This window comes from Lonchura striata, chromosome 19, assembly GCF_050655825.1.
Source record: "Lonchura striata isolate lonStrDom1 chromosome 19, ASM5065582v1, whole genome shotgun sequence".
Classification (NCBI taxonomy): Eukaryota; Metazoa; Chordata; class Aves; order Passeriformes; family Estrildidae; genus Lonchura; species Lonchura striata.
This window is the reverse complement of record NC_140721.1, coordinates 8,688,764-8,977,121: the sequence shown is the minus strand read 5'-3', so window position 1 is coordinate 8,977,121 and position 288,358 is coordinate 8,688,764. Positions and strand designations below refer to the sequence as shown.

At 41.9% G+C, this 288,358-nt stretch overlaps 1 protein-coding gene across 8 annotated transcripts; it reads left to right on the top strand.

The window, feature by feature from the left end:
- The first annotated feature begins 166,759 nt into the window (after positions 1 to 166,759).
- CASTOR2 (cytosolic arginine sensor for mTORC1 subunit 2) lies at positions 166,760 to 284,145 on the top strand. 8 transcript variants are annotated; one of them, XM_085557615.1, is made up of 10 exons: positions 167,143 to 167,192; positions 228,188 to 228,258; positions 247,659 to 247,887; positions 273,074 to 273,267; positions 274,050 to 274,182; positions 275,480 to 275,603; positions 276,176 to 276,286; positions 277,709 to 277,791; positions 279,790 to 279,884; positions 283,644 to 284,145. In XM_085557615.1, the coding sequence occupies exons 3-10, from the start codon at positions 247,791 to 247,793 to the stop codon at positions 283,707 to 283,709; spliced, it is 903 nt and encodes a 300-aa protein (XP_085413741.1). In that variant the 5' UTR covers positions 167,143 to 167,192; positions 228,188 to 228,258; positions 247,659 to 247,790; the 3' UTR covers positions 283,710 to 284,145. The 8 variants fall into 8 exon arrangements, with proteins under 8 accessions (XP_077643605.1, XP_085413741.1, XP_085413744.1 ...); XM_085557618.1 differs by having other exon boundaries at positions 167,177 to 167,192; positions 247,662 to 247,887; XM_085557617.1 differs by lacking the exon at positions 167,143 to 167,192 and adding an exon at positions 180,657 to 202,866 and having other exon boundaries at positions 247,662 to 247,887.
- The last annotated feature ends 4,213 nt before the right edge of the window (positions 284,146 to 288,358 follow it).

The following is a 288,358-nucleotide window of genomic DNA, read 5'->3' as shown; positions in this document are numbered from 1 at the left end:
GTCCTATTTGCTACTAATTATATCACAGTTCATTTCACCAACAGCAATGTGTCACCAAGTCAATAGCAACCAATGATTAATACAGAGAATGTATTATTTTAAAATAATCCCTGTGTAACTACCTGTGTTATTATGAAATACTATTAGGAAGTCTCTGCATAATTGCTTCAGGTGAATTCCTGACCAGAGTTAATAATGCTAACATAACTTGTAAATACAAGGACAAAAAAATTGATACTCAGTGGTTTTGTTTGTTCATTTTCTGGCTTTTATTCTTCTTTTCCGTTATTTCCCTTTGCACATCCAGACTCAGGGGCAGATCAAAGCACCAGTTCTACCATTCTGCATCTCCTCATCCCCAGCAGTGTGATCACTCACTCCTGGAGCAAGGGGGTGTCATTCAAATCCCCCCATGGGGAGCACCTACAGCCACTGCCCCTTCCCCCAGAGCTCTGGATGTACTTTTAGAAAACACCTCAGAGAGCACAGACTCGGGCAGTCGTGGCCCAATCACACCACCCAGGCAGCAGCACGAATATAACAAACATGTCATAAAACCAGCCAGCAAAAACCCTCCCCAGAGCCCGCCTCCTGCATCTGCCCAGCCTCACTCATCCACCAACTCCCCTGAGCGAGCCATTTAGCCACGCTCGTTGCCATCTGGAAAGGCAGGACACTGCCGCTGCCCCAGGACTCACAGGCTATCAGGAGACTTTGCTGTGAAGAAAACTGCGATTTTGGGGATGAAATGAGTTGTCATCGGCTCTATCCTGCAAGATGCTAGCTCTGGCCAGGATCCAGGAAAGCACTTAAGCACTTGGTTATCCCTTTAAAAAAGTAGAGCAACTTTTCTACTAACTCTATCACAGAAAAGATATTTAAAAGAACTTAAAAAAGGAGCATAGACAAAACAGGGCAATGTAATACAAGTGCTGATTCCAAACACGAGAAGAGTGCTTTTATATTGCTCTCAAGAGCAGACTTCTCACTTTTGGCTTCTGGTGGCACCTGCAACATTTAAAAAGATGAAAAGGGCCACATGTCAAAACTGGAATAAAAAACTTTGCAGGATAAAGAGTCACAGATTATTTTAAGACAGCAAATACAAACTTCTCTTTGCTCATCACTTATTAGTTAAGACAAACTCGGATGTAAGTTAGTATTTCTTGCCAATATCTGTCAAACCCACGGCCAGCTAAGGAACACTAAATATCCCCGAGTAGGGCGTGCAGCCATCCATCAGCCCAGGCAGCATTCACACACGGAGCAGCTCCATGGTGTGCTACTGCCCCCGTGTGCAATAAAAATTCCTAACAGCGAGCCCAGAGCTGCCAAATGCTGCCCTGGTTTCATCCTCAGAGCTGGAGTGTCAGGGAGGAAACATCCTGGTGCCCTGCAGCTGAAAAAATCAAAGGAATATTTCAGCTCAGGGATGAGTGACTGTTAAGATGGGAATGGCAGGACACTGTCCCTTCTGGAGTATTCTGTAGGAACTTCATAGATCTGGGACAGACATAAATGAAAGGAATATTTCATCTCAGGGATGAGGATGACTGACAGTTAACCTGGGAATGACAGGACACTGTCCCTTCTCGATTTTTCTGTAAGAACTTCACAGATCTGGGACAGATATTTGTAACAATCTTGTTGCAGCACAGGAAACAATGGATTCTGAAACAGCTGGGGTGAGATTTTTTTGGAACAGCTCAACTCTTATTTAGGTACAAAAATACTCCAAGCTTGAAAGTTTTCAGTGCATTACCTGAAGTGCTTTTGAAAAATGTATTTGGCAGTGTTACTTCATGAAGAGCAGGCCTCTTTGGAAAAAAGAGTGGGGGAAAAAAAAATAAGAGCTTTTAAACATGATGCTGAGGGTGATCCAGGGCATGGAAGAGCTCTGGAAATGCCTTAATGGTCAGTAGAAACACCAACAAGAGAGAACCCAGACAACTCATCACAGAGCAGCAGAAACTCTGATTAGCCACTCTGTAGCAAAGGTTTCTCTCCAAGCAGAAAGCAAAACTACTTTCCTGTCCTGTCAGACTTTTCACCTGCTGATCACCCAGTGATCTCCATCTGCAGGCACAGCTTAAAGTCAAAATCCTAATAAGGAATCAAAAAATCCTCAAGGGAGAAAAAATCAGTTTTGTTATTTCATTCTTTTTCAAGCAAAACCAACACTTCTAGCTTTAAATGTTGAAAACAATGTCAAGTTATAACAAGGCCCACATTGTCATTTTTTAAATGTTAAAACAGGGCATATTGAAATTCATCACGAAAGGAAATCACTGCAGAAAATTCACTTCCTTCTCATGCCTACAAATTCAGTTTTATAATCAGAAGGTTTTGATTAAAAATGACATAATGGCAAAAACTATCAACAGCTGTACTTGGTACCTTGAAAAATGAGCTACTCAGCAAGCACTTTGTTTAGTTTAGGAGAAAGATGAACTGGTTAATTTTTTTTTTCTCTTGCTTTCTAAACAGCTCTCTCTCCCATCCAACGTAAATGAAAGCAGAGCCCAAGTTTCCATGCCTGCCCCAGCTCCACTGCCAGCACCCATCTCAGTGGCCTTGTCCCCAGCACTGGCCTTGCAAGCCAAAGAACCAAAGGGCAGGGACACTTCCCACCACTAGAGCATCTCTTGGCTCTCTCCTGTGGATTGGCACAAGCCATGTTCTAGATGTGCCAAATGTGGTTTGTGCCAAGCTTCCAGGTGCCATCCCACTTCCAACACGTTTTTAAGGAGTTGGGGAGCAGCAGAGCAGAGGCCAGCTGTCCTTCTCTGCCCTCGGAGCCCAGGATTTAACAGCACACTGTGCCAGCCCTGGAGCAGCAATCCTGCCGTTGCATCTATCACCGCACAAACAAGATCAGACAAGGCAGCCTGAGTGGGCAAGTGTCTGACAAGAACACGTGTCCCTGATTTTCCTCAGAACACCAGATGACCCATCTCTCATTCTCAAATCACAGGAACTTGCCTTTTTTCCAGCTGAAATCAGGGACTGAGGAGTCCCCTGTTTGCATTTGAGATCCTTTCCAAAGGGGAGTTGCACCACTTGCACTATCTTCCAATCAAGTCCACAGAGCCCTGGGCCTCTCTTGTTCTAAGGGAGCCACCAAAACAACCAAGCAAATGACAGGTGATTTGATTTACCACAGGCTGTAGAGTAACACTGACAAAGGAAAAGTTCCAAGAGTGGCACTGGAAGGGAAAAAAAGCATTATTTTATTGAAATGGTCTCAGGTTCAGGTTGAGGCCATGGGGAAAGTCTTTAACAGTGTCAGCAGTGAGCTGGGCCTCTGGCACACTGCAGGAACTGTTCTTTGCAGCTGGTACTGTCCCAGTTCAGGCTGCAGGTCCCCTGCAGGAGGGAAGAAGTGTGATTCCCAGGCAGGTGGCAGCAGGAGTGAGGATGTCTCACTGGGCCTACAACCATGGGAAGAGAAGCTTGGTCTCAGTACCTGCTACTGCCTACATAAAAGGCATAAAAGACGTGGAAAACAGCTAGATTTTAAAGTTGCAAAACAGTATCTCATTGTCTTATGTTGAAAACGGGGGTGTGTGTTCTGTCACCATCTGTCAGAGCTGGGGCAGTTCTCTGCTGTCCATGGGGCAGTTTCCTTTATCTCTCCCACAGCCAATCCTCCCTCCAGGAGATCTCTACTGTTCATGGCCACTGAGTGTCCCTGCATGGCTGAGAAAATTCCATCATCCATGGGGAGATGCTCCACCCAGGGGAGGAGCCAAGCATTCCTACCTGGATCCAATCTGACCTGGGAACAGCACAGCAGCCTTTGCTCCCTGCATTCCCAGAGGAGCAGCTTTCTTCCCCCTGCATTCCCAGAGGAGCAGCTTTCTTCCCACTGCATTCCCAGGGGAGCAGCTTCCTTCCCCCTGCATTCCCAGAGGAGCAGCTTCCTTCCCCCTGCATTCCCAGAGGAGCAGCTTTCTCCCCCCTGCATTCCCAGGGGAGCAGCTTCCTTCCCCCTGCATTCCCAGAGGAGCCCAGGCCCATCTCCCCCAGCCCTGGAGCTCCAGAGGAAAACTCCCCCCTTGTGCAGGATCCTGCTCCAGCAGAAGCACAGCTGGCACTGCAGGAGGGCTGAGCCCCCCTGGGATGGGACTGTGGCACCTCCCTGACACACGGGGGGTCAGGGCATGTTCTGAGTCTGGCACTGGTTTTTTTTCTCTTGTTTGTACTATTGCATTTGTATTTTAAATTTGCCTAATAAAGAACTGTTATTCCTATTCCCATATCTTTGCCTGAGAGCCCCTTAATTTCAAAATTATAATAATTAAGAAGGAAGGGGTTTACATTTTCCATTTTTAGGAAGGTTCCTGCCTTTCCTAGCAGACTCCTGTCTTTTCAAACCAAAACACTCACCTTCTGGCCAGCCCAAATCTTAGCAATGCAGTAATTCAAACAGCAATGGGCCTTTCTGTGCCCTTTCCAACTAGCAGAAATATTCCTCTATAGTCCTGTTTCACTCATGGACACTGCCTTTCAAGATAAATTAAGCCTTTGAATGTACAATTAAATTCTCAATGAAAAGGACTCACACAGACAGAGTCCAAGTGATGATGAAGAGCAGCAAACCCAGCAGGTAGGAGCAGCTGCACAGGGAAGGCTGATGGAAGCTGCAGAACATCTCAGCCAGGCAGCCCATGGCTCACACACACGTGAGGAAGGCAGATGATGTCTGCTTCCCCACAGAACTTTACTAACACATTCCGGTTTGTGAAAATATGCAGCCTAAGCATTTTCAGTTTTGTTTGTTTGTTTTGGTTTAGGTTTTTTTTTTTTTAAATAAGATATTTTCCACTAACAAAACTGATTTTTAAGTATGGAGCAGTCATTTGCCAGGTTTTCAAAGCCATCTGTTTTCAAAGCCCACCTTCCTTGTTGTTTACCACAGGCTGTCTATCTGTTTTAACAACCTCCACTGGGATTTCACATACCTCATTATGCAAAATCACTACTTATGCATTCACTCCAGCACTTGTCTAACTAATCTGCACTCACAACACCTCCCACAGAAGATGCACCATCCCTCTTCAGAGGCTGCAGATCAAAAACAATAGTAGCTGGTGTCATGGCAAGACAAAACACAGCCTCCTGTGAATTACTGTTGTGATACAGGCCTAATCCACGACTCCTCAGAGCTGCTCAAGTATAATAGAAAAATACCATATCACAAGAGATTTTGTATCATATACAAGATAAAAAAGCATCTATTTTTAATGTTGAGACTTGTTCTTTCCTTCATCAAGAGGATTCTAATCATTTTGGTCTCCCTGGCAATCTGATGAGCATCCTCAACCTCCCCTGGAACTCCTCATGCTGCACTGTTTGCTTCACCCCTTTTCTTGCCAGATTTCCGTCTCTAACAGCAGCCCTCACCTTGGACAGAGCAGCTTCAAGCTGCTGTTCAGAGCCCACCTCTACCTCCAGAAAATCACCAGGTCATTGACAACAAGGGACTTCCCAAACTGCTCTGGAGTTCAGGCCCAAGTGGGCACCCTTTTACCAGCACTGATAAAATCCATCCCATTGAGAGCTTGCTGGGGGATGCCTTAATCCACACATCATTAACACAAGATTGCAATGTTTGGTGTCATTATGGCTGTGTCACAGAACATCCTCAGGTAGGTTAAAATACAGAGAGAAAAGGAGAGGCATAGAAATTTCTCTGTTGGCATATTAGAGCCACCATAATACATTATTTTCCAAATAATTCCAAAAATAAAGTAGAATTCATTAACATTATTTTCTTTAAAATAATTCTACACCTCATCTTCCTCAGAAAACACAGCTAATATCTCTATTTGTCCATATACAGCAAAAAATGAGAGTTAAGTGTGCATGCTAAACTTGCCATTCTTACATCTTTAAACACATCTCTGAATCACAGCTGCAACAGCACTGCTATGGTGAGACGTAACTCTAAAATTCAGAAAGATAAAGTGAATTTAAATGATGTTTATTTTACATGGGGAGCAAGGAGAATTCCTGTCGAGCAAAGCACAAGAGATTGAGGCTTGTAACAGAGAAAAAGTGAAATTTCGTGGTTATTTAGGATTTCCCATGAAAGAAACCTAATAGATCACTTGTATAAAAGGCTCTTCATCTACAAAGGCAAAAATACTTTTTGGGTGAGGTAAGCATTGTTTCACTATCCCATTTCATATCTAAGCAGACAAGAGATTGGAAATAAAACAAGGGGACCTGAACCACATGTAAGCATCCAAACCCTGCACCCTGCTGGCCCCAGCTCCATTTCCTACCCTGGGGTGCCACTGCCTCAGGGCACTCCTTGGGGCCACTGCTGTGGCCTGAGACACTCTTGTAAATGCAGGTGAACCCAGTGGGAAGAAATGCTGATGTCTGACTCCAGAAGCGTGAATGATTTCTTTATTATAACTATACTGTAACTATTTAAAGGAGACACTAAAACTACAAACCTACTTTTTCTAACTACCATATCTAACTCACAACTTGTGACCCTTTCTGAGAGTCCAGCCCCAGGTGGGTTGGATTGGCCATCAGGCTCAAACAATCCTCACCAGAATCCAACCAAGCAATCACCCCAGGGAAACAATTCTCCAAACACATTCCACATGGGGAAACAAGGAGCAGAAATAGGAATTGTTTTCTCTTTCTTTCTTCTGTGCTCCTCTATGAAAAATCCTGAGAGAGATATGGATGTGCCTGCTACAATACACCCAACAATTCCATGCTCAGGGTGCCAGAGGGGATGAGGGCAGACACTGCCCTCTTGGACAACCACTGCTAAAAGAATTTTTAAGAGTTAGTGAGGGATCTGGCTTTGGTTTTACCTCAAAATGCACCCTGCAGAGCTGAGACTGCACTGCCACAAGCCTACCAATATCTTTTAGGAGCCTTGGTCCTACCAAAATCAAAATGGGCTTTTGTGGAGTGATTGCTTATGGAGTAAGAACTCCAGAAGAGAAATCCCTAGGATGGCAATGCTCATGTCTTGCAGAATGACAGAACAAACTCCCAATCAGTGTGTCTATTTCTTTGTGTCTTTGCTTTCTTGTGTCACAAAAGGGAAATTGCCCTAAACACTCATGGTTGCAAATAATTCTGTGGTTAATATGCTTTTATTTATAAACCCTCTTATATTGGAAAAGACTGAATTTATATAGCTGCATTGCCATTTTTCTACGTAAGAAAGATAAAATATTCATTTGAACCTACTATTTTGAAATACTAAGTTTGTATACACCTGTATGATTAATCTTCACTGCATCATGAACTATTGTTTCTTTTCTCTGCATTTTCTTTTTTACTTGGCTGGTCTGTTGTTCTCCACAGTGCAGTTCCAAGAAGTACCTGCATTTTGCCAGGGGAACACCTCATTTACTGCTAGCTGATACAATTCTGCCAGCACAGACGTTCAGTGGAACAGCTCTAAATGCTTGATGTGCCTTGAACGCCTATGAAATGTGTCAGGCCCATCACTAGGATTAAACTCTGTCAGGAGATGGCAGGTATGGATCAGGATTCTGTTGGGGCAGGCACTGGGTAAATGCAGACCAAAGAGCAGGCCTTGTACAAAGTTGTCCAAATTATTTACATGAATTCTAGCTGCAAAAAGGATCAGATTAACTTTCAGCTTTGTTAAATACTAGCTTCACTGGAAAAAAATCCTGTTTCTACACACTGTGCTAGAAACAGCAGCCTAGCTATCCAAGTGGCATTGTGATTCCAGCAGCTGAGAACAGAGGCTGGATGGCCCTGGAGCTAAACCCTATTATTTAGATTCCAGTTTGGATAATTAGCACAGACACATGAAATGTTTCTATTTAAACTGATATACACTCTCATCAGGAACAGTTCTGTTCCTCATCGCACTTTTCCAAACAGCACAAAGCAGCAGAAACCATCTTACCACTTTTCTTAAATATTCCTTGTTACCTCACTCCTGACATAATTTGGAAAACTGCTAGAATGGGAATAGAAACTGCATTAAACATAAACCAAACAGAAACCTAGCTGATGGAGAAAAACATTACAGAAACAAACATCCTCTTAAAAATGAACTATGTTAATGCCTTGAAAAGGCTGACCTAGAATAGAGGCTAGACAGAGTTAAAAAATAAAATAGGAATTTATTAAAAGACCTCATTGGATACACCTTGGGCAGCACAAGAGCCCAGCCAGGGCTACACCCAAGATGAACCAATTGGTCACAAAATGCACAGCCAGTCACAGGGCCTCTCACTTTTATAAGTTCTGCTCCATCTGCATATTGGAGTTAATTGTCCAATTCCAGCTTTAGGTTATGCAGTACCATCCTTCCTGTTTTTCCCTCTTCAGCCCATATTGTTTGTGCTCTTGGGGCTGAGATCTGGATCATTTGTCCTTTGTCCCCAGCTGGAGAAGGAATTGTTTTGTCTCCCTGCTCTGTGCAGAGAGCTCACCATCCCTAATACAAAGCCCAGACCCCCACACTAAAGCAGCACAGAATGTGAAAATATAAAAGCTGAACCTGAGGCATCAGTGCTGTCAGGAGCCCCACACCTGCACTGTCAGAAGGGTTAAAGCAGCAGCTCTGGGACATGGTGGAGGTGGATCCAGTGCCCCAAACCCTGACAGGGCTGTGTGCTCTGCCAGGACAAGCCCTCAGGGTGGATTTATCCAGGAGGCAGCACCTCTCCTTCAGGCTGCTGGTCCAGTGGCATCACCAGCTGCACGCCTGCCCCATCCCTCCATCCCTTCAGAGCAGACCCCACTTCTCCCCTGCCCTGAAGAATCACCTCAGGTACCCATCAGCACATCAGGGTTGCCAGAACCAACACATTTTGTTCATAAAGTGGCCAGAGGAGGGAGGAACACCCCTCGAGTACACTGTTGGCACTACAGCAACAGAACTTTTTTTTTTAAGTTTAATGTGCAATTCCTGTCAACATTTCTTTAACAAGACCTCCCTCCCATTTTCTCTTTGACCTCGAAAGCACTCCTCATTCCAATATTTAACCATCACACTAAAACAAAATATCAAAGGGTCCAAACTACAGCACAGAGGATGGATATAAATATCAGTCCTTTTGATTCTAATGGAGCTTGAAATTAGCACCACTTTTCTATTTCAGCACAATTTTTCAGAGAGTTTAAATTCTTTGGGACAAGGGCCACTTCCTCTGAGGTCTGCAGAGTGTGAAGCTAAAAGATGGACTTTGGCCACTGCAGAGGTGATCAGAGAAGCCACAAAATCTGCCATAGCAGAAAGCACAGAGAGTATGCAAGAAATATTTAGTCTGTACATATAAATGGAAAGATAGTTCTCTACAGTTCTTAGACATTTTCAAGCAGAGTAATCTTCAGTACACCAGATGAAAAATCTTCATTAAGTAATCAAGTGGTAAAGATTAAGTTATAAAATGCAGTAAATTAACAAACTCCAAGAGCTGGGATTACAGATCACTTTTAGAATTAACTCTGACAGCAACACTGGGGAGAAATCATACTAAAGATTTTGGTCATTTCTGGGTTTATCCTTGGGGCTCTTTTGTCTCCCACGACCACAGGGTCTAACAGGTTCAATAGATATATACTATATATCTAACAGGTTCAATACTACTCTGTATATAGAGTATATAGAATATCTGCCTATATTCTGTATATAGAATCATAGAATCACAGAGTTGTTTAGGTTGGAAAAGGCCTTTAAGATCAAGTCCAACCAGTAACCCAGCACTGCCAGGCCCACCGCTAACCCATGCCCCAAGTGCCACACCTGTGTGTATTTTTAAAACTTCCAGGGGCAGTGACTCCACCACTGTCCTGGGCAGTCTGTGCCAGGGCTGGACAGCTCTTTCAGTGAAGAAACTTTCCCTAATATCCAACTAAACCTCCCCTGGTGCAACCTGAGGCCATTCCCTCTAATATATATCACTTGTTCCCAGAGAGCAGAGCCTGACCCCCTTGGCTGTCCCCTCCTATCAGGGAGTTGTGCAGAGCCACAAGGTCCCCCTGAGCCTCCTTTTCTCCAGGCTGAGCCTCTCCTCATTTGTGCTCCAGACCTTTCCCCAGCTCTGGGCACCTTCAATAGCTTATATCCTTGTACTCAGCTAGAAAAACTTCTACTACCACCTTGCAAATGGAAACACTAATAAGATTATTCTCTGCTATGCTGGCCCAACCCACAGCAACATTATGACACCTCTCCTACGGGTGTCTGCAAAAATGGGAGATGGGGAATGTCTCAAAAAACTGAAGATTGTAGGGAGCTCAAGTCCCACTGAACATCAGGATTTGTGCTCCTAGGTTAGATAACTTTTTTTAATTATAGCCCTGAACAACTCCTCAGCCCCAAAATGGTTGCCAAAGCTTTCTCTGGTCCTACACAGCTTTACAGCCAAACTAATCAATACAAGTTAATAAACCATATGAAGTTCAACAATGGAAAGTTCTGGATTCTGCAGGCAGCTTGCAGGAAGAACAAGAAGTCACAAAAGTTTAGATATTAGAGTAGAAATAGTCACAAAATAAAGGGAAGAATTTTTGAGTGCTGTACAGAGGAGTTTCGGTTTTGTACATGGGGGGTCAGAAGTTTTAAGATGGATTTGGGCCTGCCCTGTCCTCCCTCTTTCTCCTTCCTTTCCTCCATGTTCTTGGTGATGTTGGCACTCACAGATTGGTTTAGAGTAGAAAAGCACCATTTAATATAGGTAATGGGCATTGGGAAAAACTGTGAACATGTAACACGTAATGTACCATGTAAAAGATAGAAAATCACCATTTAATATAGGTAATAGGCATTGGGAAAAACTGTGAACATGTAACACATAATGTACCATATAAAAGATAGAAAATCACCATTTAATATAGGTAATAGGCATTGGGAAAAACTGTAACCATGTAACACGTAATGTACCATATAAAAGAGAGCAGCAGCCCTGGGCGGGGAGAGAAGAAGCAGTTGGGAGTCAGAGAGGATGTCAGGGTGTGTGTGTGCCTCTGCCTGAGCTGTGAGCAAACCACAGCAGCCCCAGGAGAAAATCTTTTAGATAACTTGCAATAAACTTCCTTGAGACTGAACAACAAGAGACTGCTGAGCTTTTTTTTTGAAAGCACGGCTTGGAGGAGAGATTTTTCCACCACATGAAGCCACCCCCGACCTAGGGTGAGCTCCAGCAGGTCCTGACACGTGGATGAAAATTCAAACCCCAAAATTTCGATAAATATTTGTAGGGAACAGTAATTTTTATTTTCAGCACTGGGATTTCTCTTGCAGGAGGGATTTCCCTTCAAAGGGCACGCGCATCCCCTGGGGATTCCTGATCTTTTTTATTACCTCGCACTAATTTATATATACATAGAATCTTACAATAGGTCCATGCATATTTATTCTGTTGATTTTGAGTTACAATTTACAGTTGGCTCTTTGTACAGAGAACTTTTTAATCCCTTTGTCTATTTTTGCAGACTTCTTCTTTTCTTAGTTTCAGAGTTTAAGGGGCCCCTCTTATCTTTTTACCTTAGAGATTATTTTCTCTTTAGCTGAGACAGTTTTACAAGCACAGCAGAGTTAACAGACTAAATGGCATATTTCACTTATGTTAGCAAGCTACTACGCAATACACTTTACCTAAATCCAGATAGATTTTCTACCTTGTTAAATTTTACTTTGTTTCATCCCCTCCCAACTCAGCATGTTCTGTGATTCTGAGGTGGGCAAGAGAAGACCTGCCCCTCACCCTGCTCCACTCCCTGCATATTTGGGGCTCACTTTGCAAGATCAAAATCCCCAGTAAATATGCTTAGGTAAACTAATAAATATCCACAGTGTTCAGCAATCATTCTTCCCTGAAAAAGTTTAAAACCAGGGAAAGTGCTTCCTGATTTCCCTTTGCAGAGCATGGTCAAACACAGCTGAAGGCTCCTGGATATTTGGGGGCAGGGTAGGAGACAGAAATACCAGCACCAGTAGGAAACATTTGTGATGCACTGCAGGAAAGCTGCAGTGAAGGGTACAGCACACTTGATGTGCTCATTTTAAATACCCATAAACATTTTAGCTTCCTAATGGCCCTTCAGAGTCCTCTGGTGTCAGAAATCTGGCAACAAGACTGAACTTGTGATGTGTTCATCTTTAAATCTTGACATCACAGGAATTTATTAATCAAATGTGGGTTTGGAGTAACATTTTTGCTCCAGTCTAATTCTAGAAATCAGTGGTCTGAAACTGTTAGCATTAGTATGATTGACTCCTTTTACAACTTAACTCTCAGCTATGTCAATATTAAAAGAAATGTAATTTCTAATTTAACCTAATTTTTAAAGAACATAATTCTGTAACCTTTGTTATATAATATCTTTTTATTTAGTTTCAAAACCATCTATTTTAAATAATAAAGTAGGCGAATATGAAAGCTGATATTTAGTTTACCCATATTTTTTCAAAGCAAAAAAGGCCTTTTTACATAAATGGAGGCAATCAGCCAGCTTTGGTCTAATTCCTCTAAACTCAAAATAAAAGTCACCCCAGGAAAAAAATTACCAGAATATATTATGTGCTGATGAGAACTGAGGGCTTTGTGTAGGCCAGTGGCTGTCACCACAAACCATACTACCAGTGTATGGAGTTCTCTGAATTTTAGAGACTGAGCATATTTATGATTTTTGAAAAGCCAACATTCTACCCTGGGATTGGATGCTATATGCTATATGCTTAGCTGACTTCAATTAAAATATTTAAGCTTGGGTTTTAAATCAAGCTCCAGCTCAAGCTTAGATTCCTTGCTTCTGAGGTTCTGGTCCCATGCAAATATGTAATGCACCATGAAAAAGAACAGGGCAGCAAAATCAGAACATATGTGATTTAAGAGGCACACTGCAACCATTTTAAAATCAATTATCTCTTATCAAAATACTAAAGAGAGAAAACCTCCCACTCTAAACCTTAACTGGACTCCATCCAGACCCCTTACCCTAGAAATTCAAAACATGAATGCTGTCTTTTTTAAAATCTTTAAATATTTTAAAACTTCTTTTTAAGTTTGGTTTCTCCTAGCTATAACCTTTGAGTTAAGGTTCTATCCCTAAATCAGATATTTAATGAACAAAACATGAAGTTCAAATTTGATGAACAATACCAGTCTAACCTTTTCTATGCTTTTGCAGTTACTGCTTCACTCAGTTCCAATTTTCTTTCCTTTTTTAATAATTGCCTTTAAACCAAGTAACCATAGTTATCCTTTTCAAGCTGGATGACTTTTGTTTGGTTTGCTTGAAGACAAAGTCACAACAAAATCTTCCTCAGCATCCCTTATGACAAACTTAATATCAAGACTACGACATTATTACAAGTAAGGTATGAGAGAGAGGGGCTTTCCATGGAAAATAAGAATTTGCTTTATCTTTAAATTTAAAAAAAGTACAATGGCTGTTAGTGCAATATTCTTACCTCAATTTGGAGCACATTTGAATCCTCTGAACTTTTTTCATTTCTGTTGACATATCCAGAGAGTGAATCAGAGTGAGAATTTGAATTCTATTTTTCTAAGCAGTTCCTTAACAAAAAGCTCAGTCCTGTGACAGGACAGAGCTCACAGGGTCACAAAACATGTTGTGCCCATATGCTTCCCATGTACCAATGGCAGCAAGTCAGAAAAAACAAGCCTGAAAATCAGGATGTGCTGCCACAAAGACTACAGGGTCAAGGGATTTCACTAGCCATTTAATTTGCTTTGATAAAAATGCAAAGACTTCTAGCAGTAACTACATTAAATTTTAAAAATTTAAAATTTATCATTCAGCCTGATTTTTTCTGGAAGGGTACAGAGTGAATCACATATTAACTCTCCTCCATGGCTCAGTGTGTCTCACAGAACCTGAGGGGAGTGAGTGAGTCTTGCTTTGACATGGTCCTGGCTACATATATGCACTCTTTACAAATCCACTATGTATCACATATTAAGATAACACTTTCTTTTAATTTTTAAATTTTTTTTAAGATAAAATTAAGATAAAATGTGGCGGGTTGATCCTGGCTGGGACCAACAAAGCCATCAACAAGCATCCACCTAATCCACTCTGTCACTCCTCAGCTGGGCAGGGGAAAGAAAATATAACAAAAGGCTCATAAGTGGAGATGAGAACAGGGAGAGATCATTCACCCGCTATGGTCAAGGGCAAACAACTTGGGGAAAATAATTTATTACAATTTGAATTATAGTAGGACAATGAGAAGTAGAACCCAACCTTAAAACACCTTTTCCCCCATCAAATGCAGTGTTCTCCTTGGGGTCAGTGTCTGTCAGCACAGAAAGTCTACAATTCTCAGCACCAGGATTCCAACACCCCACTACTAAAACCACACCACACAAACCCAGTACAAAAATTCAAACCCAGACTCCTACACAACCTTCCTAAGTTTAGCTTGGGTTGAATGCAAGGAAGGAATGCAAGTCCTGACTCGCATTTTTGATCAAAAAGGAGCCAAAACACAATGCCTAACACTCACAGGACCACCAGAAGAAATTCAGAAGGGTGTTTCATGTTCAAGAAGAAGGATTTGGAGGATATTTTTCTCACAGCTCTCACCAAACAAGGCTGTGGGAGAAAACAAAGGCAGTTACCATCCCATTCAGCCCACTCACTGGGCACAGACCACTGACAATCTCCTTGCTGGCCAAAACCAAGACATCCTCTTCACCTAAAACCCAGAGTATTTCACCTAACACCAGACTGAAAGCTTTCCATGATTCATGAGCGTCAAATGATTTTTATAAAATTTTCTCTAATTTATCCCATTTAAATGGCAGGAAAAAAATCCTCCTTTCCATAATAAAATATTGGCATATTCATACAATTTTATAGGATAACAAGCAAAAAATTAATTAAAACCCAACTTCCATCAATTTACTCCATTTGTGTAGGTGCATTTTTATGCTCAACACCTGCTTTAATAATTGTTGTTTTCATTATGTCTTTTCATTCCCTAAAGATTCCCTAAAGATTATATCCCCTTCAGGATACCCATGAAGAAATGCAGATGTTACACCACACATGGTGACTAACAGCACAGTGAGATCAAAACTGAAAAATGGATGTGTGGACCAACATTTTCAGTTAAGTTCACCTTAATAAGCATGCAACAAACATCAGGATTTATACTACTGGGATTTAAACCAGGAGAGATTCTTGTTGTGTCTCGAGTTGATTTACATATAAGTAATATTTTATTTACTTTAGAAAATGGGTATTTTGCTCTATTTCAGCACTGGAGGGGGTGATGCAGTTTTTAATTAGTTTAGTGGTTTGATTTTTTCAATGTCAAGAAAACAAATAGAGCAATATCAAAATAATAGCAAAACAGCTAACATGGGGGTCTATAATGTAACCATAAAAGAAGCACTTTCTAAGCACTTGCAAAGTTCCAGCCACATGATTCCCATTAACTGTAATGAGCACTGGACAGATAAATTCACACATGTTGCTTTGAAGATTTATACTAAATTGGCCTCATCTTTGTTAGCACTAAAGGAATACTGATGCTATACAATATAAAAGAGAAGTCTTTCAATTTGCCCCCTGCAATCTTCTTCATTATCACAGAATCCTCCTGTAGCCAGTCATACCACAGATTCATAATCTCTCCAATTTAACAGACAGTTAAAAATATTAAGTCTAGCACACCAGTCACTCTCAGTAGAATCAAGTGCTAAAATGCTCCTTTGTTTAAGCCCAGGCCCAGCTAGTTCTGCTCTGAAGCACATCAAAGGCCTGAACAAGTGGAACAGCTCAGGGAGAAAGCTGCTGCTGTAGGAGCCAATCCATAGTACCTTGCCAGGGCTTTAATTGCTATGCATGTACATTTGGCTTGATCTTGTGCTGCTTTGAAGTGAAGACATTAGCTTCAATTAAACCCAAAATGACCTCAAGTTATGGGCTTTGGGAAAAAAAAAAAAAAAAAAAAACAGAAAACGGCAGAGGACCAGTGTTTGCCCTTTTATTTTGTTTGCCCTTTTATTTCCTTCTTTTCTCCTTTTCTCTTATTGTCTGTTTATGGACAGGGTTTAGTATTCATGGATACTAAACAGACCCTGCAAATGAAGCCACAGTGGGCACAACACGTGCAGTACTACAAACACCCTTCATCTGAGGCTGCCATCCAACATCAGCAACTGAAAATCATGAGGACAAAACCCCAGAATCCATGGATCCAAAATTATTCTTCAACTAAAGGACTTTGGAAATGGAGATTTACACAAGTAAGGTGCTGGAGTCCAAAATGCAGGGAATTCTGTGAACCTGGGGCCTGTAAGCCAAAGCTTAGAATTAAACACAGGATTTGGTCTGAGACCTTGGAAAAGGCTCCCAAACTTAGGTGCTAGAAGTGAGAATGTGGATTTATAGTTTAAAGCAGAGACACATTAAGCTAAGTGGAGGAAAATTTAGAGTTTTGGTTTGTGTGTCATGACATGATTGGCTAAGAAAGCTGACACTGCAGCATGAGTCCATGATATGAAATATTTAAGGATTGGGTCAAAAACATAAAATATCCTTTTTGGCAGTATTTTATTGGTTAATAAATCCTTAAAAGGTTGTGTAACTAGGGGTCTTGTGACCTTCTGAGCCATGTGGTGAAGATGTGAGCCAAATTCACCCTTCCTGTCTGTGTAGAAGATAAAAATTAATTGTATCATCTAAAGCAACTCAGAGGTCCCATCTCTAACTCATACAAAATTCTTTCACAAATCCTCACAGTAAGCCACCTACCAAAGGGAACCAAGGGCTGCACTGCTACTGGTGCTGACAAAAGTCCTTACCACAATCTTCTTACCTCCCATTTTCACCCCAATGAGTCCAATACTTATCAATTAGTAATTTCAGGGGCTTATGAACATCAACACTGTTAGTACCCAGAAATTTGTATTGAAAAATCTATATACTACTTTTCTTAAAACTTGAGGAAAAAACTCCCAAACCACCAGTAATTTTCAGGTCTCAACATTCCTATATTAGAGTCAGAAACCAAACCCATAAGGATGTGCTCTATGACAACTTGAAAATGTTATGTCTTTCATATGATAAACAAACAAACAAACAGAGCACAAGAAAGAAACAATCCTTGAATGCTTTTGCTTCTGCTAGCACAACTCCAACTCGTGATTCTGCCCTAAGTGTTACCCCTCCTGCCCTGGAGGGTGCACAGAGAGCAGCAGGGGCTCTCTTTCCTCCAGATGGCACTTTCACAAGGAAAATAAGCTTAGCACTTAAAACAAGCAGTAAAACTGGAGGTGACTGAGCTGCTGCATGCCCCACCCAGGATGGAGGGGTGCACTCCAGGGTGATGGCAGCAAACAGCTCTGCCCTCGTGCTCTACAGCTCAGCTGGGTACCAGCAAGAGCCCTCTGCTCAGGCTTCCCCTTGCTTTTCCTGTGGGCATTTTCCTTTGCTGGATTTTTTGTTGTTGTTTTCCAAGGGGATGACTTTTTTGTGTTGTTTCTTCTGACACACCAGACACAAAGAGCCAGAGTCATATTTCAGAGCTTCCTCCAAATCAAAATACTACTGAACTACTCAGTGTTACTCTGTGTCAGCATATTCCATCAAGGAAAATACTGTCTTTGTCCCTTAAGAGTTAATTTGTTCATTGCAACACAGGTTTATTGAAAGCATTCTCTGTCCTTATTAGTGCTCTTAGCTGATGCTTCCTACAGCTGCTGTGTCTCAGTATCAAATGCTGTGGAGCAGAATTAAGAAGAAATTTTATTACAGCTGTGGCTTAAACATGAAATATTCCAAATACCTGTAGGAGCATACTTGCAACTAAATCTAAACCCTGAAATTAAAATATTTACACTTGTATTTAAAAACAAAACAAAATAAAAACAAAAACAGGAAGCCCACAATATCCTTGTAATTGTACATGCACAGACAAGACCATTTGGACAAAATCTCCACCAGACCAGACAAACTTCAATTTCTTTAACACAGAAGGAGGAAGAGTGTTCTCATGGGTCACTGAGATTCATCAGCCATGGAAAAACATAACTGCACCTTACAGTTTCCAAAACAACACATATGTGTTAAAAGCACAAATATACATTGCCACTGACTCTACCAGCAAACTGTTCCAAAAATTCTGCTATAAACTACCCTAAAGGCTAGGAACCTTTTCCTAAATTAAGCATTTCCTATGGATTTCCCCCTTCTTCAGCCCTTTCTCCAGGTACATCTCAGACTCAATTGTCCCCTGCCCCAGTGTTCATTCTGCAGAGCAGATAAGCCCAGCCTTCCACCTTCAACTCAGAACCCCCCTGGATTTCCTGCAGTTGCTCCTATATTAATTCATTTGTCCTGAATGCAGGTGACCTGACATGGGCCCATTCCTGCTTCACACAACAGCAGAATAAGCACCATAAAAGCCATCCATGTTTTGCTGTATGGTAGAATTGCTCTGATGATCCTCTTCAGATACTTCAAAATTACAAAACCCACCTTCAAAATTAAATCCTTATTACTAGTCCTTTATGATTCATGTGAGTTTTATACTGAAATATTTAACAGGCTATTATTTCAGCCCATAAAACCAACCTCTGCTCCCAGTGTAATGTTCTGGTCTTTTGCCCTATTTGACAAAGCTCCCAAGCATTGCATTGCCAGAAGTAATGCCAGCAACTTCCAAGCCATTCCTGCTGGGATTAGTGAGTCACACACTGCTTTGCAGGGATTCCAACTTAATGGGCCCCCAGCCCAACACCAACACAAAATGGGGCTGTTCTCTAGCTGGTTTCTTGTACCAGTTTCTAGTTTAACTAATAATGTTTCACATGGTTTGTAGCTAACATCTTCATGGAATACAAACTGATTGGATCTTTGATACTTCAAAATCCCTTTCTGGCTTCAAAAACAATACTAGCAAGACCTTATGGTTAATGCTACTTTATTTATTTTAATTATGTACTTTGTTGCATATTAGAAGAAAGCAGCCTTTTGTGTTTCTCTGCTCTTGTGATAAGACTGATTGCTCTCTCCTTAATGAATCCTGGGTCTGCAGGTGAGGGAGCCCAAGCATAAGCTGGAGGTAAATCAAGCCCTTTTTCCCACTATGAAAAACGTTCTGTTTTCAAAGCTCTGCTGCTCTTGGTCAAAAGCTCCAAAGATGCAGTGACTGCCAGTGAAAGGTTTTAGAAAAACAGGGCAATTGTCCATCCCAATGAAATACAATAGATGGATAAAATGGAAGTGGCTGTTACCCATTCTTCAAATCCTGGCAGCTGCAAGCAAAGAGCCTCAACTGAATCACAGTAACTTAAGTAATCTCAAAAACTTGACCATTCCCATCTCACACATACTGAATTCCTAAATACCTGCATCCATGGAAGAGAAATACCCAACAACTTGGGCCTGAACACACCACTAGTCTGACTTGCCAACCTTTATGCAGCCAAACAAAAAGGTCAGAGCAAAGACTTTGCACATTGGGCTGGACAAGAGCACTTTTGGGTGGTATGATGTGGATTGTTTTTGATGCCCCACGTATTAGTTTGCATTTTTTTGATGTCCTACATATTAGTTTGCATCCCATGAAGCAGTAGTGCTGTCATTTCCATGCTGGGTGAATGCCATGAGCCCACACAGTTCAGACAGAGCAGGGGAAGCACACACAAGCTCTGGAACCAAGAGTTCTGACTCTGCAGCAAAGGAACTGGGATCCCATGGTTTCTCACTTCCTTGCATCCATGTAAAATACCAACAGCTTTATTCCTTCTCTTTCCAAACCCTGCTGTAGTGTGTTACTTGTATGCAACTGCATCTTGGAGCCCAAAATGTGGTTAAGGATCCTACTATGCCAAATTCACCCACAAAGAACAAGAAAATATTATAAATATCTTCAAAACTACAAATAAAGATACTATAAATATAATTTCAAGCAATTATGAAAGAAATGTAAAAGCAATTTAAATTAGCCTTATGGCTAACCATTGGAATAAAAGCTTTGAAGTCATTCTACATTTAAATGTTTAAAACAATCATATAAAATTATCATACCCAGTCAGACAAAGGAGCTGATGCCACAGCTCTTCTGACTACATCTTCCTCAACAGCAGAAGAAAGTTCAGTCTGAGCAGAATGGGGGCCAACCCTTGTGTTTACTTCAGTAAGGAAGTTACTGACACAGATTTTTGGTTTAGTTTACAAGACAACTCATTTCCTAAGTTTTGTGAAGTATTTTGCATTTCCCATTCTGCTATTCCCATTAACTTTAATATGTTGCTGAGGAAATGTGTAGTTTACCAATCATATCATCATCAAAATCCTCCTTTCCCCAAGCACAAATTTAGTAAATCATACCTGTAATTTAATTCTTAATCAAGAGGTCCTTGAGCCTGACTCCTGAGACTCACTTAATGGATTCTGTTATGCATAGTATCAAAATGAAGCTGGTGTAGTTTCATGCCCCTGTCTTCTGCCTTGCCACCATTACAAACCTAAAATAAAACACTATATAGTTTTTGTGTTCCAGTTGGTTAAGAAATTCATTTCCAATCAAAACATTGGTTACAATAAGCATACAGACAGCATAAATGGTTCCAAGCCTCAGTAAGCACTGTGTTTCTAATGTTCTGTGCCCAGAATTAAAAGCAGAATTTGGAAAAAAAATTTGCTTTGTCATTGAAAGCAAGAGATGACAGTTATGCTTGTGCAAATTAAGTCTGGGAGGCTTATAAGGAACACTCTCCCCACCCAGAAAAAAACACCAACCAACCAACCAACCAACCAACCAAAAATATCAGATTGGAGTCTGTGAAGCTTACTCACATATTTTTAAAAGGATATTTAGTTCTGTTGGTCACTGTGTAAGTGAAATGCTTTCACTTCTTAACTCAAATTGTATTGCACTGAAAAAACATGCACGTGCACTTACTACAGCTTAGAGACTGAGGTGGGAAATCAATTAAAAATAACTAAATTATTTCTTTCCTCCCTGACATTTCTTTCAGAAGTGTTGGGGAAAAGCACCCCGAAGTTTTAAGCTGACTTAAAGGAGGTGGTCTGGGATAAAGGCAGCATGTGCCAAAGTGGTCCCTATGGAAGGTGGGCAGAGGAAACTCCAGTAAGTCCTGTTTAATGAAACAGCTTGGTGTGAAGGAAAAACACTTTGAGTATGAATGCCAAAGCCTTGTGTAAACTGACACAACAGGATATTCCTAAGTCTGATACAGCAATTCAAAAATCATAATCCTGGTGGTATAATTACATTACAAGTCCATATTTTACTGGCAGTCCAGAGAGGGAATAACCTGCATGGTAAGGGAGCCTGTTTCTGTGATCTCAAAAAACAAAAGGAAATTTTAAAGGAATAAGCATGGAATGTGTTTTGTATACATAAAATTATGTTCACACCTACATATGTGAAAACATAATGCTGCAAACACATTTAATATGACTAAAAATGTTCTGCCACAAATCTAGATTAGATGGTCTCTTTTTAGGAACAAAAGATTTTGCATAACTAATAAAAGATTAAATCCATTTAATATTGATGTTTTCTCAATTTGAAGAGGATGCACCAAAATGAATGAAGTAAATAAGAAGAGAAAGTTGTTCCTTTGAATTAGTATTTTCTCTTAGTAAGCAACTTATTTGTATAAAGATTTTAAATAAATAAAGATAAAACTTTCTTCTTTCCAGATTGGCAGTAATGTTGGGAATGATCCCACATAAATAACATTTCCAAGTGGCAACATGGACAAAAGTAATCAGTACCCTGTGTCTGTGTGCAGTACAAAGTGAACATTTTAATGCAATCAATAATCCCAAGGTAAAGAGATGATGGCTACACAGCAAGACTCAGTAGGATATAGATTTCAGGTTGCAAGTCAACAAAGGTGTAATAACTCAGCCCAGCTGCAGCATATTCCTCAGACACTACTTAAAAGCTCATTCACCACCAAGGAACATTCTCAGGAGCAGATCAAACCACTGAAGGATGATTTTCTCCACGTGCCATGGGACAAGTAGCAGAAAATACCATCACTGGAGCCCAAGTCACAGGAGCTGTATAAATATGAGCAAGCAGAGTGACACATCCCACCCTGCCTGAGGCTCTGAGCAGCAGGAACTCAGCACAGAGCAGTGAGGTCTGCTCCTCCACCAGCAGTGAGCATCATTGACCAGAGACCACACTAAAATCCACATTTTATCCTCCTCATACACCCATCCCCAGTGAACAGCAGCCAAAATATCAAGCAGCACCTGAGACATGTGAAATTCCACCAGCATCTGAAACCAAACTTTGTGAAGTGTTGGTCTGTTCGATTTCACACAGTAAAATTCCTTCAAGTCACACTAAAACCTTTGCCAAAATCTGTGAGGAGTTCCCAGAGCTCTGTGGCAATTGCAGTTCTCACTACACAGGCACAAAGCTGTTGTGTTTAAGACTCTACAGGGCTGGCTGCTCCAGAGCAGAGTACCTGTCCCTGAAGACATGAGAAATCACTCCTGACTGAACCCACTGAAGCACAGTGGGAACTCAGCAACACATCCCTAGGATAAAAAATGTTATGGCATTTTTTGTATGCTGACCCTCCCCAGAGTCTAGAAAGGGCTGGAATCCTGGCTGGTTTGTACAGCACTGGTGAGATTGTTAACTGAGTTTTTCAGGGCAAAATTCTTTCAGCTCCACACACCTGCGTGTCTTGTGCTTCATTTTTCCCCAGGTCACATCTTCTGCAGCTGCTGCTGCTGTCTCAGAGCCATCTCAGACTCCATTCCCATCAGCTCTGACCAAAGTGTCTGCCTAGGCATGAATCCAAGGGCCTCAATTCCTCTTTTTGTGCCCTTACTGGATGTGGCAGGCCTGTGCACAACAGTCAGCCACTGTTCATGTCTGGAGCTTCACCCTTCTCTTCCCAAATCCTCCCAAAAATCATTCCCTCCTCAAGACAAGCACAACAGGTAGGCATCCTTTAAACTGCACTGTGAGTGCTTCTGTACCTGCAAGCAGGAATCAGAACAGGTGATTTGTATAAGCAGCAGAACATGAATGACAAAATATATTTTTATGTAATTTTCCTGTCCATCACTGGGAAACCAGGACTACTACTAAGGCAGCCTTCTCTTCATTGTAGAGGAGTTTCATGGAACATACTAATTTGTACAGGGTTTTGTAATCTCCTTACATTTTTGAACTTAACAAAGAATTGATGCTAATGAATCACTTGCAATAAAAGACAGAGTGTAACAACTTACAGCATGTGTGTTCTGATTTGCCACTGCATAAACTACATTACAGATTTTTTTTTAAAAGATCTTTCTCTTGTGCTTCAGGATGGCAGGCAGAACATCTGTATTATCCAGATCATCTCAAGCAAAGAAATTGAAACAAGTGGCAACGATCACTGAAGCTGTAACAAGATGCACAGGTCCTTGTGGTCACCCAGAAATATTGGAAATATTCCACTTAGTTTATACTAGGATAAAAAAATTAATATCTAGTTCATAAAAACAGTTTATTAATTTGAATAAAATTCTGATGAAAACCAAGCAGGTTTCCACTGGAAAATTACTCTATTTCCCTAGAGCTCTGCAGCAATCATCCCAGCATGCTGCAGAAACCTGGGGATAAAGAAGTCCAAAACTCACCACTAGCTAACTCACAAGCCAAGTCTACAAGGCTCCCTGCCAGCTTGGGAAATCACCAGGCAAACTGCTTTGAATTTACAGAAACTTCACTTTTTCTGAAGTCTTCAGACCCTCAGAAGCTTTATAGCAATAGGCAAGCCTGACTTCAGGACTCTCAGTCTTCAGGGTTTTAAGCACTCAAGAAGTCTGGGGAAAGTCTCTATACATTTATTAAAAGAATCTATGTATTTGAAAAAGTAATCTTCAGCATCCCCACTCTGCAGAAAATTCCAATGCTTCTTGTTTCCGTGACATTTGGAATAGGAAACTTCCAATTAAAAGATACAAAAAATCAGACTTATGCTTTCCAGGGAGTTACCTGCTGTCCAGAATAAAAGACAAGAGGTCACATTGCTCTAGTTCTTTATTCAGAAAGCAGCAAACACGTGCAGATGGAAAGTCACAGCTCCAGCTGCTGCTTGCTCATTCTGACAGGGCTGAGCACTCAGTGGATCAGGAATTACCTCTTTCACAGGGTCCCTGCACATCCCAGCCCCAGGCGTGTACAGGTTTCTCTGGGCTGTGAAACAAGTGTGCAAACAGCACAGCCATCAGCAGCAACTCACAGCCCACAGCCAGTGTGGGAACTCAAAATGTCCCTCAGATGTATTTGGAGGTTCTGGATCCAGGTCAGGAGCATTTGAGACCCTGGCAGGCAGCTGGAAACAGCTGTGATTTTGGTTTTGAGCCATGGAATGATTTACCAACCTTGCAGGAAGAACAAGAAGTCACAAAAGTTTAGATATTATAGCAGAAGTAGTCACAAAGTAAAGGGAAGAATTTTTGAGTGCTGTACAGGGGGGTTTTGGTTTTGTACATGGGGGTCAGAGGTTTTAAGATGGATTTGGGATTTGGGCCTGCCCTGTCCTCCCTCTTTCTCCTTCCTTACCTCCATGTTCTTGGTGATGTTGGCACTCACAGATTAGTTTAGAGTAGAAAAGCACCATTTAATATAGGTAATAGGCATTGGGGAAAATCTGTAAACATGTAACACGTAATGTACCATAGAAAAGATAGAAAATCACCATTTAATATAGGTAATAGGCATTGGGGAAAAGCTCTAAACATGTAACACATAATGTACCATATAAAAGATAGAAAAGCACCATTTAATATAGGTAATAGGCATTGGGGAAAAGCTGTAACCATGTAACACGTAATGTACCATATAAAATAGAGCAGCAGCCCTGGGTGGGGAGAGAAGAAGCAGTCGGGGTCAGAGAGGATGTCAGGGTGTGTGTGTGCCTCTGCCTGAGCTGTGAGCAAACCACAGCAGCCCGAGGAGAAAATCTTTTAGATAACTTGCAATGAACTGCCTTGAGACCCAACAACAGAGACTGCTGAGCCTTTCTTTGGAAGCATGGGTGGGAGGAGAGAATTTTCCACCACACAAAGCCACCCCATAACCTAGGGTGGGCTTCGGCAAGCCAGAACAAACCTGTTTTATGACAGCTTCAAGTTCTTTCTGTTCAAATATAATTAACGGCAAAAAGGGCTAGAGTTTTGTCATCTTTATTTTGAAACTGGAGTAAGAGAGATTCTTCATTTTTCTTTTATTTCATGACTGTCTTCACCAGACCTTTACAGTACATAAATACAGTACAGCTTGAACTGGCACAGACTGTAGTGTGTATTCCCATGAATAAACACTCCCAGAAAATGATTATAGAATCTCTATGAGCAAATCATAACCAGACACTGAAGGTGGAGACTAAAGCAACTTTCACTCACATGCAGGCTCGTTTCAGATAACTGAGAATTCTGGATGAAAAACAACGGGTATCTAGCCAACCACTTTTCTTTCATAAAATAAAAAGATGCACTTAAGTTATTAACCTTTATCCACTGCACTTCAGTGAAATTGAGTATTTCTCAATGGAAACTCGATTTCATGGCAAATTTAACTAATTGCAATATATCTGTCTCCTAGCATCTCAATACCTTGAAGATTCAAGGATTCAATACCTTGAAGGACAAGGATTTATCCCAGGCCTAGTAATAGAGCAAAGGGCATCCGAGTTCAAATCCTAACAGGCACATTGACTGTCCTTCAGCACAGCCATCTTTCTTTGTGTTAACTCTTCAAATTTCATACATTAAGGCTTGCAAAAATCAATATTTATTGACCACTGCCTTGGCTCAGTCTCTTATCAGTCCCTCCTGTGCTGGAAATGCCACGTCCTAGCCCTGGTGTGAGCTCCCAGTGCTCTTCTGGGTTGTCAGTCCAGAGCAAGTTTGAACAGTTCCAAGAAAAAGAAAAGCCACATTCCAGGGAACTTAACTGCCTCAGCTAGCTAAAAAAAAAAAAGAGAGAGAAAAAAAAACTTTTAAAAACTTAAAAAGCAAAGGAGAGCTCTGTCCCACTGTCTGTCCATCCACAGACAACTCAGTCCTGGAGAAGGAAAGCTGGGGCTCTCCTCTCTGGTTTTGAATACAGCCCCTCAGACATTCCTCTGCTTCTCCTTCTCGCCCCCTGTTGCCTCTCCGATCTAGTTTTAAAGGTGTAAAACTTATCTCTGGGCTAAACAGATGAATGGGGATACAATTCAGCATCATAAAGTCACCCTAGGACACTCCCTTACACAGATGAACCTTCAAGAGTACAATAAAGAAAAATTACCAAAAATTACTCAAAACGCTGACAAGCTACCAAACCAGCTCTCTGCAGTTTACTTCAGTCCTATAAGGCACTTCTATTACTTGCTAGAAAATCCCACAACCTCAACTCACTGGCTGCATGGGCTACTGCTTACAAGATTGTCCCAAAAATTATAAAATCCCAGCTTCCCTGCTAGTTTAATATCACAGTATAACCTGTCATTAGCTAAGAGGGACAAAATAACTTAGTTGATTGAGTAAATTTGATTATCTTTGCCTCTTGCTTATGAATGTAAGCTATTTTAAAAATTAAAAAGCTATTAGCCTAGCGAAAATAATTTTGAACAGTAATCTCTCAAAACAGTATTTCCATGTTTAAAGATCAGCTGGCAGAAGCACCACTGCTAGTACAGGCTGCCTGAAAATTCAAAACTGGAGATAATGGTCAATTCCGCCACTATTCTTGTCTAATTAGAGAATCCTGCTTCAGCTGAAATCCATTTAAGTGAGCAATATCCATATATTGAAAAGAAAGATTAAGAAAACATTAGGTCAGAGTAAGAATCCTTATGATGTGGGTAGGCAATTACAGGAGCCATCTCTGATTTTCTACCTCCACCTCTTTTATTGTATTCCCTTCTCTGTCAATACAAAACTGTGGCAAGAATTGAAATCAATAATTCCCCTCCCCACTTTTTCTTTTTTTTAAACTGTCACAGTAGAAAAAAATAGAGAGCTACTAAAAAAACAATGGTCATGTGAGAAATCACAAACATCTGCTCTCTAGAAAGGTCAAGGAAAGAACAAATATTAGCATTTCCTCTCTACAAAACTGGTAGCAGAATATGCTGCAGTGCTGTACCCAAAGGAATTGCTGGTTTGCTGTAATTTGTGGACAGACAATTGGCAAACCATAAATTAGGTCAAATTTTCATAAAAGCAGCCCCACACAAACACATTCATGAATAAGAACAAGTGTCTAGCGTTCCAAAAACATCTTCTAATGGCCATTATCTGATGGTTGAGCACTGAACAGTCCCAAAAATAAAGTAAAACATTTTTATCTCCAGCAAATTTGATGCAGTGAGCTTTTGCCTTGTGCTCTGGGTAAGACTGGGTAAGAGCAAAGGGCAGACAAGCCTGGCAACACCACCAAAGAAGGAAAATGTTCAAAAGTTTGCCAGTATACTATCTAAAAATTGATAAATAAAGCCCCTAGGAAACAGTAATTGAAAAGTCAGCACTATGAAGCCTAAGGCTACACTTTTACATCTCTATAATTCCTTTACCTTCCAAACCAATCAAAAGCAGCATGAAATTTGTAAAATCTAACAATCCCACAGTGGTAAGAAACCATTTTCCATGAGACACAATTGCATCATTTTATCATCAGGCAGAAATACAACCCCATATGTGAATAATATTGGGCAAATACATTAAGTTTTCTTGTGCTTTCAAGAATATGTTATTCTTTTTCGCTTGATGTATCAAAGAAAAGCATTTTAAATGTTCAGGGAATTCTGTGACTACTGATGGACTTTCACACATGCTGATAGTTAAGACAGGGTCATGATTGTATCACTTGCAATGGCACAGCCTCTTAACAATTTTCCTTTCTTCCTTAATCACACATAGTTAACAAGAGCAAAGTAAAAGTTAGAATTTCAAGTATTTGCAATGTTTCCTCAATAGCCTTTCATTTGGGCTGAAACTTGATCTATTCTGAATAATGGAAACAATGTTCAAAGCATACATCCCCCCCAGCATTACACTTAGTTAATGGTCCTTGACTTGTGATATTGTGATTTTTATACTCCATATAAAGGTCCCCTTTAGGTTAAAAAAAAAAAAAAGAAAACGTGTCTTAACATTTGAAGCAAAGCCAAATAATGCTGTACTGCTGGGCAATTTTCAAAGCCACATTAAAAGAGGATCATAAGAAAAAGAGGCATCCAGTACAAAAACACTACATGGCTCCTTCTCTGTGCTCCACGATTTTGTTAAGATATTCTTTTAATCCAGCCATTTACTGCAACAGGCTTTATAACATATATTAAATATTATTTCCTCCTCTAACTGACAGATCAGGTTTGGTGAATCTTGACCCTTCAGTTCCCTAGGAGCCATATTAGACTGTTACAAAAGTGTTAAGAATATTGCGAAAACCATAACAAAAATATCTATTTCTGTTACAAAATTGTTGATAATATTGTGAAAACCATAACAAAAATGTCTACTTCCCTGGTGGATAAGTTCTTTTTTGGATGGTGGATATTTCAAGAGATTCCTGCACAATGTGATTGTCATGAGGGACCTCAACCACAGGGAGATTCTCTCTGAGATTTCAGTGTCACCTCTGAAGATGTGCTCAAGCAAAGCCTTTCCCCAAACCACCACAGCTGGCACAAACCAAATCTCAGGACACCCCTGCTGCAAGGACTCTGAAATAATGAAATGAGGAGATTTTGCAGAAAAGCATCAATCTCAGCAGCTGATTGCCTCTTGAAGCTTGTCTGACACCATCTGTCCTGCTCTCCCTTCCTTTTGGGTCAAGGTCTTTTATGGGTGACATAAGAGCCTGGCAAGGTGAAATTAATTCTATGTTTCCAACCTTCCCCGAGCACAGGGGTGAGGCACAGGCAGAACTGACCCCCAAAGTGCTCTCGGACCACAGAGACCAGGAAAATTGTTCTGAAGCCCAGAAGTGGAGGAGCTGTAGTATTTATCCATCAAAGGGCTGAGAAAGAGCCTTGCACAAACCATGAGCTTTAGCAGAACTGGAGAGGTTTTCTTCCATTTGCTTTAATTGCTTTGATTTCATCTCCTCTGGGAATAATTAAATACTATTTTCCATACCCTAGTATCTATGGTAAAAGTCATCAAGGCAATTAAAAAAAAAGATGAAAAACCAAATATCTTGCTTATCCTATGTAAATTTGCCATAAAACACTTCACAAAGTCATTTTAAACTTATAAATAAAAGAGGATCATTCAACTTTCATTTTAAAATAATAAATAAAAGAGGATCATTCAACTTTCATTAATCATAAATCATTATCCCTCTCTTCAAACAGTCAATCAGCATCAGCTGATCTCCAGAAGAGAATGTCTTTTCCATGTCCAGAATCTATTTTTCAGATCACTTGGCTGGGTTAGCTTGTGTGTTTCCTCACATCCCTCCTACTCATCCATCTCTGTCTCAGACATAAAAGAGACCAGATAAAAGCAACATTTCCTCAAGCTTCAGGCAAAGCAGGAAACTTGTGGCTGCCCATTTGCTCAAGTCATGCAGCAGCTTCAGCACCTGGACAAGTTCATGAACTTGTAAGACCCACAGATAGAAAAAATTGATCCTCGGGCAGCACAGGAGCTCCAGACACAGCCCTGAGAGAGGAATATTGGCCTCATTTGCACTGCATTGAGGTGCATCAAGGGATCCTGTTGCTGTTGAGGCAGGACGGGAATTAGAAGACTTTGATTCAGAAGGCTGTGAAAGTAAAACTCTGGTTTATTTAAAATATACTACTCTTTTATACAAAGTTTTATGAGGACCAATTCTATTGGTCCTAAAATAAAAACAACTTACACTATTAGTACAAAGTGCTTAACGCACAGTAATAAAACTTGACTATAAACAATATAAATAACACCAAAAAAAATTATTTACATTCTTCTCCAACTCTTTCCCAGGCTTCTGAAACCCACAGGATCCCACACTGGGCACTGTGGGATTCCTTAAAATCAGAGGGTTTTGGGCACGTTGCAAAAGGCAGGCCTCAGAAACAGCAGGATGGTGATTAGAACTAAGCAGCAGCTCTAAGATTTGTCAGCAGAAAAATTATACAAGAAGTAGAAAGAAAGAACAAATAGAGCAATGGTCTGTGTATGAATGCTTGGGTAGAATAACTCCCTAAGTTGCAGAAAAGTATCTCTGGTGAGATATTAGGAAGTTCTAAGCTTAATAATGGAGCTCCGTGCATTGTATCTTAAGGTTTACAAGCAAGTATTGTATCTGAAATAAACCAGCATTGTTTTAACCAAAGGCACGTGGGAATATAGTGGTTGGATAGAACTATTGTCAATATGTTTTTGCTTTGTGTGATTGGTCAAAAAGCTTTTAAAGTAAGTTGTAACATTAAGTTCTTGGGCACTTAAACCTAAAAGTCAGGCTGTCAAAAATCCTTATCCAGACACTACATTCCAGAGCCCAAGAACACAGAGTCTGTGTTCTTCACAGCCTAGGTTACCTAAACTCAGAATTTATTCCACTGGCTTCCCTGTGTGTGCATGCATGTGCATGCATATGTTTAATACACATATTAAATTTTAAATAGATCACTTTTAACTAATCACATCACAAGTGGCATTTGTGCAATGTAAATATTTGCTTTGTTCCTTTAGCACTCTTTCAATTACACAGAAAATTTCAGAGAAATAAAATTACAGCAGGCCAAATACTAAAAGGTGGGGAGGGAAAAGACTGAGAAACTAAGCTTCAAAGGGAATTTTACACTTTGATTTCAGTTTGCATATTCCAAATGCTCACATTTTGCTACACAGATGTCAAACCAGGAGGCAGGTAATAAAACAGGTTTCTTTAAGATTTAAAAAAAATACATTTAAATGATCAAATTAAACCATTTTCCAAGCATTGTAGAAATAACCGATATATTATTAGTTCTTCCCTAAATGTTATTGAACCATCTCTTTCCATTGTAGCAGGGGTCTGTCAGCTATGCAGGTCTTTGCCAAAAATAAAGAAAAGGATGGCAGCATTCCCCATCTGCTGATGAGTCCAATCTAAGGAAGACAAAACACTGATTTTATTTACCTCTGTTCCAATTATTGTCAGGCAATACAAACAGTCATCATGGCACACAGCCAGGTTTATTCATGTGCCCAGCAAGCCAGGCCAGGCATAATAAAGAGATTACACACTCTGTTTGGAATACAGACAACTTGGAATGGCTTTTATTGAAACTTAATATTGGGTAGTAGATTTAGGTATCACACAATCAGAAAAATGTTTGGCTCAAAAACACAGCACATGGCACCCTCAGAGAATGAGGGTGACTAATACTCCAGCACAACAGGCCTGCCTTTCTCTCCCTGCCAAAAGAAAAGCTTGGAATAGCACGGAGCACATGGCACTTTAAACTTGGAGGAGAGAGCCTGAGAAGAGCTCTACAGAGTAGGAAGGAAAAAAAAAATGTATTGTAAAGGATGTGTGCCTTTGAAAGACAGCTCCTCATAAGCCATCATCAGTCCCTGTACTAGAGTCACCCTGGAGGAGAAAGGACTTTTAGCATCAAGAAATGGGACAGAAGGGGCAAGAGCTGTGCAATATGTTTGCTGCAATAACTGAGGCACTATAATGATTTCAAAAGTTAAAGTCTTTTTAAGACAGAATGGAAAGGAAATTACAGCAGATATTACAAATAGAAAAAGGATTGAAAGTTTGAATCTCTTTAAAAATGCAGATTAAGGCTATGTTGATAAGTCCAGCCAATTTGCTGTCCAGGACAACTTTGTCCCACTTGGCCAGCTGAAACCCACATTTCCAGCAGACCCAGTTCTTGAAGGATGCCCAAAATCATAGAACCCAAGGCCTTGAGCATGGCACCAGCTCTGCAGCCAGCCATTCACCTGGTTCACCTCCTTTTTCTCAAATCTTCTTCTCTAACTAGGAAGATGGAGCAGACCCGCATCCCCTGACCCTCTGAACATTGTTCCAAGGGATATAAGGTCCCTCTTGATATTTCTAGCATCACCTCTCTGCAGTGTCATTCATCCCTACCTGAAAGAGTGGGAAGAGATGATAGCCCACAGGCTGGAGCAGCCTCAGCAGCCTCTCATGACAGCCTGGATGAAAGCTCCCAGCAGGCAGACTTCTCTAGAGACTGCCTGGAGGACAAACAGGGCCTCTCAGTTGGAAGTCTCCAATTCCTCACCCCCGTTCTGGGAGCACCAGTTTAGTGGGGTGGATGATCAAACTGATTTTGCATGGTTGGCCTTTCCTGGGACTTGCCAGTTTTCTCTCTCCCTCCTCATTCTCCAGCCCCAGGACATTGCATCTATCACATAAGGACATTTCAGGGGGAAGAAGAAGGTTCCTCCTCCTGCCCCAAGCAGAGGTGAGGCTCCAATCTCCTTTGTCTTGTGAGTTAGTTGAGTCAGGGCTGGAAGCAAACTTACCTTCTCCTTGCAAAGACTTAAGGCAAGACTCAAACTCAGCTTGTGACAGCAACACACACACTCTTGTGTCCTTCCCTCACAGATCCCCAAACACTGCTGCTGGTTTTGCTCTCTGATCACATGGATACAGGCTTGAAGAGTCTATTCAGCTGGGCACACTCACACCCATGACACCCACTGCACCTTCAGACCCCAGAGGGACTGTTAATATTCTCAGTTCAGTCAGAGATTGTTGGAATCTGAGGTATTGATGATTCTGAGATTGTAGAAAGTCTCTGTCTGTCAGCCCCGCTGCCAAAGCAGAAGCCAGAATTGGTCTGTGCTGGTTTCCAGGTTGTTTATTCTGTTTATCTCTCACATGTTCTGCTGCCCTGCCCAGCTCTGTCCTGCAGGGCAGCGTGTGGGGCTCTGCCCTCAGTGGGATGTGACAAACATTAAATACCAGAAACTCCCTGGGCTGGATTTACAAGAACGTGCCAATATCTGTCACCTACGTTGGACAGTGTGTCCCCAGCCTGAACCAACAGAAAAATGCCAACACCACAGTGAGACATGGAGGGCATGAAGAAGGAGAAAAAGGACAAGACACACCCAATTTCCTCCATCTTGTCCCCTTTGGACCCCTAATCTAGAATCCTAAAATTTTACTTTTGCACCCATGCCACACTTAATTATTACTTATATCAAACACTCAGAGCTGGTAATTCATCCTGTAAGACTGAAAACTCTTTTCCATGGACAGAGATCACAGCCAGTGTCTCTGGGGGCTCTGTCCAGGGGGATTACCAAACCCTGCCAGGGTCCCAGACCTGCCAGGACAGCCAGAGGGAAGCCCTGGACTCCCACAAGAGAGGAAAATAGAAAGATTTCTGCCTGGAAAAAAGTCCCAGAGGAATGTAAACAATCTATTATCTTGTTTTCTGTTCATATTGTTTATAGATATGTTCTACCACACTGACCTAAGTCCAGTGTACCAATCTTTATAAAAGAGAGAGGTACTTTTGAATAAACATTAATTTACCTCCTAAAATCATACGAGTCCTTTCACCTGTCGCTGGCTCAACAGCATCAAGGGACTGTCACTTCCCATGGAAGTTTTGGTCTGGGCAGGTTTTTCAGCTCCTCAGAGGCCATCCTGGGTGGAGGTGTCCACACTGGCATTGTCCCCTGTGATCCTCCCTGTGGAACATGCCAGGCTCGGTGAGTATCACTGGATAATTTAATTCAAAAACGTCGTCCAAGGTGGAGTTATGCATCATCAAGGTTTTTATTTTCAGTCATCATATTGACAATCCTAGGCAAGTTGTGAGATCTTTGGGCTTCAGCTTTGTGCCCTCCAAAAAAAAAGAAGAATTCACCATTAACACCAGCTCCAGCCAAGAGAGAACAGAACTCAGAGTCCCCTGGGCCCTAGCCCTCAGCACTTCTGTTTCAGCTGGAGAGTATTTACACTTCTCAAATGTGCACTGGAACCAAGCTGTGAAACATCCTGAAAAATATGGTAGGCTTAAAAGCTCTAAGTCTGTAAAAGCATGAATTCCACTCTAATTTCTGATTCTTGGGAATTATCCTTCCAAGCAGCAAAGTAATGACTGCTCCTGATTACAATTCAATCTAATAAAAGCCCTGCAGAATACCCACACATACTTGGAACAGAAAAGGGAAATGCAGTTATCTGAAATTCTCCATTCATTCAGAGCACAATGCTGCTGGAACCTGGGCCTAAATGTCTCTCACCAGTGCTCACAAGCTGGTGTTGTAATTGATGCCAAAAATTCAGCAGCTTTATCATATGCATTTTTTTCCTACTGACAAAGTATTCCATGGAGCTGTATTTCAATTCTGATTCCATATGTCACTTCAATTTCTGATCAGAGCTTGAACATAAAAAAATTACAGCCCACCTCAATGGACTAATAAAAAAGGATCATTTCTTTTTACATATCAACATTTATTAGTCTCAATCATTTCAGAAATGTAATCATTATAGTCCCTTTTACTGAGAACAGCTCCCCACACACACTCATCCCAGGGGCTCCTCTGTACAGATGTTCTTTTTCCTTTTATTTCTGAGGGTTCCATGTTGCTGCACAGCAAAACCAGCCATCATGCAGTATCAAGAGAAAAAGTAATTTTAAAAAGACTGGGGGTTTTCCCTATTACCATTTTTTTTTTTTAATATTACTATTATTTCCTTCTGTCTTCCCTAAATAAAAGGTCAAAGGCAGGAAAGGTTTTAAGTCAGAAGGAATGATTGGGTTGACCATCCTGAATTCTGCATTTCCCAGGCCTTTGGTTTCAGGAGGGGCTGATGAGTTTAACCAGAGCACTGCTCCCAGCTGGCTCAGCACATATTCCAGAAGCATACAAGGGCCTGGCTGGGAAACATCAGTACTTAGGTTAATCTTGGTTTTCAGAATCACTGATCATATCTGTTTGGTTTACACTCTTTCAAAACCTTCCCAAAGAAATTGATCGATCCTTCCTACTGAAAACCCAAGACAGACAGGATGCTGTTTTCAAAATGACTTTTACAAATCCCATCAATACTGGAATAAAACCAAAAAAACAAGGCAGCTTTATTGATTTACACATTAAAATAACATATGCTTTTTTGTGCATGTGCAGTCTCCCTTAAGTGAAAACTGAACTTCTAAAGATAATGTAATGTTGAATCTATAAGTATTACCCATCCGTTCTCCTTCCCCCACTTTTTTTTTTTTTTTTTTTTGACAGCTACAAAAATTAGAGATAACATGCTTAATTGGTGTAGAATGATGTAAAAATTATTTCCTGGACTGAAACATGTCTTGTAAACAATAACTGAGCTCATTCTTAATTACAGATCATTTAAGTACAATCTGGAACATGGGAGTGCCTGGATACAGAGCTGGAAAGTGAACACCTGTATGGTTTCTGCAACATGTCAATCTTCATCTTACTGAAAATCTTCATCTTACTAAAGGCACTGGGAATAATTCTACTGCTTCCATTAAAATATTTCTCACTAAAAATTCATGTCCTGGTAATTCAAGCCATCTCAGCTCAAAACAATCTTATCTCAGCAGAAACAGATCCAAGTATTGCATGAGTCAGAAAAGAAACAAAATATGGTTTCCCTTTTCCAAGGCTAACTTTCCAACTTTGCGAGTAAAAGCAAAAATGTCTAGGAATCACACTTAAGCTATATCTAAGTTTCCCTGCAGACCAAAATTGCATAGTTCTGCTTCACACATTGCTGTTATCTCCAAAATTCACATCTTCTGCAGGAAGTATTTACTAAGTACATCATCCTATTACTTATGAATCTGGGGTAAAGAGAATTGGAATAGCCTCTATGTGCTATATCCATGACTTGATCAGAAAATAATTCCATTCATCAAGGATTTGGTTTGAGTTTTCTGCTGGGATGATTTGGTTTTGTTTTGGTTTGGGGTCTTTGGTGTTTTTGGTTTTTTTTTTAATACAAACATCAAAATTTTGAAAACTTGAAGTTAAGGCAGATCAAAGAGTATTAATTAACTGATAACCAGCTGCCAGCTGAAATACCAGAAAGTGGATAAAACACTCATTAGTGGTCCTACAAGCATAGCTTCACCTCAGCACCAGGCTGCCCCAGGACACCAGGAATGCCCAGACCTGCACTGGGTCACCAACCCAGAGTGGGCTACCAGCCCTGGTTCAAAGGAAAAGCCTCACAATCACTTTAACTCTACACAGTTTTGCCCATGCTGGAGACACAAACTGCAGCAGTTCCTGACTCACAGCAGCCACAACGTGGAGCCCTCACCTGCCCTGTGCCAAGAGGATGAAGGCAGTACTGGCAGCTCTTACACTTCACATGTCACAGCTTCCATCCAACTTAAATTTACACTGCCTGTGTTTAGTATAAGATGCAACACAACTACTCCAACACATAGCAGACAACTCAGCTACATAAACACTGGAACAGATTTTGGCAGCAATCTTGTCAATCTCCTGTCAGCACTCTGACAAATGCCGTCCTGCAGGAGCTCCTGTGGTGCCACACGTGTGCTGGCAGCTCCTGTCTCTGGTCTCCACAGACCCTCTATCATGGCTCAGCCCAGGCAGAGCAGCATTTTGTGTCCCCTGCAACCCTGGCACTGTGGGCACACAGCAGATGCTCCCCATCACATCCACACGAGCCACTGGAGCACAGCAGAGCTGCTGCCCCAGCTGAATGCAACACTCTGTTATGTGCCTGCAGAAAAAGGACTGCAATGAAATTGTGTTTGCTTTGCCTTGAAAGTTCATGAGCAGGCCTGTGGCAACAATGCAATTAAAAACACCCACAAACTAATGCCCTGTGCCTGGTGACTCCTGGTGTTCCCTTAGGAGCAATGGCCTAAGGAAAGAAAGGCTCTGACAAACCGTGTCTTAGGCTGGAAGATGTGGCTGGGTGTGTGTTCTGTCACCATCGGTCACAGCTGGGGAAGTTCTCTGCTGTTCATGGGGCAGTTTTCTTTATCTCTCCCACAGCCAATCCTCCCTCCAGGAGATCTCTGCTGTTAATGGGCTATTAATTATTAATTATCTTCTGTTCATGGCCACTGAGTGTCCCTGCATGGCTGAGAAAATTCCATCATCCATGGGGAGATGCTCTGCCCAGGGGAGGAGCCAAGCATTCCTACCTGGATCCAATCTGACCTGGGAACAGCACAGCAGCCTTTGCCCCCTGCATTCCCAGAGGAGCAGCTTTCTTCCCCCTGCATTCCCAGAGGAGCAGCTTTCTTCCCCCTGCATTCCCAGAGGAGCCCAGGCCCATCTCCCCCAGCCCTGGAGCTCCAGAGGAAAACTCCCCCCTTGTGCAGGATCCTGCTCCAGCAGAAGCACAGCTGGCATTGCAGGAGGGCTGAGCCACCCTGGGATGGGGCTGTGGCACCTCCCTGACACACGGGGGGTCAGGGCATGTTCTCACTCTGGCAGTGTTGTTTGGTATTACTGCATTTTTGTTTTTATTTTTTCTAACAAAGAATTGTTATCCCAACTCCCGTATCCTTGCCTGAGAGCCCCTTAATTTCAAAATTGTAATAATTAAGAAGGAGGGGATTTACATCTTCCATTTCAAGGGAGGCTACTGCCTTCCTTAGCAGACACCTGTCTTTCAGACTAAGACATTCCCTCACTGCCCCAGTGCCACTCTCTTAAACCAGTGAAGTGTTTCTGGTTGCTTAAATGGTGGCAGACTCAGTGCCAAGGAAGTAACTCCTCTTTTGAAACCACACTGTTTAAGGATGCCTGGTACAATGCCACATAAAGAGAAAAATAAACCTGAAATTTGGGGTTATTTAGTTCTCATATACACACTATAGATGTGTATCCTCCTTCCAGATTACTTTATGTTAGGCTCTAATTTACAGAAATCTAATTTACAGAGATCATCTCTGCTCAGGACAGTATTCAAACTTATTGCTCTACACTTCAGCAAAAGTCTCTGATGACTTTAAAAATAAAAAAAAAAATCAAATTTGAAGTTCATCTTTAGCCAGCAAGAAGAAAATGCGGAAACCTCTTCTTCAACAAAGGAAAGGAAGGAAACATGAACTAAGAATGAAAAGTCAGTACCACTCACTTTCATTTTTCTGTGAAGGTCACCAGAGAGGACAGTGCTTCCTACAGCTTCCCCTGGCAGGGAGAGCTGACCTCTGAGGGCTCTGCAGTCCCAGGAATACCTCACCAAATTCAGCCACTCTGGAGCAACAGCAGTGCTGTGACATGCAAGTTTGCTCACTGCTAACCCTGCCAAGGAATTGCTCGTTTCTGACAGATGTTTCTGTTTAAAGCCACAAGGAGCCCTATGGATCATTCCACCTCAGCAGTCTCGAGAGCCAGCCCAGGAACTCCAAGAGCCAGAAATTTGCCAGGAATGAATGAACAGCCTAATTAGATCAACAGACAAAACTTGGATCAAGATTAGAGGATCTGACATGACAATGGGATACAAGACATAACAAGGTTTAGCTATTTATCATTTCACAACCAATTTCTGCAGTACAAGAAGCAGTGACAAATCAGCATGAAAAATGCAGATAGGAGAATCTCCTTGTTTCAGTTTAGTGTGTGCTCCCTACTGATGCCAAACTCCCCAGAATCACAATCTATTCTTTGAGAAAAACACTGCAATAGCAAAAGGAAGTAAGAACTGGAGGCATAGTAATGGAAATAAAAATTTTAAAAATCTTTACAGACAGGTTTTGGTAGTTTCAGGCATACAAAAATGTTAGAAGGTAAATAAATCATTGCCAAAAAACACAGTTTGGAGCTATGTGGAAAAATTAAGGCAGATAAACAGCTGATTTTTGCAGCTGGATAGACTTTGCAATGACAATGTCATTTTTGTCTTCTTTACCTTGCCCTTTTCTGACTCAAGAAGCCTAAGAGATTACAGAAGTATTTACAGTATATCACTAAGAAAACTGCAACACCAAGCAAAGCAATTAAATAATGATACAGCATAAAATAGAAATATTTCTCCATTATAAACGGGTCCCATGTAGAAGCACCTGTAATAGAAAGAAAAAAACTTTCACAGCAGAAGAAACTCTAACCTTGGCCTTCTGAATTTATTATTTCAGGGCAATAGAACATCAGCTGATGTCAGTGAATGTGGGGGAGTGCTCCAGCCCCAGGTGTTAACTGTCTAACAGGATGCACATTTCTATTTTAGCACAGCAGCCAGGCAGAGAAGGGTTGAGCTGCAGCTAATACAAGTGGAAGAACAATGAAACAGAGAAAAAAGTTGGAGTTTTCCCCTCAAACTTCTTCATCACATCCTAAACTTTAATTGAAATTAGTAGTGTATTTAAAGGACTTATGTTAGTATCAGTGTTGGTCAGTGCTGAGAGCATAAAAAACATAGATTGCAGCAGAAATACTTATTCCTATAAATATTGCTTGATCCTTTCATATAAGTTTCAAAAATAATTGCTCTTTGTCAAACTAAGTATGTCTTTTTGATACAATTATCTTTTTATCTAGAGCTCTGGTAGTCCTGATATGAAAGGAATCTAGATACACACCAGTTCTGGTTTAAGTCCTGCATTTAAGAAAAAATAAATTCTTCTCTCAAGCTCATCTTCCAGTAAATCCTATTAACAAAAGATATTCTGAGATAATTCCAACAAGGTGTGAGCATCCCTCCTTTCCTCTGTGAGTTTTGATATTGCACATAATCTTGCCAATGGAGTAGCATCCCTGCCAGTGCCAGCACCTATAAATGCCATATTTCTACAATAGTCTATTGCTCTTCACTAAATACTCTTCACTAAATACTTCCTCTATATTTTTCCTAAAAGGAAATACACACATAAATCAAATGGAGAGAAGATGGAAACTAAGAGAAGAGCAGCACTTAAACAGTAATATTTAAAAAAAAAAAAATACATGCTCTCCAAGCCCATGGCAACAGCAGCATTTCAACAGGACAACAGAAAAAAAAAAAAAAGGAGTTCAGTGAACAGCCAAGCTATGTAAAAACAGGGTTTCCTGTGCAGTAAGGTCCAATTTCCTTTGTCAGTACATTAGAAGGAAGGTCTTTTCTCCTCTGTCTGGTTGCAGGAATCTGATAGTTTTAAGTCCCTTCCTGCCCCATTAGATTTAGTGGAAACTGGTCCATGTGGACCAAAATTTCCAGTGGGTAGGAAGAGCAGACAGACACCTTCATTTCCTCAGGAGACCCAACATAAAATCCTACCTCAGGGAACTGAGCCAAGGATGGCATTTTTCAGACACATGTGGGCCCTTCACGTGGTCCTGTGCAGAAGGATCCTGAGCTCTCAGGTGTTGGAGCTGAGTCCAGGACCCCCAGCAACCCCAGGCTCCAAAATCAGACATGGGCTCCAAATCAGATCCCCTGCTGTTGCTGTTGAGGCAGGGGTGGAATGAAAAGACTCTAAGGTGTTCAGAAGATAAAAGAAGAATCTTTATTAGGAAGTAGCATTCCTCTTTTATAGCCAGGATCACTAAGGTGAAATACGAGTGGTCTCAAAGTGAAAACCTTTCACACCATTGGTGCATTATGAACAGCACACTTTGGTAGAACATATCTATAAACAACATGAACAGAAAGAGAGATAATTATTGTTTTCATTCCTCCTCCTAACTTTCCCAGGCTAGGCCTGGGATAATTCTCCCTCTTCTCTCTGACTGAACTGAGAATATCCACACCCTAAAGCTCAGAACTTTGCTTTCAGGGACCTTCAGTGCTGAAATCTGGCAATCCCATCTCACAGCTACTGTAGGAAGGGTAACAGAAACCATTAGTATCTCCAAAATATTCCTCCCATTCAAATATTAGCAGCCACAGTGGCAAAAAACATTAAATTACACTAATATGTGTGGTTAATAAAAACTTCAACATTAAAACACGTCAATTCCATCCCAGCACCAAAGCTATGAATTTTAACTTTCTTTCTTTTCAAGTTCAACTAAATCTGAAACCTGCTTTTTAAGGGACATTTGTTTTTCATAAAGCATTTGTGGCAGAGGGGTGATTTTTTAATGGTGATTTTCTGTAGCACCTGGGTTCCTGTCAATCACTATTAAGTGTAGCTCTTTAGTAGAGAACTGCATCTTGCAGCAATGCAATTCTTGGGCTGCAGGTCCTTATCTCTCTGCACCTGCCCTCTGTGCTGTGAGGAATGCCACCCATTAGCATCTTAGCTGCTTCTGATGCTTAGCACACAAATGTCTTCATCATAAAAAAAAAGAAGTCTTTTTATAGTCATTGTAACTCATGCGAGCAAAACCTGCTAAGAAAGGCGTCTCCAGTTAACAGCTTCAATGTGACAATTTTAGCAGCCACATACGTACCCAGTATGGTTCAGTTTCCCCCATAGATGTTTTCCTGATCCTAGGTAGGCAAAGCACTCATTTGTCCTGATTCTGAACCAGTGCAAGCTAGTCTGCTTCAATCTCAATTAGCCAGTAGGAAATTTATTTAGAAAGCTGACAGGAACTATTTGGGGGATTAATGATCACTGATTTATGAATATTGAATAGCATTTCAATAATCCAAGCAGAGTGATCACTTGTAGATGAAGCCAGTTCTCCCAACCATTATAGTCTGTAGCAATCACTCAAAGGCAGTTAAATGATTCTGATTTATGACCTTAACCTACAGGGCCCAGTACATTTGCTCTATCAGTGTGTAAATTCTAAAAACGCAATTCCCTGCACCTCCAGAGAGCCAATTTAAGTCAACATTATGCATGAGCTGAGCATGCTTGAATTCTCAGATCTCTTATTTCACTCATTAAATTTGCACTGAACATCTTGCAATTAAAATTTCATATAGATTTTTTCTTATGATTGACATTTGGCCTTGGCAAAACGAGTTTAAATTTTGTTTCTTTAAAGATTTAGAAGGAGATAGATTGATCTAGACATTGTTTTCTGCAAGATGATGATGATGGAGCACTAAAGCTTTCATTAGCATTTTGAAAAGCCTCCCTTCTTGCTGGAAGACTGTCTGCCACTGGTAGGTGAAAGCAATTCAGTAACCACAGCCAAAGGTACAGCTAGTACAGCTCAAACGTGTTGCTGCAGTCCATGTGACCCTTTCCTGGTTTTAGGCCAACATCTTTAACTGGGGTGGAACAAATTTGGCCTTTATGTGCTCATCTGCAATGGATAAACAGCAGTTCTAGTATGCAATTTTTTAAGAGGAGAGGAGAGGGAGAGGGGAGGAGAGGGAGAGGGAGAGGGAGAGGGAGAGGGAGAGGGAGAGGGAGAGGGAGAGGGAGAGGGAGAGGGAGAGGGAGAGGGAGAGGGAGAGGGAGAGGGAGAGGGAGAGGGAGAGGGAGAGGGAGAGGGAGAGGGAGAGGGAGAGGGAGAGGGAGAGGGAGAGGGAGAGGGAGAGGAGAGGTCTGTCCCTCAGGCAAGGAGTTGAAAACCCAGTTGTGCCCTTCTGTGAGCCCATGCTTACAGCACACCTGCAGGAGATGGATCACACAGTGAGGAGCTCACAGTGTAGGGAAAACACAGTGGCTGAGGGGAGAAGAATCATTTATGCCTCAATACACCAATGTTTTATGAGGACTGCAATGTTAAGTGTCCATGGACAGACTGTCCTCCACAGGAGAGCTCCAGGAAACACAAGATCGTTTTGCAGAAAAGCAGCTCCTAGCACAATGACATATCAATTTCTTATAAGACTTAGGGTCATGCCAATAATAAATAGTCATGCATGTGCTGCAGCAGACATGCTAGTATTCATTTTGTACCTTATGAAGCAAATCAAGAGGAACATGTTTCAAAAACCTAAGGAGATGACTAAAGGAAGCATCCCCTATGTGGGAGAAACATGAATACACATTTACAATCACCATTTAGATCTACTGGTTGTATGTGGGTGGAAACTGCACCAAAAATAACATTTTAACTGCTCTTTCCCAACCTGCTGGCCAGATTATTCACGTGTCAGTGCAGATATTGACACACACAGAGCTGGAGCAGCACCCATGCTCACATGCTGAACATGCAAGCTCCTCCTTCACCATCACAGGAGCTGCAGACTGGCATCCAAGCACAAGGAAGAATGCTCAAACCCTACAAATCTACCACTTCCAGTTTAACCAGTCTCCATTCCATCCAGCTGAGTACAGTTTGCCCATCAGTAAATTATAAACAAAGGAAATAAGCAAAAATTTGTCTCAGTAAGGGAAGAGATCAATGGTGTACCTATATTCCATTATGTAGCTAAAGGAAAAATCCAGTGTACTAGCCATGGAGAATATCAATCTTGCAGCAATGCCCATGGCATATTTTACTGCAGAATAGTAAAGTCTTTACAGTCACAGCATAATTACACTAACACATCGGTATTTTAATATCATCTCTCTGAAATGAAATTTTGTTTCCATGTCCAGTCAATAATTCTGTCTCATCTCAGTGATGAATAGAGCTAAGTGAATAATTGTCATGAATAATTTATTCACTGTATTTCACCTTTCATCTGTCTTTGAGCATTTTGTGAAATTCTGCAGGTACACATTACACAAAACTATTCACTAATAACTCATGCTTGCAGACCATGTGTTGACAGTTCACTGAAAATATTCAGATTGATTTGCCACTTGGTTACATTTATGAGGTGCTGTAGCTGCTCCACCACTGGGTTAGGCTCAGTTCAACCAAGCTGCATTCCCAGCTGTTCAGACAGCTCCAATTCTAGATCAGTCTTGAATATTTAAGCTTGCAATGTCCATTATGCTTAATTTCTCTCACGTCAGTCTTTCAACTGGAGTGACAATCACATCATCAAGCCACAACCCAGTGGAAGTTGATTCAGGATAATTCTCCTATATTAGAATTAGGTGGGCAAGTGGCTGGGAACAGTCAATGGCATAAGAGGGGAGAGGAACCAGAAGGAAAGGCAGGCCTGGAGCTGGGAATGGAGCATTCAGGATCTCAGGGCACTCATGTGTTGAAATATGATGGGCTCTGACTCTTCAGTACCATGGCACTCACTCCATCCATGCTAAATTTTGACCATGGTCTGACTCCCACTGTGGAGCCACCAGATGCAGCCACCAGCCCCACCAAGAGTGTGGGACAGTTGGTGGGCACGTCCCTGACCTCCACAGCCCCTGGATCAGCAATTGTGGTTTTATAGAACAGCACATGCTTTTCTGTAGTGATTAATCACCCTTAGAGATAGCCTGGCTAATTCTCCACAACTGGAGAAAGGGAGGAACTTGTTGTGATTTGCTGGGGTGAAGACTTTTTTGGTTTATTTCTTTGATTCTACCACTTGCTACTACATGGCTTTACACACGCCAGAGCTAATGTAATTTGACCAAAAAAAAAAGAAATAAACCATTGCATGAAGATAAATTAAAAATACAGACTATGAATAAACAAATCGGTAAATGTTTAGTCTGCCCACCTAAGTATGGTTATATAGAACCCACAATTCATTTTATATTGCTGAGTTGCTCTAGAAATATCAGATAACTTCAGTAAACAACTATGTGTTACATAATTTACAGAAATTGAAGCCCTCAGAATGATGATGCTCTATTTCTTACCTGTATTATTAAAACAGCAAGATTTACAGAACTGCAAAGAAAATTCTTTAGCTTCACACACTTGTGCAGTTATCTTAAAAATTGAAATGTCATCAATGATATGATATGGTCATAAGCAGTTAACCACCTAATTAGAATCTAGAAATCAAAAGTAATTCATGTTCAGACAAAATTGTTGTTCACAGCTGGATTTCAGTAGTCCATGAACCAAAGCAATACTGAAATTGGAAGAAATAAAGAGACACTTTTTATGGGAATGTGCAATGGAAAAAGGAACAGCAGGCTAGGATCCCCATGCTGATTAGTGTTCAGTTTAATCAATGCTGAGATGGCACCAGCAAGAGATGGCATGTGTCACTTTGCTGTGCTAGAACTAAGTCAGAAAGAGAGAAATGAGGGAGATTAGGAACACAAGAGTTCCTCCAGTGCTGGAGAAGTCTTTGCCTGCTCAGAATACATATCATTAAATCCACACAGCACTAAAATAAGGTGGGGGGAGAAGAATGCTTGAAAAATTTCAAACATTAGGTTGAAGAAGTCATTTGTTCTCCTGTCCAGCACTCTGCATTTGGTGAGGAAAAGAAGCAGCTCCTCATTGTGTGGTAAAGCATTCCAAGATTTAAAGATCACAAATTGCAGTCCATCAGGGAGAGATCAATGCATTTTTAAGTCCTATCCAGCTTTCCAACACAGCACTAACTACTGAAAGTTGTCATTCCATAGTCTCAATTTAAAGAACTAACAGGAGAGTTGTTACTCTCAGCGCATGTGGATTCAGAGACAATGCTCTGCAGCAGGTTAAGACAAATCATTGTGAAAAAACCAAATGAAAAATGTACAGTAGCATGACTCTGAGTTCAGGCAATGGAGGGAGCTCCCAGATGTAAGTCCAAGTGCTAGAGAATTATTACTGTCCAAATTTACATTGAGATTTGTCCTCATGAATTCTAAACGTTAGATTAACAGAAGAATTTGGGTTTAATTGCAGGGTAATACTCTGCACTTGACAAAGACTCTGTGTGTGCACATTGGATGGGAATCCCTGAAAATGTGTGAGGCCAAGCCAAGGCCCCAGTGTGTCTTACAAAGACCCAGAGGCACATCTGCACACCTGAGAACTTGCTGTGTGTTTAAACACCTGCACTCCTGAGCTCCTGAAGAGATGATTCCAAGGTTTTGCCAGAGGCCTCCCCTGATGGGTCATGTAGGGCCAGTGATGTGCTCTGACCTCCCAAACATGCAGAATTTATCACAGAATATGAACCACTGATGACCTCTTCTCCTTCAAATCCTCTCCTCTTAGGAAGCACTGGCAGAAGGCACACATCTGGTTTTTAGAGATGCTACATATTTATTTTGAGTTTTTCCAGCATTCCAAAAAGTCAATCTCATAATCTCTTCATCTTCTCTCCCCACCTGAAATAATGAGAGTCCCATTCTTTTTAATTTTTGAGATTTTATAGCAATTCCTACAGAACTGTTTTAATCTTTCAATACAAAATAGAACTGTCTGCTATAGCTACCCAGAATGTTTGTATCCACTGAATTTCAGATTCAAGAAATCAGAAACTTTAGTGCACTTCTTAAAAAAGTAAGATTTTGTCTCTCCAAGTGTGTTCATTCACAAACCATTTGGAGACAAGCAGAGAATACAGCATTAATCTCTGATTATGTTCCTGACTTGCTGCCTTGCCTTTCCCACCACCCAGGCACAGCCCCAGACACTGGTAGCTGTGCTTTGGGTGCACAATGAGGCACTGCAGTGATTGCAGATTTCTCCCTGCTAGATCTGGATATTTCTCAAAACTGTCAGACTACTTTGCTAAGTTTCTGTCTGCTCGTTTTTAATCACCACTATAATTTCAATCTTCTCCACCTACTGTGGACCATAAATTAAAAATATGAGCTATATAATCAGGGGAAGTATTTATTATTATGTTTTTTTCTGATGTGAAATGCCCATAGCTTGCCATGCTGACTGATGTTCTTTGGTCAGTAAATAATGCCACCTGCTGAGCCAAGTGTGTGCTCAGAATGAACATACACTCCTAGATGATTCACAAAGACCATTATTTTCCCTTCCAGTTCTATGCTTTTCTTTTCCTTCAAATTTTCAGCAGCCTTGTCTCACTTTTAGGAACAGAGAATGCACAGACCCCCCCCACGGATCTGCACAACCACTATTACAAAAGCTAATTAAAACAGAATTTGTCCTCCCACCCAGCACAAGTATTAAATGACTTCCACTCCACACAGATGGAAATCTAAAACTTGGTAAAACTCACTCTCTCTTCACACCCTGTCCTTCTTCTGCTGCCATTCTTTCTGGAGCAGAAAAGAGGATCATAGAACTTAATAAGAAGCCCTTGGTATGCAGCTCATCTTTTACCCCACCATTATTTCACAGAATAAGAGTCACTGAGGGTGGAAGGCACCTCTGGAGTTCACTTACTCCAATCCCCCTGCTCAAAGCCCACAGCATGCTCAGTGCTGTGTCTTGATGGGTTTTTAGTATCTCCAAGGATGTCCCTTTCAGATAACCAATGTTTGATCACCCTCTTACAGTAAAATAGCTTTTTCTTAGGATTAAATAGAATTTCCTGTACTTCTGCTTGCACCCACTGAAGACCTATTTTGTGTACCTTAATCCAACTTCTCTTTTTAAGTGACTTTTCTTTAAACTAAATATCTCAGGAGTCATTATCTGTACCAAAGGGGAATGGAAGTAGTTCCATCAGGATTTATAAATCTACATCACACCAGCCAGCACTAATCAGTGATCAAACATATTGTACACCATGAAAAGCTGCAGCCCTGGGGAGTTTCTCTTGCCTCCTGGTGATCTTCAAGAGGCATTTGCTTCTAAAGACTTGTTGTCATTAGCTGCTTTTAAGTAGTCCAGATCAATATTGTTCCTTGGTCAGGTCAGAATCATTTATTATTTTCCATAATGGTCAAAAAGGTGTTTAATTACATCACCTTCACATGAGCTGGTGCTGAGGTGGATTACAAATGCTGTTTGTTTTCCAGTGCCATTCTAGTAGCAGATTAGAAGTGACAAGAAAACAAAGAATTACAATGAAAGTGACCCCACAGATATTAATAAACTCTTATCACAAATTTTCTCCAAGAAAAATGGTTTGTAATAATTTGACTGTTCTGCCATCACCAGGCCTAAGAAGCATTTGAATATAAATTCTGCAATTCTATGCTTCCCAGGAACAGTGAGGAACAGAACAGATTCTCTAAGAACTCTTGCATAACTGTATGCAAGTTCAGAAATGCAAATTCAACTGATTATCATATATACTAAGAACTGTCAATTTAAAGTTATCAATGAAAATAAAAGCATCCACACTAGTTTCTTATTATATGAAGCAAACAAAAAACTCCCTAAATTCAAGGTATGTTTTACTTTACAAAGGGCAAGCCCTTCACATTCTTCAGTTTTCTCACTGTGTGGAATTTACTCCTATTTACTGTCCTACTTTCTTTTGTTGTTAATATTAACTACCTATGGCACAACAGAAAAGAAGAAAACAATTCTGCATTAACTCTTCAGTTTTGTTAGGAAGAGACTCTCATCCCAAAAAAACCTTACAAGAGAAGAAAAGAAACAGATCTGAGTCTAGTAATAAATTCATATCCCCAAGTGAGACAGCAAAATAATTTCTTATTATACATTAAATGTCATTGAGGTTCACCATGCTCATGAAGGCAATGAACCACATGGATCCAGAGGACAAAAGGAACAAGGCCATGCATGCACAGATTTCCTCTCAAACATGCTCAACAGGCATCCCTGGAAGGTCTCACATCTCCCCACTCCCTGCCAAGCTTTTCTTTTTCTCCATCTGCCTTTTCTCTATTAACTAATTTTTCTACCTGAAAAGATTCTAAGGCTGTTCCACTTTTAAATAATGAAATAGAAATTGCACAGTTGTTTAAAAGACAGTGCTAACATAATAAAATTGATTTTTCTTTTGGGTGGAAAACTAAAAAGCAATAAATGCACTTCAGCAACACGTACAAAGAGGAAGTTATATAAATAATAGGTTACATAGTCAAAGTTTTCTGTAAGCTGGGTAATATGGTTAATTATTTTGTTAATTTATACTAGTGTTAAAACAGAAAAACATTTAAATACCCATATCATGAACAAAAAAAAAAAAATCTAGACTTCTATAATATTTACAGATTAATTAAATCAAATACCCCAAACTACTGATGTTCTAAAAAGTAATTTTGAAATATTCTATTCAATACTGCTGGATGGCACCTGATAGCTCTTGCCATGGGGACCCTGTCCAAGCCTAGTCTGTTCCTGTGCAGGCAGATGACAATCACAAAACCTGGAATGGTTTATCAACGAGTACCCCAGGGTGCCAAGAATTTAAGGTTTGTGCCTGATGGCCAAATGTACAAAGGAAGAGGACAGGAGTCCATCTAACAGCAACAAGCTCATCACACCTGCTGCACACAGGTTTCCTCTACCTGAGACTGGAATAGGAATCCCCAAAAAGTGCTGATTTTATGCAGGTTGGGTTGCTTGGCTCCTCCCTCTGGGTGGAGCATCTCACAATGGGATGATGTAACTTTACTGGTCAAGCAGTGAGTCATTTAATCCTCTGCTGGAACTCCCAATGGGGAATTCCTCTGCAGGACTTCCCAGCATCTCTTCCCCACGAGCTGCAGGGTCACCAGAGCTCTCCACACCACCAGCAACCAGGGCAGGCTGGGCAGACCACAAGCAGCACAAACTACAGAAAGAATTTGTGTTCCTAAGAAAAAGCTATTTTACTCTAAGAGGGTGATCAAACACTGAACAGAAGAAGAAACACTGAGCTGGAAGAAAGGTGGGGATTTTCTCCTCTCCAAAGTGAGAGGCATTAGAATTAGAACTGAGGGAAGAGTTAACTGCAATCAATTTCTCAAGGGCACAAGGCATCTGAGAAAGCAGGTCCTGGGTACAAACAGCCAGGTGTGCAGAGCTGAGCAAACACCCATGACAGGCATTTTGCCCTCTGCACACAGCTCTGCTGGGAAGTGAAAGAACAGAGAAATCAGGACACAGCCTGTATCAGGGTGGTACACAGGCAGTTCAGCACAAGTCACCCAACAGGCAGTCATTTTCCATTCAGGGGAAAATAGCTGACACATTTTTTAAAAGAATAGCCAGGAGTCACTTAGAGATTCCCAGTGAGATTCACAGCAGGGAGAAGAGGCTGCTGAGTAAGGGTCAGAGCAGCTCCGTTTTCAGGGTGAATTCACACCAGAGCAGCTCACCAATCCTTTAACACCCCTCACTTGGCAAAGACAGGACAGACTCCACTCCCACCACATTTTCTGCTAGAATACCCCAGGTACTTTCCCCCTGCAAATTCCCACAGCCAGCTGCTCTCAGGTTGCACTGAGCAGGAGCCCAAGCTGGGATACACTAGATAGTGTGCAAAATTCCTGAGTTTTGAGTATGTACCAGCTAATCATGGATATGAAGAGTCAGCTAGACACCCAAGTGTTTATTGTCTGGGTGACTGTTGCTATGATTGGTAAAGGGCAGGGGAAGAGAAGGGACAGAATCACAGAAGAGTAAAGCCCATGTTTTCTCTCTGTCTCTGTCTCTCTCTCCCTTTGATCAAAACAATTCCCTCCCTCACCTGTGGCTCTCTGCCTTTGGATCCTTTCCCTGATGGTTGTACTCCTGCTCCTGTCCTGACTCCTTTACCTTTGGCTCTTCCCTCAATAAACCATTTTCAGAACTTTTCAAACACTCGATTTTCAGAAGGCTTCAAAGCTCCAGGTTTTTATAGCATGGATGCTTTTTATACATTCTTACATGACTCATAAGTTTGCTCATTGGTCACAAGAGACAAACAAAGTGCTCATTGGAATAGGCAGTTGCAGGTTTCTCTTATTTATCCTTCTTTCTTTCATGGTTTCTGTGTCAATGACCTTGGTAGGAAATTATTTCAGGGGTAAACATGGATCCTCTTATCAAACTTCTCTCTGGCTCACAGAAGTCACTGTAAAACCTCTTCCATATGCATGGTCCCAGGGCTGCCAGCCACATTCTCAACAGATGGGCCTGGAGTTCAGGATGGCAATTTGCCTTAGGGTGAAAAACACACAGATCATGAGTTCAGTCCCATCAACCAAACAAAACACTTGGCCACATCTAGTAAGGTGCAAGTCATGTGGGTTTTGACTTTCCATGTGCTGTTCACACGCTGGTAGCAGCTGTCTGTGTCTGTGCCAGGACACATGGTGGTGGTGAGAGCTGGGACAGGACTGCATGCAAGGCAAACCTTGCTCCAAACAGGGCTCACAGCAGCCAGCCACAGAGCTCTGGACCAACTGGCCAGGAGAAGCAGCAGCTCTGAAAATAAGTGAAATAAGTGCAGCGACCTGCAATACCCCCAGAATAACACACTCCACACTGGACTGCACTGCCTGCTTGGACATCCAGACTGCCATGTGTCACAGACTGGCTCTCCAAGCTCCAATCCAAGAACTATTGCCACAGGGCTTTCTTCCTGCCTGTGCCTCGTTGGTCCTTATTCTCATAACAGGAACAACTTCTGCTGCCTTCCTTTTCAAGGACCTCTCCATCTCATACAAGCTGTTCACACATCTTCTTATACTATCTTCACACAAAATCCAAATCTAAATTTGTTTGAAATCCTTTTACATGTTCAAGGCTTTTGAAGCTGTGCCCTTCTGGATGCCTACCTTGGCAAACCAAACAAGGACCTGAAAGGCCCTGAATCATCAGCAGCTGCTGTAACAAGGAATGGAGGCAAACATATGAATGTGACACTCAATTCAATTTACCCATGTTCATCCCTCTCCCATATGGGAATATGAAAACAGGGAAAACAGAGGCAATACCTCTGTTTTTGTTTGGCTTCCAGCCATGCAGAGGGGGCAGGAACATCCAGCACAATAGGAAAATTCAGCATTACTTGTGTTGGCAGCTCAAAAGTAGCCCCACTCCATAAGGCTGCAGATTGACCATCTGGGGTGTCTCCTCAGTGCCACATGTGAGGATTTTTGAACTCCTGGTTCTTCTTAAACATTAACCACTTCTGTATTCTTGTGGACAGCAGTCCCATATAAGCACCTCATGAACACATCTCCCCAGGTTCATGTAGAGTTCCTTTCTTCCTGACTTTAAAAGAAAGGAACAAAAGCATAATACACATTTCACTTGCAAACAGGATTCCTCAGAGGAAAGCATTTCAGTCCATCTTCCACACAGACACTTTTTTATATTCACGTGCAAAATAAGGCTTGTATGCAAAAAATATATAAAAGACCCTAAAGAGAAATAATCCCCTGTTTCCTGGCTAAACTATTAAAAATCAGTACACTACTAAGGTTATAAACCTTTATTTTCAGTAATCTGACATAAATGTTGCTTGTAAGCAGTTACCTTCCTGAACTGATGAATCATTAGGTCAGCCAAATCTCTTTCAATTTAAAAAGTAATTTGCCCAAAACCTCAAATTTAAGTGATATACAATTGCTTTGCACTGAATAATACACTTTCATATGTAACACACTCCAATAAATTATAAAGAAATAAAGACAGAGAGATGTAAACATTATGGTGGATAAAGACAACCCAAGTGCAACTTACCAAATTTTTGATATAAGTAGAGGCACTGTGAGTGAAGATTTGTATGGTTTCAGAATGCAGCTACAGGGGTTTTGTTTGTTTGACTATGCTTTAATTCTGATACTCAGTTCTCAACCAGATGAGACAAATCGAGTATTAGAGCCTCAACCAAACAGCAAAAAACAAAAGATACCAGCACCCACACCCACCCATAGGCAAAAGTCTCTAGCAGAAAGTTCACCAGAGGGAATTGTGAAAGGAGAACAAGTAGCAAACAAAGCTGGGTGGGGAATAGGAAGGATGGCTAAACATTGTCCAGGACATTTGCCATCTCCTGAACAAGCACACAAACCTCCCGAAACACAATTTAGGTGTTCACTTGATCTGCTTTTCTGTTGCCCAAATCAGTAGGAAAGTCCTGTCTCATTCCTCCAGTGACCAGCAAGTGATTGCACAAGGCTGAGCAAGCTGGTTGTGTTTTCCTTAGCTTCTGCAGAGAAGTGGGTATGTCCAGAGGGAAATGCATCACTTAATTCATCCATCTCTCAAGCAAGGGGTATAAAACACCTGGCAGCATCTGAAGGGGGCTCTTCTCATGTTGTAGAGAAGCAAAATTCCCATTAGTGAAGTGCAGCTTCATGTACCAATGGGTCAGAAACTGTCTTTTTCCTCAGGAGGCTGGAGTGTGCCACTTGGGAAATATTATGCATGGGAAGATGTTATTAAACTGAATGCAAACTGCTCTTTGCTTTGTATTAACAGGCTTGTTAACATTATAGAAATAATTGAAAAATAAATAAAGCATTTCTCTGCAGGAGCTCACACCATTTAACCCAGACAACCTTTGTTGCTTTAATGCAAGCAGTGGATTTAAATCCAGCCACTATCTTCTAGTCCACATTGCCAAAACCCAAATCACATCTTAAAATATGCACAAAAGTAAAACTGCTGTATAGCAGAACTGAATATTTTAGTAGATTTTGAAAGAAAATATTGGTTTTAACAAAACCAAAATTTTATCTGAATTCTAAGATGATGTGTGTGCAGGAGAGAAGAAATTCTCAGGAAATCATTTTAAGTATTCATGTTCGATTACATAAAACTTGCAAGACTGCTGCAAAATGCACTTAAATAAAAGCAAAGTCATCATACATTTGCAACAGTGCATTTTGCCCTCCTCCAATGAGGATGTTTCAACACCCTTCTTTTTTCCTATTTGTTTTGGTCACATTTTTTATTATCCCCTGAGGCAGGATTTCTTTAAGAACAAATTTTCTGTGGGTGTTTTCTCAAGATTATTGATTATTCTCCTTGGTAAATGTCTACGCTCTGGTTCCCACAACATTTTAATTCAGGTATTTTTTTCAACTGCTAAATAATCTATTTCTAAGAAACCAAATTCCTAGTTGTATGTTGCACTTCATCATAGTGGTTTTATCCATTACAAAGTAAAAGGAAAAATTTAAAAATTTAAAAATTTAAAATTTAAAGGCATATAACTTCTCTCTCTGAGAAATAAATACTGTTATCTTCATCTTTTTAAATCAGTCAACTCCCCAAACTGGTCTCTTCATATATGTTTCTCCAAATTTTAGGTAAATTGGCATCTTTTGAGAAGATTGAGTAGGGGGTGTGCTGATTTCCTGGACACAGGGACCCCAGCAAAGCCCACACCAGAGCCAGAACAGGTTTCCTTCCTTCCACCTGCCAAGAGGCACAGGGTAAAAGAGACCCCTTGTCCTAAGGGGTTGTATCAACATTCTCTACTTTCAGCCTATAACTATTTAAATGTCACTAAAGCCAAACCAAACTCTGCAGCAAACCTGATGCTGAAGGGGCTGCATAGGACACCTGATGCTTTTGAGCTCTGACAGGTATGAAATGGGCTACATTAAAAATTATCATCACTCTGATGAGCAAGAATCATCCATTTACCTTAGGTATAACTCTACTTTTCTCTGGTAGCTGAACCCACCAGCCATTTTAACTGCCTCACCTCACCTGACTTACCTGTTTCGTTAAAACACTCCATTTTAAACACTGATATACTCTCCAGACTCAGGGAATCAATGTGCCAGGGTAATTCCTGGACAGCTCTATCCTGTTTCTCTGGCAATTGTTGTAAAAGGCACAGTCAGCTGAAACAGAGCAGTTTCTACAGATAAACAATACTTTTATTTCAGTGTAAATATTTTAAAATATTTTCATGCAATGATAACCAAAGAAATTGGTGCCAAAGCAAAATCACAATGTTAATATTTAATATTTGACTTTTATAAGAATTCAGAATTTCATCATTAATTAATATAGGGTTTGTTTTTTTTTTTCAGGCAGATAATTTTACTTTGTATACGTTGTTGCACAAACCTCTCATTAACAAGACAAATTACCTAATTATGCTGGTCTGTTCTACTCCTGAGCAGGATTGCAGCTATAAATTTCACAAGGGCTGTGTGCTGTGTGCAGAGGCTTCTGACAGAATCCCATGGCCACAAAGAACAGAATCTGGAGAGACAGTGTCACTCCATTTGACAAACTGACTGGTATCACTGTCAGCATAATAGTCCCAGGTCTGCAGAAGAAGAGAACAACACTGATTGGCAACATCAAAAGGGTCAAGACAAATTAAATATTTATGGCTCTGGGCTGTGCTGACAGCTTCTGATGTGTTCTCAAAGCTGCTGCATTTCTTCTGAAAGCTGTCCCACTAAACCTGCAGTTTCCAAAATTCCAAGTTTGTTTCCCAGGCTGCTGACAGCTCTGCCAGCCTCCAGGAGGGCGTTGCTGAACACTCTGCCCTTTCCCATTTCCCTAAGCCAGAGCCATGCAGTCCTTTCCGTAGGGAAAGTGAAATTATTTGCTTCACTAAAAGCATAATAAGCCAGCAATGGTCACACAGAAGAAAAAAAAAAAAAAAATGAGAGAGTGAGGTGGCTTTTATATATAAAAACAGTTTTGTGCATCTGGATGAAAATTTATGAAAAACCTCACTGTCCCAAAATTTAGGGTTGTTGAGTTTTTTAAGTTAATTAATTTCAAGTGAGACTGACTCCTGGCTCCAAGCTAAATTCCCAAAGTCTGCAAATTGTATCACTACACCCATATTTCACAGATGCAGATAAATGAAATTATTAGCATAACATGCAAGCCACACAAAACAAAGCCAGGAATATAATTACTGTCAGGAAAGAATATTTGCTGTACATTAGTTCTTGTTTAACAAGCCTGATTTTTTGTTCCAGTTGATTGTAAGTTAGGGCAAGAGAGTAAATTCCTTCGTTTAAGACCTGTAAATTAGCACCTAAGAATACATCATGACTAAAGTACACATCAAATGGATTAAAAATACATCCCTAGCTTGAAAACATAGATATCAATGGGCACTTGACATCTGAGGCACCAATACCAGCAAGTTCCTGAAAGGATTGGGATAAAACCCCTTACAAAGGATTGCATCCATCAATGAGAACTAACTAAAGCAAACTGAGCAGAGGGAGTTGATATTACAAATACCTGCAGACTGATAAATGAGGAAGAGATGAGACTACTGACAAAGAAATTAGAGCCACTTGAGAAACAAGACCCATTTGAACAAAATATGTTTTCAATCAAAACTCACAAAAACGCTCATCTGGGGAAAATCCTAGAAATTCCAAATAGGAAGGTTTATGAATCATCTAAGCCCATCTTCCTACTTGGATCTAAGACATTCAGACAGCTATTTGCCTAACTTTGTGAAAAACACTAATGACTGATATTTCACAGTCCTGACAAGCAAATCTAGTCTTAAAAAGTCCCATCTAGACTAGAACATTCTCAGCTGCAATTTCAGATCACATATTTTGTTTCAGATCTCAGCCAGCCCCCGGTGGCTGGAAGCACGAGGCACATTTGTGCTACCAACAGCCACCTGCAACAACCTGCCTCAGTTTGCTCTTCATCACAAACCTTTTGTCCCATTTTTCTTCCCTGGTCCTGTTTTCAAGACTAAGGAAAAGCACTCAGAAAAATAGTTCTGGAAATGGACTAGGGCTGAAGGTAAAGTGATAATGTAAGGCCTGGCAAAGGCTTGATCCATTTGTTCAAAACCTTAAAAAGGAGAGTGTATAAGTCTGCCTCTACCTAGAGCTTTAGTTTCCACTTTTAAAACGAGGATACTAACATAAAGACATTTCAAAAGAGAAAATTCACCTCTTTCTTGGTCATCTGCTTCACTGTAAAGGATACTTGCCTTATTCCTAATTTGAATTAAACTATTGCACTTTGTAGCAACTACTTCTCATTCTTTTTGAGCCAGATTAAACCACCCTGCAGCACACTGTGCCTTCTCCATATGAACATACTTTATTCCTCTTAGGAACCCTTGTACCACTCAGGGAGCTGATGAGGATGTAATCCATCCCTATGGCTCCACTTCCACACCCACAGCCCTCAGACTAACAGCTCACCATTTGTGCAAGTAGGTCCAAGGTTCCCCAGCTTGTTCACACACTACAATCCTCAAAATTCAAAATCATGGTACTTCCAAAGCCAAGAGTTCCACTGAAAGCTGGCCCACTGTCCTGGTTTGTAAGATCAGCATGGATTCTATTTGCCATCTGTTGGAGGCTGGGCAGTTTTCTTATCTCTCCCAAGAACAATGTCTCCCTCCGGGGAGATATCTTCTGTTAATGGGCCATTAATGACTCCCTGCGTGACTGGTAAAGTTCCATCATCCCATGGTGAGATGCTCCACCCAGAGGGAGGAGCCAAGCATTCCTACCTGCATAAAATCAGCATTTTTGGGACACCAGGGCAGCCTCTTCACTGGATCCCCAGAGGAGCAGCTTCTTCTCTGCTGGATCCCCAGAGGGAGACCAGGCCCATCTACTCCATCCCCAGGCCTCCAGAGAAAACTCCACCCTTCTCCAGATCCCTGCTCCAGCAGCATTTGATCTGCCACTCCAGAAGGAGCAGCCACCATTTAACTGGACTATTCCCAACACCCTGACTCCTCAGGGTGTCAGGTTTCTGCCTCTATCACTAGTTTTGTTTGTACTAATTACATTTTTTATTTAGTTTTTTTTTTCTAGTATAGAACTGTTATTCCCATTCCCATATCTTTGCCTAAGAGCTGTTTTATTTTGAAATTGTGGTTAATTTGGAGGGAGGGGGTTTACCTTTTCCATTTCACAGGAGGCTCTTGCCTTCCTTCACAGACTCCTGTCTTTTCAAACCAAGACACCCACTTCTCCCCATCTCCTCAGTGATATTTTAATTCATGCACATCAGCTGGTACATAGAAAGACTGACTTCAAGTTATCTGCCTTTTTCCCACCAGTTCCTCCAGTCAGGGAATTAATTACAATGCTGTGCTTCATTCCCTGAGCTGCATACAGAAGAAAATATTTTCTTTAGAAAGCACAATGCAAGATTACTAGGTAACAGTTAATGTCCTAATTAACTGTGCAATATCTTCAATATTTTCCATTACATTACTGAAAATAAAGTTAGGATGGAGAAATTATTTTCTGCATTGATGACATCTGGTACCAGCAATTTGCAGTTATTTTGACTAGTACAGTATTTAAATTACTAACAACACATAAAACTCTGAGCTAACAGCAGTCTGTGGCAGTAAGAAACACACTTTGTCAAAATTATATTTCCACAGGACCAGATTAATTTAATTACAATTAATATTTTTTTTAGTAAATGTCTCCAACAGACATGTATAGCAAACAATTTGCGTATAAATTACTCCCACTCCTACTCTAGATGTTACCAGCTCCAAAAAGCCACTTACAAATACATGAATTCACTGTCATTCTCAATCATGGTACGTGAAAATGTGGGCAAGATTTTGTTAAAATAAGGTAGATCTTTTGCAAATACCATGTGTCTGCTTTTCCCTCCAAGGCAGCACACAGACTGGGCTGGAAGCAAGCAGTGTTTGCTGCAACAAATGTTGATGTTCATTCTTGGCAAGGATCCCTTCCTTAAGACAAGCAGTTTTAAGAAACTCCCATGGATCTACATCATCAAAAACAGCATGCACATAAAAATATTTTGCTAAGAGTTCTTTGGGGAAAAACCCCTTCACTTCCCAGCTCTGCTCATCCAGCCCAGTGCTGTGGCGTTCTGCCCTGCCACTGTGGTGGCCTTTGCCCACCCTTGACTCCCTGCTGGTCCTGCTCCTGCTGCTCCCTGGCATGGGAACGCTTTCCTACAGTTCAGACACACAAAAGAACAATTTCCCCTGGGGGTCCAGTGCCAGAAATCAGCTCACACCCCAGGCTTCTGCTCACAGGCTCTTTTGAACAATTATTCTCCTGCAGGAACACAGCATGTTTGAATGACTTTCTCCAAATCTGGTTAAATTTGGTTAAGAGATGTTACAGGCTGAGAGGGGCAAGGGCAAACACATTTGTGCAATGTGACAGTATGAGCCATCAAAGAAGGAATTTCTTGTCATTTGTGTGTTCTTTTCCTGTTATCTTCTTCCATTGTGTTTTAAACAAGAGAAACTCCTTTTCCTGAAGTAGCTTAGTTCAGATTTACAAAATATCTCTGGTCTAAGTTGGATTTGGATATCTAAATTAGCACTTCGGCAGGTGAACTGACAATACCTCATGACAGCTTTTACCTGCTATCATGCCAAATTTCTGTATTATTAATGCTGCAGAAACCTCCAATTCAGAGAGTTATATGATGCTTCAGTGAGCAGTCTCTCATGTATACACCTGAAATATTTTCAGGATGATTTCTACATAGCTCAGCAATATTCACTGGAAGAGGCTTCCTCATGTTTTGGGTCACAGCCATCTGGCATTCAAACTTCAACAGAAAAAAAAAAAAAACCTCATTCCACATATAAAATTTCTAGCTAGACTCCATCATCAGGCGTGTTCGTTGAGGTAGCATGCAAGCAGAATCTGGAAAAAACTCAAGAGAGAATAACTTAAACAAATTTACATTGAATCAGGTAACAAGGACAGCATTCCCCACTCTATTGCACACGCACAGAACTGCCTGGGCTCCCAGTGAAGAGCATCCCAGCCAATAAAACTGGAAGTTGTCTGTGTTACCACTAGGTAGCAGAAGTGAAAATTCAACCTGAGGACAGCCAAGCAGCCTATCTAGAAGGAAAGAAAAAGGGGAAGTGGGGAAACACAACACATTAGAGGCTATTCAGTATATCCTGGGAACTCAAGTGCAAAACCTAATAGGGATTTTCAAGGTTTGAATATAGGATTTCAATGTGGAAAATCAGAGATATATGCTACAAAGTAGACAAACTCCTATGATCCCTTATTGAAAGCGAGATTTATAATCACATCTTATATCCTGTGTTTTACTCATATGTAAAAACTTCAATAAGATTAACAACTGGAGGGCATAACTGTCCTTGTAGAAGTGACTCAGGGATCTGCAGGAAGCCAAGTTGTAGTTAGCATATAATGAAGACAACTTCTCCAGCACTGCTGTAGTCTAAGATCATTCTTTTCACACTCATTTCTGCAACTGTTGTGATATCACGTTATTAAGAATATTTTGCCAACAGAAAATAATGAGAGGAAACCTTTAAACTTAGGCACTGAATTTAATGATGCCTCCCTCAAAGCTATAGAGAGCAATGGTTTCCCTCCCTAGGAAACACAAATTGCCATAAACCACAAGGATTCCTAACCCTTAGCACTGTTTTTATCATCAGTAGAGCACCACTCTTTGCTTTTCCCCAGTGAACTGGCAGCACAGGCATCAAGAAAGCATCTTCTGAGGGGAAATATTTGGTTCTCTGCTCTAAGCCCCTGCATTACACAGCTTGTTCCCTGTCCTTGGTTAGATGAAAATCATGGAAAAAAAGAAATCACAGGAAATATTTTGTAACATTCACCCCTCTCTGCTTACATCAGAGGTTTTCATGAATATTTTTAATTTCTCTTCAGGTTTCAATTCCATCTCTGCCTAATTACTTACCCCACTTCTAGATTTCTGTACACATTATATCAGTAAATAACAGTATTTTTTGAGCTTATTCTAAAATATGTGAGTACTTGTATTATAAATTCAGATTACTATCTATTTAAATTTTAACATCAACAAATTCAGACTAACAGATTGATCCCATTATACATCTATGTTCTTCAACTACTCATTCTAGTGTCACTGAAAACTGGACTGTACCCCAATTATCAAAACTTTTAACTATTTATACATTTTAGCAAACAAAGGAATTTGTGTTCATTGACTACAAATTACATAATTCTCTTACCAATTACTATCTTATTTTCTATTGCTTAATGTTTCTCTCACTTTTCATGGTAATCAGCCTGCACACTCAGTTTCTCTCTGCTTTTGGGCAGGTGGTCTGTGAGTCAGTGATCACAATCCCTGCTAGGACAACCTCTTACTCACTTGGAGCTGATTTCAGCATAATTATCGAGTTGGTTTTATGAGTTCCTTCCTTATCTTGGGAGTCCTGCCAGATGTCCTTGTCATCCATAAATTCTGCATTCTTTGTGTCTCTTATCAGTGGTGCATCCTTCTTCCCAAGCTTATGTTAGCTTCCTCCCCCAGGTCTGATCACTGAGGCATGTCAAGCTCTAAACTTTGTTTTTCTAACACATTGATATCACTTAGAGCTTGCTTGTTTGCTACTATCTGTTTCAGAGATTAAATCTCCCTTGTTGATTAGGTCCCAACATTTTCTGCCACTCCTTTTTGCTTGTGAACCCTAGGAAGGCACAATACATTTCCCAAAGCACAGATTGGCTCAACTCAAACATTTTCTGCAGGTGAGTCTCCTACCACCTACCACCATTTGCACTCTGTTCTCTGTCATGAACAGAGTAATTCAACAAGCTCCAGTAGACACAAAACACAGCTTTATCACCAGGTCTTCAGTCAAATCAAGCCAAAAGCACCACTGATGTCACAGAAATACATAATTCCTGTCTAAAACATTACCCATGACAAGGCAAATTCCTTCCAGGCTGAAACCAATATGGAATTAACTTGTATTAACTTGTACACACAGTATTGAAGCATAGCATTGCAACAGTTCTTGCTGAAGAGTTTTAAACTAAAACAAAAAATCCACATTCAATGTAGATTAGACTAGAAATAGGTTTTCGCATGAGATTTAAAACTAACATTGCCATTTCTATGGGCTAAGAAGCACAGTGCTGATCACAATAGAAGTGAAACACTGAAAGAATGCATGTTCCACTCTGATGACATGCACCATTAATGCTCCATAATGTTTTCAGGAAAACTATTAAGTGGACAATGCCCCTTTTTTGTGTATATTTTACCTTACCAGCAAGAAGACAGAGCTCAACTCTAGCTGCAGCAGACTCAGGCTGAACATCAGCAAGATGCTGCACTGACCTAAACCCATGCTGCTGCTGCTTCCTGCCATCCCTGGCTCCCTCTGTCCCCTACATCCCCACTTTGGTGCTGGCTCTGCCACCCACCAAGCATCTCAATGAGCTGGTCCAGCTCTCCAACCCTGCAGAAAACCAACTTGTTTTTCTGCTGAGCTTTCCCCCATTTTAACCAGGCTGTCCTGGCTGACAGAGGGGCTGACAGGGAGAATGAGCAGAACCACCTCTCTCAGTGGTGAGTTCATCCAGCCCACCCTGGGAAACCTCCATAACAAACCAAAGCCAAGCAGATTATAACTGATAGATTATCACTGTGCATGTAACCTTCCAGCAGAACTCACAAAACATAGAAAGAAAAGGCTTGTTAAAAAAATAGCGAAACTCTCCACAACTTATTTCTTATCCCTAATAATTATATTACCTGCAGCACCTGAAAAACAGGTTATATAATATTTTCTTTAGAAAGGCAAACAAACTCACAACATTTTCTATAGAAGTTACAAGGCTTATGTATTGAAAAAGTCCAGCCACATCAGAAATTGTAACAGCAACATGTTCCTGTACAAAGGTTTTTACATCTAAACAATTCAGTCACATTGTAAAAGCATTGTTTTTCCTTTCATAAATGTGCCCACAAATTATTTGTATTCTTACATAACAGCCAGCTCAACACATGCCCATCACAGCCTGTCAAGATGGCTCACTTTTATAAAGATAAAGAACAAAGGACAACAATAGTACAGAATTGCTTTACAAATGGCTTTAGAGAGTAATTATATCATTATCCCTGAGTGGTTCCAGCTTCCAAGTGTACTGCCACTAATCTTTTGAATACATTTTTGTTAGGAACTAAGTGGCTATCACTAGAGAAAAACCTTGCCAAGTGAAGAGCACTCCAGTGGAGAACTCAATTTCCATGCAGTTCATTGAAAAGGAGGAATTTCCTACACCCATTGCCCTGGAGGCAGCCAAAGGAGGAGCACTGACAGCTGCTTTCATGTACCAGCTCCACAGTGACTCTGTTCCCAAAGCTTTACACCTTGAGTTGTATCTGCCTTGATGCAATCATTTCTGGGCAGAAGACCTCCAAACACCCTGCCTACCAAGCAAGACAGATCAGTCAGAAAAGGCCAGTGGGACAGAGGGATCAGAACTTCTCATGGCTCTGGATGTCCTCCAGGGCTCACAGACTGCAGCCATGCCTACAAGAGCTGTGTCCACACCTCTCTAAGTGCCCAGCTTTTCCATTTGTCCCTTTCAGCTTATTGAAAACATCTAGAGCTGCCAATTCTACTTCTGACTTAAAATACACTCACTCAAGTTTGCTTTGCTTTGCTTTCTTTTTACCAGTGGAATGCCTCAGACAACACCCCCATAAAGATTGCCTGTTTTACAGGCAGGACAGGAATAAACACCTTATTATTGAAGTACTGTAGGTGCTGTTACTGTGCACAGTAACAAGTCATGCAAGTTCTGAAAGCGAAAAGTTCAAGTTTCCTTGGAGTTATTCAGTGCACAGGTGAGAACAGCTTCAGATTTCAGTTCCATCTCCCAAGGCTGTCTTTGGCAGAGATTGCAGTTACCATCTTATTTCAAAATAAGAATCATATTAATCATGTGCAGCTCAGTAATCATATCATTATGTCATGACAGCCAAATTGAGTAATAAACTGCATTTTATAACCCCCTACTAAAATGTATAAACTATACGTTGCTTAGGAATGACTTGCTTTATAAAGGAGAGAGCAAGCATCATTTGCATACAAATAATTTCTGAAGATAATATAGATATAGTGGAGCCACAGAACAGCCAAGGTTAGAAGGGACCCCTAGAGATTATTCAGTTCCAGTTTGCTTAAGAAGGGACAGCAGGACCCTGTTTGACTATCTCCAAGGACACATGGTCTCTCTGAAACCAGGGAGCAGAGAGGACCTCAACCATCACTCTTCCATTGGCCCTTGCTGGCTCATGCTCAAATTCTGGTCCATGAGAACCCCTAAAGATTTTCTGCCAAGCTATTTTCATGCTCACACAGCATGCATTGGGGTGTTTCTTCCCAGTTGCAGGACTTTCCACTGAACTTCGTGAGGTTCCATTGGCTCCATGCCTCTGAACAGCAATGCAACCATGAGGTGAATCAGCCATTCCTCCCAGCTTTGTATGTTCTCTGAACGTGCTGAGAGTGCACTCTGTCCCACCATCCTTGCCATTAATGACAATGTGAAACCAGCATTGCCCCAGTATCACCCCACTCTGCTTTCACATCCTGTGTGCTTTTAATGTTTGTGTTTGGTCAGGAGCTCCACATTCATCCATGCAGACCTTCTGTCACTTGTGCTCAATTTCCTGCTCATCTAGTTGGCCCACTCCTGAACTTGGAGAATATAATCCTTAAATATTAACCAAATAGGTCCAGAGGTGCAAGTCTGCTCTCCTGGATCCCACAGCTGCAATCCTACAACTTGCTTTGTTTCTTTCCCTTGGGATTCTGAACTCCACCATCTCAGCCTTGCTGTCTCTGAGATCACCTCTCTAGACTCACATACCCAAATAGTTCTTTCTCCTTTGTAAGTATGAGGAGCAGAGCAGCTCCCCTTGTCAGCTCCTTGATCACTTTGCTGAGGAACTTTTCAACAATGCACTTGAGAAACCACTTGATTGCTTGTGTCTTGCTGGGATAAGCAGATGTTGTATTGTAAATGCAGGCAAACCCAATGGGAAGAAATGCTGATGTCTGACTCAATTCAGAAGGCTGAATGATTTCTTTATTATAACTATGCTAAAGTACATTAATGTACTATATAAAAAGGAGGATACTAAAACTACATACTACTTTCTCTGACTATTTCTAACATAACTCGTGACCCTCTCTCGAGAATCCAGCCACAGGTGGGTTGGATTGGATTGGATTGGATTGGATTGGATTGGATTGGATTGGATTGGATTGGCCATCAGGCTCAAACAATCCTCACCAGAATCCAATCAAGCAATCACCCCAGGTAAACAATTCTCCAAACACATTCCACATGGGAAAACAAGGAACAAAAATATAAATTGTTTTCTCTTTCATCTGTCTCTATGCACCTCTATGAAAAATCCTGAGAGGGAGAGAAATGTTCTTGCCACAGATGTTGGGGTGGGCAAAGTTTCCCATGAAGAGAGGGGTCTGCAAATACAAGGCTTCTTCCAGCTGGCTGAAGACAACCTGTTCTTCTTCCTAATCAGGGAGTCCATGGCAGACACCACCACAGTACTGGTAATACACAGGTCCTCCTGGTGATCTTGACCTGAAACTCTCCCCTGGCTCATCACGCACCTCAAGGCAGAGCTCCAGACGTTCCTGCTGCTCATCTCTGTGATGCAACAAGGCAACAGACTTAATAGCCACAAGTGAGAGCACCTCCCCCACCATGCTGTCTCTCAATTCTTCATTTGCCTGTTAAAATCCTTTAAACAGCAATTAAATAAGATCCCTGGGGTATATCTTCCCCAATCCCTTTGATCACTGGTTAAAAATGCCTCACATGTATTGTTTAATGCAGCTCATACCTAGCAGGTATGAGCAGAGCCATTATATTGTCATTATATTGTATATTATATTGTATATTGTCATTATATTGTATATTCAATTCTTTGATGCCATTAATGCAGCACAACATGAGCCATAGTGTCAGGGGTTCAGTCATGTACAGGGGATGGAGCACAGGAAAATGAAAGTGAAAAATCATTTTGGGGATAGCTGAGCTGAAACACTCTCTGCAGAGGTCCAGACAGCAATCTGCAGAAATGCAGGTGAGGTGATCACTCAGGTTAGAGACCCAGCTGAGTTATTATTTCAGCAATCTGGACTGTTTTGCAGACAAGGTATTTTTACCTCACCATAATTAAAAGATACCTGAGCAATCCCTGGAAAACTTCTAGCACTGTAGTTGGTTCTCCCTCCTGCTGACAAAACAAGAACAAACTGTATTATCTCAGCCATACAATGAGAACAGGAGTTCTGGAGCTATCCTGAAGGGAAACATCCCTCCATGTTTAACCAGAGGGAACAGAACCATGTTAAAGCTAAGAAATAATCTACTTGGTAATTACAATAATAGCATTTGCCTCTTACTGGGAGCTTTAAATGTCTTAAATATTTTCCAAACATTAATTAATTACCAAGGCAGGGGAGGAAATGTTGTTGCATTATGTAAAAAAAAATAGGTATGTTGTTATACACTAATTATTGTGTAAGTATCACTGTTCCTTGAGCCCTTCCATATATATATAACAAAGGGGTACATATGGATTTAACTTATTCTCTGCTGTAGGGACAGACAACCCTTTTGGATTTTTTTTTTTTTTTTTTTTTTTTTTTTTTTTTTTTTTTTGTCCACTTACTTCCAGCCTAAGTTGCCAAATATGGATTGTTCTGCAATATGAAATGAGCTAAAAGTCAAACTTGTTTTTAATGTAGCCTTGGACAAATAGAGAGTTCCAGAAAGCTACATTCTAAATTTCCCAGAGCTTAAAATACTATAATAGCAAAAAAAACTCCCCAGGTTTCCAAAACAATAAGATAACACACAGATAGGTCTTACCACCTCAACAGACCATTCCACAAACCAAGGACACAATTTGCACTGCATAATCACTACTTCCAAAAGCCTATACTTTTTTTTTCCAACTATTAAAACAAATTCTTTGAAATTAATAAAGGCTGAGGATCCTAGAAATAATTAGAAATACTAAAAGCTATACTACTACTTTTCATCAAACTACCAGTACTGACAGCGTAACAGAAAGAGGAAATTTACTTGCCTGATCAGAGGATTTCCAAGTGAAAGCTTTGTGAAACACCGACTGTTTGGGGCAAAAGAAATTATCTATTCTCAGGGAAACAGCTTAAGATAATAACTTTTATTTTTCTCCATCATTATTAAACATACTTTTAATACTTGGGCACTAATAAATCCTCCAAACACTTCTTACCACTTTTCAGTTTTCTTTTTCATCTTTGCATGGATTTGCTCAATCCACCTTTTGTAAGGAGTTCTAATTTCCTTGGAAACTGCTATTAAATCCTCTCAGAATCATCTTCCTTGGATAAGTCTGTTATACCTGTTACAACCCCAATAAGGCACTTATTAAGTGATGTAACTGAGACAAAACATTTGAAGCCTAATGTAGAACTCAGTCTTCCAGGTTCCAACAGAGCTCACCTAAATCCAGGCAGCACTTCAATAGTTTCTACAATGGAATTAAACTGTGATACTGACAACAGCAAAAGGAATTTCCACCCAGAGCTCCTCACCACACACTTCTCAACAAGGTGGAAGCTCTAAAACCAAAATGCAATTAGTGTTTTGCTTGTTTTCAGTGTCTGGACCCCATGGTGATGAATACTTTACAAATACACAGAACTAGCAAGACTCATTATCCCTCTTCCACCTAGTCTTCATCTTTGCACTCAAGAATACTTTTTAAAAAATTGTTTCCAAGCTTAACATGAGGGAGAGTATGGTTTACTTTTGTAACTGTCATTTTACTATAAATGCTGAACTTGAAAATCTAATTAAAAATCCAATACTTTCTGCTTGATCTCACCAGTTTTCATCCTGCCTGACAATCTGAAGCAAATTAAACCTAAACTTTCATTTAAAGACAGAAAGAGAATTGGTGTAATTTGAGGAAGGCACTTTAGAGGAGGACAGTGGTGTGTGACTCATACTTTTAAGGTTTTTGTGTGCTAAGCATTCCAATACCCTATTTTGTATAGGATTATTCAGGTCTGAATTCTAATTTTTACCCTTTTGCTCATTTCATAAGAAAAAGTTTGATAAAATTGACAAGCAATGGCTACATCTCCTCCATTTAAACCAAGGAGGCAAATTAGGGTATTATGAACTCCTTCTTTATTTCCCTGTCTGACCAGGTCCTTCAGAAAGTTAAAGAAAACACATAGACCAGTTCTCAAAAGTAGTTTAAGGCTTAACTGAAATAGGAAGCCTATCTAAATAAAGATGCAAAAAGAAATAAGGAGTGAGGGTTTTCAGCTTCTGAAGAATTCTCTGCATATTCTGATGACTATCTGCCTTTACAGTTCTTGCTCTCTGTTTTCCATTTGCCAACAATGTCAGGATATAAACATATCCCATTTGAGATGCATCTGGGAGGATGAAGGGCAAAGCAATTAGTGATGAAGAACACAAATGTCCAAGACCACATGGAAGTGTCCTTGCTCACAGATGCATCTCGGATGATGATGAGGTCACTAAAGTGCAGAGTTCTACAGCTTCCAGCACTGACAGAGCAAACCAGATCATCGTTTAGCAAAAGCAAACTTGAACAAGGGTAGTGATAACCTCTATTTCAGAATGGCACTGGTCACCCAACCCAGCAAGGTTCCAGATCACTGATGGCAGCATCTTCCAGGGCACAGCCAGGAATGGACCACTCCTACCTGTCTCTTCCTTACACTCTTGCCCTAAGCATCTGCTACCTCCACTCCTGAGACTTCTGTCTGACCTAACAAAGATGCTACATGTTCTAAATCAAATCCAAGGCAAGAAAACTACTCAGTTTTTCATAGGCTCTCAAACACAAAGATTAAGGGAAAATTAGACAAACTGAGCCTAATACTTCTATTCTACCTCATACAAAATCTTTTTACATGTGATCCAACAATAGAAAATGGTGGCACTTTGAGTTGTATCACAAAGGAAAATCTTGTAAAATCCCGCTCAATGCCTTGTCAAAATCAGCATGCTCTGTGACTAGACGACTGTCAGGGTGATCTATAGCCCCCAGACAGCACTGTAATATAAACTAAATTGCCTGAGTCACAAGCAATGATAGAGTCATTCTACAGGAAATTGGAAATCAATTCTTGTCATCACTGTACATAACTCCTTTACCAGAGTTCCAGTTGGCCGGTGTGATGCAAGGGAAAGAAGCTGGGAGCTGACAATCATGGCAAGCTGAACAGTCTGCACACACCCAGAAGCACAGAAACTGTTTCTGGAATAGCACTCTGCATAGGGGACATGACAGCTATGAGCAGCCTGACCTGGTAAAATATCAAAGGCTAATCAAAGGTGTGCTGCATCCTGTTCCATGAGGAGGATATATGTAGCTTGGGTTTGGGCCTGAAAATTGAGGCCAGTAGTCTTCCTTGTGCAATGACTCCTGGCTGAATTATTTTGCTAAATCTCACACTGGAAGACTTTCAGACTGGTACTGGGAGATTCCTTCATAATCACCATCCAGGCGTTGCAGAAACCAGAGTCCCAATATCAGCATTGACAAGTTTATGCATAAGTTTGGCTCTCTGCAACACTTCTGTCAGGACTCACTTGTTGGAAGCAAGTGATTAAATCAGTTTTTGTTACCAAGTAGATTTTTAAGCTATGGGAAGAACCAATAGTTTGATTCTAAAAGTCAAAAGCAAAAGTCTAACACAATGTTCTTCTTACTGCATGCAATCACCCTTTGGGCAATGTTCTTCTGTGTAGATGCTCTACTATGCCTCATTTTACCTGGACTCACCAGCTAAATTCATTAAAATTAAGTACAAAATCTGTCTTTAAAAAAAGGCAATCAAGACAATTCTCTGGGAAACAAAGAACATTTTATATTTCCACTTCTTGTACAAAAGCCAACTCATTGAGCTTCCACACACCTAGAAGGAAGCTATAGCCATTTCTATATACAAGCTCACTTTCAACTACTTAATACAGATGGATGCAGGAATGTGATCAACTCATGCAGTGTCCAGCACAGCATGTTTCTTATTTTTATGCAGAAGTCCTAACCTAAAATAAGGACTCCTTCCAAAATACAAAATCCCAGAATTATTTGGGACATTAAAGATTAAACAGTTCCAAGTTCCTGCCATGGGCAGTGACACCTTCACTATCCCAGGTTGCTCCCAACCCCATCCTCTGGATGTGACAGCCTGGTCAGAGAGCAAGAAAATGAGATTTGTTTTCTCACAGTGGACTTGTGAGACTTTTTAGAGAGTTGTAGAGAAATGATGATAACTTGTTAGTATAAACAACGTACAAGTAGTGTTTTCATACTCTATTTTTCCGTTCTTCTCAAAAACGGTAAAAAATATGTTTTTATTAATTAACCAATCAAGTAGAATGTGTCAAAGCTATCTATAACAGAAGAGAGTTATTTAATATTAGAGCTGCTGTTGTGCAAAACAACCTTCCAGTGAATCTGTTCATTTCTTGCTCAACAGTGACACCATCCAGCCTGGCCTGGGACACTTCCATGGATGGGGCAGCCACAGCTGCTCTGGGCACCCTGTGCCAGGACTTCACTGCCCTCACAGGGAAGAATTCCTTCCTGGTATCTTAATCTAAGCCTTCAGGTAACTGGAAGGCTGCAATTAGGTCTTCCTGGAGCCTTGGCTGAACAATTTCTGCCTTTCCTTATAGGAGAACTTCTCCAGCCCTCGAGTTAACTTGGTGGCCTCCTCTGGACTTGCTGCAACAGCTCCATGTCTTTCCTGTGCTGGGGACCCCAGAGCTGGATGTGTCAAATATAGTTTAGTACAAAGCATTCTGCTTAAGTGTCACAAAGTTTGCTTGCTTATTCTCTGGCCTGTTTGGGAGAAGGTGTGGTTTCTTCCCATAACAAAAATTTATTATAAGACTAACGTTGAGTATTCCTCTTCATGAGACCTTAAAAAGCAGAGGCCATGAAGCAAAGAAGCCAACACCACCAGAAAATGACCCCCATGCACCACACTAACCTGCAAAGCCTGGCACACACAGCAAAGGGGCTGTGCATGCCCTGACAGCTCTGCTTTAACACTGGGTGCAATAATGTCTGGCACTAGTCAGGCAAATGGAGAGCCAGCAAGATATCAGAACACAGCTGAGAAGTTAAATTCTATCATCATGGGTCAATTAGCTTAATTTAGTTTACATTAGGCACTGATCTTTTAATCCTAAGTATGATACTGTTTATATTCTTGAAAGCAGGCCTGGACAAAGAACTCATTCATAACAAACTTCTGAAGCATATGAATATTTTTCAGATCATCTGCCTCACTATTCAGAAATATGGTCATTCCACATTTGTGTTTTGTTTTTCAAGTAGTTGAGAAATGAATGCACATTTTGTGGTGGGATAATTGCAAGATTTAAATAATTTGTGATGAAAAGTGCACCTTCTTTTCTTTTTCTTGAAAAGCAAGCTGAAATACACAGTATCCCAGAAAGACAGCCACTTCCATTGACAAAGTCTTACTTTTAATTACACTAGCCACTCTAAATGATATGCCATTATTCACTAAACTATTACAAAATTAATCTGGTAGATAGAAATTTAGTCAGATGTTTGTTTGTTTAACATCATTACTCAGTTTTGAGTGCATGAATCAAAGGAAATGGGGTTTTAATTAAGGCCTGCAGAATAAGAAGGACATGAAAGCAGAAAATTTAATTTGCAGAGCATAGTTGCACAATGTGTATTCCGTTGTGGCAAAGCAAGCACGAGAAGTTCCTGTTCCACTCCACCTCTCCCTTCTTGCCCTCATTAAAATGCTGCAGTTTTCTGCTCTTTCCCTCAGTTGTATCAATATAACTGCATGCTGTGATAAATGTTCATCACTGAAATCATCTGGAATATCATTCACTACCTCTGTAACAGTATTGGTATTCTTTTATTTGCTTCCAGTATACAGCTTCATAAACACCACACTGTGAAAGCATCAAATGCTGACCTGGGAAGTGATTTGATCTGCACAAAACCCAACTCAAGGATCGGTGTCCATAATGTTCCATTGCAATAATAATGTCCTGGTTTTCTAGGCTGGTACATGGGCCCAACAAATCAATCCTATATGATCAGTTCATTCTTTAACAGAACTGTACAAGCCACCACCCTCCAAAATTTCACACTTGAGTACACTGACTTTGAAAAAGCCAAGACTAAATCCCACCCAAGTCCATTACCAGGGTGACAATCATGGGTTAGGACATGTGGGTTGTCTGGTGGCTCACAATTTTTTTTTTTTTTTCTTTTTGGCAATCTGAGTTGAAAATCCCATCAAAATTTTCAGCCATCACAGAAAGATGTGCAAGTTAATGTCACTGAGGAAAAGTGGCTGGCTCAAACCAGAGATTTTGCAGTAGCAGATGTGTCATTCTTGACGTGGGCTCTTACACACCCAGCTACCAAAAAGCACCAGGATTAAAGAATTGGTAAGTGGTGACAAACACAAATGGATTCTAGAAAAGCTGCAGAAGCCCATAGAGAATGAAAAGTTCTCTGCCAACAGCATGTGTCAGGCAGCAGTTGCAGAGCTTTAACCATTTGCAACAAGTGAAAGGCAGAACCACATTGCTTCATAGGTTGCACTATTCACAGACAGAAGTTAAGTGATCCAAAAAGCATCAAAGTGTTAGAAACAGCTCAAGCAAAAGAGGGTTATTACTTATGAAAAACTAATTATCTTCATTACTGGATTCGATCCACACCCCTCTTTTCCCTCTCCAAACCAAAGTTCAACTTACAGCATCAATTAAAGAATCCAGGAGTGAACTATACCCAACAAAACTTTGCAAGTCATTAATCTTTCCTACAACTGTCTTCATAGCCATGGAAAAATACTTTATCACTGCAATAATCCCCTTTAAAGGAGATTTCTAAAGTGAACAGGCATGATTGAACAGTAACCATCTCCGTTTTTTTTCTGTCCTTAATTTAGACACTTTGTTAACTGCTACTTATTGCTGAAGCACAGTGAATTTTGCTTGGTAAGTCGTTTTAAAAACTGCTTCTCTATATCTTAAAAGGTCTGATACAGAGGTTAGAAAAACCAATAAACTTTAAAAGTATGAAAAGTACAGTCACAGAGAAACCTTTTATCAATGTACAGCACTACAGTGAGACACATCCCAACATGAAAAAGTAATTTGCATGTTTACTGATGCATTGGGGATATTTGTTCAAAGCCTTTAACATAAGCTGTTAGTTACACAGCCGTGATTCATTTAAGTTTTCAAAGTTTTAATTAGTTCTGAGAAAATGTTTTATGTAGAAGTCACAAGTTGCCATGAAGCAGCAACTTCCCCTCTTTCTTCCTGTGATTCAAACTCTCATGGGAAAAGTCCTGCCTTTCAGACTTGGGCCAAGAACACACCAAACAGAAAGCTGCAGCACCTGCAGTCATCCAGCACCCTGCAGTTTTTAGCACCCAAACTACTTTACAAAGACAACACACTCATACACATTTTGTGGATTACCCCAGTCTGCAGAGAAAGAAAGTCATTTCTTATGGACCAATAGCCATGGTAACAACCAGGAAAGAAAAAGCAGGAAAAAACAACAAAAAAAAACAAAGCAAATGTTTTCCAGCTGTCAGAAGAGCACGGCTGTGGCAGTGTGGAGGCCAGCAAGTGGAGCAGGTGAGCTCTGCAAACCTGTGCCTGCGTTTCCAGGAGCACAGATGGCTGCTAGGTGGGAGCAGAGCAGCTCACATTGACCCACATCAGCACTGACACTGAACGGGGCATTCACTGCTGTCACCTGCAATCCACCACCACTCCCCACACAGCACTGCCTTGGTGTCCCAGCCCAGGGCTGACTGAGGCACACCCAGCTGGATGGAACTGGACAATCTTCTCTGTAGTTCTACTGTAGTCATGGATTTTCCTGCCCTTTATTGCCTTCCCATTGCCTTCATTCCAGTGACGCTCTAAGGGTGATGCTGAAAGCTGATTTCAGCATGTGTGATTTTGATGCCTTAAGTTTTTATATTAGCTTTTATATTTTTCACATTCTGTGCTGCTTTAGTGTGTAATTCTGGGCTTCATATTAAGTGTTAGCAAGTTCTCCTCAGGGTAGGTAGACAAAACAATCCTTTCCCAGCTTGTCCAATGACAATGGTTACAAGCTCCAGACCAAAAAAGAATAAACAATAGTGAATTGAAGAGAGAAAACCAAAGAGGATGGAACTTCATAAACTAAAGCTGTAGAGACAATTAACTCCAATATGCAAATGGAGCAGAACTTATAAAAGTGTGAGACCCCATGACCAGTTGTGCATTTTGTGACCATTTTGGTTCGCCTGGGGTGCAGCCCTGGCTGGGTTCTTGTACTGCCCAAGGTGGATCTATTGAGGCATTTCAATAAATCCCTACTTTATTCTTTAACTCTGTCTAGCCTCTGTTCCAGGTCAGCCTTCACAAACTTCAGTTTTATGAGATCACACACTTTCTGCAAGCTTCAGCATGTTAATTCTTATTCTCTTATTTTACAAAAGTAAGCCATTGGAGTGCATTCTTGTGGCAATTCAAAAAGTGACTTCTCTGAAAATTGCACCTACTATATGAATTAAGTAGAGCAAACCAACTCTCAAACTTTTAAAAGCCCAATAAGTGTATTTTTGTACCTATGCTTTTAGAATTTCCTACGTGATCGTTGACTTTTGAGTAATATCAAATTCTTTTTTCTCCATTTGCTATTGGATTTCCACTTTTCACTTCCATATCCTGTTTAGGACTAGAGCAGCAGGAGGGAGAAAAATGGCTTGTATCTTGCTGTCTGTAGCCTGGCAAGAGGGAAACAGAGGATCATTTGGCAAAAAATTGCAATTCTGTGAGGATTTCATTTCTGCATCAAAACAACCAATATCCTGTAAATCTGAATAACTAAGCATCCACATCTTCAGATGCTTCTTAAAGCTAAAATAAAGTTCTATGTTCTGTCATAACTGTTAGAGATATCTATTGCAATAATTCATATGTTTTCATAGCTTGGATACATAATGGTGCTAGAAAGCTCTGAACAGAGGAAGAGCATAACCCATGGGAGTCAGAAAAAGTGAATTAAAGGTTTATTTAATAAGCGTCTTTAAAGCTTCATTTGTCTGAGAATGTGTATCAGGTCAGGCACAGAAGAAATCATTTATAAACCACTTACAAGTAGCTGCATCACTCAATTTACCTGTGACCTCAGCACACAGGGTCAAGGCAGAACTCCACTCTCACCCTCTCTTTTCCCATTCCAATGTTAAGTTCCTTCAGTTTTTCCTGTCCCCAACATGTCTTATTGCCAGTTACTATCAGCTGTCAGATTTCTACCCTCTCAGTGACATCCTATCTATATGTTTTCAGTAAGCCAAAAGACCAAAATAGTGAAGATCCTAAATCAAAGTGAAAGGATTATAGACTTCACCAGTTAGAAATAAAACCAGAGCAAACTGCATGTGATGCTTCTTTGTCATAGCACACCCAAAACTTCACACAACTGATGAAAACCTACCTGAAGGAAATGCCTTTTGTCCAAGCTCTGAACTCACCACCACTGGTGACATATGCAATGTGCACTCTTGATACCCTGAGCTGTGGTAAACCAAGTAGCCAAGCACTCAAACATCACCCCTTGCCAGCCTTTCCCCCAGCAAAGAAAACCCATCTGGACAAGATCATCTGAGCATATTTAACTGATGTTACAGCAGCACTGTGTCTCAAATAAGAGAAAAAAACTCATTCTGCAACAGTTAAACTACAACCTTCTTAAAACCTGAGTACTGCTTGAGCCTCCACAGTCAGCTGTGGTTGAGATACTTTAAACAAGCACTGGCTGCTCACAGATTAACCCCTAAACACAGTTAAAGGAATTCAGTAGGGATGCAAAGAGCTGAGCTGGAAAATTTAAGTTACCACTGAGTTACCCAAGTACACAGAGTCTGCAATATCCTTAATTACCTACATCCCTCTATCATTGCTCTGTCCTTAAGAATCACACCCAAAAAAGGGAACATGGTAAAAATCCACATGTTACTGGGCTTCTCCTGCTTGTATATATAAAGTGAAACCAATAATTTAAGACTTCGCTCTGCTTCATGCAGCTTTTCACATCGCTCTGCTAAAAGCAATATGATGACAATTACTGAATGCCATTGCAGGACTTAAAAACTACTGAAGAAAACAGTACAAAATCTTCTATAATGTCATGATATATGATGGTGGCTAAACCATTCATATTTACCAACCAGGACCATGCAGATGGTCAATTGCTGAAGCCTGGCTGAGGGGTTGCTTGCTAAGCTGCTCAAACATCTTCACTCAGGATCTTAGGAATAAGTGCTAAGAGCTCTCCCTGAACAAAGATCAGGAGGTTGGTGTTTCTAACTGGTTTAGATTATTTTGATTAATAAACCTCACTAGGAGCTGTGTTGCACTAGGATGCTCCAAAGAAAAGGTGCCATGTATATTTTTAATGCTTCTACTCATGCTCTTTGACAGCATGTGCTACATCTCATCACTGTACCACGACCATCTCCTGACAGTATTTGCCTCTGTGGAATGCAATATGTGGCTTGGATACAACACACTGAGGCTTGCAGGGGCAAAAGGAAGAGTAACAAACAACTTTACAGGGCACTTTCCCTCTCCACATACTGGAGCAGATTGTATGTGTGGGAATCCTTAAAATCAGAGGAGTTTGTGAAAGCAGCAAAAGGCAGGCCTCAAAAACAGAGAAGTGCAATTAGAGCTAAGGGATTTGTCAGCAGAAAAGTTCTGAGATGTAGAAAGCAAGGACAAATAAAACAATGGTCTGTGTATTAAAGCTTGTCTAGAACAACTCCCTAAGCTACAGAAAGTATATCTAGTGAGATATTAGGAAGATCTAAGTTAAATAATGGGACTCTGTGCATTGTATCTTAAGGTATTGTATCTGAAATAAGTGAGCATTGTTTTAACCAAAGGTACGTGTGCTTATAATGGTTGGATAGAACTACTGTCAGTATGCTTTTGCTTTGTGTGATTGGTCAAAAAGTTTTTAAAGTCAGTTGTAAGATTAAGTTCTTGGTCTGGTGCCTGGGATGTGAGCTGCTGGTATCTTCCCATTGTCATAACCATGGAATGAGAGTGATGCTGGAAATACACAGCTCGAGAGCAATCCAATCCCATTTGTGATTTGTACATAGACCCCTGGCCAGCATCTGTGTGTGTACAGCACAGTAGTGGCACGTTCAGAGTATCCCAAATTCCCCCTAAGAACTGATGCTGCAGCTCCAGCCATCCTTCACTGAGTCTCACTCCGTGGAGCAGGAAGCAGTTTTCTGTCCCCATCACTGCAAGTGCTGGCCAGGAGCCCCAGGTGGCAGATCACTTGGAGCCAGCCCTGCTCCTGCTGATGGCTCCATGGAAGGCTCTGGCTTTACATTCTTCATTAAATTACTTCATTACTTTACACTACTTCTTGGAATTTTGTCTAGAATAAAAAAGAAAAAAAAAAGAAAAAAAAAAAAGGAATTTTCTCAGAATTATTTTTACCTTTTTACCACTATTTCCCCCATCTTTCTAGTATCAGTTTCATTAATTCTCCCTTTGTCCCTTTTCCTTAAATCTCACCAAAAGGGATTTTCAAAAGCACTAGATCTTCAAGTGTGTTCTGGAAAAATCCCTCATTCAAAAAGATACAAATAAAACCTTAACCTGCTTTGCTATTACAGTGAGAAAGATAAGCATAAATCCAGCTATAACTCAAATTCAGTCTTTTTACAAGCTAAAAAGTCTATTTGAAAGGAAGATTGATGGCTGCTTTACTGCACATTACTGGTACTATTAATTTAAGAGATTTGTTAAATGTTAACTTAGAGAGATATTCCTGCTGGTAAAAGTTTATCTCTGCTTCCCTTGCAGTCAAGTAGGATGTGATGTCTCCATCTACTTCTTCATTCTCTGAGGCACCCTGCAAACCTGCCAGTGGAGAACAGCAGAACAGACATCTCCCCAGAAAAGAAGACTGAAAACATTGCTAGCTAGAAGCTGAGAAATCAAATTATAAAGGCCCTGCGATCCTGTTGCCCTGAATGGCATGAAACAGCTTTCTACTTACAGCTTGATCTGCCAGCCCTGTTCCTCAGCACTCCCTCTCCTCTTCCCCATTCAGGCACACACTGTGGGCATCTGCACCATGAGACAGAGACACAACTAGGGAAATTTCTCTTCCTGCACTAACAGAACACAGAGGAACTATTACAGTCCACTCTCCCAGCCTCAGTTTTAGCACACCATGCACACACACCTTGTTAATTGTACTTTATGCTGGCTTCAGAGAGCTCACCCTGACCAGCAGCTCAGTGCAGCAGGCACAGCTCACACAGCTACTGGATATCACTCACAATATCTGAGATATCACAAACCCACTGGGATGCCTCCATTCTCTAAACACAGCACAAGTACTAAATTGTGTCTTCTACACTTGTGACTTGTTACTCCCCACCACTCCCCCTAAGAAAACTGAAGTTAGACCTAGCCCCTGAGTTTTGCATGCTGCTGCTGAGACAATGTGAGAGGAAGTAATTTTAATACACAAGACATGTTAGAAACAGTCTGACCTTCCAGCTGCCCAACAGGCCATAAGCAGCCAAAAGCTGCTTGCAACACAACAAACCCAAGCCATGCAGCAGGCTTTTGATATCTGGCTGAGACAGATTTAAAGTATCAGATCATCCTAGTATATGTCTGTTTCTGAAGGCCTAATGAGGACACAAAGCTGTTTAAACTTCCTTTGCTTGCTTTATTTCACATGATCTCAGACTGCTGCAAAGCAAGGACACAGCACAGGGCAGTGGGAATTACATCTCTGCAGAACTCAGCCCAGAATCCAGCTTAGTTCCACTGAATCTTAAATCCACTGATTATTCATCACAGAGCACTGGAAGTGATGATCAGGGGCTGCATAGCTTTGAGTGGCTAATGAACTTGTAATGGGGCACTCATCAAGTGATTTTTAAAGCAAACATCATTTATTTCCTTGCAAAATGTAGCACTTTAATGACACATTTGAGAGTGGCTCAGCTACCCAGTCCCCGGGGAGCCAGGACACCACAGAGAGTAAACGTGTCAGCACTGCAGTCTCTGTGTGGATCCAGCTGTTGCCTCCAGCTGGATTTAAGGACCATTACAATGAAGCAAAGCAAGGACTTGAGGCAGTCCATCCAGATAAATGCTCTAACAACCAGACATTTGAACACTTGCAAACTACTGAGGAAAACTATTTACAATCTACTGCAATGTCATGGCATATGATGGTGGCTAAACCGTTGATATTTGCCAACCAGGATCACACAGCTGGTCAGTTGTTGAAGTCTGCTCAGGAAGATCTTGCTCAGGAAGATGCTCTTCACTCAGGATCTTAGGAATAAATGCTAAGAGGTCCCCCCTAAGAGGTTAGTGTTTCTAATTGTTTTGGATGGTTTTGATTATCAAGCCAAGGGAGGCATCTCTCTCATCTCAAGACTCATGCTAGGAACTCTCCTCCATATGTTGAAGAAAATAGTTTTCTCATTTTGAGAAGTCATTATTTACCAACCAGCTACAGCTATTATCCTAAATTATTATCCTATTCCTCTGGGCACCTTGAGGGTTTTCAAACCAAGACAGTAAGTAATTTCATTGTCTTTCTTAAACATGTTAAAACAAACTTTCTCTACCCTTTCCTTGACTTGGCCACTCTGCTTTTGTGCAGTCTCCTTTGTCAGCAGCAGCTCAGCTCTGCCATGGCAAAGAACTGGCTGGGTTTGCTGATTGTGGGAGGTAATACACATTCTCCTGCCTTGGGAGACTATTAATAAACCTTGGGACTGCTATTAATAATCTCACTCCTTTTTCCCAAAGGAAATGGACTACAGAACTGTTTTTCCTTAATCCACCATGTGGTTCAGAGTCTCTTTTGAACCCTTGCACAAGCAGGCCACAACAGTTAGTCTGTCAGCCAGTTTTTCAGCATGAATTTCCATTATTTATTTCTAGTCTCACCTGAAATTATGTAAAATTGGTCTTAACTGAATTACGTCAAACAGTCACAAATGAGGCTGGTGGAAACAAACAATAACCACATGGAAATCACATCCAAACCAGGCCCAGGCTAAAGTTACAAAAGGGAAGTCACTGCCAACCATTAGCTTAAAAACTAGGAGTCACAAAATAGCAGCCAGTTAAACGCCTTGGGAGCAAACCACTGAGGAAGAAGACCATCAAAACCAGTGACAAAACAGCTGCACGTGAGGGTATTTCAACAGACCACCACTCTAACCTCCAGATTTGTTCTGCTACTCCAATCAAAGCACAGTGAGAAAGTTAGAAAAACAAAATCAGGAGCATGCACAAAAGATGACTCTGCTGGCACTGCACAGCTCATTGTTTTAGGCCACAATTGATGAGTCCACTGATGCAAATTAAATGCAGCTGCAAGACCCAAAAGACAAGATGGACAAAGTGCTGGGAAAAAGAAACAGAAGAATGAAAATCAGCAGTCAAGTGTTATTCATGAAAAGCTATTTAGTGAACATTTCAACATTCATCTTTGGTTGTTGGAGGAAAACCAGAATGAACATCTATGATTTCAATAAAAATTAATGGAAAATAAAGATGTGGGAAATGCCACTCATCTGCACTAATGGCTACTAAGAGATTTTCTGTACCAAGCACTGGTATTCAGTGATAGCCACAGTCTTGATACTTCAACAACAAATGAAGGACCACTGAAAACTTTCAGAGTTCCAGTGGTTCTCCTAGACAGATTTTAGGGTCTGCAGGCATTTATCTCAACTCAGCAAAGCAAGTACAACTGTCTTTTGCTATATCAAAAACTGAAAAGCTGCCAGCAATACTTATGCATACTACAGAAACATTCTGCGTGACTTCCATCTGGTATTCATCAAAGTGGATGTAAGGATGGCATATGTTACTGTTCTCCCACAGCCTAGAGAAAGTAATCATCTTGCCCTCCTTGATGCAAACACCACATACTTTTACATTAAACAGATATTTTTATTTAGTAGTTTTTAACAATCTATACATACTTGTATTTAAGAGAACGTCTTCTGGGCATTTCTACTGAAAGTACCAGACTGGATGGAATTCTGTCTAGTTTTTCAAAAGGAGATTACTATCTTCAAAGGGAGACAAAGAATCACACTACAAAGCATCAGGTGGCTTGCAACACTGAAAGATGTGAGGCTGTTCTTCTGCCCATGGACTCAAAATCCTCTGAACAAAAACTAAATTCAAAAACACTTCGTCTTCCATCATTACTAATGCTAAATTTGCTGCAAGTCTTAAAAGCCTCATGGACAAGCTAAATTTTTCCAAGATTAAGGCAATAAACTCTCAGGGAGATTCTAATTTCCCTACGTTAATCAATATTTTTTATCTCACTGACAGTGCAGATCTTCTGGGAAGCTTTGTTACAGAGGAAAGTATTGTGTTCATGTGATGTTAACTGCAGAGATGTATTTGCCAAAATACAAACTGAAGGTTTAAGGAATTGACACAGCTGGATTTCTAAGCACAGAGCAAATGGATGAGCTAGCTGAAGTCTTTTAAAAAATCCCACAAGGGATCAAATTGACTGATAAACCTCTGCTGCAGACAGAGAACATGAAGTAAAGCCCAGTGAACTCATGGCAAGGCTCTTTCACACAAATGGACACAGATCAGGTTCCAGCTTTTTTTTCTCATGTCTTGTTGATTTTGAAACTATTGATATTAAATAAATTAAACAAGAAACCCTAGACAATGTTAGGGGAATAGACAAAGGAATTCACTATTAAAAACCAAAACTAGGCAGAAAAAATTCTCAGTATTTTAGATTCTACTCAATACAGTCTTTTTTCCCCTTCTCATGACTATTTTCTTTGAATCTGATGTTCCAATCCTGCTCTTGGCATTCCTTGGTATTAAACTCCTAGAAAATGAGTAAGAAGCACACAAACCCAAAGAGCAAGCTAGCAGCAGAACTGTACCAACTGCATGGAAATATAATAAAGCTTTCAACAGCATCAGCCATAAACAATACAGTAAGGATTATTTATAATGCATTGCATTTCACAAGAATAATTTTTCACCAGTATGGACACAAAGTGTGGTACAGAAGAGACACCAGTGTGGAAAACCTGATTCAGATAGACTTTTCTGGATTTTCCTGCTTGTGTTTATCACTATAAGATATACTTCACACATTTAAACACAAGTATTTATTTTTGAGAAATACAGATTCTGCTGAGAGACTAGGCTGGCAAGAGAGAAAACAATTTATCTAAAAGTAAGCTTGCAGAGCATGAGGAAATGCCACCCCACAAACACCTGAGCTGGCTCATTCTGTCTCATGTTAGGAGTTTTTAATTCCTCATGTCACTCCTCTAGTCCTTCTCCCCAGCCCCAGTGTGAACTCCTCTTTCTAAAATGACAGCTCATAACAACATTTTAGTTAAGGTCCCACCAAGAAAACAGACAGTAAATGTTATCATGGCCAATCTTTATCCAATGTCTATATAATATAGGAGGAAAATGTTGAGATATCAGGGTCTTTTCAATGAAAAACACAATTGTTTAACACAAAGTGCTCATAACAGAAGAGGAAAGTTGCAGTCACCTCACTTCCTTATCTGGGGAGAATGAGTCTGCTATTGGCAGGTAAAGTGAAAGGCCTCCAGGGAAAGAAAAGAAGAGATTCCACCCTCCAAGGCTAAAAAAACCCACAAAAAAAACCACAAAAAATCCCCACAGCATCACATTTAACAATATGAGAGAACCATAAAGTTTCATCCCTTGAAGCATGACATAGCATCAGCAGTGTATTCCTGTGACAGGAGCACCACTTTTGGTTCAATATGACTACTTCTTTCAGAAATTAAATAATTTAACTCTAAGGGTTAACTATTTTGGTGATAAAATTTCATACCAAATTTATAGTTGCAATACAAGTTTCAGATTCCATGTCACTGAAAACACAGGCCAAGTATAACAAGGTGACAGCAGAAGCCATTTGAGGAGTAGAACCATGACCATGTTGGTTACCAGCACCTAAATTTCCCTGGGGGATTTTTGGGATTGTTTTGGTTTGTGATGCTGGTTGTTAATTATGAAAGCAGAAAAATATTCAACCATGAAAATGTCCTGGCTTGTAAGATCAGCATGGATTCTATTTGCCATCTGTTGGAGGCTGGGCAGTTTTCTTATCTCTCCCAAGAACAATGTCTCCCTCCGGGAGAGATCTTCTGTTAATGGGCCATGGAATTACTCCCTGCATGGCTGGTAAAGTTCCATCATCCCATGGTGAGATGCTCCACCCAGAGGGAGGAGCCAAGCATTCCTACCTGCATAAAATCAGCACTTTTGGGACACCAGGGCAGCCCTTCACTGGATTCCCAGAGGAGCAGCTTCTTCTCTGCTGGATCCCCAGAGGAAGACCAGGCCCATCTACTCCATCCCCAGACCTCTAGAGAAAACTCCACCCTTCTCCAGATCCCTGCTCCAGCAGCATTTCATCTGCCACTCCAGGAGGAGCAGCCACCATTTAACTGGACTGTGACCAACACCCTGACTCCTCAGGGTGTCAGGTTTCTGACTCTATCACTAGTTTTGTTTGTACTAATTACATTTTTAAAAAATTTTTATTCTTTTCTTTTTCTAGTAAAGAACTGTTACTCCCATTCCCCTATCTTTGCCTGAAAGCCTTTTAATTTTGAAATTGTGGTTAATTTGGAGGGAGGGGTTTTACCTTTTCCATTTCACAGGAGGCTCTTGCCTTCCTTCACAGACTCCTGTCTTTTCAAACCAAGACAGAAAATCATCTTCCAAAAGCAGTTATCAAACTGGTCCAGCTCACAGGAATGCCTCTGAGGGAAGAACACAACTACCTGCAGAGGTGGGGTTGTGCTGCTCGAATTTTTTTCTGTGCTGCTCTGGGGAAATGCAGGCTCAGAGAGCTCCCAAGGCCTCGAGCATACAGGCTCAGAGATAGAGATGGACACAGTGCTTGACCTAAGGCCTTGGAGAAGGCTTGAAGGCTTAGAATAGAATAGTGAAACAGACAGGAAATAAGAATAAAGATTTGTAATCTAAGCAGAAATATGTTTTAAGCAAGTAGAAATACGCCTCATGTAAACAAAGAAATATGTTAAGCAAGACTGTAGAAAAATTTAAAGTCTAGCAATAGAACTTGTCATAGAGTTAGTAAAAATTAGAAGATACAGCAATAAGTAGATTTCTATGATTGTAGATTTCTATGATTGGATAAAAAGAGACCCATTGTGGCAAATAGTGTAAAACGTAGCAATTAATAATTGATTTATGAAGATGCTAGTGAGCTTTGTGGAAGTATCTGATTGGATAAGAAATATATAAAAGATATTGTAAGTAGAATTAAAACGGCTTCTGCTGTGATAACTTTGGCTGTAACAACCTTACAGTCTCACCCTTCCATGAGACTGATTCTGCAATAAACCATCTTTTAATTAGTTGACCTCATCTGCTCTGTATCCCAAACCCTGCTCGAAGCCAGGAGATGCAGATCCTGGTTTACCACCTCTCTTAGGTCCCCAAAAAGTCCTTCTTGCTTACAAGACTCATTCTCAAAGACTTACATGCATATGAACCTGAGAGAAGGGGTCAAAAGATAACTTTCATATAAAGGTGGGACTCTTTCATATATAGACACCTTTCATAACCAACAACTTCTCTTATAATTCTGAGAGGAAATCTATACTGAAGATGCTTGTTTTTACTATATCAGTGCTTTGAAACAGAAAAAAAATGCTATTGATTTCAGTCACAATTGCCCATTCTTCTCTTTACAGCAGGATAGATTCCAGTAAAATTATGAGAAACAGGAGCAATGTTTTATAGCAGTATCTTATTAATGTTTCAGAGATTAATCATATTTTATGAATCCATGAGCATCAAAAAGCCAAAAGCATAAAAACTGAAGATGTGTCCTCAAACTGCGTATTTAGCAATCTCTTTAAATGTACTTTATTTTTACATCAGAGTGCTGTACAAATTCAGCTGTGTATTCTCTAGAACCAATTAAGTCATAATAACTTGACATATCACCATGACTCTCTTCTGTTTTACCACCTACATTTTACATCAAGCAAATAATGTAAAAGCAAATAAAAATCTGTGAAGGTCCTTTTAACCTTGACAGTCTGTCGTATTGTGAAAGTCAGAGTAGATCAAGAATTTCTCTTATTTTTCCAGTCTTGCCTCTCATTCAAACACACAGGTTTAAACATTTACGTGTCTATTCATAATTTATTGGAGCATTTGCCACTCATGACACAAGTACAGCTCTAGCCTGCAGGAAAAACAATGACTAATAGTTGAAAGACAGCACTCCAATTAGTCACTGAGAAGTACATCCATGCTCGTTGCTTGGTTCTCAGGTGCCAGTAAGCTCCAATAGAGAAGTCTGACATCAAATATATCATCCAGAAAGATATACTGCTTTCAAATAGCAATAGCAGTTAAATTAGAGACTGATTCTCTTTCTCAGTACATAGCAGTAAATAGACTTATCTTTAAATAAATTCCCAAAATTATGAACCCCTTAAGAAGGCTGATGAGGAAAGCTGTGCTCAGAGTTCTGTTCCTGCCACGGGGACATGCTTATTCTGCTTCAGAGACATGTGCCAGACTGTATTTTATGTTTCAAATTTCAGTGTTAAGCATTGATAAAAATAGCAGAGCCAGGAGATGCACAGGAAAGTTGCTGTGCAAGATGAGAATCCCACTCTGGCCACCTTTACAACTCAGGAGGAGCCCTGCAATGAGAAAACCCTGTAATGAGAGGACCCTGTAATGAGAAGAGCCTGTTTGTCTCAGCTCCTTCCTTGTCACAACAGGGGAGCCTAGCCAAATGCCATTCAGTGTTTTTTTGGGTGCCATCTTTGGCATCCTAGTCACAGACTGTTGATCCTTAAATTAACAGACTTGGAAACACAAGCATCTCCTCAATCATGAAGCATTGCAAGTCTCCAGATTGGCTTTACTGAATAAGCCTTTTGCTGCAGGATTGTGTCCATCTCCATGATCCTCCTTCCAAGACATTGTCTACCTGCAGCCCAAATCCAGATTTTGGAGATAAATTAAAGCCTGAATTTGCTTATTCTCTGTAGACTTGGAGCAACACAAAGCATCCACAGGATCCCAGATGTGTTTGGGTTGGAAACCACCATAAAAATGGTCTACCTCCACCCCTCTGTCACAGGCAGGGACACTTTCCACTAGAACAGGTTTCTCCAAGCCCTGTTCAGCCTGGCCTTGAGCACTTTCAAGTTGTATTTCAAGGGGCATTTTCCAATTAAAAAATTCCAAAATAAATCAAAGTAGATATTAGTCATCTGAGGGCTAGGGCTGCCATGATGGTTTTTTCTTCCAACTTCCTTCCCCTTTTTAAATAAGCTGGCATAGAGCTGACACAGCCTGTGCTGCATCCCATGCCACAGCCATGGTCAGAGGCTGTGCAATCCTGCTGTTCAGATGAGTACTGGGCCTGTTCCAGTTTCCAGTTACATATGGTCATGGTTACCAGCTTGCTTTGGAAAGCACAGGCACTCTGAAAACAGCACATCTGGAAGGGGTTTCTCATTTTAAACCAGCTCTCTGTTGCATTAAATTAGTTTCTTACATTAAGAGTTTTCAGTGTATTTGAGTACTCTGGATTACATTTTTCTAGGATTTTAGTAGCGATTTTTTTCTTACCTTCTTCTGAAGGATCAAGAATTTATGGAATCTGAGATATGGCCTGGCAGTTCTTAAGTCCCTTCTGTCTGGACAAGAGGCTAGGAACGGTGGAATAGGGGAAAAAATTGACAAATACCAACAGCCACCTCCATTTAAAAAAAAAAAAAAATGTTATCTTCCTGAATATATTATGCTCAGTCTTCATGTCTTCATGTTAATGAGAAATATATAAATAGAACTGGGCATTAACTGACAATTAGATTTTTTTTTTTTATGGGAAGGACATAAGGGATTTTGTTATTAAGGGAGTTAAATTCTAACATCTGTTTTTAATTCTACCAGACTTATTTGTCTGTTTATACCTACAGGCTTTCAAGACATCATTCAACACTGCTAATTAAAGCTGACAAATTCTGTTCACTGTGATGCTTCCTTGTATCCCTGCAAGGCACTTACTCATGTCAGTGCTGTCACTGCAGGTGACACTGCTGCTTGATGGAGAGATGACAAGGGGTGGAGTGGCCCTGCAGGGATGAGAACAGGTTCACCTTGTCACCTGTCAGACAGAGGGGGAAGAAGTGATGGATGGCAGTGACCATTGCTCTGGCCACATGCTTTTGTCTCTTCTCCAGGCTTGGTCAGAATCATTCAGTTTTCTACCATGTTTAACTTAAAACAAAATCCATGGCTGTGGGAATCCAGGGCTTCCCTCCGGCTGCCCTGACAGGTCTGGGACCCTGGCAGGGCTCAGGAACCCCCCTGGACAGAGCCCCCAGAGACACTGGCTGTGATCTCTGTCCATGGAAAAGAGTTTTCAATCTTACAGGATGAATTACAAGCTCTGAGTGTTTGATGTAAGTAATAATTGTGTGGCATGGGTGCAAAAGTAAAATTTTAGGATTCTAGATGAGGGGTCCAAAGGGGACAAGATGGAGGAAATTGGGTGTGCCTTGTCCTTTTTCTCCTTCTTCATGCCCTCCATGTCTCACTGTGGTGTTGGCATTTTTCTGTTGGTTCAGGCTGGGGACACACTGTCCAACGTAGGTGACAGATATTGGCACGTTATTGTAAATCCAGCCCAGGGAGTTTCTGGTATTTAATGTTTGTCACATCCCACTGAGGGCAGAGCCCCACACGCTGCCCTGCAGGACAGAGCTGGACAGGGCAGCAGAACATGTTAAACAGAATAAACAACCTGGAAACCAGCACAGACCAATTATGGCTTCTTCTTTGGCAGTGGGGCTGACAGAGACTTTCTACAATCTCAGAATCATCAATACCTCAGATTCCAACACATGGCAATATTCTCTAGTACATTAATGAAATGCCACAGAAATGGGACTCCCATTTCATAATACATTGCAGACATACACAAACATACAGGCTGTTTCTCTTGGCAGTAGAAGCCCATCTGCAGCTATGCCCTCAGGAAACTTGCTATTTGTGCTCCAGTCAGAGCAGCACAATGCTGATTCAGGACAGCAGCAGCTCACGTGGGAGTGGGCCATGCCTAGGAAAGCATTTGTAGAAGCAGCTGACTTGGCCCAGATAAAATGCTAGAAGCCAATGACAAGTTTAGTCATTATTTCATATCCTGGCCTGAAGACTTCATAGATCCAAACATAGGCAGTATTAGCTACTAATTTGCACATGTGTTTCTTTAAAATAAACAAATAAATCCCATGCTACACGAGAATACTGGTGAAGGTCAAGCAAGCAAGCCAGGGTAAAATCCAGGCCTCAGAACTCTGTATCATACACACATTTCAGTGCCCTACACACACAATCACCAATGGAACAGGCTCATGGGTGGCTGCTGCCATCCACACTGGGCTGTGCCACAAGGAGCAAACCCAGAGAGGGAGCAAGTCAAACAGAAATTTTCCTTATCTTTCCTCAGATAAGAGTTTCACAACCAGAATAGACTTTTCCCCCGCCTTTTTTTTTCTGTTTTTTTTTTTCATTTTGGAATGACCAACATGCTTTTCAGGTGTATTTTTAAAGCTGTTAGATCTAGAAGAGGTTTTTTGTTACCCAGGTACACAGTGCTCAGTACCTTGCTCCCTGACTGAGGTGTCTAGACATATCTGCAGTAGAAATAACAGCACAGCACAGCACTGTATTGAATGCACTAGTTTTAGCATCAGAAGTCATTTCATGCCCCAGTTGCCACTGTCAAACGCATCTGCTGTATGAAAATTATCCACTGCCAGCTTGAGAGCAAAGCAAAATGTGTCCAAATTATCTGTGTTCTAAAGATAACTTCACCTCCTAAAAGACTACATGAAACAACACACTCCTCAACATCACCCCCACTGCTTTACTCACTCCAAAACTCACATGACATGCAAACACATCTAAAAATCCACTTCGAGGAGAGATGGACTTAAACTGGGAATCATAGCTTTGACAACAATATTCCAACAACTACTACACTGCATGCTAGGAATTTATAAATTATGTATTCCAAATGCTTTCACAGAAATAGATTAAAGCACTTCTCTCAATCCTCTAAGAAGCAAAAACAGTCATAGAGAAAACAGCTGTTATTTTAAGGCAGTTTTTAGCTTCATTTGTCTAAAGCTACACTTTCATAGTTCAATACACAAAAACATTATGACATATATGCAAATCTGATATTTTCATACAGTAAAGGTGAAATCCCTATATATGAAAGGTTGAAGCCTGATCTTTAAAAGAAGCCTGCAGCTAGTTTCTGTCATCTTTCTTTCTCTCCTTGTTTCAATAAGCAGACCCACAGCTTAAGGAAAATTATACTTTTGTCCACAGGAGAAAAAGAATGACATACCTCCCCAGACTGAGCCAAGAATTCACCTTTTCTCTAGGGGAAAAGACTCTGACAATTCTAAAAATAACAAGGGAGAAGGGCACAAATAAAAATCAGACTCTCCAGGTTTTCAACTACAAAATTTTGCAAGTAAATAATAAAAAAATAAAAGGTAATCATATAAAAGTATTTCCCACTCATTTGAACACGTTTCATTTCCTTCTTTCTTTGCTCATATAGTCTAGTATTTTCCATAATTACTGAATTGAAATGGTAAATATTTTTACAACTTCCACTCTTGCTCTGTATAATAGAAGTCAATATTCTTTCTTCTCATTCTTCCTCCTCAGACTTGTAAGATGATTGCTGTATGGTTTTCTCCAACCTCAAGTCTAAAAGATACCTTTCACTTATTTATGCTACATCACCCAGGTCCAATAGGTTAAAAGCACATGGGTCTTGTTTTTTAAAAAATAAAGATATATATTTTACTCTACCGGTCAATCCCTCTTTGAAAGGTAAAGATTATGCTGTCACAGGTTGTCACACCCATAATTTGAAGATTGGACCCATAATTTGATCACTTGAACACTTCTCTTGCTCTGTCTCTGTTCTGTCACATTCCCTTCTCCCAGCCCATACTGTACCTTGCTAGGCTGGACCTGTTTTGCAGTTTTAGCTGTAGTTCTCTGCTTCCAAAGTCTGGGAGGATCTGTAAAATTAACAGTCAATTCTCTGAAAAATTTACCTCCCTGCTGAAAATGCTGGAAAGCATTCTTGGGGTGACAGTGAGTATTAACACATCTTTAGCTGGGAAGAAATAAGGTAGGCAGCCAATATCTCCTCTGCTCTCAACTGATTCAGGCTTTGTATTATCTTAGTCTTGAAAGCTTTCAGTATAACTTGTTTCTTGCAATATTCTCATTAAATGTAAATAAGAGCTTTGAATTTGGTTATGGTCTCAATAACATAGAAATTGGATGCAGGGCTCTAACAAAATAACCCCTCCAGGCAACACCAGCCAACAGAGCACCAGCAGCAAGCAGCAGCAGAGACAAGTGCATCCACTGGCTAAAATTAAGCTCTCCAGACACCACAGAAACTCAGTTATTAAGCTTGAACTGCAACAAACCCAAATGAACAGAGCACAGAGAGCGAAGCCCATGACTCAAACCCTCAGGAGATCTGAGAGCTCACACCTATAAGGGTACACAGGACATCCACACACAAACTTCAGAACAGGTTGCTATAAGTGTATCCACCAGACAAAGTTAAAGGTGGCAGAAAAAGTTTCTTAAAGTGATGTTCTTAAACATTTCAAATTCATCCACATTAACAGAGACTAAAATTTTATCAATAAGTCCTCACAAACAAAACAGTCTAGAGGAGGCAATAGAAAACCATCAAACTACTACTTCAGTTTAGCAATGCTTTGGGGATGTGAGTGCACTGCATTTTCTTTTAAAATGTTGAGCTAATTGAAATGCAGCTCATGTTGCAGCCAGGCTTACTTCTGGATCACTAAGAAATTGGTCCGATTTGAAAATGTCGGGATCTGGTTAGCAATTCAAATGACCATGGTGGTAATTACGGCTTTTCATGTTCCAGCATGTTGCACTGCATCAAAACTGACACAAATGCCTAGTTTTATAATATCACAGAATGGAAATAAATGTCCAAAATTATATGAAAATGTACTAGTAAGAGATTAATAACTGTTATTCTATGAAGAAAGATGGCTCTTTTCTACCAGTATATTTATAAAAAATGTTCTCTGATAGCATCTCTCCTTGAAGAAAACTGTATTATATTATCACTCACAAGCTATAATCATTTCTGTCAGCACCAGTCAGAATTTTTGACATAAAAGAGGTGGAGAAATTGAATGGGTTGTGGGGAAAATAGTGCAATCCTATAAATAAGTCCAAAGAGATACTACTTAAAGGTTCCCCTCCAGCATTTTGTTGTCTCTCCCAGCCAGCAGACTAGAACATTTCAAGTGTTTTATTTTGATCATAAAGTGGAGGAACTTCATGGATAGGGAGCAATGCATCAAGAGCCATGTGTGCAGCTCTACAATTTGTTGCACCAATGTGTCATTTTGAAATATGGGCCTAAAGCAATATGCATAAAGGAAATTTTTCCTCTTTTTCAGGAAAGAAAGAGGAAGAAAAGTCTTTTGAAGTCTAATATGCCCCCAGAAGTCTGCTTATGAAATAAAATAAAATATTTTGCCATCTGATAGATTACACAAGACACTCTCTAGCCAGGTACGTGACTGAGAACACAATGAACAGTGCAATGTCATCTCAGGCTGCCCTGAACTTCTCAAGGCCCGTGCTTTCTCTGCAGTCTTGTATTTTCTTTCCACCTGACTAAGAGGCCTTGTGTCCTGTGTTTATCCATGAAGTTAACATGGGGAGATGTGCTGGACAATCCCCTCCCTGCTGTCCCTAGCAGTGCTGCTGTGTCGTGGGGTTTGCTATTTGTTCTGAGCAGCATCTACACCATTCCCTGTAATTCAGCACAGAACAGGGAGTGATGCCAGAGCTGCAGGTCCCTCAGCACATTACCCAACTGTACTCTGGTCTGATCCCAGAAGGAACAATTCTGTCTATGCTATCCGTGCTTCTGGTGTCCCTTGGCCACTCCATCCTCTTAGACCAAGGTGGAAGTTCTTAAAATCACCCAGGAAGGGGATCAGAGAGCTGATGGAGAGTTAATCACCTTGGTCAGATAAACTAGGAGAGGACAGAAGGGGAAACTGATGGTTCAACACACTTTGTCCTCTGGCTCACAGGAACATAATACAGAGTCCTCATAAGCAGAGTGTTTCCTCGCATAAACTCTCAGGCCAGATTAAAATCTAACAGCAGTGAGCCAGACAAACCAACAGTCAGTTGTTAAGTTACGAGCTGTGATGGATACTTAGGGAAAAATATGAAGGTTTCAGCTTTGAGGCATGTCTTAGGTTGCAGATGCAAGATGTGGCTGGGGATGTGAATTCTATTGGCATCTGTTAGAGGTGGGGCAGTTACCTTCTGTCCATTGGGCCACCTGTCAAAACCGAGTGGGGCAGTTTTCTTTATCTCTCCCACAACCAGTCCTCCCTCCAGATATTTTCTGAGGAGATATTTTCTGTTCATGGGCCACTGAGTGTCCCTGCATGGCTGAGAAAATTCCATCATCCATGGGGAGATGCTCTGCCCAGGGGAGGAGCCAAGCATTCCTACCTGGATACAATCTGACCTGAGAACAGCACAGCAGCCTTTGGCCACTGCATTCCCAGAGGAGCAGCTTCCTTCCCCCTGCATTCCCAGAGGAGCAGCTTTCTTCCCCCTGCATTCCCAGAGGAGCCCAGGCCCATCTCCCCCAGCCCTGGAGCTCCAGAGGAAAACTCCCCAGTTGTGCAGGATCCTGCTCCAGCAGAAGCACAGCTGGCACTGCAGGAGGGCTGAGCCACCCTGGGATGGGACTGTGGCACCTCCCTGACACACGGGGGGTCAGGGCATGTTCTCACTCTGGCAGTGTTGTTTGGTATTACTGCATTTTTGTTTTTATTTTTTCTAACAAAGAATTGTTATCCCAACTCCCGTATCCTTGCCTGAGAGCCCCTTAATTTCAAAATTGTAATAATTTGGAGGGAGGGGGTTTAAATTTCCTATTTCAAGAGAGGCTCCTGCCTTCCTTAGCAAACACCTGTCCTTTCAAACCAAGCCAAGGAAGAAACACTCTGAAGGAGATGACTCTTTCCTCTCATACAGTGTTGAACAACATGGCTTACACTGATGTCCTTGAAGCCATGATGAGCACAGAGGAAAACCCCAAAGGTAAGTGAACTTTTAGGTGTCCAGTTTATCACACAAAACCCTTTCAGCTCTGGATTTGGCAGCAGAGATACAGCCTCATCTCTGGCACTGACTTTTGCACTCCCTGTCTCAATTTCTCCCATTCTGCAACAAATTTACGTCTATTTTCCTTCTTTAGTTATATACTTCCAGAGAAACAAATTGTTGCATATAGATAAAGCTTTACAAAAGGAAGGCCTTGTAAAATCATAGCTCAGGCCTGTTACTTTGGTTAAGAAGAAAAGGACTATGAGAAAGTGACTCAGCTGAATTAGAACTAGAAAAAGGAGTTATGTAACCATTACGTGCTCACATCATGGTTTATGGGGGTTGTTTGAATTACATTTGTTGTGCTTAAATGGAATCTACCTGATAAGGAGCCTAACTGCTTAAAAAGATCTGGTTGGCAATAAAGCAGCTCTTCTTTGAACCCGCCTGGGGACCCTGCATCATTCTGGACCCTCACAGCAAGGACCATCTCCTCTTACAACAAAAGACCAAAGTATTGTATCTATTCATCATTTGTGAAGTATAGCAACCATTCAGTCATGGCTATCAAATGTAATGAAATTTGCCAAGACACAGAGAAATCACAGCTAAAGGAGCCAGCCCCTATCATGTCACTTCTGCTGGATAAACAGTGCATCTGATCTTAAATGCACTTTTAAGTGTCCAACACATAACCCTAAAGAGTTCATTTCTCTGTCTCAAGTGCAAGACTTTAAGGAATCAAAATTTCCAGTCAATGGTGCTTGGACTGTACTATGGATTGCACTTCAAGGACCTCTAGAGACATGAGGAAATGAAAGGTATTTACATGCTCAGGGGAGACTGTAGCAAATTCAGATGCCAAAGATTTCCCTGAACTTCAAGTCCTCTGCCACTAGACACTACATAAACTCAGCTGACATCTTTTGTCTTCAATTTTTTTTACTACTACCATCACATCTTACAGTAGTTTGCATCCAATTTCTATGTAATTGAGACCATAACCAAATTCAAACCTCTTATTTACATTTAATGAGAATATTGCAAGAAACAAGTTATACTGAAAGCTTTCAAGACCAAGATATATACAAAGCATGAATCAGTTGAGAGCAGAGGAGATATTGGCTGCCTACCTTATTTCTTCCCAGCTAAAGATGTGTCAATACTCACTGTCACTCCAAGAATGCTTTCCAACATTTTCAGAAGGGAGATGAATTTTTCAGAGAATTGACTGTTAATTTTACAGATCCTTCCAGACTTTGGAAGCAGAGAACTACAGCTAAAACTGCAAAACAGGTCCAGCCTAGCAAGGTACAGTATTATTGCTACACTCAGCCAATCCTTTCATCCCAGCTTAGCAAGAAAATGTTTTACTATGGTGTGACACAAAACACTGTAAGAACTTCTCTGTTTCTTAAAAAAACCCTCAAAAATATATCAACGAGTAACAATATAAGGGAATTCATGAACTACTATTCTACTAGAATCAATCAAAGAAACAAACAATCTTTTTATCTAGGGGAAAAACCCACATCTTACACACTCACCAAACTTATTCTACAAACAGGCTGCTTCTATCCAAAAATCAAGGTCTTGGTCTACAGCTGGGATACCATAACATAGTGCTTGAGGACAAACCCAAGGAACTCTGCTGAAGAAATTTTGCAAAAGGAAGCATACTCATGTGTCACAAGATTATTTAGAGCATTTCTTGTCTTCAGAGCATAGGAAGTAATAAGCAAAAAATACTCCAGAGTCATTTTTTGCTGCGATAATTTTGGTGAACAATGAAACTCATAAATTCACAGTGAAACAGTGAACCAGTGCAGAGACTTACAATAGATTACAAGGTATCTACAGGCTCTCTAACTCTTCTTCTTCAGCCTTTATTTTTTATATGTTTAATAGTGACTTTAAAAAATAACTACAGGGTTAGCAATGAATCCTTATGGCTTTGAATGAACCTGAATATACACAGTATTACCAAATACTGCATTACAAATGCAACAAATATGGCATTACACATTTAAACATGGAAAAAGAAAGAAATTGCCTTATGTGAGAGATTCTCTTCCTACTGCAAAGAGCCAAAACCTGAGCTTTTTCATTCAAGCAAACTGTTTCACAAGACTGGACCTCAAAGCTGACAGCTGTGCACAGCAGGTGACCTCAGTACTCCCATTATAATATGTGAGAATATACTCAGATAGCTGTCACCATTATAGAAAAATTAAAAGTTTAAGAAATTAATTTAACATAAAAAATAAAATACCTCCTCTAGAGAAGTTAGTTTGTGTAAGACAGTGCTAAGAAAGAAATTCTGAGGCTTAAACTGTTGCAAAAAGAGATTTTTCTCTGTACAGACTTCAGTATAAAAAGGGCCCACCTACTACATGCACAGGCTCCCAAGTGGGAGTTACAAACAATAATTGTAGAAGTAATTAAAGAAAAAAAGGGCAAATAGACAGATTGGATTCCCAGTAGATGAAGGCTGTCTAACAACCTACAATGAACACGTTTGAAGTCAACTTCAAGTAATATGCTAACAAGAATTAAGTGCATCTGTTTCATGCTCTCTGAGAATAATGTCATCAAAACTGAATTCAAATGTTTCAAACCTACAGAGAGCCTGAGCATGTCTTTGACTAATTAAAATTAACCATGTTACTGAGGTTACAAGCTTACCCCTTTGGACATGAGCAGATCCTTGCTAAGGTCACCTCATCAAGCAAAATAATGAATGTCTGTGTTCAAAAGGCATGAACAATACATTTTTTTAATTAACATTTTACTGGATTGAGGGAGATTTATGGAGTTATTTGAATTTTGGAAGACCCACTATAACAGTCCTCAGTCATAATACTATGGAAACATAACAATATGCAATAAAACTTAAGAAAGCAGGTCAACACTTGAACCTTGGCTGAATTATCAATAAGCCTAAAATAGTGTTTGACACCACACTACTCTGTTTTTACTAAGGAGTATCAATTAGCTTTTATTTTATTTAAAATAAGATAAAGAGAAAAAAGGTATATTTAATTCTGGTTTGATATCATTGAGGCTGTTGCATCTTCCAAGTTCCTTATGTAAATTACAGTTCTTGTTTTCCTACATCAAATGGGAAAGGGAGCAGAGAATTGGAACTGTTGTCTAAACAGAAAGTTCAAGGTATTGCAACAAGTTCCAAGGCTCTTTTCCAGACTTTGTTCTTCTATAAAATAACAAAAAATATAAATTTTATGATGCAATACATTCTATTACAAAATATAAAAATATATTTTATAGTATAATATGAAGTGGGAAATTAAAGATCGTGGAACAAAAAATAAAGATTAGGTTTATTAGACTGCACTATGCAGAAAAGCAGATTAGCACAGGGAGGGAATGCAATGGAGGGAAATCCTGATCCCCCAGTACCCTGCTGTACCAGGCAGGAGGTGAGCTCAGCCCAGGTGTGCAGTTTTCAGTCCCTGTGCCACCAGCTCTGCTTTCCTCTGCAATTCCTTCCCTGTTGGAGGTGCCTCTGGGTACCACAGCAATATAAAGAATTTAGGTGAGAAACTGACGGATTTAAAGACCATTATTTCCTTTGCAAAGCATAGCAATCCATGCTAAAGTGTTCCCTGCGGGATTTATTCCTGTCTGAACACAGATTTACTCACTGTGTTCCAACTGCCCACATGACTATAGCCAATTTTATTTTTTTAGCATATTGGCACGAGCAAACTCTGAAACCTACCAAATGAAAATAATCTTCTTATGTCATAAAATAATACCCCCTTATTTTAGCAGACACTGATCTGATTATCGTCTGAGTAAAGCTAATCAGTGTAATTGCACAGTTTAAAAGTGCACACTGTGGATCCACAGATCATAGCAGACAATACTTCTCTAGATGTCAGCTGTGTTTCAGATTTGTTAAATTGAAGTTTTATGTAAAGGGTTTTTTTTTTGTTTTTTTTTTCAAAAAACCCATTGGTTTCAAATTATTCTTTCAAATTCAATTACATAAATAGAATTGGAAGAAGTTTCCTACCATTTCTTTCCAATGAGGACATTCCATTAAAAGCTAACAATTTTAAAGATGAAGCAAAGTCATTCCATGTATTGTGGTGCTCCATCAACAAAGGGCTGGATATGGAAATCTACAGTCCCACTCTATTGCCCTGACAAAGCTGATCAGCAGTTTACTTGACTATTAAACATGGACCATTATCACTTAATATGACCATTGTCATTTAATATCTTGGCATTAATATGTGAGGTTGCCAAGGGATTTTAATCACAGCAATAGCATTCAGGTTTAAAAAATTAAAAGTAACCAATGAGGTACCCAGCAGCTTTTTCTAATCAAACCAAACCATATCAGAATTTACTATTGTCACTCCTATAGAGACAAGGGTCAGTGCACATAGCCTTCTTCTTTTTATGCCCTGTAACAGACAAAATTTGATCTAAGAAAAATTTGATTTTTTTCCAGAAATTCATTGTCTATAATCTGGGAATTCCAACTTTACCCAATTGATCCAGCTCTGAGCTGAAGTATCAATGATGTTCTCTTGCATACGAGTTCAGCAGCTCTGGGTTGAAAACCACTTTGACATTCCTGGCTTGATATCCTGCCCTCAACAAATGCATTTGATGCTCATGTATTGCCTCCTGGCTGCCTGCTGCCACAGCCATCTGTCTGCATGGCACACTGCCTGTGGGCTAGGGGACGTGCCAGCTTTCCTGGGGCAGAGATGCCAGGAATAGGTGGCCTTTGATGCACAGCCAGTGCATGAATTCACTGCCACCTTGTCTTGCTGCCCCCTGACCCCCAGCTCAAGGAAGGCAAGAGTAGCCATACAAGAAGAGACAAGGAGTCCATCCAGAATTCTCTCTGATTGCAGACACAGGTCATTAACGTGTGCCTTGAAGTGAAACGAGCATCAGGAGCTGAACAATTATGAAATAACCTGCTCATCAAAAGCCTGGAAACATTTCAGCTGTAAACATGCACAAGGGCTAATCGGTAGAAAGTGCCATAAACCTTGGAGTGAACCCTGTCATCTAGAACTGAAAATGCCTCAATGCTGTTAAACATGTAAAGCAAATTAAAGCCACTCCAGTCTTAACACAGTGTCTGTGTTTAATACACAGTTGAAATTAATACCAAACTACCCTTTTCTGTGTTTTCTTATCTCTACAATGGAGACAAGCTTTAAATTCAACTATTTTATTGCCTGAATATGATTGAGAGCGATGTAAATACAACTGGTTATTTTGTACCTTAATTCCTGTGAAAGTTAAAATCCTGAAGAATGAATGCTGCGACTTAATTTTCATGCCTGTCCCTGTCTACCAGACTGTTTGCCATGGGTATCCAGCCAATTTACTGGGGAGCTCCCACAGCCTTTGGCGAGGACAGGACACTCCCCCACAATTCCCCCAGCCCATACCTTTAGGTAAGAAGCTGGGTCACTTGCAGGGGATCAGGAAGGACTGTTCACCACTTTCCACTGATGTTTAAGGAGATGGTGAGGGAAGGAGCAGTGAGGAAGAGTATAGGAATTGAAAGACTTGCCCTGGTGCCAGGTTTCATGCCTCTGCTGAAGTAGCAAGTTACCAGGTAGAGTGTGTTACCCAGTGTGTGCCCATCTGGCTTCCAGGCCAGCTGACAGCCAGGCTCTGCACTGCTGGCACAGGCAGAGCAGGGATTAAAAATTAGCCTCAAGGCTAATGGCAACCACACAGGACAGATCAAATCATGCAGCATTAAAAAGCAAAGTTGATGGAGTTCCAATACACACACGGGGTTCCTCTGAGGAGGTGAGATCGAGCCAGCACATATAAATACGACTGACCTTTTTGGCAGAGAAAAGATTTTGTAAATCCATTTGATTTCCCTAGTTACATAGCACACAAAGGTGCCAATTTTGAGATACATTTGAATGCTGAGTACAACACAACTGCTTTCCAATCCTGAATGAGGCATTACACCATATTTGGACAAAGCCCTTTTGAAAAAACACTAAAACACCACAAAAACCCCAAACATCTCATTCATATTCTGCTCAGACAGCAGAAATTACTTACCCTCTCTCTGCTCTTCCTTATGACTTAATCTTTCTCTCTCTCCATCTCTCCTCTGCTCTTCCCACCCCACACTCCTGTACAGATTTCAGATAACCAAAGATCAGTCATGCAATACAGTCACCTATATTTGTCAAGTCAGCTACATCAACAGCTGAATATGCACCAGAAAAACACTGCCCTGAGCCCAGACTTTAAAATACCAGTGAGTATAAGTTCCCTGAACTCCATGAAACTCCAAGTAGATTTACCACAAGAACAGAACAACGCTGAATTCCACCAGCTGAGCTGCGCCCCTTCTTCTGGCAAGAGGGGACAACACTTAGGTTAGAGCATTTCATGTCAAATCACAATCAATCTGGCATTTGCATTATTAGGTGTATAAGCAGACTACATGCACAAGACAAATATGTTCTTTGTGCCCCACAGCAGTTGCCATTATTTATGAATGCATCTCAGCACTTTGCTGCTTAGAACTGAGCAACACTACCTGGCACTGCTCAAATGTTTCAATAGAAAGAAACTTTCCATGATAATTTATTTGTGACAGCTACAAGAACTGTGAAAAATGTATTTGTAGTTGTAGCCCTAGTCACAAAATAGCATTTCAAGTCTTGCCACAATAGTTTACAGTTTTGGGCATGAGGCCAAGTGTAGTAACTAACACCAGGCATGTTTCCCACGCTGGAGCTCCCGCAGCATCCCTGAGGCTCTGCCTTTCATGCATTCCTCTGCAGAATCCTTTGCTACTGGCAGAAAAGGGATGTGCATGTGCCCTTACTGAGCAACTTAGCTGTTCTTTAACCGAGCAGGGGAAAGCATTGGCACAGCAGCAGCCCTCTTCACCTGCTTTTGACCAATGCATTAGCAGCCAGCAGAGGAAACACTGGGATTTTCCCAGGTAGCTAACCTGGGCTGTGAGCAGGTGAGGTTCACCTAATGTGCAGCCAGTACTAAAATGGACTCTTGGACCTGAGGATAATGAAAGCAAAGCATGGCTTTTGTCCCACAGCCTTCCTCCCAACCCTGCTCCAGGTCCCCTGAAGGGACAAAATCACTTACCTCACCCTCTGACAAACATCAGTCATGGGAGCTTCAGTGGCTTTTTATAAAGAAGTGACAAAACTCCAATGCATTCTTCCCATGCTGCCTGCACACTCTCTGGGTCAGAATATTTGTTTCATTCAGTGTATGTGTTGATCTATTTACGTAGCTTTTCTGCCAATATCTGTATTTATTCCCCATTTGGAAAACTTGATGCACATTAAGATAAATTCCCTCCATTCTTGCTATTTCTACACTGTAATTACATTACAGTTTTTATAAGTTAAAGTTTTGAAAAGCAACAATTCGCTCTATTTGCATGGGAGCAGATTACACTTGCTCAGAATTCTGTAGAATTTGCTTGTTTGCATAATTGTAAACCATTGTGGGGAAGAGGGTTACTATCACCATCATGTTTGGTTGGTTTTTAAAGGGCTTGTTTTTCTACCATGTAGCAGATATTATCTGTAGTCATCCTGCCTTGGTACTCTGAGCCTCCACCACAGATAATTATAGCAGAGACAATGAGATAAGGCTGGTTGGAAGATCACTGAGATTAGCTCTGCTGGTCAGCATGGTGTTAATAATGCCAAGGCTGTGGGTTTGATCCCTGGGTGGGCCATTCATTTAAGAGCTGGACTCGATGACCCTTGGAGGTTCCTTCCAACTCAGAGCATTCTGTAATCTCAGCTGACACATTTCTCTGCAAGCACAACAGTCTCCAGCTCTGCTCTCTATTGGTGCCCTGCTCAATTCACTTTTCTAAGTCCAAAAAAGACATTTTCCTCTAGAGCTTCTAAGTTTTCTGGAAAATTCCTCTCCCTGCCCCTCACCAAATCAAACAAAAAAAAATAAAAACCATTCACACCTTTCCTCTTTATTCCTACTCTGGGAGTAGGGATAAAGCCATATAAGAAGGAAACATCCCTACTCTGGGAGTTAATGGCATAGTCCCAGGGCATGCAGGGGCTGAGCTATGTATGCTCCTGAGTGATAATTCCACTTTCCTGCTTGCTGAACCATTCACAGTATTCCTTCCACAGGAAGGAGATGCCTTTCCCCATCACCCAGGGCACACTGATCTTTAGCTGACCATCTTTCTTTTAAATAAAAGCTTCAGAAACCTTGCCAAACATCCTCCCTTCGTGCAGCCATACCCAGACACAGAGCTTGGCAAGGTTCCCTCTGAAAAGGAAATTGTGTGCATACACATAGGAACAGAAAAACACCTCAATTCACAGTCTCAATTCACAGTAGCATAAACCCTTGAAAAAGCAACTAGTCATATTACCCAAGCTAGAAATTCAAATGGACATGAATAAAAGGAGCCCACCAAGAACAAATGCCAGAATCCTGTGTCATTTCTATGTTTTCTCATATGAAAATCAGATTCTTTCTGTCAAGTGGTGTTCTTCAGAAGGGTGTTGTACTGTGCACACAGAAACTACCAAGCCACTTTAACAAGCAGAGTTGCTGGAACAAAGTCCCATTGGTGCTGCAAATTAGGCAGAGGTAAGTGACACAGAGCTGCATGTCACAGCCTGGCATGACAGCAGGCAACTTTTTGGAGAGTAGAAGTTGCCACTACATTATTCCAAATCAGACATTAATCCAGGGTACAACAGAAGGATGAGGGGCAGAAAAAGTCCCTCAAAAGAATGCATAAAACCTCTCTGTTCAAAAAGTTTGATAAAGCAATTACTGAAGCATGAACTAAACCCACCATGTTGTAAGAAGGCCAGCAGCCACTGTAATTCAACATGAGCAATAGTTAAAAGCCATGCAAAAGCAGATGCTGTGTGCAAGGAGCTTTTATTGGATCAAGACAGGGCTCCAAACATGACACCCAACTAACAATGGAATAGCAGGAAACTAATAGGACCAGAAAGGTGTGTTTCCTCTCTTTTCCCCCACCCCAAAAAAAAAAAAAAAAAAAAAAACAAAAAACCAAAAAACAAAAACAAACAAACAAACAAAAAAAAAAGAGAGAGAGAGAGAGAGAGAGAGAGAAAACCTGAGAGAAAATCTGTTCCTCCTCAGAGCAGTTTGTACCAGTGCTGCAAACAGGACTGTCAAAGGGCAGCATGAGATCAGGCATTTGCTGCAGATCTGTGTTTTAAGAGACCAGAAAGGACCCCAGAGCTTTTCACTGTGGTAAAACAGAGAGCAGCAGCTCTTGTGTTATCCCTGCAATACCTGTAGGCCCATGACTGCAGCAAATTCATGCTAAAAATATCTTTACACTCAGAAGGATGTGACTTCTGTACTCTGTGCTTTTAAACACCTTTATTCTTTCTTGTACTCATTAGAAATTAGAGACAATGATTTGCACCTTCCTGGATGTAGCTAACAATATAAAAGTATAATAGAAATAAAATCTGAAGTTTCCACCTGGTATTAATGGAAGCAACCCAAGTGCCATTACTTAGCACAGTGACCTGCTCCAGCCTTTAATTCTGTTCATGTTTTACTATGATGATTTGGATTTTGCAGCTTTTTCTCCAAGGAAAATTCCTAATACGAAGAGCAGAGAGCTAGCCAAAATGAAAATTGATGGATAATACACAGAAAATGTTCATTCAAAGTGTTATCTCCAAGGACTATTTTCACTTACACACCTTATTCTTTCCTGTAGAGAATCTGGAAATTTTAACTAAACACGTCGAATCTCACTGGATACATATAGACTTGAGAATATCATTTCAGTAATCATAAAATCATTAATTTGAGAAAAACTGATATTACTACAGTTAATACTGTGCTGACATAAGTAATTGCACTTGTTAGCATAAAGCCCTGTAAGAAAGGTTACATTACTATACAAATTGCCTTTTAAAAAATAAAATTAAGCCTATATTCCTCCTTGCTATAAGAACAGCACAGGTTATTAGTGCATTTAAAATGGCTTAAAAATCAAATCAAATTTCCCAGAGTTTTAAATGGTTTCCAGCTTGACCCAGCAGTTGAGCAAGAAAGTAAAAATTTACAACTATAATCACAAGTAACTTCATTAAAACAAATTTGTGTGGCTGGAAAAACTGAGTATATAAATAAAATGTCTAGAAAATGCCATAATATAGAGGTGAAAAAATAAATTTCAGGTGCTAGCTTTCATTTTTAAACATACCTAATCTAAAACAGCATGACATTCAAGATATAAAGAAGCTTGATTTCTCCTATTCTTTCAGTAAAACAAGTTATAGAAACTGGCACAAATTTTACCAGCCTTGGTCTGAAATTATACTGCTTTGGAAAGTAAATGGTCTTCATTCTGCCACTACTTGAGTTTCTTAGTTTCATATTCTTCCTAATGTTACCTCCATTTAAAATACATTCCTCTAATAGGCTTTGTTCCAAAAATTATGGCCAAAATCTCATTAAGAATTTGGAACTAGTGTGAAGGATTAACGATGAAAATGCATTTGTTTATTCTGTGAGACAGGACACCCATTTTTGGCACACACTGACTCCTAAATTCAGTGGAAATTTTCTAATTCATATGAGAGAAGTAGAAACATGTAGCCAAACAGAAATTATCAGCTGAGTGTCTTAAACAAACAAAATCCCTTACTGTTTCTGCTATGGCCTCTCCGCAGTTGCCCATCCATTTAGTTTCTATTTTCAACCAGTCAAAAGTTGGTTTTTTGAGCTGGTTATTTTTCAATACCATGTAAACTTAATATATGCTGCCATTGAACAACAGAAATCTTTTCCAATTACTGTCTCGTTTATCTTTAGAACTCAGGGGAACTTAAAGCAGTCTAAACAGAATAAATCATTAGTATTTCATACTCTAAAGCATCTAAACAAAGCCATTCTCAGGTCAGGAAACAGGAGATACCCATAATGGGTAGGGTGGATATTCAGGAGGTTAGCAGGAATGGCCCCAAAAGTTATCAGCTCTGTGCCCTCCCAGGGGCCACATCACTGGTTGCTCTGGGGAATCAAAGTCTGTCTCATCCCAGGAAATGCTCTGTGAATTGTTCCACATAGTCATAATCTCTTCTGCATACACAGCTCCATTCTTCATCTTCCTTGGTTCTGCATCTTAGGTTCTCCTCCTTCAGGGATGCAACATTCCTCCAGGAATTCCTCCATTCTTCTCCAGGAAGAACATGGTTTAGCTCTTTTGAGGCAGGGTGAGTATTTTGTGCCCACAGACTCAAACAGAATTCTGTACAGACGAAGAAAAATCAAACTACAGAAGATATTCAGCATTTGTGATAAAAGTACTCATGCTCCATTCAGCTTAACCCATACTGGGGTGCTGGCCAGCACATAAATGGCTTTAATGTCTTTTAGTTATAAATCAAAGACTACAGTAAAGATCTTCTACTATGTTTTCAAGCCATCTGCTGAGGCTGCAGAAGTTGCAAAGAGGCAGATGAAGTAAAACAATAAAGGCTTTTAATCCAGCTGAATAACATCAGACTCAATCCCCACAGACTCTTCATATCTCGCATTTCTCATAGAAATATAAAAATCTAAACATGGATCAAGAGAGCAAAGTCGTTCTTCAAGGACTTAAAATCAGACCCTAGCTGTAAGTGATTAGGGAACAAAATGCATTTTACAGTTTTTGTAACAAGGATAGCCACACATGGCTGTGAGCAGGCCCCAAGTGTGCTCTAGCCATGCTCCAAGCTAGCTGGAAAGCATGGAACTATTAACCTAGCCCTGAGGAGCATCTGACAGCCCTTCTCTGGTGAGCATGGATTGCCAGCTCAGTTTCAGTGTGAGCATGGCCTTGCTGACTGGATGCTGCCAGCATCCAGGAATACTGCACAAATGCATTGTAACAGGGGATGCTCCTGGATGGCAAATTTCTCCTCAGCCATTCCAGTAAAACTAAACCTAAACCACACAGATGGTGTAGAAGGGAGCACGAACGGCCCACAGGTTCCAACTCTGTGGCCACACTTGTTCTCCTTGAAATCTGAACCCCTCTACCTCAGCTTATGAAGCAAAATAAAATGGCATGTTTTAGGAAAGCACAGCTCCAGACTGGGCTGCAGAGCCAGGAAAGGTCATTCCACACTTCAAAGAAAGAGCTTGGAACACATTTAGAGTCTGTAGAGCAGATAGAAATAAATGCTATTCCATTTTAACAGGGTTTTTGTTTCTATTAGCAAATCTTCTTGGCAACATTTTTCATGGGGAGTTTTACTTTCAGAAACAGATACCTGAAAGACACACAAAGGTTGCTAAGTTTAGGATATTCTTTTGTATCTACACTGCCCCTAAGGTAAGTGGTTTCCTCAGGAAAGGAATACCAGCATGGATGTCAGTGGTCCCCAAAGTGTGGACACATGGCAATGCAGTACCAGTGCCATAGTGTATTGTACTGCAGTTTAAAATCAGGCTTCTGCATTTTGGTTACAAATCTTGGGTAGTCAACAAACAGATTTTAAAAATTACACAGGATGGTACAACCCAAGAGGTTAAACTTGTCAGGGGTAGTGTAGGGCTCGCATGCAGCAGCTGAGGATGAGGGGACCACTACCACCTCTACAGACAGCAGCAAAAGGTGGGCAAAGGAAGGAAAAGAAAAAAAAACAATAGGGTTCAAAAACTTACTCCATTTTTACTCAAAAAACTGAAAGCATGAGCTTGGTTGATATATTTCTTTAACAAACAATATAAAAACAGCAATCAAAACTTCTTTCACCTAACTGCATGAGCTGCTATCCATGCTCAGTTATTTGTTTGTTCATTGGAATAAAATTCCTGTTTCTGAACCCCAATTTCTAACAGATTCATGATGTACCATGATCTTGGTATCAGGATCAAAACAGAGGTAGCCTCAGTACACACACACAAATACAGGCAAAGCATCAATAAGCCACACTTGCCACCAGCACATGGTGCAGCATGGAAATAATAAATGACACATCAAAGCACTTCCCAGCTGTAAAAGATTCTCCTTTTTAATTCATCAACTCATTCAACAGCCACTTTGTTACAGTTTATATTCAATACAAAGTAATCAGAACTCTTTTGCTGGACTAAATATGAGCTAATTTGTAGCAATTTGATCCAGAAGTCTATAATAAAGGCCTGAATATCACCTTTTCTTTTATTAGAAAGCACTTTCATGATAAAAGCAAAGTTTTTTGACTTTCAGTAATTCAACATTTGGTCCTAATGCACTTAAATGGAAAAAATACTTAGAGGTTTTGAAAAGCCTACAATAGAGAAACATCTGCTAAAATTTAGGTGCAGCTGCTTAGTGAAGAAGTCCAACTCTAGAAGAGCCAGTATTGAAAGCTCCCTCTGCAATCAATAAAAAGTCTATTTAAAAAGCCATGGAACAGGGTGAAGTATTTGTTCAGGTTCAAAGTGATTTTTTTTGTTTTGCTTTTAAAACAAAAAAAAAAAACCCTTTTGGTCATCAAAACTTGGATAAATTTCTTAATTTAGTGTCAAACAGGTGTTTTAATCAAAGGCCCAACTGGGCCAAATTCCAACCAGGCCATAACTTGTGCTCTTTCAAAGCAGACAGAATTATTTCAGTTTTAAGAATAAATATCCCCAAAATAGTCTAACTTTTGGTACGAGAGGCCTTTTTTATTTCCTGCTTAGCAACGAGTGTCATTTCAGTGATGAACACAGTCACTTTATGTTTGCCTTATTACCAGCTTTAGGCTCTTTTAAACAACTCTACACAGATTTGTGTGAAAAGCATCTTACATGGCATTACTCCATTGTTGTCCAGTTCAGGGGAAATCTGAATGGCATTTACATAAAAGCTGAATTCATGACATTTGCATAATTTTGGCCCAGGGAAGTGTGAATGTAGACTATTACAACTCTCAGCCTCAGTGAGGAAGGTAGTATCCTTCAACATTGTAGATTTAACTCTCTATTTGAAAATTAAATTAAATTAAAGGGACAGATAAATTTCATTTTTTCAGCAATAACATTAATCACTAAACATGCACCAGGCAGGTAAGATTCCTGCTGAACAGGACATAGACTTTTAAAATTAGAATGTTCCATTTGCTACTGTGCACAAGAGAAATCTGAGTCTAAAAAAAAAAACAGAAAAAGTGAAAATATGAGTCTCTACACATAAGGCTTATGTCTGCCTGCCTAATGCTATCTAGTACCTGTGAGTACAGTGCATTCAGTGCAATACCTTATATAAACTGGAGAAGAGAATTAAAGGGTTGAGTATTATAAGACACACTCTTCTGCTAATTATCCAAACCAATCACTGGAGCAAAGTCTGACTGCTGCATTTCATACACATAACATCAATATTTCTTGTACTTTTTGCATAGCTCCAAATACTTCATCAACATCATAATGTAGTAGGTTTTTTTTTTTCAATAACATGATAAAACTTATATTTCATTTCTGTTTCTGCTGGAGAGGGAACAGGCAGGATTCAAAATGTAATGCACAACCATAATGTTGGTTAACAGAACCACAAGCTACCAAAAAGATTCATGTGGGTTTTGATTCATGATAATTCTTGGGTTTGATCTATATCCTGGCTCATTGCATCACACATCACTGTGAGCTTCCCACAGTCCCATACTCACCCCAGGTGTCCCTCATTGTCCTCTCCTGGAGCACAAGCTCAAGGGACTTTTCATCACTTCTAGTACAGTCCCACATTCATGGTTATCCTCCAGGGAAATCTTTAGCAGAGAGCTAACGTTATTAAAGATAAAATATGTATTACTTTGCTGATTTTTTCAGATTAACAGCAATGGACTGAGGCAACAAGATAATTTTTATATTTTAATTAGTTGGGTCAAAAGCAAATGGCTTGTCAAAGTTAACCTTACTGCTGCACAACACATTTCTGTGAGTGCAAACACTAGCCAGAATATCCAAGTGACTTTTAAAAGACTTTTATGGATATTCCACTCTCAAAGGATCCTGGATGAGATCAATGGATGCCAATCGAGATCATTATGTATGACCTACCTTGCCCATTTCCTTCCCTTTTTGCCTTTGAGGCTCTTTTAGTGCACTGAATGTCTTTCTGGGGAATTTCATTTAATATCTTGGCAGCACACTCAATTCCTCCTGTCAGATCCTTGAGGCAGTCCTATAAATAAAGGGCAGAATGCTTTATTACTAGAGTCAGCAAAAGAATTGTGCACAGTGATGCCCTTACTCATACCATGTTATTAAAATGTGCATACAATTTCTATGGTTCAGAGGCAAAGGGGGGAAAGCAATTGCAACTTGATGGCTTGTTCTCTCTGCTCCTAGATCTGCAGGACTTAGCATTTTGAATTCTGCTACCATCTCTGCCTCCTTTACTTCTGTTCACACAGCCCCATATCTTGCTGGTCTTACATGAACACATGCTTTATTTGTGTTTAATGCTGATATGCAATTAGGATCATGTAAACCTGGCATGTCAGCTGTTAGCACGTGGCAGCCTGGTAGGTGAGACAGTGCTGCACCATGGTTGGAGCTCAGGGCTCCTAATCTACCTTTGCATTTCCAGCTGCCCAGAGCATGCCAGAGACCTGGAAGAAGTCACATAAGGTCTCCCATTCCAAGTCCACTGCAAATTCTACAGCCTGTTGCTTTGATCTAAAGTCAAACAGACAGCAGGTCGTTGCTAAATGTACTAATTTAAAAGCAGCCTACTTCAAAAAGACTTCAAAGTCCTTGCTAGTATTACAGAACAATCCAGTCAGGGATGACTTACAAAAACACATTGCAGCCAGACTCATGATTTGATCATAATGCTCATCTGTTCTGTAAGTGCTCTTCCCATGGGCTTACTTGGTAAGGAAGAATTTTACTCTTTTGAAAAAGATATTTCCAACGTGAGGAAAGCACTAAAATAGAACCCAAACCTACCATTTCATTACTCAGTAATTGAAGTCCTACAAACAATAACATCCAAGACTTATACCAGTTTAAAGAGGGCAAGGTTGCATCAGGAATTCATTTTCCCATTTTAAATTGTTATATAGTTTATTAAAAAACTTAAAACTTAGTATTGTGTAGTAACAAAGTCCAGAAAGCATTAGCAGCATCTTACTCACGTGCAGCAGCTTCAAAGCAAACACATTTACCTTAAAATTCCCCTTTCTGAGTAGCCAGAAGGTATTCATCTTCCCAGGGGGAGAAAAGCTAGAACCAAGAGTCTCCTCAACACTTCAAGATGGGACACTATATTAAGAAATTAATTTCAAAATAGTATATACTTAAGGCTTATAAAACTTCAGCAAAGCATTATGATTTTACAGTTAACTGCAAAACTGCGTTAGCAGCCTCTTCCAGGAGAGAGAGCAGGAAAGGAGTCATGCCCCACTTGAATGAGATTGTAAAGTTCCCTCGCTACACAGGAATGTGCCAGTTGTCAAATTTCATTTACTTTATAACACAGTATATATATTTTCCCCAAAATGCAGCCTTAGAATGGGCATAAATTCCATTAAGCTGCCTCCTTATGGGAACAACCAACAAAGAAATGAGCTATCCATATGTACACAAAGATAGCCAGCATGCACCACTCCCTCTCTAACACTCCAGATTCTGCTGCAAATAAACTGCACAGGCCAACTGAGTTACTCTTATCCCTACTCCCATCCCCTTGACCTCACATCCTCAACAGAATTGTTAAACTGATGCCCTTCAACAGAACTTTATGGATGAAACACAAGATTCAAGAGACAGTAAGTCCCACATTACTAACTAGAACTTTCAAGGGCTTGTGGAAGCCTATTTAACTAACTGCTGGGCTCATTTCTTGGCTCTCATTTCTCATTTCTTGCCTGTTCAGCTGCTGTTCACAGTGGCTCTCAGCCACAGAGCAGTAAGATGTTACACATGTTATTGCTGCAATACCTGATAGGTGGGGTGGGGGTTGGGAGGGAGATTTCTTTTTCAAAAAGAACATTGCAGAAGAGAGGCCTTCCAAAAGTCTTAAAAAACATCTCCTTCAAAGCTACCCTGCATTACCAGACCATCACTTCTACTTAAAAGGAAAATGAATGATCTTTCTTCTATTCACACCTGCTGCACCTCACAGGCTGAGATGACTCCAACCTACACACCTTTCACACAACAAGGCCATGAAAGACAAAATATCAGTGTGATGTCCACCTTGGGCAATTAAGCTACTAGTCAACTCATATTATAACTCCTACAAATCAAACTTTCTTCTCAAATCCAATGTTAAAATACACTTCCTTTCTTATTAAAATGCTTACATAAGGAAGAAAAAGGTTTCAAATTAAAAAATATTGCTGGTGTAGGGCTTCATCGGATGCAGAACAGTATGACTTCAGTGATCATTATTCAGTGTTTACTCAATAAAACTCATTCTGTTCAGCTCATTGACTGTCCCAATATATACCATAACAGTCAAATGCAGAATTTTTAATAGTAGCTTCCCATAAGGATTTCACTTGTACCAGAACTTCAGCAAAATACAGTAATACAGTTCAAGCAGACTTCATTTATGCACACAGGCATTTTATCACACAGACACAAAAGAAAGATTTTTTCACAGGACATCTCCTGATGGTACATAGAAACTTTCATTTATCTTGACAACAACTAAAGGTGTCTAAGGTCTCAAGAAAAAAAGGCTGTAAAATGATTTCTTTAGACTTGTCTGAAAAGACAACAAAATAATAAAATGCATCAAAATAGCATATGCATCCAAAAAAAAAGTTCAAAGGTCAGTTTACCAACACACAATGCAGTTATTAAATACAAAAGATATTTTTTTCTGATATGTACACACAGTTTTATATATATATATGGTTTTACAGTCAAGAATTAAACCAGCAGTGTGGGAAGGGGTAGGCTGACTTGCATACATACTAAGGAAAAAAGAAAACACTTTAAAATCACATACATGTGGTTTTAACCACAAACATGCAATAACATTCCTCTCTGCCTTTGGAACAGGTATCAATGTCAAACTCAGGGCTGGAATGTCATCACTGCTGGCAGGGTATTACTGCCAGGACACTCATTTATGCAGTGGTCCCACTGACACCATCAGGTGTTTTTTATGCATGATTCAAGTCTAAATGTCAAAGCAAAACAGAAGGAGCCAGCAGGAAATACACCATGGAAAACTGTAAGAAGAGAAGGATTAGCTACACAGATACCAAGAAAAATTATTTTTCCCTTGGTCTTTCAAGACGGAAGTGTAGGGGTTTTAGGAGTTCTCCTTTTGTTTGGTGGTTTTTGTTTGTTTTCTTTCTCTTAAGGAATTTTCCCTCATACATGTTAGGAGGAGCCAAGGATACTAAGGAGAGACAAAAGACGTAGTCACAGCTCAGAGGAGGAGTGCAGCTAGCTGCTCTCTCTTTACCTGGGATTTCTCATGGAGAGCAGAGATAGCAGGAGATTTTTGGACTGGGGAAACAGGATTTGGTGCAGCCCCTATCTCTCGTTTTGGCATTTGGAGGGGAGGGAGGCTGTGGTTGCTGTGGGCAGAATTCGTCACCACTGTGGGGTTCAATCCCCTGCTGCCTTTCTTCTACCCTGAGTGCAGCTCTGCTCGTAAGAGCAGCCATTGTACTTGGACCTCATCAACACCCTGCCTCACTAAAAAAGGGACTTGTCACTGGCTGTCTCGAGACCCTGGCAGGGGTCTCAGAGACCCTGGCATGAAGTCAAAAACATCTGTGGCTTCGATTTTAACCTGTGGAAAAAGCTGTCAATTTTGTATGAGGAATTACAAGTCACAAGGGTTTTAGTAGTGTGATATTTGAGCTAACACAAGGTGGAAAAGTAGAATTTTGAGTTTTTTAGAATGGGGTTCAAGGGGGTACAAGATGGAGGAATTTGGGCATGTCCTGGCCTTCTTCTCCTTTGTCTTGTCCTCCATGTCTTGCTGTGATGGTTTTCTATTGGTTTAGGATAGGCACACACTGTCCAACAAAGATGTTAGATAATGGTGCATTGTTATAAACAAACTATATGTAACTATTTATATAAAAAGTAAACACCACCCAGGAGGGCACCGCAGACTGCCATGGCTTCCTTTCTGGATGGAGCCCGGCAGGTCAGAGAAAGAATGATATAGCTAAGGAGAAATAAACAACCTTGAAAACGCAGTCGGACGCATTCCAGACTCCTTCTTTGGCTGTGTCAGGCCAGGGAAGCAAAGACTCTTTACAATCTCTTGGGGTCAGCCTGACCCTTAGGAACCCCAAGAGAAATCAACAACAAATGACTTCTCAACTAATTAAAGTTGAAAAGAAGGTATATTTATTACAGCACTGGACACATGTGGAATAGTTTCCAAAGGCATGTGTAAAAAGTCATAAAGCTCCTTCTCTCTATTTATCCAGAAGAGGTTTTACATATTCAGATGGCTTTCAGGATGGTTTCTACAATGCCTATTACATGAACATTAGTCCTTGCCTAGTATTATAATTCGCTGAATATTCATTACGATGCGCAGTTGTCCTCTTTAATTGGGTTGGTGGGCTCTGGAGAAGAAGTAAAATGTCTCCTCTATGGTAAACTCTTCACCCATGTCAAGTTGGCATGGCTCCTTGACTTGCTGGTCACAGGCCAAACCTCCTCTCATTGTTAGAACCCAGTGGTATTTATGGTTCCTGCACTCTTACAAAACTTCATATATCAACTGTAATTCCTAACCTTGTTTCAGTTATCCCCACCAAGTATCACACTATATATTCTTTTCTAACTACATTTCTAATTTAACCCCTTAATTAATTTATGCTCTTAATTAAAATATATATAGTTTTCACTATCTTAGTTGCATTCCTCGCTCAAACCCTTGACTCAGTTACACACACATATTCTAGTAAAAAACTTATTTCCTTTCCATGCCTTTGACTGAAACTCTGTAATTTCAAAGTTATAATAATTTGGAGGGAAGGAAGGTTCCTACCTTCCTTGGCAGGCACCTGCCTTTCAAACCAGCACAGGACTCAGATAGTAATGGACCATACAGATACTCTCAAAAGACTAATCATATCCCAATTTATTAGGAAATTCAATAATTGCTGCATCTGAATGAACTATAAATCCTCATTCCCTTAGACTCTAATAGCAGTCATTTTGCAAATATAAGCCCTTAACTTATCCATTCAGCCTCCTTTTATAAACAAAGCAAGAAACCATCAAAATGAAAGGCAAAGACCTAAGGAGTAAAAGGAGCAGGGATCCTGCTTTAAATTATCACTCATGTTATATATAGAACCTTTTAACAGTCAAGGTTACAGGGGAATTACAGGAAAATGAATTTAATAAGGTTATTTTGGAGAAACAAACAAGTGTTGTCTGCCTTCTTTCTGTTTTAAAACAACCCTTAAATACACATATGTGAAATTCAAGCAAATTGATTGCAGAAAATTGATTTTAAGATCTAATATAAGGCCTTTGCTTCCCATTGCACAGCTTCAGATAAATACATTCATCACATCTTCCAGATATACCCTTACAAATAAATCCAACAACACATCTTGACATTTATGCTGCATAGGGAACCAGCTAGATCTGCTTGATTCAAAATTCTCCACCTATTTCATCCTTGGTATGCAGAACACTCGAGTTTAGCAGCCCTGATTACTCTCTTCATAAATGTGAAATGGAACTGCAGAGAATCAAAGGATCAGCCCTCCAAAGACTTGTTTCTTGCACTGAGGAGCACCACAGATCCCTAAGCCATTCTCACCTGTGTCATCCATCACAGTAAAGGAGGATTTTAAGCTCATCAAATGCCTCACAGAGAAAGTCAGCATATACCAGTGGTGTTCACACAACACTCACACTAAGCTAAATGTCGTCTAAATTACCTTTTTCAGAAGGTGATTCTTACTTTTGCTGCAGGAGTGCATTTTCCTCTTTTAGAGTTCAATCATCTGAAATCTTTGTGAGTTGTCCACTTGAAAATCTTTCTACTGAAAACCAGTCAGCTATCATTCTTCTGTCTGAAATATAGCTGACATAAAATGAAGTGACAGTCCTCTCTTACGCAATGCCCCAGTGATCACAGATGTGTCCAAGATGAAGGAAGTCCAATTGTCCAATTTCAGTTTCCTCTTCTGCTTGAAGGAGAGTCAAACTTGCACCTTTTACTACTCTACCAGCCAGGAAACCTCAGAGCCTGGGAACTCACAGTCAGTCCTGGGCAGAGAATGATGCAAACTGAAGCGGGAGACAGGCAGGTGGGGGAAATAAATTCTCAATTTTCCATATGCAGGAGATTGCCCTAAAAGCTAAGCCATTAATGCAAGAATTTCACCATCATTTCACCCCTCATTTTTTTTCAGATCTGAACTGAGAGTTTTGACTGATCTTGTAGTATGCACTGCTAAGTTCAAAACATATCCCCCAAGATGTCACTAGGAAATAGAAAGGCTGCAAGCAACTTAGTGGAAGACTCATGAGGCAGAGACAAGAAGCACTGTGCTATTCTCAAGGCAGTCCAGAGCACATGCTCAGGTACAGCCTTGTGGAAACTCCCTGATGAGCACAGATGCCTGCACACTGACACCGTGGATTTTAAGGACTGCACTTTCAGGCTTAGACACCCAAATTCTACCTACATCCCAGTATCAACATCTTAAAGATTTTGGAGTTGCTTCTCCAGCATTTCTTGAGAATAGGAAAGCAAAACTCACTCTTCCAAGTCCCAATCTCATTCTTATTTTGCTTGGCAAAACTAGATATAATTGTATAATTCTGCACCCATATTATTTCCTGAGAGAAAAAAGGTTGATCAACTTCCAGCAGTTTTTGGCTGAGTTTTAGATGACCAGTTATAATTTTTATTTATATATTTATATATATATAAATTTTATATTTATATATTTATTGCTGTTCAGTAAGACTACAACAAACTTTGGACAATAATACCAGGCATGAGAATTCAACTGGTGTTCAAACAGCTGAATTTGGAAGGATGTCTTGTGGGTAAAGTGTGGCATGCAAACTTAAGTCTTTCCTAATTCTGTCTTACACTGTTTTAAAACTCAGGGAGGCCATCAGTTCCTTTTTCTCAGACCATTTCTCCAGATGATAAATGGAGATCAACATAACTCTGTTTTAGCATGCTTTGAGAACTACATAATAGAAAAATTACATTAGTACAAAAATCAACACCTCACAGTAGATGACAGTCCATCAAAGTATTGGTAAAGAATCACTGCATTTCAATTAAAAATAAAACAAAATCAGGTGATTTTCAAAGAGAGTAACCACCAGCTTGGAATCTTGTTTTCTCAGTCACAGCTTTATAACAATCATAAAATCTGTTGGTCCAACTTGTCTGTTTTCTAATTTTCAAAATGAGAACAGACTCCAGCATTTGCTCTGGGACATGCCACCCAAGAACTGATGCTGACTCCCCAGGTCCACAGCAGTACATATTACAAAGTCTGAAGCAACCCTGAGCCCTTAGACACTTTTATTTCCATAGTCGAAATACGAAAACCAAACCTACTTTACCTTACAGAAGAAAGAAGTTACTAGATGGGAAAAACACAACCCAGAAGAATGTTCTTGTTTCATAATTAGAAAGTAATATCTTAGAGAAATATGTTACAACACTGAAGGTAAGTTTTACTCTGACAGTACTCAACCATTTTAAACTAGAAATATTTTTGCTGCATTTGTATGATCCAACAGGAAGGAAACAAAATATAAACTAGAAACAACTTTGAGATTATAGTACCCATAACACTAACTGCATAATTGAATGGAAAAACTGATTTGTTTATTATAATAGTATTTCTTTCTTTGTGCCATAAATTAAGGATATTTTTTGGCAATTCTCCCTTGCTAGGAACAAATTTTTATTGATGAACCTGTTAATTTTAAGGGCTGAGCCTTTAGAGCCCGTTAGAAGAACATCATCAACACATTTTGTGTTTTAAGGCAAGGGAAAGAAACATTAAGCAATCTGCCATTCCCATTTTTCAAAGTAAATCTTTGTCTCTCTCCCACAGTTACACACCAGTACACAAAGCTGATTTCAGAAGTTATGTCTGATTTCCATGGCTCTGGAAGCAGTCACAAACCCATAGCATACGTAAAGACATTTCTGCAGCACCTCCTCATGCTGCTGAGTCTGCATGCATTTAACCTAGGACAGCAGAGGAATTTCAAGTGGGATTTCAAAGGGAAAATGTGCCTTGCTTCCCAGGCTACACATTGCTATTCATATTGCCAAAGTGCCCTGAGAACAAGACTCAGGTTGGTGTGCATATCTCTATACAAAATATTTCTTGAATATTTACCACCTAAACACATACCAGCAAAAATAGAGCTAAGGAGCTGAGAGAAACCTCCACCAGGGCTTGCTCAAGGTCTGCCAGTGCACCTGTGACAAATATAAGTGCAGCTCAGGGACACAGTTCTCTATTTCCTCTCCACTTGGACAATGTTTTTTGATACAACTTGGTATCCTTCTGAAATATAACACAGATACAGCTTTCATTTTCTTTTTTTTCATGTGTTTGTGGGGAAACAGCTTCAATGAAAAAAAAAATCTTTACCTCTGGAAGTGTATATCAATACATATCAATACTTGCATGTATTTCAGCTATCTCCTTTTAAAAACAAATGGGGAAGTGTAGTGGAAATCAAATTCTTGTCATTTGAAGGTCTGGACCAAAAAAAAAAGTGGATTTCTCCATTGTAATTTCACAATCTTTGTGTATGTAGGCAGATTTCCTGAAAACAGCAAGTATTTCTCTGCAAGTCCTTGGGTCAAAAAGGTTCAAAGAGGGATTGAAATTTATCAGATACTTTTAAAAAGCAATTTCCTAAGTATTTATAGAGCTCCTGCCTAAAAACACAAACACTCCTTTTAGTATGGCACATTATAAAAACATCTAGCTCCAGTACTTCAGTTAGTTATTGACTTAACACCAACAGAAATTTATTATCACTATTTGTTCATGACTCACATCTTTACAAAAAAAAAAAACCCAGAAACATAAATAATAGAGTTTAATGCTAATAATATAATAATTTATCCACCAATTAGTCACAGATGAAAACCAGAAGAAAAATATTCATTAGCACTTCCAGTGCCAGATTTCAACCTGAAATAAAACAGCATTCAGACACCTCAGAAATTATGTATTTTAACAGATGCCAAAATTTTTATCAGCAGCTCTAGGAAAAGGTGGCACTTCCATCCATATTATCCTTCAATGTGCCAGCCCAAACCAAGTAACACAAAAATACAACAGAGATTGCTTCCACCTCCTCCTCTTTCCCTCTTTATTGGGATCACCAGTTGTTTACACCAGATCTTTCCTCCATGTCAAGCAAATCTGCAGCATCAGGAGCCTTTTAGGCAAATTGTCTTCTACTGCACTCTTTGGGTTTTGATGCCTTGAGAGTCCCCCTAGAACAGAGGCTGGACTGTGTTAAAGGAATAAAGCAGGGATTTATTAAAAGGATTTCAAGGATACACCTTGGGCAGCACAAGAGCCTTGTACTTGTTTTGTACTTGGCTTTTCAGTCTGTGAGTACTGGGAATATATCATCTGTAAGGGAGCCTACATCCATATTTCATAAGTAATAAACAGTGAAATTAAATACAATTTTCCATACTGATACATAATAATGAACTGCTCCATTTGCAGAGCATTATTTTCAGCATACCTGAGAGAGGGTAGGAAAGAAATCAGGACCTTCATCAGCATGGTCAAAAGCCATATAAATCACTGTCTGTCCTGAAAGTCAGCTTGCATAGCATGTTCTTCAAGACATTGCTGAAACATTAGTGAGATCACCTGTGTGCTTAATGAGGCATTTTCTCATCTGGAGAAAGAGTCAGAACTGCTGAAACTACCTTACTTCCTCTGAAATCAACAAATTCCTAAGAAATGAAGAGGATTTGAGCACCTGAACACCAGGTGAGCTCTGGCTTCAGTTTCACAGTTTTGCACAGAGCTAAGATGGCAGCCTGAGCAACTGTTTCATAATAAGAGGAATCTTAAAACCTTTCTTCTTATTATTATTTTTTTTTAAAGCATATTGGGTATTTTTATCATGCAATCATTCATTTTCTGCCTGGGGACAGGAAGCAAGAAATCAGGAGCTGAACTCAATTTCCCAATCTCCAGCACAACACATATTTTCCCAGCATGTTGTGCATTTATTCTCACTGGCTCCCTAGGCCAAATGCACAGCAATTTCACCAGAAATTGGGTCAGATCCTTAATACCAAAAGTGGCCTTCTGTGAAAGGGCCACATCCCTATTGCTTAACAACATTAGGTCCTAACCCTGAGAGCCATCCTAAATCTGAGAGTCATTCTGCAAGAAAGCATATTTGCTTCTTCAGAGAAAAAGTTAAAAACACAAGAAGAAGCAGAGGAGAAGCCTCTCTCTAAATGCTCCTGGGTAAGATACAAATGTGGGAGATAGGAAATCCAAACTCACTTGCTGCTTTCACCCATCTGAAGCAGGGTTTTGCACCAGCTTTCCCAAGCATTTGAGCAAGACTGCTGACCTAGCAGCTATGGCCCTAAGCTGGACACTCTTTTTTCAATAGGGAAAAACAGATAAACCCAAAACCAAACCCTCTCACCTCCAAAGCCTTCCTTGCCCAATTTCTCATCCTAGACACTGCTTAGGTTTAAAATCACCATCACATTCTAGTAATAGTTGTGCAGCAGATATGCACTACATTCCTCCAACTGTGGCACTGCCACGTGAGTGATCCTATCAGCCTTGTAGCAGTGTACTGTCCTCTGTAACATCCATTTTCACTGCACTTCTGTCTATTGATCCATTCAAAGGCTCTATTCCTTCTATAGAAGAAAATAGCCATTTTTCTGGCTACAGAGAAGCTAGCTCATCTGGGGCACTAACAGGAAAAACTTCAAGCCACCTATTATATGCAAGTGATTTGTCTCCATAAAACAGTCCTAGTACAACAGATTGCCCCAACATTCATTTTCTCTACACTTCTTCTAATCAGTCAAGTCAGAGGATGCAAAGCACATCCAAATGTGGCAAGTAAAAACAAATGAAGGCCACATAGCAGAGGCTAAGATAAATTACATACTTACAAGAAAAATAAAGAACAAACAGCTATTTACTTCTTGTTCAATAATTGCACCTATAGTGCATTTGACTAAAAGAGGGAGCCTGCAACAACTGCCATTAACATTCCTGTAACTGCTGTTTCCCAACATAGTTTTAGCAACTTGCAGTCCTGACTCATAATCTCCTAGCTAAAGGAGACCCATAATCTTCACCTCTAGCTAAAGCAAAACTTAACCTAAATAGCACTTCAGTTCTTCCATGTGGATCCAGCTATTCCCACTCCCCCCCCATAACCAGTATTTACACTATCTTTCATAAAAAACATATAGATAAATATTTAATTGGAAAAGTTGATTAAAGAAAATAAATAGGCCAGAATATAACCTCACTGACAAGTGCTTGGATCACACATCATTACAGAATATCTCCTGATGGCCCCACAGGCACTGCTGGGCCTGGAGCCCCAGGACAGGGATGTCCCTGCTGGCTCTGACCCCCCTGGCCACTGTCTTGGTTTGGAAAGACAGGTGTATCCCCTGAAATGGAAAAATGTAAACCCCTTCCCTCCGAATTGTTATAAATTTGAAAGTAAGGAGGGCTCTCAGGCAAAAATATGGGAGCAGGAATAACAGTTCTTTATTAGGGAAGAATATAAAAAGATAAAATAAACAATGCAGTGAACCAAAACTACACTGACAGAGTCAGAGCACAACCTGACACCCTGTTGGACAGGGCGTTGGCAGCAGTCCAATTGGAATGATGGCTGCAATCCCTGGAGTGTCAGCTGTGGTTCTGTTGGAGCAGTGATCCTGTAGAAAAGGGTGTAGATTTCCTCTGAAGATACAGTGGAAGAGGTAGCTGTTCCTCTGGGAAATCCAGTGCAGGAAAAGCCATGCTGGTGTTCCAGAACATCAAGATTATATCCAGGTAGGAATGCTTGGCTCCTCCCTCTGGGCAGAGCATCTCCCAATGGGATGTTACAGTTCTTATCAGTCATGCAGTGACACTCAGTGGCCCATTATCAGCAGGTGTCTCCCAAGGGAGAATTGATTGTGGAAGAGATAGGGGAAAAAACTGCCCACTTAACAGAAGACAACTGCCATACAGATGGCAAATGGAATACATCTTGCTTTTCAGTCTGGGACAGCCACCAGCCAGGGCCCCCAGGTCCCTCTGTGTGCTGCGGCTCTCCAGCATCTCCTTCCCCAGTCTGTACACACAGCCAGGGCTGCACAGGACAGAATCCACAACTTTCCATGGCTGAACTTCATCCAGTTGGTGATTGCTCAGCCCCCTACTTCGTCAAGGTCTCTCTCTGCCTTTGAGGGAGTCAACAGCTCCTTCCAGTTTTGTATTATCTGTGAATTTACTTTGTGTCATTTCAAGTCCTGCATCCATGTCATTTATGATGATGCTGAAGAGCTCTGGACCTCAGACAGAGCCCTGAAAAACCCCACTAGTGACCAGTCCCCACCTGATGTCACCTCATCCATAAATGATTTGTAAATTATACAAATCCTAGACAGTCTTTGTAATAAAACCCATGACGAAAGCAAAACTCTCTCCTTTGGAAAGGTTCCTGAAGGCATGGAAAAAAAGTGATCAGCTCCTTGAACATCACACTTGAAGAGTCATTTTCAGTTTGCTTACATAAGATCTAAGGACTGCAAGTATTTGCAGTGTCACCACAGGGAATGGAAAGTTCACAGTGATTTCAAAAACCATCACTCAGGCAGGATGTAAGTTCCATGGCTCTGGTAAAACTTGAGTAATAAGCTCCAGGAAGATGATATGTTCAAAGGTATTAAGGTGGCAGTTTTAGGCACAGCCATTATTCACATAGATCTCTGCCACCAAGAGAAATTTATTAGAACTTTCAGTGTGATCGCAACAATATGTAAATTGGACTGCTCAAATGAGGATATATGGTGATGATGTATGGTAGGAGTCACCAACTAAAGATTGGAAGTAGGGATGAAAAAATGATGTGATTACTGTGGTCAGGCATTCTGAAGGTCTTGGTTTAACAGACTGAGCAAGATGTACTACATCAGAGAAACCCTCTAGAATACAGTTCCTCAGTAATAATAATAAAGTGACTGTCTTAAGTATTGAACTATGGAATACAATATATCAAAACCAGGTTATTATAGAAACAGAAACACAAAAAGACATGAAAAAATAGACGAGTTGTATGGTCTTGTTGACCATATCTGTTAATATAGATTCTGCAAGCAGTAAAATTTATGAAAACTATCAGATTCCTATACTAAATGGTCTATGTTTCATCTGCATTCAGGTGTGAAGAGTTCTTTCAAATAAGGAAGTGATAATACCTTTGAGGAAAAACTGGCAGACAATATTAACCAGAACTACACTAAGAGATCACTGGCCACTTTATTCTTTATTTATTATTTTAAAACACTTTATTTATTTATTTATTCTTTATTTAGTTTATTTATTCTTTTAAAACACTTTCTCCTTTAGTCTTGTATGAGGAAAAAAAAAAAAAACAGAACTCTTTTACAAAGCAAGTCCATATTTACATTATTAAGAGTAAAGATCTACAGGGTGAGAAAGCATGTTTATTGTCCTTCAGATTTTAATGGGGATGAAATTCTCCTCTAAGGGAAAAAGCATTGCATGGACTGATCATACATTCTCCTCCAAGGGAGAAAGCCTCCAAAATTCCTTTGCTGCCCACACCAGCAGAGCATCAGAACTGAAACCTGTGAACAGGTGTTTGAATGGTCTGCCTGTGTTCCTCCTGCAGTGTTTGAATATTCAAACCTGTGAACAGGTGTTTGAATGGTCTGCCTGTGTTCCTCCTGCAGTGTTTGAATATTCAAACCTGTGAACAGGTGTTTGAATGGTCTGCCTGTGTTCCTCCTGCAGTAATTCAGTGAAGAGCTGATAACTGGAAGTGACAGTTGAGCAGTAAATAACAGGTATCTTTCTTTAAGATGAAAGGGACTGGAGAAAAGCTGGCATTGCACTTTAAACTGCTGTGTCTAAACACAGAAAGCTACTGAGTTTTGAATCACTATACCATAAAAAAAAAATCCTATGTAGCAGGAAAGTCCTCATTTCAGTCTAACTTTTTTAAGCTGGAAAATAGGGGCTCTAGCATTATATATTATAGTTATTGCATTCTTTGACCTACAACTAGCAAATTCTGAAATCTGATTTCTACTTAGCTGGCATCTAGTTCCACCCATCAATAAGAGCAGAGATTTTATTTTGGATATGTACCAGTTGTTTTGAGCAGTCTTGAAAGGCTTTACACTCATTGAAACATGAAAGAGAGGAAATAACAGTTGAACTTCATGATCTTAGTGGTCTTTTTCAACATTAATGGAATAAATATAATAAAATAAAATATATTTTACGTATAATGTAACATAACATATCATACAACATAATATAATATAATAATATGGAAGGACTCTCAGGAAAGGTGAGGCAGAACTGGGTACTGCTCAGAAAGAGAAAAAACTGCTACTTTGGGAGAAAAAACAATGTAATCAACCACAGTATCTATGGGTATTCCTACAAGATAAGACCTCCAGATGTAAATGACTACAGTTTTGCAAATGGCTTGCATCCCTGTTTTCCTGCCTCAAGGAAAAGCAACCTTTTAAGGTACGTCACACAAAGCTGACTAAAAGAAAAGAAACTGTACAATATCTACTACTGAAAACTGAAAGCAGAGTATATACCCCAGTGACTGGCATAGGTCAAAATAAATCAGTTGTAGTGGTGAATTACCAGGTCTTCTTCAGACAGACATAGAGAATTCAATCCAGACTAGGCTACTGTAAAGTTATCCCTGGATTTGGTATTTCTTAGTGATATTTGGCATAACTAACCTCAGTATGATGCAGGTTAAAAAAGTAACTTGTTCTATGCAGAGGTCCCTCTGAGGGCCATATTCACACAGCCTAAATTACACTCAAGTCCCTGTACTTTATATTTTCTAAAAGCAGACTGTGGTTTGATAACGTATTTCAGTCACATGAGTTGTCTTTTCCAGCAGTTGCTCCATCAATGGATCTGTCACCACTGACAAAACACAAGGAATTTAAGGGATTTAAAATCCATCCCTTGATAAAGCTGCATTATGAGATTTCTGAGATCATCTTTTAAACACAATGGGCAGTGACTACTACTGCACTACTGCCTATCTGCCTTTCCACAGTCTTCAAGAAATGCCTTTTTTAATGATTTCTTAGAATAACTGTCATCAAAAAGGAAGATACATAACTGCATATTCCCTTTAGAACACAATTAAGAAGAATCTGTACTCTCTTGATGCTGAGATCTCAGCAGTGAAATCTCCTATAGTATCATAGCAGGTTTATCTGTTGCATCCTAAGGCTGAATAAAGAGAAGAAAAAAAAATAATAATCAGCAGCTTCAGCTTCAATCAGCAGCATGTTCCAAGATCACAGGATCTGAAATTCAAATGATCAAGAGGCCATTAGAGACAGTATAGATTTATCAGATGTATGTTCATCCTAGTGTTATTGTGGTGGGGGACACACCAGGGGAGGGAGGAGGAAATACTGAAGTATTAATTACAAAGAAATAGAAAAAGGAAATATATTTGACCATATTCATCCTTTCACAGAATAGTTATGTGTCTCACTAAAAGCATACTTACTGTCCAATCTTTAATGTTTCATGTGGGCAAAAAATTTACCAATAAATATTCCCCACCCAGCTCTAACTTTAATGACTGTTATTTACATCAATAGTTTTGCTTATAGGATGAAAAGCTACTCCAGAGTTCTCTCCCTACAGACTAACCTTTACATGACATTCTATTCCACGTGGACTGGTCATACATTCTCCTCCAAGGGAAAATGCCTCCAAAATTCCTTTGCTGCCCATACTAGCATAGCATCAGAACTGAAAAGTGTGATCTTGCAGTACAGATTTTGCTATTTAAACTCTCCAAACCAAAAATCTATCCCTCTTCAAAGGCATTTCTAACACTTATTTCTGCAAAGACATAAAAATTACCCTTATCCATAAAGCCCTTCAACAAACACCTACATATATTTGCAAACAACTAGAAGAAAATTCTAGGGATTCCTTTAATTTCCATATGTAGGCATTGATGATCAGCATCACAAAGATTAAAAAATATACTTTTCAACTAAAATTTTCAGTCTGCAAGCTTTGGGACTGTATTGTCACAGTCACATCACATTATTTCCATCAAAACAGCTGGAGGTTTCCAGTGTAGGAAGCAATTATTATGAAAAGTGTCAATGTGTCACTTTGTGATTAACTTCACATTATAGCATTTGACAAGTAGCCAGCTCCAAGTCTCCACCAAGAAAAAGGGAAATGGAGAGAGAATACACTTGCAAGTCACAAGAGAAAATAACAGTTCATCCACTGCTATGCAAGCAGATTTTGACATTGCTGACTGATGCCACTGTTGTGATACACTTCTAGAGTTTAATTGTTTTGGTGGAAGGGTCTGTATGCATGAACAAACACAGTTTGCCTTGTCAGGCAATGCAAGGTGTCTATCTAAAACAAGATGTTCAGTAATTATATCTTCAGTGAACGGGGCAAGGAAATTAAAGGAAATTTTAGGAGGCAACAGTCACAACCCATGGCAGGGATGAGAGAAAATTTCCCACCTGTTAAATGCACAGCAAAGAAACAGAGATACCTTTCAGACCTAAAAGGCTCAGTTTAATGACAGTGCTAGGTACAAAGGACCACACACATCCCTGAAGATTCCTGGACCGGTGACTTCCCAGGATATGTCCTCACCAAGAAACAAAGGCGTGGTGATAGCCTCAGGCAGGTGTATTCTCAGTATTTTAACATCTACTACGTTAACCTGTGTCATCTGACCACCTGTGTTAGAAAACAATAAAGCAAAAGACAAGACAATAACAAGCCAACAACCTGGCTACACATTGCCTAAAGCAATCACAAGTGCCTTCCTCTACATCCTGCCCCCATTTTCTGGTTAGTAAGTGTGGGAAATGAAACCTCAGAGAGCTCCCAATGCCTCAAGCTCAGAGATAGAGATGGATACAGTGGACACCTAAGGCCTTGGAGAAGGCTTGAAACTGTAGAATAGAATAGTGAAACAGACATGAAATAAGAATAAAGATCTCATGTTTAAGCAGAAATATGTTTTAAGCAAGTAGATATGGGACTCTTTTAAGTGGACAAATATTGGAATAAATCATGTGGGACTCCATTTTATTAATGGTGGAAAAAGCCCATTCTTTATTCCCATAATTCCTTTTTATACAGTTTTACAGACCTGGTGTGTGACTCCAATTGGTCAGGAGCTTTCTTGTTAATTACTTTATTGGTCAGTAACAAGTTGTTATTCTGTATTGATTGGTCACTGAAACTCTTGGTGTGTACATGCAGGGAAAGTTTTTTGTGAGAGATAGTTTTCGTTTTTCCATCTAAGGGAAAAACAGTTTGTATAAAACTGTATAAAACCAGTTTATACAGGTGCAAGTCGTCTTTCACCCAGGAATAGATTGTTATGTTAATAAACTGCTCATACCAGGATTGCTTTCACATGGGAACTTGCAAAAGACTAGCTTGACAAGACCAGCCACTGATTCCAGGAGAGCAGGCTTGATTTTTATGAAACCTTTCTTTGTGATTTTCCTACCTTACTACAACAGACAAATACATTAAGCAAGATAGAAGATTTTAGAGTTTAACATTAGAACTTGTTGTAGAGTTGATAAAAAGTGGAAGATACAGCAATAAATTTCTGTAGAGTTCTATGACTGGATAAAAAAGATGCATTGTGGTAAATTGTGTAAAACATAGCAATTAATGATTGGTTTATGAAGATGCTAGTGAGCTTTGTGGAAGTAGCTGATTGGATAAGAAATGTATAAGAGACATTTTAACTAGAATCATAATATAATGGTTTTCTGATGCATGGCTTCTAATGTGATAACTTTGGATGTAACAACCTCATTGTCTCCCCCTCCCATGAGAGTGATTTTGCAATTAACCATCTTTTAAACTCCTCATGAGTCAACCCTGTCTTTCTGCATCCCAAACAAGTAGGCACATTCTGCTCAGGCCAGGGCACGCTGCAGTCTGGCTGCCCTTTGGAGGCACAGACAGAGCCCTGGTGCCTTTGCTCCAGAGCCTGCCCTGCATTGTCAGGGAGCCCTGGGCTCCTGCCAGAGTCAGCACACCCCAATGAACATTTATGGATGCAACAGCTTAGTCAGAGAGAGAAACAGACAACTTTCCCAGGCATCATGCTGGAGAAGTTGTGAGAAGCTCAGAGACAAGAATTAAAACAATTCTTATCTTAGTCTCTACACCTCACATTCACAAGTGTTAGTGAACACGTAGAATGTACGTGATGCTTATGGAAAGGAACTCACAAGAAGGTGTTGTTCCTAATTAACCAGTGGTGTGAGAGGTGTTGTTAAGAACCAATCATGTTCTGGGGGAAGGATGCTGTCTATTAATATCTGTAGTTTTCTAATAAAGCTCATTTTTGTGCCTACTAATCATAGGAGTCAATGTTGCTTTTCTTCAGCCTAACTCAATGGTTGACAGCTCCAAACTGCTGACTCAGACCACCCACACAGGTCCAGCTCCAAAAAACAAAGTTCTGAGGGGGGGGTCTTCTTTTCAGGAACCTGCACAAGTCAGACTGCATACCAAGAACACCATGCACAGGTAGCACAAACTGCCCCAGCAGCTTGGAGTGCCAGGATCTCCTTTTTCCATTTCACGTGGCACTAGGAGGACCATGCCATCAATTTTGAAGGTAATAATTTGTGAAAGTATTTGGAGGGGAAGCAAAAAAACAACTTCATCAAAAAGAACTTCAATACTTCTAAGCTGGAGTCAAGACAAGGAAATGATACAAAACATATGAGACCCCGAATCCTAATTTCACTTATAGCAGGCATCTCCTGTTTGTACAGTCTATTCTCCAGCTAGTCATGGTATATTAAATTAATGGAAACTCTGAGCTTTAGCATATGTTTAATAGCTACAGTGTGCTTTTTTGAGCGATGATATGACTTTCCTACTGTACAGAAAAACACACATGGATGCATTTATGTATGTCAAAAATACCCATGCAGGCTTTGATATTAATCAACAACACATATCATCCTTGGTCAAACAGTACTTTAGACTGTATTTAACAATGTAGAGGTAAGCTGGTAAAAAGTGCCCCAGTTCCTCAGAACCTAGAAGAATTCTTAAAAAAGTCAAATATAAAAACACAAAAATAAACAAAACCAAACAAAAACTCCTCACAAAACTAAACAAAAATGCAAACAAACAAACAACAACAAAAATCAGTTGCAAGGAAGATATTTTTCCACAATCAATCAGAGGCCAGATTCTTCCACATCACCCCACAACCCAGATGTCCCTCACACACAGCTGTAAAAATCTGTGGAACACAGCAGGACAAGGGGCAATTTTTCATCTGTGTTTCAGTCAAAAAACTGTCACTAACTAGACTAGGCAGGTTTGGCTAATGCCTAGTGTTAACACCCAAGACAAGAAATCCAAGTTCTAATCCTCAATATTGTGCCACCCAGAAGGATGAGGGCAACATCATTTGCACATTTGGAAGGTGCTACATATTGAAACGCATCAAGTTGTTTGCAGTGCACCAAAACAACTGCAGAAATGTAATTGCTTACTCTAAAAGCACAGGTAGAGGGAAATCACAGATGTTTTTTAACTGTGGGTTTGCATCCGAAGCAGCTATATCCCCAGTCTGTAGTGAATTAGTGTTCCCCAGTGGCAGGAATGTTGGGCAGATAGGTGTTGGATGCTCAGATTTGGGAACACCATCCCGTCTCCCTCCCATAATACATGCAGCATGTATGAAACATGAAGCAAAGCATTGTGCCAGGACACAGGACAGGCACAGAGGGCAGGGGCAGAGCAGCCGGGCAGGGAAAAGCAGTGAGGGATGATCACACAGGGCTTCTCCCGTGAGCCAAGAGTGACACCTGCGGGATCCAGGCTGGCCTCACCTCGGGGAGAAGGGAAACCCAGCCAGGAGAGCCCACACACACAGCTCCACAATGGCACACCACAGCAAAACTGTGCCGTAAAAAGAAGTCAGTGTTTGTGTAAGGAATAAAGGATAATTGAGTCCACTTCAGAGCAGTGAAGGAGACAAAAAGCAGAGATATTGAAAGGTCAAAGGCATTCACTGCAATCCTTCCCACACCTGCCCCATATGACTTTCAGGGACACTGACACCACCCTAGAAGTGAAACAGAGAATTTAGCTGCAAGGAAAATAAAACTTACTGAACTTTCATCATTGAAAATGATGTGTTTGTGGTCAAGATGGTGCCAGTCTTGAGAAAAGGTTACAAGAACTTCAATATCCATCTGTTCTGAAGACTTCTAAAAAGATCAGCAAAGAAAAATCATTTTGTGCAGTAACAGAAAATTAGCTCCATGTTGTAGTACTCCTTTTCCTTAGATCTCAACCTGTATCAGCTCTACAGTGCTACTCCTGGGGGGCTCTGTGGGCCCTGCAGTCAGCACAGGCTTTGCAGTGGTAGTGGGGTTAGTGAGCACAATGTAACCAACACTATGAACTTTCCCCTTGCCATTTTCCTACAGCACCAATCTCTAATTGATTCCATTCTCTGTGGTTTTGAAGTTGGAGACCCCAGACTGAAACTTAGGGCACAAGCATTTCCCATTCCGTTCCACCCCATCTGTGGCAAGCACATTTCTCTCCCTCTCAGGATTTTTCATAGAGGTGCACAGAGAGAAATGAAAGAGAAAACAATTTCTATTTTTGCTCCTTGTTTTTCCTATGTGGAATGTGTTTGAAGAATTGTTTTCCTGGGGTGATTGCTTGATTGGATTCTGGTGAGGATTGTTTGAGCCTGATGGCCAATCCAACCCACCTGGAGCTGTGGTCACGAGTCGTGCTAGACTTAGAGTTAGAGAAAGTAGTATGTCGTTTTAGTATCCTCCTTTTATATAGTATATTAATGTATTTTAGCATAGTTATAATAAAGAAATCATTCAGCCTTCTGAATTGAGTCAGACATCAGCATTTCTTCCCATTGGGTTCTCCTGCATTAACAATACCCATCCACTCCAGGTATCAGGGGAAAACAGGAGTTGGGGGGAAAGGGAGAGATAAAGTAACATCCAAGGAAAAAACACCTCAGCTGTGCATTCTGCTGCTTTAACTTCATCTGTTCAAAATAATAGAGCATTGCTGCCACCTTGTGCTACAGGAGATGTCTGCAATCAAGGGGGTTTTTTGGTCTATTTTAAATCATAAAACCAGAGCTGCTCCTTCCATTGGCACATTCAGCCAGAGGGTGAGCAAAGCCCCCGTGTCCCCACTTTCACCAGAGTGCCCATCCCAAAGCACTGAGCTGGCTCCCCTCCCTTGCAGTGCCTGGGGCACAGCCAGAGTCCAGAGCTCCCCAGGCAAACCTGCTGCAGACACAGCATCCCCAGGGCCAGGTGTCCCCAGCCCCCTGAACCAAAAGGCACTATGATTTTGGATCTTCCTAGATCATCACTTGTCAGTGGCACAGACTGCCCATGATTTTATTTATGGGAGGAAGCTCAGCACAAGTGCTCACAAGGTGGCATGGCTGTCATTGACCTGCTCAACCAGAGGCAAAAATCTACTCCTTCTTGACAGTCATCAGAGGGGCTAAATCTGTGTGACACATCAGTAATGGGAAGGGTGAGTCTCACAATTAAAAGACAAATATCATGTATATATGTTAAGAGAAGTTTTACAGATTTATAGTTATGTTTTACCCCCCTTGTGCTGTTATCAGGGGTGCCCTGGGTTTGGGATATTTGGGAAGGTTGGCTCGTTATCATGGCAACAGCTGACCCCAAATCAGGATGTCAGAAGTGATCCCAGCACTGGACAGGGAAGGAGGAGTCCATGGACATAAATTTGAGAGGGGCTAAAGGGTTAAAAACCTCCATTGTGTGGGTGGGAAAATCCTCTGCTCCTAGTGCTGTGATATTTTCTCTATTCAGTCTTCTGTTGCATTTTTTGATGAGGTTTTAATAAACCTTCTAAATTTTTTGGAAGTGAGTAGCAATTCTCACATTCTGGCTGAAACTTTTTTAACCTGCTAAACACCACAGCTTACATTACAAGAACTGCTGGTCTGGCAAGGTTTGTGTTTGTTTCCGTGCTCAAGCACATTTTGAATGAAGTCATATTCTTATGGAGAGATTTTTGCTACATTGGTTTCCGAGAAAGATGTTTAAAGGGAGATAAATTTTGACTAAAAATTAATTTTAAAAATATACAGGTGATTGTTCTCCCGTAGCAGTGAGTGCTAGCGTAAAAATTATACCTTTGTCCAAAAATGCAAGTATATTTTCATGTATTTAAATCTTTTTAAAGTGCTATCCCAGCGATAGAAACAAATGCAACTAGTGAACCAGACAATAAAGAAAACTTTCTCAGAGAGACAGAGACCTTTATTTCTTAACCACTCTAAAGGCCTGCAACAAGACAGTGTTCAGATTTTCTTGAGTCCAAACAGACATTGGAAAGCATATTTAAAAATCTGGCTTTATGGCTGCCCACTATGGTTCTTGCCTCAAAAAATTTTTCACTATCAGAAAAGGAAACCTGAAGGCTCCTCCACCCATTGTCACAGAAAGCTTCACAGAATTGCCCATCCCCTTATGTACAATTTGGTTTGTCTTAGCTGACCAAAAGATTGGCTATAGTCAGGTACGTTCCTTATCCAAAGAAGATTCTGGGCTGTTCTACTGCTTTTGCTTTCTTATAACTATAAAAAACACCAAACAGCCCTAAACCTAGAAACTGTTACAGAATTGTTTGATGTTTACCTCCCCTCCATTGCTCTTCCCTGTTCTGTGCTAGACATTGTCATTCAGCAAGAGTTTATGTATATTTAAAAAATCTCTACCAACCAGTAGTTAATTTACTTTGGGTTTGTTACTCCTATCTTTTTACCTGGTCTGCTAATTCACCATTATTTTTCCTATTCCTATCCACCACTCACCATCCTCCCCTCTGCTATCCTCAGTGTCATCTAAACAGTATTCAGGCAAGTGAAGTTGGGCAAAATGAATCAGGGTGTACTGACCAGGGTAATTCTCATTTTAATCCCTACTTCATCATTTGAAATTTAAAAAAAAGAAAAAGGAGGATGAAAAAAAACTCTACTCTGAATCAGTGAGAACACAAAGTAAACACCCCAGTCTCATGATGTGGCTACCCCCTATGGGGCACAAATGTGCATACCCCAGTGCAAACACATTTCCACTTCTCTGAAACAGAGTGAAAAACATAGAACTTCATTTTGCTCCAGCAAGACTGTCCCAAATGACTGAAGCACCTGAGGGCTGTTAAAATATTCCCAGACATAGAAAACTTGTAATACTTTGTTAATAAATTTAATTCCTCTCTGTTATTCCAAATTTGGTCTAGCAATAGGAAGAAGAGTTAGGGCAAGGTAAGTGCAAGGTAAATGCAGACACAGCTGTGTCTCCTCAGGACCAGGCCAGCTCTGCTGCAGGGGCAGGAAGCTTTTTGCCCTTATTTCAGTTAAAGGCACTCACCAGCTCACTGAGGAAGATCCTGCAGCTGTCTCCAGTCCAGAAGAAGTCATTCTGACAGGGCCTAGAGCCAGCCTTTGTGTCTGGAGGAAAACACAGCAGTGCTGTTCAGTCCATCCTCCAGCACACACACAAAGCATATGTGTTCTGACAGGCTCTCACCACAGGAGCCTGGCTCTCCACTGCAGCTGTCAGCACTCATTGGTTTTGTGTGGAGCCCTCCAGTTCAGTCCTGCAGGGTGAGCCAAAACCATGGCTGCAACACAGATATTGTGGAAATACCAGCAGACGGTCTGGAAAGTTAATGCTTTGCTCAGATATATCCGGGGAAGGCACAGAGGTTGAACTTCTCCAATATAGACCATGGTGCAATGTCTGAAGGAAAAAAATTATCATTTTATCCTTGACACCTGCAAAGAAGCAATGCTGACAAAATGGTGGCACCTCTGACACAGCAGTGTCCTAGCTGATACACAATTTTGCTGTGTAACAAGCTCCAGCTGACCTTTTTCATTACAGACTTAAGTTTTATGATGTAACTACATAGATCCTGCTCAGATAGATCATTCTGAGCTTAAATAAGACATTTGCCTCCTACAATGGGATAGGAGTAATGAATATTATTTTACTTCATCTAATCCTGTTTTCTAAGCAGCATGGCTACCTACAGTCTCAAAATTAACTGTGCCATGAGAGTGGTTTCATACAGCACCAGACTCCTCCTGGTTTGATGCAGATGTCAGAGATGTTGTGGTTAACATCCACCACTGATGATCTGATTAAGCCTGCCCTGAGTGGTACTGGAACACACTATGAATTAATTACCATCAAAGGGCTAAAGGGTTAAAGGTGTTTGGAATTTAAATTTGTCATGTTTATACAAATAAATCACAGATAAATGAATACATCAAAATACCTTAGTGCTTAAAATTGATTTGCATCTGTAGAAAAGAAATTAAATTCTGGATATGAACCAGTAAGCTCTGGAAGACATAATACAGATTTTCATTGCAAGAAAGGCAATTTCTCCTTTCCCATTTCCATTATTGTCACAAATTCATAAACAACTACTTGAATACAATCCTTAACTCCTATTGAGTAGTATCATGGAAGACAGGAACAAATATTTTATCAGTTGGTGTTACTGGGTACAACAGGGGAAAAATGCTCAAGTCTGCACAGCTTTTCTTTGTATGAATTGTCCCCTAAAGACATGGGTCACACTGTGATTCCTGTAACTCTAATGTACCACTCCAATCATTTCTGTCACAGAGAAATGGTGGAAAATTGTTCATCCCAAAGCATGTGGACAGTAAGATGAATAAATTGTAATGACTTATGTGATAGCAGTTGACACAGAGGTTCCAGGGCAGTCACCAGCTTCTGTCAGGCTGGGTTCCCTTGAGTTTCAGCCAGCAATGAGGAGTTAAAGCCACTCTCGGGCTGCAGGAAGGACATTTAATGTGAGGATGTAGCTTAGCCCCAGGCAGTGGAAATCTTTCTATAAGAAGCAAAGAACTGAACATAGTATTTCTCACAGAAATGCATTAAAGTACGCTGTGCTTTTATAGCAAATCTACTTCCTCACATCAAACTTGGAACTGAAAACAAAGGTTTTCTGGACCATGGTGTTGCATGCTGTAGATCAGGGAGAGGACCCACAAATACACCAGTACTTTGGGATCAGTCAATGGTCTGAAGAGTTAATGCTTTGCTCAGATATATCCAGGGAAGGCATAGTGGTTGAACCTCTCCAATATAGACCATGGCACAATATTTGAAGGAAAAAATTATCATTTTATCCTTGCCACCTGCAAAGGAGTAATGCTGACAAAGTGGCTGGCTGACAAAATGCCAGGCTGTCAGCCTCTACACAGAATAAAATACAGGAATAAAGCTGGTTGGGGCACCTGAGGAGGCTACACTTCTAACATGATTTGCTATAAAATTCAGTATTTTTCCAGCACATTCCATCTTCAGCAGATGAGCTGTCCTGGTTGCAGAGAGAAGGATGGTGCAGTTCAGCACCAGGCCAGTGTGGCCAAGTTTTTTATTCCACCACCCCCAGCACTGCTGGGAGTGTGGTTTGGGAGAAGGGGAAGTGCCCATCTTGCCTGGCTCCCTCCAGCAGAGGAGCTGCTGCCACCCAGCCCTGCAGAGCTGCTCCCTCTGCCAGCCCCTGCTCCCTTTTCTCTGCGCTGTGGCTGCAGCTGGGCTGTGCTTGTGCTGCTCACAGGGACAGCAGCAAAAGGTGTGCTCGACTGTGGGGCTGTCCAGAGGGGAATCTGCCAGCAGGGATGGACCAGCAGGGCAAACCCCACTCAGCTGAGCTCCCTGAGCCAAGCAGGAAGAAGCTCTGCCAAGCCCAGGCAAAGCAAGCCCAGGGAAGCACAGCTGAGTGGTAGAAAAGGAGCAGCAGCTACCTCCAGCACCAACCTACAGTGCACTGAAGTGGTGGAAACATCAAGACAGGCACCTGTGCAAACTGAGAACCAGCTGCCAGCCCCCTACTCTGATGGCCCAGCTTCCAAGGCCTTTGTCCTTCTATTTTTTGGGGTTTGGGCCAGGGGTGTGGGAAACATTGGCCATGGGAGCTCCCCTACCTTTGTTTCCCAGTAATCATGTGGCACAGCAGGCAGAAATGGTCCCCACATTGCCTTTGTCAGTGGAAACTATATAGGTGTGATCTATAGGATGTTTTCGTCATCTTGTATTTGTTGGCAGTGTTGAACAACTTTTTGTGGGTAAAACATCTTCCCTTTCTGTATACTTTTGCTACTATTGTTATTGTGTTGTAAATGCATGTCTTATTCCATTACCTTGAGCTTTTAGTAAATTGTTATCTCAGCCCACAGTGCCTCCTTTATTTTCTCTCCCTTGCTGGAAGGGGCAAGGGGACAGGGAGTGGCTTATTTAGAATTTAATTTCCTGCTGGTGTTAAAATTAGCACACAAGGGAACTGCTGAACTCTGAGATGCAAGAGAACCCCAAAAACCTATTCAAATGCAAATTGTTTTTAAAGCTCTGATTCCAGGCAGTCTGGGACTGGTTTAGCTCAGCTTTGATGTTAGAAGTGTGGAGGTTGTCCTGCACTGTGCACTGCAGCACTGCCTGGAAACCCCAGAGCGGGGTCTGGGCTCAGGGCAGGCATCACCAGGAACAGCTCTGCACTGGCCAGGCACAGAGAATAATGAGAGACCTTTTTAGGCAAAGGTTTTTAAGGTACTTCTAGACACCACCTTCCATCATCAGAGCAAAGAGAACCAGCTGCAGATAGGTAACAATAAGAAATTATTTACTGTACCCATTTCATATTTGGCCTAATTTAACAGCAAATATAAAAAACACAGCAGGATCATGCACTCAGGCACCACCCCTTCCGTGGGCAACTTCTTCATTTCATAACTGACTTTTGTCCCATGACCTCATTTAAACACATAGAAGCAGCCAGGAAGAGAGCTACAGTCTCAGTGCAGTCTTCCAGCCTTTCCCTGATGCTATCAAACAATCTGCTAGAAGAGGATAGAACCTGCATAAAAATAAACTACATTCCAAAAGGAGAAAAATAACTACAACACAGTCTGATTCTTGCAGGACCAGCATAATTTTGCTTCAGTCAGAGCTTAAAGGCCTCACCTCAAAAGCTACTTTCATCTTTCAGAAACTGCATTTTAAAAAAAGCCAACATAGCAGCATTGCAGCCCTTCATTCCCAACCTCTCCCAGAGATTTAAACCCTCATGGAACTTGCCAGGCAGCTCTCTCTCAGTCTTTCCACTAGGGAGATAATCCCAGCAATAGCCAAGATGGATAAAGCTGCTCCTGGACATAAACTGCAAACTGCTACTGGAGTAAAAGGACCCTGAGGGGGTGTCTGCTGTCACTACATAAATTCCTCCCATTTTTGACTCCTGTTGCAAGCACATCTCCTCACATGAAGACCCCATCCCTGACCCAACCTGCATTACTGATGGTCACACAGGTGGCATCCACAAACTAAAGCTCAAAAACTTCAATTTCTGATCTACCTTCAAGTCAGATATATACAACAGCAGAATTTCACTTAAGCTTTTCTTGTAGCTGCAGCTGAGGAGCAAAGTACAGCATTAATCTGTCGAGTCCAGACCTGCTTTCAAACACATTTTCCTTCACACTTCAGTCCATACAGCCATGGCTAATAACACTCATACATCAGCAATTTCCACTCCTCTGGGGGCAGGGAGGGAGACCACAAATTATTTGAGAGATATCCACAAAGAGTGTCTGAGAAAACCAGGTTTCTACACACAGCAAATCACTTAGGGGCCCATAAAAATTTCACACCAAGTCCCTTGAAATTGGGAGGGGAGGCTCCAAGAACCTCTACTGTCCACTGCAATATTCCAATGATAGAGAAATCTCTGATTTAAGACCTCAAAACCTCACATTATTTTACCAGCTTTGCCCCTTCAGCATGGCAATAGACAGGACTTGTCACTGTTATGGGCCTCAGTCTCTCTACTAAACTAAGGGGGGAAAAATAGCATCTTTTTTTAAAAGATCTGATATAAGATTAAGTAAATGTTATTTAAAAGGTATGTGTTGCTATCTGTTCTGCCTCTAAAGTTCACCTCTGTAAATCTCCTCAGTACAACAGATAGTTGCCTTGAATTACTCCTGTAATCAAACCCTGGAATTCAGCACATTGCCAACATATAAATAATTGTTGTGAGGTTGGTTTAGTGTTTACACACTGGAGGCAGAACACTACAATTTAGTGTAAATACTAATGTAGTTGGTGACAGTTACATGATCTATGCTTGCAAGCAATTGACACAAAATCACAGAAAACAGGATCACATAAAAACAGAGCAGGAACAAAATGCAGAAAGCATTGGTCAATGGAGCAGGGAAACCATGGCAGCATTATGACACCATTAAGGCAAAGCTTCTCAAGCAGATTTGTCCTGTCAACACAGGGGCAGAAAGAGATGGCTGCATCTAATCTCCATGTCAGCAGAAATACTTCAGTTGCTCCCAGCTGTTGGGCAGAATTTAGCAATTATATAAACCTTGCATCCTTCAAGGATGCCTTGCTAGTTCAGATCTTGAAGGATGTTGCTTCTTCAAGTAAATTTGCTAATTTATTATTAAGCACCTGTAAGATCTTGTTGAAGAACCAACAAGCCATTGTGCTAGCTTGTGTCCAAACACAGATTTTAACATTACTCCTCTTGCAGCAAGCATACAATCACTGGTTCAATAATTATATGTATATTTATCATATACAATTCTTACATGTTACATGACCTGACTTTTACATAGCTTTGCTTTAAAAGTTTTATCTGTATTTCTACTGCTTCCTGGAAGAATCTCACAGATGAGCTTTTATATATGCTTATCACTTTTAAAAATTATGGCTTCATTATAAGAAGTCTCAATTTTGGTCTGTAAAACATGACCCAAAATCAGTTAAAAATCAGCGGGAGCTTCCTATTGGGTAGTCTGAGCCTTGAAAAGCTTTTACAAGTTATCTAACCTTCATTATGCTGCTCACTAATTTCTACAACAAATGAATCCTCCTGGCACTTTCTTGTGTTTCTTCAATTTCTACCTGCCTGGAAGCTTCTTTTGCTTTTAAGTATAAAGGTAAAAATCTGGTCTGGCCTCATTCTCTCCAGAACTCAAGGAAACTGCATAGGCTATCAGCACCAATCATGACTATGTCCTTCCCCTGCCCACTGCCTTAGCTGCTGTTTCCTACAGTGCAAGCAGCTCATTCCCAGTCTTGCTCATGGTTTCAGTGCAGGAAGATCTAACTGAGCCTCTCAGGGTAAGCAGGACACAGGTCACAAGTTGCCTCAGCTATGAAGAGCACAATTCACAGGTGTCACACGCTGGGCAGAGCCCATCTACCCAAACTTCTGGGGTGTACCTGTTCACACAGGCAAACCCAGCAGGATTCCTGCAGACAGAAATATGAATCCTGAGCAAAGCTTTTAAGCTCAGTGACACTACAAGTCTCATCCTCAACCTTTAGGTTAACTTTGGCATGCTGATCAAGATCAGCAGTGGTATAGTGCCCTAACTTTCCAAGAAATACAATGCAGCTCTGCCACGCCTCCCACAGCTGCCAACAGGGCTACAAAGGTGCTTACCTGTTCTAACTACTCTCCTAAGGGAAACAAAATAGGAAAAAATTACTACTTGAAAAACAGCAAGCCTGTTATAATGCCTTCAGGGAATATTTGCTTAAATCTCACCTTTGTTCTTATCCTACAGCAGAAACAGTGCTTCAAGTTTCAAACACTTCATTCAGTATAGAAACTTGAAGCCAACCTCTTTCAAATGCACATTCGTCTGAAGGGCTTCACCTGGCCATAGCATTGTGAAACCTCGTGGGTTATGCAAAGCCCATTCTAGCTTTGGGCCAAAGGGTTTAGTGCCCAGGCAGCTTGCTGTTCATTCCAAACTGTTTCTCCAAACAGAGATGTTGCTACATACAGCTATACACACCTGTAGGTTATCAGGGTCAGCCCATATGAGTATAAGGCATTGATGTCACACCATTCTGACCATGGTGTTCCCTCTGCCTGACCCTGACCCTCAGGAAGCTATATTGATTAACATCAGGGCTTGACCTGCAAGGCTATTGCATATCTATTGTATATCTCTGATGCTGCCTAGGTAATCTTCATGTGGATCAGCTATCATTGTTTTAATTGCTAGACTGAAACACCAATCCCTAAAGCCAGACAATTGAATGTTATCTTATTTTTTTTCTGTCCCAGTACAAAATATTTGTTAGTCACTTTAACAAAATACACCTTTAAAAATACTCTCCTCCATTTCCAGGGCCATTAATTTACTTCACTGCTTTGATACTTTCTTTTTTTTCCTTCATCAATTAGCAAAGCATTCTTAGGTCCTTGTGTCCACAGACACAGAGTGGCAGTCAAGAAGCTTTAAAGTTGCACTCCTTTATTAAAAGAATTTTGCATTACATTATTTTGTTTTTGAAGTGTAAGGGATACTTGTATTAAGTTGCCATGAGTTATGTTTTGTCATCCTTAGGCAGACCAGGGCTTCTCTGTGAATAGCACTGGTGACATCAATGACATAAGTGAAATGTTGGCTACCTGGGTTAACAGTGTGGGAAATCTGACCTTAGGAATTCATTGTTCTACTCTTCATCCATATGAAGTAGTAAAATTTAAGTTCTCCTTTCCATGCATTATGTAGCCATAGAAAACAGAAAGTAGTATTTTTCAAGCCGTATACAGACTAGGAAAGAGCTTGCTGGGTCATCTCCTCTGTCATCTTCCAAAGAAGAATCATTGCTCTTTTAATCAGAAAACATGGAACATGGTCCAGGCACTGCAAATATCTTCTGCAGGTAGCCATCAGAGACAGATCTCCTCAGATGTTTGTGTCATTTCTAGTTTCGAATTCTGGTTTTCCTCAGTTTGCATTCAAATATACTATGGCAATCGCTTTGTGTTGCTTAAGATAAAAGTGTCTTGTGCTACTCTGAGCAAAGCTGAGAATCTTCTGGCAATCTGCAGGCTGGCTCCGTGAAGTAGAAGCAAGGAGACTGTGAGCAGTAGGAGTGGAGGGATTGCAGTCTGGACGTTTTACACTGTTTGACCTTCAGCTTGGGTGGTCTGACCAGTCTGCCTAACTCTCTTTTAGTGTGTGGGAGCTCTGCATTGCAGGGCTCTGCATGTGTTTATCCCTGAGATTGAGGCAGTACATTAGTGGAGCTGCATGCACAATGCTGGCTGATAATGCTCCTTCTGCTGGGGATGGAGCCAGGGACTCAAAGGGATCATGCTTGTGGACGAAGAGCACATCTGGCTGCCATATAGCCGAGCACTCCAGAGGTCTAATTCTGTCCTGATTTACTCCACATCTGGGTTGTGGCTGTAACTCTTCCAAGATGTGCCACAGGTTGGTAAATATAATTCTTTTATCAATGACTAAATTTGGACAGAACTTGGTCTTCTGTATGTGCTTGTAGATTTAATTTAATTTCAGCGATATATTTGGATTTAGGAAGCTAAGTATATGCACTTGGTCTGTGCCTAGACCTGTAACATCAGTGTTTATTGACCAGAATACACAACTATTGGAATAAGGCTGCCCAAGTCCCTTGCTTTATTTAAATCAGTGGGTTTTTTCTTAAAACATCCAGTTTCTTTGATAGAACAGTTGATATCTATGTGAGTATGTATATGAATATCTCTGTAAAGAAGAATAATAATGATAAGCTTTTGACTACATACTCATTCCCAGTGTTGAATATCAGGACTATATAGCGCTGTAGCAAGAACAGAACCAGAGTCTGGAACTTTATCTCTTTTGTAGATAGGATTTTTTGGGAAGGTTTTCTAGTATCTGTTCTTGTTTTCAGGAGTGGTGCTATCCCTTTTAGACTTTCTTGTGCATATGATAGAGTAGCAGCATAAACCATACTTCAAAAAAAAAAAAAGTTTTATTTTGATAGCTCTTGTAAGCATTTGTAAAATCCCTTTTTTTCACCTTTAGATGGCTCAGATAGGTATGGATGGTTCTGGAACTAAATTTTTAATTAATTACATATTTAATCTGTGTCATCATTAATTCTAATTTTATGTTTTATGATAACTTAAATTGTTTATTCTTTTTATGGATGCTTCTCCAAGACAAAGAAGGAAATTTATCTAGCACATACTGTAGGAGCTACAATGAAAGTTGCAAATCTATTTCTTACCATATTATGGCTGATTTCTATGTACTTCCTTAATCCATTTAGCATATTTATTATCAATAAGCTTTTGTCACATTTTGTTCTTAATGTATGAATTCACAGCTTCCATCCCACCAGTTCCTGACAGGCTAGGAAGTCAGGTGAAAACGTGATGGACTTCTTTGAGTGCTTTCAGATAGGTGCAGAGAAAGCAGAGGCTGTTGAATTTAGCAAAAATATTTTGGTAAATGTATTCTACTTGCTTATGGTATTTTGATAGAATTCCTATTTATTTTTCTTTGGTACCCACAGCGTGCATTGTGCAGTAGCTATGCAGTCAGGTAGCTTGCAGGCTCACTGCCCTTCTGTGTGTGTCCTGAATGTAAAAGAGATTCAATGGAACTGATTTAGTAAGAACGATCCAAAGGAATGAGAATACAACTTGGTGCCATATAATTCTGAGTTTATATTTAGATTATGACAATGATAAACTTTCTTACTCCTTTTCTGCCTGTAAAATTATTATTTTAATTTATACCTTTCTAACAAAAGGTTTGATCTGCTTAATTACTACACTGACAGCTGCTAACATGGATGTTGAATCACAAATTCTCTAATTGTAGTTTTCTTTAGAATTTCATAGGGATCTCAAATTTGATAAATCACCTTTTTATTTCTTTTGAGGAATATTCCGGTAAATATGCAATATTTGCTTTCTGTTTCTTGCTTTGTTTGTTTTTGTAAAATGTCATCAATTTACAAGTGTTTTGTAACTAACATCTCCACTGTAATTTCCTTCTGCTGAACAGACTCATTCCTCAAATACCAGGCTCATTAAGCTCATGAAGTAGTTTAAAATACATAGTTAGCTACTTTGAAATAATAAACACCCACTGGAAGATTCAGAGCTTTTCCATTTACCGATTCACTTTTTTCAGCGGCACTTCGCTCCTTTTGTTGGTTTTTTCCCTTTAACCTTTAAGCTTTCTGAGGCTGTGTACAGAGGACGACAATAGTGACATGCTTTATCAACTGAAGAGCACCTAATGCACCAAAGATCTTCCTCTTAAGTTCAGTAAATTGTAAGGGTACAAGTTATAGATAAGGGGCCAGATGACTGTTCAAAATGATGAAGACAGTGGGTGTAAGTTTTCTTTCTGCTACTTGGAATTCAGTTGTTTTAACTGCCCTGACGGCCGGTTCGACTCAGCACCTCTCCTCATGCGGGGTGCCAAGAAAGAAGATCTGCCCTTCTGCTGGCAGCGTGGATGGCTAAAATAGCCAAGCAAATAAATTTTATTGCGAGCCATGCTGAGATAGTAGCAGCCGCGTTTGCCCAGCTTGCTCAGTCAGTAGAGATCAGGTTCTTCATCTCAGGGTCAAGGGTTTGAGCCACTCATTGAGTGCCAAATGTAGCATGGTGGGGTTAGATGGTGTGCTGTGGTGTCCACTCAGAGTCCACCTGAGTGACCCAGCTAGACAGGCACGATGGCAGCAGAGGGCACTCCCATGGGTCCCTCAGCTTTCCGGGAGAGCCTCCGAAGGAGACACCGACAGCAATCACCAAAGGAAGGAGGCTGACTCTCCTCTGGGGTCTGTAATCCCAAAGTTTATAGGGAGCTCATATGAGCACCAGCTTCCTCCAGCGTAAACCAACAGATGAGAACCCCGGGAGGGCTTTGACAACATCTTATAAACAAGGGAGGGGAAAGGGGAGGGAATTGCCCAATGACCAATGAGGAAAACCTTGGGAGTGGCTCTCAGGAAAAGGACAGGGATACCAACTTATCAAAGAGGGTTAGAGGAGGGATCCCTGGTCCTTGCCCAATCACTCAACACCCTTGGTGGAAGCTTCTAGAGTGTTGGGATGGGACGCTGGGTGATGGACAGGCACCAGGGAGGGGACAAGGGAATGGTTCAGCACTTACGCTGAATAAAGGTGTAGACCTGAGGAGAACTGACAAGGGCAGTAGGAAGAGTGGAAAGAGGAGGTAGAGGGATAAACCTTTTGTTAAACTTAGCTATACAGAATTTGAGAATACGATAATCAAAACACAATACAACAATGGTGGCTGCTGCTACCTATATCTTATTTCCCAATAAGCATCTCCTGTGGAGAGGCTGCTTGGGTAAGCACTCAGGCAAGGCAGTCAAGTCCACACAAACCACACTGACCATGGCCAGCTCAGCAAAGAGAGGCAGAAGAACCATGTGCTCTGGACAAGGCTTTTAAAGGGGGGACTATGGGAGCAGTACCAAGGGAAGAAGGGTCTGGCCACCAGAGTTACCACAAGCAATGAGGAAAGAGGGAAAGGAGAAACCAGGAGAAGTTGAGACAGTAGGTGGCAGGAACTGGGATGGATCAGTGTTATGCAAGACTCTCTGGGGAAGTCCTTTCCATCTGCCTAGGTGGGGAGTGACTCTATGGTAATTCTCTCCGGGAGAGGACTCTGGGGAATTCTCTGAGGGGCAAAGATGCTGAGGATTCACACCAATCTCAGCCACACATCTGATATTGCCTGTGTGGGTGCTCCCCACAGCCATTAGCCACTAGCCCCTGGACCTCATGGTCTATGCCACACGGCTGCTCGTGGCACTGGGATGGCCCCTCTGGCAGCATGGCCCCGGTGGCCACGCCTGGAAAGGGCCTGGCAGTGCTTCCCACCCCTCGGAAAAAAGAGGAATTGCACACCTTTTTTTCCTTCTTAAATATGTCATCACAGAGGCATTGCTAACTTCTCTCACTGGGCCAGCCAATGTGTCCATCATCAGAGCCTTTAGGGATTGGTTCTGCTGGACATAGGAGAAGTTTCAAACAGCTTCTCTCTCAGAACCAGCCTCTGTGGCTTCCTCTGCCCCCACTAAAAGCCAGATTGTGATAAACTAACACAGAGTCTTGGAACTGAAAATTAATTTTTTAGTCTAAAATAATTTTATTATGACGGAGATCTCCTAGTTAATCTTAGTGGTTTTTTCCTGAACCCACAACCATATTTTTCTAAAATTCTTAGATTGGTCTTGCTAAATACTAATCAAGTAGTAGTACAAGACCTCTTCTGTTTTTGTTAATGCCAAACAAAATCCAATTCTAAGCTGTAGAGACTCACAGAACCACCAGTGCCTGAGCAGAGGGGCATTAGGTTTTTATCTTCTGCTCTGTACATTGCTTTAATGTCTATATAGGTGAATTGGCAAGCTTGGCAAGTGAATTTGCCATGGGAATTTCCATCTGAATTTACCTGAGGATCTCACTGATATAGAACCACAATATCCTAACAAAATCCTAACAAATGCACAGCATCTCAATTCAGCAAACAGCTTGAGTCAAACAACAATACCAGAAAACAATTTCCCCTCACCCATGAGATTATGCCTGTACTCCACCTAAAAATGGTGTTGGAGACTGCCATGGCAATCTTAATATAAAATCAGATTGGATGCAGAACAACATTCAATGGGTTTTTTTTTTTTCACTCAGGAAGGATTATGGACTAAGTTTGAATAATTTTCAGATCCCTTGAACTCTACCTTGCTTTGCCAAGAGTTTTGTTGATTCAAAAGCAAAGAGATTGTTCCATTTAATGCCTATGAAAAGTGTTCTTTCACCCAAACAGCACATTCATAGTGAAAGTTCAAATGGGTTCTTTTCAGACTAGTTTGCATGACAAACAGGGAATGGATAAAATCTGCATAGATGTTTGAAAATAATCATGAATCATGATTATTTTGTATGTAAACAAGAAAATAATGGATAATACACATAACCTTTGCATCATCAGAATCTCATTGTCAGGGTTCTAGGATGCCAGTTTGGGATTTCTTCCTGTCTACCAGGGTAATATGGCAGTAATTTACACACCCTTGAATAATTGATTTAGAAACAGAAGATACCAGCTTTCTCCATCCATTCCAACCAGCCTTGCAGCTTGAGACCACATGAAACCCATCCTGAGCATGTGGCTGTTAGACCCAGGGCAGTGGTTTTGTGCTTTGTCAAGCTCCTTTCTGCCCATGCTGGTTTGTAAGATCTGTCCTCAATTCCAAGGCTTAAGACAGGCTTAAGTGCTTAGCAAGGACATAAAAAAATACTTCTTTGATTGACAAATGTGTAAACATTGAGATAAGCTTCCAATGGAACCTTTTTTCTATGGGGAAGTATGCCTACTTTTTTTTTAATGCAAATTAACCAAAAATATTTGCATCTACAGCAAATGTTTGTGTACTCAAGGCACATGGCTAAGTAAGATTTTCTCTTCCTGCTGTTATCATGCATATGGGTAGATCTTGATCTAGACTCCACCTTTCCCCATAAAGAGAAAGTTCATTTTCTCAGGGAAACGTGTCTGTATGAAACTATTCTTTGCACACTCCTGTCTTTCTGCAGAGATTATTTTCTTAATGTTGTTTTGTCTAATTAGTCATCTGTGAGATTTTTAAATTAAACATTAAAAAAAATCTGAATTTGGTGCAAAGCTTGAGTGGCCAGCTGTTGAATAGTTTGTCTGTATTTGTTAGTTGTGCTGACCTAGAATCCATTGAGCTTGGACATACAATGTTCCTGATTAAATTAAGAACATCAATGACTGAAAGATGACTTCAGATCTTCTATAAGGAAACAGCCCTTTTAGAGTTTGTATTTGTTAGTGCATTAGCATCCCATAAAATAAATATTTTGTGTGACAGACTTTAGGATTTAAAAAAGAAAAGGAGAAAATAGTTCTTTTGAATTATTCCTATAAACTCTTCCTACCCAGGACCATTATATCCCTGTGAAGTTTTGTAGATTTTTCTTTAAAATTTCTTTACCTTTTAGAATTTAAACATGATTGACTGTGTAGGTTGACCCTGGCTGAAAGCCTGATACCAACCAAAGTCACTCTGTCACTCCCCCCAACATGGACAGGGGGAGAAAATATAACAAACATGAACTGAGGTAGGGACAGGGCGAGATCACTCATTGATCACTGTCATGGGCAAAACAGACTTGACCTGAGGAAATTAATTGAATTTAGTAGAGATCAAAATCAGAGCAGGATGATGAGAAGTAAAACAAACCTTAAAAATACCTTCCCCCACCCCTTCCTCCTTCCCAGTTTTACCTCCTCCCCCAGCAGCTCAGGGAGATGGGAATGAGAGTTATGGCCAGTTCATCACAGGTTGTTTCTGCAGCTTCTCAGGGGGCAGAGTCAGAGTCCTCCTGCTCCATGAACTTCTCCACCAGTTCTTCACCAACTACTCCAACATGGCTCTGTTGTAAAGGAGTGCATCCTTCAGGCACAGCCTGCTCCAGTCTGGGTCCCTCACAGGCTCACAAGTCCTGCCAGGAAACCTCTCTCCATGGATGCACAGACCCTGCTCCAGCACGGGCTCCCCACGGGCTCAGAGCCTCCTCCAGGCCTCTCCCTGCTCTGCTGGGGCTCCTCCAGGGCTGCAGGTGGGTCTGTGCCCCCATCCCTCCATGGATGCAGGTGGGTCTGTGCCCCCATCCCTCCATGGATGCAGGTGGGTCTGTGCCCCATCCCTCCAGGGCCTCAGGTGGGTCTGTGCCCCATCCCTTCAGGGCCTCAGGTGGGTCTGTGGCCCCATCCCTCCAGGGCTGCAGGTGGGTCTGTGCCCCATCCCTCCAGGGCCTCAGGTGGGTCTGTGCCCCATCCCTTCAGGGCCTCAGGTGGGTCTGTGCCCCCATCCCTCCAGGGCTGCAGGTGGGTCTGTGTCCCATCCCTCCAGGGCCTCAGGTGGGTCTGTGCCCCCATCCCTCCATGGCTGCAGGTGGGTCTGTGCCCCCATCCCTCCATGGATGCAGGTGGGTCTGTGTCCCCCATCCCTCCAGGGCTGCAGGGCACAGCTGCCTCTCCACGGGCTGTGCCAGGGGCTGCAGGGGAATCTCAGCTCCAGCACCTGGAGCAGCTCCTGTCCCTCCCCCTGCACTGCCCTGGGTGTGCTGTTCCTCCCACCTATTCTCACTCCTGTCCTCTCTGGCTGCAGATACAACTGCTCAATATCTTTCTCTTTTCCTTCTTAAATATGTTATCCCAGAGGTGTTACTGCTGTCACTGAGGATTTGACCTTGGCCAGGGGCAGGTCCATCTTTGAGACAGATGGCATTGGCTGTTGGACACAGGGAAACTTCCAGCAGCTTCTCACAGAAGCCACCCTGTAGCTCCCCTGCTACCCAAACCCAGCAATGCAAACCCAATACACTGACTTTCTGTGCATGTTGTTTCTGAGATTTTAGGTGGTCACACATTGAATTGTGGTTGAAGTTGCATGTGCAGATTGTGTTTTTTCAATTATCACCACTCTGGGAACCATTTTCCCTTCCTAAGTGTTGTATGAGCTCTTTTTTGACAAGTATGTTCTACAAATTAGAGAAAGGGAAGCACCATTTCATGGTTGAATATTGTTTAAAGTATATTTGTAACCTGTCCTCATTAGCTGAAAAGGTGTTGCCCTTTTTGGAGTGGGAGCTAATCAAGTCTTCTGTAGGTGTGTATTCTGGCAGGAGAACAATTTAGAAGTGAAGGTTTAGGTAAGGGTATTCCCAACTGGTACTTGATTTATTGGCCTCATACAAGCAGATGAGGACCTGGAGCTTGGCTCGGTTGAGCTGTGTCTGTACACACCCATGCTACTTTTTGCTTTCTGATGCAGCACAAGCAGCAGCTTTCCTATCATACTATTGCTGTCTGTAAGCACCTGATAAGAAGGAGGAAGCAATAGCAGATAAGAAGATGGAAGCTGACACAATTTTCAGCCTCGAGCATTTGAAAGGGCAGCTGATTCTTACACTGAAAATGGGGTGCTATTTTCTTGTAATACCCTGTTGGAGAGGGAGAGCCTTGGGAATACAATCTTTCTCTCTTTACTCTTCAGTGCAGCTCTTTGCAAAAAATACTGAAGTTAAAATCTTGAGCTTTATTTGCTGTACTTAAGCTTCAGTTTAAGAATTTAAAATAATATATTTTCATATCATTTACTAAGAGATTAGGTGGTCTGAGTATTTAGCTTGTTAAAATTTTATTTTTTTTTTTAGAATTAGAGGTTACACAGCCAAGTGGAGGGCAAACGGGCATTTTCCCAATAAAGTTTTGCTGTGCATGGCCAGGAATAGCAGATTTGGGCTATGGAACCCCATAGTCTGCTTTACTCTTGACTGTTCCTGATCACCAGAAAAAGAGTGTCAGGGCAGCCCTGGTTAAACAAGGTACAAAGCAATGGGACAGACACACAGGACATGTTCCCATGTTTTGAAAGACAAAGAGCAAAGGAAAGTCAATAAGCAATCTGTCCTCTTGCTGTTTGGCATGTTGCAGGAGAAATTGTTTATTTTCCCTCTTAATTCAGTCTGTTAAGGGATATCTAGTTAAACATGGGTGGCACTACAAGCCCCAAGGTCAGTGTAACAAAATATTTTAGTATCCCTGAGGCCCATGAACCCTTTCAGAAATGCCTGCTGATATTGTTATTTGTAAGCTTAGAAAAAAATGATTAGGTCAGCAGACATTGGCTATATAGGCTGTTCCTTTTAGTGCCAGCAGTCACTGTCAGTCTATCAATATAGGGATGATCTACTCACAGAGGTATGAGAACCTGTACTAGCTCAAGGGTAATTGCTTTCCAGGTGCCTGAAACAAACTACCAAACAACTTGTTATTCTGCATAGCATGAACACAAGAATACAAAATGTTCTTCGTGCTCCCTTCTGTTCCCTTTGTATTGCCTCCAAACCTCCAGTGGAGGAAGCAGCAGTGCAGGCACTTCTCAGCTGCCAGTGCAAGCACTACAAGCACTGCAGATGGCAAAAATAGTCTCAGGCTTCTGGAGCTATGCCTGATCTCTGAGATGGGTTCACAGGCAGTGATATGTGTGGCTGATAATTCTGGGATAGTCCCTGAATAAACCTCTTTACTCTTGTCCTGAAGAGAACATCTATCTGAGAATCTACTACCGTTTGTGTAAACCAGAACAAATTCCAGCTTTCTGTTTTAAACTAAATAAAAACAAACTGGGGACAGGCCCAGAGAATATGGTTGTGCTATTTGTGTCTAGAAGCTGAGATAGCAGTGTTCCATCACATTAGTACATTTAGGTGTGAGAACAGATCTCCTTTCCTGGGTTCCAGAGAGGAAACAGTTTCTGCCTCTTTAAAAATATGTTAATCAGTTTATTGGAGAATATGTTGCTGAAACTCTAAAGCAGTTAACTGCCTTGAAGGAGATTTCATCACCTATTTTGAGACTTTAATATGTATTTCTACGGCATGTTGGGGAAAGAATCAAAACCAAAAAGTATGCCTGAGTACCAATTAAGATGTGCTATGAATCCTCTTTGCAAAGCAGTGAGAATGCTGTAATCACATTTTAAAACAAAAAGTCAAAACTGTGATGAAGCATGAAATCTAAAATATTTTGTATTAGACACCAGAAAATATGATTTAAATTCTACTAACCATTTTGCCATATTTCCTTCACGGCACATACACCCTGATTTCTAGTGAAATATGATCCCAGTAAATCCTGTGTTTATGGAGCATTTACAGTGACCCCGAGCATCCTGGTTTTGAGGAGGTTATGTTAAGCCTTCTGGAAAATACTTGTCTTTCATGGCTACCTTCTAAAATAGCTCTTCAGTTTCTGGAGAGCGCAGTTCATCTGACAGCTTTAGGCAGGTTCTTCAATTCATGTGTTTAGCAGTCTTCAAGCACATGCTAAGTCCCTGTAAAAAATTGGGAAGGCTTTAAGAATAGTGAGCACATGCTTAAACACTCTTACAGAGGAAAGCAGATGACTGTTACTGCCACAGTTTTGGGTATCACCTCTCTTAGTTGTATCACTTCTTGGCCAGTGGCTTCTGCTAATCCTTTGGAATGGCAGGAGAGCCACTTGTGTGCAAGTCCTGAGCCACAGCTGGAAACAAAGCAGTTTGTACTGCCAGCTCAAGCCCAGGTGCTAAGAGGTGATGTGCATCTGCTCTGGGGCCAGCGAAGAGATGTCATTCCTGGCAGAGTTCAAGGACAGTGAGGACAGTCACATTGTCCCTGACCATGGGCTGAGAAATAGGGCTCACCTTGCTTCTTGATTTCTGCCTCTGGTGCCTCCTTCCTTTGATGCCTGTGGTATTGGTTTTACTGATTTTGGGAAAGCTTATCTCCTACGTGGTAAAACCTATTTGTGTAAAAGGGTCTGTAATGAAAGATGACTGCAATCATTGCAGGCTGTTACATTTGCACATTTGAAGGTTAATTCATGTACTGCACTCAGACACAGCCAAATATCCATGAGAGATGATTTTAAAAATAGACTGATTACAAAGCAAACAACTGAATAGAGATGAAACAGCAGAAGTCCACCTGATTCCAATACTACGAAATTGTCAATGACATAGGGAATCTCATGCCAACTTAACTATTCCTTTTCTTGTAGAAAGTGACAGAAACAGTCTTTGCAGCATCAGAAATAGGCTTTAACAGTGTGCTGACAACTAAAGTAGAATCCAAATAAGCTCCCTATGTTTTATCCCCCTTCATTTTTGCTTCTGGAAGGGAAACTTTTATGTCAAAGCTTCAAAAAGTAGAATATGGACAAGTCAAACAATTTCATGCATGTCTAGGATGTTGTTCCAATGCTACTTCCTTAAGGCTTGCCATCAGAAAGCAGAGGGCTGTATGTACAAAACAACATGTAGCACACCAGGGGAGGGAACAAGCTCCTTGCAAGTGCATACACACAAGTCTATATGTAGAGCATATCTGTGGAACACTGACCTTCTCGTGCCTCTGCAAAGTTCTGGCAGTACTGCTGCTGGGTTTCCTCTTTGGCTGCTGGCTGTGTCAGCTTGCAGCAGTGTGGCCTGGCTGCAACTCTGTAGTTTGTGCTCTGGGAGCTAAACACTGGTCCCAGGATTAGAACTTGGCCTTGAGAGTGCCCAGTAGATTTAGCCAGCATCATAAATACAATGCCAGAGTTCTATATTTCCATCTAAACATAGCTTTCATGAGGTTGGTGGGACATTTATTTTGTTTTTACATTTGTAGATTATATAATCTCAATGGAGGGGCTTTTAAAACCAGATATAGCATTTTCCCAGATCTTGTGTCCATCACTTACAAAAATAACATTACCTTTTGCAATCAGGTGAAAGTGGCTGCAGAGGTAGGGATGTAACCTGGCTGGCTGTGCCTGGAGCAGAGTGTTTCCCTGGGAACGTTGGCTTTGGTCAATGTTGGTTTTTTGTTGATAGGAGCATGTGTGGGATATATGCTTTCTGCAGGAAGGGAAAGGAAGGCTATTTGTTCTTCAGCTTCCCTATTAGCTGTGTTTCTTTGTGTGTGATGGTTTTACTCATATGGTCTTTTCAGCAATAGGATTCACCGCCTTGATCTTGATCTTGATCTAGATTATTGCCTTTCAGTATTTGATGAAATGAGCCTGAGGCCCCAGACAAATGGGAGGACAGGCAAAATTGGAAGCAATGGAATGAGTGATTGGTAAATGGTCTTGGATTTATTGGACTCCAGTCCTACCTTATGTTTTTGTTAACTACTTGTGAATATCCAGCAGATCTGGCTGGACTGGGAAAAAACCCACTGTGACCCTCTGCAGGCAAATGATGACATCTGTCTTGAAAGAAAGGTGTTTATGCATAAATATGAATGCAAAAAAGAGACAAAACCTGTGGTTCTTAGTCTCACAGAAGCCTTCCTCCTCTTCTATTAGAACAAGGCTGAGTGTTTGCCTTGCACAGCATCTCTGCTGATCCATCCACATCTCCACTCACACTTTTCCAAGACAGACACACATTATAGAAGTGTATGCTTGACCCACAACAATAATTTTCATTAGCAGAAAAAACCTGCATTGTTACACAGGAAAACACATGCTTTTAACTTTAGCAGGATCTTGTTAGTTTGTTGCAGAAATCACAAGCTGGTTTTCATTTAGTTTCTTGGGGTTGTTTTTGCCCAATAAAAGAGAGGAGAGAATCCGACCTGCTGCAATTTGACTGGTATTAGAAACAGTAATTTATTTTACTGTGGTTGAAGAAATTAAATAACTGATTTTCCATTGCTGCTTTACAGAAATTATAGTCTTTAAGTCCTGTCCCTTAGAAATGCTTAACATATACATTCAATAGGAGTGGGCATATAGCACTTCCTTAAGTGTATTCCTAACATGTTTTCTAAGGCAAAATACAGCAGAACATGGAAGCAACTGTATTCCTGCTGTTGTCCGTGGCTTTATGTTCCTGATCTGTTCATTTCATGAAGTCATGCATGCTTTTCTTCCCTTCTCTTTTCAATGAACAGCAGAGTGTAATCTCTAGCCCTTGTCAGTTCTGAGCTGTAGAGCTAAAAGGAACCTTGTTTATAAGGTGTCCTAGCTGTGTAAGAGGGAATGTTATCTCTTCACAGATGAATGGAAGTGATAGACATAAGGTCTGAAAGGTAACCTGGATGATATTTTACAATTTTCCAGGTCATAAGCATGGAAAATAGTATAATGCTTTATTGAATCAGTTTTAGTGGAAACTTCTCATCATGAAAATGTAATTAAGCTATTATTTTTGTGGCAGCTTAGTGCTGTAATAGTGAGCTTCTCCACTGATGAGTAGAAGCTCAAGATTCAGAATGTGCTTCCTGCTCACATGCTTGGAGGAGAGAACACAACTCCATATACAGGCACGCTCTTAGGAAAAAATTTAACTCATCAGCATGTACTGTCAGTGCTGATGCAGAACAGGATAATGTGGAAGGGGGAAAGCCACTTAATGTACTCTTCTTGTCTTCCTTGTTGAAGAGCATGCAAAAGGATATTGGAGTAACAAGTGAAAATGAAGCAACCTACTTTGTTCTGACCTGATTTGTCAAGGGCATGGATTGTTCTGATGTCATTTGGAGAGGAAAACTCTCTCTGCTTCCTTTGAGGTTTCCAGAGTGAGTCATGAAGGAGAAGCACCCAGGTGGCTCTGAGTACATACCTGTCTCCTGTTTCTAGCACTCTTCAGCACTCTTGCATAGTAATTCCAGGCTTACAGATAGTAAAAGGATTTTCCTTCTTGAGAGGTTATTAAGATGAATTAATCACAAACTTCTTATTGAAATGTCTGTGTTGTAAAATGATAATTCATTCAAATCTAACCTTTTTTCAGGAGAAGGCTTGTTCTGAGCCTATCCTATCACATTTTTTCTTTTACAATGATTTTTACAAGAAAGGTTTTGACATTGAAACATCCACTTTGAACAATTCTTTTATAATTTGTAGTATTTGAAACACATAAATGGGAGCTTAAACTAGTAAAAAAAAGACAAAATGAATAGTTGCAATGAAACAACGAAGTTTCTATTTTTGTTCTAATTTACATGGGGAAAATATTTTTGAAACATCACATTCATATAGGTTTAAAAGAGTGTTTCTCATTATACTCAAAAATAAAAGGGTTGGGGAAATACCTAGTTGAAAATAAATGAACAGAATAAAATAATAGTTAATTTCTGCTCTTTGTAGAAGGGCTTTTAATTCCTGATATCCTTGCATTAGCATATGATGTTACATTTTACCTTTCTCATGACAATGAGAGTCCCTACTCATGTTTGTCCTCACTATGTTTCTGTTCATGTATGAAATTTAAAGGCGAATTTTGCACACCTCAATCAAAATTCCATGGGAATTCCAACTTGGTAAAGATCACAGGGTCAATACTAAGGATTGCTTGCTGCTACTCTGCAGTAAATATGTTTTTGTCATCTAATTGCAGATGCAGCTTTTGCACTCAGTGGTAGACCAATAGAGCAGGAAACAGCACCTCAGTTATTTGTGATACCATAAGGCAAACTGGGGTAATAAGGAAGTCATCAGTAAACTGGGAAAGAACAGTAAAAGAAAACCTGAAATTACTACAGAAAATTATTGGTCTTTTCTTTAAATCTCTTATCATTGTTTCCACGTAGCATCCTGGTTGTTACAGAACAAGCATGAAAATCAGAGCTGCTGTAAACTCGTGCTGTCCAGTGGAGTCTGTGGAGTTGTACAGTTTCATATGCACCTGCTTTCAAAGAGGGGCTTGCACAGAAGTGACCATACCATGGAAGTGACAGTGATATTATCCTGGCTGCCTGAATTTGTTCCTCTTGCTACTGGAGCAGATAACAGCATATGTAATATACAGACTATGGGAGGCAGCCTGTGTTCTGTTTTTTCAACACTTTATCAATGCCATTCTCTCCAGACAGATTCCATATAAAGGAGAAACAAAACAAACAAACAAACAAAAACCCACAAAAACCAAACCAAAAACAAAACCCCAAAACCCCAACAAACAAACAAAAACAAACCAAACTAAACCAAACTAACAAAAAATTCCTTGTAATAATTTCTTACAGCTTACAGTAGACACTTGACTTGTTGTTCCTTTTTTCTCTTATGAGTGATAAGAAGAAAATAAAACAACACTCTAGCTTTCCAATAGTGGCCTAAACTGTTATTTCTCCTCAGTATCAAGCCATTTATGTTCACAGAATTTGAGTTCCTGGCAAGCCTGCACTGCTAGCAACACATCTTTCTCATAAAGAATATTTGCTTCTGGATTTGTCAACAACAGTGTAATAGGAATATTCTTCTTGACTACCAGATGAAGTTGTCTGTGATCAGCTAGTCAATGCATGTATTTTAATTTGTCGTGGATATTTTTGTGTATCCAAGGAAATGTTTAGACTGAAAGTTGGGAAGAAACAGATTTAAAAGGCTGTAAATCTGTGTCAAAGAGTCTAAATACAGAGATGACAAGTGTGCCAAAATCAAATTCTGAAGTCTGACTGAGTCAAGTTTTACAAGATTACATTATGGATCTTTCTCCTGCATTAGTCAAAAGCTATAACCAAAAGCCATAACTTCCTACAAAGTCTGTACATATTCAGACTGGATTATCTAAGCAATTGGAACACTTAGAATTTGCATTAAAAAGTCTTGTGAAGCAATAAAAAATAATTAAAAATCAGTGATTGGCATCAAACTGACATTCAGCATCTATATTTTAGGAAAATAATCTCTTTATGCTATTTGAGGAAATAGATTTGCTATTCCCTTTCTACATATACCTTTTTGCATCTAGGACAGTACCAAGCATGGTGTGTACACATTGCTGATGGAATCATGGTCAGCTTGTCGGTCAGAAGTGGTCATGGGGATGCTGGAAGTCACTATGCTAACAGACACTGTGACATGGGGACAATCTCTGTATTACTCTTTTGGTCACAGCAGATTTCCATTGATCTCTGCTTTAGCAAAGAGCCCCTTCCTCTCACCAAGTGGCTCTTGAATTTTTTTTGCCTTTTCTAGCACTTGAGTTTTACAGCTCAAAAACCTCATGGGAAACACCACCAGGGACCAAGTGTCTCTGCCAGCCTTTTTTTTTCTAATTGCTGAGAAGATTGGTGGCACAGCAGCATGCTCTAGCTCTTCCCAGTGCTCTCTACATGGCTAATGCATGGCTCATTGCAGCTTTCTCCCTGGGCAATTGCCTCTGGAGCAGCTTATACATCAGCAAACTCTGAAATACAAGTCATTATCACTTGTTGCTGCCACAACAGAAAATGAGGTACATAAAAATGTCAGTCACAAAATACCAATCTACAAATAAACCTTATTTTGGACCAGCAAAAGGACTTAAGGTGAGATAATGTCATGGTGTTTGAAATGGCTGTGGTTCAGCTCTTAATCCTAACTGCAGACTTGGGTCAAGGTGGCTGTGAGCTCCACAGTTTGTGGAAGCCCTCCTTTTTGTTTAGAATCTCAATTAATTTACACTCAGTTGTATTCCAGCAAGCAGTGTCTGTAAGACTTTGTCTATATACTGTTTCCATGGCTTGTGACTTCCAAAAAATCAACCAAAAACATTTTAAAATTTCATGTTCTTTGGTAGCATATATATATATATACATATACATATATATATATATATATATATATATATTCAAAAGGTAATTCTTCCATTTGTTTTTTGTCTAAGTTTGATAGGGACTTGAAGATAGACGAGGATGCTGCCTTGGAAATACAGAATCAGGGAGAGGCACAGTTGTTCTCAGACTCAGGACAGCTACAGTGAAACATGCATTATCTGCCTTGAGCAAGGCACCACAGTGCAGTACACTGAGCTCCTCAGCCCTGGGCCCCAACAGGAACAGCTCCCATGCATCCATGAGCATGGGCAAAAACACACCCAGGCTGAGCTCACTAAGAATTGCCAACCAGCTGAGCTGTGTTTTAAAAGTCCTTGGCATATACAGGGTCTGAGATCTTTCGGAAAGGATTTAAACAATGCAGTTGCTTGTGACAGCATAGAAAGATTCAAGAACCAGAAAGAACCTTTCTGTCTTCCCTCTGACTTAAAAGAAAAAAATTTCCTGCAGTTAGATTATTGGAAAGAAAATCTTACTGTAGTCACATTATTTAAAAGGAGTATCTGGTACTTTTAGGAAGACTTTTAGAGCTCTTAAACATCATCAGAAAACACTGTTTCCTTAGTCAGGAAGTCCAGCTTGCCCCTTGTTCCACTGATTTGTTGAAACAGTTCTGACAACCAAGTGTTGCATGCAAGGAGATCTAGTCTCAGGCTGGGGAGGGTAGAGAGCAATGGAGGGTCTCTCGTTTTAAGTCTTATCCTTCTAAAGACTTTAAATCTTAATCTTTCTAAATGTAGTGCTATCTCAAGGCTTACAAGGTTTTGTCCTTGTTTAGTTTTCTTGAGCCAAAATATTTATCAATCCCTAGTGCAAGTGCAATTATATAATTTGTGTTAAAACTAGAAATTGGAAGCAAAGAGCCATTTTATGAAAAGTTTGGTGATTTTGTCTTTTTGTTTGTTCTCTTCTTGAAAAAGAAGAATGAAGTGCCTAAGCCTACGTCTTGGAGAAAGAGACTGTGATAGGAACCAATTCCCTCCCATACAGCAGTAGTCCAATGGCAGGGCCAGGTTAAAATACTTCTAGATCTGGCTTTCTGCACTAAAGAGGCTGCCCTTTCTGGGTTGTGCTTGTCTGTCTGTCTGTCCATACAGTGTGTGGCTGGTGCACAAGGACCCCAGAAGGGATGCTGGATCTGCCTGGTCTTGCCAAGTAATTGCTTTGTGAACAGAGGAACATCTTCCAGCTAATATTTTATTGAAGATGACAGTTTTCCACAGAAAGCTTTGTTTTCAACAAATCAGCACTTTCCAACAGAGAAATCTTTTGCCAAAGAAATTCCCCAAGTATTTAGTTGTGGTTGTGATGGCTCCTCAGTAGGGGGAGTTCTGGTATGCTTAGTTAGAGGTTCATGCCCAAGAATTTGGAGAACAAGATAAAGTGCTTCCATGACTGTGGTTGGTTATGAGGAAGGGATAAAAACCTCTTGCACTTCAGCTCTTCCTTAGGCTTCATCATCTCCTGCTCTTCTTTCTCTTTGCACATTCCTGAGTTCAACAAATACTGTGTAGTATTTCTTCCATTATCATTTCCCCTTGGGAATTTGGGACAAATTACTCCAGTGCAGAGACCTTTCTGTTATTTAGCCTAGGCAGTGAAATATTCCTGTGACTATATTGCCTTCCCTTCAATTAATCTATTTGTTCTGCAAACATGGGAACAAATTTTGTGTTATTTCTGCCTCAGGAGTTTATCCCATTTCTAGCTCTGCCCAATAAGCACATCATAAAATCACTGCCTACTCACTCCACTTAAAGAGTAAGAAATTATTATGAGTTTTATGGGAAGAGAGGTAAAGAAGACTCTAGTTAATGTAAAAAATTGAGAAGGTTTAGTCTTCAGGTTACAAGGAGATTAGGAAGCAGGTAGCTGTCTAGAGACTCTCGGTGCAACTCTGTAAATCTTTTTTCCTTTTCTGCTTTTTGCAAGTCATGAACAGCAATGCAAAAAAAAAAAAAAAGAATTTTTTTTGCAGAGGTTTTTCTCTAGAACTACGTTTGTCCCCTAGTGAAAACAGTCCACTAGAAAAAAAAATATCAGTTGCTAATGCAGTAAATGGCTTTCATTGTCCATCCATCTGATTGCCAGATCCTCTTCTTCCCTTTCAGCCAGAGCTGATCTCCTGTTTATTTGCCAGGCCTCATGTATAGTGAGAAGCATGGGTTTTCTTCACACAGTATTTAGTGCATCTCACTTCTCCCCACCCATCCCCCTCTGCACTTTCTGCCCTCCCTCCTTGTTAGACATGATTACATGTTGTTTGGCCTCATTCCATTTAGGTTACTTTGCTGTATCATCCTGTATTTGTGTGTAGCATAACAGCTCCAAAGATCTCCTAGCTTGAACCAAATGATAGAGTAGGCAGAGTTCATTAAAATAAATAACAGCATAGTGTGAAACACAGCCTTGAAGTAATCAAAACTGAGATTTGAAAAGTGACTCTGAGTGTAAATAAGTGTGTTACATGCTGGCTGATACAGGCAGCAATGGGACCTTGAAAACAGCCAGCTTTATAAGCACTAGTCAAACATCTCAGTTCTCAAGACAAAGATATAAGTAGTTATAACAGAGGGAGAGAAAACAGTTGTAAAGGGGATATGTGTGACCATATTAAAAAATACTGTGCCTGAATTTCTCCTTTGATCCCTAAAGCTGGAATTCTTCATGTTGTTGCTGTTGGTTTTTTGTTGGGTTTTTTTTTTTTTATGGCCAGTGGCAGAGGAAAGCTTTGATTTAACCTAGCAGTGAACTGTTTCTTATAAAGCAAACATTCTACACAGATAAATGCAGTTGACTCTGCCTCCTTCCACCTGCTTCCCTGTGTGTCTTGCTGTCCCATTTCTTTAGACTGTTTTCAGTGTTTGTAAGGTTCCATTCTAAAATATTACAGTGGTTTTTTCCCCTGCTATCTAACAGACTTTGTTCTGCAATTCATCGTCAGTTCTTCAGGGCACTCAGATTATTACTACTAAAATATTGCTCTTAAAATAAAGTCTGAGTGGTTTAGAAGAATGTGAGCTTTTCTACTTGTTAGACTCTAGACTGGGTGCAGCAGGAGGGGCTACAAAAATATTCTATTCTTACATTCTGCCATGAGTTACTGTGTGAAACAGGATTCAAGGCAAGATGGTCCAGTTCTACAGCTCATTATGTTCATCTCTGCATTTGTTTCAGCAACTCCTCCCTTGCAGCATCTATGAACCTACGAATATGGTGTATTATCCAAGTAAGTATTCCTATGGCACCGTGGTGGAACACACAATATGAAGAAGTGAAAACACATTTCTAGTTCTCTGCAGAGGTATCCTGTTGATAGATACAACATTTATAGGATTCTTATATTTGCAAATTGGAACCTGAAACTATCATACATGATTCCCGAGTGTTACAGAAGCGGGTCTTGTGTAGGCAAGTATGTGTATGTTTCCTAATTATTTAGTTGTTTAAATGTATCTTTAGTATATCCTTCATTTTGGTCTTGGTCTGTGTCTACAATTAAACTTCATGAAGTGCATGAGAACAGTTGTGCATGCTGCTGTAGCTTGTTTTCAAGGGATAACAATAGGTTAAAATATTTGTGCTGGTATTACAGGCAAGAGGAGGAGAGTATTTTGAAGTACTTGCTGGAATCAAAAAGGTTGAGATATTTAAAGGAAGACCTCATGGTAGAAACTATGAGAACAACTGGGCTTTATCTAAATCACTGCAGGAGGCTCATTTGTATCAAAGCAATCATCTAAAAAATACTCTGCTGAAGAAGACAAACAGGAGGGAATGGATGTTGATAAAGTGCTGGAGGAAATGGAGGCAGTTAGACAGTCTAGGCTGCTTCCCTGTTAGCACTTCTGCCAAGAGAGATCTGAACATGCTGGCTCAGGCTTGCTGTCTTTTACAGACAAATGACCAACAGGCCCTACTTTGTCCAAGCAAAGCCACCTTGCCTAACTGTGATTCCTGCCTGCTTGCCTCAGCTTCTCCTAAAGAGGGCAGGCCATAGAGTTGATTTAAAATATCCAGTTTTGTCTTCTTTGTTGAACTTCTACCACAGGAGCTCCCTGTCAGTCCTGTGGCCAGACAAAAGCTTTGACTAGCACAGCAAATGTGTAGGAATTAGTCTCTTAGGGCAGGCTGCAATTCCAAAGCCAGCTTCAACAGCAGTAAATGCACTGCCACAGCCAAAAACTCCCTAGAGAGGAAAAAGCATGGCATTCCAGGCCCACAAAGTCAAAAGTCCACAGGATTTATCCAGAGGTTATACTGACTGACAGATTCAGGGGGTCTTCAAGTGGCAATGACAAGACCCTGTGAGCTCAGCTTGGCTACACCAGTTGTAAAAGAATTGTGGTCTAGTTAGAAGTGCACTGCCTTCTGTGCACATAAGGTTACTTTATAAATATTTGGGCAAACAAGGCCTTCTCACCATTGAGATATGGGATGCAGTTATTAAGAATGCAAGAGGCAAGGGAATTTTTCCATATAGAGGGGATTTTTCCATATGGCATTTCATGCGGAAATAAATCTTGTGAATCCCATATCCAGCAGACATAAAGAAGTCTGTCCTGTACGATCAGATCTTTCCAGTGTGTATAAACCTGTTTCTGGAAAATACTAATGGTTTACAGATTGGACTGGTCTTTAGGAGTCCCCAAGCCACTGTGTAGCCCTACCTGGTCACATAGCACATGGTGAGATATGCACTGTGTTCTTCAGTGGGAGGTACAACAAAGGCAACTGAACAAGATACTGATCTGTGCTTTCTCATGAAATCTTGTCGCCACCAGCAGATCCCTTCTTGCAGAAAATGCACTGTCCACTGCCTCCTGAGCTCTGGCCTCTCTTACAGCACGGGGTTTCTATAGAGCAGTGACAGTGTTTATTTGATTTGGTGCAAAATGGTGCAGTTAAGAGGGGAGCTGTGGATAAATTTCAAATCCTTAATTTGTGGATCATTAACTCTGCATGTAACCCTTGGGAGACGAGGTCACCTGCTTCATGGGCTGGGAGGGTGCTTTTGCAAATAAGGGTGTTTGTTCAACGCTGCTGATCCCTGCTGATCTGTTATAAAAACCATGTTAGTTATTGTATTCATATGTTATGTACAGTCATGTGATGCTTGAGGCCTGAAATACATTCAGCCAGTCAGAAGAGATAAGGCAGGCTGCAATCTGGCTTTCTTCCCTGAGGTTTGCAGAATGTATTTGCAGATGTGTTGATCTTCAGGAGGCTGGCAGTCTGGTGCTAGGAGGGGGGAAGGGAGTATTTTCTTCAACTGCTTATTTCAGTATCAGAAGTATATTAAAAGATGAGGTCATCTTTAACACCTCCTAGTAGCTGTGAAGTTGTCTTTCCCACATCCTGAGTTATGCTTTCTCAGTTTTGTATCAACAATGATTGTCAGCATTCATAAAGTAGACATGACCTTAATAATTTCATCTGGAATTGTGTAGAGATAATGAGCTGGATGGGTCTGTTTCAATACTGCTTATTGCAGCAAAAAGGTATAAGTAGCTCACCTGATCAACAAGCCAGTGAGATCAGCATCTTGGCTGGGAAACTGTCAGCTTCTATCTCGTGTGATGTTTTAGTTCAGCAACACAGGGACTACTTTTCCTCCTTCTGTTACTAATCATTTTACCTTCTAGACTTTGAATGTTTCCAGCAAAGTCAAGGTTCAACTTGCTAATGCATCTAGGTGTTAAATGAAAATGAGGGCTTCATAGGAGTGGCTGTACCCAAGTAATCTCCAAGGATGGGGACAAGCTTTGCCAGACTTTAGTTAAGAGAATGAGGGATTGAGTAAAAATACCAAGACCAGATATTTATGCTTGGCTTCTCACAGGCTAAAGTTGAGTAAATATTGCTTACCTTAGAGTACAAACCTGCCACTTTATAGTATATGAGTTTTGCCAAGGTACTTTGTGGTTAGTGAGTCTTGAATCTGGGAGTTGTTATGTCCAGCTACACATGACAGGTACATGCAATTTCATTCCTTCTATCCAGAGGCTACGTGACACTGATTAAAGTGCCAAAGCTTCCTTTCCCCAGGCCAGTACTAAGAAGTCCCATTGTTTTCTGTTCTTCTCAGGCAGTAGCTGTGAGGCATCACCAAAGCACAGAATATAGGTGGGGCAGTTGTGACATTTTGTCTTCCTTGACCAAGCTGTTTAGTTGGACAATCTCCATTTGCAAGCTGGTGTGTGAATGTTTAATGGAGCTCTCTGGTGCTGTTCAGGTAAGGGGTAATGTGGCTTTGTGCACAGGCAGAGATGCCTCTGCACATTCTTTGACTGTTCTGGCTCCCCTCAGTTCTCCCGCAGGACTTGGCCTCTCTGAGGAGCTGAAGCACAGCATAGTCTCATCTGCACCCCTGCTACCTGCTCAGCCCACTTTGTACCTCAACAGTAAAATAAAGTCTTCATTATCCTATTTGATAGTTGAATAAAATGCTTTGAAACACTGGCATATTAACTGCAATCAAGTTTTGAAAGTTCTCTGGTTGCTAGAAAGAAATTAGTCTGATAAATTGCTCTTTTTAATAAATGAGTAATTTTCCATAAGCAAGCTCAGAAACTATCATTTGGGAAACTTTCCCCCTCCCCCTTTCTACATTTTTATTTTCATTTTAATATATTACACGTGATTGTTCTTAAAGAACTGATCTTTTTGCCTTAAGAAGTATAGCAGAAGTCCCTGAAGTATAAGCAGCTTGTAAACCCATCCTGTCTGTCTGCCTCAGACAACCTTGTAGTGGTTTCAGGATCAAGCAGTGGCCTATGAATTGTACTTCCAAAATGATAATAACTGATCTTGAATCATTGCCTGCCTTTCTGTGCCTTTGTTTACGTGTTTGCCTAAAGAAGCATTACCGTTCCTGGGTCGAAAAGGCCTGTTTAACTTCAGCAAGGAGTTCCCAGATAATTATAGTTACTTAGTAACTTCCATCTCGGTGCAAACTGGTTGTGGCTGCTAAGAAATGTTGTGGCTTCCCTTTTGGTCAAAATCAGCAGCTGACCTGAAGGTACCTCCAGTTCTCAAACCTTTAAACAGAGTCTGCACTCAAAAGTACAGCTTAGGAGCTGGAACAAACTGCTGTATCCCTTATCTACTGGGTCTGACAGGGACCACAGAAATGCACACTGACCCTGGTTTCACACCAGAGCTACAGATGTGCTAAGAACTAAATATGCTCCATTTACTGAAGAAAAGCAAATGCTAGTACAAACAACTGTGACACTGGATTCATCTTGCCTTGGGCATATTTATCCAGGGTATTGCCATTACGTCATTCCCATTAGGCTTTTATTATCTACTATTCTAGGTCCTGGCAGCTGTTACAAGCTCTAGTCAGAGGTCAAGATGCTGTTGAACTTCAGATCTTTTTGAAAGAAGAGCATAATTCTACCAGCAAAATGTTAGATTTGCAGCAGTGCAATGTCATACAAATCATGAAAGATAATTTAATCTATATTATACTTATTTTTGAAAATGAGGTTTAATTGCCAAAAAGTTAGATACTGCATGTTAAGTTCCATCTGGAAAAGGCTACCATAACTTCATCTTTGATAATTAAATAGAGTAATTTTGGGCTTTTTCATTATATCAGAAAAGACTTCAAATTATTTAAGAACGATTTCCACCATCTAAATAAAATAATACTGAAATATCTGCTGTGATTTGTAGTAACTGCATAAAACATGATGGCATGATTCTCCTTTTTTTTCCCTCTGTGTGCAGTGCTGACCTTCATGAACTGTTCGTCACAGTGCGTAATTACATTCCTTTCACCTAAACTATTTCTACATATTTTCAATTTCTGTTTGCTGAAGCTGATTGTTGGTGAATGTTTCAGTGTGCAAAATGCATGCAGACACTTGGGTGGTGAACTTCTCTGTAGTTTATGAGAAATTTTGCTCTCAGACAAAATTCAGACTCAGAAGAGCAGAGTCTCTCAGAGAGCTGTTGGTGAACTGTACCTTAGTTGCCGCTGAGAGAAATGCTCAAGGCAAAAATGCAGAGCTCAAGTTTTTCATAAAATAATCCGTTCCTCCTGAGGACCTCACTCCCAGATAAACAGTGCTCCAGGGTGAGCAGGAGATGGCTCTTGCACTACTCATCAGTTAGAAGGTTGTTGTGATCATGAGCAGAAGCCAGGATATCTGAGAAGTCCCTGTTGGTCTAAGTACAGTCTCCATTTTTTTACTGGAGAAATCCCACCACCTCTGGCCTCAAGGCTTCAACCCCCAAATTCTGCTTAGTGTTATGGGCAGTATCTGACCCAGAGCACTTAGAAATCTCATCTGCTTATGACTTATGCTTGCCATCCAGGCAGGACATGACTCAGAGAGCCTGGTGAGATTTGTTTTGCTGCTATCTCCTCTGCCTGTGTTCGAGCTCCCCATTCCTGAGCTCTGCCCGCCCGGCATGTGCTGTGGACACTGCAAGCTGCGTGGGCAGGGAATGAGTTTTGGTTTTAGTAAAAATGGGCAGTTACATCATCTTGCACGACAGGTCTTTGCTCTGTGGCTGGCCTGGGCCAACTGAGTCCTCCCAAGCTGCAAAAATATGGCAAACTTGAAGCTGCAGTAATTAAAAAAATATTATAGTATGTTATGTATACTAACAACACATTCTAGGCTGCTCCCTGCGTAGAATCTCCCAGATGTACCTGGCAACAAGGGAGGGAGAGATTTGAATACTAATGTCAACTGGAGGAGTGGGGCCCTTATTAGTATTTTGGCTAATTGCCAGGTTGCCTGCTCTTTAAAAATTTGCCTGTGCTGAGCTAGACATATTTTTCATGCGTAGAAAATTTTTATTGAGTGCTGGTAGGGGTTTATATTTTCCTAATGCTTCCTACAGTCAACTGTGTGAAGGTTCACAGTAGCCATGAGGTCAGAGTTTCTACCTCAAAGAAGGCCTTCCACCTTAGGAGGCCTTCCTTGGAAAACTTTGAAAACTGTAGCAGCTGAACAGGCCCAGAAAAGACTTTGCCATTTCGGAGAGCACCAGATGTAAACTCACAAAATGAAGAAAATGAAGAAGTATTTTTTGTGTTTCTTTGGGGGGGGGGGGAAATTTTTTTTTTTTTTTTTTTTTTTTTGCTTGTTTGCTTGACTATTCTTTTTTTTTTTTTTTTTAGTAAATAGAGATGACTAACTCAGGGCCTCCTTTTCCCCTTCCCTGCAGGCAGAACAAAGTCTCTGATGAGTTGTTTGTTCAAAAGGTTCCCACTGATTTTACCTTTGAGTCTGTTCTAGCTTTCTCATTGTTTCATGTAAGCATTTTCTGTGGTAATTAGTCTGTAATAGCATAATCCCTGGTGGCCTTCCTGGAGTGTCTGGACTCTCTGGGTTGAGAAAGCTCTGCTGGGGGGCAACATATTTTTCTCTGTGTGGGAAGAGGAAGAGTTGATGTTGTGAATGGTGTCCTGACTACGATGGAAAAATCTCTTAAAAGAGGAAAGTTTTGCAGAATTTCCTATAAATGATTCAGGCTACATTTGTCTGATTTCCTCTGGAAGATCCCAGCAACCAAGATAGTGTCTGTGTATTTTGTCCCTGGCTGTTTTCTTCTGGACTCTGTGGTCTCCATTGTCCCAGAGGAGCACAGGTATCTCTGTGATTTGTAGATGAAGTTGCAGGCATTTTTTGTAGCTGGGCACAGACACATTCAGAGCTTTGAAGTGTAAGACCTTCAACTGGCAGGGAAGCAGATTAAAAATCCTCTTCAGCTTCCTAAAATGCAATGCCTAGAGTCATCTGAACTGTGAGGCCATGAAAAAAAACTCGTTTTTTAAAGGTTTCTTAAAAACAAAGTAGACATTTGATACGTTGGTTGCATTTGATATGTTGGTTGCATTTCTTCTAAATTATTTTGACAAACTATCAATATGAATGCCTTGAATTTCAAGTTTTTCCTTTTTGGATAGAGCAAAATTAAGACAGCCTTTCAGGTTTATGGCCACAGACAGAGGAAGAACAGACATGTTCAGGGCAAAAATACAGCCATCCCGTGATAATCAACAGAGCAGAAAGGGGTTGGGAATCCTAGTTTTGGAAGCCTGTCTCCAGACATGGGATTTCTGCAACATGACAGACCCTAAAAACTTAACTTACAACTGCAAAAGCTCTTCTTGCTCTGTAGGGGAGAGGAGTCACTTGGAGTATGGCTTTGCTGGCTGAGCTCTCATCTTGGGGCCTCGGACACATCCCATGACTCCGTTTCCCTGTGTAGAACAGAAAGGTCTCTCTTGATGGTCTTCATACAGCTTCTTTGAAATCTTTTGGTGAAAAGGGCCCTAGTGACTAGGTGCTGGTGGTGTGTTCTTCATACAGCTTGTTTGAAATCTTTTGGATAAAAGGGCTATAGTGACTAGGTGCTGGTGGTGTGTTCACGGCAGAATCAGTGTGATCTGAAGTCAAGGGGACCCCTGTGCACAACCTGAACCAGTTTCATTGCCTAAGCCCTGTTTTCTGAGCACCCCGAGGCTGAATTTAACTGCTGTGCTGTTTAATTTAACTGAATTTAACTGCTGTGTCAGTGGTGCAGTGCAGAGGTGCTCACACTCCCTGGGCCTGCCCAGTCCTGTGGGAATCAAGAGCTTCCCTCTGGCAGGTCTGGGACCCTGGCAGGGGTCAGGAACCCCCCTGGACAGAGCCCCCAGAGACACTGTCTGTGATCTCTGTCCATGGAAAAGAGTTTTCAATCTTACAGGATCAATTACAAGCTCTGAGGTTTGATATAAGTAATAATTAAGTGTGGCACGGGCGCAAAAGTAAAATTTTAGGATTCTTGATTAGGGGTCCAAAGGGGACAAGATGTAGGAAATTGGGTGTGCCTTGTCCTTTTTCTCCTTCTCCATGCCCTCCAGGTTTCACTGTGCTGTTGGCATTTTTCTGTTGGTTCAGGCTGGGGACACACTGTCCAACGTAGGTGACAGATATTGGCACGTTATTGTAAATCCAGCCCAGGGAGTTTCTGGTATTTAATGTTTGTAACATCCCACTGAGGGCAGAGCCCCACACGCTGCCCTGCAGGACAGAGCTGGGCAGGGCAGCAGAACATGTGAGAGATAAACAGAATAAACAACCTGGAAACCAGCACAGGCCAATTATGGCTTCTGCTTTGGCAGGGGGCTGACAGACAGAGACTTTCTACAATCTCAGAATCATCAATACCTCAGATTCCGACAAAGTCCCATTTCTGGGACTGCTTTGGAGGCCCATCCCTTCTACCTCCATGCAGCCTCCTTGTGTTTTGGAGTGGGGCAAGAATGGGGACAAACAGGACAAAAATCCCTTCCAGCTGTTCTCCCTTCCAGCATTACAACACACATTGTAATGGTTTTGTGTTCTTGACAGCGGCGATCTTACCTCTGTCACACTCATATGCAAAGTGAACGGTTTTTTCCCACATTATTTGAAATAGACAAGGATTTCCCATCTGCCACATGAAGGAATTAACAAGGCAAAGATTTGAGTATTTCCTTGCTGTTCATGAAAACTTCTAAAAGTTTGACATAAACTTCTCCTTCCTGTTAGTTTTTTGGACTCTGGAAGATTTTCCATCAAGCCGCTAGGTGCAAAGAAAAACAACCAAACCAAAACAACACCCTTAGCAGCGTTGATTCTGGCTTTAATGCTTTATTTTGTTTTAGTGACCGGTCGAGGCCGCCCCTGAGGGCGGGTGGGGTGTGGGGCCGCGCGGGCGCCCTCAGGGGCGGGGCGGCCCCGGCGGCGGCGAGGACTACAAGTCCCGGCATGCCGCGGGGCGCGGCGCATGCGCGCCGGGCCGGGCTTGAGTGGCAAGTTGTTTGTTCCAGCGAGCACCAGCTGCTCGGCACTCCGGGCTCCGCTGCTCCGCGCCCCGCCGGCCTCCCCGCCGCTCCAACTTTTGCACCCTCTGCTCCCTCACCCCCCGCTCCTGCCCCCGGAGCTGGGAAGGGACAGAGAGAAGCGAGGAGGGGAGAAAAAAAAAATTAAAAAAAAAAAAAAAAGAAAGAAGGCACCGACAATAACAGCCCCCCCCTCCCCCTCCCCATTCAAAAACACAACATAAACCCCAGGGATAGATGAACTACAAATGAGAAAGAGGAAAAGATGGAACTGCACATCCTAGAGCACAGGCTCAGAGTGGCCAGCATAGCCAAGGAGAGCATCCAGTTGTTTACCTATGGATTAATCAAACTTGCTTTCCTGTCCTCTAAGACGAGGTAGGTGCTGGGGATGGGGCAGCGCGGGGGAGGGCGGGTGTCCTCCCTGCGAGGGGACCCGGTGTCGGGGGCGTACCCTGGGTGCTGGCAGGGCACCCTCCTGCTCCCCCAGGGGTGGAGTGGGGGCATCTGCCTTGCGAGTGAGCAGGGCAACCTCCTTGGAAAGGGGGTGGGCTGATGGGTGCTCTCCTCCTTGGGGGGAGAAAAATATCTATGTAAAGCAGGGTCCTGGGATGGAGGAATGGAGGACAGCCTCCTTGCAAGGGGACAACGTTGGGGTAGGGGTCACCCTCCTTCCTGCCGAGGGGCAGGGTGCCGGGGTGGGTGACGGCACCCTCCTTGCTGCTGCTGGGTCAGGGGGGCCGCCCTCCCCGCCAGAGGACAGGCATTTTTGGGGAGGTGAGGGGAACACCTGCCTGTTCCCTACGCACACCCCCATCCCAGGAGCGGGAGCCGGTGGCGAGGATGGCGGCTGGAGTTCGGGGTGCCCCCGTGCAGGCTCGGGGCAGCCCCCGTGCGCCTCCCGCTTGCCCGGCGGATGAATGGGAGCAGGTGGGGGCCCGGCCGCAGCCTCGGGGCGCCCGCCGGACAACAAAGGCAGCGACGGAGCCCGAGGAGCAGCACGAGTGCTGCTGGTGGGTTTTTTCCCCCTCTCTCGCTCTCCTTTTTTTTTATTGGGTTTTGGTTTGGTTTGTTGTTTTTTATCCCCCCCCTCCCCTCCCGGATTGTTGTTCCCTGCAGCACTTACAAAAAGAGCGGGTCCTCCACGCGCCGCTTGGTTTAAAAGGTGCTTTTCCAGCGCTGCCAAACTGGGGGAGGACGAGGGGCGATGCATCCTTTGCACTTTAATATTGTGGTATTGAGGCATTTGAATTGTGATAGGTTTAGGGAAAAAGAAAAACGTACTCGAAGGCACTGAAGGCACTGTTGAGAATCATATTTTTTTTATTTAGGGGGAGGAAAGAAAACACTGTGGCCAGTTTATTGGATATATATATATATATAAGGTGCTAGGCCTTTTGCACAAAACAACTTGAATTGCAATTGCAGATTCTTCTGTCTTCACTTAGTTTGTTGACTTCATGCTATTCAGAAAGAGGAATGAGAATGTAAATAACACAATTCAAACTCTTCTTGTTTTTCCTGCCTGATAATTAGTATTTCAGTTTTCTCCCCACATTCTTTCTTGTATTAAGGTGGGAAATTTTCTTTGGCACTAGGAAAATAATGAATAGATATTTAATATAAAAGCAAATTAATTTGTTTTATTTCAAACTGTAATTCTGTGCTCTCTGTTAAAATGCTTACAGATGAATGGACCCATTTGTGGTGTAATTTGATTACAGCCCTTTATCTTAAACTTCATGCCTTGAAATTTCACTCTGATTTGGCTTTCCACTAACATTGTTTGCAATGTAAACTGTATCAGCACCTTGTTTACTGCTGTCCCTGAATACTCCACAGGGCATTAAAGGGTCCTCACTCTCAAGCTTCTAGTTTTATGTGTTGTTTCATTGTAATTGAAAGTTGCTGCTGATTTTTTGAAGGTCTAGTTGCTTCCTCTCCCATGCTTAAAATGTCACTCTTACTGTCAACAATGAAGTCTTTAATCTGTCACTCTTAATGCATAGACTGGAGTTTCATGGGGCTTTTTCTGTTTGTTTGGGATTATTATTTTTTTTTTTAATATTTTTTAAACTTCAGGGACGATCATGTTGTCTTTTTGTTTCACATTACATTTCACAATTTCAATGTTAGAGAGCTGTGAAAGGGTCAGGGCAGTAAGATAACCCCTCTGGGGTTTGATACCTTGTCCAGCATTTGGATGCAGCACCTGACAGTTTTGTATTGTCTCTGATTGCTGTGTTGTCTTTTAACATAATACACCCTGAGTATCAATCTTTCCTTACCTTCCATGGAATCTCACTGATCAGGAACAACAGATGTTTGTGGAAGTATTTGTTGGCATGGGAAACTTCTCTTTATTTCCCTTTTGTTAATTTTGTTATTTTTGTAGACAGTAGAGATGCAGGGGAACCTTGTTTGTGTCATTCTTGAGACAGCACTGAAACGATTTCTCTTGAGTGCTTTTGCATGCCCTGTGGCAAACAAGGTCCCTCCTGCCCCACGGATCTTCTCTGATCAACATCATGTGTATAAGAAAGATGAGGGTCTCTGGGAGATGTAACTCTGTAGATTTACAACCTCACTGTTTCTCTTTCCTCCTCCTTTAAAAAGTAAATATGCTCAAAAGTCAACTGCTTTTTATAGGGGTGCAAGACAAATCTCCCACACACCCCATGGGCAAAGAACCCCTCAGGGGAATGAAAGAGGGAGGTGGTCCACATCCCTGCTAATCTTTTCTGAATAGATAGCAAAGACAACAGTTACTACATCACCTACATTTTCCCCAGTGAGACTTTAAACAGAGTTTAAACTCATGCTGCAAGGCTGCCAGTAAGAAATAATGATTTGTAGGACAGATGTGATCCAAAGGGGTAACAATGACATCATCATCAATATTCTTATGTTAGTCATGCAAGAAACCAGAGTTTTTACATAGCCTCCTGTGATTTGGAGGGTCTCTTTCATGTTGTCATACATCAGGGAAAAGGGCTGGAACAGTTTTTTGTTTTGTTTTTTTTTTTTTTTTTTAATCTTGCATGTTTTTTTAAACCCCTTGGGAAGGAAAAGTAACAAATCTCCCTTTTTATCTGGCCTTTTGCCGCTCTCTCACACTCTTGCCCTTGTTCATGACACAAGTGTTTTAATTTAGCTTCTGTTACAATAGCAATATTTTCTGGTACAGAGAACAGCAGTTTTGAGGCTATTCTGATGGCCAGAAGCAAGACAGCAGCTAACATGGTGAAAAGGTGAGACAAGTAGTGAATTAAATAGTGGGCTGAACTGAGCTAGAAGAAAAATACTCTTAATTATAACTTTAAGTTAGGCATGAGATATTTTATGCACAGTTGCATTAAGAGAGGTCATCTAGGAATAAATAATAGTAGAACTGCTAAGCAGTTACACTGGGGACTGTGCTCCTGGTGTTCTGCTTTTGTCAGTGCAGGCCTACTGATTTCAGCAGGCTCTGCCAGGCACCCCAGTGGAGGAGTGATCCATGTCTTTTTTAGTGGCATGCTGAAGATTTGCATGTGTCTAATGTTTTTGCTGTTGATGTCATCACCATTCTGGTGGTTTTTTGATTGTGTTGGTTAGGGCATGGTGCTAATAGCACCAGGGTTGGGGATTCAGCCCTCATACTAGCCATGCACCTAAGAGTTGGACTCAATAATCTTTGTGAGTCCCTTCCAGCTCAGTGTCTCTGTGTCTGGCTTGAATATTCCTTGGTGCCAATGATTCTCGCCTGTTCAGAAGCTGTGCAGTGTGTTGATGCATGTAAATATAATAACTGTGTGTGGCTTCATCATTGCATTATTTTTCTTTTATATATGCCTCTGTAAGTGGTAGCTCTGTGGGGCAGAGAACTGTGCTCATCTGAAAAACTCCTGCCTTCATCTCCCTGTGTGCTGCAAAATGAGCAGCTTCCCTCACACCAAAGTGTCTCTGCTTCCTTGGTTAAACTGTCTCATGCTGCTGGGAGAGGTGCCACAAGTAACCTGCTTGAGGACTTGATACAAATACTGTTTTGCTACATTACTGTCTTGATTTTTTTTTTTTTTCCCCTAATTTCAAAATACTTTATAACTGCATCCAACAAGGAAAAGTGCTGGATTCTGCGCCTGCCCTGGGGCAGCCCTGGCTGTGTGTACAGACTGGGGAAGGAGATGCTGGAGAGCAGCAGCACACAGAGGGACCTGGGGGTCCTGGCTGGTGGCCAGGGGGGTCAGAGCCAGCAGGGACATCCCTGTCCTGGGGCTCCAGGCCCAGCAGTGCCCCTGGGGCCATCAGGGGATTGTCCTGCTCTGCCCTGGGACGGCCTCACCTCAGAGCTGGGGCAGCTTTGGGCACCACAGTGTGAGGAGGAGATCGAGCTGCTGGAGAGAGGCCAGGGCAGGGCTTGAGGGGAAGCTGTGAGGAGCTGCTGAGGGCTCTGGCTCTGCTCAGCTGCAGAAGAGGAGGCTGAGGGGCACTCAGGGCAGTCTGCAGCTCCCTGGGGAGGGGACGAGGAGGGGCAGGCACCGATCTCTGCTTTGTGTGACAGCGATGGCACCTGAGGGAATGGCCCAAGCTGTGTCAGGGAGGTTAAGGCTGGATGTTAGAGATGGGTTCTTCTTTCCCCAGGGGGTGGCTGGGCACTGAACAGGCTCCCCAGGGCAGTGGTCACAGCACCAAGGCTGGCAGAGCTCAGGGAGTGTTTGGGCAATGCTCAGGCACATGGTGTGACTCTTAGGGATGGTCTGTGCTGGGCCAGAGGTTGGACTCAGTGATCCTTGTGGGTCTCTTCAGACTCAACATGTTCTGTGATTCCTTTTAGTGCATAGGAGTTAAACCTGAATGGAGGACAGTCTGGGATAATGCATGCATTGAGCCACCAGTGCATGCAATACATAGCAGGAACATGAGCCTAGCCTTGTCTTTGGAGAGTATATAAAAATATATGGAGAGTCCAGGAAAATAAAGTGGGATCAGGGTTATTCCAAGCATTGGGTCTATGTCATGTAGTTAGCCTGATTTCTGGGTAATGCTTTATTAGACCCCTGAACATCTGGAGTCAATGCTAACAAGTTATCTTTCCTGTCTCTTCCAGTACTAATATAAAGATTTGGTGGTAAGCAGTGAAGTGGTTGAGGGAGAAAGGTATTATTTAAATTGTAAAGCTATTAAATTATAAATAGAATAAAGTCGAGCAGTTAGTTTGCTCACAGGGCTGGGTGTTTAAATGACCTAATTGTAGGTCATGTGTCTAGCATCACTAATTTTAAAATCTCTGAGGGTTTTTTGGTGTTCTTTGGTTTGAAATGGTCATTATTTCTGAATGCTGGAAAAAATTCTGCATGTGTAAAGGATGAGACCTTAATCACCTGAAATGTTTAAATTTAGCCATTCCAAAAGTATTTGTCACTCTGGGTTCTTTCTCAAGATGCTCCAGTTTATGTATATTGATGACTTGACACAGAATTACAGACACTTTGCAAGCTTATAGGTTTGGTACCATACACAGATAGCTGTCCATGTGAATGGGATAATTCCCAGATAAGCTAGATGGGATGTAGTGATCCCACTACAGTGGGATGCTTGGAGGCAGAAGGTATTCTTAGTGTGGAGAGGTCCTTAAAAATAGTCATTCCAATAAAAATGTAGCGAGAAGTGAATTGTGATAAGATGTACAGAATAAGTTGGATTGTCTTTAGGTTTTGAGTAAAAAATAAAACTAGGTTTGTTGTCTTTAAGTTTGTGGTGGTATTTTTGGTAATTATCCATTTTGCATATTAATAATTGACACCTCTACTTATGAATTGTGTGCTATTGCTATTAATATAAGTGTTTCTCATTCCCTGACCACTTGTTTACTGTATAGGTGTCCTGAAATTGGAGATACTGTTATAAAAAGTCTATTTTGGACTTCAGAATATAATAGGACACACAAGTGCTTAAAATGTATCCATGCATCATTTGAGGACACTGAGATCAGCAGTCTGTTTCCTTTGGTATGAACTCAGACAAACACATGTTGTTTATGCCCTTATATGAGAAACAGACCGGCTTGCAACACTGGATGATTATCTGGCAAAGGCAAGTTACTCCTATCATTAAAACCTTTTTTTTTTTTTTTGTCTCTCATGGCTTCTGCCATCCTGTGCATCCTAAGAAGACCACTGAGTAAAGGCTTTTGCCTCTTATAAGATCATATCTACTCATCTAAAACATGTTGCTCATGTTTCCTTTATGTTGTGGCAAAAATTCCCAATGCCTTGAATATTTTATTTTCTGGGTGTGTGTATATGTGTGTGATATCTGAGGTGTGGGGACTTCTTTTTCAGTGTGATTTGGTGACCATCTGTTACAGAAGGAGTGAGTGCTGATGTCCAGACACCACAGGAGGCTGCAGTGATGGGAAGCCTCATGGCTAAAGCTGCCTGCCTGCCCTTCCCCAGAGCACTCTGCTGCCCTGTTTGTGTCACCATGGGCATTTATGGTGCTGAACTTGCTGGTGGATGTTCAGGATGAGTAGAATTAGTGAGAATCAGCTGAGTAGGTGGAGAGAGCAGAATTTACTTGTTTGGGCTAAGGAAGTATATAAGCTCTTTAATTGTGGGTGTCATCAGTTTGTGTTCGAGGCTGCTGGGTGTTTCAGCTGCTGCTGGGCTATGAGAGCATTGTGCAGTGTTTTAACATGTTAAACCTTGGAAGGAACAGGTTTCCTTCCTGATGGTCTCTTACTGTTTATCTACAAATGTTTTTTTCCCTTTATTTTCTGCTTCTGGCACATGACTTACCAGTGGGGCATTGCTTGATTTTCTCTTTCTTTGCCTGGCAGTTCTGTCATGCAGTCAGTCCTCAACCTACTATGTGGTCCCATCAGGCTGAGGCTGATGCCAAGTCAGAAACTGAGAGGAGTGCTTAGAAACTAAATGAGTTTCAAAAGGTGGAATGGAAGTACTAGATCAAACCTAGAGTGTAATGCTGGGCAGCATTGTGTGGTGGAGAAATGTTGATTTAGATATTGTACTTTTAAGATAAATAGATATCTGCCTATAGTTTGTCATGGGATAGTTGTTTATCCTTATTTTCCATGTTTCAGTTCATTGGGAAAGCTGTCACATAGATGCGATGCATCACCTGTGGATAAGGTACAAGATCAGTTATGTAAAAGAAACATCAATGGTGCACACTCATGTTGAGCTGAGAAATAGAAAAGTGCAAAAAATCCTCCTCTTTTGCCATGCAACTCATTAAAGATCCCCTCAGATGAATGGTTTTCTATTACTCTGAGGTGAAAGTCGGTATTTAAATTAAAAATGTGGCTTTTATCAGTTAAATAGCTCTTCCTGCAAGCTGGTACTGGTGTGCTTCAGCAGTAGAGCCAGTGCAGGTCTGTTATGGGATAGTATAAATATTGTGCATTCATCATCTAGAAGAGACAGCTGAATTGTTAATTAGCAGAATAATTTGAATCCACAGTCTACCCCTCTACTGAATTTTAACTTAAATTAATCTCTATTTGATAGCTGAATTCTTTGACAATGCCTTGGTCATTCTCTATAAACATGTCTTTCCTTTGTTTTTGTTTTTTTTTTTAATTCTATTTAGCACACCACCTCATTTATCCAACACACATTTTATTAGTCATCCTGCATGTTACAGAGTTTTAATATATTTGGATAAAGGCTCCAATTTCTCTTCTCATGAGAAACAGTTATGGGTTTGTTATTTTGTTTACTTCCAACTCAAGAGTAAACTCCAGCTCTCATCTGCTGGTAACTGAAGGCTGGTAAAGGAAGAATTAGCCAACAGGAATGTGAGGAAATATCTCCATTCATTATAGTTCAGAATCAGCAGAGTAAAGCCCCTAAGCTGCTGTTAGCATTTCAAAGTAAAAAGATCTCTTCTCCCCACCCTCAACTCAGCTGAGTTTTGTCTAGATAAGATATATTTGTTAAGAAAGAAAAAAAAACAGGCAAAAATGTTCTATTATGGCACAAAAGAAATGAAGATTGATTAAGCCAGTTCCATGACTATACAAGCCCTTGTTAGTCCCAGATGTACTACACAAAGTTTTACTGTGCTGATCATTGAAATAGAGCATCTGATTTTTGTGGTCTGATATAGAATAAGCATTATGTACTGGTTATTAATGTTTTCTTTTCACATCCAAAGAAATGCAGTGCCTAAACTTTCTCACCAACCAGAACAACCTTACTTTGGTCTGTTAAATGTGGCTTAGTAGAGATTAAACTAAAAAGCATACTTCTGATCTGTAGCCTGCTTTAGGAAGCTCCCAGCAGTAATACCAGAGGTACCAGATCTCCCAGCAGATACCAGAGCTGCTGTTTAGCACAGGGTTGGCACGTAGAAGAGAGAAGTGGCAAGTTTGCTTGGTGGCAGAAAACCATTTATTAATCCTTTGGGGAATCTCTGAGGTATGCTTTTGTGGGGATGCCTGGGTAGGCAAAGGGATTTTTTCAAAATTTTGTGGTCCAGTTATTGTTTGGTAATGTGATGGAATAAATGTTTTTAAGATACTTGTGCTACTTATTGGCCAGTAATTGTAGAGAGATGTAGGCTGTTATTGATGGTAAGCTGTCCTTGACCCAATTTTTTTCAAAACAAATTGTTTAGAAAGTAGGAACCAAATTCTCTCAGGAGTGTGAATGTATGTTTGACTGAGATGTAACTGTAAAGGAGAAGTTCATCTTCTTTTCCTGTGAAGTTTTAGTGTTCTTATTATAGAGGATACTAGAGGTGGCATAAGATCTGCCTATTTAGGAGCAAAATGCAACCTTTAAGTCTTGTGCAAAGTATTCAAATAGATGAATTTAAAAAGTTGATACCAGGGAAATTTCTGAACCTGAGAGGGGAAAATTTACATGTTTTGACATGGGTGGGACAGTTAAAAATGTATGTGTGATTCTCCCTGACTTTTTCTGTTCAGACTTTTTAAGAGAGTTACATGAAGAGAACGTGGGTAATGATATGCACTGATTTTAGCAATATCTGAATATTTATTCTAGTTCTGTGGTTAAAAGATCAGTATTCAGCCCTTTCTTATGCCATGCATGTTTTTACAGGGTGAGTTGGTGGAAGTTGATAAGTCTGAGACCTTGACTGAAATGGCCCATGTTAATCTTGTTTAACATTTGTAGTTTTTATTTCTTTTCCTAAAGTAAGACTGACTCTTTTCCCTTGATAACCTCTAAGGCACTCACTTGCAAATAAATGTAGTCTTGGCAGGAAGAAAAAAAGGTAGCTTTTAATATTGAGAAGGATATGCTCTGCATGCATCTAAGCAACTGTACACATTTACATAGATTTACTTGGTCTTTATTTTTGTGCTTTTTTGAAAATGATGGATGACTTATCATGATTAGTCTTTCAGTTGTGATCTTTTTCAAGCTGCTTTTGGGTGGAAATCAGAATTTGTAATATTGAAAGCAAACATTTTCATTTGCTCTTTTTAAACTACTACCCAGTATTATATGTATTAAGTATTTAGGGGAAAAAAAATCTCAGCTTATTTTGTATTTATAACTAAGCAGTGTAACATGACCTGTACTAAACAAATGAAGCCAGTGGTGACTTGAGACTCTGCTTGGCAGGACATCGGAGCTGGGAGGTCTCAGCCTTCCACACCTACCTCTTATTTGCAGACTGGAAGAAGAAAACAGAGTTTACTTGCCTTTTCAGTTCCTACTTTGTTTCCCAACCTGGAATTAACAAGTGATCATTTTGAACAAAACTGAGTAATTTGAAATGAGAAAAATATTCAGCCATCTTGTGGAAGATAATATGTTATCAGAATCTACTGTATTGCATAAGTGGACTGGTCACAGTGGCTTTGTCAGTGACTTCTCCTCAGCTGACTTGTTTAATTTGCTTTGGAATTTGGAGCAGCAAACATATTTTGATAAATGTTTAAATTATCTCACACCTAAGATATTGTCTCTGCAAAAATTTTTGGATTTCAGGTATATTTATATCAGATGAGCTAATGTTAAAATAAAATTATGCTCTTAATTGTTTTCATATTCAAAGTACTTAGTTGCAGAAGGGTGGTGTTAGAATTGGCCTTTCACTGCTGTGGGGATAGATTTCAGGCAATTTATGATATACTGAGATTATGTGTTTTGAGTTGCATGTTATTACCCATTTGGCATTTTTGTAAGCCAAGCAGAGTTTTGTTGTGTGCAGTTTGTTTGCATCTGCTGAGCTGGCGAGGTGTGAAACCACTCACTTGTGGCTCAGTCTCTTTGAGCTTCCTGCAGGTGAATCTAGTTAGTGAATGGTTTTCTGCTGTGAGTGGTGGGACTATGTGCTTTGCAAAATTCCATCTCGCAAATTAAGTGGTCACAAATTGACATAGATTATGTTTAAGAGATTTTTCTTCAGGTAAAATGCCAGCAATGTAGAGTGGTTATAGCATTTTTTTTTTTTCAAACAAAATCAATACTTCATTATGGAAAATAAAATGGATGAAATTACCTGCATTGCAGACAAGGTACAGATGTGCAGAACGACTGGAATCCTAAGGAACAGAGCATCATTTTTAACACAGATTTTGATTTTCAGTGATTGTTTTCTTGTCAGTCCTCCTGGCATACGGTGTAACAATATTTTGATAACTGCCAGAAGCTACTTTGCTATACCAGTTTGATGCTGGGTAAATACAGAAGAGTAAGTAAGAATTTGGTTTGACCAGAACAGGCTTTATAGTTTAATGGGGAGAAAGATGAAGGGAAGTGATAAAGGCCAGAGCTGGTCTTGTGAATGAGCATGGATGGCTCATGACTGCCTGGGAGCCTCATGTGGAACTAAGGGTTAATTTTTGTGCAGTTTCCAGTCCAAGCCTGGTACATTATCACAAACCTAGAAAATATAAAATCTTAACAGAATGGGTGAGGTCAAGAAGGATCTCTAAAGATCAGGTAGCCCAACCCCCCAGCTCAAGGAAGAGGCTGTTCAAGCAGCTTGCTCAGGATTTTGTCCATTGGGATCTTGTGCTTAAAGCCATGGATGGAGTTTTGCTCTCTGCTGTGTTAACATGTTATTGACCAAATTCACATTGTAATGCTTTGCTCCATTTGGCAATACTGTCCACACAGCATTATAATGTGGGATTGAATGTCTCATCTCAGCACGACAAAGTGGTTTTGAAACTTTAAAATGAAACTGTGCAACCTCTTGGTTATGGAGAGAACTGTAGGTGAATGAGACTGTTTACTACAATAGTTCATCGGTCCTTTGTGCTGCTTTGTGAGCATTTCAGGTGAAACTGCTTATTGCCTTTAAACTGTGAAAAACTAGCTGAAACAAAGTAGATGCCAAAAAATTCCATAGCTTAGTAAGAGCAAAGCTTGCCTTGGGAAAGGGCATGTACTTACTTCTGTGCTGGTGCAGACAACTTAATTACAGTTTGCAATGATGTTGGATAGATGCACAAGGCTAATGAGCTACTTCTACCCAAGCCCTTTACATAGGCGTTTCATTTGTGTCCTTGGCCTAAGTAAGGGAAAGTATTAGAATGACATGAAGCCCAAATGTGACTTAGTTTGACTTTAAGTGCAGTATTATGTGCTGCATGCCCTGCAGTAAGTGTTGTGCTTTGGTTATTGTGCAGTTTCTGAAATTCCACTGTAAGAGTGGTCATATGATGGAGCCTCACTGTAGGGAAGTGTTTTCTCTGTACTCCTCCTATTGGTATCAAGTTACTCCAAGCATTTCTGAGTGGTTCTTACAATTCCTGTACATACAGTCATGCTGTTGGCTTTATGCTTTCTCACATTACCCATCCCAGTGCTGTATTCCAGGGACAGCTGAGGTTTGATCCCAGGACAAGTGCTCTGTGTCTGCATATAGGGAAAGCCTCACATCTGAAGAAGGGTAAGTTTATAAGGCAAGGATTTGCATGGAATCACTGAGGTATCCCCTGGTAGCTCTTATGCTGTGACAGGCCAGAAATACTTCTTGTTTGCACAGGAGTGTGTAATCAGGCCAGAATGATTAATGTAAATGTAAATTTATGTGTTCTGTACCCATTTGAATGGCTTTGTTCATTCAGATGGTGCTTGAATTGTAATTTTAGGCAATGATTTAAATATGAAGTAGTCCTGAAACAATATAGTTGCCTATCGGCTTTTAATGATCTTGTGAAGCACTGTATTTTGAATGGACATCTCATTATAAAGGTGATAACGACCTAACTATTGTTGGCAGGAAAAAAAAAAAAAACCCAAAGTCAGAAATGCTAAATAATATGTGCATGTATAAGTTATATGCTTCATGTAAAATTTGTGTCCGAGATGTCCATGAGCATACATTTGAAATTAATTTTCTTCTATGTTTGTAGAAGCATCAAGGCTTAAAACTGGCACATAATTGGCTGTTAATCCATTTTTTATAGCCTTCTATGGCAAGTTACTGTTGTTTACCTCTTTTTGAGATTTCCTACTACCATAACCATGTGCTTTTCATAGAGATGAGTGGATGGCCACACTACATAAAATCTATCATAAAGATAGGATCTATCTTTAGATGCAGTCTCTATTGGCTGGATAACTTAGAGTGTACTTGGAGCTCATAGCAAAGCGCTTGATGAAATTCCTGTCCCTGATTCAACAGTTTCCATCTCCAGTGTTTTGGAAGTTGCTGTTAACTTGTTGTGTGTGTGTATGTTCCAAGTTCAGGAGAGGAAAAAACTCCAAAACATCAGGCCCCCTACACTTTGAAGCCACCTCATTTTGTTTATGTTTATGGTACAGACTCACAGTTGGAGTAGTGTGGCTATGGGCTGGTTAATTCACAGTTGGGGTGGAAATTACTCACTTGTTAACCTTTCTTTACTCAGGAGAATGAATGGTCAGATGATTAGATCTTGTAGGGAGAAAAACTATTTATTTATATGGGTATAAGGTGTGTGACTAGCAATGGTGTTAACCTTTCTTCAAAACTACAGGGGAGGCTTTATATGTATGTGTTACTAGTATCCCGCTTTGAATATTACATTTTCTCACTTTGTGGTTTTACAGTAATCATTTTTCCCTTTCACTTGGGCTTGAAAAAATTCAGTGACAGAACATTTCCTGGATTCAAAATAGACTGGTACTCTTACTTTTTCCTAGGCCCATTAAATCATACTCCTGTTTATATATTCCTTGCAGGATCAGCACATCAGAAAAGGACAATGACAGAATTTCATGTGTTCCCTAAATGAGCCTTACATAAAACAAAATTTAAAATTAATTAGGACTTACCTTTTAAGCACTTGTCAAATCTTCTCATTGTCAGGTTTTCTTCCCACTTAATGTTCACTGTATATCAAATCAATGTGAGGTGCATGATAATAATTTCAGAATCACCCAAGTCCCATTAAAAAAAAACAAGTGCTTGGGTACCCCAAGGCTCATTGGAAGCCAGCAGGGCTTGGACTCCAAAATAGCTCTTGCTGTTCGAGGAGGAGATGCTTAAGGGCTTTAAAAATTTTGCCTCCTGTTCATACTAGCTGGTAACATTCAGGACAGGAGTAAATTAAAAATGCACCAAAGGGAAGGAAAGGCTTAGTGTGGCTGTTCACGTGGGCAAGAGTGAAGATAGAATTCTGAGAATTACTCTAGAGGGTCAAAAATGGGGATCTCTGTTCTTCTGTCTTTTCATAGCCAGGTGGGCTGCGGGCTGGCTTCACTCCATGTCTCCAGCAGCATCTGGCCTCTGTGCTGCCTCAGCAGTGGTCCCTGCAGTCCAGCATACCCCTGGTCACAGCATGTGCTGGCTGCACCTCTGGGAGCTGGGCAGAAGCTGCTGCCTTGCTTTGCAGAGGGGGAAACTGAGGCACATAGGAAGGTGAGTGCCTTATCCATCTCACTCAGCAGGTCTGCAGTAGCGCCTTGCTCTTGTTTTCCATGTCCTGCATAGTCTTCACCACTAGGACTGCCCCTTTCTAGCAGGACTTGTTTTCAGTCCATGTGTGTATTAGCCACTTTGAAGTCCTTGTCATCCAGCTTCTGCTTTCTTTTGTATTTTTTTTTCCTGATTTTGGTGGGCTCATTAATGGAGGTGTTGTCTGTTGTCTCTCCTTGTGCCTTGAGAGAGCAATGTGAGTTGGAAGATTTCCATACGAGCTTCCAGTGGTAACAGCAGTCTTCCTTAAACTCACAAAGGAAACCACCAGGAATGTACTCATATGTATGTGTGGCTTTTAAATGCTCATAAACACACATAGATATGAACACGTGTACCATATGTCTGTAGCTGTATACATGTGTCATTCCAAAGTCAGAGTTCTCTTGAAATGGAAATTGCCTCATCTAGAAAGTAGAGGTAGCTCCTTCTGACAAATAAAACCACATGTTTTTAGGAGCTGTAATAGTTCTGCTTCAGGACAGAGAATGTCCCTCTTTCATTATCCTTCAGACAACAGCTGCCACAATGAAGCCTGAGTATGAAGAATCCATTTTTCTGTGGCTGTATCCTGGGCTCTGGGAAGACTGCAGTTCAGAACAATAGCAGAATATGGAGCTGCCAGCAGGCAGTCTGAGTGGACAAGTATAATCATGCACCACTCAGCTTTCAAGGAAATTACAGTTAGTGCACTGACTTGCTCATAATAGCGATCCATTGTTTGGCTTAATAACTTATCAGCTCTCCAGGAACCAGCTAGTGATCACTGTCATCATACACTGCTAATCATTCTGTTCTTAAATTATCCCAAGATGAACTAAGGACCCATCACATCACCTATTAACCAGCAAACTGAGTGCACTGTAATTTTTTTTTTTAAGCTAGAAGGAACAATATTGCCTATCTTTTTTCTTCTCTTGTTTTGTCATTATCTTTGTCATATGTAATTGTTCAAGTAGGTTTTTTTTTTTTAAAAAAACTTCTGGTTGAAAGGACATAGTCAAATTGTGTTGGGATATTTTTAGATAGAGAGAATTTATGTTAAATTGTGGGATTTTTTTGTGGCCATTAGTAGGGAACTGAATCTGAAACCTGCTTTTTAAGGAACATTTGTTTTTCATAAAGCATTTTTGGCAGAGGGGTGATTTTTTTTAATAGTGCTTTTCTGTAGTACCTGGATTCCTGTCAATCACTAGTAAGTGTAGCTTGGAAATGTCCCTCTTTGGTAGTGAAGAGTGATTATCCCTTTTAGACAAATGTAGAATTTAGGCACAGGAGGATAGCATTATTTACCCAGAGCCATGCAGGGAGCTGTAGAAGAACAGAAAGGAGAAGAAAGCTTGTTTGAGTCCTGATCCCAGGAGGCCTTATATCATGCTGAATGCATTCTGCCTTCTTACCAGAGGGTTATTTGTGAATTCTGAGCTGCCAGCACTGAAGGAGCTCTGGAGTACTTCTTCTGAAGGAAGAGTGGCCTTAGCTTCATCTGCAGACATTGATAGGAAGGATCCTAGAATGGTGCAAAGTACCAAACCTGTCGAGACACCTTTTTGTGGTTAGGAGTGCACAGACATGCAAGTCATGTGAGCAGATCTCCAACTTGTTCCATGCTTAGGACTGAAATGGTGAGTTTGTGAAAAGGGGAGGGGAAAAGAGATGCATGTGCCCAACTGAAATAGGCCTCCTTGCTGCTGTGAATAGTGCAGGCATCTGTGGCATAGGATCTCCTGCTCTCAGGAATTATGCAGACTGTGGGGTCAGCTGTTTTTATTGGACCAGAACAAGTACACCAGGATTTAAATGAAACCCTGAGCATTTTTGTGGTTTTCTTTAACTTTTGCTTTGTTTTCATCTCTCCTGTTTCTGTCTTGGAAAGACAATTGTATCTCTTGACCAATGATGACTAGGATTAAAATAAGGACCCTTCTACTCCAAGGTTTATTGCCTGGCACATCTGTGTCTCATGAAGTGTCATCTTTCATGTTTTGAGAAGATGCTCTCTGCCTATGACATCTCTGAACCATATGAGAAAACACACCTATTCTTGTCAATTATAGTAACAATCTAGCTCAAATTATATAGGTCTTTGTATTTTGTATTGAAAAATGTAGATCCGACCTTTGTTAATAAACAGAAATGATCAGGTTTTGTTACAAAATTATGATCTCTACAGAGATTAACCTTTGCATGTACTTCAGATACCTCACCTACTTTTGGCAGCAAGAAATGAAAAAAATGCTGAGTAGCTATGTCATGTCCCCAAGGTAAGTTCTGTAATAAGGAAATACTGAAGCTTACAGGTGTGGCTTTCTCTTTTCCATGAAAATATTTCCCACTTCTCTGGGGGTTTATCATCTTTCTTTGAAAACAATTGTTCAGGTTGCAAGTCAGTCCTGTTTTATTGGCTTTGTTTGCTGTAGGGCCAACAATTGGCATTCAGCCCAAACTCCAGGGTTGTACCAGTTCACTGTGTTTTGCACTGTACAAAGTTGAAAAGCATGCCAGACGAAAAAATAGAATTGAATTGGAAAGCCTAAAACCTCCTGTGCCAACCTGTTCTTTAATACAACACAATGGCTGTGCAATGCTTTGCTTTACTGTGTGTTTTCAAATGTCTGACTTGGTAGTTATGCCTGATCAGAGCTTTCTCTTGCAAGAAATATTTCCTTCTTTGCCCTGTCTACAGATATAAGAATGGAAATGTCAATATGATTTTTTTACAAATCTGCTTGGGATGCCCTGATAACCCAGTTCTCTGCATAGCAGAGTCAAGTTTCTCTGTGTTGATGCTGGTGAGTTAGAGCCCAGACTGAAATATTCATGTTAGAGGGAATGTTTCTGTGAAACCCTGTTCTTGCAAATTGGACATCAGTATGCTTGAGGTTTCTGGGAAAATACCCTTCTTTGCTTGGCATACCATGCATTGGGATCCTTGGATAATTCATGCTATATTAAAGCCAGGCCTTGGTTATCTGTGGTGAAATGTCTGAATGCTGAAGTCCAGTACTGAGAGTACAAAACGTCCCATTTGGACCTAGATGAGCAGACTGGAAGCAGCATGGCATTTTGTTGTTGGTTTCTCAGCCTGGGAAAATCAGCAAGTGACAGGATTACTGATGGTTCTTTCCCCACCATCACATTCCAGACTCATATGTATGGTTTCTGCTATTTAACTTTATCAAGGTTCTGCCATTCCTTTGTTCTCCTGGCTAGCTGATGCTTACACTTCTCCCATCTTTTTGCAGGTCCACCATGGTCTGAAGCCATTGTTTGTTGTGAATGTGAAGGTGCTGGTACTTAGTTTGATAGTTCCCTAAGCCTTGCTCTGTTACCTCTTCCTCTTTTATTGCTCCTCTGTGGCTGTGAGATTCTGTTCAATGCTTGTTTGTTAAAGAAAAAAAATCCATGGTGGCTCTGTGACATCATTTCAAAGAACAGCTATTCAGCAGGCTCTTGATGGAGAGGTTTAAGAAGAAATTATTTTGCTCCTTGGGCATGAAAATTCTGATTAAAAGTGTAACTGGCACAGGACCTCCTTTGCTGAGGGAGTCTGGCCAGAGAGGAGTTTTTAGTCCATTTAAGCCATGGGTCTGCACCTTCAGTAGGTTTTTTCATAGATATTTTGTTTACAGCTGCCTGTGCTGCTCAGGGGGATGCTGTGATGTCTCAGAACTGCTCTCAGGCTGCTCAGCAATACTGGACTGCCATGCTGGGAGGGTGAGGATGCAGGGCAGAAAGAGTGCAAGGAGAAAACCTGCATGCAAATTTCGGGTTTGGACTGAGTATTTTTTTTTCATTTTTTTTTCTTTTTTCTTCTTTTTTCTTTTTTTCTTTAAGGAAATATCTTCTCTAGACATCTGTTATTGAAACCCAGGTGAAGAGCTTGATTCCTTCAGTACAGGTGACAATAGGTTGACCTTTTTATACTGCCATTGTTTAGAGCAGGAGAGTCTGAACTTTGCTACTAATCAAATAATTGTGGTAAAATCATCCTGTCATTTTATCTTCACCAAATGTTTTGCCTTATTTTGGAGGCAAGGATTTGATAAAGATTAAATTATTGGATATTGACTACTTTTAGAGCCTCATTTTGTCCTTTTTTCAGGTACCTGTATGGTTGTATTACAGCTGGCAGCAATACAGGCTTAGTGTAATCTGGGCAATACTCTCAGTTGAGGAAGAAGATAACAGGAGCGTGGCCCAATAGTAGATGGTTTCTTGTAGACAGTGAGCAAGCTAAGCCCTAAAACAGGAGAAATCTTTATTCAGTTGCAAGCAGTGGCCACATTGACATTAATGTGTTTGGAAATGACAGACTTTGTACCTATCTGTTGATAGATTCTAGTGTTATTTGCTTTTTCCAGTACACTTGTGTTCAGTTCTTCAAGTAGAAGATGCTGCCCGCTGTTCACACAGCTCTAGAATGAAGCCTCAGTCAAAAATGAAGCTTATTTTACAGAAATCCAGTAAATTACTCTTTAGCTTTTCTTTGGACAGCAGTGATTTGCTTGGAAACCTTGGCGTAATTTCTGCTGTGGAGAAAGCTTGCCTATGATTTAATCTAAAAGATTCCCTTCCCCTTCCTCTCCTGCCATTTATTTACCTCAGCAGAAAATTATTACTTTGATATTGTGTGAGTTGATTCCCATGAAGGTAACGCCCTTCCCCACAGAGTGAGTGCCCTGGCACTGGAGCTTCCCAGGAAATCTGTCAGAACTGCTTCACCTTGGCCTTCATACCTTCACTATGTCTAACATTGCTATTAAACCAGTAGCAAACTTCAGTCCAGGCTTGCATACTGACAGATTTGAAGCAACAAACTGTGTAATGTTACTTTTGGTGTTTTTACCCATGTGTTTGTATGGAGCCTCCTGCTGAAGTGTTCCTGGCCTCCTCAGTCTGCAGATCATGGCTGGGAGTGTGTTTCCTGCTTGATGAATTACAGAAAATCAGTGTCAAATAGTTACATGGCACCAAGCTAGTGAATGTGAGGGCTGCATCCGAAATTGGGAAGTGTCTCTGTGGGAGACTGGCTTCAGTGGAATTATCTGATATTCCATTTAACTGGTTCATTGCTGGCTTTCTCAGAACCCCATAATATCCCTTGGTCATTTTGTTTCAAAATTACCCTGGTTTTCTTGGTTTGAGTAGTTGGTCCTTAAGTAAACTAAGTGCTTAAGGTTTTGGGGATTTTATTTGCTCATTTTCAGATTACAGTTTTGGTTCCTTCACTGGCTGTTTGTCTCTAGCTCGCTGCCTTTTGAAAGAATCTCCAGATTCTGCACTGATGGTTCCTCAATCTGTTGCCACTCATTCCTTGTCTTGTACTTGTTTCAACTTACCATAACTGTTCTGGCTCCCTCAAACCCTGCAGAGCCTTGTTAAGTCAGAGTGTGTGGGAGATGGTTTTATATATTTTTGTTGTTGAGGGAATCTCATTTTGAGTCCTTTATCTTTTATATCTCAGGCATTGGAGATACATGGTTCTTCCCAAAATGTGGTATTTTGAAGAAGTGCTCAGCTGGCTGAAGCCTTTGCTGCTGAAGCACTGAGGGTGTAGCTGAGCAGTCTTCTTGGGGCAGAGGCTGTGCAAGGAGCTGGAATGCAGGCTGAGAGTTTGCAGTATAGGTGGTAGGACTGTGGGCAAGATCAACGCCATGGGAAAACTTACTCCGAAGTCACAGTCTTGACACAGGATTGCTAAATCTGTTTCCAGAAGGTTGAACTATAGAGTGACAAAGCATTTAATATTCTCTCTTTCTCTCTCTCTCCCTCGTGTTCTTCCATGCACACAGACACACAATCATCTTTTTCATTCTTTTTTCTCTTTAGTCTGCAGAAGGCAAATTCCTGCAGCATTCCTGGCATAAGGAAGGAAGCTGATAACACTGGTGTGTAATGCTGAAGCAGGAGCTGAAGCTACAGCTGTTTAATAGTTTCCATCACAGGGCTCTTGCATTTTAGCTGAGAGAAGATTCCTGAGTGAAGCCTTGCAAGGGCACTGTGTCCTCTTGCTGCATCCAAGTCCAGTTGTGTGCTGAGTGCCCTCTTTGGGAGAAGGCAGGGGTTGTGTAGTGACTACAGCACCAGGAACCAGGATTCCTGGCTTCTATTCTTAGCTCAGCAACCAATTTGTTGTAAAGCCTTTGGCAAATCATTCAGGCCTAATCCTGCACATACAGCAGCCCCCAACAAAGTCCTTTCTGTTTTTCACTGGGGACAGAGGATCAGCTTCTTAACTTCTCCTTTTCTCGCAGTCCAGAGGACTGGTGAATTGAAAAATATGCAAGAAAGTGTGATAATTTATTCATGTTTATGAACCAGTGATGTGGGCATCACTGTGTGATGTGTGTGATCTTGCATCCATAAAGGGAGATTGACTGATTGCTGTTATCAGCTGGATCTCTGGAGCACAGGATTTTTGGCCTCTCTCATCACAATACAATTTTACATGATTATACAGGATAATGCTGGAAATGCCTCTGCACTGTCCAGATGGCAGGGTCAATGTAGCGTGGACCTTGCTCAATTGCTTTGTGTGCCAGGATAAGTGCTGCTGCTTTTCTCTCTTTACACTACTGGCACAGCTAGGAATTGAGGAATTCTACAACTGTTGATAAATTCTGTGAGATGGAAATTAATACCTGCTTTTATTGACCTTAAATTAATTTACCATCCTTTTGTAAAGGCAAATGGCAGTGCTCATTTTTCTGTGGTACTTTCGCTTCAAAATAATCTGAGCTGCAATCTGAAAATGAAATGCTGTAAAAAAAAAAATCCAGGCTAGGAGTTAATTTCAGGAGTACCTTGTAAGATAAAAGGGCATAACAAAAAGGCACTTTAATCTGCAGCCTCCTTGCCTTTACATCTGGCTGTGCTGTATTTTGTAGTATGTGTGGTTGTGGTATCTGCTGAGTGCAGCATCTTGCTCTGCTGATTTGTGTAAGGCTTTATTTGCCTGCTGCAGGGACAGAGGTGGATTAATCTATGGTGCTGTCGGCAGAAATCCGTTAGTAGGCTTTTGAGGGGAAATCAGCTTGAAGAAAACACAACTTGATTTTTGTGTCAGTTGAATTTTCAATAATATTGCAGAAAGTCTGGTCTCTTTGTAAGCTTCGTTCTGAAAACACAGAGCCTGGTAGGGGATTTTTTAGGTAAGTGATGTTTTAGTGTAGTGCTCTTGCCTGTGAAGGAATGGGGCTGTCCCAGAGCTCACAGATAATTGACGAATAGGGCTTAAAAGTAGGCATGCCTTGCTGAATAAATTATATAGTTAAAATAAGAGACAGAAGAGCAGGACTATTACCTTCTGTGCCACTTGGGCTGGGACAACATTCTCCTTTCCTCTCTCCTCAGTGAATGCAAATAATAGCCTGTCTCCCACAGAAAGTCATTTCTGGGAGCTGCAGGGACAGTGGTGTGAAGAGCACAGGTAGCCCATAGTCAGAAGCTTCCAGTTTGTTGGGAGCTACATGCCTGTGCCTTTAAATATACATATCAATTTGCTGGTGTCTCCCCAGCTTTACAGTTTTCCTATTGTCTCTGTCTGCATTTGATGCAGTAGACTGGAGCTGCCACCAGTGCTGGTGGCTTCTGGTCCTCATGGAACTTCACCCAGGGATGTACCTGCTAGTGCCCATGTCCCACCCCAGGGCTGAGCTCTCTGAGATTGATGCACTGGGGCTGGGTCTGTGCCCCCCAAATGATGATGATGATAACAACAATACCATCTATTACACTGTTTTGGGCTGTCACTGCATGGTTGTGATTTGGAGCCCTTGTTCAGCAGTCTCCTGTACTTAAAAGAGATTCTCCTCATATTGTTCTAATGCTTATCCAAATGTATTTCCTCTTCCTAAAAGTATAGGAGTCTCTTGCTTTCCTGTCTGCTCTCTCCCTCTCAGTTGCTAGAGCCCTCCTGCCTTGAAGTGGAGGGCTGTCCAAAGGAACTTTTTTGCTGCAGTTCTGCCTGAGGGCAAGACATGGGAAGTTTTGGGGTAAGTTGGCCGATTTGCTTCTCTTGGGTGGACTTGAATTAATTGTGAGCTTTCAGTTTTCATCCCACCTCCTTGGTAGAGAAGGTGACAGCCCTGTGTGCTTCTCACCACGAAAGAGCAGGAAGGCTCATCCCCAACAAAACTGGCAGGAAAGGGGCCAGGAAAAAACTTCTGCTCTGCTTCTCCAAGTACTGCACTAGACTAGCATCTCAAGATGACATCCCAGTGTTGACTAAGTTGTGCACTGGCTGCCTTTAGTACTTTATTAAAATACTGATGGAGGCTCTTTGACTCCTTTCTACACTGCTACTTTTTTTCCATTAGTTTTACTAAGGTTCCAGCCATAAAGCAATTTTTTGGTCATTTTGTGTTAATCTCCGTCTGTTGACACCTAGAGCATTGTGTGATTTAGGGCTTTGTTTTCAGCCATGATATGAAGGCTAATTACTTCCTTCTGGCATCCTCTCAGTAAGAAAGCATAGGACTTAATCTTTCAAAAAGAGAAAAGCAAGGAAAAAACTTTAAATGCCTAGAAGTGTTTGGTAAGTCCCTAGATTTGAATTTCTTCTTCATTGTGTAATGACAATAAAACATGAGGAGCTAAGTTCTAAATTCCATAGCTCTGTCTGTGTGGACACAATTTTCTATTTGGTTGCTTGTCTTCACTGGGTATAATTTTGCACTTACAATTTAACCTGTGCCTCAGGATGTTCAGTAATGAGGGGTATGGTATGGATATTTATTGTTTATATTAAAGGATGTATTTGTCTTGTTTCAGCCTTGTGACTTGCTTTGATTATCTATTATCTTCTAGATAATTAAACTGTATATTTTCTCCCTCTTTCGTCATATTCTCTCTTGCCTTAATTTGGTAAGAGAGGGAGAAACTACATCAGGAAACTTTGGAGCACTAGTAGATTTTTTCAGTGGAAAAGTGTGTGATAGTGTTTCACAGAGTTTCCAACCTAAAGGCAGGCTGCTGTGCAGTATGGGGATAAAAAGGTTATTGATCCTCATCAAGTGCCACTTTAATACAACCAATAGAACATCAGCTCTTGAGTTCACTCATGTAACAGAAGACTGACAAAGCTAAAAGGAATAATATTTCACTTCTGATTAAAGCAGTTGTTGTTAAACTTTGATATAAAATTTCTTCATGGTTTAGGCAGTAAGGATTGGAGCCCTGCATTAGAAAATGCAGTACTGCACAATGCACTGTAAATCCCAGATAGTTTGGGAATGTCTCTCTGTAACCAACAGTCTTGATGGGAAGGTATCCTTTTATAAAAACTGGCTGTTTGTTAGATGGTTGGTTTTGCTCAAAGGTCAGCATGGGATGTTCCCAACATCACCAGTTCATCAGGCTGCCTTAGGCCATGCAAAACTTCCGGCACATTAGTCACTCCATTTAAATGTTATTAGCTAGGTATATGGTTAAGTAACTTGGTAAATTGGGAGTGCAAGTTGTCAGTAGGGACTGGGGAAGTGTTCCCCAAGTCTCTCATCAGGCCATGACCCCTCTGGCAGGAGAAACGTCAGGTGATTCCTTTGAAGATGGTTATGTGGGATTCAAAGGCAATAAACCCATCAAACTTATTTTATAAGCAATTAAGCTCTGTAGAGCATCATAAAGAATAGCTTTTTGTCCCTGGGATCACCACAAAGCTGCCTCAGGCCAGTTTGTATAGTGCAGGATGTGGGAATGAAGTACTGTTTTGCTTAAATGCTCACAAATAACATAACAGAAATTCAAATGAATTTTAAATCTCTCCTACAGAGTGTGAAATTGTGGCTGTCTGAACCATTCTAAATACTTGAAATAGAGGAATTACAATTCCATAAATGTTTTAGAGAGATCTTAACTTTTTGAAAGTGCTTATGATATTCCTCAAGCCTTTTTTTGACAAGATACATAAAGAATATATTAAAAAACAATAATGCCGTGTGCCTACAAGCTTTGTACCAAGGGAGATTTTACAGCCTGCACACACCTGTGGCTATTTTTCATGCATTAAAAAAATACAAAATAAGCATTTTTCACTCAGATCAAGTATATATGTATTGTCCAAAAATTCAATTAATGATGTAGACATTAAAAAAAAAAGAGCTATTCTTATTTATGTTCCAATGTAAGCTTCTTCAACCACACAGCCATTGTGTTTATTTTGCTTTTTCTGTTCAAGTGCCTAACATACATATCCTTGGGCTTCATATGATTATTTCTGTAACCTTTAAGAAAGGATCAGTGACTGCTTTAAGAAAGGATCAGTGACTGTAAAAGAAATCAGCAGTCCTGAATTTTATTGCAAGTAGAATCACAAACAGTGTCATGACAGTCATAAGTTGGAAATGTAAAGAAAAGATACAGAAATTACTGGCTTTTAAAGCCTGATGAGTGTCGAACTGTATCTTCAGCTGAACAGTAGGATGAGATCTGACTTAGTGATTGAGCCTGTTTAGGGTTCTCAGAGACTCTCGGGCAAGGTTTTGGGTGCACAAGTGTAATTGCATAGTGTCACTTGTGTTGGAGACAGCGCTGAAGTGTGGGCTTGTGCTGAGGGATCTGTTCTGCTCTGAAGTTTATCCATGTAAAAGCTGGTTTGTACTTTTAAAAAGAAAGGTGCAATAAGAAAAAGCAGTGCAGCACAACACAGACAAGTGCTGATGGCATCTGCTCAACAGTCAGAGCCTTGCCAGATGGGGCCAGATGGAAAAAATGTGATGGAGTGGCCTGGTTGGAGTTACTTGTCCAGTGCTGCACAATGGCCAGGCACAGTCAGAGAAAACCCTGCTCAGGGACCTCTCATGGCTGGCCAGCTGTTTTAGAAGTGCTGTTACCACAACCTCTGAATAGAAATAGTTGTCAAAGGAACAGCAGCATTTCATGAAGAGTGGTTAAGCTGCAGAACACGTGCATGAGGTAGGTGTTGGCTGGACATTCCATTTTCAGCACTGACATACCCAAATAGCCAAAATCCCATGAGGCTGGGCCCTAAGAAACAGGAAGACTGGTTTTAGAAAGTAAGTTTTTCTGTGCTTAGTATCCAGGCTTTAGATTTGTCTGCAAACAAGCCTAAGCCTATTTATTTATTTCATTAGTTTTGTCTTGTGTAATCTTGTTATTTGAGATAGAGATTTGGAGAAAATATAATTGCTTTGTTAACCATGTTGCAATGAGTGATAGTTCAGAGTTATGCAGAAAGCTAAATAAGGGAGAGGTTTGCCTCAAAGCTACAGTACCTCAGAGTTCCTGATCTTTCTAGCTCTATGAAAATCACTCATTTGAATGCCATTCCATGCCTTTGCAGAAAAAAGTTCTTCCTTTTCTCAAGCTCCTTCCTATTGCTTTCTCCACTGCCCAAAAAATTTTGATTTTTGTGGTGATCCCAGGGGCTAAAAGTCCTTGGTTTTCAACATTGGATATTTAAAAAATAGGTACAGAGAGCAGTTCCCTTTTCTCAAAAATTGACAGTTGTCAACATGCCCTCTGAGGAGTCAGATCCTATGCAATGAATTGGGAGCCCTGTGACAAAGAGCTGGGCTGCTCATTTAATTACTACAGTATATAATCAACTTCCTGTTTTGAGGAGTATCTCATTGGCTTGTAAGAGATCTTTGCAGATCACTTGCACTTGTGGGGTTTTGGGGGTTCGTTAGGGGTTGTTAGTTTGTTTTTGTTTTGTTTGGTGGGGGTTTTGTGTGTCTTTCTGATTTTGGTTTTTGTTTGTTTTTGTACCACATTGAAGTGTGCTAAGGAACTTCAGGCCTGATTTGGGAGAGATGGTCCCAGCCCTAAAGTGCTTGTGCAGATCACTAAGACCTGTTCTTAGCAGTTTTGATGAGGAGACACAATGTTCGTGGAAACTGCCTTTCCAAATTACATTTATTTCCTAAAAAGTGTATTTGGAATGTTTTTATGATGTGGTGTGCTGGAATTGACTGGGATATGATTAATTTTCTTCACAGCAGCTGGTACAGGACCCTTGTTTGGATTCCTGCTGGAAACAGTGATGATAACTCAAGGATGTTTTCATTACATCTGAGCAGTGTTTGTACAGAGCCAAGGTTTTTTCTGCTTTTCACCCCACCAGTGAGGATGCTGGGGGTGCACAAGGAATTGAGGAGGACACAGGTGACCCCAGGGCCATCCCAGAGGGTATGGTGTCATGCTCAGCATACAGAGCAGGGGGAAGAAAGGAGGGATGGACATTCAGAGTGATGGCATTTGCTTTTCCAAATCACCTCTACACAAAATAGAACCCTGCTGTCCTGGGCATGCCCAAACATTTGCCTGAGATGGGAAGTGGGAATGAATTTCTTGGTTTGCTTTATTTTCTTGTCCATGTGGCTTTTGCTTTCATTATTAAACTGTCTTCATCTCAGCACACCAGTTTTGCCTTTTACCCTTCCAGTTCCCATCCCACTGTGGGGGAAGGAAGCAAGCAGCTGTATGGGGCTGAGTTGCTCTCCAGGGTTAAACCATGAAATATGGGTGGATTTTGATGAAAAAATTGTTAATCCTCAAGCTTGTTTTGAATTTTCACTTGTTAGCTTATGCAAACAGTCCAGTTCAGACAGAGGACTAAAATCATCATGTCCCTTTACATTGCTGAACTGAAATAAAAAAAAAAAAAGCTTAAAGAGCCTTTTCATGTGCAATAATTTCTTGATTGTTAGCGTCTCAAGTCAGTTAAGTCCCCAGCTCCTGACACAAGCACTTTTGACTTCTGGGTTTGTTGGAAAAGCTCCACTTTGGGTCCAGGCAGCACTGTGAGTGCAGGCAGAGACATGCACCCAGTGATTCTGGGCAGGGAAGCTCTATTCTATACTTCTGCAACTTCCCCAGGGCTGTGTTAGCTCCTGCAGCAGCACAAGTATGAAGCTGGAAAAAACTGCAGATGAACATCTAGCAGTGGTTAAATTCAACAAAACTGCAGGAAATACCCTGGCACATGAGTTTTAGCAGATTTAATTTCTTTTTTTTGTTTCCTATGAAGCGCTTCCCAGGGCGTGTTGCATACAAAGTTGTATCAGACAAATCTCTTGAGCTTTCAGCGTTTTCGTGGAACTCTGTTTTCAGCTTTCAGCAAGTTTTCTTAGTCTCTGGGGTAAGAAGTGAGGCTAACACTGGAATGTCCTTGCCCATCCTGTGGTGTGATCACTCTGCACTTGCAGCATCAGCCACCTGGCTCCATCCCAAGTGTTACTCTTGTGAGCTTATATTTGGGGATGAGGATGAGCTTTGCAAGGCCCTGAGAAGGTGAGAAGGTCCCTCAAGCATTGCTGCATCAGAAGAGGGCTGGGTGTAAGGTGCCTGCCTGCCACCTCTGCCTCCAGAAGCTCAGCTCTCTGCTGCCAAGTGATCTGCTCCAAGGGACTGCTGAGTCTGTGTGTTCAGCCTTTGCTGTGATGCCTGTGCTGTTCTGTGGCCTTGATTCTGGGGATTTGTGGAACTTGTTGGTTCTTTTATTTTTATTCACCATTTCAGATCAGAAGAGTTTTGACACCTCCAGATCTTTCACAAAAAGACAGGTTTTTACCCATAAATTAAACCAACTCTGCAAAATATTTCTCACCAAGGAATTTGGTGCCTCCTACAGTGAATCCAGTTTCTTTGATGAGGTTTTCAAAGGACTGAGATCAGTGTGAGCCCTTACTGGTCATGTCTGCAGTTAGGCAGCCTGTCCTCCCTGTCCTCTGAAAGTGGAAAACCTGGTGGGAAACTCTCTTGTTACCAAGTAGAGCTAATCATTAATTAGCAGGGGATGAAGTACACCAAACAATCTGCTATGCCAGATGGATGCTTCAATGTTAATTTATGTTCTCAAAATAACTGGACATAGGCTCTGCACCATGGCCTAAATCTTCTTTTTGTTGAATTCAGTGGTAAAAATGATGTTGGTTTTAGTGATCCAAGTGCATATTTCTTTGAGAAAAATGTATTTTGGCATCAAACTGTAACACTAGAAGTGAAATTAATAAAAGCTGTCCAGAGCAATGGCCTTTACCTCCTTACACAGGGGCACATTGGTGAGAAAATGCTTTGTTTTTATCTCCCTAGAGCATTTCTATTATATGAATGCCAAGAAATGAGTAATTTGGTTTGGTTTTGGTTTTTCTGTTTTGTTACGAGGAATAACTTCTTAGGTGTCTTCTTAAGAGAGTTGGAACTAAAGCCTAGTCTTGGAAAAGTCAAGCTGTATGTTGCTTTCTCTTTGAAAGCCTCGTGAAGGAGACCAAAAGAAAAAAGCAGTTAAGTTAAAAGAAGTCGTGAGCCACAGAGCTCACTGACAATCTGCATTCAGGCTTCAGTGGATACTGAAGGCTGTTCCTGCTGGCTGGAGGGAGAATGTGTCCCACCCTCCTTGTGTTGCAGGGAGAGCTTGCAAGTGAGAGTTTGAGGGAGCTCTGGATTCTATCAGTAGTTCATCCACATTTTGTAAAAGGCAGTGGATTTGTTCTGTCATGCTCATGCAAGGAGCCAGATATTTACTAACGGTATTATTTGTAAAGCTAGAGAAGAGACAGGCCCTGGAGGATGGAAGAAATTTGAATTTTTCTGCTTTTTCATTGAAATTCAAAATATTGATGATACATCTTACCAGTTTTTAACAAGAAGAATAAGCATTCTACAGTGACCTTTAGCTGTGTCCAGATGAATTTGATAGTTATTTACAGGCTAAATTGTATTATCAAAAAACCAATTCAAATCCCTATTAATATCCTTTAAAAATAAAGCACTATGTGGTATGCACAGTCTGACCTCACAAGCTTCAATTCTATTTTTAGGATTTAACCAAAACATTCAATTACTTCTACCTTTGTGATACTGTGAGGATTGTTTTTAATTAAATGAAGTGTTTTAACATGCTCTAATTGGTTTTTTAGCAAATGTGTCTAGCACTTGATAGAGAGGGACTGGTTCTGGAAACAAGAAAATGTTGTGTTGCCTCATTTATCTGAGAGTTGGGTAAATATTCCTTGAGGATCAGGGAGGGAGAAGTTATTGATGACTTCTGTCTTACTACAGCCATGTGCAAATCCCAGAACACTTGTGTGTGAAGTGCAGGGAGGAGATGATGTGTACAGGTCAAATGGTCTGATCCTCACTTGTGCTGTAGGAGCAGCTTATTCCCACAGTGAACAGTGCAGAAAGCAGAGGCTGAGTCTGAGCAAGGGTTGACCTTGGCTGACACAAAGTACTCATCTAGCTGCTCTATAGCTCACCTTCCCAGCTGGACAGGGGAGAGAAAATAAGGTGCAAACCAACTCATAGTTGTGATAAGGCAGTTTACTAAAGCAAAAGTTTGTACATGCACAAGCAAAGAGTAAAATCAGTTTTATTCTCTACTTTGCATCAGCAAGCACTTTCTGGCCCCTTCTGGGGAAGGAGGCCTTCAGCACACATGGTGGTAGCTTGGAAAGACAAACATCTTAAATAATGAATGCCCCCCCACTTCGTCCTCCTTTTCTTAGCTTTTGTATCTGAGCTAATGTTGTGTGGTCTGGAATATCCCTTTGGTTGATTTGGGACAGCTGGCCTGCTCGTGTCACCCCCCTGCCCCAGGATCTTGCCCAGCCACAGCCCCTTGTTGAGGGGGACTGTTGAGGAGACAGCCCTGATGCTGTGCTCAGCAGCAGCCAAAACCCTGCTGTGCCATCCACACCTGGCCACCTCCCAGTGCAGACACAGCACTGCGAGGGCTGCTGTGGGAAAATGAGCTCCATCTCAGCCAGACCTAATACAGCCAGTTCAACTCATTCTTACTCCCTGATGTACTCTCAGCCCACTTTTGAGGTTATACTGAAGCTTAAATATACATTTCCCTGAAAAAAATATGCCATAAATAACAAACTATTTCTTCAGCAAAACATCACAAAAAATTCTGTGCTTTTTAAAACAATGGATGAACTTAAGGGGTGTCAAAGCTACTGCAGAGCAGCCTGTGCTTGACTCTTGCTGCCAGGCTTGTGCAGTGTGGCATGGCCCAGGAGGGGGGCATGGGCCATAGAGTGACCGAGCTCCCTTCAAGGGATGTGTTCCAATGTAAGGGAGTCAGAGCAGAGAACAGTGCTCAGCCCTTTCCCTACCACAATACATGTGACCCAGAGTGTGGGGAAGAAACCTGGATTTTCATAGTGTGGTGTAGCTTTCAGGAGGCTTGGAAGGAGGATCCTTGGTTCTTCCAGTAGGCTTGCTGTTAGTGTAGAGGATGGAGCAATACTGTCATGGTTTAGGAATGGTATTTCCCAATTTAGTGCTCCCACTGAGACTTTCAAACCATGCTCTCAATGGATCACTCATGCCCTTCTTATTCCCTTAGATGTAATTGAGAGAAGAATTGGAGGCATGAAAGGTAAAATCACAGGTTCAAACAATTTACTGGAAACAGCAACAAGATAAGGAAATGAACAGTAACAGACACAATACTAGTGACAGAGGGTACAACAGAGGCAAATGATTCACGTGGAAAAGCCCCAACAGCAGATTCCTCTGCCACAAGACTCCCCTCCCCCTGGCCCTTGGCAATGACATGGGACGGTATAGAATAACCTCCAGAATAACCTGGAGTCCTGGCCATGCCCCCTCCTGGCTGCGGCAAAAATTGACCCTATCCTGGCCAGAACCAGGACAAACTGTCTGAAGAGAAGCTTAATCCAAGGATGTGAAGCTGTTGGAAAAAGGAGGCTACACAGCAACAGACGAAAGTGTGACAAAATCTGGGAAAATGAGACATGTTCACTTAATCTTGCAGCTGTAATGGGATTTCCTTCCCCTTCAGAGTAAGCATTAAGATTTGCAGAGAGCATGAAGGTCTGGGCCAGAGCTGAGCCATAGCTAGGCAGTTTGGTACTGAAATCAACTCCTTCAGTTATTAAAAAATTAGAGTTGGCTTTAGGTTAATCCTACCCCTCATCTCTTGCTTGCTGCAGGATTTTCCTGCTCTCCTGCTTCCTACTGGCTTTTAATCTGTCTCCCAGTCTGGTTGGTAGTAAGGTGTAGGGCTGAGATGTGACCACTGTTCTTGCATCCCATGCACCTCAACAGACTGAGAGGGAACTGCCGAAATACAGGATGAGGTTTCCAAAAGGGATGCCTTCAATTATCTGTATTACAGGCACCATTTCAGGGAAGGAGAAGAAGTTTGTGATCAAGAATTTTCTGTGGTGGCCTGCTCCTATTTTGCTTGCAAGTGGGAAATCTACCCTTATTTGACAATGCTGCATTCAAAGGCTACTGAGTATGATCCCTCTCCCTCCATATGAGCCAAAGACATTTAAGCAGCGTATATAACTAGATAGTGTCTTAAATTTATGGTTAGTAGCTCCCAAAAACTCCAAAAAAGTTGAAGGAAGCTTGTTTATGATTTGTTTTGCAGGGTAGGCTGAAGGATAGGCAAGTGTCCTGGTTTAGGGCAAATTTGGGAGGAAACTTCCAAAGGGATCCTTCTAGAAAAACAGATTCAAGCAGCCCCTCCCCCAGCTGGTTTGGAAAAATATTTCCGTGGAGAAAAGTGGAAAAAACTGTTTATTTAACAAGCAAAATATTCACAAGCATAAAAAATGAACAATATTAAACAATAAAACCTCTAGTTGTTCTGAAAAGATGGAAAATTCCGAAAGTTCTTGCTGTGGGGAGTAGCTCAGCTTGCTCAGCCTCTTATCAGTCCCTCCTGCACTGGAAAATGCCATGTCCCAGCCCCAGGTGTGAGCTCCCAGTGTTCTTCTAGATTTTCAGTCCAGAGCAGGGTTAAACAGTTCCAAGAAAAAGAAGAACCACAGTCCAGGGAACTTCACTGCCACAGCTAGCTCAAAAAAAAAAAAACTGATTAAAAAGTAAAGGAGAGCTCTGTCCTGCTGTCTGTCCATGCTGCAGACAGCACAGTCCAGGAAGAGGAATGCAGGGGAGCAAGTGCAGTTTCTGAAAACAAACTGTGTGCTTCTTGTCCCTCCCTTCCCTCTCAGAACCAGTCTTAAAGGTGCAGAACTTAATTGCCAGCATAAACAGAATAGGGGATAGAAGCATCATAAAGTCACCCTAGGACAGTGAGAGATGTTGACATTAATATTTTGAGAGGATGGTTAGAGCTGGTGTTTATAGCTACCTAGTGCCAACTTGATAAAAAATGTATAAGATTTCCAGGAGTATCAGGAAAGCCAGGGTAATGTTGGGAGAGGGAAAGGAAGCCAGCTGCTTTTTTATAGATTAATTTGCAAGAAAACTTGAGTTACTGTGCTGTTGTATTTGTTACTGGGGCCAGTGGGGTGGTGTGAAGTGTAAGCAGACAGATGCATTGCAGGTGACAGCTGGAAGTCTGACTGAGTGACATCTAGATAATATTAAGAAGTGATCCCATCCCTTTGCTGTGGTGTTATGTTATCTGTTTCCCAGACCAAGCAGTCTGTAGCAGTTATGTTTAGTGCACAGTCCTTCAAAGGAGCATGCAGCCTTCTGATCTGCTGCACTGCAGGGCCTGCAGACTGCAGGCATGGAGTCACAGAGTGGTTCATGGTGTTCCTATCAGAGTGTATTAGAGTGCAGCTTTTGGGAGTGCCCCAGTAAAAACAAATACAGTATCATTAAGTATCTATGGGTGGGGGAGTGAGAATTACATGGTTCAGTCACAACACAGGTAGGAAAAATTGCTCTCTTTATGTGTCTTCTCTGTGGCTCAGCTGGGATTTATTGTCATAACTAAATAATTTTGTACCGAAAAGTAGCCATTTTCTCCCACTGTAGCTTTAAATACTGATTTGGAGGTGGAAAGGCAGCACTGAGATGCCTGTGGCTCTGTCATGCCCATGATTTCTTTCAGCACAGGAGGCAGAGTGCCTGGCATAGTCTGGAGTGCAGCGACCCCTCTGCTCCCAGCAGCAGCCTGGGGGTGACTCCAGATTCTGCTGCTGCTCTCCACCAGCAAAAAGTGAGACACTTCCAGCATTCCCTGGGGTGGGAACTTGTACTCCTGTTTTCCCTCTTTTTAAATTTTTACTTCTACAGTAGACCATGTGGAAACAAACTTAGTGGAAACAAACCTGTGAGAGGTTGGAGGTGTCTGTGTAGCCTTCCTGGAGCGAGCAGCCGCCTTGGCACAAGGAACTTGTCTGGGCTGAATGGAGAAATGGTGGTGGCAACAGCTGGGCTTTGTCTTTGGGCTATAAACAAGGACTTGCAAGTAGATTGTAAAGGGAGGCTTGGGTTAGTCTTTGAGCCAAGCCTTGGTTTCTGCAGTTTAGTTTCAGTACTGCCACAGCTGCATCACAGACTTTAAGAGCAACAGCCCTTCTTTAGGCAATGAAAATCTTCTTGAAGCCAAGTAGTGGTATTTTTGCCTTAATTTCTCTGACTCCTTTTCCTGTCCACAAAGCAGGATAAATGTGCTTCTATCTTTACCCTTTCCTGCTGAGGCTGTCTAGGTAAGAAGTTTGCTAGTGGTACAGTCATGGCTTTGTATACATGAGGGGCACTTCTCCCAATTTGCCAGGTTGTAATCCTCCAGCCTTAGAGCCAACAGCAAGCCAAGCAGGCAGCTGCCTTCAGGACAGGGTTCTTGCAATGTTGCTGACGTCCCTGGTTGGTTATATTTATTTGTGTGTTTTCCCCTTGTTTCTAATTATGCTGATATTTACTGCTCGGCAGCTGTAGTCTGAGGAGGAGAGTGGTAAGTGCTGGCTCTGCAGCTGACACCCGCCTGGTGCCTTGGCTGAGTGTCAGCAAAGGCCTGTTGCCAGCTGGGGTAGAGCTGTGCGGCCTTGGCCTTCAGCTTCACTTGACCAAAAGCTTGTAGGTTGTTTGGAGTTACCCACTAGATAACACCCTGAAACTGCACCAAAAAAAAAAAAAAGTGGCATAGTGAAAAGCCCCCCACAAATGAATGCATGGGCAGTTCTGGGTAGGTGATACTGTCCTGACTCCTGGTCCCAAATTGCCTGTTTTGTAGTTTTCTCACATCTGTTTCTGAGGAATTCTGGATGTGCTGGTTTCATAGGAACCTGCAGGTGCCCAGTGTGAGAGAGCATCAGAAAATGGTCTTGAGAAATTTTCTTGTCCAGAATCCTTCATCCTCCATCCCCTGAGACCCAGCTCCAGTGTGATACTGGCACTAAAAAAGACCTGGACTCAGTGATGAAATTATCTTCTGGACCTTAGGCTATAAATTTCAGAAATCTTTTAAAAATTTATTACTCTTTTGATTCTGCAGTTAAGCCTGCTTTGTTTTCTAAATTAAAAAAAAAAAAAAAAAAAAAAAAAAAGAAGTGTAAAGACTGTGTTTCCACAGGTTACTTTCCCAATTCAGGAGCTCTTGAATTTACTTGATAGCTGCTTCCCATTTCCATTTGCAGTGGTGGGAGTGCAGTATCATGATTAGGAGCATTGTATTCTATGGAACAGATATGTGAGTGAAGGGGTAGGATGTCTTGAGTTGAGCTTAAATGTGGCATCTAGGATAATGTTAAACCTTTCTCTGATCTGGTCTCTGGAAGTAGGTTTTACACCTGTTTTCATGTGGGAAGATGAAAGTGATGAGGTTAAGGACCATTATCACCTGTTTGCTTCAGGGAGATGAGAAGATCTGTTGTAAAATCTGCTTGCAGACAGTGCATGTGCTGAATTGCTGAGTGCCAGGCAGCCATGGGAAGCAGGCTGCTGAAAGGCTGCACGGTGCTGCATTGTTGTTGGGGAAGGGGGTGGGAGGATGAGGTGTCTGCATTTGGAGCCCCATTTTCCCCTGGCAACAACAGACACAAATTATTTCCTGCTCTGGTGATTGCAGTGTATTTGCCAGCACAGAGCTTTGTACTGAAATCTTTGGGCTGGCATGCAGTAATTGGTCGGTTTTTAATTTCTTTCCTTTTTTAAAACGGTACTTCAAATGGTGCAGCTTTGCCATGGGGTTATTATTACATAAGCCATAGAAATGTACTTCAATAACCAGTCAAATTACTTTGTTTTTTCCAGTAGTTTAAGCTTGCCATTTTTTAAGTTGTTGAATGAATAGAATTGAAATTCATTGGGGATTTTAATTTCATCAAGCCCTCTATAGCTTCATGCTTTTGCTGTGTCTGTGTGCACTTGGGTTGCTTGTAAATGGCTCATTCACTTTCATAAAGGAATTAGCATGACTAGCTGTGTAAGGAGCCAATCCTCAATCCCTGCCCCATGCTGCTCAGCATGCCCAGGTTTATTGATATAAATATCTGCAGAAGTGGCCTCTAAGTATTTCAGTTGGTAGAAAAGTTTTATATTTGTATTAATTTTACTGCAGTCCTTTATTCTACTTTTGAACACAAACAGACTACCTGAGGTCTAGTATAGTACAGAAGGTTTTAATGACTGCTCTGGGGATGCTCCTGCCACGCTGACTGTTGCTGGGAGGTGGCTGCTGCCTTGCAGCCCTGTCAGGCTTTATGGTCAGCAAGAAACTCATTTGCTTTTTCTCGCTTCAGGAGTTTTCAGCTCTGCAGGCTTGCCTGCTGGTTCTGTAGGTGTCAGCTTGATCTGGGGTTTGCCCCCAGCTTAGTGTGGAGGGCTTAGCCAAAAAACAGTGCTTTGCAAGGCAGAGTCCTCTGCAAGCAGCACTTGGTCCCCTGCTACATCCCCCTTTCCTGCACAGCCCTGGGTTCCTCTCCATGTGTGCCACAAGACCCTGCACTGTGTCCCCCTGTCAGCCCCTGTGATTTACCTTCCTTCCTAACATGTAACTTGTGATGATGCTTTCTGGCACTCTGAAACTGAGAGGGAGGAGTCAGGGGACTTGGACTTCTTAGATGTGGCAGGCCTCCTCCACGGGGATTTCTATAACCAGCAAATCCGGGGAGGAGTTAAAGCCCTGCTTGTCTGATCTGAAGACATGAACTAGCAGGAACCTTCTCCACCAGCTCCTGCTCTGCAGAAAACGCTGCCTCGACATTACGGCCTGAACGGAGATCTGCTGGCTGTCCCCGAGTGGCTGTCCTGGATTTTGGGTGCTGGCTCTGGTGCTGTGCAGGACCTTGGGGTGCTCCCTGTGCGTGCTGCCTCGTCTGCCGCACTCACTGGCGCTCGCCGCCATCCCCATGGAAACGCAGCCACTCTTTTTTCTGTGCATGAGAGTGCCTAACCTGGATTTTCATGCTTTTGGCAGTCTTGTTCCTTAAACCAGTGACTTTAGCTGTGAAAGGTGAGCATGTGGGGAAGGACCTGGTTACAGATTGCTTTAATTCTTTCACTAATGGGCTTCAGGTACTCAGTTTTCACTCTGGTCCTTTGCAGGTGGGGAGGGCAGAAGGATGAACATGGTCAGTGGGTTCAATTCTGCTCCACAGTCTGAGCTGCAGGCTTGGGGGAAGGGTTACTGTGTTACCATGTGAGGTTTTTTGCATAAGTTGGACTCTTGAGTGATTATAACAATTATTTAGTGGTTTGGCTGAATTGGTCTTCGCTGCTTTCCTGATTGTCTGGCATCTCTGCAATTCCTCACTGGAAACGGCCAGGCTGATGGGCTGCTAGCATGGGCTGAGCCCAGCAGAACATACATGCTTCTCTGCACTGCGATCTCTCTGCCTTTTCTTTGAATTAAACTTCAGCATCTTCTGATTGTGCTCCACTTTGTTGAACCCATCCTTGCCAAGGCTCAGCCTGTTCAGTTTGCACCAGAGCTTCTGTGCTTTTTGGCAGTGTCATAGTGCCAGTCCTCCTCAGACTATTTTTCTGAGGCAGATGTGAAAGGGAGCTCACAGAGCAGAGATTGGCCTAAGATCACACAAGAAAACCTAGAATAATACTGCAGGCAGCTTTGAATTCTCAGATTTGATCTGTAAAACATGGTGAGGGAAGTCTCTTCCTTGAGTCTTGTATGGGTAAGTGTATCAAGGGCAGTTCAGAGTGTAAGGTATTTCTGTTCTGATGACCATATGAACACATTGTATTTCAGGCTTTGGGATGCTACAGATTCTCCAGATTCTTGTCACTCAAAAGATCCAACTGTTGTGTGTCTGCTGTAGCTACAATCACAGAGTAAGGTGGATTTTAGGAATGTGCTTTGTTTGAGGCTCCTGCTTTAAGCACTCTATCAACACTGTCCTCTGGGTCTGTGCAGAACAGAGAGGAAATTTTGAGGGGGGTATGCAATACCTTGAAATTTTATGCTTACTTAGTAAAGTAGGCTTGGTTTCCATGTCTGAGATGTAGGAAAAAATTGAATTAGATACTTGGAGATGATTGGGGGTGGAGGGAAGGGCTTGTTAATCAGCTTTTCCTCTGTAAAGTGAGATCTCCTTGTCAGTTACAGGGAGATCTGTTGCACTGTTTAGAATAATGCCACAGTTAAATCATGTTTATGATGAGCCCTGGGAGGCCAGGGACATGAACACAGTGAAGCTGCTCCTCTGTTCCATTCTGTGCACGGGGTTATTTGGGAATGTTGATAATCAGGGGGATCCCTGGCCACCCATGGCTGGGTTGCAGTGGCTTTGTGCTATTTGAAATCAGGAATAAAGTTCTAACTTGTTCAAATTACCACTGAGTTAGCACTGAAACAGTGAGTAGGTTGTTCTCTACAGAGGTGCTGAGCCATTGCAACTCCAGCTGCTTTCAACAGGAATTACCAGTAGCTCAGCACTTTGGAAGCTGCTGGACTTGCAAGCAGATGTAGATGACTGCCTCTCAGCAGTGAAGTTGAAAATTCTGGCCTGAATTCCTATGGCAAAAGAATATAAATAAATAGCAACAAATTAAGGAGGATGAAGAGAGGAAGAAGTTCATGATAGCCATAAATGTTATGACAAATTAACTCTTTCTTCATAGCTGTTTTGAGAGTAGCAAATCAGCCAGTGTAAACTTGCAGTGGTGTTAAATCACTCATGGTGATTTGATGCTTGGGAGGTGAGTGAGGCTGGCTGGTAGCTTGGTTTTGCATTGATCTTATTTGATGGCATTGTTCCAGCCTAGTGAATCACAAGCTCTGATTTACCCCCATGTCCCAGTTCTGGCCAGGACAGGGTTAATTTTTGCAGCAGGGAGGAGAGGGCATGGTCAGCACCTGGAGGGTCTGGCAGCAGTGCTGGGCTCTGTGTGGTGACTGAATTGCAGGTGAAGCATTCACCTCCTTTGTACCCTGTAATTAATATTGTTGCTGTTACTGTTCATTTCCTTACTTCACTATTGTTCTCAGTAAATTTTTCTTATCTTAGCCCCTGATCTTTACCTTTTGTATCTCCAATTCTTCTCTCCATCCCCCTGCTGCACTGGGGGGACTTGTGAGCAAAGCAGTGCATTGTTTGGAGTGTTTCAGTGGGAACACTAAATTGGGGAATACCATTCCTAAAATACAGCACTCCACCTCCTCAATGGCCTATTCCTCTTCTCATTTATTACAAAATTCTTCTTCTCCATATGCACAATAAAGTTACTAAGAATGTATCCTTTCTTACCTTTGTATTATCCTGCAGGAGCTGTTCTGATCGAGTTTGCAGTAGGGAACAGGGAGAGACTCCCAACTTTTGGTCCCTTGTGTCAGACAGGACTTTCCCTGTTGAATTCAACCAGAGCACAGATCTGCAGAAAACATATTGTTATCTGGGAGTGGGGCAATTCTGATCTTGCAGTGCATTGGACCTTTCTGACTGTAAAAATAATAGGGTTTTTTATCTGGATACTGCTTTGATACTGCCCTGCTGGGACTGCCATGTGTGCCAGCACAGTGTCAAATATAAGCAAGGTGGGGCTAGCAGAACACCTGGAGTTTTAGAGAGCACTGCCTGCTCCTGGCATATCTGAGGGAGAAAGTGTATAGGTGAGCACTTGATAATATAATAGATGTTGTTTTGAAGCAGCAGTGTCTTTAGAAATGCCACAATATATGCCTTATTTTCCTCTTCTTTTGAAAGCTGAGTGGTGGACAATTGGCTGTATTGGGAGATCAAGACAATGATTCTCAGTGTGGAGACGAAATCTGGCACTACACTGAGGTACAATAGAGCATTATAATTTCTATTTTAAAATGCAGTAGTTAAGTTTTAAAGCAAACTGAACATACTTGTAAATGCTTACTGCATCTACTGCCATTATCTCTTCTTCCCTTCTAGTTTGGTTTTTTGCCTATTGCTCTGCTTTTTGCACACAAGTGCATAATTCTCCCTGCAGGCTTTTTTTTTCAGCACATACAGCTGTGAGCCGGCCTGCACATCAATCTTCTCTTACCTAGGGAAATATTTCAACTCATGTAGATCTGTTCCTTCCATCAAGAGAGTCATTCTCTTCATAGACCTTCAGGTCATTTAAAAGAAAAAAATATCTTCAAGCACTTTTCCAGAATCTTCACTGTGAATTGAATACTCCCTCCAGGAATTATTTAGTAAACGATAAAAGCAGATCTGTGAACATGGAAATGCTCATGGGTGTTCAAGCACAGGAATGGGTTAATTGTTCCATGGGGACATATTACAATTTGCTCTCTCCCCTCCTTGCTCTTTCAGTAATTTTTTCTTTTTTGGTGTGATATAAGAATTAGGGCTGCTAAACCAGACTTGGTTCTAGTTGAATACAAACAAGAAGCAATTTTCTCCACATACACACAGAAATTGGCATCCTGGTTTTGATTTGTGGAGTAATGCTTCAGGACCCTTCTCCACACCTGTGAAGTCTAGCTGAGCTGCTTCATTTTAAAAGGGCTTTTTTTCTTTTTTTAAATAGCATGTGATTACATAAAAACTTAATCTGTTTTTAGATACATCAGCATCCAAGGCAGTCATTTGATAATCAGAAAACCATACAAATCTGATAGCATGGCACAACAGCAAATTGCTGTTGTTTGGTGGAAGTACAGTGGGGAGCGTTGCTTTCACTGCTGCTCCCTCAATCCTGTGCCAGCAATTTCTAAGTTGTTGGGACAGGATGGAAGCTGTCTGAACACACAAGGGAATGTGAATAAAATGCCAGCAGTCTCTGTGATTAACTGGATATCTTTGTACTTGGTTCTTGTTTAATAATACACCAAGGCTGTGCTTCTCTTGCTTTTTCTCTGCATGTTGAAATTGTCTGATGCCTAAAATATGACCCTTTATGTGTAATCTTGCTTTTGTGTTTATAACAGGAGTTAAGTTGTTGACAGTGTTTGGTCCAAACTGTGGGCTTCTGACCTATGTCTCACCTTTTATTTCTTTTTCTAGCAGCTGAGGCAATGGATATTATGTAAGTTGGTAATAATATTTGCAGCATGCCTGGAAATATCTGATAAGTGACTTAATTCTTTTGATAAAAGAATGAGGCAGAGAAAAGCAGAGCTTAGTGTAAAGTTTATTAAATGGCAGAGCACGTTTACTCTTCCCACCCCACAAATTGAAGCCAGAATCCAGCATTTGTAATCACCAGTGTCCCCGCAGCATCACTAAAAACTGATTTGTCTTTGCCACAGCAGATTGTTTTTTTCTTTCTCAGATGGACATAATGGGTTGTTTGTTCTTTCTCCTTGGACAGCTGAATAATATGTGTACAAACCCACCTACCTCTGTGCTCCAAAATCGTGGAAATCGGCAAGTTGCAGTTACCCTTTTTGACAGTACTGTAGCATGCTGTAAGTGCTAATATTCATTAATATGCACTGGCGACTGCTTGTGTTTGAACTTAAGTATTCTACAGCTTCCAGTTACATGGCAGATGAACACAAAGTTACATTTTGAGGGACAGGTATGTGAACACTTAGAGCATGTACATGAGCTCTCATATGCCCACTGTTCAGCACTTCTCTCCTTATCACTTTCCCTGTATCTTGCCTTCAGTGCACTTCATTTTATTGAACTTTAAGGATGATTGAAAACTTCATGAGAACTAAATTAAAGTCTTGAATAGATAGGTTGTCAGAAACTACTACCTGAGTTGTAGTAGTAGCAGCAGAACCAATAATGTGTTACTGCAGATGGCATGTATTTTATATTTTCTGGCTTTTCTCCACTATTTTAGTGCTTTGCCACTTCTATTGGCGATACCATCAATTACCATCTGAAAAATAAAATAAATGGCTCATTTACTGATGCTGGGTGAAAGACTTGCCTGTGAATTTGCAGTGCTTCCCCACAACTGATAAGCTCAGAGGTACCTGAGATGTTGATGTATTTTTTTTTCACTTGGATTTCTCACTGAAAAAAATGAATGGCAGACAGCAGACAGGCCAAAATACTGCATTTAATGCATGTTGAAGCCATAAGCTGCATCTAGGAATCCCAAGTCCCAGTGCTGCCATTTCCATTAGATTTCTTGCAGGTCAAGATCCAGGGTGAGCCTGGCACTGTGAATGATCATGGGCACCTACATACACACTTCTACTCCTGTGGCTGCTTTAGTTTTCACTCCAGCTTGCTTGGACATTTCATGGAAGAAATTGAACATAGTAATTTGTCTGTTCCTGTTACTTGAGAGACAAAAGCCTTTCCAGTCATAGACATAAAGCTGGGGAGAAGTGCAAGACCAAGTGCTGCATTCTTATTTTGTGAGGTGTTTTCTTAGAGTAGAGGATCTGACCTTTCCCAAGGGAACAAGGCTGCCCTTCACATTTACTCCTTGAAAACAAGAGCTCTCACACACACTAAAGCATCCTATCCTTTTCTTGACCTTTTCCCCCCTCACTAAAGTCAGAGGACTTTGTTCCAGAGAACTCAGCACCTGTATGTGCAGTTACTTTCCCATACTTGAGGTTCTGCTTTTTAAGTTTTGGACTTAATGTCAAAATCTGAGGGTGTGTAGCAAGAGATCAGTCAGGACAATATCTCCTTTTAGCCCTCAAAATCCATCTTTAGAGGACTAGTGTTGGTGAAACTGCTGTGAGATTGTATTTTTCTCTGAGGTACACAGCTTAAAAGATAAAGCTTAAGAGATAAGTGAAACCTGAAATAAATGTGCATTGTTGCGTTGGGCAGTAAAAGAGAATGCTGGCCTCTGTTGACAAAGCAGATTGGTCTTACAGCACCTGTGTGATCCAAGGGGTGAAGCACGTCCCTTACCAAGCAAAAACATTTTCTCTTTCTTCGAGGTTCCTTGTCCCTGGTGTCTCCTTTTATTGTGGTTTTTTTCTGTACAAATAAAAAGGCTTTGTATGCTGTAAGCTGTGTGAGTTCTGTCCTCTCCAAAGCCAGCAGAGTAGCAGGATAAACCAGTGAGACTGATTTGGCTGATTCCTCATGATCAACTGTACATGTAATTCCTAAAGGCTTGAGTTCACAATACTGCCCAGAAGTGGTGCAGATTCCCTTTCTTGGGAATCTGGGTTTTACTAAATGGATGACTGGATACAAAGGCTGCAAGACTAGTAACAGCAGGAAAATTCTAAATCTTGCATTAGTTTGACTGATCTTTGTAGTGGTGCAGATGTGAATTTACATAGATAGTTGTAAATACTGTTTATCTAAGACAGAAGTAAATTCTTTTCTTAGGAGGATGAGTGAAATGTTCCTTACCTGTTCTTACCTACTCTGGGGTGGAATTGGTCATGATGAACATGAGTGCTGAGGAAAAACTAACAGCGCTAAATTCAGTTATGTTAGTTTAAAAACCAAAACTGTTAGTCAGCTTCATAACTTATATTTAGCATGACCATTTAGTCCATCTTGAATATATCAGAAACCAATGAAGAGGAATGAATAAGAAACCATAGCACAAATTAGTGCAGATGACGTGTAACAAAAGCATTTGGCACCATGAGCTCATTTTGATCTCACTTGTTGTATCTTCTGCCTCCTACCAGCTTAGAGCTGGAGCTGTGCCTTAATGAGATTATCTCAACATGAATGATCTGTGGTTTACTCAGAGTTTGTCAAATGTATTTAACTTTCATGAAAGCAAGGATTGGTTAGATGAAGTTTCCCTCACCTACTGCTTCTGCTCAGTATTCACTGGGTCTAGAAATTATAACAGTTCCAATGAAGTCCCTTCTCATCTTACTGAGGAAGAGATCCCATGGTACAGTAGCACCTTGGATGGAAAGCAGAAGCTCCCTGTGCTTACAGGGTTAGACTTGGCACTCAGATGCGAAGGAGCTCAGTTCATTTTGTTTACCCACATGGGTTTTGAGAGGTAATGAAGTGCCTGACTCCTTTTCCACTTCTCTTGAAGCAGGGGATGCTTTGGTAACCTCACAGTAATCAACCCTGTCTACCTTTGAAAGTTGGGCTGCTGAATTTTAGTGTGGAAGTTGGCTGATAAGTAATAGTGGAGAAGTTCTGCCATCAGTGAGGCAGAATCAGCAGCTCTAAGTTGATTTTCCCCTTACATCAATGGCTAAGATGTACCATCCCCCAGTCTGATTTCTAGGAGGTTCTCCTCAAACCTTATTTGCTTGGTGCCTTACAGCTAATACACAGTACTGAAACCTGAAATTAGTTCAGCTATGTCAGGGCTAACAGATGGCCATTTCCTAGGAGAAGATACTGAGCATTCTGTACAGGTTTTGCAGTGTGGTGAAAATCCGGGTTAACAGAAACAGCCAGAAGTGAAGGCTGAATTATGTGAGACTCCTGAGTCATCAGCTATGGATGCAGAAGATCCTGCTACGCTTTTGTTGTGATGCTGCTAAGTAGCATTTTCAGCCCTCTGGGCAAAGACATCAAAGGAAAGTGAAGATAAAAACAGACCACTGTTGACTTTGAGAAAAATATTCTAATTATACAGGCAGATGTTGAAGTAACTAAAAACTTTAGGGCTGCTTTAGTGAAAGTTTGGTAGTCCTCAGCCTCCAAAAACTCATACCCAGGCTTGCTTTCTTTCCTACGAAATTTTAGAGCTGGCTTTGAGCGTCCCTGGTTCTTAGCAGAGGAAAGTTTTCCAGAATGAATGAGGAGCTCTGGGAGCAAAGGAAGGCCTGCTGTGACCTGCCAGGGCAGGAGGGTTGGCCAAGCCATGTCCTTTGCCAGAGATGCCCCTCAGTCATGGCAGTCTCTTTCTCACATGGACATCTGAGCTCCTGATATATGGGCTGCTGTGTTTGGGTCAGGTCTCATTCTCCTCTAGGGTGGTTCCTAACTCATGCTCTGTAAAAGCTCTCTTCCACCAGTATGGCCATTCATGTGCTCTTTCCTTAGCTGGTGACACTTGCTATTGGGTTTTCCAGCCTCCTCAGACAATTTATATAAAGTAACACCACAGCTTTATATGGGATTTCTAAACCAGACAGGATTCTGGCTCACAAAACCTGTCCAGGCTGTACTTCTCTGTTGGAAATGAACAGCCAAACTAGTAAAGCTGGTTTGCTCTTGCTTTTTCTTGTAGTGAGATTCTCTGGAATCTAGCATGATGTGAGCTCTGAGATTTCCTGTGGTTAGGACATGCCTCTTGTGGATTCTTGACAGGCTGGAGAGATGGGACGAGTCTAACAACACAAAGTTTAATAAATCCAAATGCCAAGTCTTGCACTTTGGCCGCAATAATCCCCTGCAACACTCTAGGCTGGGGACAGTGTGGCTGGACAGTGCCAGGCAGAAAGGGACCTGGGGGCACTGGCCAACAGCCGGCTGAACATGAGCCAGCAGTGTGCCCTGGTGGCCAAAAGGCCAATGGCATCTTGGCCTGGATCACGAATGGTGTGGCCAGCAGGAGCAGGGAGCTCATTCTGCCCCTGACCTTGGCACTGCTGAGGTCCCACCTCGAGTGCTGGGTCCAGCTCTGGCCCCTCAATGTGGGAAGGACGTTGAGAGGCTCGAGCGCATCCAGAGGAGTCAACGGGACTGGAGAGGGGCTGGGAACACAAACCCTGTGAGGAACGGCTGAGGGAGCTGGGGGTGCTCAGCCTGGAGAAAAGGAGACTCAGGGGTGACCTTATCACCCTCTACAGCTCCTGAAAGGTGGCTGTGGTCATGTGGGGTTGAGCTCTTCTCCCAGGCAACCACTGATAGAAGGAGAGGACACAGCCTTAAGCTACACCAGGGGAAGCTTAGGATGGACATCTGAAAAAATTCCTCACTGAAAGAGTGACTGGGTGCTGGAATTGTCTGCCCAAGGGTGGTGGAGTCACCATCCCTGGATGAGTTTAAAAAAAGACTGGACGAGGCACTCAGTGCCATGGTTTAGTTGATGAGGAGGCATTAGGTCATGGGTTGGACTTGGTGATCTCAAAGGTCTTTTCCAACCTAATTCTTCCTGTGATTCTTTGCTATCTGATAAGGTTTGTGCTCTCATTATGGCCTTTCCCCCACAGCTTTAGCAGACAGGCTTTCCTCTTTTATCTAGCACCCATTTTAGTGAACCTTACTTGAATTTAGTACCTTTGAAATCTGGAACTCTGACATTTAACAGAAATTAGGCAATAGGTCCAAAACTTACATGGAAAGAACAAGCAGCATGATGTGTTTGCATTAAAACTGCCTTCCACTTTAAAACTAGGCCCAAAATAGGGGATCTGTTAGCACTTCTCAAATCTTCCATGCCCTGTCTTCGCATGAGTGTTCATCTCTTCTCTGCTTCACTACTTGCTGGGCAATTGAATGGCAAAGAAAAAAAAAAAAAAGCAGTATTCTCATCTTAATAATATTTTCATTTCTTCAGTAGGTCACTGCTCCTCTTCCACTCCAGGCAGCTTCAGTGACTCGTGGCTCAGCCCACCTGCCTGCAAGCAGCTCCCTGGCTCAGAGCCAGTTTGCCACTCTCAGCACTTGCCACATCACTGGAGGAACACCTTGGTCTATGACCCTGGATCATGCTTCAGCTGCTAGAGTACACTGAACAATTTCTCCAAATTCCTCCTGGGCATCCAAACCAATTGAAGTTAACCAGGGGAATATAGTTATAGGGAAGACAGAAATTAAAAATTCACATTCCCAAAACATTCCTGTCATTGTGCCAGATCAGCAGGAGACAGGAGTGCATAGACATTCCTATCACTCTTGTCTCTGCCCCATTGTGGACCAGACTCTTGACTCCACACTCACAGGGAACAGCACCTAAATCCATGGGTGAAATTGCAGCTTATGGTGCAAAATGCTCTTTGGGCAATTTGATGAGATAGGATTTGACTGCTTTGTACGTCAGAGGATCATTCTGCAATTCATGGAACTGCTTCTTCTAGCAGTGGAGCAAAAAGGCAAAGAACTTACTGGCAAACAAATGAATGCTAACTTCCCTCTCTTGAATTTATTCAGTTCTTTGAGGTACAAATGTATTCTGGATGGCCAGAGAAATCAGTCATTCTGCATTAGGAAGCCTGGTTGATGTTTTTAGCAGGCCTTTATGAAGCTCTGTGTAAGTGGTTTTAGAAACAACTTAGAGGGGAAAATAGGATGTGGTTTAACAAAGAAGCACTTAATTATGTTTTTGTGTTACTACTTAAAATTTTAATTGTAAATATATGAAAATAAGTTACTTCATCCCTCCAAAACACCCCTGGTGTGACATTCATCACTGCCATACCACTGTGACTTGTACTACACCTGAATTTTAATCATTGTATTGTTATGTTCCAGTTTGATATCTCTCTTAGTGTCACAAGATCAGATGTGTTTAGTTATGGAACAGGATCCTGCTGAGGTTTACAGGTAGTGCGTGCCCCAAGGATGTTGTGTGTGAGCTGTGTGTTGGCTCACCTTCCTCAGCAGCCTCCATCATCTGGGCAACTTCCCATCCCCACAGGGAATGTGGGGAGGAAGGAAGGGCTGTTCAGCAGAGCTGAAGCAGTAGGAGAAGCTGCATCAGAGTGGGGCCAGACAGGATTGTGTATTGAGATACTCTGCATCAACAACAATAGCAAACACTTGAGATTTGGACTAAGATGGACAATACTGGAGTCTGAGGTCTTGTCTTGTGAAAATGCATTGGAGTAACAAAGGAGACTCTCAGCTTGGCCACTGGGCACACTGTCATAGCCCAGTGGAGAAGGCTTTTTAGCTCCTAACCTTCCAGTGAGATTTGAATCTTGACACTGAGTGAAGGAGACCTTGTGCAATAACCACTGGATTTCCTAATACCTTGTCTGTTGTTCCCCCTCTTGATCTAAGAGCTGTGAAAATCAGAGGGTCATTTATGATTGTTTTCTGTTTTTTTGAGCATCTTTCACCCCCTCACTCCTTGTTCAAAACCCCCCATGTTGTTTATTCACTGATATATGCCAGCAGGAAATAAAAATGGTGACTTAGCAAATTATTTCTGCCAGAACAAAGCCTGCAGACTGTATCTCCAAACATAGCTTGACAATAAAGCCTTGGACTCAACAAAACAGAAGTTGTCTATATTGGAAAAAGAGATCCTGTCTTTCCCAGGCTGTTCTGCACTCTCTGTTCCCCCTGACAGTCAAGTCCTGTTTTCAGACAGTTTTTGTACAAATTCCTCCAGCTGCTCTCTCAAGTGCAAACAGCTCAGGCAGCAGTTGCTTGCAGAAACCTCCTGGAACTGCTGCTGGAGACTCTGTTTTCTGGAAGTGAGATCCTGCTGGAGACCTGTGCACCATGTCAGACCAAATTAGGAGTAGATCCCTAGTTATGCTTCAAAAGTCTTATTTATATTCATCCTCTCTACAGGACTGAATCTTATTATTCAGGTCATTATTTCCTTTGCCAGCTTTTCTGCTATTGCTGGATTGATCTGTGGATGAAGCTGGCAGGGTACTGTGATCCTGCTGTCCTGTGGGCCTGTGCTTTTCTCTCCTCACTGCTCTCTTTTTGCAGTGAGTGTGCAGGCAATACCTGGTGGCTTTGTTTCTGTTGTTTTGTCCTGTGAAAAAAAGCCAAATGTTTGCTTGAAAGTCTCATATATTGCTGAAGGCTGTGCCCCCTTTATACTTAGCACAGTTTAAAAATATTCTTTAACTGTTACAAACTGTTTATTCTACCAGAGAACTTATCAGAAGAGCAGTAAATGTTAAGACCTGTCTGGACTGTGTGAGGCCAGAGTGAATATCTACTTTTGTGCTCTGTTCTGTAAAGATGAGATGCAATAAAACCTGATATTGATACTGACCTTTCTTAGAAAGTGCTTTGAGGTCTTGTGAAAAGCAGCCAATAGAAGCCAGGTGGAATTGTGCCAAAGAGTTTTTTCACCAGGTCCACTCACAGCCTAGCTAAAGAATTTGTGTTCTTTAGTTCTTATTCCATTTGTTACTGTCTTAATTCAACATTTTACTTAGTGTTGTATGTTTTTCTACGGTATTCAAGTGTTTTCTGTGACATAAATATATTTTTAAGACAGAACTTTCTGAGAGTGAGACAGGGAGAGCTCACTGAGAGAAGCCCTGTGGAGAAGGACTTGGGGTGGATGAAAAGCTGGTCATGAGCCAACAATGTGCAGAGGCAGCCCAGAAAGCCAACCATATCCTAGCTGAATCAAGAAAGTGGCCAGCAGGTCAAGAATTCTCCCCTTCTCATGTGAGTACTTGGAGTGCTGGGGTATGCAGCAGACCTGGGGTATGGAGTTGTTGGAGAGGCTCCAGAGGAGGTCAGGGAGATGCTGGAGCCCCTCTGCTCTGGAGCCAGGCTGGCAGAGCTGGGGGTGCTCATCTGGAGAGGAGAAGGCTCCAGGGAGAGCTCAGAGCCACTTCCAGTGCCTAAAGTGGAATACCTCTTATAAAAAAGAAGTATTTTTTTACATGGGTAGATAGGGATAGGACAAGAGAGACTGGTTTTAAACTAAAAGAGGAAAGATTTGAAGGTATCTTCCAAGCCAAACCATTCTGTCATTCTGTGCTGCTAATCACTGATATTTGCTGGCCCTGGAGATGGGAGAATTGTACTGGGTGAGTCAGACTATGAGTTTGCACTTTGCATTGTGCCTTGCACTACCCAAAGTCCAGGACTGCATCTCACCTGAAATTTTGTCATTTCTTTTGATTGTGGTTTGTCAGAAAACAGACTTTTCACTGGAGTTTTTATGAAGCATTAAACAAAATTTAGGGTATTCACCCAGATGAATCAATAAATAAGTTTTTTTCCTATGATCATGCTTTGATAGGTTTTGAAAAAAACAATGACAGAAGGGTCTTCTACAGGCAAGGAACAGGGGCCCTGGTCTGTAGCTGTAAAGGGTGTTTCAAATCCTGACTTCAGTGGAAATGAATTGTTAACATACTTCAACTACATCCCTCAGTTCACAGGGCAGTGTTTTTCCTTAGATCTATAGATTCTTACAATTTACACAGGTCTGTTATCTGGGAATCCTATATTGGTAAAGTAATTCAGATTAAAAGTACAGAACTGAGGTGACAGAAGAATCTTTTACATTATAGGCTCAGCTCACAGAAGTTTTGCCTTGTTTTCTTTCCGGGCTGGACACTGTTGATGTTGATGTTTGAGCTCTTGGATGCCTGAGCTGGTTGCATTTTTCCAGCAGGGGAACATCCCCTTCAGAGCTTTTCATCCCAGACAGTGTGCCAGGAGCACTCAGGTGTCACAGTGCTAGAAGTATCTTATCTTCCCTTTTTTGAGTCATCTGATAATTTCAGCTTCTTTATTGATGAAAATTAAAAGCAACATCTGACAGCGCAGTTTCTGTTGTGTTCACTTGCCCCCTTGCAGGCTGGAAGGAAAAATGAAGTCAGAGCATTTCCAGCCATGGAAATGGGTGTTGGCATTGCCCAGCATTTCTCGTATTTGGTTTTGGTGGGCCTCAACATAGCTGCACACAGAGGGAGATCCAAAACCATTACTTGTTAAGTTCTCATACTTTGGAGGTGTCTTTTGATGATACAGCCTTATATTGTTCTGGGAGTATTTGTTCTTCCCCAAATGAGGAAGATTGTGTAGTTCTGTTAAGTTTTTTAATCCTAGCTGTTCATTTCACAATTTGAATTTTCTGTAAATATTTGACAGCTGTTATTTTGTTGCTTTAATTTTCTCAATCTATTTTTATACTTAGCCTGCACAGCATTTGGTGAGGACTGGGCATAAGTACATGATTACAGCCTGCTGGGCCTTCACAAGGCCTGGTCATTTTTCAATCTTTGATTGTTTCAAGATAATGTGTTTGGGGACTCTATTGGTTACTGAAGCGTCTCTTCTTCCCTTTTCTCATTCTCCCCTTCTCTATGGTAATGCAGGTAATGCAGTAAGACATAAAATTAAATGGGGATTAGAATTTCATGAGAAGTGGTATTTTAAATGCCGCTGCACTTGATTCATTTATGCTTTAAAGGAAGGAGCATAAGGCAAGGGAAAATCATGCTAGTTGAAGTATTTAAATCTGCCAGGGGCATGGCATTTCCTTTAACTTCCAAAATACCTATCCAGTCAAAGACAAGTGGAAGTAGATGTTGTCTGTTCCCTTGGGGTTTCACTTCGAAGTATCTTAGTTTCATTCTACCTCTGCTTGTGGAAATATTGTCTGAGCATTATAAATGCATTGGATTGGTTCTCATAGACTTGAAATGCCTCTTTACAACATAAACTGACCACTGCCATTTAGGTGCTTTTTCATTTGACTAAGATGACTGCTAGTACTGATTTCTGGTAGTTGGAACCATAAACTTTTACTGAAATGCTGACTTTTTTCCCTGATAAAGTTATGTCATGCCTCTATTCCACAGCAGAATTCATCTTGTGTCTTGGCTTGAAAGACAGGTGTCTGCTAAGGCGGGCAGGAGCTTCCCTTGGAATGGAGAATATGACTGGCTTTGCTCCAAATTATTATCACTTTGAAATTAAGGAGCTTTCAGGCAGAAATACAGGAAAAGGAATAAGGGTTTTTTACTAGTAGTAAAGAACTACTAGCAGTATGTGTATGTCCTGGCTTGTAAGATAAGCATGTATTCTATTTGCCATCTCTTGGAGGTGGAGTTTTCTTATCTCTTCCAAGAACAATGTCTCCCTCCGGGGAGAGATCTTCTGTTAATGGGCCATTAATGACTCACTGAATGACTGGTAAAGTTCCATCATCCCACGGTGAGATGCTCCACCCAGAGGGAGGAGCCAAGCATTCCTACCTGCATAAAATCAGCATTTTTGGGACACCAGAGCAGCCCCTTTGCTGGATTCCCAGAGGAGCAGCTTCTTCTCTGCTGGATCCCCAGAGGAAGATCAGGCCCAGCTACTCCATCCCCAGACCTTCAGAGAAAACTCCACCCTTCTACAGATCCCTGCTCCAGCAGCATTTCATCTGCCACTGCAGGAGGAGCAGCCACCATTTAACTGGACTATTCCCAACACCCTGACTCCTCAGGGTGTCAGGTTTCTGCCTCTATCACTAGTTTTGTTTGTACTAATTACATTTTTTAAAATTTTTATTTAGTTTTTTTCCGAGTAAAGAACTGTTACTCCTATTCCCCTGTCTTTGCCTGAGAGCCTTTTAATTTTGAAATTGTGGTGATTCAGAGGGAGGGGGTTTACCTTTTCCATTTCACAGGAGGAAATTTCTTGCCTTCTTTCACAGACTCCTGTCTTTTCAAACCAAGACAGTGTATAACAAGGCAAACAACAACAATGGCAGCAACAAACAAAATAAAACAAAAAAACAAAAACAGAAAAAAAAAAATCCAAAAAAAAAAACAGAAACCAAAACAAAAAAAGCAGAAAACCCAATAAAGTCTCTGCAGTCCTGGGCATGGCCAGGGCACTGCTGGTTCCCAGTGGGCAGGGCGGGTGCGGTGGGGAAAAACCCTGGAGCAGAAGTGGAGGCACAGCAGGGCTGGGCAGCAGCAGCCCAAACAGGCTCCCAAACGGCCAGGAGCGGCTCCCTGGGAGGGGAAGGGGCTTGGGGATCCCAGGGTTTCCCCGAGGCACCCCAGCAGATGGTGACAAGTCCCTTTTTTAGTGAGGCAGGGTGTTGGGAAGGTCCCAGTGCAACAGCCGCTGTACGAGCAGAGCTGCGCTGAGAACCAGAAGACAGAACCCTGCAGTGGAGGGGAGCTCTCCCCACACCAACCACAGCCTGTCTCCCCTGTGAATGCTGAAAGAACAAGAGCAGCAGCTGCCCCAGCCTCTTTTTTCCCCAGCCCAGTTCTCCCAGTATCTCTGAAGGAGAGAAACCCTCTGGTAAGAGTGCAGTCAGGTGCCCTCCTCCCCTGAGCTTGGCAACTTCATGTGTCTCTCCTAAGTACCTGGTTGTTATTGTCTCTTAGCAAGAAAAATGGGAGAAAATTTGCTAAGAGAAAGAAACTAAAGGAGAACTCTTAAACCCCAACATCTTGTTTGAAAAGATAGCTGTTTTCTGGCCACCAAGCAAACTGAACAGCCTTAGGAAACGTGTTCCTAAAGCATACTTGTGTTTTATTTGCTCTCTAGAAAGGCCTGCATTCACTGTGCTGGGTGCTGCACAGAGAGCAGAGTTCTTGTGCTCAAACTCTGAAAAGATCAAAAGCCAAATATGAAGGCACTGCAACCACTTTCATCAGCCAGCAAACATATCCCAAATGTCAGAACGTGGCCTGGGAATGGGGTAACTCCCTTAATTTCTGGAGACTTATGGAGCATTGATTTGAGGCCCTGATTTGAGCTGCTTTTGAGCTCATGTGCCATGTCTCCCAGTGGTGGTTCTGCAGGGGTCTGAGCCAGACCCAGCAAAGCTCAGTCCTGTGGAGTGACTGGTGTGTTCTTCAGAGTGAGAGAGCAACAGAAACATCTGTGGGGTGGTGCTGGCCATGACACTGATTTTGACCCAAACAGTGACCACTCTGCATTATCATTTATGACAAGCATACTTCTGCGGGAGCTTTGGCCTTTGTTTTGGGTGTTGATTTGGCAGCTGGATTTTAGGAACAATATTCCAAAAATGCAAAATTCCATCTGAGCCATGTAATGCTGACTTGCTGAATAATCTCTCATGTTTTCCTTGGGTCTGGTAGGCCTGGGAAGAAGTTTTATGCTTCTGCCTTTACTATGGACTTTTCCTTTGCAGTGTGAAGAGACCTATTTACAAAGAGTGTTTTGGAAGAGCATTGTTAAAAATAATACCATCTGACATTTTCAAGGCTGAAACTTTATGGATAGTCAGTATTGACTGACTTTAAAAACCTTAAAATTCTTAAAGTGCATTTTCCACTTTACTTATGTAGATAGGTATCTTTATCCAGAAAAAAAGAATTGGCACAAGAGGAGCTTCCTTTTACTTCATTAACAAAGGAAGCAAATGAAGCTTCCTTTTGGTGCCTCTGGGAGTTGTAGATTTGGTTAACTACGGGCTTATGGAAAGCTGGGTACAGGCACATTTACAACACTATTTTGTACATAATATGAGCTATAATGTACAGAAATATTAAACATCACTGGGCTGGTGATGTTTTTTTTATCCATCTTCAGCAGGACCCAAAATCAGAGCCCAGGAGAATAAGAACAGTCAGAGGTTGCTTTTGCTGTAAAGGTGTCCTTAGTTGTACAAAAAGCTGAAACTTCTCTCTGAACTTAAAGGAAAGTTGGTGAAACTCTGTTTTTTAATTTTTTATTCGGGTTCCTATGTCGTTAATGTGCATTAAATTTGGGGTTGACATGCAGCTTCACAGCATTCGTTCTCAGATTGATGTGGGGTGTAAGTACTTGCCAATAGAACCTCTTTGAAAATGATGAGGCCTGAAATATGCTTCTCCTGCCTCTCCATTCCTATGGAGTATGGCTTGCTGAATCTCCTCCTCCCCCTTTAATTCCCCCAGCACACATGTTCTCAATTACTGCCTGCACTGAAGCTGCAAACATTTCTTGTGCATCTAACTTCCTATACTGAGCACTGGAAATATATTTTAGCAATTTGTGGGAGAACTATTATGTCCCATGCTGGGAAAACTATGTTTATGGTTCCTGTAGGAAAACAAGTTCATTCTAGTCCACAACAGATTTTCTGTTTCTTCATCCTTCTTTTGCATCTTGGGGCAATATTGTAAGAACCTCTTACCCCCAGTGCATTGAGGATGGGTTGCTCCCATCTTAGAATAAAAAGGATATGCTCTGCAGTCTGTATTTTTCATTGCTGTCCACAAAATAATCACAGGCTTTTGGCTGATCACAATAATAGCTACTATGAACCCCAAATATATGAGTTTGGATGTACAGCAGCATTACATTTGATGAAAACTCAGTTGTATTGTGGTGTTGGTAGGATTTAAAAGTCAATATTCTGCAGCAGAGGGCAATAAAGGAGTGATAGTATAATGCCTGATTTGGAAGGGAAAAGGAAATGGGAGTTAGTCTTTTTCTCAGTGTGTGCATTGTTCTGATAGGATAATCCTTCATGATCCAGGTGGTATCATCTGTTCACAAGCCTTTGTTGTACATTGAATCATACTTTATTTTCAGCTGTAAACCTTGGGACCCACACCCACATCTGTAACGTGTTTCTCAGTTCAGATTTTGGGTTGTAGAAGAGAATTTTGTGGTTAAGGAAAATGTGGTGTTATACTCCACCTCTCTTTTGTGCTGAAAATCAGTTCAGCTCTGACAGTGATCAGGGAATATTATTACTGCTGTACAGACAAAGTTTTTAAAGCACAGTTACCTTCTGCTTAAATAAATGATGGGCTTGTTCAAATGGAAAGAATTACTTTTGCATCTCATGTGTGACTAAGTTGACTCACAATAGAGGGGCCTCTGAGAATGCTGGCAGACAGGGATAGCAGAGAAGAGGAAAAGGTGTGTCTGGATCAATCAGTTAATTGTTAGATAATAAATGAATACTCTTTGCCATTGCACACAGACTAAACCTCTTTTTCATTTACTGCTCCAACTTCCCCTTCAGAGATTTGATGACAGCATTCTCTTCCAAAGCAAAGAGCTCTTGCCATTTCAATGTAAACACTCATTGAGCCTCTGTGGAGATTTGAAAAATTGCTTTCCTGTCATTAACAATGATAAATCTGTAAACAATGTTGTTAAAGATGCTGGGGGGTGTGTGTGGGGGGGGTCATCAAACCAAGAGGAACTGATTAAAGGACTTTAAGAAGTGATGTACACTTTTACAGTTATCCTCTGAGAAGGAAATTGGTACAAGCAGCACTGTACAATGCATCAGATGTAGTTTCATGAAAATTATTTTTATAATTTTTGATGAAATTTAGGGATTTAGAGTTTTTTTCTATTCCTCTGCTGCCTGTCCTGGGGTGATGTTGCACGAACTGAGATGCTGCTGTTTCTGATATGTTGTTTAAAAAAAATGCTGGAGGTACAACAGCAATAAACATGAGCAAAGTGCCTGAGATGCTCATTTAATTCCCATTAGCACAATAAATGTGAATATGATGAGGTTTGTTTTGGTTTTATATCCCTGTGCTTCTCCACGGGGATGGTTTAGATCTGTATCAGAAATGGAAGCTGAGTCATAGGCTGGCCAGGAGGACCAGAATGGAGCAAAGCTTTTAATCTGAATTTCTGGAGCTAACAATGTAACTCTGGCAATTTTGGAGTGAGGTGTTCTTTGTTGGCAGTCTGTTGTTTTTTTTAAAGTGGATAGGAGTCTTGCCTCAGTGTCCAATCTGTAGTCCAAAACCCTTGCAATCTGTATTAGCAGACTGGAATAATTCCTGATGTAATTTATGGATTTACTTAAAAGAAAGCTTTTCTACCTGCCATGTAGGCTTGGGTCAGTAACACTGGCCATACGCTCCCCTGTGTCTCAGTTTGAAAAGACAGGATTCTGTGAAGGAAGGCAAGAGCCTCCTGTGAAATGGAAAAGGTAAACCCCCTCCCTCTGAATCACCACAATTTCAAAATTAAAAGGCTCTCAGGCAAAGGTATGGGAATGGGAATAACAGTTCTTTACTAGGAGAAAAACTAAAAAAATTTTTTAAATGTAATTAGTACAAACAAAACTAGTGATAGAGTCAGAAACCTGACACCCTGAGGAGTCAGGGTGTTGGGAATAGTCCAGTTAAATGGTGGCTGCTCCTCCTGGAGTGGCAGGTGAAATGCTGCTGGAGCAGGGATCTGGAGAAGGGTGGAGTTTTCTCTGAAGGTCTGGGGATGGAGTAGCTGGGCCTGGTCTTCCTCTGGGGATCCAGCAGGGAAGAAGCTGCTCCTCTGTGAATCCAGTGAAGGGTTGCTCTGGTGTCCCAAAAATGCTGATTTTATGCAGGTAGGAATGCTTGGCTCCTCCCTCTGGGTGGAGCATCTCACCGTGGGCTGATGGAACTTTACCAGTCATGCAGGGAGTCATTCCATGGCCCATGAACAGAAGATCTCTCCCCGGAGGGAGACATTGTTCTTGGGAGAGATAAGAAAACTGCCCAGCCTCCAACAGATGGCAAATAGAATCCATGCTGATCTTACAGGCCAGGACCCCCTGCTTGCCCAGGGCAGTGTGCCGTGGGGACTGGATCATGTAGCCCGGGGGGGTGTTGCTGCCTGCCTCAGCACTGGGACAAAGGTGCTCCCATCCCAGCAGGCACAGAGGCTGGGACAGAACCAGTTGCAGGGATCTGGCTTAGCAATGACAGCCTGTCCTGCAGCTGTCCTCACACAGCTGGCTGTAATGACTGGAGGAACGTGTTATCTAAGGTAACTTTATCATTTGGATATTTCTGTTACAGGCACCTCTCCTGTCTCTTGGGTCTGAGGGCTGTGACACTGTTCACATTTCAAGTGTCTTCATCCCCTCTCACAGTTATTTATTTGTAAATACATTTTTCTGGAGGAAAAGAAGGATGGAAAAGCTTTTAAATGCAGGGCTTATGTTCTCAGAGGAGAATGTTCTGACAGGCCTTGTGAACAGTTTTCTGTTCTCCCCCAGGTGCTCTGGGCTAAGAGGATGTGTCTTTGTCCTACCCCACTAATGGTTTTATAGTAGGTCAGTGTAGCATAGGCAGCACCTCAGCAGTGCTAAGGATGGCCGTGGCTGGTCCATGTTTAAGGCCCTTGCTATCCCTTGCTGATGGCAATGCTGTGCTGCTTTGGTTCCTGAAGAGACTCATGTCCTGCTGCAGATGATATGTGCATCTGCATTTTCTCTTGAGCTATCGTTCACCTTCTGCCTAAGCTTGCCTTAAATTCACTTTATACTAGTATTTTGAGGTTACAAGTATTTCATTTTGACATGGAGCAGCAGATGATTTTCCTACCGGTCTCCTGGCTTTGAGGAGCTGCACAGCACCATGATATAGTGTTGTGCAGCTCTGCACTGCCCTGGCAGAAGCTGCAGAAATGTCTCCTGTGGGGAAGTCCTCAGAGGCAATAGGAGGGATGATGTTGCTTCTGATCCTCTTGAAGGGACCTCCAGTTACATTTACAAGAAGTGAGCACGGGGTACTATGGCCAAAAGTAGAGGGACCCTGCCTCCAGCCAGGTGGAGGAAAGGGACCATCAGATCTACTGGACAGTGTGGATCCATGGCACATCAGAGCCACAAGCACCTAAAGCTTTAGTTGGCACTGCTGCACAGTGTCCTCCAATTCCATCAAGATACGTAGGGGAAGAATCCACCTCAATTCCTGCAGTGATAGGAGGATCCCAACAGCTGACTGTGCTGGAAGCTGAAGTGAGCCTGACTAGAAATGAATGGCAAAACCAGCCCATTGTGCCGGGCCCAGAGTCCATGTATCCTTGGCATAGATGGCCCCAGGAGAGGGTATTTCAAGAACCCAAAAGGGCATTGATGGGCTTTAGGGAGAGCTGCTGTGGAGACAGAGGAAATTGGTCTCTCAGAGGACCCTTCTGCACTAGAACTGCTGAGGGTGGAAGGGCAAGAGGTAGTGATTGCTACCACACCAGTGCCCTGACAGCAACACTGCACCAACTGGGACTGTGGGACCCCATCCATGGATGAGGAGAACTGGAGAGGCAGGGAGTGCTCAGCAGGAGTTGCCCACCCTTTAACAGTCCTCTCTGCCCTCTATGTCATTAACAGCACAGATGTCCTTTACTGCTTTCCAAATATGTCTCACAAGATGTTGCATTGAATCTTCCTCTTGTCATTATTTAAAAACTGCAAAAAGGATCACCAAGAATTAGATTATTAGCATGTGTCTTATTCTGTAATAAGCATATATATTGTCATGATACCATGCAGAGTAAAGTGTACAAATCTCTCCTCATCTTAAATGGGAACACAGCCTGAAACAAATCCCAACAAACTCTGTCTTTCATATTCACACTGATGAACTTGCTGCTGCTGCTTCTGAATTTCTATCCAGTTAAACTGCTTCTTTGCATACTTTTGTGTTACTTCCAGACTTGGCATTTGACTGCCTTGAATGGCATTTGGCCATGGTTTCCTACATGTGGGGAGACCAGCTGCCCACGTGCTTCTGGAATTAATCTTTTCCATAGGGCAAGCAGTTTTGTAACACTCCACCCTGCTGAGATAACAATTAATTAAGCAGTTTCTTTATAAATAAGGAGGTAAGACTTGTGGTCTTCCTTAAAGACCATTGTCTGTACTGAACTTCCAAATGATCCACAGCACTATTCCCAGAAACTTGTGCTCTGTGTGTGACCCAGAACAAACAGAATCACATTCATCCCAGTATTACCACTCTTGTGATCTCAGCAGACCTAGAAGAGCAAATGTCTGGAGGAGACACTTCTGGTGTGGACCTGCAAGCACAGCCAAGCACTCCACTCTCCTCCTCCCTTCTCCCATGGAGACTGGAGTACTGTTTGCAAACTGAAATGATGCTGTTGCTGCATCCCGTAGGCACTTTCATGCTCTGTGCAAGCTTGAGAATTTCTTCCATACACAGTGTAAGCTTTGCAGTTTCAAAGATCTAATCTAATAATAGACTGGTCTACATTTGTGGCATTGCCAGAAAAAGGCATATGTTGTCAGGCAGTCAAAGTCAGCAACAGTGCTTAAGTGGAAATGTGCTTAAACACTGAGAAGGCAGAAATCCAAAATAATCCTTCTAAGGTTTGGCTATTAGGAAACTAAAACTACTGTCTTCCTACATATAGGGTTTCCACATGTACTTAAGAGCAATACTGTTTGTCTGATGTCTCAAAATTATTAAGGGCATTTCTTTTCCTTTCTTGGCTTTGGTGTGATGCTGTTGGCATCAGCTTATCAAAGACTGGTTTAAGAGGAAATAGAAATTATTGAAATAACTCGAATGGAAGAGGCATGTGTAGTGTAATGTGGGAGAGAGAGATGACACCGAGTTCCTTTTTCCTATCACACAAAGTTTGTAATTCCAATTTTTCATGTTTAGATTTCCTCTGGGAAAAGAATGCATCATTGGCTTGGACTAAGTGAATGTATATTGCAAGAACTACTGGTCTTCTCTGTGCTCGGGAAAGACTTCTCTCTTAAATTCAGATGGCTCTGTGGCCCTGACCTTTTACAGAATTTAACTGACTTGGGGATTGCTCTTTGAGGTGGTATATGGAGATATGAGGTTTTGACATGAGTTCTGAGGCAGCAATTATGGGATTTCATGTGTACATATCCCTTAAATATCAGCATATTTAGATGTGTGCCCAGAAACTGGCATCTGTGACAATCATTCTTCTTCTGCTGGGGTCAGTGTGTGCACACAGACACTATTACTGTTCTAGTAAAAAATTCTTCCATAAATGCCATCACAGATCAGGAAAGGTTAGGTTTTTAATATTAATGTTTTCTCCTTTAGGACCTCTAGTTTCTCCCTACTCAGTATGCATGTGACTCAGTCAGGCAGTAGTAGCAAAGAGTTTTATTTCAGTGACTTCTCTAGGGAATTCATCCACTGTAACAAGCACTTCTGCCTCCTGGAACCCACCTGAAGCAATATCCCAGAAGTCCTTTTTGCCCGGCTTGTGTCTCATGCAGTTTAGAAGTGATGGTAAAAAAATTGAACTGTTGCTATTTCCTGCTTTTTTTGGCACTATTCCTGGAGAGAGTTGAGTTGGTAAATGTGGCTGTCACAGCAGCTATTACCAATGACACAAAATAATTAAGTTGTGGTTTCTGTTGTGGTGGGGCCACGTCTGTACTTTGTAATGATATGTCTGTGCTAGGAGGGAGTGTTATGCTTGATTGTTGTGATGGATGCTTCCAGGAAAAGGGGACAGGTCTCTAAAGGCAGGTTGTCTGATGCTTTCCATGTACACGAAATCCTGTTGGTTACATGGCAGACCACTAATTGAACTGTGTGTTGTTTCCTCTCAGTTTTCTGATGAGGTGATGAGGAGGGCAGCATCCATCTCATTTTTCTCCCTGTTGCTTTTGGAGGGGATAGCTGCTATGTTTGTTCTTTTCAGAAAGTCAAAAAATGCTGAAGCCAGGTTTTCATCTGATTTTTTATGAAGCAAATGCTTTCATTTTTTTGATGTCTTGAGCCACCAGTATGGGGGTTCCAGATTTTCAGAAGTCTTGAAGACTTTTGGACACAGATGCTCAGCGGTGCTGAGAAGCCCTGGTAGTCCCTGGTTCTTGAATCCTGCTGAACTGTGCCTCATGCAGAAATTACCCTGTGAAGATGCTGTGAAATTTGGGGGCCTGGAGAACAATCTCTCTTTTTCTAGTATTTAAATATTTTCTATAGGTTGTCTCAGATAAATTTGAGAGTATTGTAGTTTAACAGTGAAATCCTGCTCTTTGGTTCTTAGAGACACATGCTCTTCCTGCTGCACCCAATTTAGAATGAAAATTTTCTCCTGGTCTTAGGCAAGAAACACAGTCAGTCCACGTGCTCTGGCATTCTCCTGGAGGCCCAGGAGAGCTGTGGGTGTCGAGGATGCTGGTCAGCACTGTGCTGATGCTCTGCTGAAGGTGGACATGAGCTTGCAAAATGTCATGCCAACCTTCCTGCTATTGCTAGGGACCAGCTAGATAGAAGCTGGGTTTTTTTCAGTAGATGTTGATGTACATATGTTGGTGTGTCAGGGGAAAAAAAAACCTTTTCAATTATATGTGGTGTTAAGCCTTAAGGCTGAAGCTTTTTTTGTTTGTATGTCTGCAGTGGAAGAATCCCACGTCACATTTGATTTGTATCTCTTGTTAGAGGTGACATTGTGTTAAATGGTGAGCTGGGGCTGCTGCACTGCACATGGCCTGTGATGTCAGAAGATGGAGCAGAGGCCACAGGGGATCAGGCAGGGGGAAAGCTCAGCCTTGTGTCCATTGGCTTGATGGCTGCTATCACTTTCTTCACCAGGAGCACCCCAGGAGGGAGAGAGGACCAGCACAGGAATTTGGGATGCTGTCTGCTGGTGGCAAAAGCCTCTGAAGGAGCAAGAGATACTGGGGCTTGGTTGAGAGGTTAGATGTCTAACCTTGATAGGGCAAGAAACTTCAGTGGGCAAAAAGGTGCATGTGTGAACCATAGAAACACTTCTGGAGGGTTCTGGAGTGAGCAGTCAGTGAGCAAAGTTTTTTGCTCTGTGTCGGTGCAACACAGCAGGTCCTGGATGTGAAGCCTTAAGGGATACGGTAATTAATAAAAGTAACTAAGAACTAAGTAATAAAAATAATAAGAGTTTTACCAGCTTCATTGTGCATAGGCAGGCAGCAGGGAATATGGGTCACACAGTATGAGCTACCCAGAAATAAAATCCAGGTCTGTTAATACCTCAGGCCTCTCCATAAACATCGGACTGTGACTCTTTCCTTCGGCACAGCTTGGATGGGAAAGGATTTCCATTTTAGGTGGTAGACAAGGCTCTGCTCAGTGCAGGTGCTAATCATGTTCTCCTGCTGTTTGCCTTTGCCAGGTGCAAATTCTTCAGCCTCACAGAAACCCCTGAGGACTACACCATCATTGTGGATGAAGAGGGCTTCCTAGGTAAGTGTCAGCACGTGCCACTTCGGTATCCAGCATGGGGTGGATGAGGAAAACATGTCATCTCCCTGAGACTGTCAACCAGAATGTTTGTAAAACAAGTCTGTTTGTAAGTGCTGGTAGTACAGCTCTGAAAGGTGCTTTGATCACTTAAGCACACTGTGCTGCTATGCTGAGTAAGGCAATTCAGACATGGAATATGAATATATTTGGATGCTGGGAGAGGATCACACACAAGTCTTGAAGAGTAGTTTAAGCAGGTTTGAAAAAGCAAAACCCTCTGCGTACAATTGCATTAAAATGAGCTGGCCTGTGTCCCCAAACCTCCATAAGTATACATCTTGCATTTCCAGCTTCTGTCAACCTCTGTCTTTGAAAGCAGCACTTGTTTGCATCATCCCTACAGCCTGCACAATGCTGTGGAGCTGTGACTGGGCTGCTTTGGCTCATCTCTGTAAGCTCTGATTTATCCCCTTTTTCACCCAGCTCTCCCTGTACTAAGTGTGCCATCTTCACCTGGGGTGGCCGAAGGGGTCAAAGGTGGAGGTGGTCGTGTGTCACAGAAGGTGGTTGGCATGTGCTTGAGAGCTGCAGATTCTTGGCATCATGCAAGAGAATGGTTTGGATTTGTAGATGGAAATAGTTTGTAATAACCTTTGTCATGTGTGGAGGTTTTGTTTGTTACGGTGTTGTTGAGGTGAGCGAATGAGGAAGTGTTGGGCAGCTGTTATTATTATTTTTGTTCAGTTACTCTTTCTGTGTTTGGAATTCAAAGTCTAAACATTCTGAGGTCAGAGGAAATTCGTTAAAATATTAAAAAAGAGGATTTCATTCCTGAATAAGAATTGACTCTTGAGAACCTTCTTGTGACACTGTAATACTCAATGATTTTGTGATATCCAAACTACAAGGAGAAAATTTAGAACTACACCATCTTTATTTAGTACAGAATTTTATCATCAGTAACCTTGCTGAAGTTGGCCCTTTTCTGCTTCAGGAATACTCACAAACATGATAGAACAAGCCACATTTTAAACCAGTACAGTGGTACCTGAAGATTTTAGCAAATTAATCACTCGGCTGAGAATGCTGACTGGATCTTTACAGCTATATCTGTTTATAATTTGGGAGTTTTGAGGTTTGATTGTAAGTCTGTGCCATGTACTTTTGATCCCAGAAGAGATGACATAGGGTTCTGCTGTCAGTGTCTCTTGTATTTTTTTAAGGGGCATATGCACAAGAATTTTACTACTATTGGTAGTATCAGCTTTTTTGTTATCAGTGTCAGCTGAGGAAAATCAATTCTAATTTGGTTTTGCCATGACAGTAGGATGCAGAGCCTCCCTCTAACAGCTTTAAGTGAAAGCTCACTAAAGGAGGAGAAAGTTACTGGGTTATTTCCAAGGGGCATAGCACGTGGCACAGCAAGAAACCCAGAGATTCTGATTCTTAGGAGGGACTCTGTGTCACTGAAGCTGCAGGTGGGACGTGCCAGGGGGATGCTCATCTCCAGCATCGTGTCTGTGTCTGACATCCATGGCACTCGTTTCTCTGCCCAGTTGGCACGACACAGATTTTTCAACTCAGTCACTGGGGACAAGCTGAATTGCAACCACCCCTGTAGACTCTCCAGCAGCCACAGTGCTGTTCATCTCTCTGGAAATTACACTGGCTTGAAACAAAGGTGAGCTCAGGCAGTGGTGTTGCTCATCTGTACTGAGGGGCTGTTGCACTGTGCACCACTGGTTGTGCTCAGAGCAAATCCCAGGTCTGCCACAACCACTGTCCTCAAGAAGCTGTCCAGGTCACCTCTGTGAACCAGGCAGTGCTGCTGCAATTCAAAGCACCAGTCCTCTCTGGATCTTCTGTTACCTGGGCTCTGTCTGCCACCTGAGCTTGGTGCTGAAAGTCACAGTGCCCACAGTACCTTCCTGTGGCTCTGGTTTGGGCACAGAACATCCTTGTGGGAAATGAGAACCTTTCTTTTGCAGGCACCTGTATGCATTTTTGCTGCAGCAGCAATGAGAAGGTTCTGTTAGCTTCCATGTTAGCCAGGCCCTTTCTCCTGCACATCACAAATACCACTGATGGGAAAAGAGCAAGCTGAAGAAATACCAGCACTTTCATCAATCCTTGAGGTTAACACTTAAAACATACTGACATGCAGTAATTGTTCTTAACTATTTTGTCAAAAAATAATCCCTAGTCTTGTTCCACTAAGAGCAGCAAGCTGGGCTAGTAAAGCAGTTGTTCTTTCTTCTCCCCAGAAAACATCCACAGTGCAAAGCTGTATCCTGCTTAAGCATTCACTGTGCTGAAAGGGAATGGCTACAGCCTAATTCTTGGCTTTAATTCCCTGGTGGTGAGGTGGGGATTATATTTGCACAGAACCTTATTTGTTCCAGTGGCTGTTTCTTGGGTTTTGGCCTGCTAATGAGAAAGAATTTTATTCAGCAAATAACCCAGGGGCCTGTGCACAGAAAGCTCTTTTCCTGGCTGATACTGAGATGAACTAGGAGGAGAAGTTTGACCATGGGCCCTCCTGCATGAAGACAAACGTCTCAGCTAGTGGGGTGCTTGGATAACTATGTATGGTCCTGGCATTTATCCCCCTGCTGCACAGCCAGTACGTGGCAGAAAAGTGGAGTGGCTGCTGCTCTCTGAAATACAGGAATATTTGTTTAGCTGGTTTGCTTTTTTCCTCAAAGTTTGGCTGAAAGCAGGAGCTGTTTGTGCATGTGCAGATACACCGTAGCCCTGTGTTCTCTGCATAGTCTGTTCCTTTTTCAGAGAACAGCAAGGACAGACTCATTGTCTCTGGGCAGCTGCCTGAACAGAGCTTCTAGCCTGTGGTCTTGCTGGTTCCAGTAGTCTCTGTTCATCAAAAGTTTTAACTTTTACACACTGTAAGGAAACATGCCATCACACCTGGAGGTAGCCATCAGCTTGGAAACCCGGTTTATATGCACTGGGAACATCTGCATAAATGGAACCTGGGAGAGTCTGTCACCCAGGTGTCCTGAAGATGGATTATTGCAAAGCAATATATTGCTAACATTTTCAAGGTGAGATTACTGGCTTCCCCACCTTGGCACTTGGTTGGTGTCCCGTGAGTGCAATCTTTCGTGTGTGCAGTGAACTTTGAAGATATGGAAGAAGGGGAAAAGAAATCAAGTGCTAGGGTCAAGGGAGGAGTGAATCGCTGTGATTTTCAAATTGGTAAATGTGCATATTCTAGATTCAGGGAAAATTGGGGTGAGGGAAACACATCACCTTCATGTACTTTGGTCTTCTTTCTCCTAGAATGGTAAGCCCATTTCATGTAGATTATTGCAGTCAGCAATTATATTGCAGACAGACCTGAGGTCCTGGCTGATCTCTTCTGGATCAGAACCAGAGAGGAAAAGCCATTTCATTTCAGTACTGAAGCAGCAGTGAGAAACATCCTTCTGAGAGGCAGATCCACAGAGCAAGACTCTTGATCTCCTCACACTGAGGTTTATCTGCAAGATGGGCATGACAGTCCTTCCTTAAACCTTCTTTGGCTGCCTAGTATGGCTAGTAACTTCTCTAAGGCCAGAAATCCACTCATTGACACATTTTCTTGGAGGAGATTCTTAGTCTTAGCTCATACTTCACAACAAATTGTCCAGTACATTAAAAATAATGGAACTGTTTGAACTAACTCATCTAGTTATAGTGGCAGGAAAAATTTCATTCTAATAAGAAAAGGATAAAAATGAAAAAGCCATCTTGCTGGCAGTGCTTTGTTTATATAGCCATTTTCTTCAGACAGCCCTGTCTGACCTTGGATTCAGGACCATCACATACTTTAGTACCACACTGAGTTCCTATTTCAATAACACCAAAATGGTAAATTGCTTTCAGTGTCCTCTCTCTTTTCCTGTACATAAACTGGGTGAGAAAACAGCTTATAAATAAGTCCAAGCACAGAACCCACCTAGCTAGGAGCAATCTTTATTTAAAGTTACAGAGGGAAGCAAGCTAATAATTGCATCTGGTTTTCTGAATATTCCTTCAATAACTGTTTTTTATTTAATTTTTGCTTGCCCAGTGACTAGGTTTTTGTATCTGAGGCACAGTGGCATAAGTTGCTTGCTGACATTTACAGTGCTAGATTCCTCCTCTGGATGGCCAGGAGTGCCTGTGGTTGCTAGGCAGAACATGTTTTCCTCTACTAAACACTTGTACAATCAGTGTCTTCTGATCTCTGTATTGGCTAGACTATGCTTTGTGTAGAGTTTTTAGGTTTTTAAGTAATGTGGTGTTAATGACCTAAATTCAAATTAAAATGTGGGGATTTGACTATTGCCTTATTAGAAATATGTGCTCGGTTAAGGAGGCTTTTCCTGCAATGCATCTCTGCTGATACTGATCAATAAACATTTTGGGGGTCTGTGATTATGTGGGATTTCTGCCCTCTCCCAAGAGGCAGTAGGGTTTGGTGGTTAAAGCTTTTGGGGGAAGGGAGGAAAATGAGAAATGTATAATATTCCAAGGTCTGCTTTGTGTCACATGGGGAAAGGAGGAGTTCTTCTTAGAGCTTGTATGTGAGTGGGTTTGCAAATTTTGACAGCATATATTATTCCTTATGTTTGTAACCTGCCACAAAAAGTCTTTTGGTTCAGTTTCTCTGCTCACTCCTATTTAAAGAAGTACTGCATAAATAATACATATTTTTCACTGTTTCCTCCAGCAGATGGGTGTGTATTGATATCTATTTTTGTTTCACAGCCTGTGGTGAGAAAGCCAAGACTTCCCTTCCTGAACCACTTGACTGGCCATGATTTCTTCCTTTAAATTTATTACATCTTGGCTGCTTCCTAGTACTTTCCTAAGTCCAAGATAAATGAGCAGATAGATACCAGGGCTCATTTTTATCAACCCTTCTCATAAATGCAGGACCTACAAAGCTTTTCTGACTGAAACAATGGAACAATTCATTGAAATTTCAGGTTGTTCCCTAAGATCAGGATGCAACTCAACAAAAAAGTAGCAGCCCTCCTTATTTTTTTTCCACTAGAGAGCATTTGACGATCTGCTTGTTCTTCCACTGGTGCATTTCTGGTTTTTTTTGAAGGGTGGAATTAAGAGGAGAGGATGACTTGCCTTGTTTGTACTGGAGTCTCCCAGCTGTGAGGAGACACACCAGGGTGCTAAATGTGCAAGGAAGGACCAAGGCTGAACACATGCTCTAAGACCTTTTGAAGCATTTATATATTGTAAGTGCTGGTAAGACTGTGATTTCTCATCTTTCCCTACTTTTTAAGTGACTTTTATATGGAGAACTTTGTGAGAGACGGGTACGTGCTGTTGCCTCCATCAAAGGCTGAGAAGTGAAACACAAGGAAAGCTGAGAAATCAGTGGTACAAGCTGCAAAATAAGTCCCTTTTCCCATGGCTGAAAACATTCAACCATCAGTTCCCAATCTTTGCTAGCTATCAATCTACTTTACATTTAAACCATATTTTTCTTAAGTTCATGACCTGGACAAGGAAGTGGATTTCCTCCACCTTGGCATCTCATAAATGCTATGACCTCAGTCTAGAAATTGAATCTTCAATAACCCATGGAAAAAACAGTCTGTCATCATCTGCAAACAGAGAAAACATCTCTTTTGTGGTAATCATTGCAAAATTCCAGTGTGCAGCACTCCCCAGGGTTGGTCTCTGAGTAGGTTTGCCAGATGAGTGCAGGAGATGCTTCAGGTTTCCCAAGGATCAGCAGTCATTCATCAAGGTGAGAAAATTTCTGTTCCTGACAGGCTTGGAGAATCCTCTTGATCAAGTGAAATTGGAAAACCAAACAAACCTAAATCCTGTCTGTACCCAGACAGAGACTCTCAAGCAGAGGTTGCAGGTTTTGTGCCCAAAAACTTAATCAGCTTTATTTCTCCTGGTGCCAGTGATCAATCTTTCCAGCTTTCCAGGTACAAAATCTTCAGAACTAAGGATGGATCAAGAGTAACTCATAATCCCAGTGCAATATGTCTAGTTGTTTGGTTTTCAGTAGAATCAGTTTAAATCCTTCTGTCTGACTCTAGAAATGCAGATTGATGCATGTGTGTGACTGCAAACTAACAGTTCTCTTTTGAAGATAATTTGCTTGATGCTTTGAGCTAATTCTTGTGTAGTTAAGACAAAGGGGAGATGTTTTATTCTTTGCATATAGTATTAAGCTGATGGTGACACACTGGCCAATCATCACCTTCAGGCTTTTGGGCTGATACTTACAGTCATCTAGGGTTTGTGGAAGGGCTTCTCCAAGGGCAAGTAAGCCTTTCTCCAGGGAGCAGCAAGGCACAGGGAGCCAGAGCATTGTGGTGAGGTTCATAGGTCTGCTGCAGGCTTTTCTGTTTCACCTTGGACAAGTCTCTCATTGTGTCTCAGTTTCCTCATCTTAGAAACAGGGATAATCCAATTAAATCACCTCTTAGCAGGACTTGTAAAGATTAATTAGTAAACATGTGGAAATGCTTTGATAATGGTAGCAGGCAAGAGTCATTGTAAATAATAATAATTGAGGGAGTTTTTATCCCTCAGGATTCCCTTTTACAATGGGTGCACTTGCAGGCTAAGGAACAAATCAGGTCTGTAGTAGAACAGATTGGAGATTATGGTGGGAAAAAATACCCTTTATGGGAAAAGTTACATAATCTTTTAAAAATCTCATATTTTACCATTTAAGCTTGCACAGGATTAAGATTCACAACATCAAGGTTACAGTCATACAGTTAGGAATTAAGCGGCTCCTTCTTCCAGTCTTGTTTGAAATGCAATTATTTGCTCTATGCAGTGAATTCTTGTCTGAAATACTGTCTTTAAAAAAAAAAAAAATCTGCTTTGTTTGAAAATGCAGAAGGAATTGTAAATGTGAATCCAACTGCATTGGTTCTTCTTTTGATATTCTTTTATTTCTGTGGGTGTGGTTGTTGAGGGGAATGTGCTACCTGTGTCCCCTTGCTGGCAGTAACCTGAGCTGGCAGCATTGCCTTGGACTGTTGGGCTAGGTCCTCTCCACCCCTGGCTTGCAGAGTCTGTGAGCAAAGCCTTTGCCAGGAGTTTTTGAAACACAGGGAAAGTTTTGTCAGGAAGTGGGAAATGTGCTGATTTCTGCAGTTCCTGTTACTGGACTATCAGAGATAAAAATCCTCAGTTGTGCTGGGCTGTGGATCCCCTTTGCTGGTGAAGCAGGGTGAGCAGAGCTGGCCGTGGCAATGCTTTCCTGCCTGGGAGCAAAAAGCCAATTTTTGCTCCCTTCTTCATTCTCATGAGCAAATGTCAGCTTTTGGAAATTGAATCTGGTTTTAATTTTCCAGGTTTGCTCGTTATTAGTGGTGTGCTGTCCTGTGAAGAGGAAGAAAGAGAGCAGCCTGATTTCCTGAAAACTGATCAGAGCCTAACCTGGGATTGTCTTCCCAACCCAGCTCTCCAGTGAGAGTGGACATAATGATTATTTTTGGAATCTACCTTACCATGTTCCACATTTTTAGCCAAACATAATAATGATGCTTTGTTTTTGGAGTGTATTTGTACTTCCTCTCTTATGAGACCTCTGTGAGGTAAGAATTATTTTCTCCCACATATGAGGAAACTGATAAAAAGGAGACCAAATTACTTGTTTCAGGTCACACACATACTCTGTGGGACAAATCAGATTTTGCCTTAACTGGTAGCTCAAACTGACATCTACTTATCTGCACTTCAAAATCAGACTTTATTTACCACTGTATTGCTACCACCTGAATATCAGTTCTGTAAAACTGAGCAATTTTACACTGCTGTAAAACTGTCATTTCCTCATGATCCTCCAGCTCATCTGCAGTGAGTGTCATCCCTCTGTGCCCATGGCCAGGTGGGAGTTGTGTTGACACATTTTAACTGCTTTTGTTTATAGACTTGACTTTCCTGTGCAATCCCTTTTACTGCTGGGTCAGTGTCTGGCCTGACAAGAACTTTGTCTCTTTCTCTTAAACTCAGACTTTGATATTAGTCTGAGTTTTTAGTTTCTTCCAACAGCAATTACAAGTAGAAGGCTAAGAAAGGAGGCCACCAGAAACAGATTTTCCCAAGTGGGCATTTTTGTGCATTTCACAGACTGCACCAATCTCACTGGAAATACAGTTCTCCTTTTTTTTTAATTCTTAAAAATCAGTGTAAAACTATAACCAGCTTAGTTTTTAGATTGCTGACAAAGCTTCAAGTTGCAAAGGAGAAGTAATTGAAATGAGATGAAAGCAGGGATTTCTGTATAAGCATTTCCTTTTATCAGTCCTTGGTTGCTCTCTTAGTAGACTCTTGTAGTGGAGCTCTTTCCTCAGGAGGTGCTGCTGCTTTTAGTGGAGAGAAAGCAACCTTCTGATATGTGGATTTGCAAGTTCAGCATCAGCCCCTCAAGAAGGACCAGTGATTGTTATCCTGTGGCCTGATTGAAAATGATAGTTGCATGCCCTAGTTAAATGTTGAGTCCCTTGGAAAGCAGAGGGGATGCTTGTCAGAGTCAGGATTTCAGAGCTGGGCTATGTGTTTGTACAGCTTTATTTAATTCCGAGTTACCCTTGGGTTATTTAATTTCCTGACAGCTGCAAAAACAGTGTTCTCAGATAACAATGGTTTCTAATTAGGCAGTGTGCCTAAAATGGTAGAATGTTTTATTTTGACCATGACACTGATGTTTTGTATGCAGCTTGGAGATGAGAAAGTCGAGCAAGTTGGACTTGCAGCTTCCTTTGGCAGAGCTGTGTCTCTCTTGTGATCCCCAGTGAATAATGCCAAAGGCATGGCCTCTCCTCTGTCCCTGCACTTCAGACACCTCACATTGTTTTGGGCTGTGTCATCAGTAAATCTGCCTTTCACCTGGAACCACCTTCCAGAAATATGTTTTATCAGCACAGCAGGACTAACATGACTTGCATAGCTGAAGCTACAGAGCATTCCAGGGTGAAGAAAGCAGGTGAGAATTATCTGGAGCTGAGGGTTGTAGCTTCTTAGGCATTCTGTTACACTACAGGTGTAACTTTTATGGTTCATGCACTTAGTACAAAATCAGGCAGTGATAGAAATAAACACACATGTCAACTATTCTTCAAAATAATTTATTCAGTTTAGTAAGGGTGTTAGCATCAGGTTATCTTAGTTAGATCCTGACATGACTTGTGCTTGTGGAAGGTTTATGTTTTGGGCTGTACAAATTGATGATCTCTAAATTCCCTCTTGTGACAGTAAAAAGTTGGGAGTTCTGTCACCTGTTTTAATTCTTAGGCATCCCTTGAAGTCTTGAATCTAAAAGAAAATAGGTAATTTTGTTCTGCTATTTTGCTCCCTATTTCAATTCTTTTCCAGAGGTCACAGCTCTGACAATTCCCATCCCTCTTCTTACTGTTGCAGAACTTTTAAGTTCATTGTTTAAGATCTTGCTCATATAACCATGATGCAGAATTGTACCTCTGATAAATTAAATTCCTACTTAAAAGTTTTGCAACTTTAATTAGGAGTTTGCTGACCTGCAGTCAGACTTTATCCCTGCCTTTCAGCTGAGCACTATTTACATTGTGTTCTGTACCACTGACTGGGGGCTCAGGAAGGTTTCTGTTTGGATTCTCTTTAGCCATTTGCTTTTAGGTGCCTGATCCTGCTCAGATACCATAATACAATGAAAGAGAGATTACTGCATCAATTGCAGTGTAAATAACAGTGAAAAATTATTCTCTGTATGTAATAATGTGACTTTACCCACTTCTTTTGAGATGCTGGTCTCTTTGAAAGAGCTGTGGGTGTTGGCTCAGATTGGCTTGTGGCTGTGGGAGCAGTGTGTCCTCTGTCTAAAATCAGCAGGGATAGGAGATTAGCAGGAAGTTTTTATTCTTCCTTCCCCACTACAGTTTCCTACCAGTCAATAACTGAGGGATTCCTAAATTACAGGTTGAATCTGCATTACCATACTTAATAGCTGTCAATATACCAATCCACCACAGAATTGTCTAACCCCTTATGCAGCCTCTTCATTCTTTTGGTCTCCATGACATCCTCTGTCAGCACTGTGGTAATTTCAGTGGATTTCAGGTGTTGTCTTTTTGCACTGTAGCATGATGATGTCTGTGGTCTGACTCAGTTCTCCTCCCAACAGTTCTTAAGGATCTTTGAGCATCAACTTGCTGTTTCTCAAAGAACTATCCACAGTGTCTCCAAGACTCTCAGGAAAGAGGATAAACAGAGCATAACAAAACTACAGAATAACAAAGGTTGTGCCAGTTCCTCAGTTGTCTCAGTTCCTCCACTGAGAACTGACTACTTATTGTTATTTTTCTTAAATGTCCAGTGGAAGAATCTAACTTTCTAAGACAAATTCTGCCTTTTGATGAGCTGTTTCACAATATGTCTTCCCTTAAAATCCTATCTGTGATAGCTATATTACAGCTATAGTGCGCTTAACAGAAAATATCCAGTAGATTTTCTCGTGGTAAAGAATAAAATCCTGCAATAAGAACACTTTACCCCCACAAAACAAATTAAAAAGATTTGCAATGCGTTTGGGTTCATCCCTCCCTCTGTCTTTCCCCCTCCCTCTCTCTATGAATGTGCTTATGAGTTTGAGTCATATAGTATATAAATCCTAAATCCTGACTAGAATCAAAGTTAGGTGTAAGCTACAACGTGCTTCTTCAGAGCTGCAATCAGCTTCCTTCAGAGTAGCAAAAAAAATCAGGTTTATTTTCCTTCATAATCCTTGTCCAAGATTTCTGCAGACCAACTAGGCACAGTGGTAAACATGTTCCCAGTTTTGCTTGGCCATTTTGCTTTGGGGTTTGCTCTCTGGGATTTCCATCACTGCATTCTACCAAAACATTCTCATGTTTATTTTATAAGATTTACCAATCCCTCTTCAGTTCCACCTTCTCTATATATCCACATTTATTGAATTTTTACAGTTGGAAAGAACTGTATCTCCACAGTCTGCATTTATTATTTGAGTTGGTTTTGGTGTACATTAAATTGAAGAGGTTGATAAAATGTCAGAGGTGATTTCTCAAGGACTGGCAGTGTTCAGCAGCACTGGCATTGTGGCTGACAGGCCCTTGGAGGGTCCCCAGAAATCTGATTTCTTTCTCTGTGTCTTTCACATTGCTGAGCAGACTGCAAGCACTAAAGTAACTGTTAACCTCTGGAGCCCTGCTGAAGTAACTGTATCTGCGAGGTATTTATTTCACAGTTGTTTTCTTCTGCTTCCCTGGCTTGCTTAAGATGTTTATTTACTGAAAGGCTTTGGGCTGAACTTGCATACTTAGGAGTTGCCAATTTAAATATATATGTGTGTGTGTATGTGTGTGTATACATATAAAGCCTGTGTATGTTGGTTTATCTATCTATATTTGTATATATATATATATATATATATATTTATTTATTCAAGGATAGAGAAGTTGTTCAAAAGAAATCATTTTTAGCTCTTCTTTTTCAGAAACCTGTCCTTAAACTCTAGCTTAAAACTGAAAAATATGTTGGATTTTCACTATATCTGCCAGGACCAAAACAAGTTTTTCTGTAGCTGGTGAGTTAAAAAAGCAGCTCACACGTGGGCACTGACATCCATAAGTGAGGCAAGCCCAGTGGGGCAGGGAATCCTCAGGAGCTTGATGACAGGTTGTGTCCTGACCTTTTGACTGCTATTGTTGTACTGCTGACATCCTCAGGTTTTAACTTTGGTGAATTAGGTGTTTTATTTTGTTTCTTTTATAAAGTTAGAATTGAGCTTTTGGAGAAGTGGGATGAGAATTTATCTGGATCATCATGAGGATAAACTTCTGTTGGATGCCTGTTTTTGCATTTTAGCCAGTGAACAAAAATAAAGTAGCCTCTTAAACAAGCTCCGTGCTGTTTGCAGCAGACAGCAGTGCCTGCTCTGATGGATGTTTATTTACTATGGTTTTTCATATTCTAAATAGAGCAGATAGTATTTTTTCCCCAAAATTCATTTTTAGAATTTGTATCAACAAATTCTTGACCTAGATGAGCGCTCCCAACATGCCACAATGTGCCTGGTTTTAGTGGCTTGCATGTACCTTTCTTTACAAGGAAATGTATTTATGTACCCAAGAATCAAGGACAATCCATGAAAGCTTCTCAGATTGTCTCAGATTACCACCCATTTGGATGAAAGGAAACCACAAACTGAAGCCAGTTTTCTTTCAAAAGTGCAATTTGTGTATCTCATAAAGATGAAGTTCAAAGCAACTGCAGAGTGTACTTCAGCAACTCCAAAGGAAAATGCTCTTGAGAACAGGAGGTTTAATAGCTCTTTGCAGAGTGATGGCTGCATCTTTAAGTCATTTGCACCTTCTTAATTTTAAGCATATTGAGCTGGGTTTTAGCAAGCCTCTTCTGTGCTGAACATGGCTTAAATATCCAAAAGATGAGGAGCCCTTTGTGTCCTGCCCCATAGAAGTGAGGAAGGGCTGGCCAGCTGGATGAGGCTGGCTCTTCACAGGGGAGGAGGAGGCCATGAGAGATGTCTCCTCTGTACAGGAGTCCCTTTGGGTGGCTTGGTGTCGCTTGGGTTCTGTGACAAAGGCACTGATGCTCTGTTGGCAGTGCAGAACACTGGGTTTGGAGCAGGGCTCTTCTGCACAGGACACGAGGCGTGTGCTGGGGTACTCCTTGCAGAGCACGGCAGGGTTTCAGATGGTATTTGTCACTAATGCTCAGCCCTTACCCAGCTGCTTTAAAAAGTCACTTCAGCTGAGAAGTTTCTGGAGGGAAATGTACTAGGAAAAAAGAATCCTGTTCTATAGAAATTCCTGTGCTTGAGTTCAGTAGGCTTTTGATGGACTCTTCTAGACTGGGATGCTTTTGTTGTCAGTTTTGATTAGCTGGGCTCCTGGCATAGGGTGCGGTCTGCTTCCATGTTTGAAAATGGAGAGGTGATGCTTTGAAGGCACTAAATGGAAAATTGGGTAAAGAGTTAAATACAGCTTTTCATCTGCTGCTTTATGTGGGTTTGAATTTTTCTGTTTCTTTTGTTTTTCCTGCAGTGAGTTCAAGGCAACTGGTCTCTGCTCCATGACTAGGTCTCCTAGCCTCTGCCACAGAATAAAGAATGATAGTCATGTGGTCCAGGAAGCAAAAATCTGAAAGGCTCTTGTGTATTTACCAAGTACTTTTTTTCCAAGCAGCTATTGCAGCTCAAAGGTTCTAGGTGGCAAGAAAAGTTTGAACAAAAATGCAGAAGGTTCTTAGATGGGCAGAAGGCAGAGAAGCTTAAAGTGACCAATTTCCCACTCAGAAAAGGGTTTCATTACTGACCTGTGTGTGACTAAGTTCAGTTGCTGAATAGTGCCAATAATATAATTTTTACAGTGGACAGATATGCAATAATCTATTGGTTTTCTCCCAGTTTCTTTCTTCAATTCTAACAGTTTGGCCACTCATGGATTAGAGAGTAAGACTGAATTGGCCTTTTTTCCTTTGAGGTGAGTGAAACAAGGCAGCTCCTTGTCAATATAAGTCTAATTTGACCTGATCTTCTCCAGTTGGGTGTAATAGTGGAGTAAGAGCTGGAGTCACTGATATACTTTGTGTGAGTAGTGTGACTGCTGAAAACACATCATTCTTATCAGGTTGGGAAGCACTTAATAAAGAGAAGGCACTTGTACTCAGAAATGAGAGAGTGAAATTGTGTAGAAAATTCTGTCAACTAATGGGCTGAAAAATATTTTGCAAAGGCTATTTTCTACCCTTACTTCTAATACATCTTACACTTTAATAGCCTGAACAACTGGAGAATCACACACATTAATGTCACAGTTCACTTGGGACAATTTGTTTTGCAAGATAATGAACTGTGTCAGCAAAAGTTTAACGCTTGCTCTAGGTGGGGCTGACAGTTCAGCTTTCTGGTAGCTTTGCCAGTGTTTCCCAGTAAAATGCTCATGGTCTGCCTAAATCTCTGAAATTCTGTAACCTGGGAGGAGGTTATGTCATCACTTTCTTCAAGTATTTTTAATTTTGTTTAAGGCGTTCTCAGGAATGGCTTGGAAGGAAATATTGCAAAATACTGACAATTGATTTTTTTTGAAGAGTTCTAGTTCTCTCACGCCTTGGCAGCAGAGGTGTCTTTGTGTGAGAAGGTGCCTTCACCTCATTAAAGTCACTCAGCCCGGGTGGAGGTTTGTGTACCCTAGAGTTTTTCAGGCACAGTGTCAGGAGTGCCATCCAGTCTGATGGTTTTTTTGAAGGCTGTAGTGCAGCTCACACTGGCAGAGGATGCTGTACCCCTGGTTGTGGGTGAGGCCTCAGTGGTGCAGAGATCCTTGGGGGTGTTCAGGAGCAGGGGAGGTTTCTGACCCTGCTGTTATCCTACCTCTTCAGAGGACGAAGCAGAAGGAAGGTATAAATAGTCAGTCTGAGATTGTAGGGGACAAACCTGTGAGAATGATGGACATACGGACAGGGGATAGATCCAGTCAGGGGAGACAGGCTATAGGATGTGTGGGGAAGGCAAGAAGAGACAAAAAAGAGTAAAGATGGATATAGCAACAAGGAGAATAGGAAGAGATGATGCAGTCTGAGCTGTACTAGAGGGTGACTGGGGTGGAGAGGTGGGAGGAGGGAAGAGAAGAAAGAGGAACAGGCTGGTGGGTGCTGGGTTTGTGGGTAAGCAGAAAGTAGCCACCTAGAGCACTTGCTCCTTGCACTGCCCACAGGGATGCTCAAGGCAGCAAGTACCTGCCAGACAAACAAGCAGTCTTTCATTCAGATCAGCTCAGGGCAGTGGAAAAGGCCAGCTACATTTTCAGTGCATTTCAGGTGGATGGGCTGGCTGTAAAGCAGCAGCGTGTGCAGCAGGCCATGAAGCTCTGACACAATTGCAGCTTTCAGTGCCCAAGATGGTAATTGTACTGATTTTGTTTCTGAGCATTTTGTTTAACCATTACTGAAAGTGCCTGTGGTTATTAAAAACCTCGGTGTGCCTGTGCTAATTTACCTCCTCTTGTATGTGCCTCATGAGGCATTCAGATGCATCATTGCAGGCTGCTGCTTTGAGCTCTTACAGTGCTCAGACCTCTGGCACTGGGGTGGCACCTGGCTGACTGGTGAGTGTGGCTGGGGCTGCAGACAGCCCTGTCCTTCCCACTGTGGGAAACTGGAGACTAAATAAAGCAAAAGGCAGGAATAGAAACACTGGTTTCGTGTCCCTGCCTGTGACAACCTCTGTTTGGCAGCCTCCCACCTGCAGAGCACTCAATCCTGCACCACTTTAAACATTTTCATGTGCAAAATAAATCCTCTGTTACCGTGCCAAAGTGGTTGAGTAAAGCAGGCTGCAGGATGATGATTTGTGAGTTGTTGCAAGGAGCCACCATTTTCAGCACCAGGTGCTAAATGGGTCTTTAACCTTCACTGAGGGGCTCAGTCACTTCACATGCATTAGCACTTCACTTGGTTTGCAGCGTTGTGGGATGAGCTGTTCCCACTGGGGACTGACCAGTACTGTGGAGCATGATCCCTGACTGATGATGAACGTGTTGCTTTCCAAGCATAGGTAATAGTTCCTAAATTCCAGGCTGTCAGGGGATCTGCAGTAAACTGACCCTATGGAGAAAATGTACAGGTAATGTCCAGCTATACTGAGAAGAAGGATCACCCTTTTCACCAAAGGCACATATACAGGGAAGTTATAAAAGCTTAATAAACAAATAAATTGTTTATTGATTATTAACTCAAGTGCAGATTGCTTTTATGTGTTTGAAGGACCATCTATGCCCCACTTGGGAGAGATTTGGCTGCAGCAACCCCATCTTTAGTGTTTTCTTGCTCTCTTTCATCTTTAGGATCGGTTGGGGGTTCTGGGAGTGGAGAGTCATCTCTAACTGTGTCTGGTTCAGAGGTCTAGATTTGTTTACTCTAAGGAAGAGGTCATACGAGTCCAGTACAAACACAACGGCTTTGTTCTAGGGGATGCTTCTCCTCTGTGCTTTCTTTCATACAGTGCTGTCCCATGGCTTTTCACAACAAAGTGGGGCACAGCAGAGCTGAAAAAGTTATCTATCCTTTGATTTCTAAGCCCCAAGCTTTGGAGGTCCAGTTCTAATTCTTACAAATTAAGAGATTAGTTGTGTCAAGGCAGCACTTTGGGAACAGAGCTGGGGAGGACAGCCTGAAGGCAAGAGTCTAAGCTGAAGGCATGCTGAGGTGTGAGGTTGCTGCTGGGGCTGTGTCATGATCCAGTTTTAAAGTCATTAGAAATGCCTCTGCCTGAATTAAGGTGCAAACAAGACCATATGCCAACGTCAGTAGTATTTTTATTTCATATTAAATTGAATAAAAGGTTTTATTTAGTAGTAAATACGAGAGAGAGAGGAAAAGAGAAGAAGGAAGAGAAAGAAGTAGCAGAGGTGGGGAACAGAAGGAGAGACAGAATAAAGAAGATATCACCATTCTATGGATCCCAATGATGTACCATTGATCCACTCAAGCTGGTCATCTTGGTGGTGAAGGTCCCCTGAAAAGCACAGAATCTGATGGACTGATGTATATTCAGGCCAAGTGGGAATGGCCCAGCACATCCCCCATGGCAGGGACCAGACTCTGGCAACAGACTCTGGATCTGTTGCATCATTTTGCATCACGTGCAGTCCTGTGGTGCAAACTTCAGGAATGAGTCTGGGGAGGACTTTGGGGTGTCTTTGATGGATTATGACACCCCCTCATTTGCCTCTCACTTGAATGTCCCATGGATGTGGCCTGTAGGCCTGGGTTCCACAGCTGGGCCAGTTTGTGTAAAGGAGAACGGGAGTTCAGTGCCTCTGATGAGAGGTGACACCACCCACCCTAAACCTCCCTCTTCCTTCCTCATTTCATGGGAGGCTTTATAAACCTGGCTTCTGTGGGCTCCCCAAACCCAGCCAGAGATGATTCTCAGTGCAGCTGCTGGGTTTGCCTTTCTTGTGGATGCATTCCTTTCCCTCAGCCTTGTTTGTTTTTCCCTAGACCTGAGCTGATTGAACAATAGTGTCCCCTTTATCTTATCTAGGCAGCTTAACTTACAGTCCAAAGTTCCAGCCAGCCATCTTCAAGGAGGCTTCTGTGGTTGCAGCATCTTTATACAGTTTTTTGCTGTAGTGGGCAGAACTCCTTCATAACAATGTTAAAGGCATGAAGCATTTCAGTCCCTGACAGGCTGTGTGCCTCTCTAACCATGGATTGAGCAGCTCCAAAGGAGAGGGTAAAGCTGAGGAGCAGGGTGTTAGTCTGCATCACTTAGAGCCTCCTTCTCTGGGACATCCATCATCTCTCTCAATCAGTTCTTGCAGAACTTGGATTTATTCTGAAGATGTCTGTTTTATTTCTTTACTTAAGAGCTTGTGCTGTGTTTCTGCTAAGCCCTGTCATGGGACTGGTTTTTGTCTTTGATTGCCTGCAGTGTACAGTGAAGTTCCATTTCGCACTTCTTGGATTATGTCTGCAGAAGTTAATTTAAACTATTCTGCTTTCTGCTTATCTTCTTTGCTCTCCTTTTCTTCTCCTGCTCTGAAAGCAGCCAGAATGTATTTTTGCTTATACCCATGGTCTCTCTGGATTAGATTGAAATGTAAACTCATGGAGGCAAGAAACACCTCTTGGAAACAAGTGCAGGGCCCTTTAGAGTATGGCTGTTTCTGCTCCATTTGGTGCAAGTGATCAGTAAAAACTTAGATTAAAAACTTAGGTCGTGCAAGCATTTAAAACCAAACTGCATGTTATATCAACCCACTCTCAGTTGGTGAGGCATGCTGAACATCTTGATGCTGCTTTTCTGCTTGCCTTTTTTTTTTTTTTTTTAATTTTAATAATTAGCACCTCACCTTCCTCTGCAGGGTTTTCTTTTCCCCATCTGGTACGTCCTGCAGGGTGGGCATGTAGAAGCCAAGCCCCAGTGGTGCTCCTGGCTCAAGAATTGGCCCTTCCAGCCATCCTTTAGGCTGTGCCTTGTTCTTCTTGAGGGTCTCAAGAAGCTGCAGAAGTCACTGTCAGGGAGGGAAGTGGTGACAGAACAGAGTGAGTGCTGCCTGCTCCCAGCTGAGCAGTGCTTGGTTCATGGGCTCCCACTGGGGCCAGCTCTGGCCAGCCTACTCCATCAGGGCCCCTGTCCTGGCCCCCATGCTGCAGGGCTTTTCACCTTTTAAGTGGTTACTGCTTTGGCAGAGTTTAGATGAGCACTGCTTGCCCATTTTCTTTCATACAGACTAATGTGTAAAACCTTTTAACTAGTGTTATTTTCCATTATAGAATGGTTTGTATTGGAAGGAAAAGATCATCTTGTTCCTCTGTTTCTCCCTGTTTCTAAACATTTGCATTTCTGTTGATGAGGATTTGCAGTAATGCAGATACCTCTTGATGCATTCCAGGATAAAGTAAACACTCTGTGGGAGAAGTTTTTTGCTTATAACTAATCATTTATCCCCCCTAATTTGAATGGAAAGCAATGTTTTACTTATCTTTTTAAACTGTCAGCTTAGTTCTGTGTTTGTTGCCAGTGTAAACTCTTGTCTCTGGAGCATTCTGGGCAATTTGCAAACAGAGAAGTTATTACATATTGTGCTCAGCACAAGTAGGCAGGGGCCACGAAATGTCAGTTCTCCTTACCTAGCCCAGACAGATTTTGGCATACCTGGAGTTGCAGGTGATGTTAATGCAGTCTGAGAGATGCTGCTAGCAGTTTCCATCATGGATTGTGCCATACATGTAATCAATAGGCTATTAAAGAGGCCACAGGCTCTCTGCTGCTGGGTGATTTCAGATAATGCATTAAATGCAACTGGGAATGATAGGGCTAACTACCATAGACTGGCTGTATTTTACCTGAAGATCTTTCAACTGTGGGTTTTTTTTCTCTGCATGGTGTATATTACAGATGTACACAGCTCTCATCACCAAACAGGGACAGCAGTGCACGCTGTGAGTGTAGGAAGGAGGTGGTTATACTCTGCAGATTCTGTTGTAAAAGCTAGGCAGGAATTAGGAGCAGGGCATAGTCTTTTAGATGAACTGGGATCCAGTGAGATGCTTTGCAAGATGATCTGTGGCAGACACTGGTCCCAGCCCCCAAAGCTGATATTCTGTGCCCCAAATGGAGCTCCTCTTTGCTGGAGGTTGTTTAAAAATACATGTCAGTGAAACAGAGCTGACAGGCCTCCTTGGCTGAAGGCCCATAGCTAATCACTAGAGATTTCACAGTGAAGTTTTTCAGAGTATCTGTTTGATTAATGGTTCATATTTTGTTGCTCTGAGACTTTTTATTTTATTCTTTAATACATATTACTTATATGACTTAAATATGTTTTAATTCCATCTTAAAACAGTGGAACAATCTTTACAGTGGAGTTGGCTTTTTTTTTTTTGCACAGCAGCAGCAGCAGCATGTTTGCAGAGGCTCGTGCTTGGACATGCAGCTGGTTAGTAGGATTCTTCACAAACCCGTTGTATGCACTTCCCTGGAAGTCTCTTAAAAGTAAGAAACCAAAGAGCTCAGAAACACCATGGAACTGAACCTCAGTGCATTATGCCTCAAGGCTATGAGGGATAACCCTGCTGCTCTCCCAGGAGAGAGGTTTGCTATGTCAGGCTGTCGAAAAGGTATGTGCAGAGAGGCTGGGTGGGAATGGGAATGCATGTTTGGGTCCACTGAGATGACCTTGCAAAGTCCAGCTGGTTTTTCCCTTGGCCAAAATTTGAGTATGTCAGAGTGAAACCTGCTTTTTATAAGTTCACACAGTCTGGATGCTGCTCCTTTCCTTTTAAATTAAACATCCTTTTCTTTGCCCCAGGCAGGAAGGCCCCCAGCCTTGTGTTTGCGCTGTCAGGGCTGCGGCACCGGCGCTGCAGCTGCAGCCGGCGTTGCATGAACGCTGCCCCTCCATCTGCTCAGCCGCGCATTCCTCGGGATGCCTTTCCCCCTGCTCCACATCCATGCACTGTGGGAACCCCGGCCTTACTCTGGGGTCCCATGTGGTGGTGAAATTCCTCCTCCAACCCGTGCTTCCAAAGAAAAACTGCGCAGGCTCTTGCTGTTTGGTCTCAAGGCAGTTTATTGTTGGTTATCTAAAAGATTGTCTTCTCGGGCTGTGGCTGCTTGGTCAGCAGCCTGGGCAGATGCACACACACACCCTGACATCCTCCCTGTCTGCTGTCTTCTTCTTCTCCCTCCCTGCCCAGGGCTGCTGCTATCTTTTATATGATATATTACGTATTACACATTTATAGTTTTCCCCCAATACCTGCTACCTATATTACAAAATGCTTTTCTACTCTAAACCAATCTGTGAGTGCTGACATCACCAAGAACATGGAGGTAAGGAAAAAGAAGGAGGAAAAACAGGATCAGCCCACTTTTCTCCACCTTAGAACTTCTGACCCCCATGTACAAAGTAAAAACCCCCCTGTACAATACTAAAAAAATTTCCCCCCTGTTTTGTAACTACTTTTACTATACTATCTAACCCTTTGTGACTGCTTGTTCCATCTCCAAGGTTGGTAACTCATTCCATGGCTCAAACGCAAAATCACAGCTGTTTCCAGCTGCCTGCCAGGGTCTAAAATGCTTCTGACCAAGGCCTGGAACCTCTACAAATGTCTGAGAGACATTTTTGAGTTCCCACAATGCACGAGGAAGCCGCTGCTGTCTAAGTGCAGCCCTGCTGAAGGGTTCATTAACAAGGGATTCAGCACTTGTGCCATGTTTGCCTGCAGGGCTTTGATCTTGAGAAGGGCACTCAGCAGCAGCACCACTGCTGCCATAACATGGGCCTTTATTCCAAGCACCTGGGGCTGGAGGCTCAGCAGGGAGGAGCTTTGAAATGAGCTGGGAGTTTTCCTCCTGAAAGCATGAACCTTTGTCTCAGTTAAATGTGTGCTTGCTATTTTTCAGTGCTACAAGTGATCGGTTATTGTAAAATCCATAAGTAGTTTGTATTGAGGAGAAATCTGTGAGAAATGCAAGTGGGCCTACTGCTTTTGACACTTGTTTCTCTTAGTATTTTCAGTCCTGAATGACAAATAGACTTTGTGGTTAGCATGGACTATTTGCAGAAGAAATCTCATGTATTCATGCTTCACAACTCAAAACAACTTCCCAAGCCAGCTTTTCCAGCAAATTTCCTCTTCCTAAGGTTAATGGTTGAAGATCATAATAGCTAGGTGGCAGAAGTCCACAAAACAAGGCAGTATTCTCCATGTAATAACATATCTTAGTGCATTTATTAAGTTTTTGTACGCTATTCCTTCTCCCCTGACTGCACTACTTCAGTCCAGACCTAACACTGGCACGCCAGCTAATTCATTTTCATGTCTTTGCTTCCTCTTTGTTCTGCTTTCTTGGGTTTTTGCTCACGTTCACAGGAGCAGCCCTGCTGCCTCCATACTGGGCTGCAATGGCTTTTAAAGCCAACAAGTCTCTCCCTGAGTTGACATAGCGCTCTCAAAAGCTGCATTTGTTTGTGTTTTTTCTTTCTCCACCTTCCCAGGGTTGTTTTTGTTCCTGTGTGCGACCGGTGAAGTGCACAGCACGCTGCCTTCCCATCTAGGTAGTCCAGGGTTTGGTTTATTTATAGGTCAGCAGAGTATGAGTGGCATTTCCAGGTTTAGGGAGGTGAAAAAGAGAAACAACAGAAGGGAGCAGCAAAGAAGAGATTATATGTCAGATTGTGTCTCTTGCTCTTCCTGGAATCAGCTCATTGGTTTTAGAGGACCAGCATGAGAAAGGCAGAAGTCCTGGGAGTGCTGTGTTTGTCAGGAAAACTGTGCTGGGATTACAGCAGCACAGAGGGCTCCTGCCTAAACTGGTAGGGTGACATGATACAGGAGCTGGTGGTGTGCCACTGAACTGATTTTATTTCTGCATTCAGAGGCAGTGTGCCTGCTTTGGCTCTCTTTAGGTTCAGAGATAGGAAGTGTAGGAAAGGAAATATTTCTAGCTTCTGGAAACTTTCTTCTCTTTTTCATGTAGTGCATAGTCTGGAAGCAAAACTCTTTGTTGCTCTGCCAGTATGGCTGTTAAGAAGAAAAGATAAAAATATGCCAAAGAAGATTTTAAAGGAGACCAACAGGCAATGATCTTACCAGCAGACAAAAAAAACCTTCAGTTTTTTCTCAGCATCTCTTATGTAGTGCTTCTCCCCCACTGTCTTATTTTTGTCTTCTGAACTATCACTGTGAGATAGGAAAAAAAGCAATATTGAGAAATTTAGTGTCTGCACAGAATCACAGCCTGTCCCTTTAAACTACAGAGAAGCCTTAGTGGAATTTCTATTCTGGGAATAGTTAATTCTGTTTGAGGTTGGGCAAGAGAGACGCGCTCACAGGCTTAGTAGCAATATTTTTACTCCATTTGTTTTTTCTCTTAAGGATTTGCCTGCCTCATTTGATGGAAAGTGCATTTATTGATCAATCCTTCACTAAGGAGAAGATCTTGGAGAAAAAGAGGGTGAGAGAAGGAAAGAAAAACAAACAAAAAGCCAGAAGACAGTATTTGTAGCTGTAGTGCTGTTATATAATAGCCATTATGTAATGTCTGTTGGTGCCAACTAAAAATATACTGGAAGATAACTTCCAATTCATTGAAGCATTTAACTAGCATCATCCCAGGGTTTCTGGTTCTGGATTCAGCCCCTTCTGCAGATGTTGCAAAGAGCTTACAAGTCCCCTAGGTAGCACTGCAGCTCATTCTGTCTTTTATCCTTCTTCTTGTCCACTCTTGATTTCTTTCTTACAATTGGAGTTTTAGAAATGGTAAATTCCTCTTCAGGTCACCTCTCTGCATACCCCACTGACTGTACCATTGGTCCATAGAGCCTCTCTCTTAATGCCTTGTTCAGCTAAGCTTCAAATGTCTATGGCAGACACTGGGTTTCAGGAGAAGCTGAGCGTAAAGCATAGCAGGGATTAGATTTTGCAGCAGGCATTGAAAACTTGACAGCTTCATAGGTAGTGTTTTACAGGAGGTTGTTCTGCTGTAGCTGAGCTGCAGCTAAAAGTACCTTGCCTTTTCCATCCTTAAGCCTTCCCCTGAACTGCCAGCAGGACCTGCCATTGTGCCCAAATGCTCAGTGCAGCTACAGCTGCAGAAATGGGCACCCCAGGATACCCACAGCTGGCCCTGCTGTGATGCAGACCATGGTTTGCCCTTCCTCTCTGGAGCACAGTGTCAATGTGGCTGTGCAGAACCTGGAGTACCATTCCCAGAGGCAGCCCAGCCTGAGCAGTGCTGCATGATGGAAGTGCCTTGGCCAGGGCTTGAGGGCAGTGGTAGCCTCTTTGGGGAGGGAAGTAGGCATCAGCTATGATGTGTGACAGCTGTGGTCCCCTTGACACAGGCTGCTGAAAGTGACCCAAGGAGGAGCAGCAAGGTGACCCAGACATCAGCAGCGAGCTGCATCACTGATAGGGACCCAGCAAGGTTTCTTGATTTGGACAACAGAAGTCTAAATAATGCTGCCTGAAAAATCCATGAGCAAAAAAACTCTTTATATCCAGGATTTCAGCCTGCACAGAGCCTTACAATATTGTAAATATCATGATGTGTCACAAAATTGTGTGAGTGCTTTAATTAAAGCCTCATGATAGTGCTGGGGGAGGGTAGTAGACATGTTATCACCAGGGATGAAGCTGAGCTGTGGTTGAAGCAACTTCACACAGAGGAATTCAGAAAGCAGGGTTTAGCCTCCCCTCTTGTGCTGTAATGGATGTAAAGCATTGCCATTTCTGTTCTTCATTATTGAGAAGTCATGGTACTGTTCTGTAGCTAAGCTCAAAGACTGTGCGATGGCATAAATCTGTATTCAGGTTTGTTACTGCAGTAAATATCCTGTTAATGAACAATGATCAAGGAGACTAATGGCTCCATTGCAGGCATAACAGGTGAGGAGAGAACTGTTCAAGCCCTCCAGAATCACTCTTTCAATCCCCAGATGGGATCAGCAGGGGGTTTTGTTTTTCAGAAGAGCAAAGGTTTAGTATGTCTTCAAGACTTACTTCAAGACAAGTCTTGAAACACTTGTTTAGCATGAATTTACACAAGAAGCATCTTGTGACTGAATCCACACAAGCATTATGTACATCAAGCAACACGATTTGTTCTTGAAGATGCAGAAAGTCATTAGTACCTATCATAGTTATTGTTGTTGCTATTGCTTTGTTACAGCACAGAATGAAGTGGGAGTGCATGTAATTCCTAGTTAAACTCGATTTTTCTGCAGGATGTTGACAAACTAATGAAGGGAACCAATGGTGCTTTGTGCATGCCTTGGCTATGTGTCAGCTGAAATGACAAGGGCTGTTGTGTCAAGTTTTAATAAGGGGAAAACCCTCATAAGTAGAACTAAGATTTTATCCAACAAGTATTTTTGTCTGCTCGCTTTTAACTGAAGCAGCCTACCTTCTGCCACATGAATGTGCTTCACATCCTAGCTCCTGGCCACATGCAGGAAGCCTTTCTGCTGGAGGATGCCTATGTAGGAAGGGCAGTGGGTACTGGATCCAGACATAGAAATCATATAATGTGTGATCAGAGGTTTTAACCTGGTTCTGTGTTGATGCTTGTCTCTGGTAGTTGTTGAGTGATGTGGATGCTTACTCAAAACCATAGCAAATTAGGTGAGTGATAATTGTTTAGCACTCTGGGATACAGATTAGGACTCTACAGACTCAGGCCAGCATGATTTGTTTTCTGTGGGGTAAGATACAGTGCACAGTGCTTATTCCTCTATTTGTATGAAGGCAGGGAGAGAGTCTACAAAAGCTTTTTGCTGAGGGGTGTGTGAATAGAAACTACTCTCCATTTCCTTGTGTTTTGGATCACAGGTGGCAGGCACTTGGAGAAGGAACATGTAAAAGCTGTGGAAAAAAGAGGCTCTGGATTTTACTGCTGCCTTGCTGATCCAGCCAAGCACACTTAGAGCAATACACTCACTTTAGTCCACTTCCCTTGGTGACAACAGCAGCATAATAATTGAAGACATGACCATAAATCTTTTAGTATGAGGAAAAAGCTGGATGTCTGAAACATTGAATAAGGAGCAAGATCCACTGTCCTGCACATACTTCCCTGTGGGAAATGCACTGGGGCAGCCAGCATGGAGCAGATGCTGGACCATTGGCTGTCCTTGGAAAGCTGGAAACCATTGCACTGGAGGTCCTCAGTGTGCTTTTAATGGGGCCAGTCTGGGGAGTTGGCTCTGCTGCATCATGGTTTTATATGCTTATGGACAAGAGGTATTGAGGAAAGCATTCATTACGTTCTGAATAGGCATAAATAAACCAGGGAGTACTGTATCAGTGATATTGTTGTGTGGGATTGTTATCTAAAATACTGTTTCATCTGGAAGCTCTGACCAGCTCTTTGACTGGAAATCAGCTGGGTTTGTTATTGTGCCTATGTTTAAATTGTGCTTTCCTTCAAATGTCTTTAGTCTATATCTTGCATTAAAAATACACATAATTTTATGGCCAGAAGATACTCTGGCTGTTGCTCCTGTATGGCTGTTTCACTACCTAATATGCCATAGCCATTAAATCACCCGCTGCAGTGACCTGCATATCTTTAAGCATTTAAATGACTTCTGTAAATTAAGCTTTTAGGATTAGTCATCGTAGATTTGCAGCATCATTGGTGTGTTGCCAAGGACCCCAGTTTTGTCACCATGACTACTACCACAGGGTTACTGAAAAACACAAACTGCAAGGAAGTTTGTTCACATGCCAGAATGTGAGTGATGATGTTTCACCAACCACAGCCAGAGGAGCACCTGGTTGTTTATATCCAGAACAGCTTGGAGGTAGGCCTCCAAAGGGGAGAAGATGCTGTTATCCATCCAGGGAAAATCACCATCTTATTTCTTACTTATTTCTTAAATCTTAGTTATTTCTTGTATTGTCACTTGTTTGTGTTCAATAAATAGTGTGCTTGGAGAAGACTGGGACGTGTGTGCCTGCTCTCCGAAATGCTCTTACCCTGTGGGGATTATCCCTTCCCAGGAAAGGCAATCCTTCACCATGGGGTGTGAAGCTGCAGGAGAGCTGATCCTTTGATGAAGTAATTGTAATGATCAAATCCCCTGGTACTGCCTAGTGAGATGAAGTGTCATGTTTGGGAGATTTTTTTTTTTTTTTTTTTTTTAACCTGAGCACTGAAAAACAGAATGCCATGGTTTGTCTCCAGTGGGGAATATACAACCCAGTTCTTCTCTGCTATTGCTTCTTTAAATATCTGCCTATCTTGTGCAAGGGCAAGCTCCTGGCCCCTGTATTGATTTTCTTCAAACATCTGGGAATCAAGTCTTTAGAAATACCACCGCTGCAAACTCTTCCAGTGCCATCTCTTCCAGTTTGGTGCTCTTCCATTGTTTGAAAACACATCCCTGTAGCTCTCCTCCACCTTCTCCCACTGCATCTTCATTAATATACAACATGTATACGTGAGTTAACCTGGGAGATCTTGAAGAGAATGTGCATTTGGTAGCATGGTGTATTTTTCCCTCTAGAGTTGATATTTGTGGCTCTCTCATGTAGTTGTCTCTTGTTCCTCAGCATCACCTGATCTGTTTCGTCATGGCTCAGGCCCAAAGTTAACCTTCTGGCTGAACCTCCTGTCTCCTGCTGCATGTCCTGGACTCTCCTACTAATCCTTCAACAAAACCATACCAGAAATCATCAGTTCACTGGCATCTCTTGGAAGAAGGGTCCGAGTTTTGAAATGTCTTATACGGTCCTTGGAGGACAAAGGAAATCTAGGGAATGTTCTTGGTTCCTTACCAGCTCTGTAGGCACTTTGTCCTGCTCCAGGTAGGAGTGCTGATAAACAGGTTGCCCAACAGTGTGCTGAGTGCCAGGCAGGAGCAAAGCCCTTCTCAGAGTGTTTTTCTCATGCATGAATCTGCCTTTTCCAACTCATCCCATCCCATCCTACTCCCATCTCCTTCCACGGGAGGTCCTCACAGCTCTTGTAGCTGAGCACCTCTGTAAGGGCAGCTGCCCTGCCTGAACATGGGATCCTCCCTGTGCTGTTCCAGCTCTGGGCTGCCAGCTTGCCATCTTGGCATGAATGCCTGAGTGGGCTTTTTGTTTTTGAAAGAGATTCTTTGAATTCAAAACATAGCAAATTCCTGGCGGAGGCAGCTGATGGATTACTCTCTGCGAGTGCTCTGTGACTGGGACTTGCTCTTCTGTGATCCTTCCCTGACCTTCCAGCAGCAGTGCCAAAAACCTCTGTTGTGGGTTACAGATCAAAAATGCATAAATAGAATGAACAATTTGCTGGGGTCAGAAAGAGGACAGATGCTTCTGATGCCAACTCACATGTGTGACCTGAAGACAAAGTGTCTGTCCTAGAAGCCAGCTACTCCCTGAAAATGGGGCTGGTCAGGAGAGAGCATAGCTGTGTGCTTGTGTGTTCTCTGGAGGAGCATGCCTAGTGATGAACACAACTACATGAGATGTTTGTGTGCTAACAGACCACCACAACCCAGCTGCTTCTTCCATTTAGGAGCTTTTCCACTTCAGCCATTGTGGTTTCCTTCTTATAGTTTGGTTTTATCTCTATTTCCCACAAATAAGCTGTCGGATTCTTCACCGCTCCAGTTCCCCTGAACATAACTGCTTTTGCAGGATATTTTCACCTATGCAGTAAAGTACTTGTTCTGAGGTCTGTGTGGGTGTTGGGGTTTAGGAGTTCTCCTTTTGTTTTTTTCTCTTAAGAGAATTTTTTCCCTTTTTTTTTGTTGCTAAGAGACAATAACGACCAGGTACTTAGGAGAGACACAGTTTCCCTGGGAAGGCTGTGGCTGGCTGCCCTCTTAGCTGGAGGATTTCTCAGGGAGGTTTGTGCTGGGCTGGGTTTGTGCTGCTGCTCTGTGCTCGCCTTGTTACACACACACTCTCGAATAAGAGAACTCTTGTTTCCCATATCTCTGTCTGAAAGCCCTGTAATTTTAAAGTTATAATAATCTAGAGGAAAGGGGGTCATGTTTTCCAGTGTCAGTCCCTTTCCATATTTGTATTTACCTTGGCTGTTCTGGAGAAACAGGGGAAAAATACATTTCCACTTCAGAACCATCTTGACATAAGTGAATTTTGTGCCTGTTTCTTCCAAGACTGTTTGCACTGGTCCCAGGGTAGAAATAAAGATGTAAAATCCTGAGCTATCATAACCCTGTTTGGGTTAACTGGCTGCCTCCAAAGCACAGTGCCTGGTGTTGAAAGCATCTCATTTTTAATTACTATTAATGTTGCTATTTTGATGGCACTTAGTACTGGATTACTCAAAAGCCTGGCTGTGCCAGGAACACCAGTGTTATGTGTAGGCAATGCAGAGAGGACTCCGGTTTTGCCAAGCCTCATCCAGCTATGGAAGAAACCCTTCTGTGCCCTGTTTGCTTCATTTTCAGCTAACTCTTCTATCCTGGTTGGTTTTATCCGTGCTTTCTAGCCTGTGCTCCACCTCCATCTCTGTATCCTGACGAAGGAAGCGCTGTGATGAAATGTTAATGTTCAGATTCCAGCTGTGAGCTGCAGTGCTCACATCCTGCTGTGTAATGTTCCTTGTCGTGGGCTGCAGTGCTCGGTGGCTGGGCCAGGCTGCCTTCCCTTCCCTCCCCATGCCAGCCACTCTGCAGGCCCTGCCCCAGCTCTGGCACTGTGCTTTGGGGAGCTGTGCTGGGCACTGCTCCTGCCTTCCCCCCTCCCACCACTAAATATCTGCTCTGCTCCATCTCTCATGGTCCTTACCAGCTCCAGCATAATTCTCTCAGTCCTTACCAGGTGAGCATGATTTCAAAGTGTTTAGAGCATCACTGCCTCAAACAGTTTTGCAGTAGCTTGCCTTGGTCTCAAATTATATGTAGACATATTAATAATAATATAAAATTAAATAATAGAAAACTGTCTGGGTAGAGATGATTTTCCTCTTGGATTAATAATAGAAGCATGAAGACCTATTGGAAAGGAGCAGTAGTTGCTTTAATCCTAGCTGTATCTGATATCTGACTGTTTTGTGGGTTCATGTTTAGGAGCAGTGGAGAAAGCCCCACCTGTGCTTCCCCAGCACACGAAGAGAAGGGGATTCCTGTTTTTCCCTTTGGCTGGGTACACAAGGCCCACCTGAGCAATGTCTCTTTTCTCATGGATGTTTGGAGATGTGATTTGTGAAAAGAAGGGCTGTGAAAGAGGTTACACTGGAACCATCATCCCTGCTTCCCTCCATCCCTCCTTCTCTCAGAGCAACAGCAAGGCATGCTGCATGTATGTGAGTGCTATCTCAGCACATAGGAAAGAATGAAATCTTTCTGTTCTGAACAGTGGCAGCAATAATCAGACCAGTATCTTCAAAACATCCCAAATGACAGAGGTACGTGTGCTGCTGAAGACCATGGCTGGAGACAGCCACCCTGCCCCTGTGAGGATGCTCACTCCTCTGAAGGGAGCTGGTCCTGAGCCTGGTCACAGACCTGGACCCAGCCCTAACCAAGCTTATTTCTGCCTGAAGTCTTGAGTGGCCAGTTTGCACTTTGTGCCCTCCCACCTCACACAGAGAGGGTCTGTTTACAGAGTACTTTTGCCTTGCTCGGAGTGCTAGGTACAGCAGAAAATAGGCTTATAGCATAACTAGGGAGATAGCTTTACTTGTAGACAGAAAAAGTGTGCTCTCCTTTCCATGTTCAGGCCATATATCTATTCCCAGGATGTAGTCTCAGCCCCTCCAGCTCCCTTTGTCCCCCATTTTGCCTGGTTGCAAAAGCATCCAACAGCCAGCACTCACACTAGCTTGGGCTCAAGCAGCACCAGGCGTTCACTTTTCTATCCAGAAAAATGTATTGTTATTCCTATTTGATCTCACCCTTCCCTCACCATCTCCCTTTAAATCCCCACCCCTTGGCTTGCTGAATAATTTTAAGGTGCTAATTGCCCCGCACTGCAGCTGATCCATTGATCTGGAACACAAACAGTCTCAAGGTAATTTTCCGTCTGAGCCAGTCTGGGGCTTGCGCAAGTGCTGGTGTTTGTTTCCTTGCTTTTTAATTTCCTGCAAAGCAAAGCTTTTGTGTTGCTCTCTGTAAGATGCCAGTGGCCGCTCTCTAAGGCCGTGTGGGGCTCGAGGAAATTGAACTGACAGTGCCCGATTCTGTGTAATTGAAGTCTGTGGGTGGAAATTGATAATCCTGCTCAGTCATATTGCATCCCTCTATCCAAACTGTTAGCCTCGTCCCTGAGGTATCAGGTGGATTCTTTGCCCATCTTTAGTCCTGCATTTGGGACAGAGTGGGAGCAACTCAGACTCTTTGTTCAGTTATAAAAATACTTGTTTGGCTAGATAAATACTTGGAGGCAGTGGTTGCTGGGCTTGCACATCTCTGAAGATTCAGACATCCCTGCCTATAACAGCTGACTACAAAATCCAGCACTGGGTCATTGCTGGCCACTGGGAAATGCATCCTGCACAGCACAGAGTTAATTTTCCTGGTTATTGCTTCCAGCAGCCTCAGCAGAAGCTGTGCCTTTGCAGGGTTTGATCCGAGGGGTGGGGGTGTGGGATGATGTAATGTTGCCAGCTCCCTGCACTGGTGGGAGGAGGTGAGGTAAAAAAAAAACTCATCTGCATTCATTTCTCTCGCCAGCTTGTATGCACTGGTTTGGTTTACCTGGAAGACTTGTTTTTGTATTTTTAAATTAAATCAGTGGTTGTTTTTCTTACCCAGGGTAAGGCTGGTGTGGCAGCACTGGTGGATGAGGCTGAAGGGAGAGCAGCCCCTTGGATGCTGTCAAGGCTGCACCTGCAGGAACCCCCCAGAGTAGGGGCAGGATGAGCTTTGCAATCCCATCTCTGGAGGCAGTCTTGTCTGCAGGAGGTCTGTGCATGGAACTAGAAACGAGTAGCAGTTGTCTACCCCTGAATCATAAGGAGATTTTGAAAAATCTCCCTCTAGAAAAGCAGCCCCTTCACAGACTCATACAAGTTGCCCTTGCCTCAGACCCCTTTGGATGAAATGCTGCAGGCTGTCAGAAGGGAAGGGAAGGGCAGCTCTAAGGTGGCAGGTAACCAGGCACATGGAGTCATTGGCATTATTTGCAGTCCTTGCCTCTTTCCAGGCTGGCTGGTAGATCCTGTCCTTCTGGCAGAGCTGTTGCTTTGGCAGGAGGGGAAGGTTCCCTCCTGCAAGCATCCCTCACACCATCCTTTGAAGGGGTGCTGGCTGGGGTGACTCAGCCATTGCTCTGGGGACTTCATCTGTAGGAAAGGAGGATCTGTCTGAGTGAGTGTGTGCAGCCCTTACAGATGCACGCTTGGCTTTTCAGAAATGGCAGATTGATGACACCTCGGGAATAATTTTACATCTCCCAGCCAAGGAAAGATTTTCCCAGTTCAAACCCTACTGAATATCTCCTCTGTCCATTCACAAATTCACAGAGTGTAGGAAAAGAGTGTGGAAACTGAGCTGCTGTGAATCCTTTTCCCAGCACCACCCTAGGTCACCTGCGTGCCTGGCAGTGTCAGGGGATGGGAACACATCAGAGCTCAGCTGGAAGCTGGAAAGGGTCTTGGCTTTTTATGATGATGAGCTCAGATGACAGGAAGACAATAGGTGTAATTCTTGTGGTGGTGATGGGTTGGGTAGGCAGCACTCCCAGATTTCTCTCAGACTTGTCCATAGACATGCAAATATGTCTGCACTGTCCTGAAAGTCCCTTTTGAACTGATGTAATTATTTGGGTGTTGCTATGGATCCATTCTGTAGTCTCAGAGCAAGATGGGAACACTTGAGAAATGGACTGATGTCTGTCTTGGGACACTGCCTCTGCTCTGGCTCTGTGTGCTGAGTGAGAGTTGTGTATCCAGAACATCTCCAGGAGGGAAGTCTCCTCCACATCCTTTAACTGAAACTAGGGTAGGCAGGCATTTAGCAAAACATGATGTTTTCATGGAAAGTTAATGACTGTTAAAAATGGCATTTCTTACTCATTTCCCTGCCTGAGGCCAGCTCATGGCTCTGGACATGACCCAGGATGTTCACAGGACTGGCACTGTGGCAGAGCACAGGACTGCAGCAGCACTTCCAGGAACAATCTTGTGCACCCACCCAGGTCACAGCTTCACCTGACTTTCCTGCTTGCTGCAACCTTCATGTCAGTCCCACAGGCAGTCCAGAAGGCTTCCACAAGGCCAGGAGAAAATTGCAATAATAGCAAAACCCCTGCAAAACCCCATGCATACGCTCATTGGGTACTAAATACTTGAGCCAGGGAAGGGAAAGGAAAGGGCACATGAGTTCTCGTGGGTCTTCAGAGATTTGTACTGGGTGCCTCTGGTGGAGCAGCCTCAGCTGCAGCAGGTCTGGTAGATGTGTAGAAGAAGATGCTACTGCTTGGGTATGAGGTTAGTGCAGGACAGGCAGAGACTGTAGGTGTTGTTTCTAGCCTCTGCCTGTAGCAATGCAGCACTTGGTGGTTGTTGAGGTCAGCTCTGGGTCAACACAGGGATGCTAATTCTTTGCTTGAAGGTGGGGAAGTTGAGCTTTGGAGGAATTTATGCTGATTTTAAAGGAAATACATTGTGTTTCACATGGCTGAATATCTCTTTCCTGCAAGGGAAACTTGCATTGCAAACACATTCTTTTCCCCTTGGGAAATTCTGGCTTTTCTTTGATCCAGCTGCTGTCCAGATGAAGACCAAAGGAGTCACTTGTTTTGGGTTTAGGTTGGAGCCTAATGAAGAAAGAGGAACTGCTTGGATTTCTGCAGCCATTGCTGGTTTTCCCACTTGAGAGGGGTAGGAGAGGCATGGACACCCCTCAGCTCTGTCACAGGCACTGCTGGGGCTGGCTCTGAGCTGCCACCCTGCTGCAGACACAGGAGGCTTTGGGAAAACAGCATGAAATGGAAATACCAGCATGCAAGCAAAGCAGAGCTGCTTCCTTTAAGTACACAAGGGTGGCTGGCCAGATCACATCTCCTGAATTTTATTTTGGTTCTGTTACTGTAGCACCCAGGAGCCACAATGCTCTGTGATGCTAATATTTTACATACTTATTTAGTGCAAGAGAGAAGGACTCTGGCAACCAAATATTTAATGTGAAAGGGAAGCTCAGTTTTGGGAGAGGATGTGGTATGCCCAAGATCACCTCACAAGCTAGTGCAGAGTAAGACAGGTAAGTCAGTAGTAAGCCAAAAACCACTTATAATGAATGTTAATTAAGAAATAGTTGGTTTCTGATTGTAATAGCCTAAAGTATAACTGTATCATCTCACCCTTTACTTGAGACTGAAAACAGAATAAAAGGTTTATAAATGCCTCTCGGTTACCTCATCTCTAAGTCAAAAAAGGGCTTAATCCAACAATATCTTGTGGGGCCTCACCACCATGAGGGACTCACAGCATCCATTTGCAGCCATCACCACTGCCCCAACATTCCTGCCTGTGGATTGTCTCTGGCAGGGACAAGGCACCTGTGAAACAGTCTGCAGCTCTAGTTAAACATCAAGCTAGAATCCAGCTGGGCAAGGAATATAAAAAAGTCTGGAAGAAAGAGGAAAAAGCTGCACAGAAATGGTGCATTTATGAATGCAGCACATTTCTTGCCTCTGCTTCCTGCAGTCAGCAAGAGCAGCAGAGTATTAATCTGGCTATTGCTGCTTTTTGCTTTCACAACATGCTTCAGCAATAACATTCACTGCATTTTAGCTCTTCTCCAGAAAAGGGCTTTTCAGTTTCTTCTGCTTGCCCGTGTTCAGGCAGGAGAGAGATCCTGAACAGCTTATATTGGATAAAAGTCACTGGTTTGTCCAGTCCCAGTGGTGTGCCAGGCATATTGGATTGCTGGAACTAGCCCAAATTGATGTCTGCACCTTTAACTGAGAAACAGGGATGGGGATGAGCAGGGAACTCCAGAGGTGTAAATAGATCAGTCAGCCACATGGCGTCATCTCTGCTCTGTTCAAATATAGCTGAGGACATGCTGAGCAGAAAAAGTAATTTTAATCAGCACATGCTCCTTTGCCAGCTCTGGAACTAGCATAAATAAATTCCTACTTCTGCTGCTTTTAGCAGACTAGCTATTAAACTTTCTAGGACAGTGCCACACCTCAGGATCTACTTCATCTCATTCCTTAAAATCTATGAAGGCTGTTTGTTCATGCCAGCAGAGGTGAGGATTCTTTAGCATCTGCTGAGAGAGAATCTGTGTGTGGCAGCAGCTCTCTGGCCACAGAGAGCAGGCACAACTTTCCCAGGCATTTTCCTGGGGAAGGCTGTGAGAAGATCAGAAAAAAGAATGAGAAACAATTCTTATCTCCACTTGTTCCACCTTGTGTTGTGCATGTGTGGAATGTGTCATGGGGAATTGGTGATTTCTTAATTGGACACTGGATAGTGTTTGGATTGATTGACCAATTAAGCAAAAGCTGGATCAGGCTGGAAGGGTTACTGAGTTTCTTAATAAGTACAATATAATATAGTATGAAATGATATAATAAAACAATTGATCAGCCTTCTGCAATCATGGAGTCAATACTAATTATTACCCAAGCTGAAGGCCTGCAGCAGCACCTGTGTTCCCAGATAGGTCAAGAGAAGTAGCTCCACAGTGTCCTCCATCATCCCAGGGCATAGACATTGTGCCTGGGATGTCCTTGTGACTGTACCATTAGTGGTTAAAATACAGACTTCTCCATCTTTGAATGTGACACCTCCAGTGCTTTCATGTCAGCCTTTCCTATCTCATCCAGGTATGTGGGTAGGTGTATAACAGTGGAGCTTTACAGCAGTGTAGTCTTTCTTCCCTAATTTTTTTTATAAAGGCCTTGCTCAGGAGCTGCTGGATCATAGTGGCTGCAAAAATAGTTGTGATCTGGGGGATGGTTAAGGAAAAGCAGGTACTTTACATAAAAAGTTTCCATCTGTTTCAGAATATTCACTTGCCTCTGCAGACTGTTTACATGGACAGTGAAGCTTATACAATGTCTGCTGTAGCTGCTGAGGAGGCTGTAAATACCCAATATAAAATCCCTTGATGTGTCTAGTTAGGAGTAATTTCTCTTTGAGAACAGGGCTTGAAAAAATTACCTGAGTGACCTCAGTGCTCTTTGAAGCAGATCTTTGGGTCTACTAATTTTTATAAAATAAAGGTGGGAGGAATGTGGTTATCATTTCTCTCCAATAATGGGCTTAGAGGACTCCCTTAATATGTGACTGGTAACAGTGGTTCCCATTAAATGGACCCAGAATCACATGTGTAATTCCCTGTGTATGTAATTTGTCCTATTCACATGAATAGTTGAAAATGCAAACTGGTTATTGTACTGGGTAGAGCTTGTATTGAATTGTCGGGACAACATGAGAAAATTGCACTGGATACATTCACCTATTCTAGTGTAATCCATAAATAGCCTTTAGAGTTAATTACTCTATGAATTGAAAGAAAATCTGTAGCAGCAGACAAGGAGTAGTACAAGATAAATGTCATGCAAGAAGTGAGGGAAGATGCAGTGCTTGAAATTGCTTTGGGAACACTCCTGGGAGGTTTGGGTTTGGGGAAGGCTGCTCTGGACTGGAAACAGCTGCTCAGAGCTCACAAGCTCAGGGTGCTGGCTTTCCCCTAGAGTGCATTCTTGCTTACTTCTTCTTTGCATTTGCTTTTTTTTCCTCTTGTTTGTCTGTCTTTTATGGTTTTGATAGTGGAAATTAAGAGACCTTTGCTTTTGAAACCTACCTGATTATCCCTGGAATAGCACTAGCACAAACAGCTTCCTCCCTCAGAGACAAAGCAAAGATGCTCAGAGAGTTCAGAACAAACCTTCCCAGTCCCTCCCATTCTAACCTGCTTTTAGACATTGAGATTTTTGTGCAGGAATTTTCCATGCTGCTTTGTGTTGGCTATGTAATGCTTCATTTGTGGGATGTATATAAACCTCTGCTGAACAGGTCAGCTGGCTCTTCAGAGCAAGGTTTAGAAGAAATAGGGGGTTTGTACCCACTTTATGGGTAGGAGACTGAGGCCCAGAAACATTGAGGCCAGATATATAAAACATCAAGCTGTTACTTCCTCACTGCAGAGTGTGTGAGTTTATGAACTTAACAATGTTCTTTTGACAGTTGTGTGTGGGGGATAAAAGCTAAATAGGAAAATGAGATGACAGGTTTCACAGCTTCCCTGTTGAGGGTATTTGGAATTAAAAAAACCCTCTCAGTTTTACATGCTCTTTTAGGAGAAAGTGTCAAAAACACAGAAGCATACAGTTAGAGGTGGCAAGGTTCCCTGGCTGTGGATCCAGTCCTGCAGATATGCCCAGGCAAATGCCCAGGTGCATCAGGAGTAAATCTGAGATCCACAAAGAGCAAAAAAAGACACCAAAATAAATTAAAGTTTCAGTCTACTAATCTTTATAAAATAAAGAATGTGTTTGTCTTTCCCTCCAGCAAAGGACTTAGAGGACTCCCTTGTCTTCTGTCCCTGTTGCTGTGATCCTGGAGAAACCTGCTGTCACACTTGCTGGTAGCAGTTGTTATCTAATGAAGGTGTGGAGGTTTAAAAATCTATTGTTAATGCAGGCGAACCCAATGGGAAGAAATGCTGATGTCTGACTCAATTCAGAAGGCTGAATTATTTCTTTATTGTAACTATGCTAAAATACAGTAATATGCTATATAAAAGGAGGACACTAAAACTACATACTACTTTCTCTGACTCTAGCACAACTCGTCCAGTCCCAGGTGGGTTGGGTTGGCCATCAGCTCAAACAATCCTCACCAGAATCCAACCAAACACTCACCCCAGGTAAACAATTCTCCAAACACATTCCACATAGGAAAACAAGGAACAGAAATAGAAATTGTTTTCTCTTTCATTTCTCTCTATGCACCTCTATGAAAAATCCTGAGAGGGAAAGAAATGTGCTTGCCACAAAATCCATGCACTGGATGTCTCACTGCTGGCTCACGTGTGTGAATCTGAGCCTGAGCACACTGCAGGCAGAGATGTAGTGCTGGAGCACTGCACTCCTCATGGCTCAGGCATGTGTGCAGGGCAAATCCTGTCCCTGCCTCTGGTACAGCCTCTCTTGTTGCCCAGAGAGATGGTGGATGCCCCATCCCCGGACACATTCAAGGCTTGGTTGGATGGAGCTTGGAGCAAACTGCTCTAGCTGAAGGCATCTCTACCCATTGCAGGAGGGTTGCACTAGATGGTTTGTAAAAGTCCCTTCCCACCCAAACCATTCTCTGGTTCTCTGATCACCTCCAGTATTGTCCTCTGAGGAAGGTGACAGTGACCAAAGCATTAGCATAAATGGAAAAAATAGCAAAAGCTGCTTGGTAATGGGTGTGCTGACTTCTCCCCAGGATTATCTCAGGCTTGTTGGCATGTGAGATGATTTCAGCTGCATTGGAAATGTGGGATTTGCTTCCTCCTCCTGTGCACAAGCAATAACTTTTTAGACCTAATAATCATGTTCCCCAGCTCAAAGCTAAGTGATGAGCTTGCATGGCTTGTGCTTAGATTCCAAGTCTCTTGGTGTGGGAGGCTCTGTGGCACTCAGATCAAACTCACACCCAGAGCTTTCTGCCTGCAGCCACCTCTCTCTGCAAAGTGCCCATGGGATCTTGCTAGAACTTGTGTGGCAGCAAAAATCTTTGCTCACAGTTATTAAGTGTAAAGCTAGCAGCCTGTGTTTTGAGGCCAAAAGAGAGACTCTTTGCATCCTCTGAGAGGTCCTGATTTGCAGTGTAACATCCCCAGGATGTTTATGCTGCCCTGGTGGGCTCCTGTGGAGGAAGCACATTGCTGGATCACTGTCTTGTCCATGCAGCAGAGCAAAGCATTCTGCAGGAAGTACTTCCAGAGTAGCAAGGACCAGAACACACAGAGCTAGCCATTGGACCAGCTTTAGAGCTCTTTCTGGATTTTAGCACATTATGAAAACTGATAAATAAATATCTTTATCCTGCTTTAACCCCTTTCTCACAGCTTCCTGGAAGTGAGAAACAGAGTACTCGATTCCACAACATTAAAGGAATATTCACTTTGATTTCTCAAAAGAAACGAGATTCAGGTGTTACCTTCCACCCACTCTCCTCTCAGTATTCTGAGCTCATATGGCCTGTTTGCATAGTGCCTGATAGAATAAAAGTTTCCTGAGCAGAAATATCCAGGTCAGACGTGTGTTTTATGCAGATGTCAGGGCAAACACACCAGCTGGGTGCTGGCAGTGGGCCCTGGGCATCCCAGCTCCCTGCTGATGGCTGGGGCATGGCATGCTCTGCATGGCAGCACCCCGCAGCCTCTGCAGCTCCTGCAGCCTGGTGCTGCCAACAGAGACCTTGGAAAGATGCCTAGGCTTTGGGTCAGGCTTTACAACCTCAGATAATCCCTCACTTCCTTTGAAGATGGGATTTTAAAACTGCAGAGCAATGTGCAGAGAAGAGAACCCTTTAATGAACGTAAAGATCCTATTCAATATATATGTACATATAAACTGTGTTGCCACTTGGTGGCATTGAGCAGCAGCTCTCCCAGTTTATCATTACTTTTGCAGTTGGCAGCACTTATATTTTTAATGACTTACTATTGAGGTCCTCTTATTGCAAGAGCCTTTTTCTGTATCTTTTTAGTGCAAGCCAGACTCTCCCTGCCATTTTTGCAGAGGGAAACTATAAAAGGTGAAATAAGTACAGTGTAATGTTTCTAAAGCCAGAACACCGATCGGAAAGTCCACAATATTTTTTAATTTTATTATTTTTTAGTATTTGGAGTTAACTGTGGCTGCAAACATGAATCAAATGAGCAATTGGTTCATTCAGAGTAGCAGAAGAAACCAAGGAGCAGCACATCACTCAGAGCGCTCTGCTAGAATGTAAAAGTTCATGTACTGAGTGAAGGTAAGTGCTTAGGACGTGATCCAACATACCACACCAAAGGAGGAAACCAGCTGAGGGTCTTCATTTCTCTCCAAGCACCAGGATAAATCCATGATTTATCTGTAGTTTCACTTGGAAGCTGAGAGGTGTCTGATTGCTGTAAAGTTGGAAGAGTCCACAGAAAATGATTCACAGAGTGTCTTTGTGGGGGGAAGGGAGTTAGCAGGGTGTAGTACAGGACTCACCCAGCTATTGGTGTGGGTAGGTGAAATGCATTTCTGTTGTGCATTTTCCATTTATTTCCCCCTTAGCTGTAACATTTTAATGAGAAATATGAGCCCATTTAAACTAGGTACAGAAAATGAAAAAAAGTTCTGATGGTGTTGCCCTTTCTCAGAGCATTTTGCAGATTTTCCAGTGTTCTTTTGGAGAGGTAGTGCTCTCTCCCAGTGTTGTGCAAGGTGTTTGAAACTGAGGGGTCTTCAGGGTAGAAAATGTAGGCAGAAAGAATGTTGATTTTCTAATGGTGTGCAGACTGACACTGTCAGACTGTCTTGGTCAGGTTTGTAAACCTGGAGATCTTCCTTCCCTGCTTTCTGTGACTTCTTTGGCAGCTTGCAAAGACCCACAAGCTGGAATGTCATCATCATCCCAGCATCCTCCCAAGGATATTTTAGGAGCAGCTCACAGTATTTACAGCATTGTATAATGCTCCAGCGGCAGCAATTCAATTCTGTTTGGGATTCAGCCAATGTTTGTTGTCCTCCTTGGAAATGGTATTGATTATTGGAGCTCAGGAGCCAATTATGGCCAATATGATACTCACCACCTCACATCCCAGGGTGATGTGCTAGGGAGGCTGCTCTACTTCCACTGTGGTGTTGGAGTCAGCACATCCCTGTGGCTGCCCTGTCTGTCCCCAGACCCTGGCAGGGGGCTCAGTGACCTTGGCACAAAATCAGAAACACCTGTGGCTTCCATTTTAGCCCGTGGAAAAAACTGCTAACTTTGTATTAGGAATTACAAGCCACAAGGGTTTGAGTAGTGTGATATTTGAATTGATACAGGGTGGAAAAGTAGAATTCTGGGGCTTTTTAGAATGGGGTTCAGGGGAACAAGATGGAGGGATTTGGATGTGTCCTGACCTCCTTCTCCTTCTTCTTGCCCTCCATGTCTTGCTGTGGTGGTGACACTTTTCTATTGGTTTAAGGTAGAGACACACTCTCTAACATAAATTATAGATATTGGCACATTATTGTAAACATGGCACACGTAGTTTTTGGTATAAAATGTAAACATCACCCTGAGGGCAGACAGAATGCCATGGCTGACCTGCTAGACAGAGCTCAGCAGGTCAGATAAAGAATGTTATAGATAAGGGAAAATAAACACCCTTGAGAAGCTGACCCTATGCATTCAGACTCCTTCTTTGGCTGCACGGGCTGGGAAACGAGGACTTTTACCATCTTGGGGTCATCCCAAGACTGTGGCTGCCAGTGAGGCTCTGGACAGACTCCATGCCTTGTAAATCACCTGTGCTGGTAACAAGCAGTTACTCACATCCTAAATGTTGTTTGACATGTTGGCTGGGTTTGGTTTGCACAGAGACTGGCATTAGTTTGGTACCTATGCCAATGGAGAGCAACCCCACAGGCTTTTGGAGACCACCAGCACTTGGTATCCAGAGTTGCATTGCCAGGGAAAATCATCCTGGACTATCACAATGATCACATCTTGTTGAGGCTGGTGGTGTTCCATGCCAGAACCCATGGATGGAATGACAGCTTGAGTCTGGAAACCTGCTCTTCCAGCCTGTGGTACTTGTCATGTTGGGCAGCAAATGATGGTTATGGAGCCTGCAGACAGCTGAGCTGCTCCTGGGGCCTTCTGCTAGCAATTCTGCAAAGTCTTACACAGCAAAACCAGAAAAATCTTAAGGCTTCATCCCAATGAAAGGTCAAAATGAAAACCCTGATTATAAGAAAGCCCAAATCTGTGACCTTTTAGAGGTCTTTCTCAGCCAGAGTTGATCAGAAGTAGGAGTGACTGCACTCTGATAAACCAGTTAGAAGAGGATCTTGAGAGCCCAGCAGACAGATTTTTGTCCAATGGAAGGACAAGGGATGTGGCAGTGCTGAAGCTGTGGGGGCCTGGAACTCTGTTCTCCTATGGGGAAAGGGGTGGTGATGGTGAGTTGGTACTGGAATGTGGGCAATTCCTCATTTTGCTCTTTATTGATTACCTTATTCTGCCTGAGTCTGTGCTAATGTTACAGCTGGTGTTCTCATCTCTCTCTGGGTTTACAGCATTCAACAGCTTCCTGGGCAAAGCACCATCCCACGTCACTTATTTAATGCTATTTAGATGAATTTGTTGAGCCTTCAGCCTAGGTTTGTTTCATTAAAATTTGGGCTGTACTTTTCTATCTGGCTGCCTAGTGGAAACAAGTGTCCAAAATCGGTATTTCAATCACTTCCTATATATTTTTCCAAGTTAATTGAATCATGAGAAGCAGGTTACTTAAGCAAATGCAATGGCCCTTGTCACACTTCATAGGGCCTGTTAAACACATAAACCCAGAAATTACTAACACTTCTGAGTAATTACAAGTGCAATGAGCAAATCAGCCTTCCTTCCCCCTCAGGAAGAGCTTGATGAGGTCTTCTTGGGGCAGCTCATCCAGCACAGCTGCTGCTGGAGTGAAATGGGATAATGCCTCTGTCCACCACAAAATACTGCACCACATCACATCCCTGGCCCAAAATGTGTTTAAACTGGTATTTAATGAATTGCAATCCTTATCATCTGTGCAAAGCAGGAACATCATTACTCTGTGTACAGAGCAGGGAATGAACTGTGATCTCGCTGCCAGAAGTGAGTCAGTAGTGGCCTTGGGCACACCTGGGATGTGCCCACTGCAGGTGGGATAGTTGGTGAGAACAGGAACCTGGAACATACATAGCTCAGCAGTTGTTTTGAGCTCCAGCTTCTCTGTGCCAGGTGATGCAGAAAACGTGGATTTGGAGGGGCTTATCTGATGCAAAGGCCTGATAAGAAAATGGTATTTTGCTGCAATAATTTGCTTCAAGCACCTTGCATAGATCTCTGTGACATAACATGTTGTTGATTAATGCACAAACTTACCTCCTCTCCCTGGTGTCTACTTTTCATTCCATGTAAGCTCTGATTATTAAAAAAGAAACACTGACTTATGAAGCTAAACTCAAAATGCAGAAGCAGAACCCTCAGTGTCCCCACTGTTTGCAGTGTGTATGCTCAGTGTTGTTTCCATGCTACACACAATTGAGGTTATTGAAGAGAGCAAAATGTGTTTGTTATTCAGATCATTTTGGGTTTTCAGTGCTTGCAGTGTCTCAGGGAAGTGATGCCTGAGGATTCAGAGAGGGTGAGGTTAGGAATTCATTACACGGTGTCTGGGGCTGAACAGAAACAACTCCCAAAGGTCTCGTTGGAGGAGAAAGAAAGGATGGAGGAGCCAGGAGTGTGTGGACATGGAGACATGCAGGCACTTGCCTAAAGTGCCAGAGTGCTGACGGCAAGAGCAGCAGTGCTGGGGTCTGTGCTTTCAGACTCCTGGATGTTGGAGTCCAGCACATCCCTCTGGCTGCCCTGGCTGGCCCCAGACCCTGGCAGGGGGTTCTGAGATCTTGACACAAAGTCAAAAACATCTGTGGCTTCCATTTTAGCCCATGGAAAAACCTGCCAACTCTGTATGAGGAATTACAAGCCACAAGGGTTTGAGCAGTGTGGTAGTTGAACTAATACAGGGTGAAAAAGTAGAATTTTAGGATTTTGAAATAAAGGGTTCAGGGGGTCAAGATGGAGGGATTTGGGTGTGTCCTGGCCTTCTTCTCCTTCTTCTTGTCCTTCATGTCTTGCTGTGATGGTGACACTTTTCTGTTGGTTTAAGGTAGAGACACACTTGTCTAACATAATTGATAATATTGGCACATTATTGTAAACATAGTACACGTACGTTTTTAGTATAAAATGTAAACACCATCCTAGAGGGCAGACAGAATGCCATGGCTGACTTGCTAGACAGAGCTCAGCAGGTCAGAGAAAGAATGTTATAGATAAGGGAAAATAAACAACCTGGAGAAGCTGATCCTACACATCCTGACTCCTTCTTTGGCTGGGAAACAAGAACTTTTAGAATCTTGGGATCATCCCAACACCCAGACCCTGAGACCTGGGCTGCATCTCACCTCGGAGCTGAGTGTGTAGACCTCCCCTGGCACATCTGCTGTGTCCTTGCTGGCTGTATCTGCATCTAAGATCAGGTTCCTTACACCAAGTAGATTTAGCTGGGATTATGCATTTGTTAGTCTGGATCTGAACTGTTTGTTTCTGTAATTTGCCAAAGAAAAATCAAAAATCCAGAGAATCCTAGAGTTGTGTATGTCTTCATTCCAGAGTCTGCATCTGGTTTTCTGGGCTGTTAATACATTAAGGTTTTTTTAAAACAGTTAATAATTTGTATTAGATGGTTTAGCTGCAGATTTTGAACTATTTAACCACAACAGATTAGAAGCAAGTGGAATGGGATCATTCTTAGTGTTTTCCATTTCCAAAGTAATTTGTATTACCTTAGTATGTTCTTACTTTGTAATCCCTAGTATATGTGTTACACCATCCATCCCTTGCAGAGCTGCTTTATAGGTGGAGGCAGGAGCCCACAGATGCACAGGATGCCTGGCCTGCGTCTTCAAAGACTAGGGATAGTGCCCAGGGTGCTCTGTCAGCCTCCATCTCTAGTCCAGGAGTACAAAATTTGTATTTAGATAGAGTGGGAAAACAGAAACAAAAAAGGCCATAACAACTTGAGTAAAATGTTTGGAGAAATTGTATGATAGAGATTAAAGTCCAAGACTACTGTACTGCTTTGAAAGTGAACCATCTGGAGAATCCCCATAGAATTATCTTGAGAGAGATTTCAGGTTGGAGTTACAATTTAATAGAAAGATTGCAATAAATGCAATTATACACAGAAGACTGGCACAAAGAGTACAGCCTGACACTCTGTTGGTCAGGGTGCTCATCACAGTTTGACTGCAACAACCATCACTGTCAGATGATTGTTGCAGTCAAAAGCCATGGTCCTGTGGAAGTTCTGTTCCTCTTCTGGATCCATCCAGTGATAGTGGTGATGTTGAGATTTTATAGGCTCAGGTTCAGGCAGAAATGCTCAGTACCTCCCACAGGGGGGAGTTTCACAGTGGAATGATGTAATAATGTGAGTCAGGATATTTTGGGGAGCTCCAGCCCCTGTTCTGATGGTGCCCATTATGGCCCATTAGCAGAGATTCCCCCTTCAGGATGGGTGTGACTGTGCTGGTGCTTCCCCAAAGGGGAGTTATCACAGCTGAGTCATTGGTGTGAAGAAGAGACACTACCCTGCCTCGAAGGGTTTGCTTCTTCTGCCTTATCTAATTTAACACCCAGCTTGTAGCCTGGGGTGTCAGGTGTGGGATGGGCAGCTCCTGCAAGCGACCTGTAATGAGCAGTTTGTCAGGAATGATGTCGAGGGGAGTAGAATACACAGTTTGTTTAGACCCACACTGGCACTCTCCTTTTGTAACCACACAACCACCACTGGCTGTTTCCCCTTGGGAAGCTCAACAGAATTGTTCACTGGCATCCAAGTGAATTGCTGAGTCCCTGCAGTTCCCTGTGTTGTCCTTGATAATCTGTGTGGATGCTGCCATGGAAAGTGATGTCATCAGTACATGAAGGAGAGTCACAGTATGAACCTGTGGAGCCACATGGGAAGCCCAGGAGGTTGGAATAAGGGGACTCATCTCACTCCTTGCACTGAGGTCCGTGCTAAGCACATAATGGCACATGGTGGACCTGGCTCTCTCTGCCTCTAAATCAAACCTCTGTCCTCCCCTTCTGTCTCTGCAGAGCTTCCTTCCTCGGAACACTTGAGCGTGGCTGATGCAACATGGCTTGCCCTCAACGTGGTGTCTGGTGGGGGTGGTTTCTCCAGCTCCCAGCCCATCGGAGTGACCAAAATTGCCAAGTCAGTCATAGCACCCCTAGCTGACCAAAACATCTCAGTGTTTATGCTCTCCACCTATCAGACGGACTTCATCCTGGTAAGAGGACATGAGGGGACCAGGCAGAGTTCTTGCACCAGAGGAAAGTTCAGCTGGGCAATTCTGGGAACAAGTTGTCTGGGAGTGGCAGAAGTACCAGAGTCTGCTTTCCCCAGAGCTCTGTTCCTCTGTAGTTAGGCCCTCTGACATCTCAGGAGCTTTGGGATTAAGCATTTGTTATCACGGGTTGTCTGGTGTCTGAGTGCTGAGTCCACATAACAGTCTCTCCTGAAATGGAGATACTGGTAGCACTTCCCACCATGGCTCAGACACTGGTTTTCTGAAAGTTAGAGGAACATAGTGTCTGCTGTCAGGGTGGCTGGTGATGGCCAAGAGGCTCCAAAGATGTTTTGGTTATAGACAGCCAAACTGTCTTTCTGTCTCACACACATGTGTGTGCATGCACACAAGGCATAGCCTTATTTCCTGAGGAAACAAGACTGAAGAACAGGCAGTGCTGAGCTGTTGCAGGAATGCTGGAAAAGAAGCATTTCCCACTTAGAAATCTCCACATTCTTTTTACAGTCATGAAAGCACTCTGCTGCTTAATCCTACTGATACCCACAGTGATATCACCAAGTGTGCTTCTCTTAAGATACACCTGAATGGTAACTATCCACTGCCTCAACCAGGAGTCGTGTCCACTTTGCTGTGCACTAAAAGTGTGTGCCCTCCACTGCAGTGTTCTGTCATTTCTGGTGCATATCCAGATCATACCATAAAATAAGATATCTGGAGAATACCATAATAGCATCACCAAATAACCCTGTTGTCCCCTTCAGGTGCGTGAGCGAGACCTGCCCTTCGTGATGCACACGCTGGCTGCCGAGTTCACCATCCTCAGAGTGGTGAATGGGGAGACAGTGGCTGCCGATGACTTTGGGGTAACAAATGGATTTGTTAAACCAAAACTAGGTAAGGACCAGCACAGGCTCAGCTTGCTGGGGGTTTGGTCTCCCTGACACATGGGGTGGAAGTTCTGCCTCCTGGCTTCCTTCAACATTTGGGTGAATATTTATCATGTTGTAACATTTTAATCTTACAAGCCTCACTGAGTGTACCCAAGGATTTTAAATTTCTGAGCAATGCTAGTAATTTTGGCCTTCTAATGCTAGTTTTTCTAGAGAAGACATGCCTTTGGTAGGACAGAAGGTTAAAGTACAGTTCGTTGCAGTTACAAAAATAATGTTGTCTGTAGCCCATATTTCCATGCTTCAACATTCCAAAGGAAAATGGCTTCTCTAAAAGCTTGTTTAAGTAATGCAGTGATGCACAGAGAAGATTGTTTTTCAACTTTCACACTTCAGTGCCAGTGAGGATCAAGGCCACAATGATCCCAGGGCTGTACAGAACCTTAGGATGTTTGCAGGCTAAAGGAGCAAGTATCAAACCAAAGGGCACAATCAGGAAAAGGAAAAACTTACATACATATGCTTACCTACAGAGACATGTGTGTAATTTTTTGTCCATAACCAGACAAAGCAGGGATCAATTATTATGAAGTGCCACTCAGTTTCATCACTCAAGAGCTAACAATCACCTTGTTGAAGAAAATGAGTCTTAAAGAAAAAAAAGCATCAAGAAAGGGCACAGTGAAATACATGTTGATAATGCACTAGTGCACAGTTTGCTGTGTTGCTCTATTGGTTGCATACCCAAATGCTGTGTTGCTCTATTAGGTTGCATGCCCTAAATGCTGGCTGCTTCTCAGCCACTGGCTGCAATCTCTTAGGCAAACTGCTGCATGGCAGCTGGTTTTTAATTTTTCAAGATATTATGGCAAAATAGGTCCTCAGAAGTGAGGGAGAACTGGATGGACTGCCAGCAACCACAGCCTTCCATAGCCCTGCCTTTTAATGGTGGAAGCCTGCTTTTTTTTGCCACTTTCCAGTTTCTCTTGGCCCTCCTTTAGCTTGCCCCTCATGTCATGTGGATGCACCCAATGGCCTGAAAGCCCCTCAGAGCAGAGAGCTGGGCAGGGAATGCAGATTAACACCACTTTAGGGAGACCAGCAGAGGAGCAGATTATCCACAGGCCCCTCATTCCCTGCCTGAGAGTCAGCAAGGCTTCAGCAAGGAGGCACTGCCTTACAAATACTGTCAGCTTGCTCTGTAACCATTGCCAGGGCATGGATAACACGGCTGATGGGACAGAAACTTGCTGCAGACGTGGCTTCATAGCTCTGTGTGTGTCTGTGTGTGTCTCTTTCAGTTCAGAGGCCTGTCATTCATCCTCTTTCCAGCCCAAGTAACATGTTCTGTGTCACCAGCCTGGATCCAGATACCCTTCCCACTGTTGCTACACTCCTCATGGATGTCATGTTTTACTCCAATGGGTAGGTCCTGCAGGGAGATGGGTTTCCAGGAGAGGTGTGCCCAATGTTTGGAGGCACAGATTGCTCCTCTGGCATGCCAGGGATCTGCTGTGGCCTTGTGCTGCTCCAGCGCTCTGCACAGAGGGAGGGAGGGAGGTTTCACAGGCTCAGGAGGGTTGTCCTCACAGGTGGAAGCCAAACAGGTGTTTGAGGGTGCCCAAAGACATCTGCTGGCTTTGGAAAGCTGAGCTTTTTCTGAGTGAGGGTGAGCAGAGCCATGTGGTCAGTGTGCCAGAGCATGTACAGCTGGCTGGATTGCTGCCCCTTGGTGCCCATGGCTCCTGGCCCACAGTTTCTTGTGAGGAGACCTCGAGGCAGGGATGGAGACTTTTGTCAGTTGTGGGAACTGGATAGTTTTCCACCTGCAAAATAAAAAAAAAAAAAAATCAAATCAGTATAATACAACAAAACTCAGTTTCACTTCCCTAAGTCAATGTAAGAACATTTCTGGTTCCACTGGCTGTATCTGCTTTAAAACCCCTTTTTTGTGCTCTTCTAGCCACAGTTAATGTAGTTCTCTTTTGTTTCTTCAGAGTAAAAGACTCAGTGGTGGGCAACGAAGACTCGGGACACATTCGCTTTTTCTCCTTTTCTCTCATTGAGGGTTACATCTCCCTGGTCATGGATGTCCAGACACAGCAGAGGTGAGTTTTGCTCTTAGATGGTATGGTAATATGGTAACCCAGACCATAAAAAAGGGCTGTTATCAAAGGAGCAGGCAGCAGTTTAGACTCCTCCATGTTAATTATTTGGATTGTCTTGTAGGGGTGTCATGGGCCTGTACACCCTGTCACTTTACTGAGTAAAATCTGGCATTTTAGTTCCAGTGTCTAAATTTTGGACTGGTCTGTCCAAGCCCTCAGTGAAATCACAAATCAATGTGATGTAGGGTTAGCTCACTTTCAAAAGAGGAATACTGGAGCAAAGTGATTTTTGCACTTTTATTCTGTTGCTCATACAAGCTGTGCTTGTAAGAGCAAAACCTTAAAGAAAAACCTAGTGTAGGTGTTCGATGTTTTCCTTGGTTGGAAAAGGATAAAAGCCAATATCAGGGTGAGGATGTCAGTGATGCTGTCCTCCTGCTTTGCTTTTACACATGGATGGGCTTGGTTCAGAGTCTTGTTATGATGAAAATGTCCCAAGCCATCAGTGTGCAGTGGGAGCCCATGACTTGTTTGTCTAGCAGGGAAGGAGCCAGCTGGTGAGCAGTCAGCCTCTGTGTGTGTGTGTGTCTGTGCTTCTGCAGCTGTGCAGCATGGGAGGCTCTGAGGTCTGGAGGCTAGAGGGATGATTAGATCTATTAGATAGATCTAATACTCAGCAGTATTAGATTTGCTTTTGATATACAGAGCAATTTGGGTTTGGTTCTTGGGGGGGAATCCCCTGCTCCAGGGACTTGTTTTTCAAAGTAATAAATTGCCCTCCTGAAAGTTTCTTTGACCTTATTGGAGTAAACCTTTGTCTGTCTTAAGAGGAGCCAGAGGAATGGAGCTTCAGCCTGGAGGGTGAGAAATGTGGGGAGCCAAATCTTCTCTCTCACAGGCTGCCTGCTTCACTTGGCAACTCTCTTAGCCTCGAGAGAAGCTTCCCCTTACTAAGAAATAGAGACCTCTGCAGTGGTCCCAGGCACCTCCCAGGCTGGGATGGAAAAAAGCACTGGTGGTGCTCAGACACAAAACCAGTGATTACTGTTCACGTTCCTGAGAGCAGGCATGGAAACATATTCCATCCCTGGCTGTTCCCAAATGCAGCTCAAATCAAACCTTCACAGTTTCATTTGCAAAGCTGGGACACAGCCTGTTGCTTGCAAATTTTTTCCTGTGCCTCTCTGGGTACCTGTGCCCACCTCCAGGAGATGCTGATCTGCCATAGGATACCTGGAGGATCAGGCAGGTGCATCTGCCCCACCTGCCTTGAGTTTTCCCAGTTTGCCCAAGCTACTGCCCCATTATTTTTGGCTTCAAACATCTCAAGGATGCAGGAAGAGCAGATCCCCCACAGGCAGAATCTGACACACTGCTGTGTTTTAATTGCTATGTTTGGTGTTCCTTTTTTTTTTTTTACAGATTTCCTAATAATTTGTTGTTTACAAGTGCATCTGGTGAGCTCTGGAAGATGGTGCGGATTGGTGGGCAGCCTCTTGGATTTGGTGAGTAACATTTGGAGGATCAGTTGGTGTGCAGGCAGGCAGGCAGTCACCTCAGGGCCTTCAAGGAGTGTGGAAAAATCCATCTGAGGCTGATGCTTTTTAAGAGCCAGCAGCTTAACATGACTTTGTGAGCTGAGATTTTCAAATAGAAGCCTCACTCCTATTACATTTGACTCTGAATATACTCCTGGAAGTGCTCAACAGTTCAGCTATATTGCATTCCTCTGCTGGACTTTGGGTTTGGTTAAAGAGAAAATCTGGACTAAAAGGTGGCATGGGAATTCATTATAGATTGCTGAAATCAGTGGTTAAAAAGCAGTGTCATACCCCAGTGCAGTGCTTGAGTAATTCTGTGATTCTTTGCTTTTACACATGGATTCTAGTGGACTTTTTATAGATTTATGGCAGTCCAAGTGGAGGTCTTGTTCACAGACGTGTTTCACATCTAGTCCTGCACATGTTTTCTCTACTCAAAAGAATATTGGTCCTAAGTAGCACAGAGCAAATGCTTCATGTCTGCAGGAGTGTTCTTGTTATTTCTGTGTCCCCTGGAATTTTAAGGGTCTGATCTGAATGATGCAACAGAGGCCTGATCTTCAGGAAATGCAGTGGCTCCTTCCTGTGGGCTCTGAACCAATTATAAAATAAAAGCTTCAAGGACATTTTTGAAAAACATTGGGGTAAATTTGTATTTAATTGCAACTTCTACACCAGACCATCAAAAGTAGCAAGAAGGAAGTTTTCATTTTACCTTCTCTTTATACATCTTTGAGGAAAATATGTAGAAATAGCATATGTCATTGATAGCACATCAGGACATTGCCCAGGCCCCTAAATATTTGTTAATTTAAAATCAAGTTCAAATGTCAAATTTGAATCAATAAAACTCCAGGTTTCATCTGAAAACAGTGATCTGCAACAAACAAGACAGATGAGCCATTTAAATTTCATTTAAAGCTCAGAAGGCCAAGCAGATAGCCCAGATGGCTGCATCCAAAGGAGCATGGTCAGCAGGGTGAAGGAGGAATTCTGCTTTTTTTAATGTGTCTCCAGCATAAGAACATGGAACTGTTGGAGCAGGTCCAGAGGGGGCCATGAAGTCGATGGGAGGACTGGAGCACCTCCCCCATGGACGGGCTGAGAGAGCTGGGGCTGTTCAGCCTGGAGAAGAGAAGGTTGTGTGGAAACCTCCCAGCACCTCCAGGGCCTGAAGGGGCTCCAGGGAAGCCAGAGAGGGACTTTGCATCAGGAACTGGAGTGACAGGACAAGGGGGAATGGGTACCCAGTAAAAGAGGGGAAATTCAGGTCAGGTATTAGGAAGAAATTCTTCCCTGTGAGGTGGTGAGACTCTGGCACAGGTATCCCAGGGAGGCTGTGGATGTCCCAACCTGGCAGTGCTCAAAGCTAGGTTGGATGAGGCTTTGAGCAGCCTGCTCCAGTGGGAGGTGTCCCTCCCATGGCATGGGGCTTGGGATTAAAGGATCTTTAAGGTCCACTTCAGTTCTTTAACAATGACGATTCTGTGGTGAAATTGGTGTGAAATCCTGTTTCAGGGGCTATGCTGGGCTGCAGCCTAGGAACCATGTGTCCAGGCTGCCTAATGGGTCAGCATCTCCTCTTTCAGAGTTGCAGGGCCAAATGTTCAGTAACAGAGAAAAATGGATGTTAAGGATAAATGGGGCTGAGTTTTTGCTTTCTTGTTGAACATTGTTCAGCACCTTTCTTTGGACCTCTGAGTCATTCCAGTTCTGATTGTTTTGTGCCTTTAGAGAATGTGCATTTCTCTGTAGCAAAAAGAAGGTAATAACACTAAATGCTCAGTGTGTTGTTGTGGCCCAAAAGCTAGATTCTGTGAGAAAGAATATGTTTTATTACAGAGATTCCTTCTGGTTGGAGTTTGTGAAGACAAACTTCTCCATATGTGGGCATGAAACTGGTGAGCTCTGAGACTTTTGCAAGCCCCTCCAGAGCATGTTTTATTTTTTATCTCCCCACAGATGAATGTGGAATTGTCGCTCAGATTTCTGAGCCTTTGGCTGCAGCCGACATCCCAGCCTACTACATCAGTACTTTTAAGTTTGATCACGCCTTGGTGAGTATGAACACAGCTTCTTTGGAGTAGGGGAGATCTCCTGAGGAGAAAACATTATGAGAATGTCACTTCTCATCTGGATAGCTCGTTGGAGTGCCTTTGCTGCAGTGTAGCCCAGCAAACTCCTGCCTTCAGCCTCCTGGCTGTCCCTGCCCTGGCTGAGAGGCTCCTGAGCCAAGCCTGGCCCTACCCAAGGCAAAGCTGTGTTAGTGAGTGTTGTTCTCAGTCTTTAAATGCAGTGATGGACACTTCACAACCTTCTTCCACTGCATCTGCATCTTCTATTAGAAACAGCCACATTTCCATTTGCTTCCAAAAATAATTGCAGGCTCCAGGCTCTCAGGACAGTGCTGTGACAACTCACCCTTAGGGGGATGGTGCTTCCTTAGGTGCTTCCTTCCCTTAGGGTGGGTCACCACAGGTGCCTTTGTGTGTTGGGAACTTTTTGGACAGTAGCAGACCCCTGCCTTCATCTCTTGGTGTCTGCATTGTCCTAACCTTTGCTTTCTGAGACCCATCTATTAGCTCTGCTGTCCCTGCATCTTCCTGGCTTTTGAGAAACAAGCAGTAATTGCCAGCACAGCAGGAAAAGGTGATTTTGAAGGAGATAAGGTTGTTCCCATGCTTGTTCTCATGAGTGCCCATGAGCAGTTGCAGCACAGTCATCAACACGAAACTCTTGCCATCCTTGGAGAGTTCTCTCTTTCTTTTTTTTTATACTGATGGATATTTTACTTTCTAGCTCTTCCTTTGCAAAGAAGACACCCTCAAAAATGAGGGGTTTCTCTAGAAAAGGAAAATGCAATGCCTGTAGCCACAAATGGGATGGCATTTGCCTTGGAACCCATTTCCCTGATCCTGAAGGAGGGAGTCAGCTACTTTAAACTATTCTTTTTTTTTTTTCCTTAAATATGCCCTTTATTGCATTATACATCTCTTTCGATCACTTGCAAATTCACTATTCAAGTCCTGCCTTTGACCTGTAAAAGCTCTAGTGAGATCAAAGCAGGTTTGGGGGTTCTATAATTACTTTGTTTTTTCACAGTTGGTGTGAACCATTCACAGCTGATAGGTCATGTGTGTAAAGAGTAAAAGTAAATATTATTTCAGATAGTAAAGGTCAGAGTGTTATATATGTTGGTCTTATATTTTTTAATATTAACTGTGCTGATAAGATAAGCTAATAAAACACCATTTAAAAATCAATACTGTTAGCTTTGCCACACATTTCTGCCCATTGTGTGGCCCCAGGTGTGCACTTTTTGTGCAGAGCACAGGGTGCAGAGTGCTTCTACATGTCAAGCCATATCTGGAGAGCTCAGCCCTATCAGCTAAAATAGATATGTAGCTGAAAACTTACACCACACAATTGCTCTGCAGCAGCTCCACCTTCTCAGAGTGCCTCATCCTGCTGCCTACAGGCCCCACAGGTCCTGCTCCCAGCAGCTGGCAGGGTGTCAGGGGGGGCCATGCAGCTCTGCAGGTCTTCCTTACTCAAAGCAGTGTTTCAGTGTTTTTCTTTGCTTATTCCTGGGGTTTTTTTTATGTATGGTTTTAAAAGCCTTTTCACCTGGACAGTGCTGTTCTAGTTGTCCAGCCTTTGGAAGGTGCATTTTTTGCCTGACTTTGCTCTGGTTGTGCTGGCTGGGCTGGATGTTTGTTGCCTCTTAGGGTGGTTTTGTTGGCCAAGACCCTAATCTAGATTTTGTCATGTTTTCCCTAACTTTGCTACCCAGATACCTTGACTTCTAGTGACATTTCTCAAGGACTAAGTGTATGTTGAACCCTTCCTCTAAATTCTCCCTTTCTTTAATTAAGGTAGTTCTTTACCTGTTGTCAACAATTTAGAGTACTGTCTAAAAATGTGTTGTTCCCTTTGATCTGCTCTTTTTTCCTCCTGCACATCTCAAGCTGTTTTTTGTTACTTAATTTTTATTTGACCTGGGTGTAATACTCAGGTCTTCCTGCCATGCTGTAGCTGTAGATGTTTGCCCTGGTAATCAGGACTTGTGTTTGAGATGGAATCCCTTTGGGAGATGATGTTGAGATGGGAGCCCCCAGGTGTCCCCTGGGTGCTGCAGGGTCAGGCTGGAGGGAGTCTTGGTTGCCAGCTCCCTCTAGAGAGAGCAAGGAAGAAGAGTTGCCTTTCCAGGTACTCTGCTCTTGCTGCCTCATCTTCACGGGTGTCTTGCTCTCTTTCACCAGCATTTTGCTTCTGAAGAGGCTGGAGCTGTGTCTGGGATGTAATTTGGAGCTTTGCCTTCATGGTCAGTGTTTGATCTGCCTGAGCAGTGAGCACAGAGCAGCAGCTGCCCTGGGACAGGGCCCATTTCCAAGGCAGGGAGGGACAGGACTCCCCCACCGGTGGCAAACCAGGATGGGTCCTACAAATCCAAACTGTTGGCACATCTGTCCTGGAGAAAACCCTGACAAAACATTTGTGGGGTGACTGATAGAATTTCTGTGCTGTTAAGGGGGTCAGGCATTTTGCAGGGAATGAAGGAGCACTGTGTTTGCTGGAGGAGATGGGTCTGTGCAGGTCACAGCCAGCTGGCCAAAGAGGAAAAGAGTCAAACAGCTTCTTGCACTGCAGTGTTCAGTGTACTGGGAGAAATGAGGAAGGGGAGGCAGTGGAGAGTCCTGGCTCAAAGTCCTGTTCCCTATGGTGGAGGTGTCCTGGGGTTTTCCTTCTAAACCAGAAGAGTTTGCTGTATGCTTGTTTTAAGATTATTTTCTTCCTTTCCAAATGACTTCTGTTCACACATCATCAGAGTTGACTGCTGTTATTCCATCTTCCTGTTGGAAAATTGAAGATTTTTGTTGTTATTTCTCATGGGCTTTTTCCTCAGTTTTGTTAAAAGCCTCACAGAAAGACACAACCAGTTGTATTTCCACTGTCTGAGCTCTTGATAGTGTCCAGTGAATTCAGGTATTGTACTCTTGGCCTTGAATACCTTGTAGAACAGACAGTTCCTTCTTCAGTTTACTTGCTGTGAATTATATTGGCTTCTTGCAGAAACTTACAGATAATTTATCTTTCCCTCAGTCCTCTTTCAATTTTTCAAGATCTGCCAGTGTCTTGGAGTTTATGTAGAGTTCAGACACACTTTTTCTGCCAGATGTAACTTTACTTTTGATGTTCTTTTCTGCCAGTGACAGTCACTCTGAGATTTTTTTGCATCTTCTGTTACAAGAGGTTTTTCTTGCAGTAAGCATGAAAAAACACCATGAATAACACAGACTTCCATGGTTAAATCTCCTCACAAGGCTGGATGAGAAAGCACCACAAACAGACTGGTGGCTCTCTTCCTCTTTTGATGGGTGTGCTCTCCTGTCACCCACCAGGGCCTTCCCACCCACACTTACAGTCCCAAACCTGCCCTGAGAACCCCATGGAGCCCTTGGCAGCCACACAAACCCATCAGCACAGGCAGCTGGAGTGAGCTCCTGGCCTGCAAATGCTTCACCAGCAAAAAGGAAGGGAAAGGAGGGCACAGGAAGAGCAGAGAGAAAGAGAAACTCCAAAATAATTGGCTTCCCACAGCAGCAAACCCTCTGCATCCCACTTACAGCCTTTGCTCTGGGTTCCCATGGGTGAACAGGGGTGTCCTTGTCCCTGGAGCCTTTTCTCAGTGAACTTCAGGTGTAAAAAACAGCAAAGTGTCTGGCTCCGTGGGACTGGTCTGCCTTTGTCTCCTGCCTCTCTTTCCCTTGTCAACCCTTTTGCTGACCATGACCTTTCTTTTTGTTTTCTTGCAGGTACCTGAAGAAAATATAAATGGTGTGGTCAATGCACTCCAAGTCAGTCAAGCTGAAAAGCATTAGAAATCTTCTGAGCTGGTTCCAGATGCTTTTTATTATTCTAATAATAATAATAATTATTATTATTATTCTTTTTTTCTCACAGTATTTCTTGAAAAATCTGATTACAGAGAGTGACATGAAAAGAGACTGTGGAAAGTTGAGCAGAAACAGCTCCAATAAGCCTTTGTTTTAATTATTATTATTATTGTTATTATTATTATTATTATTATTATTTTATTAAATTTATGAATGAGGGGTAGGAGGAAAGGGAGTTTGTATGGTTTCCTGATGTTCAGCTCCGAGGTGAAGTGAAGCCTGGCTCAGTGTAGGAGGAGCTGCCTGGGGACACCCAGGGACACCCAGCACGGATGGCCCTGGGCACAGGCTGCTGGCTCAGAGAGCCCTGAAAAGCAGAAACCAAGTGAAATTTGGAATTAAACAGAAAAGACCTCGCATAGTTCTGCCTTGTCTCCTTGCATCAGACTGCCTGAGGACTGTCCATCATTGCCTGTGTTGAGACAGGATGCAAAGGGTTCTGTTTCTCCCGACAGAACAATTTGGTGCTGGAAAAGAGAAAAATACCCACTTGTTTGACATCTCCCCTTTTTCTTTCTCCCTGCAGTGAAAGCCTGGCTGCTCTGAGAAATCCTGGGCAGGGGGAGCTCAGCTCTGGCCAGCTCCTGGCAGGTGGTGTCACCCAGATTGTGTCTGCATTGAAACTTGGCCACTTTTGGTCAGTTTTTTCCAGTCTCTCCCTCACTGCTCCAAACATTCTCCTGCCATATCCCCTGCTCCAGGACAGTGCTGTCCCCTTATCCCACATCAGAGCCTTCCCCCAGCCCTTGTTCCTCCCCTTTTCTCCTCAGGCTTTCCCCATGCAGTGGGCACACGTGGGGAAATCAAGGGTTGCCCGGGGTCCCTGGGCTGCTGCTCTTGCCCATCCCAGGCCCCTTGGCCAAGAGCCACAGCTCGTGGCTGCCTCTGCCAGGGCCAGGAGGGTGCCTGAGTCTCGTGGGGAGCCTCCTGCAGTTTTTCATCACACAGGTGGAAATAGCAGCTGACTGGGGAAGTTAGAATGCTGCTGAAAACGCCTCAAACCTGCTAGCACCTGGTCCTGTCCCAGGAGCATGATGGGGCTTTTCCCATGGGGGAGCAGTAGGGTGTTTTCTTCTGGCTGGTACCACAGCTGAGGGCCAGCAGGAGCCTGGCATCATGGCCCATAGTGGCACAGGTGTCCAGGCTGTGCCACTGCCAGCTCTGTGGAGCACAGCAGAGACCAGTGCTGGAGAGAAGAGTTAGCCAAGGTGTGGGTGCCAGCAGTCTGCCCCAAGTGTGAGCAAGGGCTGGTGAGAGGAGAAGTTGCCTGCAGAGAACCTTGCTTTGCTGATTACCAGCCCCAGCTTATCTTGCATTTCTTAACTTCTACTTCAGGCTTGACATAAAGAATTTGCAGATCTTGCCATTTTCCTGAGGGCTTTCCAGCTGTGCTTCAGAGACAGCCTCTGGCAGGATTTTCCTGAGGCTGTGCCACATACAGCTGTGAGCCAGGGTTCTGCACTAATCTGGAGGCAGTAAGCAAACACCTGGGATCATGCCATGGGCATGGTTTTTACTGGGGTGTAGGACAAGCAAACACACACGCAGACACAGCCAGTTGATTAGTTCTGCTTTCACAGTACAGTTGGGCCAAGCAGTTGTGGTTTATGATGCTGCTGGATTCCAACTGAGTTTCAAATCTGATTTTTCGCCAGTGGGATGTTTTGTGGCATCTAGACAAAGAGTCAGAGCATCCATGGGAAAAAGCATGGATGACTTTCCTTGGTTGGCCCTACTGGAGCTGAAGCATCCCTGCTGAGGAACACTGAGGGAGACGTTCAGTGCTTTACCAGACAGGATGTTCTGCTGTCCCTTTGCATGGGTTTCCAGAATTGTCCCATGATATGTTTATATTCCCTCCAGATTTCTGGACTAAGGGTTTATTCTCGATGTGGCATCTGGATGTTTGTTTGGAAAGACACTTTGGTCTCCTGGCACAAGGCACGGGTTGCACAGTGCAGTGCTGACAGCACCTGGAGATGTTTGCTGTGGCTCTGCCCAGTGCTGGGCACTGCTGGGCTGCAGTGGGCAGCAAGGCCAGTGGCAGCTTTTCACCCAGGCATTGTCAGGGGGTGACTCCTGGGCATGGTTTGGAGGAGGGGGATGCTGAGGTGCTCTCCAGCTGCTGAGTTGCCAGCCAGGGTTTCTGTCAGCTGAGTTGAGCCTGAGTTGGTGCTGTGTGCATGGATGGTGCCACCATGCCTGAGTCATCAGGACAGGTCTTCCTTCTGCTCTGGGGTTTTGTCAGCCTTTGGGAAATGCCAGTTTTGGCATCAGAGAGTACCAAGTGTTGCTGTGCATGTGCCAGTGCTGCTTCCAAAGGACTTCAACATGGATAGGAAGGAATTAACTTGAAATAATCCACAACTTCACTGAGCCTTAAATGAAAGCAAAAAAAAAAAAAAAAAAAACAAAACAAAAAAAAAAGGTTTAATTTTCTAATATTGCACTCAGGCTATTTTAGAGGCTGATTTTTGTAATTTATTTTTTTTTTTCCCAGTGGAATCAGCCTTATATTTGTGCAATCTGTAGAAAGCTCTGTGGTATTTCAAAACTTCCAAAGGAAGGTTGATGTCCCAACATGGGAAAGTTGGCCTGAAAAATTCATAGAATGTAAAATGCTATTGAGGCACTCTGATGCTGCCACCATCCTTGGCTTCACTTTTTTATTTCCTTTTATCTTTTTGTCCTGACATCCAGGAAAACCGTTTTGGACAACTTGATGTTTTCCTTTTAGTATCCTCTTCATATTTTTTCTGCTGGGAACTGAGATACTCCAAACATGGCCATAATTGGTGGAACCTTGTCCCTGCACCAGCCTGAAGTCAGGATCAGTGCAAGCTTGCACAGTACTGTGCATGTGAGACCTGCACTGCAGGAAGGGCTTCATTAAATATATTCATAGTAATAATAATAATACCACTATTACACCTCGGTGCTTAGTGAACCCAAAGTGGAGAGGGCTCTTAAAGCTGCTCCACAGGTCCCACTCTCTCAGCACCCAGCCTCTCTCTCCTCTCCTTGCACAAAGATTCAAACAGCAAAATGCAAAAGTGTTTCCAGCCCTGCAGAAAGGGGCAGGCAGGGGAGGAGAGCATGGCCTTCATGCATCCTCTTTCTTTCTTCAAGGCCTTTATTTTCTTAGAAGCCTCGACCTTTCCAAGTTGTGTTATTAAATAGGGTTTTGTCTTTCTCCCTCAACCCATTAGAATTTGACTACAAATTCCTTTCTACTGAGGAAGTTTGTGCATATGTATACATCTTAAGTGTCTCCATAGAAATCCACAGTGTGTCTCTATTGCACACCTATAAATACCCATGTGTGTCTGTAGGGTTGTATCTTGTACCTGGTGTGGGCACTCAAGCAATATAGGGTCAGACACATACACAGTGTATGTGTGTATACTCAGGGCACACACCCTTCTGTGTGCATCTGTGTAGTGAGTGCACACTATGTATACACGCATTTAATCACCAGTTTAATGTATACACACATTTAATCACCATCTATTTTTCATTAAAATAATGGGCAATATGAGTATTAGTCCCACTTTTGCTTTCTTGTTTAGTGAAGAGCAGCAGTGGAGTTGACCTGAAGCAAAGCTGGAGCTCCTCTGCTTGCTGGGAGCAGCACTGGATTTCCCTTCTGCTTCAGAGAAGTCTGTTCCTCTCCAGTTTGCTGCCTCAAGCACAGAGACTGTAGGAAATCCACTCCTTTTCCCCTCTGTATGTTTTAGTTGCTGCCCTAAATTGCCTCAGTCTGTAAGTAGGGCTGCTCTGTTTGCACAGTGCCTGCCCAGCCCGGGCTGGGGGTTTGCAGTGGGGCCCCAGCTCCTGCAGGCACAGAGCACTGCCTGCCTCCCCAGGCAAGGCAGGAGCTGCTCCAGGTTTCCAGCTGCAGGAAAACCTGGTCCCTGCTCCCCAGCATCTCTGCACGAGCCTGGGGCAGGTGCAGGATTTCCAGGTGGATCTGTCTGCCCCATGGCTCGTGCAGGGCTCTGGCATCTGTTGGGGAGCTGAAATCAGTGGGTTATTTTTGAATAGGTGGAAGTGGTGCAGGGTGTTTTCCTGTGAAAAGCAGAGGAGACTGCTTGAAGCCAGGCACTGGAAGTGGGTGGTCTTTGCATCTCACCCCTGGAGATTTCTGCTGACCAGGAGTGCTGTTAGGGCCCCTGTAGGGAAGCAGAATATTCTGTTTTCCTATTTCAGTTGCACTTCACCAAAGGGGAAGGGGGGGTGGGGGGTGAGGGGTGCTGCCTTGCCACTGATCTTCTGGCACTTTGAAGCTGCTGATTTTTCAGGCTGCCCCCCCAAGTACACCTTTGCACAGCTTTGTGCAGCCTTTGGTTTCTTTCCGGGCATTGTTTGGAGTTTCTGCAATGCTGTGCTATAGATGGCATGTATCAGCCTCTCACATGGGGAGGCCGTAATGGAAATACCTGGTTTTGCTGCAGCATGGAGATGGTGGCACCTGCAGTGGGGGACATAAGTATTAAGACTCACCTAATGACAATGCTATTTATAAAGCACACTAATACTGCTGCTCTGAAATTTGTTTTAAACTCCAAGTTCTC

What these genes read in the sequence shown, in the direction of transcription:
- CASTOR2 (XM_085557612.1), top strand. Translation starts at nt 167,658, where the DNA reads ATGGCGGCTGGAGTTCGGGGTGCCCCCGTGCAGGCTCGGGGCAGCCCC. An exon ending in GATGTCCAGACACAGCAGAG is followed by an intron (nt 276,287 to 277,708) that starts GTGAGTTTTGCT and finishes TTTTTTTTACAG; the next exon opens with ATTTCCTAATAATTTGTTGT. An exon ending in TTAAGTTTGATCACGCCTTG is followed by an intron (nt 279,885 to 283,643) that starts GTGAGTATGAAC and finishes GTTTTCTTGCAG; the next exon opens with GTACCTGAAGAAAATATAAA.